At 44.3% G+C, this 248,517-nt stretch overlaps 3 protein-coding genes across 4 annotated transcripts; all 3 read left to right on the forward strand.

Moving 5' to 3' along the window:
* Positions 1–57,087: 57,087 nt before the first annotated feature.
* On the forward strand, positions 57,088–57,531 carry LOC141070836 (protein mono-ADP-ribosyltransferase PARP9-like). Its single transcript, XM_073559577.1, has one exon. It carries the CDS (start codon positions 57,088–57,090, stop codon positions 57,529–57,531), a length of 444 nt encoding a protein of 147 aa, XP_073415678.1.
* A 54,724-nt stretch (positions 57,532–112,255) lies between these two features.
* On the forward strand, positions 112,256–122,441 carry RPL38 (ribosomal protein L38). Of its 2 annotated transcripts, none has more exons than XM_073560360.1 (5): positions 112,256–112,392; positions 112,564–112,588; positions 113,587–113,647; positions 119,612–119,734; positions 122,369–122,441. In XM_073560360.1, exons 2-5 carry the CDS (start codon positions 112,586–112,588, stop codon positions 122,392–122,394), a joined length of 213 nt encoding a protein of 70 aa, XP_073416461.1. In that variant the 5' UTR covers positions 112,256–112,392; positions 112,564–112,585; the 3' UTR covers positions 122,395–122,441. The 2 variants fall into 2 exon arrangements, with proteins under 2 accessions (XP_073416461.1, XP_073416469.1); XM_073560368.1 differs by lacking the exon at positions 112,256–112,392 and adding an exon at positions 112,463–112,487.
* Positions 122,442–130,815: 8,374 nt separating this feature from the next.
* TTYH2 (tweety family member 2) lies at positions 130,816–243,212 on the forward strand. The gene is made up of 14 exons (XM_073560373.1): positions 130,816–131,139; positions 194,756–194,928; positions 216,470–216,581; positions 219,290–219,510; positions 220,342–220,437; positions 226,078–226,150; positions 232,114–232,183; positions 232,267–232,322; positions 232,391–232,483; positions 236,783–236,875; positions 236,990–237,132; positions 237,374–237,559; positions 238,396–238,474; positions 242,409–243,212. The coding sequence occupies exons 1-14, from the start codon at positions 131,011–131,013 to the stop codon at positions 242,487–242,489; spliced, it is 1,605 nt and encodes a 534-aa protein (XP_073416474.1). The 5' UTR covers positions 130,816–131,010; the 3' UTR covers positions 242,490–243,212.
* Positions 243,213–248,517: the final 5,305 nt, after the last annotated feature.

Raw genomic sequence — 248,517 nt, forward strand, 5'->3', positions numbered from 1 at the left:
CTCTCCCATTACAACTCCGTGCGGCTTCCTGGCAGTGAGCAGAACCACTAAGGACGTCTAACTGGGTGAGCTGGCTATAATTTTTCTTGTTTGAACTTACCTACAATGGACGTAATATTCCGTCCATGTGACCCTGGACCTAATTCCCATGGACGGAATATTACGTCATAGCGATCAGCGGTGCCCACGTGGTGAGCGCCGCTGATCGCGGCCGGGTGTCAGCTGATTATTACAGCTGACACCCGGCACAATGTGTCAGGGGCGGTCACGGACCGCCCCGACACGTTAACCCCTTGCACACCGCCATCAAACACGATCGCGGTGTACCGGGGGTTAAAGGGAAGCATCGGCAGGGAGGGGGCTCCCTCCGTGCTTCACTGAGCCCCCCACAGCAGCGCAATGTGCAGCATTGCTGCGGGGGGCTCTTTCCCTGCAGGTCCCCGGATCCAAGATGGCGACGGGGACCTTCGGGGGCCTGCAGGGAGCTGGCTTCCTCATGCCTGCAAAGCGCAGGCAAGGAGGAAGCCTGCAGCACTGCCTGTGACAGATCGCTGATCTGTCACAGTGATCAGCGATCTGTCACAGGACAGTGATGTCCCACCTGGGACAATGTAATAAAGTTAAAAAAAAAAAATTGTAAAAATAATTTTAAAAAAATCGCTAAATAAATAAAAAAAAAAAAATATTCCCTAATAAATTCATTTTTTGGAAATATTAAAAAAAAACAATAAAAGTACACATATTTGGTATCGCCGCGTCCGTAACGACCCACCCTATAAAACTGTCCCTTTACCGAACCCCTTAGAAAATAAAAATAAAAAACGAAGCAAAAAATAATGATTTATTATCATACTGCCGAACAAAAAGTGAAATAACGCGCGATCAAAAAGATGCATATAAATATCCATGGTACCGCTAAAACGTCATCTTGTCCTGCAAAAAACGAGCCACCATACAGCATCATCAGCAAAAAATAAAAAAGTTATAGCTCGCAGAATAAAGCGATGCAAAAATAATTATTGTTTATATAAAATTGTTTTCATTGCATAAAAGCACCAAAACATAAAAAACGACCTAAATGAGGTATCGCTGTAACCTTACTGACCGGAAGAATAAAACCGCCTTATCAATTTTACTGCAGGCGGAACGGTGTAAACGCACCCCCCCAAAAGAAATTCATGAAACGCTGGTTTTTGTTCATTCTGCGTCCCAAAAATCGGAATAAAAAGCGATCAAAAGATGTCACGTGCCCGAAAATGATACCAATAAAAGCGTCAACTCGTCCCGCAAAAAATAAGACCTCACATGACTCGGTGGATCAAAATATGGAAAAATTATAGCTCTCAATATGTGGTGATGCAAAAACTATTTTTACAATAAAAAAGCGTCTTTTAGCGTGTGACAGCCGCCAAAAATAAAAACCGCCATAAATAGTAAATCAAACCCCCGTTATCACCCCCTTAGTTAGGGAAAAATAATAAAATTAAAAGAAAATGTATTTATTTCCATTTTCCCATTAGGGTTAGGGCTAGGGTTAGGGCTGAGATTAGGGTTAGTCGTGTGTTGGGGTTAGGGTTGGAGTTATAATTGGGGGGTTTCCACTGTTTGGGCACATCAGGGGCTCTCCAAATGCAACATGGCATCTGATCTCAATTCCAGCCAATTCTGCATTGGAAAAAGTCAAATGGTGCTGCTTCCGTTCCGAACTCTGCCATGCGCCCAAATAGTCATTTACACCCACATATGGGGTATCAGCGTAGTCAGGACAAATTGCACAATAACTTTTGGGGTCCTGTTACCCTGAAAATAAAAATTGGGGGTGAAAAGATCATTTTTGTGGAAAAAATATGATTTTACTATTGTCCGGCTGGATGTTATAAACTTCTGTGAAGCCCTTGTGGGTTCAAAGTTCTCACCACATATCTTGATAAGTTCCTTGGGGGGTCTAGTTTCCAAAATGGGGTCACTTGTGGGGGGTTTCCACTGTTTAGGTACATCAGGGGCTCTCCAAACGTGACATGGCGTCCGATCTGAATTCTACCCAATTTTGCATTGAAAAAGTCAAACGGCGCTCCTTCCCTTCTGAGCTCTGCCATGCGCCGAAACAGTGGTTCCCCCCCACATATCAGGTGTCAGCGTACTCAGGACAAATTGCACAATAACTTTTGCAGTCCAATTTCTCCTGTTACCCTTGGTAAAAAAAAAAAATTGAACCTGAAGTATTTTTTTGTGAAAAAAAAGTTAAATGTTCATTTTTTTTTTTTTAAATATTCAAAAAAAATTCCTGTGACGCACCTGAAGGGTTAATAAACTTCTTGAATGTGGTTTTGAGCACCTTAAGGGGTGCAGTTTTTAGAATGGTGTCACTTTTGGGTATTTTCTATCATATAGACCCCTCAAAGTGGCTTCAAATGTGATGTGGTCTGTAAAAATAAAATGGTGCTGCAAAAATGAGAAATCGCTGGTCAACTTTTAACCCTTATAACTTCCTAACAAAAAAAAATTTTGGTTCCAAAATTGTGCTGATGTAAAGTAAACATGTGTGAAATGTTATTTATTAAGTTTTTTGTGTGCCGTATCTCTGTGATTTAAGGGCATAAAAATTCAAAGTTGGAAAATGGCGAAATTTTAAAAATTTTTGCCAAATTTCCATTTTTTTCACAAATAAACGCAAGTTATATGAATGAAATTTTACGACTAGCACGAAGTACAATATGTCACGAGAAAACAGTGTCAGAATCACCGGGATCCATGGAGGCGTTTCATAGTTATTACCTCATAAAGGGACAGTGGTCAGAATTGTAAAAATTGGCCCGGGAGTTAACGTGCAAACCACCCTTGGTAGTGAAGGGGTTAACTCTTAATTTTACACACAATGTACACATCAGGTGCTGAATACAACTCCCATCATTGTCTCCTGGTCGTGGTAATCTCAGGGAGACCAGGCGACAATAATGAAAGCTATCTTCAGCACCCGTCCCCTGGAACAACTAACTGTACTGCTTTTCCCAGGTGCCAATACGTGTCACACGGACACACGGATGTGACACACGAACAGTAAACGAATACAATGATGTCATACGTATGTCACGGATGTACATACGGAGGGCACACCGACCACGGATCTCACCAGTGTTGGTTTTTCCATTGCTGGAATCACCAGGAAGTGTGAAAGAGGCCTTACGTTGCATAGTGTCCTGTACAGACCTTTCTATACAACAGTTCTCTTCTTTCACTGCAAGTAATCTGGGCTAAAAATCATTCTTGAAATGGGGTTCAATTAAAAAGTTTTTCTTCTATAGCCTCCTTGTTACGCTGCAGATCGAGCAAACAGAGAATCTGTCAGTGAGCTCCTTCCAACAAGAGAGTTTGTAACTCTTATCTGTCTTTTTCTGAGATACTTAGTTAGTTTATATGACCACCGACTACATCAACATTGAATGTTCAGGGAAAACAAAAAGCCAGTAAATGCCAAAGGGTGCAACATTTTTATTGAAACTAAATTTAAAAAAATGATTTTTTTTTAGCCCCATATGCATGCATTTAAGTGAGAAAAAAAGGTCCCCAAAGATGGTGCACTCAGTATAAAGAATAACATTGACAGCATGGGTGCTACATACACAAAAGGTAAAACATTTTTAATGAAAACTATCGGCACCATTGCTTTATTTTTTTATCTGTGATGCATCGGAACAAATAATAAAATGATTGCAAGAGTCTTCAGGCGCGTCAATAAGAAAAACACATCTTTAGAACATTCCGTGGTCGTGTTCCGTCTGTTTAACAAACTTTGCTTTGTCTTCTACATTACAATTTCTGTAAATTTAATCTTGTCTCATTAGGAGCCGCAGTGGCTCTGACCTTCTGTCTGTGATTTATGGGACATTAGCAAGATATATTCTAATAACCGGTTACATAGCAACAGTCGGACGGTCGGGAGTTATTCACGCTTTATGTTCTAATAACACAATTAATTTAAATGTTAGGTATGAGATATGAGATGATACCGCCTCCATAGTTCTACAGAAACCTGACTACACCTTGTGGAGGTAGCTCCCTAAAAGACGAAAAGGTCAGTATTGCAAATGATCGGTCTCCAATCGACTGCACGTATAGATTTAGTTAGTACAGAGATTAAATGGAGCTTTAGATGTCTGTATGTAGTGAGCTCCCCCTAGTGGTGGCCTCAAGCAGACAACATTTTATTATTTAATGCTATGTAAAAGGGAGCAAGTGGTTCAAAGCTGTGTGTTAGAAAAAAGAATAATAAGGCTTGAGTGGTGCAGCACAGACAGATGACGTCGGTGCAGCAGTAAACTATGGAAGCTGTGGTAGCAGAACGGCAACAGCATGAGCATATCACGGGATCTGATGAAGCAGAGCAGACTTAGCAGTGAGAAATTGATGTAGCAGAGCTGAGTAACATAGAAGGTTCTAATGCAGAATGAGATGAGGAGTGTAGCAGAGTTAACTTTGCAGAAGTACAGTGCAAAGCTAACAGTGGAGAAGTAGAGTGAAATAGCAGAGCTCAGTTTGTCCTGGAAAGTAAAGAGCTGGCAGCAGTCCACAGAGTTGACTCAGTGATATACAGTATAGTGGATCAAATAATTATTGATCACGTCACCAATTTTCTAAGTAAATATATTTCTAAAAGCTCTATAGAAAATAAATTTTCACCAGATGTTGGTCACAACCCATCCAGTCCACATAGGCAAAGAAATCAAGCTATAGATGTCCATAAATTAAGTGTAATAATTATAAATGCCACAGGGAAAGAGTACTGAACACACTTACTGAAATGTAATTAATACTTTGTACAAAAGCCTTTGGCCATTTTGTTCTCATCTGGCCAGACTATATTTTCCCAGTATGTCACAAGCTTGTCTAAATGTTGTTGTGCAAACTTTAAACATGCTTGAACATGTTTTTTGTTCAGCAATGGAGTTTTGGTGGTGAGCGTTTATACAGGCTATGGAGGTTCAGTGCATTACTTATAGTTTTCTTTGAAGCAATTGTACCTACTGATTCCATTTTTTTCTGTAGCTCTCCACAGGTGGTCCTTGGCTGTTGGACAACTCTTCTGATAATTATTTTCACTCCTCTGTCTGAAATTTTGCAGGGAGCACCTGTTTGGCCGGTTTATGGGGAAATTATGTTCTTTCCACTTTCAGATTGTGGGACCAGCAGTACTTACTGGAACCACCAGTAGTTTAGAAATTCTTCTCTAACCAATGCCATCAGTATGTTTTGCAACAAAAAGGTTGTGAATGTCTTGAGACAGTTCACTGATTTTACCCATCATAAGATGTTTCTTGAGTGGCTCCTTGGTAATAAGGCACCTTTTTATAGACCATCAGTTGAACCAGCTGATATTATTTTTCGCCAAGTGTTAGGATTGCTTTCTAATAGTTTATAGATTTCAGCTGGTGTCTTGTCTTCCATGGCTTTTGCACCTCTCTTTCTTCATGTGTTCAATAGTTTTTCCCTGTGTAATTTCTCATTATTACACATAACTTAATTTATGGACATATATGGTCTGAATTTTTTACCTGTCTGGACTGGATGAATTGTTACTGCCATCTGGTTAGAATTTCAAGTCAACAGCACCTTTACAAATATATTTACTTAGAAAATTGGTGATGTTTTCAATATTTATTTCACTCGGTGTAACAAAGCTGAGTTTTGCTATGGGCTTACCTAATGAGGTAGATTCCATAAGTAGTTGGCCAGAGTGAGTAGCACAAACTGAAAGTGATAGCACAGCAGCCACGACTTGTCGACTTGCCATTCAGCAAGCAGAGCACCTTGGACCAGGACAGAGGGTTATGCAGGATGGCAATTAGACAGACGGAGCTGGAAGACACAGAGCCAGGAGCAGTAGATATATAGTCAGTCCAGGGCTTGCAGCAGTCAAATGGTGAATGGCAGAGACTTATGCAATCAGCAAAAAAGTGGTTAACCACAGGAAGTAGTGATGAACAGGCAAACTGGATACTTGCTTGCATTACTAGTCTTAACAGCACCAGTATAAGCTGAGAATAGCCTGTGATGCTTACAGCAGACAAATAGTTAAATGCAGATCTGAGACAGCAGGTTAATGGAGATAAATAAAAAAAGCAGGAGTTAACTGGAGAGATGATTAGCCAGCAGAGAAAAATGGATTGTGAAGCAAAACACCTAAATTACTTATGACAACTGAATGCAAAGTCACTGAATACTCAGAGAGCACAAAAAGTAATACTTAAAAGGCCTTGAGTGATGATGTCAAGGGAGCTCTAAAGGTTAGTTGAAAAACCTGGTGTGGACTACAGCAAAAAGAGGCAACCATAGTAGACGGGAGCAGAGCCCGGCACTGGAGCCAGGACATGTGAATAACAGTTGATCTTGTCACAGAGAACAGTACAGAGCTGACAAAGGTACAGCAGAACTATCATGGTGATTAGCAGAGCTGAGTTTGAATTCCAAAGCTTAACTGCCCAGAAGTATAGCAGAGTGCCAAGCAATGTAGCTGTGCTGGGTTTGTCAAGTGGATACAGGAACAATAAAGAATTTCACAATAGTGATGTGGACATGAACTACATGAATAGATAAGTGGTGACTCGAGGCCTCAGCTAGCCAGAAAATTGGGAGCAAGATGTCAGATGTGTAGGCTGAGCTGCCATTTCAAACCAATGCACTGAGGGACAGAGGTAGCCGTCAGCAGAAAGAGGAATTAGTGCCCAGTGCTGGATCCAGGAGAGGTGAAAAACAGATGTAGAGAACCAGTACAGCACATAAAACTGCGTGATGAACTGTCATTTGTCAACCTGACTTCAAGGCTAGAGATATGAAGGTTCAGAATGGGCAATTGCCCCAGATTCATTTTTTAATGTAGGGGGCCGAGCATAAGGCTCCTTCAGTTCGTACATTTTTTGGATGGAAAACTCATTTACAACCTGATTTATATTAATAGAGAATGAAGAAGAAGCTAAAGATGAGCAACCTAAGGAATGTCATGGGACAACACAACCAACTTGTCATTACCCTAGGCCACCAGGGAATGTAAAATGAACCTCTTTGCTGCACCAAACCTCTGAGTTTTTATCATTAATTCTTTCACTACCTTGGACTACCAGTAACAATCTCCCCCACTACCCTAGACCACCAAGGGATTACACCATCAAAGGGTTTTTACAATAATCAGTATTTATCACCTATGGGCCCCCCAAAAAACAGGAAAACTTGGTTACCATCCTCAGTGTTCCTTCTACCTAAACAAACAAAGTGATGAGGGGTTTGGATGGAGCGATGGTCGAGTATGCAAGCTCCAGTCAAAGTCTAATAAGCTGCTGGACATAGCTGCTCCATCCAAACTACTCCTCACCGTGATGCAATAAGGAGGACCACTCACATGATCAGTGAGGGTCCCAGTTTTGTGCCACTGCCCAAACAATCAGACACTTAGACAACCAGTGCATTTACCCACCTCTTAAATAAGCATGAAGGAGGTGTTCCAGGGATCTGGATAGGTAATTAAATTTGATTCTAGGAAGCCGTTCACTACCCTAGACCACTAGGAAATTTTACCATTAACCCCATTCACTGTCCTAGACTATCAGGCGATAACCTATTCACTACCTCAGATCAACAAAGGATTTTATGATTAACCTCTTGACTACCTAAAACCACCAGAGCATTATACCAATAATCTACTCCCCTAGACCACCAGGGGAATTTTACCAATTATTCTACGCTTCACTGATGTAGAGTAATAGTGATGCAGGCAATTTAGACCATCAGGTAATTTAAAGAATTGCCCCAGACCACAAGGGAATTTAGGAAATGAACCCAAGTCATAAGGGAATTTAGGGAATTTCCCCAGACCACCAGGGAATTTAAGGAATTGCCCCAGACCGCCAAGTAATTTAAGGAATTGTCCCAGACCCCAAGGAAATTTAGGGAAGTGCCCTAGACCAACAAGGAACTCCCAGACAACCAAGGAATTTAGGGAATTGCCCCAGAAAAGTTAAGAATTTGCCCCAGACCGCCAGGGAATTTAAGGAATTGCCACAGACCACCAGGGAATTTGAGGAATTACTGCAAAACACCAGGGAATTTAAGACATTGCTCCACACCACCAGTAAATTCATAGAATTGCCACAAACCACCAGGAAATTTAGGGAATTGCCCCACACCACCAGAGAATTTATGAAATTTATGGCAAGAAAAACAAAAATTACATCTACAGAATGGGAGGAATAGAACTAAGCAAAAGAACATGTGAAAATGACTTGGGTATACTAATGGATCACAGACTGCACATGAGTCAACAGTGTGATGCAGCAGCAAAAAAGGCAAGCACAGTTCTGGGGAGTATTAAGAGAAGCACAGAGTCTAGATCACCTAGATCACGTGAAGTAATTATCCCTCTCTACTCCTCATTGGTCAGGTCTCATCTAGAATACCGTGTCCAGATCTGGGCACCACATTTTAAAAGAGACATTTAAAAACTGGAGCAAGTTCAGAGAAAAGCTACCAGGATGGTGAGTGGACAGAACAAGTATGTCCTACGAGGAACAGTTAAAAGATCTGGGAATGTTTAGCTTGCAAAAAGGAAGGCGAAGGGGAGACTTAATAGTTGTCTACAAATATCTGAAGGGCTGTCACAATGTAGAGGGATCATCCTTATTCTCATTTGCACATGGAAACACGAGAAGCAATGGGATGAAACTGAATGGGAGGAGACACAGATTAGATATTAGAAAAAACCTTTTGACAGTGAGGGTGATCAATGACTGGAACAGGCTGCCACGAGAAGTGGTGAATTCTCCTTCAATGGAAGTCTTCAAACAGAGGCTGGACAGATATCTGTCTGGGATGAGTTAGTGAATCCTGCTTTGAGCAGGGGGTTGGACATGATAACCCAGGAGGTCCCTTCCAAATCTAACATTTTATGACTCTATGAAATGCCCAGACCACTGGGAATTTAAGGAATTGCCCCAGACCACCAGGGAATTTTATAATACTGTATTACTTGGCATTGTATGGCAGTATTTAGGTTTTATCTAGTTCTGGAGAAATTAATAGAAATGATTTGGGTTCACTTATTTATGCTGTGTTCTGGCTTATTATCGCTTTATGTAAATAGGAGCCACATCTAAGCTTATGCAGATTTCTATCTGAGCTTGTTTTTCTGCAGTAGTGTTACTGTTCCTTTAATTGATTACCAGGGGAATTATTAGCCCTCTGCTATAACAAGTGAGCGGCTCCCCACCCTAGCCGCAGAGTGTCTCCGCTCTTGCAACCTAAACAGCCACATACCTGGTCTGCATACTTTTAGATGTTACTCAGCTAATAATTTTTTCTTTCCCTCGTCTACTGCATGTCGAAACACAATTAAAATGTTTTGCCAGCTGGCTAACGACCTGCATCCAATATAACAAACCTCATTAATGAGCTTCTTGCAACTGACAAAGCCACAAACAATCTTTTTGTGAGAGGGGAAAAAAAAACCCTGAAAATACTGCAGAGATAAAAACTAACTTTTTCTTTCAGGTCAGGAGAAGGATTTGGTGAAACTCTGCTGCCTCCTATTGGACCACATGAGATATTGCAGCTATTGTAAAACAAAGGGACTGGCAATTAAAGACACAACACATCTAATATCAAAGTGCAAATTATATGACCAAATACTAATATGGAAGACGAGGGATGTTGTCAGAAATAACTTGACTTTGTAGAACTTCCTAAGAACTCTAGAACTTTCCTCCTCCCATACTGAAATATCATATGGCTTTAAAAAGTCAAAAGCTAACATGATTAAGGCTTTTAGCTGAAACGCGTTGGTTATGTATCATGAATTTCTCCTGCTGACCAGTGCCTTTACTTTTTTATACTGGATTAATAAAAATGTTTTTTCTACTTTTTAACTGATTTCATCATTGCTGGAGGAAACTTTTTTCTCTTTGTGTGCTCAGATTACTTAAGATGTGCACAAATCTTAGTAAAGTTGGTGCAACTTACACCATAGTACAATTCATCAAGAGTGAAACCCAAAGCGCCAACTTTCCTGCAGCTCCATTGCAGGTGAAATCAGGTATTACAAGATGTACAGTCAAATCATTGAGTTGTCTATGCTATGCGGGACAGGTCAGGTCCTCCAGAGGGAGAAATGCACTTTGTAGTCACGCTCCACTCTGCCCAAGAAATGTGGATTCTAAAAAAGTGATCCCCCTCTATAAAATAAGGATTTTGTAGATGGGTGTCACATTTCTGTTGTCAGATTACCCAGGGTTTCCTTCCCTTTCCCTAACGCTAGGGGAGCCCTAGCTTTCCATGCTCCCCAGATTACTTCTGATGGTGAAGATGCTGGAGCCACATACCTTGCTAAATTTCTCAATCAGCCCTATATCTGTCCCCCTCTCCCAAGTCTTGTACCACCTGGTGGAGTGGAGGAGTCGGTTGTTGGTAGAGGCGTTTTATTTTTGACGGTTGCTAGGTGTTTAGGCTGTGTGCAATCCCTCTTCTATTTAGTTTCCCTAACTTTTCTACCCAGTGTTTCCTTCTGTCGCCTGTGAGTGTATATTTGTATGATTGGTATATTCATTTATCCCTGTATGTTCTTCCTTGTTTGTCTGGTTTGTGTATATACATACACTATTCCTCCTGACTTCCCTGGGTGGGGGACAGATATATGGCTGATTCAGGAGTTTAGCAAGGTACATGGCCCCAGCATCTTCGCCATCAGAAGTAGTCTGGGGAGCAGGGATAGCTAGGGCACCCCTAGCATTAGGGACAAAGAAGGAGCCTCTTCCCCCTGGTAATCTGACAACAGAAACATGACAATGGGTTATTGAAACCAGACAATCCCTTCAAGTAGATCCTTCTAAGAACGTATGTTTAGACAACTGAGAAAAATAAGAAATATATTGGTAATTAGATAATGTGGCACCCCAGGAGTCCGGTTGCCACAGTGGCATTGCCTCCCTCACAGGGGGTGATGACATGCCAGGAAGCAAGGAGGGGTTCCCTGACCAGATAACACTTACATCCAACACTTTTCCTGACTCCAGACCAGAAGGGGGAGCTCTAATCCCAGTTTCAGGGGAACTTCTCTATTAGTTCTGGCCTGGAGGAGGGGGCAGTCAGTCAGTGTCTGGGACTGAGAGAGACAGAGTCTGAGTGAAGAGAGGAGAGAGGAGAGGTGAAAGAGAACCTGGGGAGTGGAGCTGTGACCAAGCTCACCCTAGAGTACAGTGCTAGAAACTGGACGCCGGAGTCCATGGCTGATGGGTACAATAGTCCCAGCAGCTAAATCTGGAGGACAAGGAATTGCAGGTCTCCTGGCCCAGCAAACACCCAAAGGAACAGCAGCAGACCAGAGCCCGGAGCTGCCATAAAGGAGCGACACCTGCAATCAGCTCAAACTGCCTGCCATACGGGCAAGTACTTCAGAACAATAAGGTACAGAGGACTGAGCATAGCTTTAGGCATCAAGGACCTCAGAGGACAGCGCAGTAAGGAGGTCTCAAAACCCATCTGACTTAAAGGATCCTAAGTTGCTTCCAGGCTCCCCGGACCTCTATTGTCATCTGTAACTAGTGCCCTGGCCTGCACTTCAAACCGTGAGTAAAAATGTGGATACTGCACCCTGCTGTGTTCTCGGAGTTATTTACTGCTCCATCTACCCTGCACTACATCCATCATCACAAGCTTTAACAATATAACTGCCCTGGGACTAAGCTTTACCTGTGGAGAGCTGTATCAACTCTGCTGCATCCCCATCAGCCCCAGTGGTCTCTTTAAGCAGCGTCGGCCATCCTTAGCCGAGTACCACAGGTGGCGTCAGGAATCATCTCTTATAAACTTTATTCCCCTTTAATCATCATTTTCATTGGATGCCCAGGGCTACGGACCGGGTCACTGCTGCCGTGAAACATCCCCTTAAGAACCTGCCCGATACCGAGTAACCCCACGGCCCTGGCGGGCACTTCAATTACATCTGTGATGAACATATTAGACATCATGATCCTCTTGGGAAGAAAACTTGGGAAGCCTACGGACTATCGGGACCACAATGCACAGATAATTTTCAGTACTTAACCAGTTGATGTAGAAAACTTGCATGAAGTACATCCAAAGCCAATATAAAGAGAAAATTATAATATAATTATCTCCCCAAATATGGCAGTGTTTGATTGGCTTTCGCAGCTCCAGACTGACACTGAGTGCAAATCATCTTTTTTTATATGTCACCATGAAAGCTTTCATGTCTCCTGAGACTTTATGAAGACGTGCACAAATGGTACATCTTTTTTGCCGCTGTCAAATTTGGCTGGGATGCAGAAATATTAAGATAATAAGCAAATAATCTCGGCACAAGGAGTGACAGAATTGGAGACAAGATGTGAAAGGGTAGCAGCATTACGGAGAAATAAGAACAAAAACAAAATCAGATAAGAAATACAAGCTGAGCGGTATGAGAGTGGGACAAGTAGAATGAGTGGCACCCTAGATGCCAGTGAGATGTATGTCCAGGTATAATCACGAGTCCTAGTTAAGGTTAGCCTTAGTGATGTGCCTATGGCGGTGCCCCACATGACCTATCACCCAAAGCTCATGATCACTAAAAATCTTAAAGGGGTGACCCAATAAATACATTTATCACCTATTCTGTGGATAACTGATAAATGAATGGTCTCAGGGGTCCCAGCGATCCCAAGAACATGCTTTTGTAGCTACTCCAGTCCCTTCTATGAGACTGCAAAAACAGTTCTCTTACAATCACAAAGTAGTGGATGGAGCATTGGTCAGGTCTGCCAACTACGTCTCTAATGACAGAAGGGAATTTCAGACCTTTAGTAGTAGAACCTCTTTAACCACTTCATGACTGAGAAAAATTTATTTATGGCTTTTTCGCTTTTTCCTCCACTTTTTCCAAGAGCCGTGATTTTTTCATTCAGACAAGTTGCAGTTTTGAATGAGACTTTTCACTTTACAGTATAATGTACTGAAAAATGGGTGAAAAAAATTATAATTGGGGTTAAATAGTGAAAAAATTGAAAGACTGATATGGATTTTGCCAACATGATTCTACAAGTCAGTACAATTATGCTGATGCCAAAAGTTTATGGTTTCATTTATATTTTCATGGTGTAAAAAATTCTGAACTTTCAAAAAAAAAGTTTATCTGTGTCACTATTTTCTGGTTCTCGTAACTTTTTTATTTTTTTGATTGCTGGAGCTGGGAGAGGGCTTGTTGTTTGTGTACTGAACGGTAGTTTTTATTGAAGTATTTATGTTGTTTTAATGGCTTTTTATTCCATTTTGGGGGGGAGCAAGATAGCAGAAAAACAGCAATTCAGCCATTTTGATCCTTGTCCTTTAAGGCATGCATCGTAAATTAGTTTTTAATTTTCATAGACAGAACTTTTACAGACAGGGCTGATACCAAAAATATGTTTCCTCTGGGTAGGGTTCTCAGGTTTCCTCCCACACTCTAAAGACATACTGATAGGGAATCTAGATTGTGAGCCCAATGGGGACAGCGATAATGTCTGTAAAGCGCTGAGGAATTAATGGTGCTATATAAGTGAGTAAAATAAATAAATAGGACAGGTGTTGCTTCACAACCATTAAAATGCTGCAGTCAGAGACTTACAGCAGCATCGACAACCCTTGGCAAAAATTATGGAATCACCGGCCTTGGAGGATGTTCATTCAGTTGTTTAATTTTGTAGAAAAAAAGCAGATCACAGGCATGGCACAAAACTAAAGTCATTTCAAATGCCAGCTTTCTGACTTTAAGAAACACTAAAAAAATCAAGAACAAAAAATGTGGTAGTCAGTAATGGTTACGTTTTTAAACCAAGCATAGGGGAAAAATTATGGAGTCACTCAATTCTGAGGAAAAAATTATGGAATCATTAAAAACAAACCAACAAAAAACACTTCAACACAACACTAGTATTTTGTTGCACCACCTCTGGCTTTTATAACAGCTTGCAGTCTCTGAGGCATGGACTTAATGAGTGTCAAACAGCACTCTTCATCAATCTGGCTCCAACTTTCTCTGATTGTTGTTACCAGATCAGCTTTGCAGGTTGGAGCCTTGTCATGGACCATTTTCTTCAACTTCCACCAAAGATTCTCAATTGGATTGAGATCCGGACTATTTGCAGGCCATGACATTGACCTTATGTGTCTTTTTTCAAGGAATATTTTCACAGTTTTTGCTCTATGGTAGGATGCATTATCATCTTGAAAAATGATTTCATCATCCCCAAACATCCTTTCAATTGATGGGATAAGAAAAGTGTCCAAAATATCAAAATAAACTTGTGCTTTTATTGAAGATGTAATGACAGCCATCTCCCCTGTGCCTTTACCTGACATGAAGCCCCATATTATCAATGACTGTGGAAATTTGCATGTTCTCTTCAGGCAGTCATCTTTATAAATCTCATTGGAATGGCACCAAACAAAAGTTCCAGCATCATCACCTTACCCAATGCAGATTCGCGATTCATCACTGGATATGACTTTCATCCAGTCATCCACAGTCCACGATTGCTCTTCCTTAGCCCATTGTAACCTTGTTTTTTTTCTGTTTAGGTGTTAACGATGGCTTTCGTTTAGCATTTCTGTATGTAAATCCTATTTCCTTTAGGCGGATTCTTACAGTTCGGTGACAGTCGTTGACCTCAGTTTCCTCCCATTCGTTCCTCATTTGTTTTGTTGTGCATTTCCTGTTTTGGAGACATATTGCTTTAAGTTTCCAACCTTGACGCTTTGATGTCTTCCTTGGTCTACCAGTATGTTTGCCTTTAACAACCTTCCCATGTTGTTTGTATTTAGTCTAGATTTTAGACACAGCTGACTGTGAACAACCAACATCTTTTGCAACATTGCATGATGATTTACCCTCTGTTAAGAGTTTGATAATCCTCTCCTTTGTTTCAATTGACATCTCTCGTCTTGGAGCCATGATTCATGTCAGTCCACTTGGTGCAACAGGTGTGCTCACTCCTTTTTAGATGCAGAATAATAAGCAGATCTAATTTGATGCAGGTGGTAGTTTTGGGAATGAAAATTTACAGGGTGATTCCATAATTTTTTCCTTAGAATTGAGTGATTCCATAATTTTTTCCCTGTGCTTGGTCTAAAAAAGTAACCATTACTGACTACCACATTTTTTGTTCTTGATTTCTTTTAATGTTTCTTGAAGCCGGAAAGTTGCCATTTGGAATGACTTTAGGTTTGTGCCATGTCTGTGATCTGCTTTTTTTCTACAAAATTAAACAACTGAATGAACATCCTCCAAGGCCAGTGATTCCATAATTTTTGCCAGGGTTTGTACATTTGTACATGATTAAAAGGGTTGAAGGAGGATAGGAGATAACTTACTAATTGGTTGAGGTCCGACTGCTGGGGCAGAACGGGGCATCTATCTACTTGACGGGTCATTTTTAGCCCTGCTACAAAATGGAGCAATCGGAGAAAGTTGAACGCATCACTCGGCAGTTCCATGGGGAAAGAATGGAGCGCCGGTCGAGCCACTGTAACGGAGATAAAAATGTCCCGTTCTACCGTTCGATGCAGCAGTTGAACCCTCACCGATCAGTACGTTATCACCTAACATGCAGAAAGGTCTTGAACTTTTTGGTATATGATCCCAAATATGGCGATATATCAGGCATTACTACCATATATTATTTCTACTGTGTTCGGTGGTGGTTGCACTATATAGCAATATTATTTACCCAGAATATGTCGTCATCTGTATGGAGGTGTTTATTTGTGTACTGTATAGGAAAGTGGCTCCAACATCAATATAGCCCTGGTCCTACTGACAGGATCCCTTTAACCAGCATCATCTAGTGTCCATATTTGTTTCCATCTATTAATTCTATACTAACGCTTTGCTGTTAATTATCCTGATATAACAGACATGGTATATTCGCCCTCTGTGAGTCATTATTGACATTTGTACTGTTCATTTATCACCATTTACGGTCACTTTGGTCTTGTTTAATCATCTGTATGGGAACAATTCTATCTGTTTATAATGGGGCTGGCATCCTATAATGCCGCCTCTATTAATTACCTCCTGTTTGTGATCGCTGTTAGTAGCTAATTCTGCTCCGGAGGTTGATGTGATAGCAGCAGTTATTTCCGATCTGTCATTGTCTGCTCGTACCTAATGATAAGCTTCTAAAATCTGCGGTAGCTGCGAATGCAAAAGAAAGGGATCTACGCTTCTTAAAGGAAAGGAGTTAACGTCTTAAGGCCTGCCAAATCTCACGTTAAGGGCTCATTCAGACATCTGTTTTTCACATGCAAGTTTTATCCCTGTTTTTCTTACCTATTATAATCTATAGGGCCGTTGACATTTCACTTGTCCAAGCATGTCCAATATCGATCTGAGTGTCAGATGTGCAAGTCTATGGCTCCATTAAAAAAAAAATCAGACGTTACTCGGATGCCATCTGATTGCTGTCCCTTTTAGAAGATAGACAAATATTTTTTTTTTCTCCTCTGAGAAATATTTAGAACTCTCTAACCAAACTCGGATGAAAATCTGCACAAAATTACTGCTGAAACTAGGAGCAATTTTCTCATATGTGAAGAAAATGGACATCTAAGGCCTTATTCACACATCTGAATTTCTCGTACAAGGGCTATCCATAGTTTTCACAGATAGCACCTATGCTATCTTATGGAGCTATGCACGTCTGATTTTTTTCATCAGACCGTGATCTGAGAGTCGGATCAAAATAGCAAAACAAGTGAATGGGTTCGTGAAAAACATCGGACCGCACTCAGATGACATCAGAGTGCGGTTCAATTTTCACAGACTGACATATGGAGAAACCTTTATTTTTATTTCTCCACCTATGTGAAAAACAGACGACCACACTTTCATCAGACTCTGATTAGAATAATTGGTCCAATTTCCTCGTACTCATGTGAATGAGTCCTTATTGTGTGGTAACTCTCACGAAAACACTAGAACAAAAAAAATGAAAAGATATTTTGATGAGGAATGAGTTTTACTTAGTAAGCATCTATGAATTCTGCTATCCGCTTTCATGTAAGAACTGCCAAATTTTATTTACGGAATGCCTATATATTCATAACAGGCATAAATACATGAACACACCGGGAAAACATAGGAGATTAATGAAAATCTCATGCCAGCGTAGTTCTTCTCAATGGGCGTAATCTGAATCCCAGAAACTTCTAAATTGGATTGTTTTTTACGCTAAGGGCGCAGTCAGATGGCAGTATAAAGCAGATGAAGTTCGGAATGCAATGCTCGGACTGGCATTCCTGACGCGAGTGTGACAGGTGCATAGAAATATATGAAGCTGTCACGACCCAATGGCCAGTCCAAGCACTGCGCTCCGATCTCGGTCCAATTTGACTGCGCCCTAGCAGTATCATCATAAACTTACATATTATTCAATCATATTTCATTTTTACAATAATAATCGTCTTTATATAGCGCCAACATATTCCGCAGCACTTTACAATTCAGAGAGGGTGGACTATCCAGATTAAAAAAAAATGAAATATTGCCATTCTCATATTGACCAGTAAGGAAGACACAACATAATGGAATTTTTGCTTTTGCTTTGCTGTGTAGACTGGGTTAGGATAATTGTTATTATTATCATTATTCATTATTATAGCGCCATTTTTTCCATGGCGCTTTACATGTGAAAAAGGGGCATACATAGATAAGTACAATAAACATGAGCAATAAAAGACACACACAAGTACAGAGGGAGAGAGGACCCTGCCCGCGAGGGCTCACAGTCTACAGGGATGGGTGAGGATACACTAGGAGAGGGTAGAGCTGGTTGTGCGGCCGGTCAGTAGACTGAGGATCACTGCAGGTTATAGGCTTGTCGGAAGAGGTGGGTCTTCAGGTTCTTTTTGAAGGATTCTGTGGTAGGTGAGAGTCTGATGTGTTGGGGTAGAGAGTTCCAGAGCATGGGGATGTGGGAGGAACGGCCCCCATCGAGTGTCCGGGCCGGAACCAAAGGAGCTGTCATCTGGGTTCCGAGGGAAACTGTCCCCGGGGGACAGAATTCGGGGACAGACAGATGGGCTGGGGGAGGGACCAGTATAAAGGAGGCGGGGAATTCCCCGGACGATGAGTCAGCAGACCGGGACAGAGACTGCAGGAGAGCGTGGGAGTGACTGGAAGCTAGAGCGACCCACCAGTGCCAGAGAGGACGCTCACCAGGGACTCCAGAGGGACGGTGCCAAGGCGACCGGCCAAGACTTGCTGCCCCACTCCAGCCCGCGGCCACTGCGGCCTCAGTTCATCCTGCGGCCGCTGCCGCCTCCATTCAGCCTGCGGCTGCGTCCTGTTCCCCGCCACCCGCAGCCACCCTGCTCTCGCCCGTGGCCGCGGCAACTACCATGCCGTCAGCAGCCACCACTGTCCTGCTCCGGTCCACGGCAGGGGCCGGGCCTCTGCTGACGATATACCTGGACGATATCATTATCTATTCCGCCACGTTCGAGGACCACCTGAGGTGGTTGGGGCAGGTGCTCGGCTGGCTGCAGAAGTACGGGTTAAAGGTAAAGCCCCAGAAATGCCACCTGTTCCGCACCCAGATCGAGTACCTGGGGCATACCGTCTCGGCAGAGGGCGTTTGACCATCCCTGGAAAAGGTCGCTGCCATCCAGAGGCGGCCTACCCCGGAGACGGTGAAGGACGTGCGGGCCTTCTTGGGGTTGGCCGGCTACTATCGTCGGTTCGTGAAGAATTTTGCACACCGAGCCCGAGCCCTGCAAGACCTGTTGAAGGGGGCTCCCGCCAGGGTGAATGGACGGAAGATCCAGTGGCAGCAACCGCAAGAGGATGCATTTCAAGACCTCAAAGCTGCTCTCTCGGACGCCCCGGTACTGGCATATGCGGATTTTTCGCAACCGTTCATCCTGCTTACCGACGGGAGCCTCCAGGGACTAGGAGCTGTGTTGTCACAGGTGCAGGATGGCCTAGAGAAAGCGATCACCTATGGTAGCCGGTCACTGCACGACTCAGAATGCAACCCGGACAATTACAGCTCTTTTAAGCTTGAGCTCCTCGCGGTAGTGTGGGCAATGACGGAGCGATTCGCAGAGTATCTGGGGGGCTCCGAAGTAGTAGTGCGGACCGATAACAACCTGTTAGCCCATTTGGAGAATGCCAAACTGGGGGCCCTTGAGCAGCGGTGGGTGGCTCGGATGGCCAAATTCAATTATAAGATCATCTACAAATGGGGAGCTGAAAACGTGCACGCCGACGCGCTCTCCAGAATCCAACACACCACCCCAGGGAGGAACCAAGACGACGAATTAGAAGCAGATGAGACGCCGTTCACCCTCACCACTGCCGCGCTTACGGTCAACACGCAAGAAGTGCCTCATCCGGGACTCCTAGGAGGGATGCTGGGACAACACCGCGACAACTGGATCCAGCAGCAACAAGAAGATACAGAAATTGGACTCCTGCGCCGATGGGTGGCCACCGGTAAATTGCCCACAGGCTCGCAGAGACAGACTTTGACCCAAGATATGTTGCTGATGCTGCGCCAGTGGGAAAAACTAGTCATCAAAAAGGGACTTTTATATCGAAAGGCCATGTCACGAACCATGTCAGCTACGATATGGCAGGTGATCGTGCCCGGAGCCCATCTCAACCAACTGGCCCGGGAAGCCCATGAAAAAGGGGCTCACTTTGGTGCTCAAAAGACTTTACAATGGTTGCAGCAGATAGTGTACCACCCACGCTTGCACGCTGCCGTAGAAGAAGCTTTTCGAACCTGCCACCCGTGCGAGCTCGCTAAATCCCCTGCGCAGCGAGCCCTGGTGCAAACGATTGTAACATCAGCCCCTCTGGAACTTCTTACGGTGGATTATCTGACCATAGGTCCTGCCTATAAGGGGTATGAACATTGTCTCGTTATGGTGGACCATTTCACCAAGTTCGCCGTGGTCACCCCCACCCGAGACCAAACAGCGGAGTCGGCCGCTTATGCGATTTGTAAGAACTTTATTCAAGTGTACGGCTGTCCACAATGAATACATTCGGACCAAGGAGCGTGCTTCCTAGGAAAAGTCATGGAAGAGCTACACCATCTTTACAGTATCGATAAATCGCGGACTACGCCATACCACCCGCAGGGAAATGGAGCCTGCGAGCGATTCAATCGTACACTAATCCAAATGCTGCGCACCCGCTGGCCTGAATATGTCCCCTAGCTAGTGTGGGTATATAACAATAGGGTGCATCGAGTGACTGGTTACACCCACTACTCATTGCTGTTCGAACGAGAAGGCAAAGGAATTACGGAGGTGGAATTGAACCCGGAGGAACCACAACCCTGGACCGGGGTATCCTCGTGGGTCCGAAACCACCGGCATGGGCAGCAGACCCTCCACCGTATTGTCCATACGAAGCTCCAGGACCTAGAACACCAAGGGGGAGCCCTGCCCCCACCCATTGACTTTCAAGCTGGGGATCGGGTACTCGTACTTGATCAATGCCCCCAAAACAAGTTAGAACCCCGATGGGAGGTGAACCCGTACCGAGTGTTGTGCCGAATAAGCCCCGACGGACCTGTGTACGAAATACAGTCTGAAGGAAATGACCCGCCTCTCACTCGGGTTATGCACCGTAACATGTTACGACCATGTACGTCTACCGATCCCCCACGGCCTGAACCGACCCCCCCAGGTCCCTGACCCCCTGCCTACGGTCTGGGACCTGGACCTGACGAAGAGGACTTCCCCGTCACATCTGCGGGGCGCCCCAGTAGTGGCACTACAGTAGACCCAGAAATCCCACCAGAACCAACTAGTCGACCACCCTCCACCACCCCAGAAGACTCCACTACACCCGAGCTTCGACGCTCCTAGCGGTCAACAGCTGGCAAACCCCCTGAACGTTACAAACAGGACCAGTTCGTATGGCGACAAGGACTGTCGTCTCAAAAGACTAACCCAAGTCTACAAAAACCCTCGCCCGAGGACTGGCGAGCATACAGGGCGGGGGAGTGTGGGAGGAACGGCCCTCGTCGAGTGTCCGAGCCGGAACCAAAGGAGCCGTCATCTGGGTTCCGAGGGAAATTGTCCCCGGGGGACAGAATTCGGGGACGGACCGTTATAGGCTGGGGGAGGGACCAGTATAAAGGAGGCGGGGAATTCCCCGGACGATGAGTCAGCAGACCGGGACAGAGACTGCAGGAGAGCGTGGGAGCGACTCGAAGCTAGAGCGACCCACCAGTGCCAGAGAGGACGCTCACCGAGGACTCCAGAGGGACGGTGCCAAGGCGACCGGCCGAGAGTTGCTGCCCCGCTCCAGCCCGCGGCCACTGTGGCCTCAGTTCATCCCGCGGCTACTGCCGCCTCTTCTCAACCCGCGGCTGTAGTCGACCCTCGGTCACCCGCGGCCGCTGCCGCCTCCATTCAGCCTGCAGCTGCATCCTGTTCCCCTGCCACCCGCAGCCACCCCGCTCTCGCCCGTTGGCGTGGCAACTACTAGCTGCGCAGGTGGCCTGTTATTCGCCACCACCCATCGCTACCGCTTGCCCCAGTCCGGGGCCTGCGGCCCACCCGTCCGAGGACTCCGCCGGGGCCTGTGAGGCTCCAGTGTCACCAGCGCGCCGGAGGGCGCGAAAACTCCGTCAACGCCTCAGCAACTGGGCCCAGCAACTACTACGCCGAAAGACCACCAACCCGAACGGCGAGGGACGTCTGGACAGCTAAGTTGACTTTACAATTAAGGAACCGTAGTCGGCCATACCGCGGCCCTGTAGTGACCAGCTATTGCCGGAAGTAGTCGTGTTCTACCCATTTGTGTTTGCTTGTCTAAAGCTCCTGCGAGGGCAACCCGTGTTACCCCTGTTGGAGATCAGGCCGTGACTGAGGAAAGTTCCCTCTAGTCATAAACGTTATTTTAGAAAGCACCAAATTGTCTCGCGACTCGTCACTGCATCCTGCGTACCTGCAAATACCACAGGGGAAGCACAGGAGAAGTCTTGTATGCGGTTGTGGGAAGAAGAGATAAGAGGGGAGTAGAGAAAGAGATCTTGAGATGATCGAAGGTTGCGTGTAGGTAAGTAGCGCGAGACCGTGTCACAGATGTATGGAGGAGACAGGTTGTGGATGGCTTTGTATGTCATAGTTAGGGTTTTGCACTGGAGCCGCTGGACAATAGGAAGCCAATGAATGGTTTGGCAGAGAGGAGAGGCTGGGGAACGGGGAGACAGGTGGATTAGTCGGGCAGCAGAGTTTAGGATAGATTGAAGTGGTGCTAGAGTGGAGGCCAGAGTGTAGGAGGTTGCAATAGTCGAGGCGGGAGATGATGAGGGTGTGCACAAGTGTTTTTGCAGTTTCTTGGTCAAGGAATGTACGGATAATCTGTCATTTCATTATAATTAGAGGGTGGGTTAATCTCTTTTGTACATGAATGCTGGAGCCCTGGAGAAAGCAGGCCATACACATTATTTAAAAGTTTTCTATTCAGCAGTCCTGGAGTCAAAGAATGGAGTTCTCTGCAGAAGCTCAGCTCTAAGGCTACATGAGAGGTCTAGTGGGTCAAAGTACAGGAATGCTGCAACCCTATGGATGGATTGTGTATAAATAGATTCCACATACATCTCCAATGTACCAAAAAACAAGTGTGGTAATTAAGGGGCGTTGTCACTTGAAATATTCCAGGCTATTTCTCCAATAATGGTAAAATATTTTTCCCTATGAAAACATTTAACCCGTTTCTAGAATAATTTGGGATTTTTTGGGGGGCGGTTTCTGTATTGCATATGTGACAAGTGTTCTAGATGTGAGTGACCTGAGGTGACCTGTCTAGATTGGCGGTGGGGACGTTTTTTTCTGCTAAGCACCATTTCACTATTTATAGCATTGTTTACAGGCTGTGCAAAATTAATTTGAAAATGATCCTCCTATATTTGGTCAAACAATTAATTAACTCACCAATAATGTGATGGCTGGAACCGCTTCTCTTTGGAGAGGCATGCGCGGTCTGCAGTACACATTACATAGGTGACACTGACACTGCTGTGCATAGAAGACACCAAGATTGTACTGTGTATACATCACATAGGAGACACAGAGACTATTGTCAAAATATCACATAGGAGACACCAAGACTGTGGGGCAGGTGCATACATCAGATAAGAGACAGTGCGACCGACTGGTGCATACATTACATAAGAGAGAGTGGGACTGGTGCATACATTACATAGGAGACAGTGGAACTGGTATACACATTACATAGGAGACAGTGGGGCTGGTGTATACATTACATAGGGGACAGTGGGGCTAGTGTATACATTACATAGGGGACAGTGGGGCTAGTGTATATACATTGCATAGGAGATAGTGGTGCTCAAGCATACATTACATAGGAGAGAGTGGAGCTGGTGTATGCATTATATAGGAGACAATGGGGCTGGTGTATACATTACATAGGAGACAGTGGAGCTGGTGCATACATTACATAAGAGACAGTGGGGCTGGTGCTTTTACTTAACATAGGAGGCAGTGGGGCTGCTGCATACATTACAGAGGAGACAGTGGGGCTGGTGTATACATTACATAGGAGACAATGGGGCTGGTGTATACAGTACATAGACAACAGTGGGGCTGGTGTATACATTATATAGGAGACAGTTTGGCTGGTGCATACATTACATAGGAGACAGTGTGGCTGGTGCATACATTACATAGGGGACAGTGGGGCTAGTGTATATACATTGCATAGGAAATAGTGGTGCTCGAGCATACATTACATAGGAGACAGTGGAGCTGGTGTATACATTACATAGACAACAGTTTGGCTGCTGCATATACATTACATAGTATACAGTCGGGCTGGTATATACATTACATATCAGATAGTGGGGCTAGTGCATACATCACAAAGGAGACAGTGGGGCTGGTGTATACATTACATAGGAGATAGTGGGGCTAGTGCATACATCTCATAGGAGACAGCGGGGCTGGTATATACATTACATAGGAGACAATGGGGCTGGTGCATACATCACATCTAATATATAAAGCTCAAAGTGTGTATGTGTGTGTGTGTGTGTGTGTATGTCCGGGATAGGCATCCGCACCATCACAGCTACAGCCACAAAATTTGGCACAGTCACACGTCTGGACCCCGAGATCGTCCTAAGCTGTGTTGTGAGGTGAAATTTTAACCCAGCGTGTTCCAATTCACCAAACTGGGGAAAAAGTGTGTGCGCGTCAAGCCCTGCCCCTCATTATGATGTCATAACGCCCCTATTTGCATACTGGGGAAGCAGTGTGTGCGTATCAAGCCCTGCCCCTCATTATGATGTCACAATGGTTGCCATGGCGACGCTGATGTCATCAAGCCCCGCCGCTCATTATGATGTCATAATGGTTGACTATGGGATGGGGGATGTGTGATGGGTATATGGGCACTGGACTGTGGGATGGAGGATATGTATGATGGGTATATGGGCACGGGCCTATGGGATGGTGGATATGTATGATGGGTATATGGGCACGGGACTATGAGATGGAGGATATGTATGATGGGTATATGGGCATGGGACTATAAGATGGAGGATGTGTGATGGGTATATGGGCACTGGACTATGGGATGGAGGATATGTATGATGGGTATATGGGCACGGGACTATGGGATGGAGAATATGTATGATGGGTATATGGGCATGGGACTATGGGATGGAGGATATGTATGATGGGTATATGGGCACAGGCCTATGGGATGGAGGATGTGTGATGGGTATATGGGCATGGGACTATGGGATGGAGGATATGTATGATGGGTATATGGGCATGGGACTATGGGATGGAGAATATGTATGATGGGTATATGGGCATGGGACTATGGGATGGAGGATATGTATGACGGGTATAAGGGCACGGGCCTATGGGATGGAGGATGTGTGATGGGTATATGGGCATGGGACTATGGCATGGAGGATATGTATGATGGGTATATGGGCACGGGCCTATGGGATGGTGGATATGTGTATGGGCACGGGACTATGGGATGGAGGATAATTATAATTTGTTATAACTAACAACAGTTAGTTACTATGCCCGGGCAGCGCCGGGCTCTTCAGCTAGTCTACTATATAATCGTCTTATTCTGTCTGTCTGTAACCGACCAATCAGCGACAGGCACAGCTGTTTGTAACAGTAAGAGACAGGCGCAGTCTGGCGCAGCGCTCAATGTGCGGATGGTATCCAGGGTCCAGAGGAGAGGAGACTCTCCTCCAGGCCCTGGGTAGCAAAAAGCTGTAAAAAAATAGAATTAAAATGAAAAACAGTAATATATTCACCTTCCAATGGCCCCACGGACTCTTTCCCTCCTCTCACCATGCGCCTAGCACCTTCCGGTCCCAGTAATGCTTTGCGTGAAACACCGCTGATGACGTTGCGTGCTCGAGAGCGGTGTTTCGCGCATTACTGGGACCAAAAGATGCCGGGCACGTGGAGTGGAGATTGGGAGCCGTCGGAAGGTGAGAATATGTAAAAAATAGAATTAAAATAAAAAATAGTTATATACTCACCTTCCGGCAGCCCCCGATCTCCACTCCACGCTCCACACGCCCCGGCACCTTCTGGTCCCAGTAATGCTTTGCGCGAAGGGCCGGAGATGACATCACTCTCGCGAGAGCGTGACTTCATCAGCGGTGTGTCATGGTCACGTGTGTCGGGACGCAGATGATACCGCAAGGCGGACCCATAACACACGTGACCCTGGATACACCGCCTCCAGTGGGGCGCATTTAAATAATAAAACGTGCAGGTGGATACGCCGCCTCCACCTGGCGAATTTAGGTATTACACGTTATACATACAATAATCAAATAATAACGGGGGAACCTGGGAAACTTTAACAATGGTGGGCCCTGCGATAGGGAATGGGGACATGGAGACCTCCTAAGCTCCCCTGAGCCAGTGTCCCTTCACTCCTTACATTCCCTAAACAGGCTCCGCACCTGTCGCCGCACGCGTACCTTAACGCCCTTGCTCACCCTGACCCTAAACCCTCACTAGGGAATTGGTCGGTGCGGAGACTAATCCCACCACTGCACTAATAACACACATGAGGAAAGAGACAATACAGGGGAAACACCACTTAGCTTTGCTCTGTTGCGTGCGCTCCTAGCAACAGAGCCCTCCACCTGAGTGCATCTTCTCCTCCACCCGGATCCATCACCATAACAGGATCCTTCACCTTAGTGCAACCTTGGAGCAGAGTCCAACACCAGTTGCAGCTGCTTAGTACCAGAGTCCCAAGGAAGTGTTCAGCTTCTGCCACGAAGTCAAGCATGCTTGAGTCCAGCTCAGCGGCCAAGTCCCACATGGTGAGTGCCACTCTCCATAGTAGCCACTCCACCAGACCATGCAGACACTTCCCGCTGACTCCATCACTGCGACCCCACCACGCCATGCGAGCCCTTCGTCCAGACACCATAGCTGCAACACGTCCCCCCTGGCTAAGCTGCGCAGGACTCCTCACCAGCTCCATCCTTCCTCCAGGCTCTCCAACTCAAAGTGAACAATCTCACAATATCACAGGCAGTGAGTGAACACCCTGAGCACACCTTTATAGGGTGTCACACCTGATCCATAATTAAGTGAACATTAACCTAAAGTGCGATACCATTCCCCACCACCGGGCAACTTAGAATGAACGACACCACGTGATGATTCCAATGGCCACCGGGGGCAATCACGACACACTTTGGAACCAAAGGAAAAAAAGTTCACTTAATGCATTTAATACCGCCAGATCCAACACTGGATCATGACAGTGTGTTTCCCGCAGATCATTACTGGGACCGGAAGATGCCGGGCGCGTGGAGTGGAGATTGGGGGCCGTCGGAAGGTGAGTATATAACTTTTTTATTTTAACAGAGACCATGCATACCAGGAAAGGGGGGTGATGGGGACCACGCATACCAGGAAAGGGGGGTGAGGGGGACCACGCATACCAGGAAAGGGGGGTGAGGGGGACCACGCATACCAGGAAAGGGGGGTGAGGGGGACCACGCATACCAGGAAAGGGGGGTGAGGGGGACCACGCATACCAGGAAAGGGGGGTGAGGGTGACCATACACACCAGCAAAGGTGGGTGACGGGACCATGCATACCAGGAAAGGGGGGTGAAGGGACCATGCATACCAGGAAAGGGGGGTGAGGGGGACCATGCATACCAGCAAGGGGGAGGGGGACCATGCATACCAGGAAAGGGGGGTGAGAGGGACCATGCATACCAGGAAAGGGGGTGAGGGGCACCATGCATACCAGGAAAGGGGGGTGAGGGTGACCATACATACCAGTAAAGGGGCGTGAGGGGGCCATGCATTACCAGGAAAGGGGGGTGACAGAACCATGCATACCAGAGAAGGGGGGTGAGGGGAACCATGCTTACCAGGAAAGAGGGGTGAGAGGACCATGCATACCAAGATTGGGGGGTGAGAGGACCGTTCATTCCAGGATTGGAGGGTGAGGGGGACCATACATATCAGGATTGGGAGGTGTGGGGACCATGCATACCAGGACAGGGGGGTGAGGGGTACCATGCATATCAGGATTGGGGGGTGAGAGGACAATGCATATCAGGATTGGGGGGTGAGAGGACCATGCATATCAGGATTGGGGGGTGAGAGGACCATGCATATCAGGATTGGGGGGTGCATTATTGCATTATTATTAAATCTTCATAAATAAAGTACATACATAATCTAGAATACCCGATGCGTTAGAATCGGGCCACCATCTAGTAGGAAATAATGGTCCTACTGCATCACACTACAATTGCTGGCTTCATCTTCAGAGAGTTGGTAGCGCAGAGGGCACTAACTTCACCCATAAAGAATGTCCTTCATTGCATGCGCCATTTCATTCATTAGGGAACACTGTGTGCAAAAGATTGCAGTGTAAGGAGAAATTATAGGGCCGCCGGCCGGCTGCCTAAGCACTGCAGTCCATGGGAATCTGCCTTGGGGCAGGAGAAAATGACATTACAGGCCATAAACGATGCGCACGCCTGTGGTTCCCCACCCCTGGTGTAAGTTGCATTTTTGCGGTATGTGTACAATATACAGATGGCGAGTGTCAACTATCATGTCAAAAACTCTTTGATGTCAATCACATTCTCCAGTTTCATACGTAAACTACAAAAAACATAAGCAACACATCAAGTTTCCCCTCTCCCAACCGCATATGTCAGCTGCAGAGCTTCCACAACACATGAATTAAACAAATGACGTCGCCCCTTTAAATAAATTCACCATCTAAGATATAAAGAGGCACAATGTCAGTAATATATCAATCCCATTACTACTAATACAGATGTACTAATCAATACCCGAGACAGCTGCAAAACATAGAACAGATAGCCCAGGTATACAATTACCCTTATAAGATGTGGCCTATTGATTTCTCCAGGCAGAGCTGGAAAAGTAACATTTTAAAGATCTATTAGTATCCGGAGTGCATCACTCAACAATGGTATTACTTTATACTAAATCAGCAGATCCAAAAGCATTCGATTAAATGCACCAGTCTTCCCGGTTTCCACACATAAGAGGAGTTATCTAGTCATAACAGTATTGCTGGAAACAATACAAACCCGTTAGGGTTGTGAGGGTATAAAAAAAAAAAAAAAAAAGAGGCTCGGCAGCGCCACCTTTATCAATAGGCTGGGTCTGGTATTGCAATTCACTTGCTGTAATAACAGACACAACCCATGGATAGCAGTCCGATAAAAACACTCCATTTTTCCAATCCAAGACAATCTCAAGAGCATCATAACAACGCTGCTGAAGAATGCCCCCCCTCCCGTCTATGAATGCCCACTTTGCGGCATGATTTACATAAACCCACCCCTTTTCGAGGAAATGTTTGTCGGATTATTCAGAACCGTCCAAGCAAATCTGGGACTTCTGAGAACCACGATGGTGGGTAGTAAGGGTCCTAGAATTTCTAATGGCCAGGAGCAAAGACCATTCTTGGTTCTGCTATGGTTTGGACAACCCAAATGTCAAGGTTGATGGGGTAGGAACAGGTCTTCCTGCAATCTGCTGCAAGGCTAGTGTACGCCTTGAGAAGCAGATACAATTCTATTGGTTGGGTCCTGGAAACCATCAACAAGTAGGATGAATATTTATATGAGCTTATTTTCAGGAAGCTACTCAAAACCAATGGTTTGCAGCTGTCTTGAAACCTCAGAACAATCTGGTGGCTATGAGCTCCATTAGGTAAAAAATTAGAGGGGCACAACTAACTAAGTCTGCACACAGAAACACACACAGTAATAATAACTGATGTCATATTGTAGTGTCTTGATATGACATCTTTCTATTACATAAAATAACCTTTACATTATAAAGTATGAAGCTCTGTCTCCCTGCAGCCATCACTAGAGGGAGCTTCTGAGCTTGCTGCATACTGCTTATACATGTAGCTACATAATAAAACAGTATGTGGCAAGCTTCTAAACTCCCCCTAGTGGCATCTTCAGGTGCAACATTATGTCACTTTAAATCCGTTTCAAGATAATCTAGATGAAATTTTGCATAGAAAATCCAATGACTTCACACTTGGCTGATATAACAATACTATCAGATGTTTTCTTGCTTTCGGTGCAGAATGGGAACATTGTTTACCAGCTTTTTCCTCACTTATTAATTTGGAGGATGTAAATTTGTAATTTAAACAAGGGAAATGTCATGTAGAATGTCGGAAACAATCCTTCAATCTGAAGTTCTCACAAGGCTGGGAGTGCGGGGCAATAAAGCATAACGCCATATAATTGTACTCTACATACAGACTTATATGTTACAAGCAGGGTGAAGCCTTGTATGGCTGCAATAACGTGCTTCTGTTGCCTAATAATACAACAATAATATTCGCTGGGAGCCATTAAAGGGGTTTTCTGGTCTATTTTTAAAATTCACAGTCTGAGAAAAGGCGAAAAGAAGCTGTACTCACCTCTGAAAAAGCGACATCTCCTCTGGACCAGATGTAAGGAGATGGACATATTACCCATAGTTTACCCCTTGAAGAACAAGTGTGTTACCGTCATGTCTAATGTAAACTGTGCTTTAAGTTAATAATGTTAATGTGTGTTATTCGTCGGAAACGTGAGCGTTAATGGTTGGGACTAGCCCAGAGTGGGAAGGACTAAGATGAACAGAGACAGCTTCCTCCTAGAACATCAGAAAGGGCGCAGTGTGTGTAGAGAGCAGACCTAAGGTGTAGTGTGAGCAGTGCCACATGACATGGGTATTCCTAACCGTGAGAAGAGACCGAAATAAAAGAAAGGGAGATTCTAGAAGAGAAGTGACTAAAGGAACGGAGTGATCTATTGGAGACGGGTTCTGGGTCAGGACGCCTAGCAGTTCAGCCCAGAGTTTATAACTCCGGAAGGGCCTAGATGGAACAGAGTATGTAAGACAAAGAGTGTGCCCTGGGTGGGAGTTCTAGAGTAGCAGTAGAAGAGAAGATAAGTACCGGCTATACTGGCAACATAGTTCACTAGAGGGGAAAGAAGACGCAGAACCGCAGGCTGAGAATAGGACTCTTGCTCACTGGACTGTAGTACTGGTCTGGGCTGTGGTGAAGTAGAGAGGTATGGTGAAGGTAGACAACAAGTGAGTAAAAAGGAAGGAATTGAAACTGTGCATGGAAAATGCTCCGTATTGTGAAGGAAACATTCATCAAGTATATACCCGCTATGTACTGTATGTAATCCCCTCCAAGTTATCGTTCAGTAAAAAGTTTATTTTTGACTGGTTGGCCAGGACCAGATCTTTGCCAGTTCAATGCTGGAGCCCACCAAAGACATTGGTTATATGCAGCCTGAAAGAGCATAGCGCCCCCATAGCACAAGCCCACACACCCAGCCAGGACCCTCACCTTCATTCAGGTCATCTGGTCACTGTGGCCTCTATTGGGTGCTTGCAAATGTAACCCATCCGCCTCCGATACACATATCCAACAAGAACCTGATAGCCAAATCTCACACCAGAGCACCAGTATTCACAAAATAGTGAATCGCACCTGTACAGGACTTCTCAACTGCGCAGGCAGATCAGGAGATCTTTGGCTTGAGCAATCATACTCTAGGGTAGAGACAATTCCTTTAAATTCAACTGCTATGGTTTCCATAATATTCCCAGTTGCACTTCTGAAGGACGGCAATCACTGTGTAAATTAGCATCTTACCTTCCTTCTCAGAATGCCATAAGAATATTGTAACAGAGCCGAACGCCAATTAAAATATTTCTGTCTAATTAGCTCAATAACCCCCTCCAACCCTCCAGATCCAATCTCATGCTGCCTACCTACATTGTTCCTTTGCTTCAGATTCCTCTTCCGGAAACACATATCTCCAGAATAATCTCGTCAACATGACAATTAATGGCTGCCTATACATAATAATAATCTTTATTTATATAGCGCCAACATATTCCGCAGCGCTTTACAGTTTAACAGTTTCAAATCACAAGTCATAAGTAACAACGCTAACAATACAATAATTAAAGCAAAATAAGACGACCCTGCTCGTGAGAGCTTACAATCTACAATGAGGTGGGGGAGATACAAAGTACAGGTGTGTATTTACAATGATGGTCCAGCCATCTTGAGGGAGTGAGGGGTGGATGGAGATAGTGAATGGGCTACACATGCACACTTCCACATAAAATGACTTAGATTAGTGAACGTGATAGCCCGCTCTGAACAATTGCGTTTTGAGGGAGCGCCTAAAACTATGCAAATTGTGGATCATCCTAATTTCTTGGGGTAGAGCATTCCAGAGGATTGGCGCATCTCAGGAGAAGTCTTGGACTCGGGAGTGGGAGGTACGAATTAGTGCCGAGGTTAGTTAAAAGTCATTTGCAGAGCGCAGCGATAGGTTAGGCCGATGGACAGAAATGAGGGAGGAGATGTAGGGGGGTGCTGCACTGTGGAGAGCTTTGTGGGTGAGAACAAGTACTTTGAATTGGATCCTATAATGAATGGGCAGCCAATGTAAGGACTGGCGAAGAGAGGACGCGGCCGAGTACCGACTAGCCAGATGGATGACCCTGGCTGCTGCATTAAGTATGGACTGGAGATGGAAAAGTCGAGTAACGGAGAGGCCAATTAGTAGAGCGTTGCAGTAATCCAGGCAGGAGTGGATCAATGCGACAATGAGTGTTTTTGTTGTTTCCATGGTGAGAAGACTGCGGATTCTAGAGATGTTCTTTAGGTGTAAGCGGCAAGAGCGGGCAAGAGATTGTATATGGGATGTGAAGGAGAGATTGGTGTCAAGCATAACACCCAGACAGCTCACCTGCTGCCGGGCTGTTATTGTGGTGCCACCCACAGAGAGGGAAATGTCAGATTTAGGGAGGTTAGTAGACGGCGGGAGCAGAAGAAGTTCAGCGTTTGAGAGGTTGAGTTTCAGATAGAGAGCGGACGTGATGTTGGAAACTGCGGACAGACGGTCACTGGCGTTCTGTAGTACAGCGGGGGTTGACGTGTATAGTTGTGTGTCATCAGCATAAAGATGATACTGAAAGCCAAATCTGCTGATGGTCTGTCCAATTGAGGCCGTGAAGAGAGAAAAGAGAAGGGGGCCAAGGACTGAGCTCTGAGGTACCCCAACAGAGGTTGAATGACATGATTACCATTCAGGCTGCTTGCTAATGGGCCGCCCTCCCAGGGCTGTGGGGTACTCGGTACTGGGCCCGATGAGCTTCAATGGGAGATGTCACGGCAGCTGGGACCCGGCCCGTGGCCCTGGGCACCCATTGTAAAAGGGGTTGTTGCAGTGTGCTTATTGTGAAGAAAGTTTATAAGTGATTTGTGACGCCACCTGTGGTGTTCAGCAATGGAGATGTAAGCCGATGCTGCAGACAGATCCTCTGGGACTGATGGTGTGGTGCAGCAATGATGTTATAGCCCTCCACAGGCAGGGCTGTAGTCCCAGGGCACAGTAGGTGAAGTGACACGTAGATGGTGTAGTGTCTGGCGTAAGGGATGTAGCAGTGCTAGGCGGGTTGGCGCAGGAATGAGTGGAGGACTCCAGGGCATGTAGTTCCAAAGCTTTACTCACAGTCTGTTGTACAAACAGGTGCCTGCCTCCGTGCAGTGTCCTCCGGGTCAGGGACTCAGTCAACCTCCAGGCCAGATGGAATACTCCTTTCCAACACTCCGCCAACATGTGCCTTTCTGAGCGTCTCCTCTCGGGGACTCCTTGCTACTAAGTCCCGGCTCACTATCCAGTTGCTGTTGTGCCCCCAAGTCTTGTGTGGGAATAAAGCAGTCACTACTTCTATTCCTCCGGTGTCTGCTGCAGGACCATTAGTATTCATACAATTTCGGGGAACAGGCCCCGACCTTGCGCTTAGAACTTCTAGGAAGGGTTCTCTTCTAACCCACATCCTCTGTTCTCTTTTACTCCTCACGTTCCGTACTAATCTTTCTTTCTATGGAGAGTCAGGCTTTCAGTCTATGTTGCTCTCTCTCTCTTCCTTTCCTGTGCCAGCAGACCCAGGTCACTGGGATCTGCTGCAGCACTTTCATCCATCTATCCCTCTCTCCGGGGATCTTCTTCTCTCCAACTCCCTAACCAACTGACCTCTCAATCCTAAACTCTTCCCGCTCTTTGTAATGTAAACTAACTCCACCCACCTCCCAGCACGTTTCATGTTCCAAGCAGGGAGCCACCAATGGGTGCTTTGCTACACTCCAAGCAGGGAGCCGCCGAAGGTGCTTTGCTACACTACTTTGTGGTGTGGGGTGCAGGTGTTGGAGTGTGGTCAGGTGTCTCCACCTTACCTGGATGGTGGGGTACCACACCTCACTAGGAGGTGCAGTACCTCTGTGGCGACTGAGCCTCAGGGGCGCCACACTAACATTGAATGGAGTGAAAATACATGCAGGGTACTTCAGTTCAGAGGTTGAATGACATGATTACCTGTGTGAAGAGAGAAGATGGATTTTAATTCCTTGCCATGGATTAACTGCCTTTTTGGAACCTATATGCATATGAGGCATTCCATCCACGTGATATATTGAGCCTGCCCCGTGTTTCGGTGGCGACATGTCCGTCACCAACAGTTTCAAAGCCGTATTGATTTCATTCTATAATTGCATTGTGCTCTTTGAATACATTTGAATAATTGCTATTATATTTAGTCTTGCACGAGAACATAGTTAATAATACGCCCTCAAAAAAATTTTTTTAAAAATTCCAGCTAATGCTAATTATCCAGCAAGAGAAGAAAAAAACCCTCTCTTTGTGTTCTCGCATGAATTCACGCTTAATGTATACAAAACTGTTAACCATTATCGGAAATTAGCATTAGGAAGGTCCAAAGTGGGAAAATGCTACAAAAGGCTGCCCCCTTTCAAGTCTTTCTATTAAAATGAAAGCCTGCATTTACTGTTGATAAAAAAAAAACTTTAGCTTTCATTATTTCTAAAGTCAGATATTCACATCTTTTGTCATCCCTTTCTCTGCCTGTTCAGTGGCTTTTCTTGACATGTTCTTTTGAACATTGAACGAGCAGGGGGTGGTTGACAGAGTGTAAACTCTTCAGAACTGTGAAACAGATGTTGATGAGCATTCTCTGTACATACTTGTTCATACTTGCTCCCTGCATCAGCGCGCTGGTAACTAACATACACATCGGGTATCTAAGGGACGCACGTCCCTTGGATACCCGATGTGTACGTTAGTTACCAGCAGATCGCTGGTCTCCCACCTGTCACATGCAGCGATGCGTGCTGGCCAGCGGGAGACCAGCGACCAAAAAAAAAGTCCTGGCCTTTCCTGCAGCGATCAGTGATACCGGCAGGGGGGCCGGCCGCTGATCGCTGTCACACACAGCGATCTCGCTGGTGAGATCGCTGTGGTGTCACAAAAATTGTGACTCGGCAGCGATCTCGCTAGCGAGATCGCTATGTGTGACGGGGCCTTTAGAGTGAGTTGACTCAGCACGGAGGGGCTCTTAATTTGATTAATATGAGGTAATTTTTGTAAACTACAGAACACGGAAATCAGACAGGGACCACGTGACAAGAACGAATAGGAAGTGTGTGCTGCAGACTCAGTTCTCTTTAGAATTTCAGGTTTGAGTCATCTCCCCCGTCTTATTGTTTGTTTGGTGTATGTTATCTTGATATCTGTATATATATATATATATATATATATATATATATATATATATATATATATATATACACACATACATACACAGTACAGACCAAAGGTTTGGACACCCCTTCTCATTCAAAGAGTTTTCTTTATTTTCATGACTATGAAAATTGTAGATTCACTCTGAAGGCACCAAAACTATGAATTAACACATGTGGAATTATATAATTAAAGTGTGAAACAACTGAAAATATGTCTTATATTCTAGGTTCTTCAAAGTAGCCACCTTTTGCTTTGATCACTGCTTTGCACACTCTTGGCTTTCTCTTGATGAGCTTCAAGAGGTAGTCACCGGAAATGGTTTTCACTTCACAGGTGTGCCCTGTCAGGTTTAATAAGTGGGATTTCTTGCCTTATAAATGGGGTTGGGGCCATCAGATGTGTTGTGCAGAAGTCTGGTGGATACACAGCTGATAGTCCTACTGAATAGACTGTTAGAATTTTGTGGTAGCCATGCTGGTTCAGTATGCCTTCAATTTTTAACAAATCCCCAACAGTGACACCAGCAAAGCACCCCCACACAATCACACCTCCTCCTCCATGCTTCACGGTGGGAACCAGGCATGTAGAGTCCATCCGTTCACCTTTTCTGCGTCGCACAAAGACACGGTGGTTGGAACCAAAGATCTCAAATTTGTACTCATCAGACTATAGCACAGATTTCAACTGGTCTAATGTCCATTCCTTGTGTTCTTTAGCCCAAACAAGTCTCTTCTGCTTGTTGCCTGTCCTTAGCAGTGGTTTCCTGGCAGCTATTTTACCATGAAGGCCTGCTGCACAAAGTCTCCTCTTAACAGTTGTTGTAGAGATGTGTCTGCTCCTAGAACTCTGTGGCATTGACCTGGTCTCTAATCTGAGCTGCTGTTAACCTGCGATTTCTGAGGCTGGTGACTCGGATGAACTTATCCTCCGCAGCAGAGGTGACTCTTGGTCTTCCTTTCCTGGGGCGGTCTTCATGTGAGCCAGTTTCTTTGTAGCGCTTGATGGTTTTTACCACTGCACTTGGGGACACGTTCAAAGTTTTCCCAATTTTTCGGACTGACTGACCTTCATTTCTTAAAGTAATGATGGCCACTTGTTTTTCTTTACTTAGCTGCTTTTTCTTGCCATAATACAAATTTTAGCAGTCTATTCAGTAGGACTATCAGCTGTGTATCCACCTGACCTCTGCACAACACAAGTGAAGGTCCCAACCCCATTCATAAGGCAAGAAATCCCACTTATTAAACCTGACAGGGCACACCTGTGAAGTGAAAACCATTTCCGGTGACTACCTCTTGAAGCTCATCAAGAGAATGCCAAGAGTGTGCAAAGCAGTAATCAAAGCAAAAGGTGGCTACTTTAAAGAACCTAGAATATAAGACATATTTTCAGTTGTTTCACACTTTTTTGCTAATTATATAATTCCACATGTGTTTATTCATAGTTTTGATGCCTTCAGAGTGAATCTACAATATTCATAGTCATGGAAATAAAGAAAACTCTTTGAATGAGAAGGTGTGTACAAACTTTTGGTCTGTACTGTATATAGTGCATATATATATATATATATATATCCAACAATGTAGACCAGCTCACTCCTGTGAACCACCTGGAACCTCAGCTGACCTGGTTAACTCCGTTGTGCCCGGATCTGGATGTACTGTAGGAGTCCATCCATACAAATGTGAACAACGACAAAGCAAAGTCCAGCAATAACGTGAGCAATCCAGGATGCTGTTAAAAATTTTTTTCTTTTTATTCATAAATCCATTAAAATGCAATGGTCCAAGCAGTTCAAAACAGCAATAACGCAGGAAAGTCGTGCAGATAGGACTACGCGTTTCAGCGGTAGAACCCGCCTTCTTCACGTTCCAGAATCTAATCTGCTTTCCAAACATGGAACCTTATATACATCCCACTCCCATCAGGGTAATTATAAACATATGTGAGAGACTTAAAAACATGTGCTATAAAAGCAGATCAAACATATAAACTATCCACATATTGATCAGTATACAACATGCATAAAGATTATAAGGAAAGAATTCAACATATTGGAGAAAAGTACATTAGGAATGTCCGATAACCTGACCATAAGATTTAGGCTGTGTTCACACACAGCGTTTTTTTAGCGGTTTTTACCGCGGTTTTCACTATAAAACCGCTATAAAACCGCTAAAAATAAGGTGCACAGTCATTTCTATGCATTTTGCACTTTTTGTGCACATTGATGCGTTTTTTACCGCGAAAAAACCGCATCGCGGTAAAAACCGCAGCATGCACATTAATTTTGCGGTTTAGGCTTCTCCCATGCTTTTAGAAACCGCTGCGGTAAAAACGCATCAAAAACGCATCAAAACCGCGCAAAAAACGCACAAAAACCGCCGCGGAAAAATAGGTGCGGTTTCTGGGAAGGGATTCAGGTTTTTGTGCAGAAATTTTCTGCAACGTGTGCACTTAGCCTTAAGGCCCTGTGCACACAGTGCAGACTCCGTGCAGTTCCGCAGCAGATTTGGCCCTGCAGAACCGCAGCAGAAAAGCAGCAGAACAGCACGTGATGCACAGTACCATTTAAGGCTATGTAAAACAAAAAAGGCTGTGCACATGCTGCAGATTTTTCTGCGCAGATCTGGTGCAGAATAAAAGAAGCAGCGTATCGCTTCTCCTGTGCGGCTCTGCTGCAGCTCTCCACCTGCTCCATTATAGAAATCTGCAGGCGGAAACTGCAGGGGAAATCTGCACAAAAACTGCACCAAATCTGCGACAAAACTGCAGGCAAAACGCAGATCATCTTACCTAAAGATTTAGCAAAATCTACGCGGAAAATTCCACAGCAGAATCGGCACTGTGTGCACATAGCCCAGGCCCGGATTGGCAATATAACCAACCGGGCATTTTCCCGCTGGGCAGCTGTCACGTGGGCCGCGGGCGGCAGCGCCCGATCATCTGGCCGCTTGCCAGCTGCTGCGGCCACTGTTGCTCCTGCCGCCGGCATAGTTTCAAGTTCCTCCCGCACTGCAGGGAGATAAGCCGCCACGCCCCCCATCCTCGCCTTAGCATGAGACCCCCCCCGCAGCCACTCACAGCGTCGCATTCGCTAGCCTGCTCGCTCTGTTCGCAGGACCTGTGATGAGGTCACAGGAGGGGAGGAGTCAGTGGGTCACATGATCAGGAGCCTTTGTCCAGACCCCGATCATGTCACCCCTGACTCCGCCCCTCCTGTGACCTCATCACAGGTCCTGTGCGCTCAGCCTTGCCTCTACCGTCTGCAAGACTCTGCTTTGCTGTTGTCATGGTGCTGGTTGAGGTAAGTATGTGTGGGGTCAGGATTTACAGTGTGGATGTAGCAGAGCTGTGTGTGTATGAGGTGTACGGAGCGGAGCCGAGTGTGTACGAGGTGTACGGAGCGGAGCGCTGTGTGTACGAGGTGTACGGAGCGGAGCGCTGTGTGTATGAGGTGTACGGAGCGGAGCCGTGTGTACGAGGTGTACGGAGCGGAGCCGTGTGTACGAGGTGTACGGAGCGGAGCCGTGTGTACGAGGTGTACGGAGCGGAGCCCTGTGTGTACGAGGTGTACGGAGCGGAGCCCTGTGTGTACGAGGTGTACGGAGCGGAGCCCTGTGTGTACGAGGTGTACGGAGCGGAGCCCTGTGTGTACGAGGTGTACGGAGCAGAGCCGCGTGTGTGTGAGGTGTACGGAGCGGAGCCGCGTGTGTGCGAGGTGTACGGAGCGGAGCCGCGTGTGTGCGAGGTGTACGGAGCGGAGCCGCGTGTGTGCGAGGTGTGCGGAGCGGAGCCGTGTGTACGAGGTGTACGGAGCGGAGCCGTGTGTACGAGGTGTACGGAGCGGAGCCGTGTGTACGAGGTGTACGGAGCGGAGCCGTGTGTACGGAGCGGAGCCGTGTGTACGAGGTGTACGGAGCGGAGCCGTGTGTGTACGAGGTGAGCAGAGCGGAGCCGTGTGTGTACGAGGTGAGCAGAGCGGAGCCGTGTGTGTACGAGGTGAGCAGAGCGGAGCCGTGTGTGTACGAGGTAAGCAGAGCGGAGCCGTGTGTGTACGAGGTGAGCAGAGCGGAGCCGTGTGTGTACGAGGTGAGCAGAGCGGAGCCGTGTGTGTACGAGGTGAGCAGAGCGGAGCCGTGTGTGAACGAGGTGAGCAGAGCGGAGCGGAGTCGTGTGTGTACGAGGTGAGCAGTGCGGAGCCGTGTGTATGAGGTGTATGGAGCGGTGCCGTGTGTGTACGAGGTGTACAGAGCGGAGCTGTGTGTATGAGGTGTATGGAGCGGAGCCGTGTGTTTACGATGTGTACGGAGCGGAGCCGTGTGTGTACGATGTGTACGGAGCGGAGCCGTGTGTGTACGATGTGTACGGAGCGGAGCCGTGTGTGTACGATGTGTACGGAGAGGAGCCGTGTGTGTACGATGTGTACGGAGAGGAGCCGTGTGTATGAGGTGTACGGAGAGGAGCCGTGTGTACGAGGTGTACGGAGAGGAGCTGCGCGTGTACGAGGTGTACGGAGCGGAGCCGTGTGTGTGTACGAGGTGGAGCCGCGCGTGTACAAGGTGTACGGAGAGGAGCCGTGTGTATGAGGTGTACGGAGAGGAGCCGTGTGTGTACGAGGTGTACGGAGCGGAGCCCTGTGTGTACGAGGTGTACGGAGAGGAGCCGTGTGTGTGTACGAGGTGGAGCCGCGCGTGTACAAGGTGTACGGAGAGGAGCCGCTTGTACGAGGTGTACGGAGAGGAGCCGTGTGTATGAGGTGTACGGAGAGGAGCCGTGTGTACGAGGTGTACGGAGAGGAGCTGCGCGTGTACGAGGTGTACGGAGCGGAGCCGTGTGTGTGTACGAGGTGGAGCCGCGCGTGTACAAGGTGTACGGAGAGGAGCCGTGTGTATGAGGTGTACGGAGAGGAGCCGTGTGTGTACGAGGTGTACGGAGCGGAGCCCTGTGTGTACGAGGTGTACGGAGAGGAGCCGTGTGTGTGTACGAGGTGGAGCCGCGCGTGTACAAGGTGTACGGAGAGGAGCCGCTTGTACGAGGTGTACGGAGAGGAGCCGTGTGTGTACGAGATGTACGGAGCGGAGCCACGCGTGTACGAGGTGGACAGAGTGGAGCCGTGTGTGTATGGAGTGGAGCCATATGTGTACGGGATGTACGGAGCAGAGCCAAGTGTGTACAAAGCATACAAAGCGTGCTTTTCCCACAGACACAGGAGTACACGGCGGAGCCCCGAGGAGCATTTTAAAACACACACATGACGTTCCACCTGAAGTGATGTGCTGGAAGCTGACCGGAAATGAGATAATTTCTTGAGGAGATTGTGACGGAACCAGGAATGCTTCAGATCCATCACCGTGTCCTCCTCCGACAGCACAGACAGCAGGATCGCCTTGGAATCGGGGATGCCGGCCATGTGAGCGGATCATGATAGGTCCTGCACCGGGAGGCTCAGGTGGGCACTACAATGGGAGCCGGGCTGCTATAGTATCTTTGTAGAATCTTTCTTTATTTCTTTCTTTTTCTTTCTCTCTCTGTTCTTTCTTTCTCTCTCTGTTCTTTCTTCCCCTCTTTCTTTCTTTTTCTTTCCGCTCTCTCTGTTCTTTCTTTCTTTTCTTTACTTCTTTCTTTCTCTCTCTGTTCCTTCTCTGTCTCTCTCTGTTCTTTCTTTCTTTCCCCTCTTTCTCTCTCTCTCTGTTCTTTCTCTGTCTCTCACTGTTCTTTCTTTGTCTCTCACTGTTCTTTCTTTCTTTCCCCTTTCTTTCTCGCTCTCTGTTTTCTTTTTTCTCTCTCTCTCTGTTTTCTCTCTTCCTTAGTGCCAGTCAGTGTGCCCATAATGCCAGCCACTGTGCCCTCAGTACCAGTCACTGTGATCAGCAGTGCTAAATGGGTGCGATTAGGTGTGGACATGGGTGTGACTAGTTGTGAAATAGGTGTGGCTGGGCGTGGCCAAAATTTCCCTTCTTCAAAAGTTGGGAGGTATGATAGGGGCGGCTATGACCAGGGGGTCTGGTTGCCCAATAGAGAGCAGTTCTGCCAGGAATTCTGTAATCATGCATACAAAAGGGGACAGAGATTTGGGAGGAGTACTGTACCTAAAAGCAATAAATAGGACTGAGCTGAAATACTGGGCACAGCTGTGACTACATGTTATATAGTCGTGTTAATCTCCTCTCACTTCTTGTAAACTACAAGTGTACAAAGATATTATATAGTCACCATGTGACTAGTGGGCCTGTGTAACTTCAAATGCCAGGGCTGAATTTTAGTCCCAGTCCGGCCCTGACATAGCCCCAGTGGTACAAAAACATAGAACAATAATATTAACCAGCATTATATAATACAAATATATCAATAGTGCATAATGATATCCAGGCGGTTATTAAAGCCCTGTGGCATGCGAGTCCCCAACTCAAATATCCACCTACTTTCTCTTGCAAGCACTTTTTTATGAAAATCTCCCCCTCTCAATGGTTTTTTTACATGCTCTATGCCCATAAAGGAGAAACCGCGTAAATCCCCATTATGTTTTTTTGAAAAATGTCGGGATACTACTGATGCACCAACCATAGGCAAATTACTAGCGTCTGACAGGTGTTTGCGGATTCTAGTTTTAAGGGGGTTCATCGTGCAACCTACATATTGCATACGGCATATATTGCAATTAATTAGATACACTACATTCTCCGTATTACAGTTTATAAAAGAACAAACATTAAACTGTTTTTTATTGGAGATAGATGTAAATATTTTAGATTTATTAGCAAAACCGCAGCACTTACAGATATTGGCACCGCATTTAAAAAATCCTGTTTTTAACCAATTGCTAGGGGAAATTTTATCCAGATCTTTGACCATGCTGGGTGATAATAATGTAGCTAAAGTCGGGGCTCTTCTTGCCACAAAGGCAATATCATTATTTTCCACAATATTTTTCAACATATCATTCTGAGATAACAAGGGAAGATATTTTTTGATGATTTTAACAATAGAATTAAACTGAGGACTATAATTGGTACTGAAAACCACCCTAGATTTTTTAGAGTCAAACTGTCTTTTTTTCTCAGAAGATTCCAACAGCTTAACCCTATCCATGCCTGCTACCATTTTCCTGGCTCTGTCCAAGGACCAATTAGGATACCCCCTTTTTTTTTAAATTATTACAGGTCATTTCAATTCCTTCCTCCAATTTGTCACTAGATGTAGTATTCCTTTTTAGTCTAATAAGCTCCCCCACAGGAATATTCTGAATGACATGTTTGGGGTGATTAGAGGAAGCCATTAAAATACTATTGCATGCAATGGATTTTTTTATAGGGAGATATCAGAACCCCATCATTGTCCAGATCTGCGGTCAGTTTCAAATCCAAGAAGTTAATTGATACCTCATGACCACTACTAGTAAATTTTAGATTGAAATCATTCAAATCCAAATAAGAGAAAAAACTTTTTGCAGACGAGAGACTACCCCTCCAGACAAATATCAGATCATCAATAAATCTCCCCAGCCAAACAATATTATCCTTGTATGGGTTATCAATAGAGTTGAGCGAAACGGGTCGAAAAAATTCAAAAGTCGCCGACTTTTGGCAAAGTCGGGTTTCATGAAACGAAACCCGACCCTAGGATGAGGTCGGCCACGAGGTCGGCGACTTACGCGCCAAAGTCGCGTTTCAAAAGTTTGTTTTGCGCTCTTTTTCAGCCAATCAGGATCCACGGACACTGTGGGCAACGTGATGACCTAGGCACGGGTCACCACCATCTTTCAGAAGGGCATGCAAGTGATTGGCTTGCTTTGGTGGGCGTCACAGGGGGTATAAAAGGGCATGCACGCCGACCGCCATCTTACTTCTGCCGATCTTAGTATAGGGAGAGGTTGCTGCTGATTCTGTAGGGAGAGCGTTAGGCAGGGAAGAAGACAAAAAAACTGCTTCTGCTGCTAGCGATTTGGCCTTCACAACACACAAGTCACTGTGTGTGCAGTGCAAGGGGAGGCTATATTGTGGAGTATCAGTGGTGTTGGTTGTTGGGCTGCCTTTTAAGGCTTCCTGACACGCTGGCATTGCTGTTTACCCACTGCTCCGCAAACTGCTTTTTTAAAAGCAATCCAATCTCCCTTATCCTCTAGTCACTTTTGTCACAGCTGTGCCATCGAGCCTGTCACATAGCGCTCAAATATCAGTGGGCCTCACACAATCCACAAGTGTCCAGTGTCCAAAAGTGTGCGCAGAGATTCAAAATCTCCATTATCCTCTCGTCACTTTGGTCACAGGCAGCTGTGCCATCGAGCGTGTCACATAGCGCTCAGATATCAGTGGGCCTCACACAATCCACAAGTGTCGAGTGTCCAAAAGTGTGCACAGAGATTCAAAATCTCCATTATCCTCTCGTCACTTTGGTCACAGGCAGCTGTGCCATCGAGCGTGTCACATAGCGCTCAGATATCAGTGGGCCTCACACAATCCACAAGTGTCCAGTGTCCAAAAGTGTGCGCAGAGATTCAAAATCTCCATTATCCTACTTTGGTCACAGGCAGCTGTGCCATCGAGCGTGTCACATAGCGCTCAGATATCAGTGGGCCTCACACAATCCACAAGTGTCCAGTGTCCAAAAGTGTGCGCAGAGATTCAAAATCTCCATTATCCTCTCGTCACTTTGGTCACAGGCAGCTGTGCCATCGAGCCTGTCACATAGCGCTCAGATATCAGTGGGCCTCACACAATCCACAAGTGTCCAGTGTCCAAAAGTGTGCGCAGAGATTCAAAATCTCCATTATCCTCTCGTCACTTTGGTCACAGGCAGCTGTGCCATCGAGCGTGTCACATAGCGCTCAGATATCAGTGGGCCTCACACAATCCACAAGTGTCCAGTGTCCAAAAGTGTGCGCAGAGATTCAAAATCTCCATTATCCTCTCGTCACTTTGGTCACAGGCAGCTGTGCCATCGAGCGTGTCACATAGCGCTCAGATATCAGTGGGCCTCACACAATCCACAAGTGTCCAGTGTCCAAAAGTGTGCGCAGAGATGCAAAATCTCCATTATCCTCTCGTCACTTTGGTCACAGGCAGCTGTGCCATCGAGCGTGTCACATAGCGCTCAGATATCAGTGGGCCTCACACAATCCACAAGTGTCCAGTGTCCAAAAGTGTGCGCAGAGATTCAAAATCTCCATTATCCTCTCGTCACTTTGGTCACAGGCAGCTGTGCCATCGAGCGTGTCACATAGCGCTCAGATATCAGTGGGCCTCACACAATCCACAAGTGTCCAGTGTCCAAAAGTGTGCGCAGAGATTCAAAATCTCCATTATCCTCTCGTCACTTTGGTCACATGCAGCTGTGCCATCGAGCGTGTCACATAGCGCTCAGATATCAGTGGGCCTCACACAATCCACAAGTGTCCAGTGTCCAAAAGTGTGCGCAGAGATTCAAAATCTCCATTATCCTCTCGTCACTTTGGTCACAGGCAGCTGTGCCATCGAGCGTGTCACATAGCGCTCAGATATCAGTGGGCCTCACACAATCCACAAGTGTCCAGTGTCCAAAAGTGTGCGCAGAGATTCAAAATCTCCATTATCCTCTCATCACTTTGGTCACAGGCAGCTGTGCCATCGAGCGTGTCACATAGCGCTCAGATATCAGTGGGCCTCACACAATCCACAAGTGTCCAGTGTCCAAAAGTGTGCGCAGAGATTCAAAATCTCCATTATCCTCTCGTCACTTTGGTCACAGGCAGCTGTGCCATCGAGCGTGTCACATAGCGCTCAGATATCAGTGGGCCTCACACAATCCACAAGTGTCCAGTGTCCAAAAGTGTGCGCAGAGATTCAAAATCTCCATTATCCTCTCGTCACTTTGGTCACAGGCAGCTGTGCCATCGAGCGTGTCACATAGCGCTCAGATATCAGTGGGCCTCACACAATCCACAAGTGTCCAGTGTCCAAAAGTGTGCGCAGAGATTCAAAATCTCCATTATCCTCTCGTCACTTTGGTCACAGGCAGCTGTGCCATCGAGCGTGTCACATAGCGCTCAGATATCAGTGGGCCTCACACAAACCACAAGTGTCCAGTGTCCAAAAGTGTGCGCAGAGATGCAAAATCTCCATTATCCTCTCGTCACTTTGGTCACAGGCAGCTGTGCCATCGAGCGTGTCACATAGCGCTCAGATATCAGTGGGCCTCACACAATCCACAAGTGTCCAGTGTCCAAAAGTGTGCGCAGAGATTCAAAATCTCCATTATCCTCTCGTCACTTTGGTCACAGGCAGCTGTGCCATCGAGCGTGTCACATAGCGCTCAGATATCAGTGGGCCTCACACAATCCACAAGTGTCCAGTGTCCAAAAGTGTGCGCAGAGATTCAAAATCTCCATTATCCTCTCGTCACTTTGGTCACAGGCAGCTGTGCCATTGAGCCTGTCACATAGCGCTCAGATATCAGTGGGCCTCACACAATCCACAAGTGTCCAGTGTCCAAAAGTGTGCGCAGAGATTCAAAATCTCCATTATCCTCTCGTCACTTTGGTCACAGGCAGCTGTGCCATCGAGCGTGTCACATAGCGCTCAGATATCAGTGGGCCTCACACAATCCACAAGTGTCCAGTGTCCAAAAGTGTGCGCAGAGATTCAAAATCTCCATTATCCTCTCGTCACTTTGGTCACAGGCAGCTGTGCCATCGAGCCTGTCACATAGCGCTCAGATATCAGTGGGCCTCACACAATCCACAAGTGTCCAGTGTCCAAAAGTGTGCGCAGAGATTCAAAATCTCCATTATCCTCTCGTCACTTTGGTCACAGGCAGCTGTGCCATCGAGCCTGTCACATAGCGCTCAGATATCAGTGGGCCTCACACAATCCAAAAGTGTCCACTGTCCACAAGTGTGTGCAGAAATTCTAAATCTCCCCTGTCCTATAGACACCTTGTACCTTGTTTTACATTACTATATAGTTTGTTGGATTTTGTCTACATTTCTACCAAAAATGAGGAAGGCTGGTGGAAGAGGCCGTGGAATTGGGCGGGGGTTGGCAGCTGGTAATGATGGTGTTGGTGGTGGATCTGATGGTAGTGGCAAGAGCAAAATAGGACCGAATGCAGGAGGTGCTGACCCTGCGTCATCGTCTGGCTACATAAGGCCTCGAACGCTTAGTTTTCTAGGAGTTGGCAAACCGCTTTTAAAGGCAGAGCATCAGGAAAAAGTTTTGTCTTACATTGCTGACTCAGCCTCCAGCTCTATCGCCTCCTCTTCTGAAGTTGTAAAAAGTAAAAGCACTGAGTCGTCATTGGAGGCTCATGTTCATGAACCACACCTTTCCTTGTGTCCTTCACCCCAACCAAGATTGAAGGATGACGCAGGCCATACTACTGATTACTCCATGGAGCTGTTTTCACATACCATGCCTGGATTATCAAGTGAAATGGTGAATTACCCAGGCCAAGATGAATCTGACATGGAGTGCACTGATGCACAGCCGCTGATGGATGATTCTGCTGGTACATTCACTCAGAGCACTACATTGTCCTCGCAGTGTACAGAGCCAGATTTTGACCCTGATGAGACTCAGGTGCCCCTTCCCGCACACTATACCACCATACACGGTGACACAGAGAAAGGTGCACATGACATAGAAGAGGAGGTGATGGATGACCCAGTTGTTGACCCAGATTGGCATCCATTGGGGGAAGAGGGTGCTGCTTCCAATAGCTCAGATGAGGAGCATCCACAGCAGACATCGACATCGCAACAGCTGTTATCTGGCAGGCCCGGAGCACTCCAAAGACAGGTTCCAAACATCAAAAGAGTTGCTGGACAGCTTGTCCAGAGGGTCAAAAGATCACAGCGTGCTAGGCCGCAAAATGTCTGCCAAAGTAGGAAGAGTGGAGTGTGGCACTTTTTTGAACAAAATCCTCATGATCAGGCCAAGATTATCTGTAAGAAGTGCGCAAAGACCTTTAGCCGAGGGAAAAATCTGAAAAATTTGAATACCAGTTGCATGCTTAGACATTTAACCAGCATGCACTTGCAAGCATGGACACAACACCAAACCTCAAGTGCCACATGTGCAACTGATCACAACGAAGGTAGTCAGCAACGCTACATTGTTTCCCCCACTGTAAGCCCACCGGTTAGCACAGCAGCAAATGTTGAGGTGTCGTTGCAAGACCACAGCAGTCAGGGAATCCCACTGTTATATCAACGAAAGACTGATTCTAGGCCATCAGAAAGAACACCAACTCCATCACCATCATCAACCCTCTCTCAGTCCGCCCTGTCCACCGCTACTTCCACCATATGCAGCTCTCAAGTCCAGCTCACCCTCCCAGACACTATGAGTAGGTCAAGAAAGTACTCAGTCTCTCATCCGCGTACAGTGGGTTTGAACGCCCACATTGCCAAACTAATCTCGTTTGAGATGATGCCCTTTCGGTTGGTGGAAAGCACAGCTTTCCGCAAACTCATGGCCTATGCAGTACCACGCTATGACCTACCCAGTCGCCACTTCTTCTCTCGCAAAGCCATCCCAGCCCTCCACCATCATGTGAAAGACCGCATTGTCCATGCACTCAAGCAGTCAGTGAGCGGAAAGGTGCACCTCACAACTGATGCATGGTCCAGTCGGCATGGCCAGGGCCGTTACGTGTCCATCACTGCGCACTGGGTTAATGTGGTGGATGCAGGGTCCACAGGGGACAGCGGTAGTGGGACAGTGCTGCCTAGCCCACGGTATAGGAAACAGTTGGCTGTAGGCGTTCGACCCTCCTCCTCCTCCTCCTCCTCCTCCAGAAGCGAAAGCTCGTCCACAGAGCGCAGTCGTACGAGCACTCCATCTGCAGCTGCCACTGTTGCACACGATGTGTCCCCCTATCGAGCAGCTCGTGGAAAGCGTCAGCAGGCTGTGTTGCAGATGATGTGTTTGGGCGACAGACACACCGCCGAGGTGCTGGCCGAGTACTTGAAGCGACAAACTGAGTCATGGCTGGGCAGTGTACATCTTGAGGCAGGCAAGGTAGTTAGTGATAACGGCCGTAATTTTGTGGCAGCCATAGCCCTTTCAAAACTCAGCCACATACCTTGCTTGGCTCACACCTTGAACCTGGTGGTGCAGTGCTTCCTCAAAAATTATCCGGAGTTAACAGCCCTGCTCCAGAAGGTGCGAAGACTGTGCGCGCACATCCGCCGGTCGCCTGTACACTCCGTTCGTATGCAGAAGCTGCAGCGATTGCTCCACCTTCCCAACCACCGCCTCATTATCGACATTGCAACAAGGTGGAACTCCACCCTGCACATGGTGGAGCGGCTGTGCGAGCAGAGGCAGGCCATAATGCATTTGTGGGAGGATACACGGCCAGGCACTTTGAGAGCAGACATGGAGTTGACAGGCATGCAGTGTTCGAAGCTGAAAGACCTTTGTAAAGTCCTTCAGTGTTTTGAGGAATGCACACGGCTGGTAAGTGCAGACGACGCCATCCTAAGCATGAGCATCCCACTTATGCGTCTGCTCATGCAAACTTTGACGCACCTTAAGGAGCAGGCGTCTGCAGCCAATGTTGATGAGGAGGAAGAGGAGGAGGGAATCCTTGATGACATTCAGCCATTGTCTGCTCAGGGACCTCTCCTGGACGAGGTGGAGGAAGAAGAGGAGGATGAGGAGGATGATGGGGATGATTACTTAGGGGAGGAGGATGCATCTCGTGGGGCAAGTGAAAATGTTGGCGTGGCAAGGTCTGGTACAGGGTTTGTGCGTGACTGGAGGGATGTGGATTTGCCAGAACGTGCTCCTCCACCCAGCACTCGCAGTGCATCATTGACACCGGGAACATTGGCCCACATGTCAGATTATGCCTTGCGGATCCTAAAAAGGGACCCCCGCATTGCCAAAATGATGAACGATGACGACTACTGGTTGGCCAGCATCCTGGATCCACGCTATAAAGGCAAATTACAAAACATCATGCCACAGGAGAACCTTGACCTAATATTGGCTAATAAACAAGCAACTCTGGTAAATCGGTTGCTTGAGGCATTCCCAGCACACAGCAGCGGTGATGGTTCTCACACGAGCCGTACGGGCCGGGGGCAGCTTGGCAGAGGTGTTCGTGGTGCACACAGCAGAAGTGGCGTTGGAGACAGGGGTTTCATGACAATGTTGTGGACTGATTTTTCAAATACCGCTCACACAACTGGTAATACAGCATCGATGGAAAGTGACAGGAGACAGCAGTTGTCAACTATGGTTACAAACTACTTTTCCTCCCATATCGATGTTCTCCCACACAGGTCATTCCCCTTTGACTATTGGGCCGCTAAACTGGACACCTGGCCTGAATTGGCCCAATATGCCTTACAGGAGCTCGCTTGCCCAGCTGCAAGTGTGCTATCGGAAAGAGTCTTCAGTGCAGCTGGATCAATCCTGACAGAAAAAAGGACCCGTCTGTCAACCCAAAATGTGGATGATCTAACCTTCATTAAAATGAACCACTCATGGGTTTCCAAGGATTTTGTCCCACCTTCCCCTGATGACACATAGGGTGACAGAAAAATGGCTTGCTTTGGTCCACCTCTTCCTGGTACTTCACCTATTTCGCCTTTTGCATCAGCTGAATGTCCAACATCAACATATGCCACTTTCTAAAACTCCCTAACTATGCTGCCTCCCCCCCCATGGCCGGGGTCACCACCTACCGCACGACACCGTGCGAGTGCCGTTGCCCTGGACAGGTGGGTAGGCCGACTCTTGGGCGCGGGCACTGGCACAGGGTCCCTCATAGTGCAATCAAGTGTCTCTGACGGTGGTGGTGCACACCCGCCGTCAGACACACCGCTGTACTATGAGGGGCCCAGTGCCAGTACCGACGCCCACGAGTGGGCCCTCCTTGCTTGGGCAGGGCCCCAGCATTTGCAATCTTTACCTCTCCCTGATCCTCCGCTGTGTAATCTGGGCCGTCAAATCCATACTGTGCCTGACACCATCTGAGCCTGCCTCCTGAGACATATATTTTGAATGTGTACGCTATCCATACATGTTATCCGGGGATACGGTACCCTTTGTAACCTTTGTGCAATCATGTGCAATCCATACTGTGCCTGACACCGTCTGAGCCTGCCTCCTGAGACATATATTTTGAATGTGTACGCTATCCATACATGTTATCCAGGGATACGGTACCCTTTCTAACCTTTGTGCAATCACGTGCAATCCATACTGGGCCTGACACCGTCTGAGCCTGCCTCCTGAGACATATATTTTGAATGTGTACGCTATCCATACATGTTATCCAGGGATACGGTACCCTTTCTAACCTTTGTGCAATCACGTGCAATCCATACTGGGCCTAACACCGTCTGAGCCTGCCTCCTGAGACATATATTTTGAATGTGTACGCTATCCATACATGTTATCCGGGGATACGGTACCCTTTCTAACCTTTGTGCAATCACGTGCAATCCATACTGGGCCTAACACCGTCTGAGCCTGCCTCCTGAGACATATATTTTGAATGTGTACGCTATCCATACAAGTTATCCGGGGATACGGTACCCTTTCTAACCTTTGTGCAATCACGTGCAATCCATACTGTGCCTGACACCGTCTGAGCCTGCCTCCTGAGACATATATTTTGAATGTGTACGCTATCCATACATGTTATCCAGGGATACGGTACCCTTTCTAACCTTTGTGCAATCACGTGCAATCCATACTGGGCCTGACACCGTCTGAGCCTGCCTCCTGAGACATATATTTTGAATGTGTACGCTATCCATACATGTTATCCAGGGATACGGTACCCTTTCTAACCTTTGTGCAATCACGTGCAATCCATACTGGGCGTGAGAACGGCTGGCGAGCTGTTAAGCAAGCTACAGCACCTGTCCAGACAAGTACAGGGATTCCCTAGCGAGGAGACTTATTTGATTGTTTTCAATGTTGGGACAGCAATTTTTGGGGAGCACTATACTCTGGAGAATGATAGATGGGGCCCACCATACGCTGGAACATTCCAAAGGTGGACATCAGACACTGGAGCAGCATTTACAGGGCCCATTATACACTAGAGCATTAGAAATGGGGCCCATTATGTTTGGAGCATTATTTGGGCCCATAAGACAGTGGAGCTTCATCCATGGGGACCAACATATACTGTAGCATTATGTGGAGCTCATCATATACTGTTTCAAACATTATATGGGACCAATGATTCTGTATGGAGAAATAGATGGGCCTCGTCATGAGATGTAAAAAGTGAGGTATTTTTCATTGTACTATACCGCTATTTCTCTGCCGTATCGGAGCATGATGAGTTGTGGTATGTGTTAAAGGGGCGCTCTTTCGCCCAGGGCACATGAAAACCTGCAGCCAGCCCTCCCCCCCCACAACTTTAGCCAAATAACCCCCATTTTTCAGTGTGTAACTTGTATTATGAAGTTAATTAAGGTTGACAAGCTTAAGTAAGAAGAATTGATGCTTTTGGCATTCAAATGGGCACTGTAGGTGTGTTTCCTGTCCTCCTCTCACTGCCTACTTTTATTCCCCATTGACTTACATTGGGTTTCGTGTTTCGGGACGACCCCGACTTTTCCCTATAATCGGACGATCTTGCTCGACCCGACTTTTGGAAAAGTCGGGTTTCACGAAACGAAACGCGACCCTAAAAACCAAAAGTCGCTCAACTCTAGTTATCAATATTAAAGATATAATTTTCTTCCCACACAGACATAACCAGGTTAGCTAGGGAAGGTGAAAACTTGGCACCCATGCTCACACCCTGTGTCTGGAGGAAATATCTCTCATCAAACACAAAATAGTTGTGGCTTAAAAGAAATTGAATTGAGGAAACAATAAACCTCTGAATGGAATCCTCATAATTACTGTATCTGGACAAATAATATGTGATGCATCGTAACGCGACGTGATGGGGGATAGAAGGATATAACCCCACCACATCGCAAGATAACCACACATAATCAGATTGCCAGTGAAATTTTTCCATAATCTGTATTATACTTTTGGAATCTTTAAGATGACTTGGTGTTAATGGCACTAAAGGTTGAAGATAAAAATCAACCCACTCCCCTAGTTTCTCACTAAATGATCCTATCCCAGACACGATAGGTCTGAGAGGGGGAGGAAAAACCTCTTTATGAACTTTAGGGAGTGAGTGGTATATTGGGACAATCGGTGTTTCACAAAAAATAAATTTTTTAATTCTGTCTGAAATAGCACCCATACTAATTCCCACCTGTAATAGATGTAATAATTCAGAGTTAAATGAATTAGTTGGATTAGATGGCAATTCAATATAGGTGCTACTGTTTTCTAAATCCAGCAAGTTCATTTTCTTATATAAACCAGCATTGAGAGCCACAATAGCACCCCCCTTGTCTGCCTGGACAACAAGGAGATCGCCATTAGCCCTCAATTTATCAATTGCCCTATGTTCAGAAATACTCAGATTAAATTTAACCTCTTGATGTTCTACTTGATTATAAAGAGACACAAGCTCACTTTCAATTGTTTCCTAAAAAAAATCAAGGAAAGGAGGTCTCGATTTTACTGGGTAGAACATGGGATTACGAGTCTGAAACCTGTCAATTAGATTAACCCTATCCTCCAACTCTGTCTCCCCCTCTAGTTGTCTTAAATTAGAGACAGCTACCTGTTCACTAAAATGAATACAGTTATTATCAGATGATATACTGACAGATGATAAATCATTATACACATGAGTATTGTCCTCATTATAATGAACTTTAAGGGTCAAATTACGTGCAAATCTATTGATATCAACAATAGTGTCAAATAAACTGAATTTTTTAACTGGAGAAAAACCTAGTCCTTTAGACAAGAGTCCAATCTGTGAGTCTGTCAAAATGTAACTGGAAAGATTGAATACAGGAATCTCCATTAACGGCGCTTGCGAAACGTCATATGAAAACCTTTTGGACTTGTGTTTCCTTCCTCCCCTCTTGCATATTCGTTTTTTGGCAAGGCACCTTCTTGTTGAAAGTTCCTTTTTTGGTGTTTTTTGCCACCAGTCTGAATACTGGCTACTGAAGCAACTGAGGAGTCTGTTAATTCATCCGATGTTTCCCCAAAAGAGGTATCATAATTGGCCGTAGAATTAAAAGATAATTTAGGTTTCTTATACCAGGACTTATGTTTTCTCAGAATAGAGGGAGGATTACTAGCCCAATTATATATTTTGTCATTCTTGTAATCATCAAGATCTCTCTGAAATTTTCTTTTCTTTAAAAGGAATACTACATCTAGTGACAAATTGGAGGAAGGAATTGAAATGACCTGTAATAATTTAAAAAAAAGGGGGTATCCTAATTGGTCCTTGGACAGAGCCAGGAAAATGGTAGCAGGCATGGATAGGGTTAAGCTGTTGGAATCTTCTGAGAAAAAAAGACAGTTTGACTCTAAAAAATCTAGGGTGGTTTTCAGTACCAATTATAGTCCTCAGTTTAATTCTATTGTTAAAATCATCAAAAAATATCTTCCCTTGTTATCTCAGAATGATATTTTGAAAAATATTGTGGAAAATAATGATATTGCCTTTGTGGCAAGAAGAGCCCCGACTTTAGCTACATTATTATCACCCAGCATGTTCAAAGATCCGGATACAATTTCCCCTAGCAATTGGTTAAAAACAGGATTTTTTAAATGCGGTGCCAATATCTGTAAGTGCTGCGGTTTTGCTAATAAATCTAAAACATTTACATCTATCTCCAATAAAAAACAGTTTAATGTTTGTTCTTTTATAAACTGTAATACGGAGAATGTAGTGTATCTAATTAATTGCAATATATGCCGTATGCAATATGTAGGTTGCACGATGAACCCCCTTAAAACTAGAATCCGCAAACACCTGTCAGACGCTAGTAATTTGCCTATGGTTGGTGCATCAGTAGTATCCCGACATTTTTCAAAAAAACATAATGGAGATTTACGCGGTTTCTCCTTTATGGGCATAGAGCATGTAAAAAAACCATTGAGAGGGGGAGATTTTCATAAAAAAGTGCTTGCAAGAGAAAGTAGGTGGATATTTGGGGACTCGCATGCCACAGAGCTTTAATAACCGCCTGGATATCATTATGCACTATTGATATATTTGTATTATATAATGCTGGTTAATATTATTGTTCTATGTTTTTGTACCACTGGGGCTATGTGCACACGGTGCCGATTCTGCTGTGGAATTTTCCGCGTAGATTTTGCTAAATCTTTAGGTAAGATGATCTGCGTTTTGCCTGCAGTTTTGTCGCAGATTTGGTGCAGTTTTTGTGCAGATTTCCCCTGCAGTTTCCGCCTGCAGATTTCTATAATGGAGCAGGTGGAGAGCTGCAGCAGAGCCGCACAGGAGAAGCGATACGCTGCTTCTTTTATTCTGCACCAGATCTGCGCAGAAAAATCTGCAGCATGTGCACAGCCTTTTTTGTTTTACATAGCCTTAAATGGTACTGTGCATCACGTGCAGTTCTGCTGCTTTTCTGCTGCGGTTCTGCAGGGCCAAATCTGCTGCGGAACTGCACGGAGTCTGCACTGTGTGCACAGGGCCTTAAATCTTATGGTCAGATTATCGGACATTCCTAATGTACTTCTCTCCAATATGTTGAATTCTTTCCTTATAATCTTTATGCATGTTGTATACTGATCAATATGTGGATAGTTTATATGTTTGATCTGCTTTTATAGCACATGTTTTTAAGTCTCTCACATATGTTTATAATTACCCTGATGGGAGTGGGATGTATATAAGGTTCCATGTTTGGAAAGCAGATTAGATTCTGGACCGTGAAGAAGGCGGGTTCTACCGCTGAAACGCGTAGTCCTATCTGCACGACTTTCCTGCATTATTGCTGTTTTGAACTGCTTGGACCATTGCACTTTAATGGATTTATGAATAAAAAGAAAAAAAATTTTAACAGCATCCTGGATTGCTCACGTTATTGCTGGACTTTGCTTTGTCGTTGTTCATATATATATATATATATATATATATAGTGTATATATGTGTGTATATACATATGTGTGTATATATATATATATATATAGAAAGATGGAGAAATTAATGCAGTTCTGCCTTATTGGCACTAAGCCAAATTCAGATGGCAAGTTGCACCTGTGTACATTAGTCACAATTCATGAAGGAAAAAGTCATGTTAGACAACGTAAAAAGCTTATGAAGTTGTGTGGAATGCCAGAAGGGGGGCGGTTACAGCCCCTGGAGTGGAAGATTGTCTTGAAAGGTATCCTAGAAGATAATGGATTGTTGTCTACTGCTAGGGCATGGGAAAGAGTCTCTGAAAGTCTGTATAGAGAAAATTGGATAGAAGAGGAAAGGAATAAAAAGGACAGAGTTTTGAGTTATGTATATTACAAGCACATATCCCATCAGTGGCCACCGCTGTATAATGGTGGCACAGGGCCATGTGTTTCTTCTGATGGCAGCCATTTTTGTGGATGAGCCATGTGTTTCTTCTGGCAGCCATTTTGGGAATGGCAAATGTGTTTCTTCTGGCAGCCATTTTGGGAATGGCAAATGTGTTTTTTTCTGGCAGCCATTTTGGGAATGGCAAATGTGTTTCTTCTGGCAGCCATTTTGGGATGGCAAATGTGTTTCTTCTGGCAGCCATTTTAGGAATGGCAAATGTGTTTCTTCTGGCAGCCATTTTGGGAATGGCAAATGTGTTTCTTCTGGCAGCCATTTTGAAGATGGCAAATGTGTTTCTTCTGGCAGCCATTTTGGGAATGGCAAATGTGTTTCTTCTGGTAGCCATTTTGGGAATGGCAAATGTGTTTCTTCTGGAAGCCATTTTGGGAATGGCAAATGTGTTTCTGGCAGCCATTTTGAAGATGGCAAATGTGTTTCTTCTGGCAGCCATTTTGAAGATGGTAACTGTGTTACTTCTGGTGGCAGCCATTTTGTGGATGGCAAATGTGCTACTTGTGGTGGTGGCCATCTTGGAACGTCACCCCAGATCATATAAACTGAGACGTATCATCATCTGACTAACACAGATCTGTCTAAATCGAGTGAGAGATAATTCAAGAAGAAACACACAACTTCCAGTGATGAACATCTTATATTAAGGGTACACACCACACCACCAAATCCTTGTTACCCAGTATTAATAATAATAATCTTTATTTTTATATAGCGCTAACATATTCCGCAGCCCTTTACAGTTTGCACATATTTTCATCACTGTCCCCGATGGGGCTCACAATCTAAATTCCCTATCAGTATGTCTTTAGAATGTGGGAGGAAACCGGAGTACCCGGAGGAAACCCACGCAAACACGGGGAGAACATACAAACTCCTTGCAGATGTTGTCCTTGGTGGGATACGAACCCAGGACCTCAGCGCTGCAAGGCTGCAGCGCTAACCACTGAGCCACCATTGACCACTAACGGCCAATACTATATTCCTTCGAGAAGTAAACAGCTTTACCCATGTTCCCTGTTACAATGGTGTCCAGTGGGCCACCGACCCTTTCCCCTATCACTCCTGTGGTGAACCCAACAATCCATCCACCTAGATCATCCCTGGCACTGACCTTTTTTACTGTCACTTCCACTGCCCATTTAGCCACACACCCACACGAGATACTCCAAGCAACAACCTCTCCTCCCAATGCTTCTGCTACAACAGCACTCTCTCTCAGTCTACCTAACCCTATACCCAGTACCTCACAGGTTCTCTCGCAGCCAAGCGCACACCTGTACGGGACAGTGGCAAATGTATCAAGGGGGAACTCAACCTGGGTGGGGGGTATCAACATAACATGAAGCGCAAAGGGGAGGGAATGTTGGCAACCTATTTATGAAAAATAACTTCCTGAGAGATCCTTGTTAGTGGTGGAAAAGGGTGACAAAACAACAATGGAAACTGACGCTATTGTTAATGCTGCCAATTCTCGGTTAGAGCACAACGGAGGTGTGGCTAGAACTATAGTGGAAGCAGGAGAGGCGACTATTCAAGCTGACAGACGAATCATTGTTGAGTCATGTGGTCAGATAGCTGCTGGGGACATAGCGGTGACTAAATCTGGCAATCTTCCATGTAGAATGATCATACACGCTGTGACCCCTACTTTTGACCCTATTCATCCAGACGTTAGTGCTCAACAACTTCGAGCCGCAATAACTCACATTTTAGAGTATGCAAATATTAGTGAGCAGATTGAAACCTTGACAATTCCCGTTATTGGTGTTTGCATTTTCGGTTTCCCTGTTCATGCATTTGCAAGAGAAATAGTTGGAATTATAATGAACAAGTGTAGCCCCCCCAAACATTTGCTGCCTGTTCGAAATCAGGTTAATTAGTAATGAGGACAGGATTGTTAAAGCTTTTAAGACTCCCTGCGTCACCTGGACTCCCCCATGATATTGGAGCTGCCCAATTAGAGCCCCTCGTTCCAGGACTGTTACCTCCTCAGGCTCGTCATACACAAGTGATTACATCTGTACTCCCGGTGCCACCTCTACTCCCGCCTCAGGTGCCACCAGCAACAGTGCCAATGCTCATGTCAGAGGAGCCCACCCTCTATGTCAAGTTTACACCGCAGCTAGCTGCTACTCTGTTGAACCAACTTCCAAATCAAGAAAAACAGACGACGCCTTTCTACAGAAGCATGCTTCAAATCCAAAGGAATTATTCAGCCATGTGGCAAGATCTAATTTCCCTGGCAAATCTTAAAGCAGGCAATGCATATTGGCCTGTTATGGAAATTGAGTTCAATGATGCCTCACTTGCCAGTGACACCACATGGGACTCTGGTGTTGAGTTCTGCCATCAACTTAAGACATGGGCCTCGGATAAGTTGGCTGATCAGTCAAAATCTTTCAAGGATGTCACGCAGGAACCAGGGGAATCGGTGGAGAGATATCATGCTCATCTAACTACTTGTTTGTCAGTGAAGTAGCAGGACATGCTTCTGGAATCCTAGCAAAGAAACATGGGGGAAGAACAAGACCAATCAGCTATTACTCTGCCCGCTTGGACTCTGTGTCTCAAGCTTCCCCGACTTGCCTCAGAGCCGTACATGCTGCACATATGCTTCTGGACAAAACTTCTGATATCATCTTAGGACACCCGGTTTTCTTAATGGCTCCACAAGACATAAAAGCTATGCTTGACTAGACTCAATCTAAACACCTGAGGCTGCAGCATCATATGAGTCTCCAATGTTCCCTCTTGATTCCAGATAATGTCACTCTTGTCCGCTGCAAAATCCTCAACCTGTCCATGCTGCTTCCTCTTTCCAGGGGGAATGTGGATGATGATACTGATGCTCTCGGTGAAGACGCCTTTACACACTCAGAGGATCATGACTGTCTCGAACAAATGCAGGAAGAAGCAGCCTCCTAGAAAAACGTGTCCGAAGACCTATTCCCACATGCTGACCTGACGTTCTTCACTGATGGTTCCAGATTTGCAGATGAAACAGGAAGGTTCCATACGGGATATGCCATGGTTACACATGACCAGGTCATCTCAGCCGGATCCCTACCACCGCATATGTCCACACAAGAAGCGGAACTTAAGGCTTTGACACTGGCTTGTCAGGAAGCTACGGAGAAGGTAGTCAATATCTACACGGATTCAAGATATGCTTTCGGAGTGGCTCATGACTTCGACAGTATCTAGGCAGCCAGAGAATACCTAACATCCAGTGGAACTCCTGTAAAACATGCTGCTACCATACAAGAACTTTTGGCCGCTGTAGATCTACCTTCGAAGGTTGCAGTGATCAAAAACATAGCTCATGGGAGATTGGATTCTCCAGAAGCAAGGGGGATCCATTTGGGAAAGAGAAAGCAGTTGTGTACGTGTCACAAGACACTGGAGAAGGGCCTCAAAGCTCTCTTATGACGTTTATCCATTTACATCAAGAAGAGACACCAGATGAGGAAAAGAAGTCGTGGCAAGAAAGAGGAGCTAAAAAGGATGAAGATGGAGTCTGGAGGATGAACAAAAAGATCTGTCTACCCCGTAATCTGTACCCCTCGGTGACAGAGTGGGCACACGGTATCACCCATAGAGGCAAGAATCAGATGAATAACTTGGTTTGGAAGACTTATATGGCACCTGGGATCTCTACTGTCACCCAAAAATATTGCAAATCCTGCCTTGTGTGTGCAACATGCAAATCCAGCACCACCTCAGAAAGTTACTCAGAAACAATTGGCTGAACCACTCTATCCCTTTCAGAGAATTCAAATCGATCATATTCAAATGCCAAAAGTAGGGAATTATGCATATGTGGATCGCCCACCAGGGCAGCGGGGATACTCGGTACCGGGCCAGTTCTTAAAGGGCAGCGATAACCCGGTCCGTGGCCCTGGGCGTCCAGTAAAAGGGGGATATTTACAGGGGAAAAATAAAGAGTTTGTAAAGTGTTTGTGACGCCACCTGTGGTTTCTGGTCATAGTTGACCAGCGCTGCAGGGCAGATCCTCTGGGACTGATGGTGGGATGCAGCAGAGTTGGAATCGCTCTCCACAGGGAGAGCTTTTGTCCCAGGGCAGATGTAGTAGAAGAGATGTTGTGGTTGTTGATAATAGATTTAGCAGAGCTGAGTGAGAGTTGCAGAAAGAATTCAGAGGACACAGCTGGTTGCAGTTCCAAAGCTTCACTCACAGTTCTGGTGCTCACAGATGCCCGCTTGGCACTGCGTCCTTCAGGTGAGGGGCTCAGTAAACTCCCAGGCAGATGGAGAACACCTTTCCAGCACTCTCTTAAGTATGTGCCTTTCCTGGGCGTCTCACTGTGCTGGCTTTCCTACTTCTCTTCCTTCCCAACACCTCACAGTCAGTGTCCCAGGCCAGCAGCCGCGGACCTTGTCAGATAACGTCCTTTCTGCGTTTCCTTGCTCCCTTATGGCTGCTTTTCTGGAGAAGATAACTGTGGCATGTAGTTAAGGTACCTAAAGGTGCCTCAACCTCCGGCTTGCTAGTTGAGTCCAATGATATCTCCACTAAGCTAGGGGGCCGGTACCCCACTGCGACCTGATCCCTCCACCCAACGTCCATCAACGTGGAACGAGCCCCACGAGCAGTATAGATCCCTTCCCTCTACAGGGAGTCTCCTTCAGTCTCTTTCCTTCCAGCAGCTCCTCTGAACAGGAGCTGCTCCACACACATCTGTTCTCTTCTTCCCCTACGGGACGACTGTTCTAACTCTAACTCTATTCTCCCGCTCTAAACCTACAAGCTCCACACACCTCCCAACACCTTTTACTACCCAGGCAGGGTTGAGATCCTCCTCCCGTAGGGTCCATCCAGGGTGCCCTGCTGCTATAGGGTGTGTGTTGGGTGTAAGTGTTAGAGTGCTGTCAGTTGCCCCCACCTTATCTGGGAAGTGGGATACCACACCTCTGGTTGAGGTGCAGTACCTCTCTGGTGACTGAACCCTCAAGGGCACCACATATGTACTGGTAGTGACTGACATGTACTCAGGATGGCCCGAAGCCTATCCAGTAACCAACATGATTGCCAGAGTGACTGTTAAGAGACTGATGACTGAAGTAGTATGCCGATATGGGGTCCCAGAGGTAACTGAGAGTGACCAAGGACCTGCATTCATTGCAGCACTGACTAAAGAACTGTGAACATTGGTAGGAGCTGACTTGGGTTTACATACTCCATATTACCCTCAGAGCAGTGGAAAAGTAGAAAGACTGAATGAAAAAAAAAAAAAAATACTGAAAGCCAGTCAGGAGGTCAGACTTCCTTAGACACACATTTTGCCCATTGCCTTATACTCAGTCAGAAACACTCCAAGAGATACCACTACACTCACACCATATGAGATTCTTTTTGGGGGCCTCCAAGATTGGCTCAATATTTTCCACAACAGCTAGCCTTAGGAAGTGATATTCTTGTAAATTATGTCATTGCCCTTACTGAAAAACTGATCTTAACACATGCACGAGTTTTATCATCCATTCCAGATCCAGATTCCAGTGAAAGTACCCAAACTTTCCAACCTGGTGACTACGTGCTGGTAAAGAAGTTCATCAGAAAGACATTCCTGGAGTTAAGATTTGAGGGTCCCTACCAAGTGTGCTTGACCACTCCTACTTCAGTCAAACTTGAAGTAAGACCGACGTGGATACACGTTTCTCACGGCAAGAAGTTCGTGCCTCCATCAGAACCTTCTACATAATGTTGCATATCCTTTACTTTGTGTGTTGTGCAATACAGGTCCCACCGGAAAGGTTACAGTAGCCATAAAAAAAGCTGAATTCCCTACAAAAAAAAAATTAAAAAGGAATTCAGGTGTAGAAAATCCCTAGGACCAATACTTTTTGTGGATGAAGGGATGGCAGATATGGCTAGCTCAGATAGATGTTGTTATCCTTGTCGTCTTAATTATTGCAGCAATTATTGCAGAAGATATATATACGTTGAACAATGTATTAAATGGAGATTGCGTTGCTTGTACAATTATGTTCACATACAGTTTTTGGTTTCTCTCACACTCCCAATTTTTGGTAACAAAGGAGAGATCTTTCTGTTATCACTATTTCTACTATTTCCCTAATATTTAAGTGCAGGTTCACTCAATAAACTCAATCCTCCATTTTAGGAGCTGTACAAGAGAACAAAAATGTGTCTGTTTTCTTCCACAAATACGTACGTAGTGATACAATTGTACACAAGGTGTTTCTAATTTTGTCATTCAATCTCCTTAAATTCAATGGAGTAGAGTTGCGATGCCGGACACATCCTTCAACAGATGTGAGCCTTTTTCTCCAATCCTATGTAACCCCTTTAGGATTATAAAGTAATATATTTTGGTGCATATTTCATCCTAATCATTCAAGGACACTGCAGGCACTGCAGATTCTGGCTGACTAGGAGTTGCTATAGATTACATTCTGCTGTGCAGCCAATAAAAACATTATGGAAAATGCCTCAAGGTCTATCAAGGCATGATAACTTTTCAGGTGGTCACTGGCATAATAGAATTGTTATCAACACTCAGCACTTAAAATTACCTCTAATAATCTTTCCCCGATCCCTGATGATATACATCATGTGTGGCCGATGTGGAGTGTTCCTAGTGTACTTATCAGTAATATAGAACAGTTTTTATAGAGATTATAGACACTTTTGTTTTTTGTAATCAAATTGCATCTATTATGTGATAAAAAAAATTACTTTTGTAATTGGTTTTTATTTTAATAAAAAAAAATGTCAAACCTCTTCTTCTGTAGCCTGCATGTGTTCTCATACATTGCAGGCTGCTCTGTCCAGTTCAGAGCGAGATCCGCCACTGGGACAGCTTGTACCTCCTCTCTCAGCTCTACTGATCAGTCTTCTAATCCAAAAACTGTTTGATTTAGGTCTATTTTACTTAGATGTAAAGATGTCAAGCTGAATAATAGTTCAGGTGTAGTAGGCATAGAGGCTACAAACTGAGCCGACAGATCAGACTCACTTTGAAGGGATTAAACAGCCAACAATGTATTAATAGCATGCAGGTTGCTAAAGACAAACGGTTGAGAACTTTTTATTAAAAATATTGTAGGGATTCAACTCGCTCAGGAGCAATGGGAGTCAATCAGGAGGCACGTTCCTTTAAAAGTTAATAGGGTTTATTGCTCCATAACCCATAAACCAGCACATAACATAAGGAATAGCCTTTAGCTCGGGCGAAAGCAAGCATAAGTGTCCATGATTTCAGGCTCAGTCCTGAAGCCTCAGCAAACACAGGAGGCTTATCCGTCCTCACATACAGCCAATATCCACAGGCCTCACCGGGTCAGCAGTCTCAGCACGTGGTCTTCAGGAAGGTAGCACACCTTCCTCCACATAGGCCTGCCGGGACCTTCCACAAGGCCCAATCAGATCCATGCGCTCTCTCTCATGTGACCAGACCTCAAGTACCTTATATGGTCCATAACCACACCCACAGGTGATCACATGGCTATTACCCACAGCCACACATATACTTTATTATGACACTCTTAAACACACCCCTGGGTGGGTTTGTAGGCAACCAGGTCCGCCCATCTCTCTAGTTACCTGGAGACTTCTCCCTTATACATTGAAGCAACACCTCAGCGATATCATTGCTGAACAACACATAAGTCTCCATCCCAAAGCCACCCACTTTGGGATACATAACGGCCATTCCGTATTCTGCCATTCATCCTTTCTCCTGGGACATCCACACAGCGCCCCCTAGCGGACTCAGTGGTTACTACACCACAATATATTAGATGCAATTCTATACAAAAATAATGTAAAGGTGTCTATAGCCTTTAAAGAGAGTCTTTCAGCTCTAAAATCAGTATTAAAGTATGCACAGATCCTTGTAGAAGACCTTAATCTAAGAAGAGCCATCCTTCCTCCCATACTTTTCATAACTAGCTTAGCGCTGCCAATCATTACAGGGGACAGACTTAACCTGCTGTAGAAGTGGTGCTCTGGACAGAGTGACACTGCCCACCTCATGTCCCATGTCTGTGAACTTAAAGAATGTGTTCTCAAAAATATCTAGCAGATTTTTAAACTAAATGTATGGCACCTCTGTATAGCCCAATGTCACCCAAGACAGCGGCTCCTGGATACCCGCTGTTTACCTTGGAAACCAGCATGTACACCGGTTTCCAAGGTAAACAGCAGGTATCCTGCTCAGACACGTACGGTAATGCATTTAGAGGAAAGCATTTACAGGCGAAGGCATGGTGAAAGCACTTTTGAAAAAATATGGTCCGCCTGGATGGCGGTGATATGATTGCTAAGACTCTCAAGTATACCCGGCATAAGGAGTATTGGGGAGGGGGGAGGGGGGGATGGCTTTGATTGTATTACTACAAGACATGTGAATTGTTACATGTATATTGATATCCACTGTTTATTGTTTAAAATCTTTTGAAACCTAAATAAAAATAACTGGTTTAAAAAAAAAAAAAACAGCAGGTATCCAGGAGCCGCGGCTCCTGGATACCCGACGTTTACATTAGCAACCAGCGTCCAGCGTCGCTGGTCTCTCGCTGCCACACGCAGCGATGCGCGCTGGGCAGCGGGAGACCAGTGATCGAAAAACGGCCCAGGCCGCTGGAGCACGATCAGTGATAACCGGCAGGGGGGCCGGTCGCTGATCCCCGTCACACACAGCGATCTCGCTGGCGAGATCACTGATGTGTCACAAAATCAGCGATCTCGCTAGCGAGATCGCTTAGTGTGATGGGGCCTTAAATCAATTCAAAGATGAAAAGTCCGGAGTGAGACGGGGGAATGTCATCAAGAAAATATTTGGAATGTAACTTTTCGAAGGATAGGACAAAGACAAATTCATGATTGTCTAGGAGTCAAAACCTCCAGGAAAACACTTCAAAAAGCAGGCGATACATGTGAAGAAGGAAGGAGAGTACAAAATCCAGAAGCAAGGCAAGTGAAGGATTGAATCAAGAACCACAATAGCTAGTTAAATAGAAGGTCCAAAAATCCACAGCAATGGAATTAGGCCAATGAAGTGTTGAAAATTTGATAAGTTCCTCATTGATGATGTATCAGATATCTCTACATCTTCTATCAGAAAAGTCTAGGGATGCCTCTTCTTTGGTAAAAAAAAAAAAAAAAAAGTAAAAAAAATGGTCCTTCAAGTTATGAAGGGTTCCTGTTTGGTATGGCTAAGGCTCAAGATAAGGCTCTAAAGAAAGAAGTATGAAGAAGTGTTGACCAGACTGTGAAGGCATGATGATGTTGTACTGGTGGAAATATGTAGTTTAATGGAGGAGCAGAGCTAAAACAATTGCATGAAATGATGAGGAGGTTGGTTGGATCATTGGCCACCAAAATAAGTTACGTAACCCAACCATTTTTATAGAAAGAAGAGATATTGAGTAGTTGAGTTAAACTGGGCATATGTCATCCAAGAGGTCCAAATATAGAAGAATTTCACGAGGCAACAAGATCCTCATTGATGACGTCTTGAGAAACTCTTACTGTCAATTGCAAAACATGTAGTGTTTATGATTCCAACCTACTATTGGCCATCAATATAGAAGAGACCCAATAATGGATTTTCTTACTTGGAAGTTCTTTGCCGGGACTAAATATTATTGTCACGGGTTTCCCTCAACAGAGAGGGGGCAGAAGTCCTCAGTGTCTGATTTGCTTGTTAGTATAGTTGCTATCCAACAGCGGCTGTCTAGTTTACCTGCACCTACAAAGTCTGCTTCTGTCACTAGGTGCCACTGTATTCATGGTGCTGATGATTGAGTAGACCAGAAACTCTGGACAGCTCAGGCTTTATCTAGCCAAGAAATTGGGTGGCTAGGACCTGTAATGCTTCCCAGTCTGACAATATAGGTGTGTTTGATGTCCAGCAGGAGAAACGAGCTTCCCGCTGTGATAAACAGGATAGTACTACACCTTACTTAACTCCAAGTATTCTGTTGGGAGCTGCCAGTTACAGTTTATACTTGCGTTAGTTTAGTCTTATTTTTTCGTCCCTTGATCAACCTGTTTAATTCCATTTTGCATGTTTAGACCATCCTTCCAATTAATGATTCTGTTCCCGTCCCTGACCTGCTGGTATAAACGAGGTTTCCTGACCATCCACTGATACTCAGTCCACTCCTCTAGCCAGCAGCTACTATGTGGACCCAACCCCAGTGTCCCTGTGTAAATCTAGATCCATGTGCAGGTGCTATAGGGTGAAGATCATGGCAATCCCTGGGATCTGGTAGATGACAATGGCTAGCACAAGGCCTGTCCATGGAGACCCTATAAAGAGCTGTTGGGCTGCCATGGACAGTGCCCCTGTGACAAACACAGTAGGCCAGGTCCAATATTACATTTTGACTCACAATAATGATGATTGCATTAACCTTTTCCCTGCCCTTGACCTCCAAGAATTCTGAAATAAACCTTTTTCTGCTTTAGACCACTAGGGAAGAATATTTCAACCCTTTTCCTGCTCTTGACCACCAGGAATGCTGATAATAATCTCTTATTTCCTTAAGCTACTATGTGAAGGTATCTGACTCAACAGAGGTAAGTATAGAATCTTCTGTTTATTTTAGATCATTAAAATATATAACAAGACCAATATATTCAGAGACTGGACAAAGGACAGTTTGTGAATATGTTGGATTTATTATATATTTTAAAACCTTGGTTGAGCTGGATACATTCCTTTTGAATCCTTGACTTTACTCTAGGACAGTGGCAGTTTTCCGTACTCCAAAAGTGATCAACAATTATGGGTGAGCTCTCATTTCTCTCCTTTTAAAGCATGAATACCTTAATCCCATGCATACCCTTGACCACTGGAAATGACTACTTCTTGGGTGTGGGCATTCTTGCCATCTTAGCTGCTTCTCAGGCTCTTTCCATCAAGGCTCATATTTAAGCCACATTCACACGCTCAGTATTTGGTTACTATTTTACATCAGTATTTGTAAGCCAAAACCAGGACAGGAACAATTCTGCAATTTTCATCCACTCCTTGTTTTGGCTTACAAATACTGATGTAAAATACTGAACATGTGAATGTGGTCTATTAGTGAGCAAAAATACAATATAAAAGCAAATCAAAATCAATAGTTCAGGAAAAAAGGGGATAAAACTTGTTAAGTGGGTGTCACACTGCTGGGACCTGCACTGATCCGCGGATCAAAAAACTTTTATTCCCGTTACAAAATAATGCAGCAGGTTGGATGCCGGATCAATACTCCATTAATTCACTGTGAGGCTGATGGAAAAAGCCAAGTGCAGTGCTCTGCAGCCACATGGGGAATAACTGGAGTGGCGGTGGCATATCTACAGGGCTGCCATTAGGGAATTACTGCCCTGACTGGCATATGGGGCCCACATCAGGTCCCTTCTCTTCTGGTCATCGGGTCATAGCGGCAGGCTTCTGCCGGTGCAGTAACTTAAAATGCGTCCAAGACACTGGTTCAGTTAAACTCTATTGCCGTGCGGGCCCACACGGCAATAGTAAAAGCCGCCAGCCAATCGGACGCTGGCAACTGACATCAGCGCGCACGTCACCGGCGTATGATGTCATTGTCATTCGCCGGCGAGTACGCACTTGAAATGCTTGGGGGGACGTCGTCACTGGAGCACAGCAAGCCCGGGGTAGAATGGAGACACGGGAGCAGGATGGAGACACGGGGCAGGATGGGGACACGGGGGCAGGATGGAAGACACAGGGGCAGAATGGAGATACAGGGGCAGGTGTCATGATCCATGCTGGATCATGACTGATATAAAGCACAGGTAACCTTTTTTTTCTCCCTAAGCTGTGCTTAAGGTGTTTTTGCCCCCGGTGGTCATTAGGATTATTGCACTGTGGTGTCGTTTGTTCTAGGTTTTCCCCCCGGTGGTGGTGAGCGTCATTGCACTCTAGTTTCTTTAGTTAAGTGCACATCATTATAATACAGGTGTGATTGCTGGCTCTGCTATAAAAGAGTCACAGGTGTTGCAATCAGTGTTGGTGATAGTGTTCATTTCAAACATCCTTGGTGGAGGAAGGAGCTGGAGAGCAGCTCTGATAGAGCCTGGTGTGAAAGGAGTCATAGGGGATTTCCTGGTAGCTCTGACAGAGCTTGGTGGCAGCGATTCAGGAGGAGAGCTGCATGCTGGTGGTGGACTGTTATGAATGAGTCACCGAAGGAGGAAAAAACAAAAATACAAGCTAAGTCCAGAAAACTGGAGAGGTTGGTAGCTATCGGATTGCAGACCCCTGATCCTATCCACAACAACTAACAGTAGCCGTGGGGGGGTTCCTACGATGCCCTAGACCCCTCGATCACAGCCGGAGAACTAAATAGGCCTAAAGAAAGAAAGGGGAAATCTAAACTGCCCCAGAGCAGACCCCAAAGCAATAGGCAGCCCCCAACATATAATGACGGTGAAGCAAGATGAAAACACTAACACAGATAGAAAGATAGGTTGAGCAAAAGATGGGGCCCAAGCTAACTAAAAAGGACAGGATAGAAAAGCTGCTGTCTGCAATCCGTAAAAAACCCTACCAAAAAATGTCCCAACCGTCTGATAGGAAAAACAGGCCCTGAAGTCGCTAGGACTTCAAAAAGACTATATCAGCACTTAGGCAAATTCTGAAGACAGAGCAAAGAGACAAACTGATCAGAGACAAAAATGGAACTCAGCACACCCCCGACCGGGGATGGCTGAACTCCAAAAAACAAGGCAAACAAAACAAAACTAATAAGTTCAAAAGCAGAGCAAAAACTTATCTTTGGGAAGCAGGAATCAGACTGGTCTCCAAGAATCCAGCAGAGAAATCACCAACAACTCGGAAGGGCGTCGGCTGCCTTATATCCAGTCAGAATTTCCTGTTACCCAGTCATCATCTACCAGATCAGGTGTTTGGTAATCAGCCTCACTACCTTCCTTCACCAGAAGAGGGAGTTCATCAGACATCGACGGTGAAGGGGAAAATTAACTCACAACAGTGGACTCTGTTGCCAGGAGCAAGTGCAACAGAGCAAAGCAAAGTTGTGTTTCCCCGTTTGTGTTTTCTCCTTAGCGTGTATTAGTACAGCGGTGTGGCCAGTGCCTGCGAGACCCAGCTCCCTAGCAAGGGATAGGTGTAGGGTGTGCTAGGGCGACAGGTTCGTGATCGGCGCCCGGTCTAGAACCGGCATAGGAAACGTTAGGAGCGGTAGGGACACTGACTCAGGGGAGTGCAGGACGTCTCCACGTCCCCTTTCCCTATAGCAGGGCCCACCATTGTAACTGTCAAGTCCGGCGTTACTGGTTGTAATTGACGTTGAGTCTCTCTACACAAACATTCCACATGATTTGGGACTAAGGGCTGTTGAATATTTTTTGAGTCACCAGATTAATTGCGATTTGGGACACAATGATTTTCTCCTCAGTTTGCTAAAATTTGTTTTGAAACACAATTATTTCATTTTTGATTTTGTTTTTTTTCGACAGGTGTCAGGTACGGCGATGGGTGCCCGCTGCGCCCCCTCCTTTGCCAACCTTTTTTTGGGTTGGTGGGAGGCGGAGCTTGTGTACCCATCGCCTGACTTTCAAGAACATGTATTTACGTGGTTTCGTTTTATTGATGATATTTTTTTAATTTGGACTGGCTCTGTTTCAGATTGTGAGAACTTCATTGCGTCTCTTAATCGGAATTCGTTAAATATACATTTGACTTATCATTTTTCTGTTTCCACCGTAGATTTTTTGGATCTCAGACTTTCTCTCCAGGACAATCGGATTTGCACCGACCTTTTCCGAAAAGCAACGGCAACCAATAGTCTTTTAGACTATAGGAGCTTTCATCCGGAACATTTGAAAAGGGGCATACCCTATGGACAATTTGTGAGATTGCGTCGAAATTGTATGGACTTTGTTGATTTCAGGACACAATCTAGGATCTTACCAATAGACTGCGTCAGAGACATTATCCGAGATCCACGATAGGTCAAGCATTTCGTAGGGTCACCTCTGTCACTCGTGAAGAGCTTTTAAAACCTGTCTCACGGATTGGTGACAGCCAAATTCGTTTCATCACGATGTTCCACAACCAGTGGGACAAAATGAGGAAACTTTTTGAGACTCCTTGGCCAATTTTGAAAACTGACGCGCGTATTTCTAACCTCTTAACTGAAAGGCCCCTCCTAACTGCACGGAGAGCACCTAATTCGCTTGTGCGGAGTCATTTTGTTAGGCCCACTGTAAGAACCCAAACAGGATTTCGCTTATGGGGCTTCTTTCCGCGTGGGGAGTGTAATGTGTGTGGCTTCATGAATCGCACCCACACTTTCACTAACCCACAGGATGGATGTGAATACCAGCTACGAGATTACATTAATTGTAAAACGCACAACGTCATATACGCACTAGTCTGTCCATGTTCTAAAGTTTACATTGGACAGACATCCCAAGAATTGCGTAAACGTGTGCAGCAGCACACTTCCAACATTAATTTGGCTGGATCAGACCTGGCCAAGGGTAAAAGCTTGAGCTCAGTGGCTTCACATTTTTTAGAATTTCATAATAGCCAAATTAGGGGCCTTACTGTGGTGGGTTTGCAGAGGATCAAACCCAATATTCGCAAAACTGACTGAGCGAATTATTCCGGTTGGAGTCCAGATGGATTTTTCAATTGAACACAGTCAGACCTGGGGGCATCAATGAGGAGTTGTCCTTCACTGGCTTCCTCATGGCCTGATTGGTGTTGACATTCTTAGGGCCCTTTTTGTGTCGATTTGGTGTTTTTCATGTACCTCTATGCATTTGTTTTTTGTTTTGTTTTTTTGCTATTTTCTATCATGATTTTCATTAGAGCCAAAAAAAATTTTTAGTTTGGGTTTGATAGGCCCTCTAGTTCCATCTAAAGGAAAATAGAAAAGAAAAAAAAAATAAATAATTTTTCCTCATGATAGGATTTATTTATACCATCAATCACATTAGTTGCTGTGTTGAATATCCTGAGTTTTTTTTAATATACATTCTGATTAGAAAGATAGTTACTGTTACAGAATTGACCATTCAGTTTGATACTATGAATTATGGCATCATCGATTTTTATGGAATATTTTTTCATCTTTGATATTTTCCCTACTGTTTATATTGGTTACCTGATTGTTGTAATCCATGAAATTGCATTACCCTTTTGATATATTTAAAGGTATATATCTCTCTTGCTGATTATCTGCGTTTCCACCATTTTTAGGATACATTGTTCACATGCTGCAGTTTTTTAGGTGCAGTTTCCATGTCATTAGTGCATTATTTTTTTATTTTTTTATTTTTAGTATTTGCATTGATTTTTGTATTACATGTGATTCTGAGCATGGACACTGCTGCAAGGTACTGGCGCTCTATTATCACTTTATTTTTCCAGGTTGATAGCATAAGTTTATGTTATGGAGCACTGATGTCATTCTTGGGTGCTGGGCTATGTGAGGAGAAAGAGTCAAAAACCACCCTCCCCCTCCCTGCCTGGCTTAGGCCTCTTTCACACTTCAGTTTTTTGCATCAGTCAAAATCCGCCAAAAGGACGGATGCTGGATCCGTTTTAGAACTGATGACAACGGATGCCACCTATCCGTTTTTTTGACGGATCCGCAAAATGAAGAAGTTTCAAGGAATCGCAGCCTGGAAAAGGAGAGAGAGAGAGAGAGAGAGATTTTTTTTGTCCGGCACCCAGAAAGAATTTCGGGTTAAATGAGTGTCTGGAGGATCCGCCAGAAAAAAAAACGTTACAAGCTCCGTTTTGAAATCTTTGAGGATGGTGACGGACAGCAACTTTTGGCGGATCCTCAAAAAAAACGGATGCAACTGACAGCAATCCGTCACAATCCGCCATTAATGAAAGTCAATGGAGAAAAAAAACGGATCCTCAAAAGAAAATTGAGGATCCGTTTTTTTCAAAACCTGGCGGATTGTGACTGATTGTAAAAAACTGAAGTGTGAAAGAGGCCTTACATAGCAGCAGCTTTGTTTCATGTGGGGAACCTCCTGGTCTCTGGCTTTTGAACTGCTAGTGTCTTGTTCACAATCTCTCAGAAATACAATGCTATCTTCTGCGCAGGCGTCATGACTCATTCTGGACTCAGGTTATCTTCATCACACAGCTGACGCCGCACTCAGGTGTCGGCGTGCGCTGTAGTGATTACAATTGCAATTGTACTATAAAGGGGACTTGATATAATTCCTGGCTACTTCCCCTGACGAAGCTGCAGGTTAGCAGCGACACGCATTGGGTTCTGTGGGCAGTGTGAGTATGCTTAGGTAATTTTCATGTGATCCAGCAATTGCCTTCCCTCATCTATGGACTTGCATGGTAATCATTTGGATTGTTTACATACCTACAAGTGACTATTAGTCTGATCAGACTTTACTGCTGCAAATTGTCCATATGTTTATACTAAACAATTTATGCATATTATATGGTGATAGAGGGCATTGTTGTGAATGCATTTTTTTTAAACACTTATTTATATAAACATTTCTTCCTTTGTATACTGCATGTGTTCTCCACCTGCCCACTTTTGTTTCATTTGTGGTTTTTAATTGTTTTTATTGTACACTTGGATCTCTCTGGCTATTGTATGTCAATAAAAGCCTTTTTTCACATGGACATTCTGCTGTTGCGTGCATGTTATCCTGTGTCTCTTTTCTCCCTTTTTTTCATTGTAACTGTTTCCCTACCCCTCGTCTTGTTTTAGTTACCGGCCTGCGAGCCGTGTCACACAGGACAGTATCACGTGCCGCGTCCTGTTGTTTTAGTTACCGGCCTGCGAGCCGCGTCACACAGGACGGGTCCACGTAACAGCAGGATGAAGACTCGGGGGCAGAATGGAGGCACAGTGGCAGGATGGAAGACACAGGTAGAATGGAGACACAGGGGGCAGGATGACGACACGGGGGCAGGATGGAGACACGGGGGCAGGATTGGAGACACAGGGCTAGGATGGAGACACGGAGCAGGATGGAGACATGGGGGCAGGATGGAGACACGGGAGCAGGATGAGAGACACAGGGGCAGAATGGAGGCACAGGGGGCAGAATGGAGACACGAGGCAGAATGGAGACACGGAGGCAGGATGGCAAAACGGGTGCAGGATGGAAACACTGGAGGGCAGGAAGGGAGACACAGGAGCAGGATGGAGACACTGGGGCAGGATGGGAGACACGGGGGCAGGATGGAAACACAGGGGTCAGGATGGAAACACAGACTTAGCAAAAAATAGAATAAATGGGCACCATCCTAAATTTAAGTTTTCAATAGTTTGAAGTGGGATCACCTGATGCATACAAATGAACATGAAGCCACACAAGAGAAAAGTGTATGCACCAAAATACAGGGATCACCACCAAGCCAAATATTCAGGTTTAACAAATTTCTTTATTACAATGAGCAACACAAACAAACACTTGTTTAAAAGCAGTTAAAAAGTCTGGAAAGAAACAGACATGAATCAATAGACAAAAAAAATGGATCATGATGTTAAACAATAAAAAGTCAAATACTTAGAGCCCCACAGTAACTCCACAATCAGTGTGCTGTAAACCAATACAAATGATTGCTGGCTAATATTGCCTAACTCCTGCTATAGCAGTAGTCTATCCGTATGGTGTTTGCATATGAGCCTCAATCATGAAGTGCTATCAGTATTAATTACACAGCCAAAGATAACATAATCAAATAAATACAAAAGTATGCTGTATACCTACAAATCATGAGCACTCAGTTCTAATATGGCAGAAATACAATTATGCCATGCAAACACAGCTTGTTACAAGCAAAGATGGCTAAAGAGGTACAGATTAAATCACTCCTTCCCCCAGCATGATGGCGGTTAGCCCCTGAGCACAAGCACACATCTCGGTTAGGCCTCTTTCACACTTCAGTTTTTTGCATCAGTTCCAATCCGCCAAAAAGTCAGACAAGCGGATCCGTTCTTAACTGATGTGAACGGATGGCACAGGATCCGTTTTGAGACGGATCCTGAAAATGAGGAAATTTAAAGGAAACGCTGCCCGGGACGAGAGAGAGAGAGAGAGAGATTGTTTTGTCCGGTACCCAGAAAGAATTGCGGGTTAAATGAGTGTCTGGAGGATCCGCCAGAGAAAAAAACGTTACAAGGTCCGTTTTGAAATCTTTGAGGATGGTGACGGACAGCAACTTTTGGCGGATCCTCAAAAAAAAGGATGCAACGGACGACAATCCGTCACAATCCGCCATTAATGGAAGTCAATGGGGAAAAAAAACGGATCCTCAAAAAAAATTTGAGGATCCGTTTTTTGCAAAACCTGGCGGATTGTGACTGATTGTAAAAAACGTAAGTGTGAAAGAGGCCTTACATGGGGCCCAGGAAACCTGCCCCCGTGTCGCCATCCTGCCCCCTGTGTCTCCATTCTGCCCCGTGTCTCCATTCTACCCGTGTCTTCCATCCTGCCACTGTGCCTCCAGAGTTTTTTTTTCCTTTCCCTTTATACTTCCTCTTTTGCCCGTAGGGTGTGTCTCTGGTATTTTTCATATTGTCACATTTGTTCTGTACTCTGCTTTCCCCCTGTTTTATCTTGCATTTGGTGGAAGTTTTTTACTGTAGTGTGAGAATGTTAGGGAAAGCTGGGTTGTTGAATATATACCATTGTTTCAGTTTGCTCTTTTGTTTCCATTGTTCTCAGAAGATTTTACTGAGGGACGCAGGCAGAGGAAAGGGGAAGTGTGTGTGTTCTGCATTTGTGCACGGACATTTTATTGTTGGAAGTGTACTTGTACTGATTTTTTTGATTTTTCGGAGTGGTTTTTAAGTTTTATCAACTTTTTGATCCTTTTTCCTTTCATTTTGATTTTTTCCTTTTAAAATCTTTTACTCCCTGATCATTTTTCTCTTTTTCTTTTGTTTTTTTTCCATTTTTTTTAGCTTTTGTCAGTTTTTTGGTTTTCACTTTTTATTAGTTTTTCATTCTCTTTTGAAGTTTTTTATAAATATTTTGTTTTTGTTTTTTGCTTTTTTCTTTCCTTTTTAACCAAGTTAAAAAAAAGAGGGTTGTAAAGTTATTGAAGTTTTTGGAATAGACACATAAGCGTGATTCAGAAAGTTAAGTATGTGGATTTGCAAGGGGAGCTTCTGAAGCTGCAGCATGGCATAATGTATTGCAAAGAAAAAGGGAAGTTAGTTAGTTGAGCTGAATTGCTGTCTGCGTTTTATAAAGTGGCAGCGGACTTACAGCATAGAAGATACTGAGAGTTATGTGAACAGGAAAGGATTATTTTTACGTGTACAAGAGAGGAAAAAGTGTTTTCAGCGGAATTCTAAGCTGTGCCGTTTGTGAGGCACCCCGCTCCCCCCCCCCCCCGGGAGAAGGCACCACAAGTCCAAGCATGCCTTCTCTGACTGCAGAAAAGGGGAAGGAGTCCGCTCCTCCCTCCCTCTCCTCTCTCCCCTCTCTTCCCTCTCTTTCTCTTCCCTCCTCCCATCTCTATCTCTCTCCTCCCTCCATCTCCACTCCTCCCTCTCTTACCTCTCCTCCCTCATCTATTTTTCCTCCTATATTTCCTCCTCCCTCATCTTCTCTCTCTCCACCCTCTCCTATCTCTCATCCTCCCTCATCCCCCTCGTCTTCTCTCTCCCCTCCTCTTCTGTCACCTTCCTCCTCTCCTCCCTCATTTCTCTTTCCTCCTCCTCATGTTTCCAATCTGGCTTCCTCTACCCCTACCTTTACCCTCTCTCTCTCTCCCACCTCTCAGATCATTGTCACCAGCTGGGCCAGTGCCAAATCCAGACAATGAGGTGTCCCCATCTCCACAGGGCACCCTCTCTAAAGAGCCAGCTATGATACCGGGAGAAGAAAGTAAAACACACCCTACACATAACACCACAGGTGCCCCCCCCTGATACAAGCAGAAGGGAGGTGTGAGTCATCAGCGTCTGCAGCTGCTGGGTCTGAAAATGAGGATCCTAAGTTCCAGGCAGAGCTGCAGCCTCAGAAGGGGGGAGCACCCACACACAAAAAGGCAAACACACAATATCACAGTTTCTCCTCCGATGAATATGAAGAGGGGACATCATACATGCTGCCCAGTATTGGGGGAAGAAACCCACAGACACCAAGTAGGCAGGGGCAGATAGAGCCAGAACTCTTACACTTTGTGCTCTTCACCCCTAGTCAGGTGTGCAGTATTCTGAAAAATCTGCCAGACCCCGATAGGAACCCCATGCCATTTTACGGGAGAATGCAGCAGAGCCAGCAAACATATGCTGCAACCTGGATTGATCTCTGGTCCATAATGGAAATAAAAGCAAGTGAAACACTCTGGCCATTCATGAAGGAACACTTCAAGCTTCCATTAGAATTAGATGTGCACTCCTGGGAGTCAGGATCAAAGCTAATTGAGCAGGTCAGAGAGTGGGCCAAAGCCAGACAAGCACTCAGCCTACATAACATGAGCCAGGCCGAGACAGAGTCTGTAGACAAATTTCATGGCAGAGTGAGGCAAGTATTCCAAGATTTAGGCTTCACTATTCATGATCAGATACACAGGCAGATGTTGGCACAAGCCTTTGTGCATGGACTAAGAGAACCAACCAAGAAACTGCTGATCGTGGCCAGGCCTGAGTACAGGTCAATAGCAGTAGATGCCCTGCTCGCAGTAGCCAGAAGAATTGAGTCCCACCCAAGAGTGCGGAAGACAGCCCCTCCTATGGTGGCCACTGATGTGGAAGAGCACCCACCCTGCATGGACGGGAGACCCATCAGGTGTTACAAGTGTGGCAACCTTGGCCATTTCCGGAACCAGTGCACAGTACCCCGGCAGCCCAGGACATCACAGAGGGGAATAGGCCAAGAAAGAAACACAGGAAACAGTGAAGAACTCTGTCCATAGGACAGAGGCATGCCAGGTCCACAAGACGTCACGCCTCTGACATATAAAACCCCATCAGCGGACCCAATACCTCAAATCACCGGGGGTTGTCATACCTTTCCTTGTGGACACTGGTGTAGTCAGAAGTGTGATGAGGCATGTGGAACTCCCCGACCCCACCTGCCTATCAGAACACTCTGTGACTTGTGTGGGGATTGAAGGTCAAGTCAGACATTCCCAGCTTACAAGCCCCTGAGTTGTAAAAACAGCCAGGACACTCCATGCTGTTCTAGTTTATGGTGGAGACCTGCCCACCCCACCTGATGAGAGCAGACCTACTGCAGGAACTGAAGGTGACCAAAGTGTTCAATGAAGATGTGACCATGACATTTTCTCCACTCCTGACCCAAGAAGAATCAATCATGCTGGTGGCCCTACAAGAGCCTCGAACAACCGGTGCAGGCCTACCCAAGGAGGTGCTGGACATAGTACCCAAAAGCCTGTGGTCCAAGGGAGACTTCATGTTGCGCCAGTGCGGGTGTCATTCAAGTCTGGAACCCCGTACCATCACAAGGCCCAGCATCCCCTGTCCATCACCCAGCGACAAACTGTCTCTGACCAACTGGAGGTCTGAGTGAATTCGCTGTTCAACAAACAGCCTAAGAACTTTGGCATGGGCCAGGAAATTTTCAACCCAAAGGCACCTTACACGCTTCATGAAATGGCTGCACTGCTTCCGGCTCCAGCGCCAGATGATCATCTTGGACAAGATTCTGAAGGTGCTCCCTGAAGTTTATCTAGACCCTGGACCAGAAGACAGCCACTCAGCTCCTCAAACTGGTTAACAAATGCTGACCTAAGACCAAGCGGGGTGAAAGGAACAGCTGCTGACTGGTAAAGAAGACGTCCCAGCAAAAAGACCCCCTGTGATCAGAGCAGGGATTACCACAATGACTGCCTTGGTGGAGAGCAAGAAAGCTCAGCTGGACGTCATCTCTGATGAAGAGGACCCCAGTAAGCGGCTTGCTTTCCTGCCAGCCCTGTGCCAGAAGATGGGAGTCCCTCACGGCACTGTGAAGAGCAAGGCCAGACTGGACCGCCTCGTCCATGGGAATCATCGTGCAGGCCCAGCTTTTCCCAATCAGGAGGAAGACTGTGAAAGGAGAACCAGCCAGGTTCAGAATGGTACATGACCTGAGGGCTGTGAACAAAGCAACCGTGTTTGAAACCCCAGTTGCACCACATCTGCACACTCTGCTGTCAAACGTGCCAGCCACAGCAACAGTGCTCACGGTGGTGGATCTGTCCAATGCTTCCTTCAATGTTCCCCCTTCACCTGGACGACCAGTTCCTGAAAACGCACCAGGGGGGTGCAGAACACATGGACAGTGATGCTCAAGAGGGCCCAGAACAGCCACTCACAGCTCACCAAAGCATTGTCCTCCATCCTCGTCAACTGGATTGCAGAACATGCAGAAGTCATCGATATCTCTACCTGCACAGCCCTTTCCTTGTCTCCTCTACTCTACCTGGCGGAACAGCAACGCAAGTTCTGGAAAAACAGAGTCCAGTGATGTCAAAAGCAAGTTACGCTCCTGAAGACACCGTATTGCCCGCCAGACGAGACGCTTGACGGATGACCAGAAGACCGCTGAGGAGAAGCTGGCTCCCCCAAGGACTCTGAAGATGCTGCAGGCCTTCCTTGGTCAAGTTTCGTACTGCAGAACTTGGACCCCTGGTGCTCCAGTCTTAATGAAGCCTCTGTACGATTGCATCAAGGCAACCCCGTTGCTCCTGTTGTTTGCAGCCTTCACCTCGTACAGGAAACTGAAAGACTCCATAGTCTCTGCACCAGCTCTAGGCCTCCCTGAGTACGAGAAGCCATTCCGTCTTTACCAAATGGAAAAAGAAGGACAAAGATGTAGAAGGTCATGCTACTGGCATCTTAAAACAGACCCACAGAGGAAAACCAGAGGCCTCTAGGCTACCTTTTAGCCGGCCTGGATCCAGTTGCAAGGGGGGGCCCTCCTGCATGAAAACAATACTTGCAGCACACGCCCTCCTGGACAAGGCTGCTGATGTCATTCTTGGACAACCACTGGAGATCCTCCCTCCACCACTCTTCAGTACGTCTTCCACCGCCACTCTACTCCCACTCCCAAGGGGGGATGCGGATACGGACTCTTCAGAGAAAAATCTGCAGGATACCGTAGATGTGCAGTGACCAGCAATCATCCTATGGTCCAGAAGTTTGTCAGCCCAAGAAGAAAAACCTGTCTACCGCAAAGTAAGTACCCTATGGTGGTTCAATGGGCACATGGCCCCCCCCGCACAGATTGAAGACACAGATGAATGATCTGATTGGACTGGACTCCCACCTTATCAGCCGAATTTCCAGCAGCTGTTTGACCCCCGACACTGGACGAGTGGGAAAAAAGTTCCCCCACATCTTCTGGCCTGAAGCTTTCCCAGTAAGGAACCAGTTGGTGAAGACTACTGCAAATAAGCTACTCTGAGAAATAGTTTGCAGATATGGGGTTCCAGAAGTGATAGCGAGTGATCAGGGACCCACATTCACAGCAAGCCTGACACAAGAGATCTGATCAGCAGTAGGGTCAGACTTAGGCCTACACACTTCCCACCATCCCGCACCATAGACTAAAGCCCCCGTTACACACTGCGATATCGCTAGCAATATCGCTGTAAAGTCACCGATTTTGTGACGTTGCAGCGATATTGCTAGCGATATCGCTGCATGTGATACTTACCTCCGACCGGCTCCCCCGCTGGTTATCGCTGATCGCGCAAGAAGCTGCTGGACCATTCCTTGTCGGCCACTTCCTGCGGCGCTTCCTGTGGCGCCGACGAGCAACGCGTGGAGCCGGGCGGGAGGACGCAGGATCGCCGCGTCTGACAGGTAAGTAGTGATCCCCGTTCCCAGCGATGTCGCTGGTGAGATCTTCCTGTGTGGCAGCTCACTAGCGACCACCTAGCGATGCACCAGCGATCCTGACTGCGTCATATCGCTGGTCGGGATCGCTGGTACATCGCTAGGTGTAACGGTACCCTAAGTGGCACACTTAAGAGCAGCATGCTAAAAAATTGCCCAAGAGACAGACAAACCATGACATTAGACACTCCAATAGGCTCAGAAAAAGCTGTCACCAATATGAAATTTTATTTGGGTCTAAACCCAGGTTAGGGGTATTCTTCCCTCAGCAGTTGACGATGCAATGTGATACTTTGCCTGCATGTGTAACTGAATTTACCAAGAATCTTGCTATTGTCCATTCTTGAGTTTTTTTCTTCATTGCCAGGTCCAGATTCGGTGCCTGGTATGCACGCCCTGAAGTCAGGAGACTGAATGTTGGTGTAAAAAGTTCGTAAGGAGAGTACTCGATCCCAGATTTGATGGCCCTTCTCCAAGTGCTGACGCCTCCAACCTTGAGGGAAAATCCCCACCTGGATGCACACAACGCATTGCAAGAAAGCTCTCATACCAGAAGATACACCTGAGCTGGAATAATACTGTGGATGCCCTACCTGACTGAATAAATTACCTACCTGATAGAGAATACACACCACTGACTGCATAGATTGCTAACTAAGAGACTTTGATTACAATGCAATGAACTCCCTTTAGGGACAGAGGTCCTGACTGCCCATTTGCGAAAGTCTGTACGGAGGGGGGGCGTATGCGCTAGGCATGCGTCAACCCACTGGCAGCATAAAAGAGTTGCAGTGCTTTGGGACAGGAGCAGCATTTTTAGCGCAAGTGTTATCTAAGGGGGGATTGTGATGGAAATATATCCTTATATACTGATATACACATGTATACATATATATATATTCACAGCTATCTTGAACTTTATAATCAATTGCTGAAGATGACCTACTAACCCCATGAGCCAGTCTGGAGAACCAGCATTGTCTTGTGATATATCTGCCAGACATGGGAAAGGAGGAAGTTGGACCAGTTGCACCAGCCGATATCGGAGTTTTGCTGAGATTGCAAGACAATGCATAAGAGTAAATCATATGATGCTAAATCACCCTCATGTTGGACACTGCCATATATGTTCATTCACTCAAATAGCCTATAGCATTAAAACACAAGCCTTATGTTAATTACCTAACCACTCCTTTCTGTACGTAATGATAAAACCATGTATGTGCAATAAACTTCCAGAGTCCAGTTGGAAAAAGATGCTGCTATCAAGGTGTTTAGCGTGTCTTCTTTTCCGTTGAGCGCTCAATGAGACTCTGTTCTAATTAGGACAGGCCGCAGCACAGACAGAGATATATCTATCCAAATTTCCATAACAATGGTGAAGTATCATGGGGCAGGATGGATACAATGGAGACAGATGGGGCAGGATCATGGGACAGATGGGGCAGGATCATGGGACAAATGGGGAAGGATGGGACATCACATGGGGGCAGAATGGATACTCGTGAGGGCAGGATGGGACAGCATATTGCTGGAGCCAGGAATGAGACACATGGGGGCCAGGATGGGGGATATTATTATCATAGGGGCTAATTAAGGGATATTATTACTGCAGTGATGGATTTATTTTATTTTTTGAGGGTACTGTTGTAAATGGAGGGGGGTCGGGCCTGCTACTGTGCAGAGCGACGCTATGTCGCCTTTTTTCTTCATCTGGTGTAGTGTAAAAGTTGGGAAAAAATTAAGTACTGTATTCTGCAAGCAGATAACTGTGTTATTTCCTGCAGAGATGAGCCCTGGCTGGAAGAAGTGATGGCAGTCTGTGCTGGATGAAGATGAAAAGTGAAGATGAAGGACTTCTCCTAGAGACGTCACTAGTGAGTCAGTGTGTTACCTGTACACTGAAACTATACACTGTATAGTATATACAGAGGTCCTGTGTACAATTTCACCAGTGATCACTGTATTACCTGTACACTGACACTATATACAGAGCTCCTGTGTATAATGTCATTGATCACTGTATAACCTGTACACTGATACTGTATACAGAGCTCCTGTGTATAATGTCACCAGTAATCACTGTATTACCTGTACACTATACACTATATACAGAGCTCCTGTGTATAATGTCACTGGTAATCACTGTATTACCTGTACCAGGACACTGCATACCAAGTACAGATCTCCTGTGTATAATGGCACTTATGGTGATATTAGTATTGTGTTTTTATTTTATTAATGATCAGTATTGTAGTATTCAGTCACTATGTGGTGTTCAACAAAATTCCAAGGTCAAAGTGCATGTCAAAACACAATATACATTGGTGTAAAAGTATACATAACCTTATCAGTGCACAAATGGACAATTTAGAAAAAAGGAAGGACAATCAGATATTAAATTATTTCACGACGAGAAAAACTGAAATAAATGTCCAGTATTAAATTTAAAACAATGTTTATTGAAAATTCAAAATCACTAAAGGAAGGGGTGGGAACAAAATACAAAAAAGGGGGGCAACACTGGGGATCAAATTGCACTTGATATATTGCACATAAATATAGTCTGGCTTTTTAGGATGTAATACAGTCAGAAAAAATTGATGAGCCAAAACATAATTAATATATAAATTAATATACAAATATAATGTGTAAACATGAATATATAAAATGACTGTGCAAGGAGATAGTCCATAAAATAGACTCAGGTATCAGATAGTGCAAAAAAGCAATGTTTGTATAAGGTGCAAGGTTGCGAAAACAGGAGGGGGAGAAAAATCATAAATGCAGGGCTAAAATACACAGCCTGATAAGGTGCAAATGCAATCAATAAATTCCAAAGGATAGCTGAAATATACAGCAATATGCGATGAACTGCGGGCACATCTTGGGGATCCTGCACTATTAGGCACAAGGTATTGGGCGCATTTTTGGACACATTGTTTCCAGCCACATGTACTCACGTGTAATATCATATCTGCCATTGAGCACATACCCCTAATATTACCTATTTGATTGTGACACGTCAGTTCATCGCATAAACATTTAACTGGCGCCTAAACGTTTAATTTTTTTAAAGTCCAAGTGGGCATTACCAGAGAGATTTCACTGTGGGTGTGTACTTCTGCCTCTTCCTATTGCTGACCAGTCATAAGAAGACAACAAAACACCCCCCCACAACAGCAGTGACCAACAGTTTGCTCTCCTCACTGCAGAGTGATGACATGTGCTGGGGCACAGCAGACCTGAGTGTGATGAACTGACAGCTTTCAACTCTCATCTACAGCAATCAGTGTGAGGGCAGGGGCAGTGCTGCAGAAGAAGAGTCTCATTACAAACAATTCTAGTAGCTTTCCTCACAAATTCTAATGAGCTTTATTGGAAGGACCAAATACACATTAGCATTGCTAAACCCAGTATAGTTCTGCCTACGCTCTACTCTCAGTCCATCTCCTCAGCGCTCCTGTACACTCTCAGACCGTCTCCTCATCACACCTCGTCACCTCAGGGTTACTCTCTGCTGTCAGCATTCCTCTCTGTTTTCAGGCCATACCCTCAGTACAGCTCCTCTCTGTTGTCAGTCTGTCTCCCCAGCATTACTCTCTGCTCTCAGAATGTCTGCTCGGCACTCCTCTCGGTCTTCAGGCAATCTCCTCAGCATCACTCTCTGTTGTCAGGCTGTTTCGTCAGCACTCCTTTCTCTTGTCAGTCTGTCTCCTCAGCGTTACTCTCTGTTCTCAGGCCATTTCCTCGACGCTCCTCTTTTCTCTCAGGCCATCTGTGGCGCCCCTGAGGGTTCAGTCGCCACAGAGGTACTGCACCTCCTCCTGAGGTGTAGTATCCCACTGCCCAGGTAAGATGGTAACACCTGACCAGACTCCAGCACCTACATCCAGCACAGACACCTTAGAACAGCAGAGCACCCTTTATGGCAGCTGCTTTGGTTCATGAAGGGTGCTGGGTGGTGGGGTGGAGCTTAGAAACACTAGAGGGGAAAGCTGACAGGAAGTTAGTCAGAGAATCCCCAGAGGGGGATGGAGAGAGGACGTGTTTCCAGCAGCTCCCTGTGAGCTGGAGCTGTTGGCAAGGAAAGAGAAAGAAAGAAGGAAGGCTCAGTTGTTCAGAAGAAAGATAGATACGAACGGAACGTGAGGAGGAGAGAGACTGGGGACTGATTAGGGCTAGTGCAGAGCCCTTTCCTAAGTTTAATGCACCAAGGCCAGGCGCCGGTATCCGAGGCTGTGTGTGATACTAATGATCCTGCAGCAGAAACCGGAGGAATAGAAGTTGTGACCACTTTATTCCCACCTAAGACTCAAAGACGCAGCAGCAACGTGTGTGAGCCGGAACATGATTGTATGGAGTCTCCGAAGCAGGCAACAGCTTCCAGTCATACGAGTGGAGTTATAAGTAACATCAAGAAGGAGAAACTTGAGTGTAGTTCAGAACTACAAGTACTTCAGATTAGCGCTAGAAAGGAGACATTCAGAAAAGGCATATTTGGAAAGGACTGCTGGAAGGGTTAATCCATTTGCCTGGGAGTTGGCTGAGTCCCTGACCTGAAGGCTGCAGCACTGAAGTGAGCACCTGTCTGTGCCAGAAATGTGAGTAAAAGAATTTGAACTGCACTCAGCTGTCATTGCCTTCTTCCTGCGCCAACCCCTTCAGCACTGCTACATCTCTGTGCCTAACACTACACCATCTACCTCAACACCTACTACTACTGCCCTGGAACTACAGCTCTACCTGTGGAGAGCTATTCCATCTTTGCTGCCTTATACCATCTCTCCCAGAGGATCTGCACCGCAGTGTCGGCTTAACACCTTCATTGCCGAGTACCACAGGTGGCATCACAAATTATCTACCTATAAACTTTATTCAGCTTCATTCCATCTATTTTACATGGACGCCCAAGGCCACGGACCGGGTCAGCGCCACCGCGACACATCCCTTTAAGACACTGGCCCGGTACCGAGTGATCCCCATACCTACCCTGGGGGTGATCCATTTTGGCATCACGAACAGGATTCTGAAGCCCAGTGCCACCGGGTCTTATGTGCCGAAGATTTGATTGATTTGAGAGATGCTAAACCTAAAATTTGCAAAGGAATCGATTTATTGGTGTCATGATCTGCTTAGTTCATGGGAATAGGTAGTTCAGAGGTTAATCTGGACGGCCTCACTCTGAGATTCTGGGAGGCTTTTTATAGCCTAATTGTGGACTCATTCCTCGTCTCTTATACTCAGATCCTTGGCTGTGTGTTTGTGACCCTGGTGTGCTTTGTGACTGTGATACTTTATGCTTATTTGGTTTTGACCCGGTTCTGTCCCTGTTACGAGTCGTGCCTGTTCCTTTTGTACTGCTCTGCTATTCCTGTGTATGACTCTTTTGCCTTGGACCTGACTACTCTCTGACTGCCTCCCTTGTACCGCATTGCTATCTCTGTGTATGACTCATTGCTTACGTTCTGACTATTCTCTGCTTGCTCCTCTGGTACCACTCTGCCCTCTCTGTGTATGACCCCACCACTTGTCTGACCTGAGTTTCCCTAATCTTGACTCCAGGATTCCTGTAATAGAATCCTACAGTCATCTACTGCAGCAGGACGCTAAGCCACGCCCCCTGTGGTCACATGATCGTAGGTCCTGGTACTCTATACTACCTTTTGTGTCGCAGGTCCCGTGCTCAGAACTTTCCCTGCAGTTTCAGAACCCGGGCCCTCCTGTAGTCTGGGTGAGTGACCCTGCTCAGCCGCGGCAGTCCGCCGGCGCTGACAAGATCCTGATAATTGGACTGTGAATTGAACTGTGATTTTGACTGTAAAGATGGCCGCCATGGCGGTGAAGTAAGGTGTTCCTTCGTGGGTGGCACCCAAGAAAGAGTGCGAAACAACATGAACGTCCCCTGCCTTTACTTCTATGCGACAGCATCATGGCCGACAGCCGGAGGGGTCCGCCTCCTAGCCTGGTATGGCGGCAAAGAAAAGAGACACCATCCACAGGGGGCAGAGAGAGGCCCCGCGGCAGGCTAAGCAGAAGAGAAGGGAGAGCACTCTCAATCTGTCTCTTGACACCAGGATTCCTCCTTAGCGCTCCTTTCTGTTCTCAGGCAACCTCCTCAGAGCTCCTCTTTGCTCTCAAGCCATCTCTTCATTGCTCCTCCGTACCATCAGGCCATCTCCTCAGGACTTTTTTCTACTCTCAGTTGGTCTCAGTGACCCTCTCTGCCCTCTGACCATCTCCTAGGAACTCCTCTCCTCTCTCAGGCCATCTCCTCAGCATTCCTCTCTACCCTCAGGCCGTCTCTTCAGCACTACTCTACATTCAGGCCATCTCATTAGGGCTCTTTTCTGCTCTCAGGTCTTCTCAGCGACCATCATTTCTCCTCTCAGACCATCTCATCAGTTTTTCTATCTTTCCTTATGTCATGTCTTCACGGCTACTTTCTGCTCTCAGGCTGTCTCCTCAATGTTCCTCTCTTCCCTCAGGCCATGTCCTCAGCATTTCACTCTGGCCTGAGTCCGGCCGTGTCCTCTGCACTCCTTTCTGCCCTCAGGCCTTCTCCTTAGCACTCCTCTCTAGCCTCAGGCCATTTCCTCAGTGCTCCTATCTCCCCTCAGGCTGTCTGCTCAGTACTGATCTCTACCATCAAACCATCTCCCCAGTACTCTCCTCTGCCCTCAGGCCAAGACACATCAAAACTTTGAACATCACAATACTCCGTGGACTAAAAATGGACAGGAGCATATTAAAATGGGCTGTCTCCATAGTTAACTCTTTAAAGAGCTTTTGCCCTTTCAATCTTGTATAGATCATCAGCATGCCCATATTTCAAATAATATAATCAGCCTTGCTCACCTACCCTTCTCCAGTACCAGCTCTCTGCTGCTGCTCCAGTCTTTATTTACAGGCTAAAGTTCATGTCTATACCACAAGTGACCACTGCAGCCAATCACTGAGCTCAATAACTTGTGTCAACTAATTCGGCTAGAATTCTGAGTCTTCTCGGGATTTTTGCAGCACATATGGCTTTTCCCCTTTAGGAAGTTGTAAATTGCTTAGTCTGCCTTGCTTTTGCTTGTGTCACCTCATATCTGGAGTGAAAATTCTAGGTCAGACTGGTCATGTGTATGGTGCGGCACAGAGTCCACTTATCAGGTCAGTGCCGTGCTCACGTTGCGCAGTTATATTGAAGATAAGAGTCAATGTCAAAGGGAGTATAGTGGCAGTGAGGGTCTTGCTGAAGATGCCAGGGACAGCAGGGCAGAGGCCCACATTCGAGACTGTCCCGCCATATCCTGGACAGTTGGGACCACTGTATTTATTTATTCTTTGTTCATTCATAGCTATAGCAGCCATATTTTTTTCATTTTTATGCAAGCTTCAGTATGAGGTCTTGCTTTTTTTTTTGCTGGATGAGCTGTAGTTTTTTTTTTAGTGCCATTTTGCCAAACACGTTGTGATGGTGTGATATGTTAAGTGGATGTCATTTTTTGTATATTCCTATTTTTAACAATTCCAGTTATTTTCATAGTGTTTTTCTTATTACATTGTAAGTCTACAGCCTCACTGTATCTGTCTCTTGATGACCCCCTGTAGTGCATTAATCCCTAAGGCCCTTTGTTCTCCTCTGGGGGGCCTGGAAACCGCCTCAACTTGTTTGACTTTCCCTGGACAAGGAAGGGGGTCGGGGGAGAACAGGAGCTGGGCAAGTCAGTTCCGGAGTGGACAGGATCATGTTCAGACAGCACTTCAGAGAGAGAAGGACCCATTTTATCCTCTGGTGCTAGAGTTTTGGAATCTCGTTTCCCTGGACATTTTATCCTGTTACTGGACTGCATTCTTATTCTGGACTATCTTATCCTTTGTGTGGTGGACTGAATAGGGACCTTTTCGTATTTTTGCCTGAATAAAGGTCTTGGAATTGTTCACTCTTCGCTTGCTCTGTTGATTGTGTGATACCAGAGAAGGACCCAGTGACAACTGGTGGCAGCAATGGGATCAACAGAGCGTAACCCAATGGAGAACCACCCACAGAGAGAGTACAGAAATTGGACTGTATGCAGTTTACAGGAGAGAGCCAGAGACCTGGGCCTGGACTACCAGGGACTGACTAAAGAGGCCCTAATCGATCTACTGGTGGGCGCTAGCCCGGCCACCTCCTCCCAGATGTCTGAAGGTCGAGCACTGGAGACAGGGATCCCCTTCCAGAAAAGCCAGTGGTTGGTGTGGTACGAAGAAGAGACGGCGGTTCTGGGCCCCGGCGTCTCTCAGGAGTACAAGGAGGAGGCTGCCCGCCGGGCACAGTGGATACAGGAACCAATGGAACTTGAAAGAGGGAGTAACGCAATGTGGAGTGTAACCCCAACAATCCGGGAGCCTGTACGGATCACCCGGACAGAGTTTAAGCCATTTGATGAGGCTTCTGGAGATGTGGAGGGGTTCCTCAAAGACTTTGAGCAGCAGTGTGCTGTGATGAAGGTGCCCCACTCTAGCTGGATGCGTTAGTGGGGCTCCTGAACGGAAGCATGGCGGAGGCTTACCGAACCATTGATGCACTGCGGAATCGGGATTATAACATTGTAAAGCGGACTATCCTGGATTACCATGCTATCACCCCAGACTCATATAGGGCCAAGTTCCGAGACCTCCCATGCACCACTGGGGGATCGTTTAGGATGTATGCACATAAGATGTCCGAGGCATGTCGGAGATGGCTGGAAGCAGAAAACACCTTTACTGTGGAAGATGTTATACAGGCGTTCCTTATAGAACAATTTCTTGGCAAGTGCCCTGCAGAGGTACCGGAATGGGTCCGGGAGCGCACGCCATGTACCGTGGATAGAGCTGCAGCCCTGGCCGATGAAGCCCTTACTATCCGGCCGCAATGGAGGAGGCTTCTGGACAATGAACCACGGCCTGCTCCCACGCCCCGTCCCCCTCTAATTATATCTGCCCTTCCACCTAGTCCCAAGCCGATGACAATCATGCCTCACAATCCTAGGCCCCAACAGTTCCGACCACGACCTGGGGGTATCACAGATAGGAGGTGTTATGGGTGTGGGCAACCCGGACATTTGCAGTCTGGCTGTCCCTCCAGGATTCGGAGGGAGCCCCATGCAGCCCCACCTCGTCCAGTGCATCTTGTACACTCCACCACACCTGAGGAAGAGCTACCACCACCCCCACCAGAGTGGACCACGGCACCATAGATACCCCTCCTGGAGTGTACGGACTCTGGCCTCTGTCCTTTAGCTACTAAGAGCAACGCCAACGCCACCTGCAGGATGTCTTTACTGATGGATACAAAGTGTCAGGATTTAGAGACACGGGGGCATTCTTGACTATCGCTGACCCCCGTGTGGTTCGATCCGAGGCAATTTACCAGGGTCCGGGAATTCCCATTGTCCTGGCGGGGGGTGCCCGCAAATATATACAGCGAGCTTCTGTGCGTTTGGATTATGGTTGTGGAGAAAAACTGTGTTGGATTGGAGTTATGGGAGAACTTCCTGCAGATATCCTCCTTGGGAACGACATTGGGGAGTTACAGTGCCAATTTGTGGGAGCAGTCACCCGACTACAGGCCCTTCAAGCACTACGTCATCCTGACCCCACCGGGGAGCAACCACCACGAACCGCATCAGAGTTGGTAAGCAATACTTTCGCTGCTACTACATTGGGAGAGTCTTGGGACAGAGAAGAGTTTAGAGAGAAATAGAGGGTGACACTACCTTAGCAGCCCTTAGGCGAAAGGCAGAAACTGGGCACTTGGGAGATAATGGGGATGGCTTCACTCGAGAAAACGGACTGTATTATCGTGTAACAAAGGGCAGTGACCAGGGCAACCCTGACGCAACGACCAGGCAACTCATTGTCCCTCAGAAGTACAGGGCACAGCTACTTCAACTGGCCCATGACATCCCCTTGGCTGGGCATCAAGGGAGAAAAAGGACTGAAAAGAGACTCACCCAAAGTTTTTACTGGCCGGGCGTCTCGCAGTCGGTAGCCCATTATTGCCGCACCTGCGATGTGTGCCAGCGAATGCGGCATCCAGGAGCTCAACATAAGGTACCCCTGCAATCCCTGCCCATAATTGAGGAACCATTTCAATGTGTAGCCGTCGACATCATAGGTCCTCTGGCCCACCCCAGCAGGTCAGGGAAAAAAAATATCCTGACCGTGGTGGACTATGCCACTAGGTATCCTGAAGCTGTGGCCCTGTCCAGTATTACAGCAGTAAAGGTAGCCGAGGCCCTTGTTACCATCTTTACCCGGGTAGGGTTTCCTAGTGAAATATTGTCGGATCAAGGCACTCAGTTCATGTCAGATCTGGTCCAGTCCCTATGGCATACCTGTGGTGTTCGAGCCATTCGCACCACCCCATACCACCCGCAGACCAACGGACTATGTGAACGCTTTAATGGAACCCTAAAAAATATGCTGAGGGCTTTTGTTGACATTGAGAAAGACTGGGAAAAGTACCTGCCACATTTCCTCTTCGCCTATCGGGAGGTTCCCCAAGAGTCCACAGGGTTCTCTCCCTTTGAACTACTGTTTAGCCGGAAGGTCCGTGGGCCTCTCACTCTTCTGAAAGAACATTTGGAGGGAGACTTCTCAGATACCGAAATGCCCATCGTTCCCTATGTTCTAGAGCTCAGAGACCGTCTCGCCCAGCTAGCTACCTTCGCTAAAGAACATCAGCGAATGGCCCAGTCCAGACAAAAAACCTGGTATGACTGTAATGCCAGGAACCGGGAATTTATGGAAGGACAGCAAGTGCTCATGATTACTGCTTCCCCTGCCAACAAGCTTCAAGCAGTGTGGGAAGGCCCTTATCAGGTTGTCAAGAAAATTAATGACACTATGTTATTGCCCTGGACTCTAGTGGTCGACGACAGAAAACTGTCCACATTAACATGCTGAAAGACTACCACTACCGATCTCTGCCTGTTCTAGCTGTCTGCCACCCCCCTAGTGATACCGCCGACGACGAGTATCTCCCAGATCTCCTCCAGGTTGCCCAAGCGGGAGGATCCCTGGAACAAGTGCCCCTGGGCTCCCATTTATCGGATATACAAAAGGACGATATTGTCGCCGTACTAAGGCCGTGGGCTGCTGCTTTCTCCTCAAAGCCGGTGAAGACTACTCTCACCAGCCACCATGTGGAAACCCCCGGACAACGCCCCATCCAGCAGATTGCCTACCGGGTTCCAGAGGCTGTTCAAGGCATGATAAAGAACGAAATGGAGGAGATGAAACAACTGGGAGTTATTCAGCCATCTCACAGTTCTTGGGCCTCTCCTGTCGTCCTGGTCCCCAAGAAGGATGGTACAACACGATTCTGCATTGATTACAGACGACTAAATGATACCACCAAGAGTGATGCTTATCCCATGCCCAGGATGGATGATCTATTGTATCGTCTGGCCAGTGCCCAATTTGTGACCACGTTAGACTTGAGCAAGGGGTACTGGCAGATACCCCTAACGGAGGACGCTCGGGAGCGCTCAGCCTTCATTACTCCATTTGGGCTTTATGAGTTCCTGGGAATGCCCTTTGGGATGAAAACTGCCCCCGCTACGTTCCAGAGACTGGTGGATCGACTGTTACAACAATGTCAGGACTTTGCCTGTGCTTACTTAGACGACATCGCCATTTTTAGCACAACCTGGGAGGAACATCTTAAACACTTGGGCATAGTGCTGGACTGTATCCTTACTGCAGTACTGACTATTCGCCCTGATAAGTGCCAAATAGGGATGGCTGAGGTGCAGTACCTCGGGCATAGAGTAGGGGGTGGGACACTAAGGCCTGAGCCTGCCAAGGTGGAAGCCATTAGCAACTGGTGTAGACCCCAGATTAAAAAGCAGGTACCGTATATACTTGAATATAAGCCGAGATTTTCAGCCCAATTTTTTGGGCTGAAAGTCTCCCTCTCGGCTTATATTCGAGTCATATACACCGGGGGTCGGAGGGGGAGCGGGGGTGTCAGGTCATACTTACCCGTCCTGACGCTGTCTCTTGAGCCCCCAGCTTCTCCCCGTGCTCTCTCTTCCTGCCTTCAGCGGTCACGTGGTGCCGCGCATTAAAACTCATGAATATGCGCATATTCATGAGTTTTAATGAGCGGTATCACGTGACCGCTGAACGCAGGAAGAGAGAGCGCGGAGAAGCTGGGGGCTCAAGAGACAGCGTCAGGACGGGTAAGCATAGCGATTCTCACCTGTCCTGCGTCCATGGCTGCTTGCTGCTGTCTGCCATCGGTCAGTGACTTCAGACAACAGAGGACGTGGTGACGTGGTTAGTGTGCGCCGCGCCCCCTGCAGTCTGAACGTCACTGACTGATGACGTGGCAGATAGCGGTGAGCAGCCATGGACGCAGGACAGGTGAGAATCTGACACCCAGCGACGGAGAGGTATGTCTTTTTTTTATTTTTACATGCAGCAGCAGCGGCAGCACATGGGGGAATCATCTATGGAGCTTCTTATGGGGGCAGCATATGGGGGCATAATCTAAGGAGCTTCTTATGGGGGCAGCATATGGGGGAATAATGTAAGGAGCTTCTTATGGGGGCAGCATATGGGGAAACAATCTAAGGAGCTTCTTATGGTGTCAGCATATGGGGGAATAATCTATGGAGCTTCTTATGGGGGCAGCATATGGGGGAATAATCTATGGAGCATTTCCCACCCTAGGCTTATACTCGAGTCAATAAGTTTTCCCAGTTTTTTGTGGCAAAATTAGGGGGGGTCGGCTTATACTCGGGTCGGCTTATACTCGAGTATATATGGTACTTGCATTTTTAGGAACTGCTGGATACTATCGCAAATTTGTTTCTAACTTAGCACCTTGGCCAAGCCCCTAACCGACCTGACCCGCAAGAACATGCCTAGGAATGTGACGTGGACGACGGCATGCGAGGATGCCTTTTCAGCGTTAAAGACTGCCCTCGTCACTGTTCCTGTCTTGGCTGCCCCGGATTATAAACGCAGGTTCTTCGTGCAGACAGATGCATCCACCTTTGGGATTGGGGCAGTACTTAGCCAAGTGAACGCCGCCAGAGAAGAACATCCTGTTGCTTTTGCCAGTCGGAAACTACTGGATCGGGAAGTTGCCTATGCCACTATTGAAAAGGAGTGCCTTGCCATCGTATGGGCGCTAAAAAAATTGCAGCTATACTTGTATGGCAGAGACTTTACGATTGTTACAGACCACAACCCCCTCACATGGCTGAATCGCGTATCAGGGGACAATGGAAGATTGCTGCGGTGGAGCTTGTCCTTACAACCCTACAGCTTCTCCATCCAATACAAGCGGAGAAGCCAACACCAGAACGCCGATGGACTGTCTCGACAAGAAGAACCATTGGCTTCCCAGGCCGACCTACCCCTGCCACTGTACAAGGAACTATAAATAACTGAGCAATGTGGACTAAAGTGAGCAGGCCAGAGGTCTGTGTAGACCTTATGGCGTGCTCACTTATTATGGGGGGAGAGGTTGTGATGGTGTGATATGTTATGTGGATGTCATTTTTTGTATATTCCTATTTTTAACAATTCCAGTTATTTTCATAGTGTTTTTCTTATTACATTGTAAGTCTACAGCCTCACTGTATCTGTCTCTTGATGACCCCCTGTAGTGCATTAATCCCTAAGGCCCTTTGCTCTCCTCTGGGGGGCCTGGAAACCGCCTCAACTTGTTTGACTTTCCCTGGACAAGGAAGGGGGTCGGGGGAGAACAGGAGCTGGGCAAGTCAGTTCCGGAGTGGACAGGATCGTGTTCAGACAGCACTTCAGAGAGAGAAGGACCCATTTTATCCTCTGGTGCTAGAGTTTGGGAATCTTGTTTCCCTGGACATTTTATCCTGTTACTGGACTGCATTCTTATTCTGGACTATCTTATCGTTTGTGTGGTGGACTGAATAGGGACCTTTTCATATTTTTGCCTGAATAAAGGTCTTGGAATTGTTCACTCTTCGCTTGCTCTGTTGATTGTGTGATACCAGAGAAGGACCCCGTGACACACGTATGTAACCATTAAATTCTGTTTACATTTTGTTTATGGAAGTAACGGTGAAAAGCAAACAATCACACAATTTTTTAATGTCATTTACTTAACACAATAATTAAACTGCTCACTGTATTATATAGGTTGTTACAATTACAGGGAGGCCAAATAGGTCCATGTTGCTTGCTGATTTATTATGCTTATTTATTTTTAAAGTGCATTTGTGGTGCCCCTGAGGGTTCAGTCGCCACAGAGGTACTGCACCTCCTCCTGAGGTGTGGTACCCCACCATTCAGGTAAGGTGGAGACACCTGACCACACTCCAACACCTGCATCCCACACAACATAGTAGTGTAGCAAAGCACCTTTGGTGGCTCCCTGCTTAGAACAGGAAGAGTGCTGGGAGGTAGGTGGAGCTTAGTCTGCACAAGAGAGCGGGAGATCATTAGGACTAGGTCAGTCTGTGAGAGAAGATCGCCTGAGTGGGATGGATTGAAGGAAGTGCTGCAGCAGACCTCAGTGACCTGGGTCTGCTGGCACAGGAAAGAGATATTCAGAAAGCCTAATTCTCCATAAGAAAGATAGCTTTGTACGGAACATAAGGAGAAGAAGAGAACTAAGGACTAGGGTTAGAGCAGAACCCTTCCTCAAGTTCTAAGCGCATGGCCAAGGTCCGGTCCCCAAGGTTGTATGGATACTAATGGTCCTGCAGCAGACACCGGAGGAATAGAAGTTGTCACCACTTTATTCCCACACAAGACTTGGGGGCACAACAGCAACGAGAGTGAGCCGGGACTTAGTAACAAGGAGTCCCCGAAGCAGGCTGCAGCTGTCTGCCGTACAAGTAGAGTTCTAAGAACATCTGAAAGGAGGAACTCCAATGTAACTCAGTACTGTGAATACTTCAAATAGGCGCTAGAAGGGAGACGTTCAGAAAAGGCACATGTTGGCGGAGTGTTGGAACAGAGTACTTCACCTTGCCTGGAAGTTGGCTGAGCTCCTGACCCGGAGGACACAGCACGGATGCGGGCACCTGTATGCACAACAGACTGTGAGTAAAGCTTTGGAACTACATGCCCTGGTGTCCTCCGCTTATTCCTTCGCCAACACACTCAGCACTGCTACATCGCTGTGCCTAACAGTGCACCATCTACGTCTCCTCACTCTCCCTTCATCTACACTGCCCTGGGACCACTGCCCTACCTGTGGAGGACCACAACATTATTGCTGCACCACACCATCTGTCCCAGAGGATCTGTCTGCAGCGTCGGCTTAACATCTTCATTGCCGAACACCACAGGTGGCGTCACGAATCATTCACTAATAAACTTTAATCATCATCCACACGTTCAATATCCTCCCTTTTACAATGGACTCCCAGCGCCACGGACCGGGTCACAGCTACTGTGACACCTCCCATTGAAGTCAACGGGCCCGGTACCGAGTACCCCGCCGCCCTGGGTGCGAGGGCGATCCACATTAATAAATGTAATTATTATAATTGTGTTTCATTATTTTTTAATAATTTTATGGGGAAAAAATGTTAAACTTTCATTTTACTCCTAACATACAGGTATATAGAGATTTACTGGTGTATAGAGAAGTATCACTATGTACCAGTACAACGTGCCTGTAAAGAAGAAGAATTCCATTTACATATTTACATATTCAGGCAGAGTAAATTATCCTGTTGGCAATCCTGCCTGCAATGCCAGAGGTTGTGAGTTTGAATCCCGGGAGGTGTGTCTTCAGTAAAACATATTCAGTAGGTGTATGCACGTCTGGAGAAATAAAGACGCTGCAGACTACTAGCCCGGTCTGGAGGACACAGAGTTGAAGTTGGGACATAACACTGACCTCCTGGGACAGCGGATCATCTTTTGAGGACTGATCTACCCGCTGGATCTGGGCTCGCTGGGAGGTATGCCATAGCACCCCACAACCAATTCAGCTGCATCACCCTCATAAATGTACCAGCTATACAGCCCCATAACATTGACAGTCACAGTGTATCAATACGTAGGAGTCTTTCTGTGCTTAGGGAGCTGTAGCCAGCTCTTCTTCATGCCTTCAACAAGACTGAGAGAAAATGGCTATGAACTCTAGACATGATATCAACCTAAGCACAAATAGACTCTGCACGGACCATCAATTAACCCTTCAGAGTCTATAACTTTTCGATCAATTTCCTAGGGGGAGTCTCACAACATAATTTCCATGCTCTTGTGGTAAGATAGCTGAATAAAACTCAGGAAGGATCTTTACATTTTCGGTGGAATTTCTCTTTAAATCTTGTATGTAGCTACTAGCGGGATCTGGATATTAATAAATGCGCCATTGAAAAATCCATTGAATTTCATTGAATGCCCTTTAACTAAGAAACGTCCATATTTTATGTCAAAACCGCATGGATGGGAGGGCAGGCAATTTCAATTTCATATCAATCCTGATTTACGTACGAGCCATAATATTTATGTGGTCTAGGTAAAATCTGAGAAGAAAGTGCCCCCATATTGCCCATAGAAATCCCTGTCCTTTAGAATTACCTATGATTGATTATTCAGCTGCAGAAGAAACGACCGATAGATTCAACCCTGGATCAGTTATGACAGATCATTTCACCAATTTTACTTTTCTGGTGCCTACGAAGAACAGAAGTGTGGATAACACTGTACGCAGGCGGTGAAGACACATGTTGCGAATGGCAGCTGTTCTCAAAAGATTGATTCTGATGAATCTGGTCAAAATATTGTGAAAGGGGAGTCAATTTTATTAGAAAATAGCACCTTTATTTGTTAAGAGTTGGCTTAGCCTTTAGTGCAGAACCACACTCCCACCTGCTGGTTAAACAAACTCAAACAAAGAGCATATGAGTGGTCATTAAAGGGGTTCTCCGGTAAAACATATTATCACCTATGCATAGGTTAGGTAATAACTTCTTGGCAGTCCGAGCTCTGAGATTCAAACCGATAAGCAGAACAGGGCACTTGTAACCATATTAGAATGGAGCGTTATCCATTCCCTGCAGTCGGCTTTTTCCGGCAGCAGCATAGAGAATGAATGGTAACGAAATTTTATTTGTAGCAATAGCCAGACATAAGAAAGAGATGTTTTGGTCTAAGATTTCACCTTCATGAGTCCACTGAATAACACTGCTTGAACTAAAAAAGTGGTTTGGTACCGTGTTAGCCAGTAGAAAAAAATATATAAAGTGCTCTCAGTGAGAGAAACAAAACTGCTTGAACTGGCGCAATGAAGGGATCAGGTGCACGCCGGGGACGTTGGATAGCGCGGTGCAGTGACATCATCGCGCCATTCAGCGTCCACTGCTGCCCTTCACATAAAGAGGTGATGGTGGACTGGGAGATTGGATTATGTGAGTATGAGCTATTTTTTAATTCTTATATTACTGTGAAGGGGGCATACATTGAGAGGCTGTGCAGATGGGGGGAGGATAAAATGAGTGGAGGGGCTGTGCTGATGGGGGAATAAACTGAGGGGCTGTGCAGATGGGAGAATAAACTGAGGGGCTGTGCAGATGGGGGAAATGAACTGAGGGGCTGTGCAGATGGGAGAATAAACTGAGGGGCTGTGCTGATGGGGGAATAAACTGAGGGGCTGTGCTGATGGGAGAATAAACTGAGGGGCTGTGCAGATGGAGGAATAAACTTAGTAGTTGTGCAGATGGGGTAATAAACTGTGGGGCTTTGCAGATGGGAGAATAAACTGAGGGGCTGTGCATATGGGAGAATAAACTGAGGGGCTGTGCAGATGGGAGAATAAATTGAGGGACTGTGCAGATGGGGGAAATAAACTGAGGGGCTGTGCAGATTGGAGAATAAACTGAGGGGCTGTGCTGATGGAGGAATATACTTAGTAGCTGTGCAGATGGGAGAATAAACTGAGGGGCTGTGCAGATGGGGGAAATAAACTGAGGGGCTGTGCAGATGGGAGAATAAACTGAGGGGCTGTGCAGATGGGAGAATAAACTGAGGGGCTGTGCAGATGGGGGAAATAAACTGACAGCCTATGCAGATGGGAGAATAAACTGAGGGGCTGTGCAGATGGGGGAATAAACTGAGGGGCTGTGCAGATGGGGGAAATAAACTGACAGCCTGTGCAGATGGGAGAATAAACTGAGGGGCTGTGCAGATGGGAGAATAAACTAAGGGGCTGTGCAGATGGGAGAATAAACTGAGGGGCTGTGCAGATGGGAGAATAAACTAAGGGGCTGTGCAGATGGGAGAATAAACTGAGGGGCTGTGCAGATGGGAGAATAAACTGAGGGGCTGTGCAGATGGGGGAAATAAACTGAGGGGCTGTGCAGATGGGAGAATAAACTGAGGGGTTGTGCAGATGGGAGAATAAACTGAGGGGCTGTGCAGATGGGAGAATAAGCTAAGGGGCTGTGCAGATGGGAGAATAAACTGAGGGGCTGTGCAGATGGGAGAATAAACTGAGGGGCTGTGCAGATGGGATAATAAACTAAGGGGCTGTGCAGATGGGAGAATAAACTGAGGGGCTGTGCAGATGGGAGAATAAACTGAGGGGCTGTGCAGATGGGGGAAATAAACTGAGGGGCTGTGCAGATGGGAGAATAAACTGAGGGGCTGTGCAGATGGGGGAAATAAACTGAGGGGCTGTGCAGATGGGAGAATAAACTGAGGGGCTGTGCAGATGGGGGAAAAAATTAGGGGCTGTGCAGGGGGCATAAAATGAGAGTCAGTGCAGGGGGCCATGAAATGAGAGGCTGCGTGGAAGCCATGAAATGAGGGGATGTGCGTTTGGATCATGAAATGATGGGATGTGAAGGGGGGACAGCAAAGTATGTGAGTAGCTGTGGTGACCATGCCATATAAGAGGCTGTGGATGTCATTATACTGGGGGCTCTGGAGACTATACTGGATAGGGGCTTGTGGTGAATATCATACGCTTTGGGGTGCTGTTTCTGGGACATAATACTGTATTGGGTATTGTGAGCAGGGCCACTATCAGGGCATTACTGCCCTTACTGCTATATGGTGCCCGATGAGCAGCAGTACAGAGGGGAGTCTGCAGGACCAGGGCCCCGCTCTTGTGCTTCTGTTCACCGGGCCCCATTGTGCACTAAAGTGCGGTGCACACATCGACGCTGTGCACGACCTTGACGGCTACGCAGCTCCTGCTCCCTCTGTCTTCTCCGTACTTCCGGTCAGGTGACGGCGCATACACACCAACAGGTACCGGACGCTAGAAGCAGAGCTGCTCCTGCAGGGGATTGTCAGGGAGGTAAGTATGAAAAAAGTTTTTGTTTTTTAAAAAAAATGAATTAAATGGGTGATGGGAGGAGAACTGCACATGATGAAGTGGGGGGAGTGAGACTGCACATGATGGGGTGAGGAGGACTGCATATGATGAAATGGGGGGCTGAGGAGGACTGCACAAGATGAAGTGAGGGGGACTGCACAAGATGAAGTGAGGGGGGACTGCACATGATGAAGTGGTGGGAAGTGAGATGGGGTGAGAGGGACTGCATATGATGAAGTGGGGGGTTAGGGGGACTGCACATGATGAAGTGGGGGGGAGGTGAGGGGGACTGCACATGATGAAGTGAGGGGGACTGCACATGATAAAGTGGGGGGTGAGGGGGACTGCACATGATGAAGTGGGGGGTAAGGTGGACTGCACATGATGAAGTGAGGGGGCACTTCACATGATGAAGTGTGTCTCGGGGGGCTGCACATGATGAAGTGTGTCTGAGGGGGGCTGCACATGAAGTGTGTCTGAGGGGGGCTGCACATGATGAAGTGTGTCTAATGGGGGAACTGCACAATATGAAGTGTGTCTGAAAGGGGACTGCACATGATGAAGTGGTGGGGAGTGTGACTGCACATGATGGGGTGAGGGGGACTGCATATGATGAAGTGGTGGGTTACCCCCTAACTGCACATGATGAAGTGAGGGGGACTACACATGAAAAAGAGGAGTTGAGGGGGACTGTACCTGATCAAGTCGGGGGGTGAGGGAGCCTGCACATGATGAAGTTGGGGTGAGGGCGACTGCACATGATGAAGTGGGGGGTGCGGGGGACTGCACATGATGAAGTGGGGGGTGTAAGGGGGACTGCACATGATGAAGTGGGGGTGAGGGAGGCTGCACATGATGAAGTGGGGAGAGGGGGACTGCACATGATAACGTGTGTCTGAGGGGGAGTGCACACAATGAAATGTGTCTGAGGCAGCTGCACATGATGAAGTGGGGGGGACTGCACATGATGAAGTAGGGGGGAGGAGGACTGCACACGATGAAGTGTGTCTGAGGGGGACTGCACATGATGAAGTAGGGGAGGGGGACTGAAAATGATGAAGTGTGTCAGAGAGAACTGCAAGTGAGAGGGAGATAGAGGGCTGCAAATGATGAAGTAAAGGAGACTGCAGATGAAGTGAGGGAGGAAAAGGGACCACAAATTATGACGTGAGGGGGTAGGGGACTGCAAATGAAGGGAGAATGCAAATTAAAGTGGGGGAGGGGGACTGCAAATGATGAAGTGGGGGGTGAGGGGGACTGCAAATGGTGAATTGAGTGTGAGGGACGGGGACAGCAATTGAATTGAAGGTGGGAATAGGGAGAGCAAATGATGATCTGGGGGGAGAGCAATTAATGATGAATTTTGAGGGTGGGGGAGTAAATAATGTATTGCATGTGGGGGAGAGCAGTTGCTATGAATAGAAGGTGGGAGAGAAAGACTTGGGGCGGAAGAGGCATGTAAATATAATCAATCAGGGTTAGGGTTGATCACTATATTACCTGTACACTGACACTATATACAGAGCTCCTGTGTATATTGTCACTGGTGATCACTTTTTAACCTGTACACTGACACTATATGCAGAACTCCTGTGTATAATGTCACTGGTGATTCCTGTATTACCTGTACACTGACACTATATACTGAGCTCCTGTTTATAATGTCACTGGTGATCCCTGTATTACCTTTACACTGACACTATATACAGAGCTCCTGTGTATAATGGCACTTAGTATTGTGGGGAGTTTTTTAATCAATGATCAGTATTGTAGTGTTCGGTCACTATGGGGTGGTAATATGTGATCTGGTCATGGTGTGGCCGTATTTGTTACTTGTATGTGGTATTAATGGTTATTTAAAAAAATGTATGTGACTCATTCCCTTAAAGAAAATTACATAGAAATATACCTAAAAAGAGTATTGTATATTTTAAGAAACATTTAATAGGTTAGAGTAGTGTAGGGCCCGACCAAAAGTATCTACCTTGTCGTGGTGGTGGCTTAAAAATTATTTTGGTCGGAACAAAAGCTACTGGTTATGTATGGGATCTGGTGTTTGATGGGAACTGATAATATCTGATTGGTGAGGACGTCGTGGAAGTTGAGTTTTTACAAGAGGACGTCGTGGAAGGTTCCAGGGGTGGAGGCGGAGCTGGGGTGGAGCCTGGGTGAAGTCTCAAAGGGGCCGGACAATGTTGCCAGTGGCAGCCCTGTTTGTGAAGAGCATCATAGTATATGGGTCGCCCTCCCAGGGCCGTGGGGTACTCGGTACCGGGCCCGATGAGCTTCAATGGGAGATGTCACGGCAGCTGGGACCCGGCCCGTGGCCCTGGGCGCCCATTGTAACCAAGGGGGAAATGTTCAGTGTGCTTATGATGATTAAAGTTTATGAATGAATGAGTCGTGACGCCACCTGTGGTGTTCGGCAATGAAGGTGTTAAGGCGACACTGCAGACAGATCCTCTGGGACAAATGGTGGGGTGCAGCAATGATGGTGTAGCCCTCCACAGGCAGGGCTGTAGTCCCAGGGCAGTGAAATGAAGTGACACTTAGATGGTGTAGTGTCGGGCGCAGGGCTAGGCACAAGGATGTAGCAGTGCTGGGTGTGTCGACGCAGGAATAAGTGGAGGACACCAGGGCATGTAGTTCCAAAGCTTTACTCACAGTCTGTTGCAGGTACAGGTGCACGCCTTGGTGCCGTGTCCTCCGGTTCAGGGGCTCAGCCAACTTCCAGGCAAGATGAAGCACTCCTTTCCAACACTCCGCCAACATATATGCCTTTTCTGAACGTCTCCCTCTTAGCGCCTTTAGTGAAGTACTCACAGTACTGAGTTACACTGGAGTTCCTCCTGTCAGATGTTCCTATGAACTCTACTTGTACGGCAGACAGCTGTAGCCTGCTTCGGGGACTCCTTACTGCATAGTCCCATCTCACTATCGATGCTGTTGTGCCCCCAAGTCTGGTGTGGGAATAAAGTGGTGACAACTTCTATTCCTCCGGTGTCTGCTGCAGGACCATTAGTATCCATACAACCTCGGGACCGGACCCCGGCCTCACGCTTAGAACTTGGGAAGGGTTCTCCTCTAACCCTAATCCTTAGTTCTCTTCTTCTCCTCACGTTCCGTAATAATCCTTTCCTTCTTATGGAGAGTCAGGCTTTCTATCAAAGTTCCTTTCCTGTGCCAGCGGACCCAGGTCACTGAGGTCAGCTGCAGCACCTCCTTCATCCATCCCACTCAGGGGATCTTCACTCTTCCTCTGACTCTGTCAGAATGACTAAATCCTAAACTCTTCCCGCTCTTTTGATGCAACCTAAACTCCACCCACCACCCAGCACGCTTCGTGTTCCAAGCAGGGAGCCACCAAAGGGTGCTTTGCTACACTACTGTGTTGTGTGGGATGCAGGTGTTGGAGTGTGGTCAGGTGTCTCCACCTTACCTGGATGGTGGGGTACCACACCTCAGGAGGTGCAGTACCTCTGTGGCGACTGAACCCTCAGGGGCGCCACATATACATGAGCGTTGTTTTTGACATACTATTTATGGGGGTCTGCGGTGGACATCATACTATAAATGGGGTGCTGTGATGGTCATCATACTATATTTTGGGGGGTTATTGTGGATATCATATCATTTGAGTGGCTGTGGTGACCATCATACTGTATAGGGGGACAGCGTGAGGAGTGGTTACAGTTTGAAGAGGGCAGCGTGGTGTGCAGTATGAGGGCATAATATGAAAAGGGGCACAGAATGGATATGGAGAGAGGTTAGCATAAAATAGAGGCGTAAAATGGAGAGGGGTTAGCATGGTGGGGGGCAGTGTGGAGACTTAGAAAGTGTAATGGAAAATTAGAGAGGGGACAGTCATGGTCTAGGCCGTGGTTCATAAGGGAGGATGGTGTGGCGGTTATAGCTGATAATGGCAGACAGTGTGGAGGCCATATACCATAGGAGGCTTATTTAGGGTTATAATATTGACAGATATTTTTATGCAGAGGGCATTTTAATAAGACTCTTCTTTTAAGGGCACTGTGTTGGGATGTGTTGCAAAAGACCGGAGAAGAGGGAGATCTGCAAAGAACAGCTGTGGATGTGAAAAGTTATCATGCAATCTAGACAAGATGGAGATGAAAAGAAAGAGCCAACCGTAGAATGTAATCTATAAGGTACCTGGATGTAAATGTTTGTTTGTGATGCTGACCAACTCTCATCAGTACTGTGGTTCCTGTATGGTCCGCAGTCTGATGATGGCTGTTAATAAGAATCATAGAATCATAGAATCATAGAATCGTAGAGTTGGAAGGGACCTCCTGGGCCATCTGGTCCAACCCCCTGCTCAAAGCAGGATTCGCTAAATCATCCCAGTCAGATGTCTGTCCAGCCTCTGTTTGAAGACTTCCATTGAAGGAGAACTCACCACTTCTCGTGGCAGCCTGTTCCACTCATTGATCACTCTAACTGTCAAAAAGTTTTTTCTAATATCTAATCTGTGTCTCTTCCCATTCAGTTTCATCCCATTGCTTCTAGTCTTTCCTTGTGCAAATGAGAATAAAGTTGATCCTTCTACAATGTGACAGCCCTTTAGATATTTGTAGACAGCTATTAAGTCTCCTCTCAGTCTTCTCTTTTGCAAACTAAACATTCCCAAATCCTGCAACCTTTCCTCATAAGACAGGGTTTGCAGACCGGTCACCATTCTGGTCGCTCTTTTCTGAACTTGCTCCAGTTTGTTGATGTCTTTTTTAAAATGTGGTGCCCAAAACTGGACACAATATTCCAGATGAGGTCTGACCAAAGAGGAGTAGAGGGAAATAATGACTTCACGTGATCTAGACTGTATGCTTCTGTTAATACATCCTAGAATTGCATTTGCCTTTTTTGCTGCTGCATCACACTGTTGACTCATATTCAGTCTGTGATCTATTAGTATACCCAAGTCTTTTTCACATGTGCTGTCACTTAGCCCTATTCCTCCCATTCTATATATGCTTTTTTCATTTTTATTGCCCAGATGTAGTACTTTGCATTTCTCCCTGTTAAAAACCATTCTGTTAGTTGCTGCCCATTTCTCCAGTTTATTTAAATCTTTTTGAATCCTCTCTCTCTCTTCTCTAGTATTAGCTATCCCTCCTAGCTTTGTGTCATCAGCAAATTTAATCAGTTTACCCTCAATTCCTTCATCTAAATCGTTGATAAAGATGTTGAACAATACAGGGCCCAGGACAGAGCCCTGTGGTACCCCACTTGAGACATTCTTCCAACTGGATGTGCAGCCATTTACGACCACTCTTTGGGTCCGATCACTAAGCCAGTTATGAATCCACCTAACAGTTGCCTTGTCCATTCCATACTTAGTCATTTTTTCAATAAGGATTGTATGAGAGACTTTGTCAAATGCTTTGCTGAAGTCAAGATATACTATATCTACAGCATTTCCTTGATCCACCCAATCAGTGATACCGTCATAGAAGGAAATTAAGTTAGTCTGACATGACTTATTAGTTAGAAACCCATGCTGACTCTGTTTAATCACTTCATTCTTATCCAGGTATTGACATACATGTTGTTTAATAATTTGTTCAAAGATCTTTCCTGGTATAGAAGTCAGACTCACCGGCCTATAGTTGCCTGGGTCCACCTTCTTCCCCTTTTTGAAGATAGGAACAACATTTGCTCTTCTCCAGTCTTCTGGCACTTCTCCTGTTCTCCAAGAATTTTCAAAGATTATGGAGAGGGGTTCAAAAATTTCTTCTGCTATCTCCTTCAGTACTCTGGGGTGTAATTCATCTGGACCTGGAGACTTGAATTCATTTAGGTTAGCTAAGTGTTTCCTCACTATCTTTCTGTTTATAGATATCCTGGATTCTTCTATTCCCTTAATAGGACAGTGAATAACAGTTGATGTTGCATTTCCTTTCTGAGAGAAAACAGATGCAAAATAGGAATTTAAAAGTTCAGCCTTCTTAACATCCTGTCTTACCATTTCATCATTTTCATCCTGTAAAAATCCTATAGCATCTTTGACTTTTCTTTTACTTTTGACATATCCCCAAAATCCTTTATTATTGCTTTTGACATCTCTTGCAAGCCTCAGTTCATTTTCAGCTTTAGATAATCTGATTTGTGCCCTGCAGGTTCTGCAGACAGCATTATATTCTTCTTTAGATATGCCTCCCTCTTTCCATTTTATAAACATTTTTTTCTTCCTTTTTAGCATGTGCTTAAGTTCTGTGTTCATCCATCCTGGTTTCCTTAAATGCTTCCTATTCTTCCCTCTTTTCGGAATTGTTAACAACTGTGCTTTGAGAATTTCATTTTTCAAGATTTCCCATCCTTCCTGGACATTTTTGTCTTTAAGGATATCCAGCCATTGGATCCCTCCAATTCTCTTTCTGAATCCCTTAAAATCTGCCTTTCTGAAATCTAACCTTGACGTCTGAGTCTTCACAGGTCTTCCACCTCTAGTTATCCAAAATTCTAAAATAGCATGGTCGCTACCTCCTAGGGTCCCAGCCACTTTTACCTCCTCAACCATTTCCTCCCTGTTTATAAGGATTAGATCCAAGGTAGCAGTTCCCCTTGTTTTCTCCCTTACCCTTTGGAAGATAAAGTTGTCAGCAAGAGAGGATAAGAATTTCCTTGACCTGTTAGTTTTGCCTGAGAGAGATTCCCAACAAATGTCTGGATAGTTGAAATCTCCCATGACAACTATGTCATATTTTTTGGAGAACTTGGCCATCTGATGCATAAAGAGTTCATCTATATCTTCGGCTTGCACAGGCGGCCTGTAGTAAATGCCTACAATGGTGTCCTTTCCATTGTTCTGTCCTTGTATTCTTACCCAAACAGTTTCCACAGAACTCCCAGTCTCTGAAGCTTCAATCTCTGTGCAGATATACGCGTTTCTAACATACAATGCGACACCCCCTCCTCGTTTATCAAGTCTGTTTCTTGCAAATAAGTTGTATCCTTCTAGTCTTGTATTCCAATCATGTGTATTGTCCCACCAAGTTTCAGTGATTCCAATTACATCATATTTCTTTTCCTGTGTTAGTAGTTCCAATTCTCCTTGTTTGTTGCCCATGCTTTGTGCATTAGTATAGAAACATTTTAGTTTGTGATTGGTTTCTCTTTCTCCAATATTTTTATTAATTAGATTCTTTCGTCTTTGTTCTTCCTTTCCACTTCTAATAGCAGAGTTCTCAATAGCATTTGTCAGGTGTATGGCTTTTTCTGGTCTTTTGCTTCCCTTCCCATGTTGTTCTAGTTTAAAGCTCTCCTTACAAGTGTAGCAAGGCGACTTCCAAATACATGCTTTCCAGTCTTCGTAAGGTGCACCCCATCTCTAGCAAGTAGTCCATCGTATAAGTAGTTCACTCCGTGATCCAGAAATCCAAATCGTTGCTGACGGCACCATCGACGTAGCCAGTTGTTCACCTGCAGAATCTTATTCCACCTCCTTGTTCCATGGCCATCCACTGGGAGGATGGAAGAGAAGACCACCTGTGCTCCCAGTTCTTTCACTTTCTTGCCTAAGTCTTCAAAGTCTCTGCAGATGATTTCCAGGTCGTTTCTTGCGGTGTCATTTGTCCCCACATGTAGTAGCAGGAATGGGTAGTCATCTGTAGGTCTGAAGAGTCCTGATATCCTGTCAGACACATCTTTAATTTTTGCACCTGGAAGACAGCACATTTCTCTTGTAGTTATATCCGGTCTGCAGATAGCGGCCTCTGTTCCTCTCAGCAGGGAATCTCCCATGACCACCACTCTCCGTTTCTTCTTCACAACATTTTTCTTTCTCCATCCAGGAGGACTCTGAGGGCGTACAAGGTTGCTGTTTGTTGGCAAAGTCTTATCCTGATGTATTTCTTCATCGTTTTCCTGCGTGAGAGCCTGGTACTGGTTTCTGAGCAGTATGGGTGCTGACTGCCTCCTGATCCTCCTGCTTCTCTGGGTCACATGTCTCCATTCCTCTGTTTCTTCAGGTGCACTTCGAATTTCTTCTCTTTCTGTAACATGAAGAGATAATTCTGCTCTGTCCAAGAACTCTTCACCTTCCTTAATGATCTTCAACGTAGCTAACCTCTCTTCGAGATTTTGCAACTTTTCCTCCAAGAGGGACACAAGCTTGCATTTGTGGCATGTGAAGTTTGGCTTTTCCACTGGTAAATCTGTGAACATGTAGCAAGAAATGCAGCTCACCAAATGGCTCCTGGCCTCTTCCATCTTGAAATTTCTTAAAAACGATGAAAGATGAGCCAAAATGTCGGCGCGCGGTTTTTCCGATTTCCTCTTTTCAGCTGCAACGGCCAAAACCCAGTGATCGTTGAGCTCGCGGAGACTCTTCACGTATCCCAGAAGGCACTGGGAATATGCAAATGATCTCCTCAAGACTCTTCCCCTGGTTTTCCGATTTCCTCTTTTCAGCTGCAACGGCCAAAACCCAGTGATCGTTGAGCTCGCGGAGACTCTTCACTTATCCCAGAAGGCACTGGGAATATGCAAATGATCTCCTCAAGACTCTTCCCCTGGTTTTCCGATTTCCTCTTTTCAGCTGCAACGGCCAAAACCCAGTGATCGTTGAGCTCGCGGAGACTCTTCACTTATCCCAGAAGGCACTGGGAATATGCAAATGATCTCCTCAAGACTCTTCCCCTGGTTTTCCGATTTCCTCTTTTCAGCTGCAACGGCCAAAACCCAGTGATCGTTGAGCTCGCGGAGACTCTTCACTTATCCCAGAAGGCACTGGGAATATGCAAATGATCTCCTCAAGACTCTTCCCCTGGTTTTCCGATTTCCTCTTTTCAGCTGCAACGGCCAAAACCCAGTGATCGTTGAGCTCGCGGAGACTCTTCACTTATCCCAGAAGGCACTGGGAATATGCAAATGATCTCCTCAAGACTCTTCCCCTGGTTTTCCGATTTCCTCTTTTCAGCTGCAACGGCCAAAACCCAGTGATCGTTGAGCTCGCGGAGACTCTTCACTTATCCCAGAAGGCACTGGGAATATGCAAATGATCTCCTCAAGACTCTTCCCCTGGTTTTCCGATTTCCTCTTTTCAGCTGCAACGGCCAAAACCCAGTGATCGTTGAGCTTGCGGAGACTCTTCACTTATCCCAGAAGGCACTGGGAATATGCAAATGATCTCCTCAAGACTCTTCCCCTGGTTTTCCGATTTCCTCTTTTCAGCTGCAACGGCCAAAACCCAGTGATCGTTGAGCTCGCGGAGACTCTTCACTTATCCCAGAAGGCACTGGGAATATGCAAATGATCTCCTCAAGACTCTTCCCCTGGTTTTCCGATTTCCTCTTTTCAGCTGCAACGGCCAAAACCCAGTGATCGTTGAGCTCGCGGAGACTCTTCACTTATCCCAAATAAGAACTCCAAATATCACATTACCATTGTTAAGGACATACTGGGAGTTGTAGGGTCATGCAATACGTTTTATGGGGCTGATTTGATATTACAATTGATTGTTTTATTAAGGTTGTTTCTTGTATTTAAGTACTCTTGGTGATGGAGGTTCTGGTATCGTATTAATTTACTGATGGTGGTTCTGGTGACGTAGTCAAGTACTGATGGTGAGGCTATTGATGTATTCATGTACTGATGGTGGATCTAGTGATGAATTCATTTATTGATGGTGGTTCTGGTGATGTATTTATTTACTGATGTTTCTGGTGCCATATTCATGATGTACTATTGATGGCTCTGGTGCTCAAATTATGTACTGATGATGGTGATCCCACACTGTAACAGAAATATCATTCATTGGAATCTTTTGCGTAGTTTTAGGAGGTATAATTACCAAAAAATAGCAATTATGCCCTTTAGATTTTTATTTTCATTTCACCGTTCACCATTTAAATGACTTTGTCCATTCAGTGGTGTATGACGCTTTTATACTCTGTAGACCACTTTTCATCATGCTTGCTTGTTTTTCATGGCTTTGTTCAGTTGCTTGATGCTTGTTCTCGTGTCATTCTTGATGGCATCCAGCCAACAGCATATAGTCTACCCTTTTTCCTTTTACAACTGAACATTCGGAATAGCAACTCCTTTTCTAGTGAATTTCTCCTCATCACATATCCAAAATAGGTCACTCTCTCTCATGTGATCTTGCCTTATAGGGATATCTCTGGGTTTATATGATCAAGACCATCTTAGTTGGTGATACTAGCTGTCCATAGCATTTGTAGAAGTCTTCTCCAACACCACAACTCAAAGGCATCTATTTTTTTTTTACTTTTTGCTTCTGTGAGTGTTCATGTCTCACAGCCATATGTCACATTTGAAAACACAATGGCAGTGATTAGTCTTTGATGTTGATTGAGATGTCCTTGCTCTTCCGTTTTATCCATGCTCCCAATGAATGCACTCCCAAAAGTGCTATTCGAAGCTTGAGGTCCGCTGTCGTACCACCACTGTGATTAATGAGGGGCCCAAGAAAAACAAAGCAAAAAAAACCAAAACAGTCCACCACTCCTATTTCTTCATTTTTTATCTTGATATGGACTTCCTCTATAGTGGTAGCTATGATTTTGATGATGGGTAAAGTCCCATCTTCTCGCTTTCTTCTTTCAACTAGAAGATCAGCTTCTTCAGGTACTTCTCACTTTCTGTCAAAAGGGTTGTATCATCTGCATATCTCAGATTGCTGATGGTTCTTCAGCCTATTTTCCCCCCAAAACTCAAATCAAAGTACAGCCTCCTCATGATTACTTCTACATTGAGGTTGAAAGGAAAAGGAGAGAGTATGCATCCTTGTGATGTGCCCTTTTTGATCTTAAACAATTCTGTATCTCCAAACCTGGTTTGCACTGTGGCTTCTTGATTTTCATAGGACTACATGATTAACCAAATTAGGTGCACCAGCACTAATACGATATTCAATTCTTTCCAAAGCTTGTCATGCTCAACACAGTCAAAAGCATTTATATAATCAATAAAGCTCGGGTAGAGCTTCTTCTGATGCTCCCTCGTCTTTTCCATTATTGTAAAATTACTGATCTCTAAAGAAGCTCAGCCACAGGCTACACAAAACCCATTGGCTCTCATGACAATACTAAGAGGTTATACTGCTGCAATTTGAGCTAACTCAATTTTCAGCAGTAAGACTTGGGTGCCGACTCTATAATACAGCTGTCATCTGCATTATATTGACCCTTCTACCGTTCTATTTAATGCACACAGGAGGTGCAAACTGAAACCTAGGCAGAATGAGCCTCTCATGCAGAGCAGGTCCCGATACTTGCCTGAGTTCATCAGATGCTGGTGCCGGTCCTGACCTATTGTAGTGCAATGGCAGGCGCCCCTGCATGGTGTCCCCTTCTCCTTACATGCAGGGACGCAGGCTTACTCACCGACCCGGCCCCATGGCCTGGTTACCCAGCATGCTTCCTGCTTGTAACTGAGAGACATTTAGTATAATGTGTGTTCACTTGCAAGATGGCCCCCAGCCAATTGCTGCGAGTCATCCTGTATAAAAGACTCTGTCTACCTTAGGGAGTCACTAAGCATTGAGTTAAGCCATTAGTTAGTTGTTGTTCTACCAGTGCAGTTGTGAGGTCACTTGGTCCCGTTGCAGCCAGTATCCTGTTACCGAAGTTCCTGGTCCCAGTGTGACCAGCGTCTGAAAATTGTTCCTTGGTCCTTGTATGGCCAGTGCTGTATCCAAAATACTCTAGTCCCAATGCTGTCCATGTGCGCCCAGCCCCTGATCGAGTATCCTAAACTGGTGTTTCTGAACATAGCCCTAATCAGTATCAGCGAACCTGACCCCTGGAGTCAACAGCAGCAGTACCGGAATCTGCCCAGGAGTGATACCTGGCGGCTACCTGCTGTCCAGTCTGTCTCACCCTTCAGGAGCTCCAGTGAGCACCAGGTAACCGTTTAGCTACAATCCTTCCTGGGCAGGCCCGGTCCTGTGACAGAGTAGGTCTACAAATCTATGTGCACTACCATTGGGCATAACAGTTCGCTTGGTCACAGGTCCCACTGATCCCCAGTCCTCTCTGCATTCGGAGCTGTGTCGACAGCTGCACTACCAGTGAGAGAGACAGGAAAAAAATGTGTTTCATTTGATGACACTAGATGCTCGATTGGAAGCCCTGACGTCTGGACAACCTGAGCCCGTCCTGTCTGATCCACCTATGGTGATCCGAAGCAGTGCCACAGGTTCCTGGAGAAGTGCATGTGGCACTATAAATCTTTCAGCCAGCAGTTTTCCTGTCATCAGGCCAGGATGGTATTCCTGATGTCCTACCTACAGTAGGAGGTAATACCCTGGTATGGTTCAAACCCCTAAGGGAAAAATGGACTCCTATGACATTTAGCTTGCAGGCCTTCCTCGGGGTATTCTTAATGGAACTGTACAAATAATCCTCAGGTTCACTCTAGCTACTATAGCATCTCTGCTTGTACGTTCTTATAACTTCTGACCAAAGGCATACAGGTACTAGAGAAAGTCACTGTATTATTGCTTCTTCTAACACAGGCCCTAGTGGAGGTCTCAATTCTTCCTGCTAGACTGCAAGTTAAGGCTCCCTGGGCTGCCTTCACTTTAATAGGCCTTCTTTCTGTCTATTGTACTTGCACAGACCAACCTCTCTACCGTACATCGGTGTTGGAAGCAACGGCCTGACTCACTAGTGCCTTTGATTCGTCACTGTGGGCGTCCACCCCAGAGTGGACTCTTTTGTGCTTGACTGACGGCGGATGTCTCTCGTACCCGGTGAGATTAGGGTTCCACAGAGTCCCGTTTGGACAGTAGATGGCAGTCTTCTTGCACAAAAGCCGCACAGCGCTGGAAATTCTTGTCTCTTTTGTCGTACCTTCTTACAGTAATACTAAAAAAAAATAAAGTGAAAAATAGTATTTTTTGGGGAAAAAAACGCTAAACACTCAAATCAGCCCAAAATAAATGAAAAAGGATAAAGAAATAAGTGTATTGGATGCTGTTACATCCATAAAAGTCCAAGCTATCAAAATGTATGATCATTTAACCCCGTAAAATGAATACCATAAAGGAATAAATTGAAACACAATAATTGCCATTTTTTGGGTGGCAAAAAGCAAAATCAAAATGTCGAATGTACCTCAAAATGGCATTAATAAAGCTGTCACCTACCAACGCAATAAAAAGAGCCCTCATGTGGCTCCAACAATGGAAAAATAAAAAAAAGTTATAGTCAACAGAAAATCAGAAAATGGAGACATCAACCAATTTTTTTTACAGACGTATTTTCTTAGCGCAAAAATGAAAAAATCACCCCATCCTTAATAACGCTCAACTCTCTCATCTACAAATAAGCCTCCATATCTACAGAAAATAAAAAGGCAGCGTCCATACGTGGTTACGTGTAAAAGCATTTAGTCTTAAATAGTAATACAGATAATAATAGTAGCAGTAGTAGTAACCATAACACTTCTCAAACAACTTTATTGACACGTGCGCTAATGCGCATATTACAGACCACGTGACGCAGGTCGCACATTCACTTCCGGGTACACTCGCGTTTCCTCCAGTAGTTTGATCCTCTCCGGCCGCCGTTTTGTGGTTAAGTCCCGGAATCCGGAAGTGACGCTCCTTTCCTTTCTGGTTCCCGGAGACATCACGGTGAGTGGCGGCCGCGGAGTATCCGTCTCCATCCACGGTGCTTGGTTGTGGTAGGCTGAGGCTGGTGGAGCCAGGGGGTGTCCCCGAGGTCTCGGGTGGGTGATAGGGGGGGTATTTTCCGAGCTGGAGGTTATGTGATGTGTTCAGTGCTGACTTCTGTGTCTCCCCCAGGTCCCTGGATTGCAGCTGCAGCATGGTGAGTGCACCCATCCTAGTATCGGGGAGGGGAGGAGAACGTGGTGATGATGGGAGTGGTAGTACTGAGCTGTATAGTGACTCCTAGCGGACATGAGCAGGTTGGGGGTAGTAGTGTGGTAATTTTATGTCTCTTCCTATAATCTAATCTTCTTGCTTAATGTGCTTGCTGGGAGTTGTAGTACACAGGGAAATTTTCACTGCCATAGGCCGTAATGTCCAAGTTCCAGCATACATTGGGTAGTAGTAATATGTGGTATGGTATGATGGGATCTGTAGTCCCTTTTGGAGCAAGCAGTATTTGATCAGGTAAGGCCATACGATCTAAGGTGCACTACAAGTCCCAGAGTACTATAATGATATAACTTTGGAAAACCTTTGAACTCAGCCGCAGAGCCTTACTTGCCCTCCCTGGGCTTAGTGCCGGATCCCATCGCTGGTCATGGCGTCTGTTATTGTCTGCAGCGCTTATACCACGTCTGCAGCCACTCATAAAGCGTAGTGGCCTTCGTGAGCTGATGGCACGCGACACTGAGCTCACTGACTGGCTGCAGCGCTAATATCACGTCTGCTGCCAGTCATAAAGTGCAGTGGCCGTCCTGAGCTGATGGCACGCAACACTGAGCTCACTGGCTGCAGCGCTGTCGATACCATACACAATAAGCAGCAAATGAACCATGCTGGACCCGGGGAGGATGGGTAAAGAAATGTCTGTTTGTTTTTTGTTTTTTTTGCTGAAACCAGAAAACTTATTAACCTGCTGATTGTCAGAGTGGATATATTAATGCTTTCACTACAAGTCTCAGCATGTCACCATGGTGGGAGTATGTAAATGACTTTGCCAGTTTGCACCACAGCCCCCAGCATAACCTCTTTCATGGCTGCTAGTGCTTGGGAACCTGGCAGGTTAGTGGGTCTGTGGCCAATCCAAAGCTCTGGTGTGTAATGTGTGGCGCTGGTTATACTGCCAGTATATCTGACTTGTCTTTTATGTTTCAGCCTCGCAAAATTGAAGAGATCAAAGATTTCCTGCTGACAGCCAGGAGAAAGGATGCCAAGTGTAAGTGATGGCGGGGTCTGTTGGTTGCTGGGGGATTAGGCATAGTCCTGAACACAGAGGTCTGTCAACTAACCGCTAACTTTAAAGGAATTCTCCTCCAATAACCTTTCTTGAGAGTGGATTTTTTTAAGGGGGTTGTCTAGCATTGAGAAACCAAAAATCTTTGGGCCTGGATATTTTCAGAATAAGATAAGGAGGCATGTTTGCCACCCGTCGCCCTCCTGGATTCATTGCAGGTGCCTCCAATAGTCAGCATCATCTCCGGAAGCTCGGTGTCACAGGACCGCTAGGGCCTGTGATTGGTTGCAGCGACCAGGTGAGTAGAAGAGTGCATCATTTAATGTTTGTCTGACACTCTTCTAGTCACCTGATCAGTAACAGTCACTGGTATTAAGCAGTCCTGTGATAGATGATGCAGACCACCCCCCAGAGTTGCCAGGTCTCCATGAGGTTGATGGGAGGAATGTATGCCTTGACTTTATTAAAAAGATCCATGCCTAGATGGAAAAAAGTATCAATGTTAAACTAATAGGGTGTGTAAACTAGAGTTGTCCTAATTGAGCAACCCCTTGTTAAAGGGATGGTAAATCGCTAAGATATGCAATAACATAAGTCTGAATTAGGGGTCGCAGTGCTTTATTTGGATGGACATGCTGTGGGAGTCTGAGCATCCCTCTGCTTAGAAAAAACCTGAAGCAGACCCTAATTCTCAGGTTTGGAGGGGTCTTTCAGAAGGTTGGACCCCAACCATCCTAAAAAGAGGTTTTCCGAGCAAGGTCCATTATCTTAAAGGGAGCCTGTCACCAGGTTTCGCCGATATAAGATATGGTCACCGCCTTTCAGGGCTTCTCTACAACATTCTATAATGCTGTAGATAAGCCCCCGGTCCGACCCGAAAGATAAGAAAAATATTATACTCACCCGGGGGGTGGTCCGGTCCGATGGGTGTCACAGGTCTGGGTCGGCGCTTCCCATCTTATGATTGCCGCCCCCCTGCTTGCTTCATGGCTCCCCGCCATCGCGCTCCTGCGCAGGCTTACTTGTGTCCTGTTGAGGGCAGAGCAAACTTCTGCAGTGCACGAACGCTGGGCCTCTCTGACCTTTTCTGGCACCTGCGCACTGCAGTACTTTGCTCTGCCCTCAACAGGGCAGATAAGTACGTCTGCACAGGAGCACAATGCCAAGGAGTCGTGAAGCAAGCAGGAGGGCGACGATCATAAGAAGATGGGAGACGCTGGACCCAAACCCGTGACACCCATCGGACCAGACTTATTTTTCTTATCTTTCAGGTCAGATCGGGGGCTTATCTACATCATTACAGAATGCTTTCCCCCCCCCCCCCCCCCACAGGACTGTAGAGTTCAGACTTCTAATGCACTGTAACTTACACTCTGTTCAGATTTATCTCTGCTGACCGGTTTGAGCAGTCATTACATGACCGCAAGTATGCCACTTGTGCACTTGCAGTCATATGCTGGCTAGCATCTTTAATAGTCACTTGACTGCTGGGGACATAACACTGACATTGTGTAAACAGTGCTAGTCTGCATAGATGAGCTGTTCATAAAGTCTCGTCCAGTAGTGGAAGGCCCACAGGTGGCAGTGTACCTAAAGTATTACATGCACGGCATGGATCTGATGCCTCCAGCTAAAGTGCCACTATGACAACACTTCCTGTATGACATAACAAAGGAACAGGAGTACGCGGTGACAACAAAAGAAATACTTTTTTTATATATGTTTATTATGCATACAAAATATATAAATAATCATACATGATAAGATGATAGTCGTGCACCAAGGAGCATGCGGGCAAAACACAAGGGCCACCCCTCTGGCAAGGCAATCCTATGCAAGCAAATACTCCGGTCAAATGACCGGAAGAAAAAATGTAAAAGGCTGGTCAGGAAGTTCCCATCGTGGATCGCAATAGTAACGTGATATGTCCTGAACAGCCAAGGTTAACAAATTAACAATACAGCTTACCGGGATCTGAGAGGCCAGAGAGGGAGCCCCAGGGCCAGGTGTCCTCCCCGACGCGCGTTTCGCGGGCTCTGAAGCCTGCTTTCTCAAGGGGATAGTGAGTGGTGAAGAATAGGACCTTAAAATAGCTCATGTAGTAGGTCACGTGATGCAGAAGAGCCAATGACAGTGGTTTGTAACGGCGCATGCGCGGTGTGCGCGCCAGGTCCTCCACACAGCCCGGGCGTCATGCCATCTCATGCACAGACGGGACAGAAACTATCCCGGTGTGCATGGAGGCATAAAGACGCCCTGCAGCCAGAGAACACAGGCGCCCACCACCGCGGACGCGCACAACCACCTTGGCTCAGCAAAGTCTGCCACCATAAAACATAATAATAAATATGGGCCAACCCAAAGGTACATAATACATATAAGGACAGGTAATCCGCCCCAATAATAATATAACAAAATAAACACCCAAAAGATAAGGAGAAACTACAATCATAATATAACAAAACTAAAAATAGAGGCAGAATAGACAATAAAGACAGAGACAAATGCAAATATATGCACCAACATGACAAAAATACAATATAGACAATGGGCATATAATACAAAGTGATATAAAGCTCAATACAAAAATATATAAATATAAATAAAATAAGCTGCAGAGCGAATAGGGAAGAAATCATCAAATTTCTGCAGCCGTTTCAAGTATGAGAGTTCTGAATATATCACAGAAAGGAAGGGAGGAATCCTATAATCACACAAAAATTCAAGAAGTGAAAGATTAAAAACAATAAAAATAAAATAAAAACAAGGACATATGGCAGTGATAGAACCAGCAGATGACAGACATAAACCATTTTTACAGGAACTAGATCTCATAGGAAAGGTGCAAAACTGAGATGTTCATTTAGGCCCTTAGGGGCCATAGTATCCAACAAAACAATCCAACGAGTCTCCATCTGGGCCAAAATCTTTTTATAATTACCCCCTCTAATCCCCAGGTGGAGAATATCAATGCCACGTATTCTAAGAGACCCAGCATCACAATTGTGGTGGGTTTTAAAGTGGCGCGGGATTGTTTTGAGTTCCGAGGGGTCCATAACTGCTTTTGCAGCGCCAATATCATGGACGTGTTCGCGCACCCGTACACGCAACTCCCTTGTTGTCAAACCAACGTATATCCTGGGGCAGCCACAAGTGGCATAGTAGACCACATTGGTGCTGCCGCAGGACATACGCTGGCGAATATCAAAGGTGCGCAGACCATCCGAAGCGGTAAAATTTGTACTCCGTTGGACATTGGCGCATGCGAGGCAGTGACCACAGGGAAAAAATCCTGGAGTTGGACCACGAGAGCCAAAAACATTGCGGATTGCCGGAACATAATGGCTTTTGACCAATAGATCACCCAGATTCTTAGAGCGTCGAGATGTCATAGCGAGGAGGTCACCCAAAATGGACTCAAGGACCGGATCAGCCTTTAAAACATCCCAATGTTTAATGAGAATCTGACGCATGTTTGTCCATTGGTGATTGAAGGTAGTGATAAACCGAATAGGACCATCAGATCCAACCTTGTCTTGGCCCTTCTTGGAGTGCAATAAGGTGTTACGTGGAGTTTTCCTGGCCCGATCATATCCTTGTTTAATGGATCTACCACTGTAACCCCGGGCCCGAAAGCGTTGTTTAAGGTCGGCAGCCTGGGCCTCAAAGAGGACATCAGAGGAGCAGATGCGCCTCACTCTTAGGAACTGTCCGACCGGGACAGCCCTAATGGTGGCTGGATGATGTGCAGATTCCGCATGAATCAAAGAGTTAACCAAGGTGGGCTTCCTGAACACATCCGTCCTGACCCGACGTGAGGGGTCAACCTCCAAGGATATGTCCAGGAAGTCCACTCTAGTACTACTATGATGGTAAGTTAACCGAATATTAAGAGAGTTATGATTAAGTTGATTCATGAAGTCTCCGAGCTGCTGCACCGTCCCGTCCCACAACATCAAGATGTCATCAATATAACGAAGCCAGCACAGCACATGGGAAGCGGCCGGCACGCCCGCGTCGCCAAAAATATGTCTCTCCCAGGAACCCAGGAAGAGATTTGCATACGCGGGCGCACAGGCCGCGCCCATGGCTGTGCCCCGCCTCTGAAGATAAAAAACATCTTTGAATACAAAAAAGTTGTGGGACAAAACATAGTGCAGCAGCTCGAGAACAAGATCGCACAAAGGGCCATCCAGATCGGAGGCCCCCAAGAAGAGGCGCACCGCATCCAAGCCATGAGTATGGTCGATGCAGGTGTAAAGTGACTCCACGTCAGCAACAACAAAAATGGCCTCATGTTCCACAAGGATGCCGTCAACCCGTGCCAGTACGTCCGTTGTGTCGCGAACAAAAGATGGCAGGGTCTCTACAATAGGTTTCAAGTAGAAGTCAATAAATTTACAGACCACATCACATAAGCCATCAATTCCCGACACAATAGGACGCCCCGGAGGGTTGAGGGCATCCTTGTGGATCTTAGGTAACAAGTAAAACGTCGGCACCTTTGGATTAGAAACAACCAAACCATCAAGGACCTTCTTAGAGATAATATTGGATTCATAAGCCTCAAATAGAATCTTTTGAATCTCAATTGAGAAGGAAGCCATGGGATTTGATGTTAATTTAGTATAAGTACTTGAATCCCTAAGTTGCCGGAAAGCTTCACGTTCGTACTTATCACAAGGCCAGACGACAATGTTCCCTCCCTTGTCTGCAGATTTAAAAACGTCAGGAAGAACCTGCAACTGTTGGATTGCCTGACGCTGTTTAAAAGTTAAATTATCAAATCTCTTTCTAGTGGATAATTTCTTAAAATCATCCATAACGAGTTTTGTAAAAATCTCGATAGCTGGACTCAGAGACAAGGGAGGGAACTTAGCCGATCTGGGCAATAGTGCGACAGGGAACCTACTTGTCTGGGGTGCTACCTGTTCCTCAAGTAGATCTTCAAGATTACGTAAGGCTTCCATCTCAAGAGTATTCAAAGGTGCCGACGTTTGACCACGATGATGTAATTTTCTCAATAATAATTTGCGAGAAAATAATTGTAAATCTTTCAAAGCTGTAAAAAAATTAAATTGGTTAGTAGGTGAAAAAGAAAGACCTCTGCTGAGTACATCAATCTGTGCCTCAGTCAGAACATGTTGAGAAAGATTCAGTACCTGTGGTTTATTATGAGATCCATTTTGAGTAGACCTCCCACTCGACGTCTTGCTCGTTGTAAATTGGCGTGTGGCTATACGTTGACTCAAAGAATCACTGGGCGACAATCCCTGATTGGGAGTAAATTTGCCAGAAGATTCACCCTCAAATGACTTATTTGAACGTATCGAAGTAGACCTTGATCTAGAGAAAGATGTATTTCTATATCTCGATCTTGAACGTTCATAACCATGACGCCAATGATATACACGGGACTGCTGTTTATCCAAAATGTCCCGTTTAAACTTTTTAGATTTAATTACTTGTATGTCATGGGCCCATTTTTGTAATTCAATATCGGTTTCTTCATTAAATTTTTTTAGGGAATCACTTGTCATATCTTTACGCAGGCCAGCCTGTAATTGATCAATCTCTGCTTCCAAGGTTCCCAATGTATTGTAGTTCATTTCTTTTAGTAGGATCATAAATCCTTTGGAACATGTATTTGTTAATTCTTCCCACCTGTTTTTAAAATTTTCGTCAGATATAGGGAAGGAGGGGAATACCTGGACACGTAGTCCCCTTGGAATGAGATCAGACTGAATATATCTATCTAAAAACTCGTGGTTCCACCAGACCTTTGTCCGTTTTTTAAGGAGATCCTTAAATTGAGAAATAGATTCCTGTATGGCTAGGTTGGAACCATCACTAGAATTGCCCATACTATCCTGGAGCACTTCATTTATTTGAGCACGCCATGTATTGTCACGTGAATAGATACTTACTCTGGTGTCTTCTGTACAGCTGTCAAGATCAAGAAGAACAAGGACAATGTGAAGTTCAAGGTTCGCTGCAGCAAATACCTGTACACACTGGTCATCACAGACAAAGAGAAGGCAGAGAAGCTCAAACAGTCCCTACCTCCTGGTGAGTAGACGCAGATGCCCTGTACTTGGGGCGGGTATAACTCTGACCAGTTTGGGCATTTTGCAACCATATTTCAGTTTTTGTACAATTATACCCAAGGAAATGTTTATGTTCGGTTACAATAGGCATCGCTCTTTTACATATCGTAAGATAACTTTATAGCAGTCTTCCCCATTCCCTGCTGCCCATTTTCAAAGGTTTTAGCCAGTATCTTGGCCACAGACCCCCTTTAAAGGGACCTTGCTTTTATGGTATTTACTCAAGTTGATGCAGATTGATTTGCAGAACCCGGTCCATTAGCCATGTGACTAATCTGTGTGTCTATTGGCTGGGAGCTCTTACAGCCTCATAAAAGATGGCATCCTCTGCTCCTTTTTTTATTTGCTGGGGCGGCATTATTTTTGCAAATTTGACATCACACTATGTCAGCTAATCAAGGGAAGAGCCGTGGATGCAGTATCGTAGTAGATGGTTCTGGGGACTCCTGTCTAAAGGGGACAAACTCTAGTATTTCCCCTTATAACGTATTGCTCACCAGTGCGGTATCAGCCTTAGGGTAAAGTTTTCAATCATTCGCTTTAGTTCAACCAACTATGCCACAATTTGTCCATAAAGGAAGACCTGGCACACATCATATTTAAAGGGAACCTGTCATGTAAAATGATGCTGTTTATCTGGAGGTTAATAACATTCGGACACCCTGCAGCCGCTACAAAGCCCAGCTGCTGAGGGAAAATGAACTTTATTCCCCCGGCAGTGTTGGTCATCTAGATATAGGGGTGGCACGGTTTCAGTTTCTGCTTTGTGCATAGAGCTGGCTGTCAGTGCGGTGGCTTCACAATGTAAGAATGCTATTAACCTGCAGATTACCATATTTGTAGATTAATAGCGTTGTTTTACATGATGGGTTCCCTTTAACATGACTAGTCGGGTAGGTGGATGCTCATCTAGGAATAGTGGAGTCAAATCTGTTATTGGGTCGGCAGTGGCATGACTCGATTGTCAGCTTGTCCTTGTTTACTCCCTACTCTCCAAATGTCAAGCGAACGGATGTGAATCAAAAAGCCATGGTAATTCTGGATTTGGCTCTGCCATTTCTGGATAAGTGGCCACCTCTCACGGTAATGCAACTATGACGCCCTTTTAAATTAAACTTTGTGTAAGTTGTCCTAAGAGAATGATTGGAGGCTGATGTTGCACTGGAGGTGCATAATAGGGGTAAATCCTAACTGAGTTTTCCTTTTACCCTTAGGTTCTATGCACATTAGATCCGAGCATCTGTAAGGTCTGCCTAGGAAGCATTGTAGTGACATTATTTTTAATCACTTGTATAGCGCCATTAATTTCCATAGCGCTTTACATCTGTCCCCGTAGAACTATGCGGTGGCAAATGATGCCCATTTTTAAAAAAAATAATTTTTTTTTTTTCTTTTACCTTTTATTGGAAGGCACAATTTAAGAGTTTTAGAACTTAAATATAATTACCAGGTCGATGAAGGCCAAAAAGACACTTCCTCTGGCAAAGAAGGTTAATATAGTTATGTTGGACATGTACTCGGAGATCTTTCCTCCTGCATACACAGAATGTGTGCAAAACTAAGGCTGTGTGCACACGGTGCGGATTCTGCTGCGGATCCGGCCCTGCGGATCCGCAGCAGAACTGCAGGTGATGTACAGTACCATTATTGGCTATGTAAAAAAAAAAAACGCTGCGGATTTTTCCGCTCTGATTTCGTGCGGACTAAAAAAAGCAGCATGTCACTACTTTTGTGCAGTTTTGCTGCAGTTTTCCACCTGCTCCATTCTAAAAATCCGCAGGTGGAAAACCGCACAAAAAATGCACTAAATCCGCAGGAAAATGCAGGTCATTTGACCTGCGGACTTAGTAAAATCCGCGCGGGAGGATTCGCACCGTGTGCACATAGCCTTAGTGTTAGGGCAAATTTCTGCCAGGGTTTGGTCAATGTGACCGGTTGTGCAGTCCAGTTTTCTTGTATGCACAAAAAAATTAGGCTTCGCCTGCCCTCATTTTTATAGTGCAATCCATGTAGCAGGATAAACTGGGCATTAGTCGGTCTCCCACCCACCGGTTAGCAATGGAGGGCAGTGCCCGTCCATAAGGGTTAGTATCAGTGTTCCGTTATGGTCTCCGTTAGAGTTGAGCGACTTTGGTCAGATCGGGTTTCGTGAATCCTGAATGAAACAAAATTTGAGTCGAATGAAACTGGTCCGACTAATGCAAAAAAAAGTCGGAGTTTCGTCCAAAACCTGACCCCAGTGCAAGTCAATGGGAAATAAGTCGGCATTGAGCGGATGACATTCATCCACTCAATGCCGACTTTTATTCCCCATTGACTTGCATTGGGGTCGGGTTTCGGACGAAACTCCCGACTTTTTTTTTGGCCTAGTCAGACCAGTTTCATCCAACTCAAATTTTTTCATTCGGGTTTCACGAAACCCGATCTGACCAAAGTCGCTCAACTCTAGTCTCCATGCATCTTCAGGGGATTCATTATGCAAGGAAGTGACCTGGCTCTACTACATCAGTTGTAGTGTCGGTGATTCTCGTCCTATACATTGCTTTCTCTTGTTCTGCTCCATCTTATGTCTTTCCTTTTCTTTGCTCTCTTGCAGGTCTGTCCGTGAAAGAACTGAAGTAAATGCTCTCATTGGCCTCTTGTACAATAAAAATGTAAAAACAAAACAATCTTCTATCCTGTGATTGTGGGTGATGGGTGCTGCGGTGGGCACATATAATGAGATGGTGGTGTTGTCACTGGATTTAAAGGGATGGTACAGGTGATTTTTTTAGTGTAATGGACTTCAAAGATGAGAACATGCCCACAGAAAACTGTTTTACATGAGCAATGAAGCCCATCAGAGTTCAGCTCTTTATAGCAGTGAATGTGGACTGGTTGCTGTGCTATACAATACCACTTTTTAAAGTTTTGTTAATGGCTATAATTCACAATCAGTGGGATTCGGATGTGAGTATATGGGCTGGCCACTACAATCTTATTGAGGTTCCTATGGCCTTATTCTTCATGGGGAAAGGGGTGTTGGATATTATAGTTCTTAAAAGTGTTGTATTTCCATAATATGGGAAATAACTTCAACATCAGTTGGGTATTGCAGGCAGCCATGGATCGTGGTGACCGCAGGGCATGAGCTGCTTTTATGATATGAATGCCATTAGTTTCTCCATGATTAGTAATTTAATGAAGATGACTCGCGTTCTCATTAAACGCATCTCGTCCGTCATGTGAAAGCAGTTGCAGGGTAGGAAGTGGCTCCTACTGGAGAGTACTGTAAACAGGCATTGTACAAGGGCACTTGCCCCGAAAATGCAACCAGAGGTGAATGATATTGTACATCACCAGCTTTTTAAACAGAATGCAAGCCTTCTTATAGAAACCTCATGCATTGTATGGTTACATGACTGCCCGCTGTGCAAGAGGCATGGCTAAATGTGTGAAATTAACGCAGATGGTGCAGTAAAACTTCTCTGTGATAAGCAGTCGGTCACACAGGTCCTTGCAAGCACATGTCCGTCCTTGTGTACTTGCCATGTAGGTTGTGTAGGTGGCCACATGCTCCTTGGTCAGTCTTCCTAAGGTGTCTGATTTGTGTATTAGTCTTAACGCCACCAGGGTGTCTGTTAGAGCAGGGTTCCCCAACTCAAGGCCCACCAACAGATCATGCAATTATCACCTATGCAATACTAAGGAAATCCTGAAAACATGACCTGTTGGTGGGCCTTGAGGACTGGAGTTGGGGAACCCTGTGTTAGAGGTCATCCTACACCTCTTATTATGTATATCCTGAAAAATATTTAGAATTGAGAGTCCTCCGTGGATATCCTGAGCATTTATGCAGTTATTGTGCAACTGTCCTATTATAATAGTTTGCATGCGTGAGGCTTGACGGCCGCAAAGTCAGCATCGAGTTGGAAGTGACTGATGCTGCATTACCCTTTAAAAGGGAAGCCTTAATTGGCTTGTTAATGCAGGGGCTATTCAAATGGAAGGCATGACCGCCAAGGACATAGGTGGAAAGGGCACCGAGATCTACACCAATGTGACGTATTGCACAGAACTAGACTACCATGGCTGCTGTCTTCCACAATAGTACCGCACATGCTGGTGGTATTGCAGCTCCATCCCATGTGCTACAATAGGACTAAGCTGCATTAACCCCTACAACCTGAAAGCATGTGTGGCGCAGTTCGTAGAAAAATGCTGCAATGCCTGTCCAATTGTATAAAACCACTATATAATAAACCCTGCAGGAGCGAAATCGCAAGGTAAAGGCTTCAGACTTTTTGAAGGAAGATTTTTAACTTGGTTGACTATTTTAGTCCACATGCATGTGCGTGCAAAGTGACCAAGTATAACACATTAAAAAATAGAAAATTTGGTCCTGTAATCTGCACCCGTAGTAGGGGTGGGAGTCCCAATCTTGGGCCTCATTACCCAAACTGGCTTTATCAAAGATTTCTGTGTTGGTTTGTACCATCATATTGCACAATGGCTGACGCTTGTGGGCGTAAAACAAATGCTAAAAACTCCCCTATATCACATTTGTGAAAAACTACATACTAGGGGATTTCTATGAACCTTGGTAGAATGTGCCTCACCCATTATCACCCTTGATCTTGCACAAGTTGCACATAATTCTGTGTGCTGGTAATGCGGGTGAGGTGCAATAGAGAAAACCACCACTAGATGTCACTGCCACCACAGTGCTTGATGCTACTTCACTATTACGCTTGCAAGCCATAGTCAGAATCCTATTATGCTATGTGCACACGTTGCGGATTCCGCTGCGGTTTTTTCCGCGCGGAAACGCAGGTAAAACCGCAGGTAAAGTGACCTGCGGTTTTCCTGCGTTTTGGTCTGCGGTTTTGCCCTGCGGTTTCACACCTCTACTATGGTAGAGGTATGAAACCGCACAAACAATTGACATGCTGCGGTTTGTAAACCGCGCGGAAAAAAACGCACCGTCAGCACAGCGTTTTTGAAACCCCATAGGGTTTCATTGTACTGTACTTGGTCAGTGGAACTGCTGCGTTTCCGCAGCGGCAAAAACGCTGCGGAAACGCAGCAGAATCCGCAACGTGTGCACACAGCCTTAAGGAGATGTGCACACGGTGTCTTCAGGCAGAATCTACTTGGAAAAGCACCCAACAAAATGTATATATTGCACAGCATCGTCAAATCGTGCACATAAGATGGATTATGTCATGTCTTTTAACTGCTTCAGAGTTTTGAAATCCAGCAGGGGTTAAGTGACCTGACAATTCTTAGGGCGGCTTCCGCTAGGAAAGGTATAGGGTAAAAGACGCCAGCGTGCCGCGAGAATGACGGCAGAATCCGCTGGTGAAGCTGCTGCCAGGAAATGACTGCCATCAAAGTTCGGTGGGTGTGCCGGTGTTCTTCAAGCTTTTGGTTTTTCTTTTTGTGTGTTGGCGATCACAACCTTTTTATAGACTTTTTTTCTTTTTGCGCTATACAGTAGTTTTTACATTTTTGTTCTCTTTGGCTGGAATTAAATTCCAGTTTTTATTTACAGCAGCCGTCAATCATAACTGGTGCCTTTTAAACTGAAAAGGTTCTCATCATAACAAATGTTTGGATATATTAAAATTGAATGCAAAAAACTTTCGCTGACCAGTTATTTTTACTTTTCTATTTTTGATACTTTACTATGTACTTGTTTGTGTAGACTATATACCTGTATACAAGCACAGCGTCCTATGCACTAATGGCACAGAGCAGATGTTAGGAAAGTGGTCATGCAGCGCGGGGGTCCCTCATCTGCGTCTCCAGTGTCTTTCCTCTTCTGCAGTCAGAGGGAGACAGTTTGTTGATTTGCACCATGATCTCGCCTTGTAGTGTATCTGGATTTATTTCTATGGTGCTAGAAATATAAAATAAGGATAAAAATGTAAGAGTCTCGGGCGCTTGTATTCTGTCTTACACCGGTTTTATTTTTGGTACTGTAAAGTTCACACAATCCCCAGAATGTGGGAAAATGATGTAAAGTCCTAAAAATAAAACTATAGCATCAAACTCTGTATTCCCTGCACATGGGATAATATATCTGCACCAGGTGATCCTACACCTAAGGCATTCCCTATGACCCTCTCCAAGTCCTTTCCTTATCCAATGGGTATTACCGCCCTCTATTAGGGTCCGGCCTGGGTCTTATTGCAAAACAGACATTTGGGACAGAAACGGGCATGTAGAAGTCCACAATGGCTGATCAGCCACATTAAGGTCAGTGGGCCTCAATCACGTGCAGCCCTGTGGTGGATCATGCAGTAAAGGGATCTATTTTGGTGGTTGGACCCTACAGATCACACATCCTTGGTATCTTCTAAGGAGAAGGCATCAGTTATTTTCCCTTATTTTACATGGCATAAAACGTATACTTTCAAGGGGTGTTCCAGCCAGATTTTTTTTTTTGATCGCCGTTGATCTCCCATATGGGGGTCCTCTGTTGCCCCAGCAGTTTGAATGGAGTGGAGTTCCTGTTATTCCCATTCACACAGCCTTCATTGTCCCATAATGAGTGCCATAGAGTCCCCCATGTCATCACCAACTGCTATACAGCCGCCTGCGGTTATATTGTCCAACGGATTGTGCCGGCGGGATTGGCAAGTGCCTCTTAACACTTTCCTCGTCAGTACCGGGCACACGACTGAGTGAAAGCTTCCTTTTATATGGATTATAATTAGTACGTCTGCTAAAGCGAGATGAAAGTCTTTAATCTCGAGTCTTGAAATCTGAGTCCCGCGCAATATGCTAATAGGAAGTTTTCCCCGCCGGTGTTTGTCTATAGATAAAGCCGATTGTTCCCACTAGAAAGGAATCTCGGAAGAGCAGCACCTGGCCCGATCACCACCCAGACACAGCCTCTCGTGTGCCAGTAAGCTGTTGGGAAAGCCCCTAGAATCGAGTGGGTGCTGGAGAAAAATGGCTTGGCGTGTCTCGTGAGTACTAACCACTGCCGGCTCATGGGGTATCGTGTCTAAGGGATGGCGCTGAAAGGAAACGAGAAAAGCCAGCAAGAGACTGGATTCTCCACTTAAAGGGGTTGCGCAGTGGCAAAAAAAAAATTTCTAATGTAAATTCATGTATTTTGGGTTAAAAATCACTTTTGCAATTGGGTTTTATTAAAAATGTTGCAGCATTTGGCTTTTTACAGGCACTTTTTGACTCTAGACAGTCAACTTTTATGTAGTCTTTGGTAAAAAAAACAATCAGCTGACAAGCTAAGGCAGGTAAAAGACTCTCCCATCAATCAGAATGAGCTCACTGATTGATTCTCAGTTAACTCATTCTGCTGTCAGCAATAGAGGACAGTCCGGACATGCCATCTTGCCCATTTTCTGTCCTCCGTGTACAGACTTGTCTGTGGTGGTGCCTAATCGTAAAGAGGACGTCGAGATTTTTTTCACCGACCCATTAATAATCTTTTTATATAGCGCTAATATATTCCGCAGCGCTCTACAGTTTGCACACATTATCATCACTGTTCCCAAAGGGGCTCACAATCTAAATTGGTCTTGCATTATCTATTTTGCTCCAAAGATCAGATCAAAATCGGACATGCCACGATTTTCTGCCTATGCATGGCCCCTTACACTTATCAGGTACGAGTTGTATCCATGAAATCCACGGATGGTGCTCGTACGTGAAAAGCTGGCATCTGAACGAAGCCTTAAAAGTGTAATCTGGCTACATTCACTTCCACATCTGGAGGGTCTCTGACATCAGTATCAGCTGATGGCCGGGGGTTTCGGCAGCCAGTCTGGCTATGATCAGACAGTAACTACATCCCACTTACACACATTTTAACCCATTGCATTGGACGGCTTGTGACATGTAGCCCTAGTGTTTACACACAGCCACCATGATCTGGGGGTCCTGAAAGCTGTAATTGCAGTAGCACCAGCATGGCTATAGGGGGCAATCTGGTAGCAGTCACACCAAGGCCCGTTCTTATTGTGCGTTAAGACCCTTGAGTTGCAATATACACCTAAGGCCCCCCTCACACGTCAGTGTTTCCGGAACGTGTGGTGACCGTTTTCACGTGCATCGGAGACCTACTCACACGTGGACATGTCATGTGCACACGGATAACATATAATGTGATTTATGTGTGCCACGTACTAGAATTTAATGCATCTCATGTGATGCACCAATCCTGGGGCGGATGCACGCTGGTCTTTTTAGGCTGGGAAGGGCCCAATATTTATGGATCTTCCCAGCCTGATAATATCAGCCCCCAACTGTCTGCTTTATCTTGGCTGGTTATCAAAAATATGGGGAACCCCACATAATTTTTAAAATTTATTAGCTTGTACAGTAAACTACACGTGCACTGCATTCTATTCCAGTACGTATCACACGGATGACACGAGAAGGGTGCACACGTACACACGGTCATGGATAGCACAGGTGCTGGATGTGAGAAGGAGGCCATAAAAATGTATGTGTGTGTGTGTGTATGTATATATATATATATATATATATATATATATATATATACACACATAGTGCCTTGTATATATGCACATATACTTTTGCAAGGCACTGTGTGTGTGTGTGTGTGTGTATATATATGTATATATAATGTGTGTGTATGTATATGTATGTATATATGTGTGTGTATATATATATATATATATATATATATATATATATATATATATATATATATATATATATAGGTCATCCGTGCACAGATGTCTGAATTCGGCCTTAGAAGTAGATTTATAAGCAAAACAAAATCTGGCCTTGTTGCTAACAACCAATCACAGTGCAGCTTTCATTTAGAATTCTGCATTTGAAAAATGAAAGCTGCAATGTGATTGGTTGCTGTGGGCAACCGAGACAAAACAAGAATTTCTTGTAGGCCTGGTTCACAGGTTTTGTATTGGCTATGGATAGCTGTATCTAATGTCTGCAGGTACTTAATGCGTTTTTGTTTGTTTTTTTCTTACGGGAAACGCATTAATGAAACACAAAAAAGCAACTCCAGGTTCAGTGATTTAACCTGCTGATTTACGCTCCCCGTCAAAATGAATGGGTAAAAGTTGGACCAGATGGGTGCGTTTCCAATAAAGAAATTAACATTACAGATTTAAAAAAAAAAAAAAGGATAACAAAACGAATGCACCAAAATGCAGGGGGATGAGATTAAGTTAAAACTTATCCATTTTGCTGGTGCTGTAAAATTTGCTGCAAATATGCAAGGTAAGCCTTAGGCCGGATTGATACAGCGGTGTCTGAGATAATTTGGTGGGTTTCTGGAAAACCCCTCTAAGTGTATTTATGGGGACACTAGCCGGCACTACTGGCTGGCATCACACATGCGAGAAACTCAGACGAGTCTCACATCTTAATACCTGGCAGTGCCGCCGACACTCGGATTGGAGCGTGCGGCTCCATGTATTGCCACGGTATGTAGCTGCACGCGCCGATCCAAGTGCCGGGTATTAATATGCGAGACGTGGCTGTGTTTCTCGCATGTGTGATCCCGGCCCAATGGTTTGTATATCAGGTCCCTTTGAATTTTGCAGTTTCTTTAGTCATATTTTGCAGTATTGGCCTGTCCGGGGCAGGCCGCTGTTAACGCCCCCCTTGTATGGAGCGCTGAAGTATCTTAATGAGGGTCCGGGATGAGTCACACAAGCGAATACAACGAGGATCTCATTAATATTGTGGGGATAACAAGAAGCTCGCTGTGAGTCGATGTGCTTTCTCCAGCAAAGTAAAATATAATTACCGGCCTAATGACGGCCCTGTGCCTTTAATGAGGGACATGTGACTGTACAGGATGGCTGTACGTGCAGCGCCACAAAGCGTCTTCTCATACTGGCTCTCTAAGTCCACTGAATCTGGTGCTAAAATCCCAAATTGCTCCAGCCTTTACCTCAAAGACAAAAAGCAAAATATCGATAACAAGGGCTGAGATGGTTGGAGGACTTGCTATGGGTGATCTACACGGGTGTCCACCGGGGTGCTAAGGTAGCATCCGAACCTGGGCGCTGGTGATTAGGGGGGCTCCAAGGTTCTTCTGCCACATAGGAAGGCAATATTAATGGCACATGGTAGGTAAAAGAAGCTGTTCCAGTGCCTGTGATCATCCACGTTCTGCTCATTACGGCCCCCTCAATATGCCAGACTATAAGGTGGGCAGCCAGCCCCTCTCAACTCTATAGGCTTAAAGGGGTATTCCTTGCTCCAAGATATGCCGTAACATACTGCGGTGTGGCATCTGCCCTCTATGACCCCTCCTATGTGCCTGGGTGTGAGGAAGGCAGATTTTGATAAATGACGTCATCAGGTCTTATATCTTATAAATGATAGTTTTCCTCTTCTATTTATTCCTGCCGCTCCCCTGAGTATTCTACTTTTTGTTTTCTAAAAATCCTCCATATTTTTCCAGAGATATGGGTCTTACTATTTAGGCTCTCTCCAAGGATGTGTGGCAGAACAGCCTAAAGACACGCCCCTGAAGAGTCCATGAGCCACGCCCCTGAAGAGTCCATGAGCCACGCCCCTGAAGAGTCCCTGAGCCACACCCCCAAAGAGTCCCTGAGCCATGTCCCCTTGTCATAAAAATTATCACTAAATATGAAGGTTCATATCTCTGAAACCAAATAGTGGTATTAAAAAAAAAAACTGGAATACTCAGGGGAACAGCGTGAATAAAATAAAAAGCCCAAACTGGACCCTTTGGACCTTGTGATAAGTCCCTATTTCTAGCACTAAGGCCGTAACGTTCTGACGTGCCGCGTCTGCCCTCTAGGACCCTCCTGTATAGCAGGGTACAATGGGGGCTTGGACCAAAGACATCTTTTCGGACTACCGCTTCCTCTTCATATTATAATTCATGTTAAGAAGCCACACAAAATCTATTCTATCTGACATATCCAAGCGTCATCACACAATTTTGTGCAAAAATTCCAAAATTAATTTCTAGCAATGTCTCCATGCACCTTCTCCCTGAAGATGATATAAATCACGTCACATATAAGTGACCCTAATATTACCGCCATAACAGGCTGACACCTTACCCACAACCCACGAGTGGTACGCGCTGCGCGGGAGCGATCCCTCTACTACATGCAAATGGAACGCGCTGCGCGGGCGCGCAACCTCCTGGATGGTACGCGCTGCGCGTCCCCGCCCCTCTTCCCTCAGTCTCAGTGTCCGGCAGTGCCGGGGATGTGAACTCCAGTCCGGGGAAGATAAGCCGGGGGCATGGCGGCTGCACGCGTGGAATACATTACTCCCTGGTGGGTTTACTGGCTGCACAATATCCCGCACTTGGAATTGTCCCTGAGACCCAGGAGCAGCGACTTCAACCCGACAGATCCCGGGTACAGGGAGGTGAGTCCCCCAAACAGTGCAAAGTACGAGAGGGGTGCGGGGAGCTGAGGCACAGTGTCCTATACACATGTATACAGCCTCCATACAGCACTCCAGTATATAGCCGTGCATAGTCCTATATATACACATGTATACAGCACTACAGTATATAGCCGTGCATAGCTCTATATATACACACATGTATACAGCACTCCAGTATATAGCCGTGCATAGCCCTATATATACACACATGTATACAGCACTACAGTATATAGCCGTGCATAGCCCTATATATACACACATGTATACAGCACTCCAGTATATAGCCGTGCATAGCCCTATATACACACATGTATACAGCACTACAGTATATAGCCGTGCATAGCCCTATATATACACACATGTATACAGCACTCCAGTATATAGCCGTGCATAGCCCTATATACACACATGTATACAGCACTACAGTATATAGCCGTGCATAGCCCTATATATACACATGTATACAGCACTACAGTATATAGCCGTGCATAGCCCTATATATACACATGTATACAGCACTACAGTATATAGCCGTGCATAGCCCTATATACACACATGTATACAGCACTACAGTATATAGCCGTGCATAGTCCTATATATACACATGTATACAGCACTACAGTATATAGCCGTGCATAGCTCTATATATACACACATGTATACAGCACTCCAGTATATAGCCGTGCATAGCCCTATATACACACATGTATACAGCACTCCAGTATATAGCCGTGCATAGCCCTATATACACACATGTATACAGCACTCCAGTATATAGCCGTGCATAGCCCTATATATACACACATGTATACAGCACTACAGTATATAGCCGTGCATAGTCCTATATATACACATGTATACAGCACTACAGTATATAGCCGTGCATAGCTCTATATATACACACATGTATACAGCACTCCAGTATATAGCCGTGCATAGCCCTATATACACACATGTATACAGCACTCCAGTATATAGCCGTGCATAGCCCTATATACACACATGTATACAGCACTACAGTATATAGCCGTGCATAGCCCTATATATACACACATGTATACAGCACTCCAGTATATAGCCGTGCATAGCCCTATATACACACATGTATACAGCACTACAGTATATAGCCGTGCATAGCCCTATATATACACATGTATACAGCACTACAGTATATAGCCGTGCATAGCCCTATATATACACATGTATACAGCACTACAGTATATAGCCGTGCATAGCCCTATATACACACATGTATACAGCACTACAGTATATAGCCGTGCATAGCTCTATATATACACATGTATACAGCACTACAGTATATAGCCGTGCATAGCCCTATATATACACACATGTATACAGCACTACAGTATATAGCCGTGCATAGCCCTATATACACACATGTATACAGCACTACAGTATATAGCCGTGCATAGCCCTATATATACACATGTATACAGCACTGCAGTATATAGCCGTGCATAGCCCTATATATACACATGTATACAGCACTACAGTATATAGCCGTGCATAGCCCTATATATACACACATGTATACAGCCTCCATACAGCACTCCAGTATATAGCCGTGCATAGCCCTATATACACACATGTATACAGCACTACAGTATATAGCCGTGCATAGCCCTATATACACACATGTATACAGCACTTCAGTATATAGCCGTGCATAGCCCTATATATACACATGTATACAGCACTGCAGTATATAGCCGTGCATAGCCCTATATATACACATGTATACAGCACTTCAGTATATAGCCGTGCATAGCCCTATATATACACATGTATACAGCACTGCAGTATATAGCCGTGCATAGCCCTATATATACACATGTATACAGCACTACAGTATATAGCCGTGCATAGCCCTATATATACACACATGTATACAGCACTACAGTATATAGCCGTGCATAGCTCTATATATACACATGTATACAGCACTACAGTATATAGCCGTGCATAGCCCTATATACACACATGTATACAGCACTACAGTATATAGCCGTGCATAGCTCTATATATACACACATGTATACAGCACTACAGTATATAGCCGTGCATAGCCCTATATATACACATGTATACAGCACTACAGTATATAGCCGTGCATAGCCCTATATACACACATGTATACAGCACTACAGTATATAGCCGTGCATAGCCCTATATATACACATGTATACAGCACTGCAGTATATAGCCGTGCATAGCCCTATATATACACATGTATACAGCACTACAGTATATAGCCGTGCATAGCCCTATATATACACACATGTATACAGCCTCCATACAGCACTCCAGTATATAGCCGTGCATAGCCCTATATACACACATGTATACAGCACTCCAGTATATAGCCGTGCATAGCCCTATATACACACATGTATACAGCACTACAGTATATAGCCGTGCATAGCCCTATATACACACATGTATACAGCACTACAGTATATAGCCGTGCATAGCTCTATATATACACATGTATACAGCACTACAGTATATAGCCGTGCATAGCCCTATATACACACATGTATACAGCACTACAGTATATAGCCGTGCATAGCCCTATATACACACATGTATACAGCACTACAGTATATAGCCGTGCATAGCCCTATATATACACACATGTATACAGCACTACAGTATATAGCCGTGCATAGCCCTATATATACACACATGTATACAGCACTACAGTATATAGCCGTGCATAGCCCTATATATACACATGTATACAGCACTACAGTATATAGCCGTGCATAGCCCTATATACACACATGTATACAGCACTACAGTATATAGCCGTGCATAGCCCTATATACACACATGTATACAGCACTACAGTATATAGCCGTGCATAGCTCTATATATACACATGTATACAGCACTACAGTATATAGCCGTGCATAGCCCTATATACACACATGTATACAGCACTACAGTATGTAGCCATGCATAGCTCTATATATACACACATGTATACAGCACTACAGTATATAGCCGTGCATAGCCCTATATATACACATGTATACAGCACTACAGTATATAGCCGTGCATAGCCCTATATACACACATGTATACAGCACTACAGTATATAGCCGTGCATAGCCCTATATATACACATGTATACAGCACTGCAGTATATAGCCGTGCATAGCCCTATATATACACATGTATACAGCACTACAGTATATAGCCGTGCATAGCCCTATATATACACACATGTATACAGCCTCCATACAGCACTCCAGTATATAGCCGTGCATAGCCCTATATACACACATGTATACAGCACTACAGTATATAGCCGTGCATAGCCCTATATACACACATGTATACAGCACTTCAGTATATAGCCGTGCATAGCCCTATATATACACATGTATACAGCACTGCAGTATATAGCCGTGCATAGCCCTATATATACACATGTATACAGCACTTCAGTATATAGCCGTGCATAGCCCTATATATACACATGTATACAGCACTGCAGTATATAGCCGTGCATAGCCCTATATATACACATGTATACAGCACTACAGTATATAGCCGTGCATAGCCCTATATATACACACATGTATACAGCACTACAGTATATAGCCGTGCATAGCTCTATATATACACATGTATACAGCACTACAGTATATAGCCGTGCATAGCCCTATATACACACATGTATACAGCACTACAGTATATAGCCGTGCATAGCTCTATATATACACACATGTATACAGCACTACAGTATATAGCCGTGCATAGCCCTATATATACACATGTATACAGCACTACAGTATATAGCCGTGCATAGCCCTATATACACACATGTATACAGCACTACAGTATATAGCCGTGCATAGCCCTATATATACACATGTATACAGCACTGCAGTATATAGCCGTGCATAGCCCTATATATACACATGTATACAGCACTACAGTATATAGCCGTGCATAGCCCTATATATACACACATGTATACAGCCTCCATACAGCACTCCAGTATATAGCCGTGCATAGCCCTATATACACACATGTATACAGCACTACAGTATATAGCCGTGCATAGCCCTATATACACACATGTATACAGCACTTCAGTATATAGCCGTGCATAGCCCTATATATACACATGTATACAGCACTGCAGTATATAGCCGTGCATAGCCCTATATATACACACATGTATACAGCACTACAGTATATAGCCGTGCATAGCTCTATATATACACACATGTATACAGCACTACAGTATATAGCCGTGCATAGCCCTATATATACACATGTATACAGCACTACAGTATATAGCCGTGCATAGCCCTATATACACACATGTATACAGCACTACAGTATATAGCCGTGCATAGCCCTATATATACACATGTATACAGCACTGCAGTATATAGCCGTGCATAGCCCTATATATACACACATGTATACAGCACTACAGTATATAGCCGTGCATAGCTCTATATATACACACATGTATACAGCACTACAGTATATAGCCGTGCATAGCCCTATATATACACATGTATACAGCACTACAGTATATAGCCGTGCATAGCCCTATATATACACATGTATACAGCACTACAGTATATAGCCATGCATAGCCCTATATATACACATGTATACAGCACTACAGTATATAGCCGTGCATAGCCCTATATATACACATGTATACAGCACTACAGTATATAGCCGTGCATAGCCCTATATACACACATGTATACAGCACTACAGTATATAGCCGTGCATAGCCCTATATACACACATGTATACAGCACTACAGTATATAGCCGTGCATAGCCCTATATATACACATGTATACAGCACTACAGTATATAGCCGTGCATAGCCCTATATACACACATGTATACAGCACTACAGTATATAGCCGTGCATAGCCCTATATATACACACATGTATACAGCCTCCATACAGCACTCCAGTATATAGCCGTGCATAGCCCTATATACACACATGTATACAGCACTACAGTATATAGCCGTGCATAGCCCTATACACACACATGTATACAGCACTTCAGTATATAGCCGTGCATAGCCCTATATATACACATGTATACAGCACTGCAGTATATAGCCGTGCATAGCCCTATATATACACACATGTATACAGCACTACAGTATATAGCCGTGCATAGCTCTATATATACACACATGTATACAGCACTACAGTATATAGCCGTGCATAGCCCTATATATACACATGTATACAGCACTACAGTATATAGCCGTGCATAGCCCTATATACACACATGTATACAGCACTACAGTATATAGCCGTGCATAGCCCTATATATACACATGTATACAGCACTGCAGTATATAGCCGTGCATAGCCCTATATATACACACATGTATACAGCACTACAGTATATAGCCGTGCATAGCTCTATATATACACACATGTATACAGCACTACAGTATATAGCCGTGCATAGCCCTATATATACACATGTATACAGCACTACAGTATATAGCCGTGCATAGCCCTATATATACACATGTATACAGCACTACAGTATATAGCCGTGCATAGCCCTATATATACACATGTATACAGCACTACAGTATATAGCCGTGCATAGCCCTATATATACACATGTATACAGCACTACAGTATATAGCCGTGCATAGCCCTATATACACACATGTATACAGCACTACAGTATATAGCCGTGCATAGCCCTATATACACACATGTATACAGCACTACAGTATATAGCCGTGCATAGCCCTATATATACACATGTATACAGCACTACAGTATATAGCCGTGCATAGCCCTATATACACACATGTATACAGCACTACAGTATATAGCCGTGCATAGCCCTATATATACACACATGTATACAGCCTCCATACAGCACTCCAGTATATAGCCGTGCATAGCCCTATATACACACATGTATACAGCACTACAGTATATAGCCGTGCATAGCCCTATATATACACACATGTATACAGCACTACAGTATATAGCCGTGCATAGCCCTATATATACACATGTATACAGCACTACAGTATATAGCCGTGCATAGCCCTATATACACACATGTATACAGCACTACAGTATATAGCCGTGCATAGCCCTATATACAGTGCCTACAAGTAGTATTCAACCCCCTGCAGATTTAGCAGGTTTGATAAGATGCAAATAAGTTAGAGCCTTCAAACTTCACACAAGAGCAGGATTTATTAACAGATGCATAAATCTTACAAACCAAAAAGTTATGTTGCTCAGTTAAATTTTAATAAATTTTAAACATACAAGTGTGGGTCAATTATTATTCAACCCCTAGGTTTAATATTTTGTGGAATAACCCTTGTTTGCAATTACAGCTAATAATCGTCTTTTATAAGACCTGATCAGGCCGGCACAGGTCTCTGGAGTTATCTTGGCCCACTCCTCCATGCAGATCTTCTCCAAGTTATCTAGGTTCTTTGGGTGTCTCATGTGGACTTTAATCTTGAGCTCCTTCCACAAGTTTTCAATTGGGTTAAGGTCAGGAGACTGACTAGGCCACTCCAACACCTTGATTTTTTGCCTCTTGAACCAGGCCTTGGTTTTGTTGGCTGTGTGCTTTGGGTCGTTGTCTTGTTGGAAGATGAAATGACGACCCATCTTAAGATCCTTGATGGAGGAGCGGAGGTTCTTGGCCAAAATCTCCAGGTAGGCCGTGCTATCCATCTTCCAATGGATGCGGACCAGATGGCCAGGCCCCTTGGCTGAGAAACAGCCCCACAGCATGATGCTGCCACCACCATGCTTGACTGTAGGGATGGTATTCTTGGGGTCGTATGCAGTGCCATCCAGTCTCCAAACGTCATGTGTGTGGTTGGCACCAAAGATCTCGATCTTGGTCTCATCAGACCAGAGAACCTTGAACCAGTCTGTCTCAGAGTCCTCCAAGTGATCATGAGCAAACTGTAGACGAGCCTTGACATGACGCTTTGAAAGTAAAGGTACCTTACGGGCTCGTCTGGAACGGAGACCATTGCGGTGGAGTACGTTACTTATGGTATTGACTGAAACCAATGTCCCCACTGCCATGAGATCTTCCCGGAGCTCCTTCCTTGTTGTCCTTGGGTTAGCCTTGACTCTTCGGACAAGCCTGGCCTCGGCACGGGAGGAAACTTTCAAAGGCTGTCCAGGCCGTGGAAGGCTAACAGTAGTTCCATAAGCCTTCCACTTCCGGATGATGCTCCCAACAGTGGAGACAGGTAGGCCCAACTCCTTGGAAAGGGTTTTGTACCCCTTGCCAGCCTTGTGACCCTCCACGATCTTGTCTCTGATGGCCTTGGAATGCTCCTTTGTCTTTCCCATGTTGACCATGTATGAGTGCTGCTCACAAGTTTGGGGAGGGTCTTAAATAGTCAGAAAAGGCTGGAAAAAGAGATAATTAATCCAAACATGTGAAGCTCATTGTTTTTTGTGCCTGAAATACTTCTTAATACTTTAGGGGAACCAAACAGAATTCTGGTGGTTTGAGGGGTTGAATAATAAATGACCCTCTGAATAAACTTTTCACAATTTAAAAAATAATTAAACAAAGAAATAACATTCTTTTTTGCTGCAGTGCATTTCACACTTCCAGGCTGATCTACAGTCCAAATGTCACAATGCCAAGTTAATTCCGAATGTGTAAACCTGCTAAATCTGCAGGGGGTTGAATACTACTTGTAGGCACTGTATACACATGTATACAGCACTACAGTATATAGCCGTGCATAGCCCTATATACACACATGTATACAGCACTACAGTATATAGCCGTGCATAGCCCTATATATACACATGTATACAGCACTACAGTATATAGCCGTGCATAGCCCTATATACACACATGTATACAGCACTACAGTATATAGCCGTGCATAGCCCTATATACACACATGTATACAGCACTACAGTATATAGCCGTGCATAGCCCTATATATACACACATGTATACAGCACTACAGTATATAGCCGTGCATAGCCCTATATATACACACATGTATACAGTACTACAGTATATAGCCGTGCATAGCCCTATATATACACACATGTATACAGCACTACAGTATATAGCCGTGCATAGCTCTATATATACACACATGTATACAGCACTACAGTATATAGCCGTGCATAGCCCTATATACACACATGTATACAGCACTACAGTATATAGCCGTGCATAGCCCTATATACACACATGTATACAGCACTACAGTATATAGCCGTGCATAGCCCTATATACACACATGTATACAGCACTACAGTATATAGCCGTGCATAGCCCTATATATACACACATGTATACAGTACTACAGTATATAGCCGTGCATAGCCCTATATACACACATGTATACAGCACTGCAGTATATAGCCGTGCATAGCCCTATATATACACATGTATACAGCACTACAGTATATAGCTGTGCATAGCCCTATATATACACACACTTCATACATCACTACAGTATACAGCACTCCAGTATATAGCCGTGCATAGCCCTATATACACACATGTATACAGCACTACAGTATAGCCGTGCATAGCCCTATATATACACACATGTATACAGCACTACAGTATATAGCCGTGCATAGCCCTATATACACACATGTATACAGCACTACAGTATATAGCCGTGCATAGCCCTATATATACACATGTATACAGCACTGCAGTATATAGCCGTGCATAGCCCTATATACAAACATGTATACAGCACTGCAGTATATAGCCGTGCATAGCCCTATATATACACATGTATACAGCACTGCAGTATATAGCCGTGCATAGCCCTATATACACACATGTATACAGCACTACAGTATATAGCCGTGCATAGCCCTATATACACACATGTATACAGCACTACAGTATATAGCCGTGCATAGCCCTATATACACACATGTATACAGCACTACAGTATATAGCCGTGCATAGCCCTATATACACACATGTATACAGCACTACAGTATATAGCCGTGCATAGCCCTATATACACACATGTATACAGCACTACAGTATATAGCCGTGCATAGCCCTATATACACACATGTATACAGCACTGCAGTATATAGCCGTGCATAGCCCTATATATACACACATGTATACAGCACTACAGTATATAGCCGTGCATAGCCCTATATATACACACATGTATACAGCACTACAGTATATAGCCGTGCATAGCCCTATATACACACATGTATACAGCACTACAGTATATAGCCGTACATAGCCCTATATACACACATGTATACAGCACTCCAGTATATAGCCGTGCATAGCCCTATATACACACATGTATACAGCACTGCAGTATATAGCCGTGCATAGCCCTATATATACACACATGTATACAGCACTGCAGTATATAGCCGTGCATAGCCCTATATACACACATGTATACAGCACTACAGTATATAGCCGTGCATAGCCCTATATACACACATGTATACAGCACTACAGTATATAGCCGTGCATAGCCCTATATACACACATGTATACAGCACTACAGTATATAGCCGTGCATAGCCCTATATATACACACATGTATACAGCACTACAGTATATAGCCGTGCATAGCCCTATATACACACATGTATACAGCACTACAGTATATAGCCGTGCATAGCCCTATATACACACATGTATACAGCACTACAGTATATAGCCGTGCATAGCCCTATATACACACATGTATACAGCACTACAGTATATAGCCGTGCATAGCTCTATATATACACACATGTATACAGCACTACAGTATATAGCCGTGCATAGCCCTATATATACACACATGTATACAGCACTACAGTATATAGCCGTGCATAGCCCTATATATACACATGTATACAGCACTACAGTATATAGCCGTGCATAGCCCTATATACACACATGTATACAGCACTACAGTATATAGCCGTGCATAGCCCTATATACACACATGTATACAGCACTACAGTGTATAGCCGTGCATAGCCCTATATACACACATGTATACAGCACTACGGTATATAGCCGTGCATAGCCCTATATACACACATGTATACAGCACTACGGTATATAGCCGTGCATAGCCCTATATACACACATGTATACAGCACTACAGTATATAGCCGTGCATAGCCCTATATACACACATGTATACAGCACTACGGTATATAGCCGTGCATAGCCCTATATATACACACATGTATACAGCACTCCAGTATATAGCCGTGCATAGCCCTATATACACACATGTATACAGCACTACAGTATATAGCCGTGCATAGCCCTATATACACACATGTATACAGCACTACAGTATATAGCCGTGCATAGCTCTATATATACACACATGTATACAGCACTACAGTATATAGCCGTGCATAGCTCTATATATACACACATGTATACAGCACTACAGTATATAGCCGTGCATAGCCCTATATACACACATGTATACAGCACTACAGTGTATAGCCGTGCATAGCCCTATATATACACATGTATACAGCACTACGGTATATAGCCGTGCATAGCCCTATATATACACACATGTATACAGCACTGCAGTATATAGCCGTGCATAGCCCTATATATACACACATGTATACAGCACTACAGTATATAGCCGTGCATAGCCCTATATACACACATGTATACAGCACTACAGTATATAGCCGTGCATAGCCCTATATATACACATGTATACAGCACTACAGTATATAGCCGTGCATAGCCCTATATACACACATGTATACAGCACTACAGTATATAGCCGTGCATAGCCCTATATACACACATGTATACAGCACTACGGTATATAGCCGTGCATAGCCCTATATACACACATGTATACAGCACTACAGTATATAGCCGTGCATAGCCCTATATACACACATGTATACAGCACTACGGTATATAGCCGTGCATAGCCCTATATATACACACATGTATACAGCACTCCAGTATATAGCCGTGCATAGCCCTATATACACACATGTATACAGCACTACAGTATATAGCCGTGCATAGCCCTATATACACACATGTATACAGCACTACAGTATATAGCCGTGCATAGCTCTATATATACACACATGTATACAGCACTACAGTATATAGCCGTGCATAGCCCTATATATACACATGTATACATCACTACAGTATATAGCCGTGCATAGCCCTATATACACACATGTATACAGCACTACAGTATATAGCCGTGCATAGCCCTATATATACACATGTATACAGCACTACAGTATATAGCCGTGCATAGCCCTATATATACACACATGTATACAGCACTACAGTATATAGCCGTGCATAGCTCTATATATACACATGTATACAGCACTACAGTATATAGCCGTGCATAGCTCTATATACACACATGTATACAGCACTACAGTATATAGCCGTGCATAGCCCTATATACACACATGTATACAGCACTACAGTATATAGCCGTGCATAGCTCTATATATACACATGTATACAGCACTACAGTATATAGCCGTGCATAGCCCTATATACACACATGTATACAGCACTACAGTATATAGCCGTGCATAGCTCTATATATACACACATGTATACAGCACTACAGTATATAGCCGTGCATAGCCCTATATATACACATGTATACAGCACTGCAGTATATAGCCGTGCATAGCCCTATATACACACATGTATACAGCACTACAGTATATAGCCGTGCATAGCCCTATATATACACATGTATACAGCACTGCAGTATATAGCCGTGCATAGCCCTATATATACACATGTATACAGCACTACAGTATATAGCCGTGCATAGCCCTATATATACACACATGTATACAGCCTCCATACAGCACTCCAGTATATAGCCGTGCATAGCCCTATATACACACATGTATACAGCACTACAGTATATAGCCGTGCATAGCCCTATATACACACATGTATACAGCACTTCAGTATATAGCCGTGCATAGCCCTATATATACACATGTATACAGCACTGCAGTATATAGCCGTGCATAGCCCTATATATACACATGTATACAGCACTTCAGTATATAGCCGTGCATAGCCCTATATATACACATGTATACAGCACTGCAGTATATAGCCGTGCATAGCCCTATATATACACATGTATACAGCACTACAGTATATAGCCGTGCATAGCCCTATATATACACACATGTATACAGCACTACAGTATATAGCCGTGCATAGCTCTATATATACACATGTATACAGCACTACAGTATATAGCCGTGCATAGCCCTATATACACACATGTATACAGCACTACAGTATATAGCCGTGCATAGCTCTATATATACACACATGTATACAGCACTACAGTATATAGCCGTGCATAGCCCTATATATACACATGTATACAGCACTACAGTATATAGCCGTGCATAGCCCTATATACACACATGTATACAGCACTACAGTATATAGCCGTGCATAGCCCTATATATACACATGTATACAGCACTGCAGTATATAGCCGTGCATAGCCCTATATATACACATGTATACAGCACTACAGTATATAGCCGTGCATAGCCCTATATATACACACATGTATACAGCCTCCATACAGCACTCCAGTATATAGCCGTGCATAGCCCTATATACACACATGTATACAGCACTACAGTATATAGCCGTGCATAGCCCTATATACACACATGTATACAGCACTTCAGTATATAGCCGTGCATAGCCCTATATATACACACATGTATACAGCACTACAGTATATAGCCGTGCATAGCTCTATATATACACACATGTATACAGCACTACAGTATATAGCCATGCATAGCCCTATATATACACATGTATACAGCACTACAGTATATAGCCGTGCATAGCCCTATATACACACATGTATACAGCACTACAGTATATAGCCGTGCATAGCCCTATATATACACATGTATACAGCACTGCAGTATATAGCCGTGCATAGCCCTATATATACACACATGTATACAGCACTACAGTATATAGCCGTGCATAGCTCTATATATACACACATGTATACAGCACTACAGTATATAGCCGTGCATAGCCCTATATATACACATGTATACAGCACTACAGTATATAGCCGTGCATAGCCCTATATATACACATGTATACAGCACTACAGTATATAGCCGTGCATAGCCCTATATATACACATGTATACAGCACTACAGTATATAGCCGTGCATAGCCCTATATATACACATGTATACAGCACTACAGTATATAGCCGTGCATAGCCCTATATACACACATGTATACAGCACTACAGTATATAGCCGTGCATAGCCCTATATACACACATGTATACAGCACTACAGTATATAGCCGTGCATAGCCCTATATATACACATGTATACAGCACTACAGTATATAGCCGTGCATAGCCCTATATACACACATGTATACAGCACTACAGTATATAGCCGTGCATAGCCCTATATATACACACATGTATACAGCCTCCATACAGCACTCCAGTATATAGCCGTGCATAGCCCTATATACACACATGTATACAGCACTACAGTATATAGCCGTGCATAGCCCTATATATACACACATGTATACAGCACTACAGTATATAGCCGTGCATAGCCCTATATATACACATGTATACAGCACTACAGTATATAGCCGTGCATAGCCCTATATACACACATGTATACAGCACTACAGTATATAGCCGTGCATAGCCCTATATATACACATGTATACAGCACTACAGTATATAGCCGTGCATAGCCCTATATACACACATGTATACAGCACTACAGTATATAGCCGTGCATAGCCCTATATATACACATGTATACAGCACTACAGTATATAGCCGTGCATAGCCCTATATACACACATGTATACAGCACTACAGTATATAGCCGTGCATAGCCCTATATACACACATGTATACAGCACTACAGTATATAGCCGTGCATAGCCCTATATATACACACATGTATACAGTACTACAGTATATAGCCGTGCATAGCCCTATATATACACACATGTATACAGCACTACAGTATATAGCCGTGCATAGCTCTATATATACACACATGTATACAGCACTACAGTATATAGCCGTGCATAGCCCTATATACACACATGTATACAGCACTACAGTATATAGCCGTGCATAGCCCTATATACACACATGTATACAGCACTACAGTATATAGCCGTGCATAGCCCTATATACACACATGTATACAGCACTACAGTATATAGCCGTGCATAGCCCTATATATACACACATGTATACAGTACTACAGTATATAGCCGTGCATAGCCCTATATACACACATGTATACAGCACTGCAGTATATAGCCGTGCATAGCCCTATATATACACATGTATACAGCACTACAGTATATAGCTGTGCATAGCCCTATATATACACACACTTCATACATCACTACAGTATACAGCACTCCAGTATATAGCCGTGCATAGCCCTATATACACACATGTATACAGCACTACAGTATAGCCGTGCATAGCCCTATATATACACACATGTATACAGCACTACAGTATATAGCCGTGCATAGCCCTATATACACACATGTATACAGCACTACAGTATATAGCCGTGCATAGCCCTATATATACACATGTATACAGCACTGCAGTATATAGCCGTGCATAGCCCTATATACAAACATGTATACAGCACTACAGTATATAGCCGTGCATAGCCCTATATATACACATGTATACAGCACTGCAGTATATAGCCGTGCATAGCCCTATATACACACATGTATACAGCACTACAGTATATAGCCGTGCATAGCCCTATATATACACACATGTATACAGCACTGCAGTATATAGCCGTGCATAGCCCTATATACACACATGTATACAGCACTACAGTATATAGCCGTGCATAGCCCTATATACACACATGTATACAGCACTACAGTATATAGCCGTGCTTAGCCCTATATACACACATGTATACAGCACTACAGTATATAGCCGTGCATAGCCCTATATACACACATGTATACAGCACTACAGTATATAGCCGTGCATAGCCCTATATATACACATGTATACAGCACTCCAGTATATAGCCGTGCATAGCCCTATATATACACATGTATACAGCACTACAGTATATAGCCGTGCATAGCCCTATATATACACTTGTATACATCACTACAGTATATAGCCGTGCATAGCCCTATATACACATGTATACAGCACTGCAGTATATAGCCGTGCATAGCCCTATATATACACACATGTATACAGCACTACAGTATATAGCCGTGCATAGCCCTATATACACACATGTATACAGCACTACAGTATATAGCCGTGCATAGCCCTATATATACACATGTATACAGCACTGCAGTATATAGCCGTGCATAGCCCTATATATACACACATGTATACAGCACTACAGTATATAGCCGTGCATAGCCCTATATACACACATGTATACAGCACTACAGTATATAGCCGTGCATAGCCCTATATATACACATGTATACAGCACTGCAGTATATAGCCGTGCATAGCCCTATATACACACATGTATACAGCACTACAGTATATAGCCGTGCATAGCCCTATATATACACACATGTATACAGCACTGCAGTATATAGCCGTGCATAGCCCTATATACACACATGTATACAGCACTGCAGTATATAGCCGTGCATAGCCCTATATACACACATGTATACAGCACTACAGTATATAGCCGTGCATAGCCCTATATACACACATGTATACAGCACTACAGTATATAGCCGTGCATAGCCCTATATACACACATGTATACAGCACTCCAGTATATAGCCGTGCATAGCCCTATATATACACACATGTATACAGCACTACAGTATATAGCCGTGCATAGCCCTATATATACACACATGTATACAGCACTACAGTATATAGCCGTGCATAGCCCTATATACACACATGTATACAGCACTACAGTATATAGCCGTACATAGCCCTATATACACACATGTATACAGCACTCCAGTATATAGCCGTGCATAGCCCTATATACACACATGTATACAGCACTACAGTATATAGCCGTGCATAGCCCTATATATACACATGTATACAGCACTGCAGTATATAGCCGTGCATAGCCCTATATATACACACATGTATACAGCACTGCAGTATATAGCCGTGCATAGCCCTATATACACACATGTATACAGCACTACAGTATATAGCCGTGCATAGCCCTATATACACACATGTATACAGCACTACAGTATATAGCCGTGCATAGCCCTATATACACACATGTATACAGCACTACAGTATATAGCCGTGCATAGCCCTATATATACACACATGTATACAGCACTACAGTATATAGCCGTGCATAGCCCTATATACACACATGTATACAGCACTACAGTATATAGCCGTGCATAGCCCTATATACACACATGTATACAGCACTACAGTATATAGCCGTGCATAGCCCTATATACACACATGTATACAGCACTACAGTATATAGCCGTGCATAGCTCTATATATACACACATGTATACAGCACTACAGTATATAGCCGTGCATAGCCCTATATATACACACATGTATACAGCACTACAGTATATAGCCGTGCATAGCCCTATATATACACATGTATACAGCACTACAGTATATAGCCGTGCATAGCCCTATATACACACATGTATACAGCACTACAGTATATAGCCGTGCATAGCCCTATATACACACATGTATACAGCACTACAGTGTATAGCCGTGCATAGCCCTATATATACACATGTATACAGCACTACAGTATATAGCCGTGCATAGCCCTATATATACACATGTATACAGCACTCCAGTATATAGCCGTGCATAGCCCTATATACACACATGTATACAGCACTACAGTATATAGCCGTGCATAGCCCTATATACACACATGTATACAGCACTACAGTATATAGCCGTGCATAGCTCTATATATACACACATGTATACAGCACTACAGTATATAGCCGTGCATAGCCCTATATATACACATGTATACATCACTACAGTATATAGCCGTGCATAGCCCTATATACACACATGTATACAGCACTACAGTATATAGCCGTGCATAGCCCTATATATACACATGTATACAGCACTACAGTATATAGCCGTGCATAGCCCTATATACACACATGTATACAGCACTACAGTATATAGCCGTGCATAGCCCTATATATACACACATGTATACAGCCTCCATACAGCACTCCAGTATATAGCCGTGCATAGCCCTATATACACACATGTATACAGCACTACAGTATATAGCCGTGCATAGCCCTATATATACACACATGTATACAGCACTACAGTATATAGCCGTGCATAGCCCTATATATACACATGTATACAGCACTACAGTATATAGCCGTGCATAGCCCTATATACACACATGTATACAGCACTACAGTATATAGCCGTGCATAGCCCTATATATACACATGTATACAGCACTACAGTATATAGCCGTGCATAGCCCTATATACACACATGTATACAGCACTACAGTATATAGCCGTGCATAGCCCTATATATACACATGTATACAGCACTACAGTATATAGCCGTGCATAGCCCTATATACACACATGTATACAGCACTACAGTATATAGCCGTGCATAGCCCTATATACACACATGTATACAGCACTACAGTATATAGCCGTGCATAGCCCTATATATACACACATGTATACAGTACTACAGTATATAGCCGTGCATAGCCCTATATATACACACATGTATACAGCACTACAGTATATAGCCGTGCATAGCTCTATATATACACACATGTATACAGCACTACAGTATATAGCCGTGCATAGCCCTATATACACACATGTATACAGCACTACAGTATATAGCCGTGCATAGCCCTATATACACACATGTATACAGCACTACAGTATATAGCCGTGCATAGCCCTATATACACACATGTATACAGCACTACAGTATATAGCCGTGCATAGCCCTATATATACACACATGTATACAGTACTACAGTATATAGCCGTGCATAGCCCTATATACACACATGTATACAGCACTGCAGTATATAGCCGTGCATAGCCCTATATATACACATGTATACAGCACTACAGTATATAGCTGTGCATAGCCCTATATATACACACACTTCATACATCACTACAGTATACAGCACTCCAGTATATAGCCGTGCATAGCCCTATATACACACATGTATACAGCACTACAGTATAGCCGTTCATAGCCCTATATATACACACATGTATACAGCACTACAGTATATAGCCGTGCATAGCCCTATATACACACATGTATACAGCACTACAGTATATAGCCGTGCATAGCCCTATATATACACATGTATACAGCACTGCAGTATATAGCCGTGCATAGCCCTATATACAAACATGTATACAGCACTACAGTATATAGCCGTGCATAGCCCTATATATACACATGTATACAGCACTGCAGTATATAGCCGTGCATAGCCCTATATACACACATGTATACAGCACTACAGTATATAGCCGTGCATAGCCCTATATATACACACATGTATACAGCACTGCAGTATATAGCCGTGCATAGCCCTATATACACACATGTATACAGCACTACAGTATATAGCCGTGCATAGCCCTATATACACACATGTATACAGCACTACAGTATATAGCCGTGCTTAGCCCTATATACACACATGTATACAGCACTACAGTATATAGCCGTGCATAGCCCTATATACACACATGTATACAGCACTACAGTATATAGCCGTGCATAGCCCTATATATACACATGTATACAGCACTCCAGTATATAGCCGTGCATAGCCCTATATATACACATGTATACAGCACTACAGTATATAGCCGTGCATAGCCCTATATATACACTTGTATACATCACTACAGTATATAGCCGTGCATAGCCCTATATACACATGTATACAGCACTGCAGTATATAGCCGTGCATAGCCCTATATATACACACATGTATACAGCACTACAGTATATAGCCGTGCATAGCCCTATATACACACATGTATACAGCACTACAGTATATAGCCGTGCATAGCCCTATATATACACATGTATACAGCACTGCAGTATATAGCCGTGCATAGCCCTATATATACACACATGTATACAGCACTACAGTATATAGCCGTGCATAGCCCTATATACACACATGTATACAGCACTACAGTATATAGCCGTGCATAGCCCTATATACACACATGTATACAGCACTACAGTATATAGCCGTGCATAGCCCTATATATACACACATGTATACAGCACTGCAGTATATAGCCGTGCATAGCCCTATATATACACATGTATACAGCACTGCAGTATATAGCCGTGCATAGCCCTATATACACACATGTATACAGCACTACAGTATATAGCCGTGCATAGCCCTATATATACACACATGTATACAGCACTGCAGTATATAGCCGTGCATAGCCCTATATACACACATGTATACAGCACTGCAGTATATAGCCGTGCATAGCCCTATATACACACATGTATACAGCACTACAGTATATAGCCGTGCATAGCCCTATATACACACATGTATACAGCACTACAGTATATAGCCGTGCATAGCCCTATATACACACATGTATACAGCACTCCAGTATATAGCCGTGCATAGCCCTATATATACACACATGTATACAGCACTACAGTATATAGCCGTGCATAGCCCTATATATACACACATGTATACAGCACTACAGTATATAGCCGTGCATAGCCCTATATACACACATGTATACAGCACTACAGTATATAGCCGTACATAGCCCTATATACACACATGTATACAGCACTCCAGTATATAGCCGTGCATAGCCCTATATACACACATGTATACAGCACTACAGTATATAGCCGTGCATAGCCCTATATATACACATGTATACAGCACTGCAGTATATAGCCGTGCATAGCCCTATATATACACACATGTATACAGCACTGCAGTATATAGCCGTGCATAGCCCTATATACACACATGTATACAGCACTACAGTATATAGCCGTGCATAGCCCTATATACACACATGTATACAGCACTACAGTATATAGCCGTGCATAGCCCTATATACACACATGTATACAGCACTACAGTATATAGCCGTGCATAGCCCTATATATACACACATGTATACAGCACTACAGTATATAGCCGTGCATAGCCCTATATACACACATGTATACAGCACTACAGTATATAGCCGTGCATAGCCCTATATACACACATGTATACAGCACTACAGTATATAGCCGTGCATAGCCCTATATACACACATGTATATAGCACTACAGTATATAGCCGTGCATAGCTCTATATATACACACATGTATACAGCACTACAGTATATAGCCGTGCATAGCCCTATATATACACACATGTATACAGCACTACAGTATATAGCCGTGCATAGCCCTATATATACACATGTATACAGCACTACAGTATATAGCCGTGCATAGCCCTATATACACACATGTATACAGCACTACAGTATATAGCCGTGCATAGCCCTATATACACACATGTATACAGCACTACAGTGTATAGCCGTGCATAGCCCTATATATACACATGTATACAGCACTACAGTATATAGCCGTGCATAGCCCTATATATACACATGTATACAGCACTCCAGTATATAGCCGTGCATAGCCCTATATACACACATGTATACAGCACTACAGTATATAGCCGTGCATAGCCCTATATACACACATGTATACAGCACTACAGTATATAGCCGTGCATAGCTCTATATATACACACATGTATACAGCACTACAGTATATAGCCGTGCATAGCCCTATATATACACATGTATACATCACTACAGTATATAGCCGTGCATAGCCCTATATACACACATGTATACAGCACTACAGTATATAGCCGTGCATAGCCCTATATATACACATGTATACAGCACTACAGTATATAGCCGTGCATAGCCCTATATATACACACATGTATACAGCACTACAGTATATAGCCGTGCATAGCCCTATACACACATGTATACAGCACTACAGTATATAGCCGTGCATAGCCCTATATATACACATATGTATACAGCACTACAGTATATAGCCGTGCATAGCCCTATATACACACATGTATACAGCACTACAGTATATAGCCGTGCATAGCCCTATATATACACATGTATACAGCACTCCAGTATATAGCCGTGCATAGCCCTATATACACACATGTATACAGCACTACAGTATATAGCCGTGCATAGCCCTATATACACACATGTATACAGCACTCCAGTATATAGCCGTGCATAGCCCTATATACACACATGTATACAGCACTACAGTATATAGCCGTGCATAGCCCTATATACACACATGTATACAGCACTCCAGTATATAGCCGTGCATAGCCCTATATACACACGTATACAGCACTACAGTATATAGCCGTGCATAGCCCTATATACACACATGTATACATCACTACAGTATATAGCCGTGCATAGCCCTATATACACACATGTATACAGCACTACAGTATATAGCCGTGCATAGCCCTATATACACAGGTATACAGCACTACAGTATATAGCCGTGCATAGCCCTATATATACACATGTATACAGCACTCCAGTATATAGCCGTGCATAGCCCTATATATACACACATGTATACAGCACTCCAGTATATAGCCGTGCATTGCCCTATATATGCACACATGTATACAGCACTACAGTATATAGCCGTGCATAGCCCTATATATACACACATGTATACAGCACTACATTATATAGCCGTGCATAGCCCTATATACACACATGTATACAGCACTACAGTATATAGCCGTGCATAGCCCTATATATACACAGGTATACAGCACTCCAGTATATAGCCGTGCATAGCCCTATATACACACATGTATACAGCACTACATTATATAGCCGTGCATAGCCCTATATACACACATGTATACAGCACTACAGTATATAGCCGTGCATAGCCCTATATACACACATGTATACAGCACTCCAGTATATAGCCGTGCATAGCCCTATATACACACGTATACAGCACTACAGTATATAGCCGCGCATAGCCCTATATACACACATGTAAACATCACTACAGTATATAGCCGTGCATAGCCCTATATACACACATGTATACAGCACTACAGTATATAGCCGTGCATAGCCCTATATATACACATGTATACAGCACTACAGTATATAGCCGTGCATAGCCCTATATATACACATGTATACAGCACTACAGTATATAGCCGTGCATAGCTCTATATACACACATGTATACAGCACTACAGTATATAGCCGTGCATAGCCCTATATATACACACATGTATACAGCACTACAGTATATAGCCGTGCATAGCCCTATATACACACATGTATACAGCACTACAGTATATAGCCGTGCATAGCTCTATATACACACATGTATACAGCACTACAGTATATAGCCGTGCATAGCCCTATATATACACACATGTATACAGCACTACAGTATATAGCCGTGCATAGCTCTATATACACACACATGTATACAGCACTACAGTATATAGCCGTGCATAGCCCTATATACACACATGTATACATCACTCCAGTATATAGCCGTGCATAGCCCTATATACACACATGTATACAGCACTACAGTATATAGCCGTGCATAGCTCTATATATACACATGTATACAGCACTACAGTATATAGCCGTGCATAGCTCTATATACACACACATGTATACAGCACTACAGTATATAGCCGTGCATAGCCCTATATACACACATGTATACAGCACTCCAGTATATAGCCGTGCATAGCCCTATATATACACATGTATACAGCACTCCAGTATATAGCCGTGCATAGCCCTATATATACACATGTATACAGCACTACAGTATATAGCCGTGCATAGCTCTATATATACACATGTATACAGCACTACAGTATATAGCCGTGCATAGCCCTATATATACACACATGTATACAGCACTACAGTATATAGCCGTGCATAGCCCTATATACACACATGTATACAGCACTACAGTATATAGCCGTGCATAGCCCTATATATACACACATGTATACAGCACTACAGTATATAGCCGTGGATAGCCCTATATACACACATGTATACAGCACTACAGTATATAGCCGTGCATAGCCCTATATATACACACATGTATACAGCACTACAGTATATAGCCGTGCATAGCCCTATATATACACACATGTATACAGCACTACAGTATATAGCCGTGCATAGCCCTATATACACACATGTATACAGCACTACAGTATATAGCCGTGCATAGCCCTATATACACACATGTATACAGCACTCCAGTATATAGCCGTGCATAGCCCTATATACACACATGTATACAGCACTACAGTATATAGCCGTGCATAGCCCTATATACACACATGTATACAGCACTCCAGTATATAGCCGTGCATAGCCCTATATACACACACGTATACAGCACTACAGTATATAGCCGTGCATAGCCCTATATACACACATGTATACATCACTACAGTATATAGCCGTGCATAGCCCTATATACACACATGTATACAGCACTACAGTATATAGCCGTGCATAGCCCTATATACACAGGTATACAGCACTACAGTATATAGCCGTGCATAGCCCTATATATACACATGTATACAGCACTCCAGTATATAGCCGTGCATAGCCCTATATATACACACATGTATACAGCACTACAGTATATAGCCGTGCATAGCCCTATATATACACACATGTATACAGCACTACATTATATAGCCGTGCATAGCCCTATATACACACATGTATACAGCACTACAGTATATAGCCGTGCATAGCCCTATATATACACAGGTATACAGCACTCCAGTATATAGCCATGCATAGCCCTATATACACACATGTATACAGCACTACATTATATAGCCGTGCATAGCCCTATATACACACATGTATACAGCACTACAGTATATAGCCGTGCATAGCCCTATATACACACATGTATACAGCACTCCAGTATATAGCCGTGCATAGCCCTATATACACACGTATACAGCACTCCAGTATATAGCCGTGCATAGCCCTATATACACACATGTATACATCACTACAGTATATAGCCGTGCATAGCCCTATATACACACATGTATACAGCACTACAGTATATAGCTGTGCATAGCTCTATATACACACATGTATACAGCACTACAGTATATACCTGTGCATAGCTCTATATACACACACATGTATACAGCACTACAGTATATAGCCGTGCATAGCTCTATTTACACACACATGTATACAGCACTACAGTATATAGCCGTGCATAGCCCTATATACACACATGTATACAGCACTCCAGTATATAGCCTTGCATAGCCCTATATATACACATGTATACAGCACTGCAGTATATAGCCGTGCATAGCCCTATATATACACATGTATACAGCACTACAGTATATAGCCGTGCATAGCTCTATATATACACATGTATACAGCACTACAGTATATAGCCTTGCATAGCCCTATATATACACACATGTATACAGCACTCCAGTATATAGCCGTGCATAGCCCTATATACACACATGTATACAGCACTACAGTATATAGCCGTGCATAGCTCTATATACACACACATGTATACAGCACTACAGTATATAGCCGTGCATAGCTCTATATACACACACATGTATACAGCACTACAGTATATAGCCGTGCATAGCCCTATATACACACATGTATACAGCACTCCAGTATATAGCCGTGCATAGCCCTATATATACACATGTATACAGCACTACAGTATATAGCCGTGCATAGCCCTATATACACACATGTATACAGCACTACAGTATATAGCCGTGCATAGCTCTATATATACACATGTATACAGCACTACAGTATATAGCTGTGCATAGCCCTATATATACACACATGTATACAGCACTACAGTATATAGCCGTGCATAGCCCTATATACACACATGTATACAGCACTACAGTATATAGCCGTGCATAGCCCTATATATACACACATGTATACAGCACTACAGTATATAGCCGTGCATAGCCCTATATACACACATGTATACAGCACTACAGTATATAGCCGTGCATAGCTCTATATATACACATGTATACAGCACTACAGTATATAGCCGTGCATAGCTCTATATATACACATGTATACAGCACTACAGTATATAGCCGTGCATAGCCCTATATATACACATGTATTCAGCACTACAGTATATAGCCGTGCATAGCTCTATATATACACATGTATACAGCACTACAGTATATAGCCGTGCATAGCCCTATATATACACACATGTATACAGCACTACAGTATATAGCCGTGCATAGCCCTATATATACACACATGTATACAGCACTACAGTATATAGCCGTGCATAGCCCTATATACACACATGTATACAGCACTACAGTATATAGCCGTGCATAGCCCTATATACACACATGTATACAGCACTACAGTATATAGCCGTGCATAGCTCTATATATACACATGTATACAGCACTACAGTATATAGCCGTGCATAGCTCTATATATACACATGTATACAGCACTACAGTATATAGCCGTGCATAGCTCTATATATACACATGTATACAGCACTACAGTATATAGCCGTGCATAGCTCTATATATACACATGTATACAGCACTACAGTATATAGCCGTGCATAGCCCTATATATACACACACGTATACAGCACTACAATATATAGCCGTGCATAGCCCTATATATACACATGTATACCGCACTACAGTATATAGCCGTGCATAGCTCTATATATACACATGTATACAGCACTACAGTATATAGCCGTGCATAGCCCTGTATACACACATGTATATAGCACTACAGTATATAGAAACTAACCTAGCCTAAAGAAAACCAACATCATGGTGTTCCAGAAGAGAAAGAGAAAATCCGACCAGCACCCTTCATTTATCCTCAACAACTGCGCCCTTACAGGAACGGACAAATATACCTATCTGGGCCTAGAGATTCACCGATCAGGGAGCTTCAAACAAGCCATAGAGACCCTGAAAGACAAGGCATGCAAAACCTTCTATGCCATCCGAAGGAAACTCTACCATCTAAAGCCACCAGTGAGGGTCTGGTTAGAATCGAAGATTTTTATCATCGCCCCAATCCTCCTGTATGGCAGCGAAGTCTGGGGTCCTCACACCTACCCAGACTGGTCAAGGTGGGATTCAAGCCCAACAGAAATATTCCACCTGGAATTCTGCAAGCACCTTCTCCAAGTCCATCGGAGCACCTCCAACAGTGCTTGCCGGGCCGAGCTGGGCAGATTCCCTCTACACCTAACGGTTCTAAAGAGGGCACTGTCATTCCGGGCTCACCTACGTAGGAGCAATCCAAGCTCCCATCACCATAAAGCCCTGACACATGTAGGGGAAACAGAAAAACCAGGACCCTCGGAACAGCTCACCCAAACCCAACCTGACCAGAAAACCAATCACAACAACCTGACAAAAGCCGGAATCAGGAAGATGGTAGACGAAGGCCAGGAGAGGTACGTAAGTGACTGGAAGAACGACATCATCAGCTCACAGAAACTGACCATGTACCAGAGTCTACAGAGAGACTACAGACTGGCTCCATACCTGGAGAAACTCCAGGACCCCAAAGACCGCAAGATCCTGAGCCGGTATAGACTCAGTGCCTACAGTCTGGCCATCGAATCCGGCCGACACAGGCAGAGCTGCAAGCCCAGGGAGGAAAGACTGTGCCAACACTGTGACCAGGAGGCCCTGGAGGATGAGACCCACTTCCTGCTACACTGCTCCAAGTACTCAGCAGTGAGGGACACTCACTTCAGGAGACTCTCACATCTCTTCCCGGATTTCACCACCATGAAGGAGGAAGAGAAAACATACATCCTGCTGGGGGAAGAAGAGAGAGCAGTGGAGATAGCAGCGCAATATGTGAACGAATGCCATAGACTGCGAGAAAGAGAACTCTGATATGCCATGGACTTCTATGGCACCCACCCTGGATATGCCCCAATCCCCCATCCACCTTCCCTATGCCATGGACTTGTATAGCCTCATCCTGGATCTGCCCCCATGCCGCCATCCACCTTCCCTATGCCATGGACTTCTATAGCCCCAACCTGGATCTGCCCCATCCACCTTTCCTACAGCCCCTTCCCAACATCCCTACAGTCCCTATCCCTATTCCCTTCTGTACACCTGCTTTGGCAAAACTAATGTGTATTTAGTCCTGCCAATAAAGCTTCTTTGAATCTTGAATATAGCCGTGCATAGCCCTATATATACACACATGTATACAGCACTACAGTATATAGCCGTGCATAGCCCTATATACACACGTATACAGCACTACAGTATATAGCCGTGCATAGCCCTATATACACACATGTATACAGCACTACAGTATATAGCCGTGCATAGCCCTATATATACACACATGTATACAGCACTACAGTATATAGCCGTGCATAGCTCTATATATACACACACGTATACAGCACTCCAGTATATAGCCGTGCATAGCTCTATATATACACACATGTATACAGCACTACAGTATATAGCCGTGCATAGCCCTATATACACACGTATACAGCACTACAGTATATAGCCATGCATAGCCCTATATATACACACATGTATACAGCACTACAGTATATAGCCGTGCATAGCCCTATATATACACATGTATATAGCACTACAGTATATAGCCGTGCATAGCCCTATATACACACATGTATACAGCACTACAGTATATAGCCGTACATAGCCCTATATATACACACACGTATACAGCACTCCAGTATATAGCCGTGCATAGCTCTATATATACACACATGTATACAGCACTACAGTATATAGCCGTGCATAGCCCTATATACACACGTATACAGCACTACAGTATATAGCCATGCATAGCCCTATATATACACACATGTATACAGCACTACAGTATATAGCCGTGCATAGCCCTATATATACACATGTATATAGCACTACAGTATATAGCCGTGCATAGCCCTATATACACACATGTATACAGCACTACAGTATATAGCCGTGCATAGCCCTATATATACACACATGTATACAGCACTACAGTATATAGCCGTGCATAGCCCTATATATACACATGTATACAGCACTACAGTATATAGCCGTGCATAGCCCTATATACACACATGTATACAGCACTACAGTATATAGCCATGCATAGCCCTATATACACACATGTATACATCACTACAGTATATAGCCGTGCATAGCCCTATATATACACATGTATACCGCACTACAGTATATAGCCGTGCATATCTCTATATATACACATGTATACAGCACTACAGTATATAGCCGTGCATAACCCTATATACACACATGTATACAGCCTCCATACAGCACTCCAGTATATAGCCGTGCATAGCCCTATATATACACACATGTATACAGCACTACAGTATATAGCCGTGCATAGCCCTATATATACACATGTATTCAGCACTCCAGTATATAGCCGTGCATAGCCCTATATACACACATGTATACAGCACTACAGTATATAGCCGTGCATAGCCCTATATACACACATGTATACAGCACTCCAGTATATAGCCGTGCATAGCCCTATATACACACATGTATACATCACTACAGTATATAGCCGTGCATAGCCCTATATATACACATGTATTCAGCACTCCAGTATATAGCCGTGCATAGCCCTATATACACACATGTATACAGCACTACAGTATATAGCCGTGCATAGCCCTATATACACACATGTATACAGCACTACAGTATATAGCCGTGCATAGCCCTATATACACACATGTATACATCACTACAGTATATAGTCGTGCATAGCCCTATATATACACACATGTATACATCACTACAGTATATAGCCGTGCATAGCCCTATATACACACATGTATACAGCACTACAGTATATAGCCGTGCATAGCCCTATATATACACATGTATACAGCACTACAGTATATAGCCGTGCATAGCCCTATATACACACATGTATACAGCACTACAGTATATAGCCATGCATAGCCCTATATACACACATGTATACAGCACTACAGTATATAGCCGTGCATAGCCCTATATACACACATGTATACATCACTACAGTATATAGCCGTGCATAGCCCTATATACACACATGTATACAGCACTACAGTATATAGCCGTGCATAGCCCTATATATACACATGTATACAGCACTACAGTATATAGCCGTGCATTGCCCTATATATACACACTTCATACAGCACTACAGTATATAGCCGTGCATAGCCCTATATATACACATGTATAAAGCCTCCATACATCACTCGAGTATATAGCCGTGCATAGCCCTATATACACACATGTAAACAGCACTCCAGTATATAGCCGTGCATAGCCCTATATACACACATGTATACAGCACTACAGTATATAGCCGTGCATAGCCCTATATATACACATGTATACAGCACTACAGTATATAGCCGTGCATAGCCCTATATATACACATGTATACAGCACTACAGTATATAGCCGTGCATAGCCCTATATACACACGTATACAGCACTATAGTATATAGCCGTGCATAGCCCTATATACACACACATGTATACAGCACTCCAGTATATAGCCATGCATAGCCCTCTATATACACACATGTATACAGCACAACAGTATATAGCCGTGCATAGCCCTATATACACACATGTATACAGCACTCCAGTATATAGCCGTGCATAGCCCTATATATACACACATGTATACAGTACTACAGTATATAGCCGTGCATAGCCCTATATATACACACATGTATACAGCACTCCAGTATATAGCCGTGCATAGCTCTATATACACATGTATACAGCACTACAGTATATAGCCATGCATAGCCCTATATATACACATGTATACAGCACTCCAGTATATAGCCGTGCATAGCCCTATATACACACATGTATACAGCACTACAGTATATAGCCGTGCATAGCCCTATATACACACTTGTATACAGCACTACAGTATATAGCCGTGCATTGCCCTATATATACACATGTATACAGCCTCCATACATCACTCCAGTATATAGCCGTGCATAGCCCTATATACACACGTATACAGCACTCCAGTATATAGCCGTGCATAGCCCTATATACACAGGTATACAGCACTACAGTATATAGCCGTGCATAGCCCTATATATACACACATGTATACAGCACTCCAGTATATAGCCGTGCATAGCCCTATATATACACACATGTATACAGCACTACAGTATATAGCCGTGCATAGCCCTATATACACAGGTATACAGCACTACAGTATATAGCCGTGCATAGCCCTATATATACACACATGTATACAGCACTACAGTATATAGCCGTGCATAGCCCTATATACACAGGTATACAGCACTACAGTATATAGCCGTGCATAGCCCTATATATACACATGTATACAGCACTGCAGTATATAGCCGTGCATAGCCCTATATACACACATGTATATAGCACTACAGTATATAGCCGTGCATAGCCCTATATATACACATGTATACAGCACTACAGTATATAGCCGTGCATAGACCTATATACACACATGTATACAGCACTACAGTATATAGCCGTGCATAGCCCTATATACACACATGTATACAGCATTGCAGTATATAGCCGTGCATAGCCCTATATACACACATGTATACAGCACTACGGTATATAGCCGTGCATAGCCCTATATACACACATGTATACAGCACTACGGTATATAGCCGTGCATAGCCCTATATATACACATGTATACAGCACTGCATTATATAGCCGTGCATAGCCCTATATATACACATGTATACAGCACTGCAGTATATAGCCGTGCATAGCCCTATATACACACATGTATACATCACTACAGTATATAGCCGTGCATAGCCCTATATATACACATGTATACAGCACTACAGTATATAGCCATGCATATCCCTATATATACACACATGTATACAGCACTACAGTATATAGCCATGCATATCCCTATATATACACACATGTATACAGCACTACAGTATATAGCCGTGCATAGCCATATATACACACATGTATACAGCACTCCAGTATATAGCCGTGCATAGCCCTATATATACACACATGTATACAGCACTCCAGTATGTAGCCGTGCATAGCTCTATATATACACACATGTATACAGCACTACTGTATATAGCCGTGCATAGCCCTATATATACACACATGTATACAGCACTACAGTATATAGCCGTGCATAGCCCTATATATACACATGTATACAGCACTACAGTATATAGCCGTGCATAGCCCTATATATACACATGTATACAGCACTACAGTATATAGCTGTGCATAGCCCTATACATACACATGTACACAGCACTGCAGTATATAGCCGTCCATAGCCCTATACACACACATGTATACATCACTACAGTATATAGCCGTGCATAGCCCTATATATACACATGTATACAGCACTACAGTATATAGCCGTGCATAGCCCTATATACACACATGTATACAGCACTCCAGTATATAGCTGTGCATAGCCCTATATATACACACATGTATACAGCACTCCAGTATATAGCCGTGCATAGCTCTATATATACACACATGTATACAGCACTACAGTATATAGCCGTGCATAGCCCTATATATACACACATGTATACAGCACTACAGTATATAGCCGTGCATAGCTCTATATATACACACATGTATACAGCACTACAGTATATAGCCGTGCATAGCCCTATATACACACATGTATACAGCACTCCAGTATATAGCCGTGCATAGCCCTATATATACACACATGTATACAGCACTACAGTATATAGCCGTGCATAGCCCTATATATACACACATGTATACAGCACTACAGTATATAGCCGTGCATAGCTCTATATATACACACATGTATACAGCACTACAGTATATAGCCGTGCATAGCCCTATATATACACACATGTATACAGCACAACAGTATATAGCCGTGCATAGCTCTATATATTCACACATGTATACAGCACTACAGTATATAGCCGTGCATAGCCCTATATATACACACATGTATACAGCACTACAGTATATAGCCGTGCATAGCCCTATATACACACATGTATACAGCACTACAGTATATAGCCGTGCATCGCCCTATATATACACATGTATACAGCACTACATTATATAGCCGTGCATAGCCCTATATATACACATGTATACAGCACTGCAGTATATAGCCGTGAATAGCCCTATATACACACATGTATACATCACTACAGTATATAGCCGTGCATAGCCCTATATATACACATGTATACAGTATATAGCCGTGCATAGCCCTATATACACACATGTATACAGCACTCCAGTATATAGCCGTGCATAGCCCTATATATACACACATGTATACAGCACTACAGTATATAGCCGTGCATAGCCCTATATATACACACATGTATACAGCACTCCAGTATATAGCCGTGCATAGCTCTATATATACACACATGTATACAGCACTACAGTATATAGCCGTGCATAGCCCTATATATGCACACATGTATACAGCACTACAGTATATAGCCGTGCATAGCCCTATATATACACATGTATACAGCACTACAGTATATAGCCGTGCATAGCCCTATATATACACATGTATACAGCACTACAGTATATAGCCGTGCATAGCCATATATACACACATGTATACAGCACTACAGTATATAGCCGTGCATAGCCCTATATATGCACATGTATACAGCACTACAGTATATAGCCGTGCATAGCCCTATATATACACACATGTATACATCACTACAGTATATAGCCGTGCATAGCCCTATATATACACACATGTATACAGCACTGCAGTATATAGCCGTGCATAGCCCTATATATACACATGTATACAGCACTACAGTATATAGCCGTGCATAGCCCTATATACACACATGTATACAGCACTACAGTATATAGCCGTGCATAGCCCTATATATACACATGTATATAGCACTACAGTATATAGCCGTGCATAGCCCTATATACACACATGTATACAGCACTACAGTATATAGCCGTGCATAGCCCTATATATACACATGTATACAGCACTACAGTATATAGCCGTGCATAGCCCTATATACACACATGTATATAGCCGTGCATAGCCCTATATACACACATGTATACAGCACTACAGTATATAGCCGTGCATAGCCCTATATACACACATGTATACAGCACTACAGTATATAGCCGTGCATAGCCCTATATATACACACATGTATACAGCACTACAGTATATAGCCGTGCATAGCCCTATATATACACATGTATACAGCACTACAGTATATAGCCGTGCATAGCCCTATATATACACATGTATACAGCACTACAGTATATAGCCGTGCATAGCCCTATATATACACATGTATACATCACTACAGTATATAGCCGTGCATAGCCCTATATATACACATGTATACAGCACTACGGTATATAGCCGTGCATAGCCCTATATATACACACATGTATACTGCACTACAGTATATAGCCGTGCATAGCCCTATATACAAACATGTATACAGCACTACAGTATATAGCCGTGCATAGCCCTATATATACACATGTATACAGCACTACAGTATATAGCCGTGCATAGCCCTATATACACACATGTATACAGCACTACAGTATATAGCCGTGCATAGCCCTATGTATACACACGTATACAGCACTACAGTATATAGCCGTGCATAGCCCTATATACACACATGTATACAGCACTACAGTATATAGCCGTGCATAGCCCTATATACACACACATGTATACAGCACTACAGTATATAGCCATTCATAGCCCTATATATACACATGTATATAGCCATGCATAGCCCTATATATACACATGTATATAGCCATGCATAGCCCTATATATACACATGTATATAGCCGTGCATAGCCCTTTATACACACATGTATACAGCACTACAGTATATAGCCGTGCATAGCCCTATATACACACATGTATACAGCACTACAGTATATAGCTGTGCATAGCCCTATATATACACATGTATACAGCACTACAGTATATAGCCGTGCATAGCCCTATATATACACACATGTATACAGCACTACAGTATATAGCCGTGCATAGCTCTATATACACACATGTATACAGCACTACAGTATATAGCTGTGCATAGCCCTATATATACACATGTATACAGCCTCCATACAGCACTCCAGTATATAGCCGTGCATAGCCCTATATATACAAATGTATACAGCCTCCATACAGCACTCCAGTATACAGCCGTGCATAGCCCTATATATACACACTTCATACAGCACTACAGTATACAGCACTACAGTATATAGCCGTGCATAGCCCTATATACACACACATGTATACAGCACTACAGTATATAGCTGTGCATAGCCCTATATACACATGTATACAGCACTACAGTATATAGCCGTGCATACCCCTATATATACACATGTATACAGCACTACAGTATATAGCCGTGCATAGCCCTATATATACACATGTATATAGCGGTGCATAACCCTATATATACACATGTATACAGCCTCCATACAGCACTACAGTATATAGCCGTGCATAGCCCTATATATACACACACTTCATACATCACTACAGTATATAGCTGTGCATAGCCCTATATGTACACATGTTTACAGCACTACAGTATATAGCTGTGCATAACCCTATATATATACATGTATACAGCCTCCATACAGCACTCCAGTATATAGCCGTACATAGCCCTATATATACACACATGTATACAGCACTACAGTATATAGCCGTGCATAGACCTATATACACACATGTATACAGCACTACAGTATATAGCCGTGCATAGCCCTATATATACACACATGTATACAGCACTACAGTATATAGCCGTGCATAGCCCTATATATACACATGTATACAGCACTACAGTATATAGCCGTGCATAGCCCTATATATACACATGTATATAGCACTACAGTATATAGCCGTGCATAGCCCTATATATGCACATGTATACAGCACTACAGTATATAGCTGTGCATAGCCCTATATATACACACACTTCATACATCACTACAGTATACAGCACTCCAGTATATAGCCGTGTATAGCCCTATATACACACATGTATACAGCACTACAGTATATAGCCGTGCGTAGCCCTATATATACACACACACTTCATACATCACTACAGTATACAGCACTCCAGTATATAGCCGTGCATAGCCCTATATACACACATGTATACAGCACTCCAGTATATAGCCGTGCATAGCCCTATATATACACATGTATACAGCACTACAGTATATAGCTGTGCATAGCCCTATATATACACACACTTCATACATCACTACAGTATACAGCACTCCAGTATATAGCCGTGCATAGCCCTATATACACACATGTATACAGCACTACAGTATAGCCGTGCATAGCCCTATATATACACATGTATACAGCACTACAGTATATAGCCGTGCATAGCCCTATATATACACACACACTTCATACATCACTACAGTATACAGCACTCCAGTATATAGCCGTGCATAGCCCTATATACACACATGTATATAGCCGTACGTAGCCCTATATATACACATACACTTCATACATCACTACAGTATACAGCACTACAGTATATAGCCATGCATAGCCCTATATATACACACACTTCATACATCACTACAGTATATAGCCGTGCATAGCCCTATATATACACATGTATACAGCACTACAGTATATAGCCATGCATAGCCCTATATATACACACACACTTCATACATCACTACAGTATACAGCACTCCAGTATATAGCCGTGCATAGCCCTATATATACACACATGTATACAGAACTACAGTACACAGCCGTGCATAATCCTATATATACACATGTATACAGCACTACAGTATATAGCCGTGCATAGCCCTATATATACACATGTATACAGCGCTACAGTATATAGCCGTGCATAGCCCTATATATACACATGTATATAGCACTACAGTATATAGCCGTGCATAGCCCTATATACACACATGTATACAGCACTACAGTATATAGCCGTGCATAGCCCTATATACACACATGTATATAGCACTACAGTATATAGCCGTGCATAGCCATATATATACACATGTATATAGCACTACAGTATATAGCCGTGCATAGTCATATATACACACATGTATATAGCCGTGCATAGCCCTATATACACACATGTATACAGCACTACAGTATATAACCGTGCATAGCCCTATATATACACATGTATATAGCCGTGCATAGCCCTGTATATACATATACCCTCCATACAGCACTACAGTATATAGCTGTGAGGTGATATAGCCCTATATATACACATGTATACAGCACTACAGTATATAGCCGTGCATAGCCCTGTATATACATATACCCTCCATACAGCACTACAGTATATAGCTGTGAGGTGATATAGCCCTATATATGCACATACCCTCCATACAGCATTTATTCAAATTCAAAGAAGATTTATTGGCAGGACTAAATATGCATTCGTTTTGCCAAAGCAAGTGTACAAAGGGGAATCGGCATAGAGACTGTAGGGATGTTGGTTAGGGTCTGTAGGAAAGGTGGATGGGGGCAGATCCAGCACGGGGCTATAGAAGTCCATGGCATAGGGAAGGTGGATGGGGCAGATCCAGGGTGGGGGCCATAGAAGTCCATGGCATATCATAGTTCTCTTTCTCGCAGTCTATGACATTCGCTCACATATTGCGCTGCTATCTCCACTGCTCTCTCTTCTTCCCCCAGCATGATTTATGTTTTCTCTTCCTCCTTCATGGTGATGAAATCCGGGAAGAGATGTGAGAGCTGTGCGATGATATAGCCCTATATATATATATATATATATATATATATATATATATATATATATATATATATATATAGCCTGTATATAGCACTACAATATATAGCTGTGCGGTGATATAGCCCTATATATACACACAGCTTCTACACAGCACTACAGGTCAGCATATAGATGTATCATAACACCCCATACCTATGTAGCACTATAGGAATGTATGTAGTATATATATTGTATGTGACCAAATATCACTACAGTATATAGCCGTGCATAGCCCTATATATACACACATTTCATACATCACTACAGTATATAGCCGTGCATAGCCCTATATATACACACACTTCATACATCACTACAGTATATCGCCGTGCATAGCCCTATACAGTGGGGCAAAAAAGTATTTAGTCAGTCAGCAATAGTGCAAGTTCCACCACTTAAAAAGATGAGAGACGTCTGTAATTTACATCATAGGTAGACCTCAACTATGGGAGACAAACTGAGAAAAAAAATCCAGAAAATCACATTGTCTGTTTTTTTTTTTTTCATTTTATTTGCATATTATGGTGGAAAATAAGTATTTGGTCAGAAACAAAATTTCATCTCAATACTTTGTGATATATCCTTTGTTGGCAATGACAGAGGTCAAACGTTTTCTGTAAGTCTTCACAAGGTTGCCACACACTGTTGTTGGTATGTTGGCCCATTCCTCCATGCAGATCTCCTCTAGAGCAGTGATGTTTTTGGCTTTTCGCTTGGCAACCCGGACTTTCAACTCCCTCCAAAGGTTTTCTATAGGGTTGAGATCTGGAGACTGGCTAGGCCACTCCAGGACCTTGAAATGCTTCTTACGAAGCCACTCCTTCGTTGCCCTGGCGGTGTGCTTTGGATCATTGTCATGTTGAAAGACCCAGCCACGTTTCATATTCAATGCCCTTGCTGATGGAAGGAGGTTTGCACTCAAAATCTCACGATACATGGCCCCATTCATTCTTTCATGTACCCGGATCAGTCGTCCTGGCCCCTTTGCAGAGAAACAGCCCCAAAGCATCATGTTTCCACCACCATGCTTTACAGTAGGTATGGTGTTTGATGGATGCAACTCAGTATTCTTTTTCCTCCAAACACGACAAGTTGTGTTTCTACCAAACAGTTCCAGTTTGGTTTCATCAGACCATAGGACATTCTCCCAAAACTCCTCTGGATCATCCAAATGCTCTCTAGCAAACTTCAGACAGGCCCGGACATGTACAGGCTTAAGCAGTGGGACACGTCTGGCACTGCAGGATCTGAGTCCATGGTGGCGTAGTGTGTTACTTATGGTAGGCCTTGTTACATTGGTCCCAGCTCTCTGCAGTTCATTCACTAGGTCCCCCCGCATGGTTCTGGGATTTTTGCTCACCGTTCTTGTGATCATTCTGACCCCACGGGGTGGGATTTTGCGTGGAGCACCAGATCGAGGGAGATTATCAGTGGTCTTGTATGTCTTCCATTTTCTAATTATTGCTCCCACAGTTGATTTCTTCACTCCAAGCTGGTTGGCTATTGCAGATTCAGTCTTCCCAGCCTGGTGCAGGGCTACAATTTTGTTTCTGGTGTCCTTTGACAGCTCTTTGGTCTTCACCATAGTGGAGTTTGGAGTCAGACTGTTTGAGGGTGTGCACAGGTGTCTTTTTATACTGATAACAAGTTTAAACAGGTGGCATTACTACAGGTAATGAGTGGAGGAAAGAGGAGACTCTTAAAGAAGAAGTTACAGGTCTGTGAGAGCCAGAAATCTTGATTGCTTGTTTCTGACCAAATATTTATTTTCCACCATAATATGCAAATAAAATGAAAAAAAAACAGACAATGTGATTTTCTGGATTTTTTTTTCTCAGTTTGTCTCCCATAGTTGAGGTCTACCTATGATGTAAATTACAGACGCCTCTCATCTTTTTAAGTGGTGGAACTTGCACTATTGCTGACTGACTAAATACTTTTTTGCCCCACTGTATATACACATGTATATAGCCGTGCATAGCCCTATATATACACACACTTCATACATCACTACAGTACATAGCCATGCAGAGCCCTATATATATATACACACATGTATACAGCACTACAGTACACAGCCGTGCATAGCTCTAAATATACATATACCCTCCATACATCACTACAGTATATAGCCGTGGGGTGATATAGCCCTATATATACAGATGTATACTGCCTCCATACATCAGTATATAGCTGTGAGGTGACATAGCCCTATATACTGTACACATACCCTCCATGCATCACTACAGTATATAGCCGTGGGGTGATATATATAGCACTACTAGCTGAAGAGCCCGGCGCTGCCGGGGCATAGTAACTAACTGTGGTTAGTTATAGCAAATTATAATTATCCTCCATCCCATAGTCCCGTGCCCATATACCCATCATACATATCCACGATCCCATAGTCCCGTGCCCATATACCCATCATACATATCCTCCATCCCATAGTCCCATGCCCATATACCCATCATACATATTCGCCGTCCCATAGTCCCATGCCCATATACCCATCATACATATTCGCCATCCCATAGTCCCATGCCCATATACCCATCATACATATTCGCCATCCCATAGTCGAGTGCCCATATACCCATCACACATCCTTCATCTCATAGTCCCATGCCCATATACCCTTCATACATATCCTCCATCCCATAGTCCCGTTCCCATATACCCATCATGCATATCCGCCATCCCATAGTCCCGTGCCGGTATACCCGTCATAGATATCCTCCATCCTATAGTCCAGTGCCCATATACCCATCACACATCCTCCATCCCATAGTCCGTGCCCATATACATATCCGCCATCCTATAGTCCCGTGCCCATATACCCATCACACATTCTCCATCCCATAGGCCCGTGCCCATATACCCATCATACATATCCTCCATCCCATAGTCCCATGCCCATATACCCATCATACATATCCTCCATCCCATAGTCCAGTGCCCATATACCCATCACACATCCTTCATCTCAGTCCCATGCCCATATACCCATCATACATATCCTCCATCCCATAGTCCCGTGCCCATATACCCATCATACATATCCGCCATCCCATAGTCCCGTGCCCATATACCCATCATACATATCCTCCATCCCATAGTCCCGTGCCCATATACCCATCACACATCCTTCATCTCATAGTCCCATGCCCATATACCCTTCATACATATCCTCCATCCCATAGTCCCGTGCCCATATACCCATCATACATATCCGCCATCCCATAGTCCCGTGCCCATATACCCGTCATAGATATCCTCCATCCCATAGTCCAGTGCCCATATACCCATCACACATCCTCCATCCCATAGTCCGTGCCCATATACATATCCGCCATCCTATAGTCCCGTGCCCATATACCCATCACACATTCTCCATCCCATAGGTCCGTGCCCATATACCCATCATACATATCCTCCATCCCATAGTCCCATGCCCATATACCCATCATACATATCCTCCATCCCATAGTCCAGTGCCCATATACCCATCACACATCCTTCATCTCATAGTCCCATGCCCATATACCCATCATACATATCCTTCATCTCATAGTCCCATGCCTATATACCCATCATACATATCCTCCATCCCATAGTCCCGTGCCCATATACCCATCATACATATCCGCCATCCCATAGTCAACCATTATGACATCATAATGAGCGGCGGGGCTTGCAACCTATGATGACATCAGCGTCGCCATGGCAACCATTGTGACATCATAATGAGGGGCGGGGCTTGATACGCACACACTGTTTCCCCAGTATGTAGATAGGGGCATTCACATCATAATGAGGGGCGGGGCTTGACACGCACACACTTTTTCCCCAGTATGTAGATAGGGGCAGTATTGTTTGGTGAATTGGAACGTGCGGGGTTAAAATTTTGCCTCACTACATAGCTTAGGACGCTCTCGGGGTCCAGACGTGCGTCTGTGCCAAATTTTGTGGCTGTAGCTGCGACGGCGGATGCCTATCCCGGACATACACACATACATACACACATGCATACACACTTTGAGCTTTATATATTAGATATATACACATGCTCTCCATACATCACTATAATATATAGCCGTGCATAGCCCTATATATACATATACCCTCCATACAGCACTACAGTATATAGCCCTATATATACACATAGCCTCTATACAGCACTGCAGGTCAGCATATAGATGTATCATAACACCCCATACCTATGTAGCACTATAGGAATGTATGTAGTATATTGTATGTGACCATATATCACTATAGATGCATTCCCCATGATTATTTACAGATACATATATTACGGTAGTATTTGTAAGTTCCATATTTTCTTTATAGGAGTATATATGTAATAATTGTAACCAATATAACTAAAGGACGCAATAAATGATGACAGCGCTCTATACCTCCAATATAGATGGCTACCCTTATCTCACTATGGGGCTGTATATTTATGGGGCTCCAAATGCAACTCTAGGACTCTATATGTGATGATCCTGCTTTATATCTCACTGTAGGAGTATACATGTCATGACTGTACTATAGATAGCACTAAAGGGAAGTATATTTTGTACAGTTCTTCTTGTCTCACTGTAGGAATGTTTATTTATTTAACTCATTTATATAGCGCCATTAATTCCACAGCGACAATATTGGCACTGTCCCCAATGGGGCTCACAATCTAGATTCCCTATCAGTATGTCTTTGGAGTGTGGGAGGAAACCGGAGAACACAGAAGAAACCCACGCAAACACGGGGAGAACATGCAAACTCCTTGCAGATGTTGTCCTTGGTGGGATTTGAACCCAGGACCCCAATGCAGCAAGGCTGCAGTGCTAACCACTGAGTCAATGCCTGTTCTCCATCTATCACTATAGGGCAGTATATATACAGTATGGTGTTCCTCATTTCACTATAGGAATATATACTTCATATATCACTCTAGGGCTGTACATATAAGTATGATGCTCTGCAGCCTTGGCACAGGAGTGAGCTATGGAGGCCCAACTCCAAAGAGGGTGCTACCCATTGTCTCGTACCCGGGCAGGATGTGACATGAGGGCAGTACATTGGGAGGATAGGGGATTGGCTAATGGGAGGCTGGCTATGGGCCATGGAGCTGTTGGGGACATAGTGGGAGGTAGAATAAGTATTGGACATCTCCTATGGATTCTACATAATTGCTTGTGATATGGCAGTGCCGTGGCAAGTTCACATTCCCTACATGGCAGAGTACTTGTCCCATGATGCGAGGGTATGTCCTATGTTAGGCATTGGCTATGTCGAATACATCTCTAGGTTGGTGATGTGAAGCTGCCTGGTCATCTCTCTTCAGATGTGGACATTACCTGCGTAGCATAGCATTTAAAAAAAAAAAGCACTGAATAGGTTAAAATAATAAGAGAAGTCATACTTGCCTTACTGATTCGCTACCGTGTCTTTTCAGTTGTTCATCATCCGCAAACTACTGAAAACAGTTACTGGCTGTAGTGGGTCACCTCTGTCTATGGCCAGTAATCGACTGCAGGGGTCAAAATGTTAGGACAGCAGGAAGTGTAGGGAATGCAATGGACTGGGAAGCACCATAAAGGGTGCAGTGAGGAATCAGTAAGGAGAGTATGGCTTCTTTTATTATTTTAACTAATTCTGCACTGGCTGGATAACCCAATACTTTTGAGAGCTGACATTTTGCCACACAATACCTCCCTGGTGCTGTTTGCTGTAGTATGTGTCATTGCAGGTAAAATGTATCAATCTAGAGTCTAGAATTGCAGGGGACTTTGCAGCGCAAGCTATCCTGTCTGTGTACATGTAGAATAACACTATTTCGATCCATCATATGGCTTGCATCCTGCATTTCTTCACCAGTTTTCTTCTCTGCAGGCTCTAGCTCTAATTCTCAGTTGTCTCTGAGCTAGTGGGTGGAAAATAGCTGCTATGATGGCTTGCATAACTTACACACACAGGCATGAGGGGATTCCTGCTCTCCTGTCTGTATGTAGCACATGTTCATTAGCAGCAGGATATTCATTATACAATAGTACTGAGCAGCGTTGCTGTGAATCCAGCTCTGGGGGTAAAATAAAACACTAGAAACCTGCAGTAGGTTTTAAGAGTGAATGATAAGTTCAGAAGACAGGAATGGAAGAAGAGAAGTGTCTCATAAGTGGAGAAAGAAGCAGATTTCTCTGATATGATATATTACAAAGTTTCTTATATTCTCCAGCACTATTGATTTATGTAAAGCTTATTGAAATGACAGCAACCTTTAACCTATGTATGTGATGAAGACCCTTTAACATCACATTTATGTTCTCGTCCTATGCTGTAACCCTTTACCTTCCCTGTTATACCCCCAAAAAGGTTTTACGTACAACAGTTAGTAAAAGTATACCGCCTTATCTCGCAGTGTCCTCTGTGTCTGGCCCCTATATACAGTATCAGGTTTATATCACATATTAAGGTCGTTAACAGGCTCTAAGAATATCTCCATTCAGTGACAGCCGCCAGAGGTTTTGAAATTGTGAGGAACTGAAAAACAAAAAATATTAGAGAGTTGCAGAACTGTTTTAACACTGGCTTCACTGGTTGTGCAATTTATTTTTATTTTTTTGCAATGTCTGTCATTGTCCACTAGGGGGTGCCGTGTCTGTGTTACTGCAAAAGTTTATGTAGTGCCACCTACCTGTGGTTACTTGTCCATTTTACTATGCAGCTTTCTGCTGTTTTTGGAGTCCCCTTTAACCTCTTCCCGACCGCCCACAGTAGATAAACGTTGGCGCTTGCTGGGCTTTGTGCAGCGCCAACGTTTATCTACTGTCGGCGGTTTTGTGCCCCCCGGGACCCCCTCATACCTTATAACGCGGGGATCCCGGTGCACAATGCATGCTGGGACCCCTGACGTCATCGAGACCTGATTGGTTCAGGTCCTGATGACGTCGCGTCACAGCAGCCAATGAGAGAGCTCGCTGGGAAAGCTGCTTGTTTCCCGGCGATCTCCCTCATTATAACGCGACTTCTCCTCTGAGCTCATGCTGACAGATGAGCAGAGGTGAAGCAGCGTTACAGTGTGACTAGATCGCTGCCTGGCACAGCTGATCTCTGCCTGGCACAGCTGTGTCAGGCAGCGATCTTGTCACACAGTAACGCTGCTTCTCCTCTGATCATCTGTCAGTGTGAGATCAGAGGAGAAGTGGCGTTACTATGTGCCGGGCAGCGATCTTGTCACATAGTAACGCTGCTTCTCCTCTGATCATCTGCCAGTGTGAGATCAGAGGAGAAGTGGCGTTACTATGAGTCAAAAATACAAAAAATAACACAAAAATAAAAAAAAAAGTAAAGAAAAAAAAAGCAGGTAGGCAGGTTAGGGCTAGGGTTAGGGTTAGGGCTAGGGTTAGGGGTGTGTTGGGGTTAGGGTTGGAATTCGAATTGGGGGTTTCCACTGTTTAGGTACATCAGGGGCTCTGTAAATGCAATATGACGCCCGCAGACCATTCCATCAAAGTCTGCATTCCAGAACGTCACTACTTCCCTTCCGAGCCCCACCGTGTGCCCAAACAGTGGTCCCCCCCCCACATGTGGGGTACCAGCGTACTCAGGACAAATTGGACAACAACTCTTAGGGTCCAATTTCTCCTGTTACCCTTGTGAAAATAAAAATTGGGGGCTAAAAGATCATTTTTGTGGAAAAAAAATGATTTTTTTATTTTCACGGCTCTACATTATAAACTTTAGTGAAACACTTGGGGGTTCAAAGTGCTCACCACACATCTAGATAAGTTCCTTGGGGGGGTCTAGTTTCCAAAAAGGGGTCACTTGTGGAGGATTTCCACTGTTTAGGCACATCAGGGGCTCTGCAAACGCGACATGACACCCGCAGACCATTCCATCAAAGTCTGCATTCCAAAACGTCACTACTTCCCTTCCGAGCCCCACCGTGTGCCCAAACAGTGGTCCCCCCCCACATGTGGGGTACCAGCGTACTCAGGACAAATTGGACAACAACTCTTAGGGTCCAATTTCTCCTGTTACCCTTGAGAAAATAAAAATTGGGAGCTAAAAGATCATTTTTGTGGAAAAAAAAATGATTTTTTTATTTTCACGGCTCTACATTATAAACTTTAGTGAAACACTTGGGGGTTCAAAGTGCTCACCACACATCTAGATAAGTTCCTTGGGGGGGTCTAGTTTCCAAAAAGGGGTCACTTGTGGAGGATTCCCACTGTTTAGGCACATCAGGGGCTCTGCAAACGCGACATGACACCCGCAGACCATTCCATCAAAGTCTGCATTCCAAAACGTCACTACTTCCCTTCCGATCCCCACCGTGTGCCCAAACAGTAGTTTTCTTCCACATATGGGGTACCAGTGTACTCAGGACAAATTGGACAACAACTTTTGGGGTCCAATTTCTCCTGTTACCCTTGTGAAAATAAAAAATTGGGGGCTAAAAGATCATGTTTGTGGAACAAAAATGATTTTTTATTTTCATGGCTCTACGTTATAAACTTCTGTGAAGCACTTGGGGGTTCAAAGTGCTCACCACACATCTAGATAAGTTCTTTAAGGGGTCTAGTTTCCAAAATGGGGTCACTTGTGGGGTTTTCCACTGTTTAGGCACATTAGGGGCTCTCCAAATGCGACATGGCGTCCTATCTCAATTCCAGCCAATTCTGCATTGAAAAAGTCAAACGGCACTCCTTCCTTTCTGAGCTCTGCCGTGTGCTCAAACAGTGGTTTAGCCCCACATACGGGGTATCGGCGTATTTGGGAGAAATTGCACAAAAAATTTTGTGGTTCATTTTCTGTTTTTACACTTGTGAAAATAAAAAAAAATGGTTCAGAAGTAAAATGTTTGTGAAAAAAAGTTAAATGTTTATTTTTTCCTTCCACATTCCATTCATTCATGTGAAGCACCTGAAGGGTTAATAAACTTCTTGAATGTGGTTTTGAGTACATTGAGAGGTGCACTTTTTAGAATGGTGTCACTTTTGGGTATTTTCTGTCATATTGACCCCCCAAACTCACTTCAAATGTGAGGTGGTCCCTAAAAAAAATGGTGTTGTAAATTTTGTTGTAAAAATGAGAAATCGCTGGTCAACTTTTAACCCTTATAACTTCCAAAAAAAAAAAAATTATGTTTCCAAAATTGTGCAGATGTAAAGTAGACATGTGGGAAATGTTATTTATTAACTATTTTGTGCGATATCACTCTCTGATTTAAGGGCATAAAAATTAAAAGTTTGAAAATTGCAAAATTTTCAAAATTTTTGCCAAATTTCGATTTTTTTTTTAACATATAAGCGCAGTTCATATCTAAGAAATTTTACCACTATCCTGAAGTACAATATGTCATGAGAAAACAATGTCAGAATCAGCAGGATCCGTTGAAGCGTTCTAGAGTTATGGCCTCATAAAGTGACACTGGTCAGAATTGAAAAAATTGGCCTGGTCACGAAGGCAAAAACAGGCTCAGGCGCGAAAGGGTTAATTGGCTCCATATATTAACCTGCAGATGTGGCAGAGCCAAATCTGTCATTAAACTCGGAGCACCTTTGTTTGTACTTGTAAAAAAAAAAAATCCACCCTACTTGCAGTCCCAAGTAAGAATCGAGTCTGCTATATCTGTGGCTCTAATTAGCTGTAATTCCAGTTTTCGTTACCTCCCGTGAGAAGCGCAGCCGTGTAGTGTAATAAAGTGTCAGGATATGCCCCCCCCCCACTTATCGAAACATGAGGGGTACATTTTTGAGCAGTATCTTGCTTTGATTCTGTGTCAGGCTTTGCTGCAGTTTTGGCATTGTGGTCCTGTTTCATCAAAGAGTTTTCAACAGAATTCTAGCATAAGACTGCTTGAAATGTCATAAAACTTTTGCTCAGCTTGCTCAAACTTTTGGCGTTTTTACACCAGTCTCGGCCAGCGTCAACTTTTTAAATAGTGGTCAGAGCTTCTCCGATTTGTGTCAAATCCTTGATTGGAGGGCACTTTTTGCAACGTCGCATGACAGGAAAGATGCACCATATTTCATTAAAAGGTGCACGTCTGAGTACACTCTTCATCTAGTTGGGGGTACAGAACGCTGTAGACATATGCAAAGTCACACAACACTGTGCCACTGCAATGGGGGCACGGCTGGCACTTGTCTCTAAGAGGATGATGATGACCATATCTCACCAGATTGCTCTTTGTCTGGCTCGCTTGCCCAATCTTTCTGTCTGACCCCACTCGAATATCTCCATGGCTCACTCTCTTGCCCACCCCATCTCTGTCTGGCTTGTTCACCTGCCCGATCTGTGTCTGCCTGGCTCGCTTGCCCTCCTTCCTTGGTCTCTGCCCAGCTCAATCCAGGGTCTCTGCCTGGCTCGATCGCTCTCCGACCTGGCCTTTGCCTGCCTGCCTGGCTTGCTCGCTCTCCCACCCGATCTCTGTCTGCCTGGCTTGCTCGCTCTCCCACCCGATCTCTGTCTGCCTGGCTTGCTCGCTCTCCCACCCGATCTCTGCCTGCCTGGCTGGCTTGCTCGCTCTCCCGCCCGATCTCTGCCTGCCTGCCTGCCTGGCTCGCTCGCTCTCCCACCCAATCTCTGCCTGCCTAGCTCGCTCGCTCTCCCATCCGATCTCTGCCCGCCTGGCTCGCTCGCTCTCCGACCCGGCCTTTGCCTGCCTACCTCACTCGATTTCCCACTCGATCTCTGTCATCGATTTACACCTTTTAACTATTTTTGTAAATACCTTCTGCTGCTATATGTGCTTGTGAGTGGCGATATCGCTTCTCGCTCCGTCCGCATCACGTGATCTCAGCTGCAGCAGTCGCTCATATCCGCTGATGTCAACTCTGGATTTCCTGAATTCACCTACGCATGACCCAGTTGTGCACACACTTCTGATTGACTGTGCTGTGGGTGGCATTTTACCACACGTCACAGCCCAGTATTCCGCGCACGCTTGCGGCCAATGAAAGCAGATGAAAGAGGGGTTGGAACAGTTTGAAACTCTACTCAAGCACCTCATCGATCTCCTCTGGAGTGCCATTTATGATTTTTCTACTTTGTTTACTATCATCATTAGGAAAGGTCAGGTGCAAATTTCTCAGCTTTATAAAAACCCAGCCTCCTCTAACCTTGTGCCAAAAAACAGCAGCTATGGGTTTTTCTAAGCAGCTGCCTAGCACTCTGAAAAAAATGGTGGAAGGCCACAAAGCTATAGAAGTCTATAAGACTATAGCAAAGTGTTTTCAAGTTGCCCTTCCCTCAGTTCGAAATTTAATTAAGAAATGGCAGTTACCAGGAACTGTAGAGGTCAAGATAAGGTCTGGAAGTCGAAGACCAAGCATAATTTGAGCGCTGTTTGTAGGATTTCTAGAGAAGCAAACTAGAAGCCCTGTTTGACTGCAAAAGACCTTCAGAAAGATTTAGCAGACTCTGGAGTGGTACATTGTTGTACTGTTCAGAGATACTTTCACAAATATGACCTTAATGGAAGAGTCATCAGAAGAAAACCCGACTTGCGTCCTCACCATAAAATTCAGAGTCTGAAGTATGCAAAAGAACATCTAAACAAGCCTGATGCATTTTGAAAACAAGTCATGTAGACCAATGAGGTTAAGCTAAAACTCTTTGGCCACAAGGATCAAAGGAATGTGTGGAGAATGGGCACAGAATTTCAGGAAAAGGACATCTCTCCAACCATTAAGCCTGGGGACCAGGAACATTTCATGGGTAGAGGAAAGAATGGAATCAATGAAATTTCAACAAATTCTTGATGCAAACATAGCTCCATCTGTACAAAAAAAAGCTGAAGTTGAAAAGAGGATAGCTTCTACAAATGGATAATGATCCTAAACACACATTAAAATCCACATTAGACTACCTCAAAAGGCGCAAGCTGAAGGTTTTACAGTGGCCCTCACAGTCCCCTGATCTGAACATCATTGAAAATCTATGGCTAGACCTCAAAATAGCAGTGCATGCAAGATGACCCGGGAATCTCACAGAACTGGAAGAATTTTCCAAGGAAGAATAGATGAAAATCCCTCAAACAAGAACCGAAATACTCTTGGCTGGCTTCAAAAAGCGTTTACAAGCTTTGATACTTGCAAAATGGGGTCCTGCTATGTGCAATCTGCATTTAAACCAATTTTGACTGGTGCAAAAGTATGGGCACCTCAACCTAAAAGTGACATTAATATTTTGTAGATCCTCCTTTTGCAAAAATAACAGCCTCTAGTTGCTTCCTGTAGCTATTAATGAGTTCCTGGATCCTGGATGAAGGTATTTGTGGCCATTCCTGTTTACAAAACAATTCCAGTTCAGTTAAGTTTGATGGTCGCCGAGCATGGACAGCCCGCTTCAAATCATCCCACAGATGTTCAATGATATTCAGGTCTGGGGACTGGGATGGCCATTCCAGAACATTGTAATTGTTCCTCTGCATGAATGCCTGAGTAGATTTGAAGCGGTGTTTTGGATCATTGTCTTGCTGAAATATCCATCCCCTGCATAACTTCAACTTCGTCACTGATTCTTGCACATTATTGTCAAGAATCTGCTGATACCGAGTTGAATCCATGCGACCCTCAACTTTAACAAGATTCCCGGTGCCAGCATTGGCCACACAGCCCCAAAGCATGATGGAACCTCCACCAAATTTTACTGTGGGTAGCAAGTGTTTTTCTTGGAATGCTGTGTTTTTTAGCCTCCATGCATAACGCCTTTTTGTATGACCAAACAACTCAATCTTTGTTTCATCAGTCCACAGGACCTTCTTCCAAAATGTAACTGGCTTGTCCAAATGTGCTTTTGCATACCTCAGGCGACTCTGTTTGTGGCGTGCTTGCAGAAACGGCTTCTTTCGCATCACTCTCCCATACAGCTTCTCCTTGTGCAAAGTGCGCTGTCTTGTTGACCGATGCACAGTGACACCATCTGCAGCAAGATGATGCTGCAGGTCTTTGGAGGTGGTCTGTGGATTGTCCTTGACTGTTCTCACCATTCTTCTTCTCTGCCTTTCTGATATTTTTCTTGGCCTGCCACTTCTGGGCTTAACAAGAACTGTACCTGTGTTCTTCCATTTCCTTACTATGTTCCTCACAGTGGAAACTGACAGGTTAAATCTCTGAGACAACTTTTTGTATCCTTCCCCTGAAAAGCTATGTTGAATAATCTTTGTTTACAGATCATTTGAGAGTTGTTTTGAGGAGCCCATGATGCCACTCTTCATAGGAGAATCAAATAGGAGAACTACTTGCAAGTGGCCACCTTAAATACCTTTTCTCATGATTTGATACACCTGACTATGAAGTTCAAAGCTCAATGAGGTTACAAAACCAATTTAGTGCTTCAGGAAGTCAGTAAAAAGTAGTTAGGAGTGTTCAAATCAAGAAAATGATAAGGGTGCCCATACTTTTGCACATGTCAAATTTTGTTTAAATGCAGATTGCACATTTTCTGTTAGTACAATAAACCTCATTTGAATCCAGAAATATAACTGAGTCCATCAGTTATTAGATATATGAAACTGAAATACCTGTTGCAAAAAACAAAATTGTTATAAAGAAAAAAGGTTAACATTAATAGGGGTGCCCAAACTTTAACATATGACTGTACTAACCATGCAGGGTGCCCAAACTTTTGCATCTGCCCATTTTCCTTTTTGTAATTTTTAAAATGTAAAAAATGACAATACATGTATTTTTTGCTTAAAATGTAAAGGAAGTATGTCATCTCTAACTTTAGCCCCTCTAGAGATCATTTCATCTTCAACTTGCTTAACTGTTCCCAATTTTGACCAGGGGTGCCCAAACGTTTACATACCACTGTACATGATGTGCTTGCTCTTGGGCTACTGTGGTAGCCTCAACAGATGCACACTGCTAGACCTCCTGTGGCAGTCACAGGACCCGATATTTGTACAGTGTGTCCTGTTGGCTCTACCGTCAGCGCCAGCATACCATCCACATACTGTAAAACCTACCAAGCTACATAAAACCTTCCTGCTCGGCATGTAAAATATTAAAATAGCGGCTAGAATGGGGTGCAGCACTTTACATCCCCTTGGGTAATGGCGGAGTAATGTGCGGCTGACCAGCTCAGCTCCTGTAATGGGTCCTAATGAGTGGAGAGGGAGTGAGGAAATGAATATTCATCAAGCCATCAAATGCAAGGCAGTGAGTAATGGAGCGAGGCAGTTATGTTTCATCTGTTATTCAGGTGTTGTAACCTTCCTCATTTCTGAGGCTGGGATCATTCTCTCCTCCATGCTGTACACTGAAGCTTATCTTCCACAGCACAGGCCAAATATGATGATTGTGAATTGAGAGTTGATTTCTGCCACTCAAACAACCGTTTGTCTCATCAGAGGCTCAGGTTTGTGTATTGTATCTTCCTTGTGCTTTACACTGCAGCACTTCTTCCCAGATTGGTTGTTACTTTTAAAGTCTCATGCAGTTCTGTATATAATTACTCTTTTAACCCCATATCCCAACAAGGCAGATGTACTTTCATGCGCCCTCCATATGCTTTGTAGAACGTTTTAGAGCACCACTTAAATTTCACAGAGGTCACGCAGGGGTAAAGAGTTGGTCATTATATACCAGAGATCTTCACACAGGTCAGATTCCCATCAGAGGTGATGAATTAATAATGCAGGTCAATTCAAGGTTAATGAGCTATTTATAGACAGTAGTGCATATTGTCATGTCATCCTACTATACTAGATGTAGCAGAGTTGTACAGAGTCCCCAAAGCTACCCATACAACATAGATTGGATTGACCTTCTGCAGTATGGCTGACTTTACTGGTGTTTTCTTGAGAGTCTGGCTGTAAGATTCACAGGGGTTATTGTATTCTGGGGCTTCACGGCCGATGTTGTGTAAGGCAACCAGGGTGGTAGTTGTGGCAACAAGCTGTAATGGTCCCACACCCTGGGGCCCAACAGTTGAAACACAAAGTCTTTTATGTAGTGTGTGCGATGCGTGCAGCAGACTACTCACTTCAGTTGCTGGAGTCCTCTCAGTCTCCAGCTTCATGTTTCCAGGTACCATAAAACACTGCAGAGTCACAGTCCTTTTCAAACAACTCAGCTTTACCGATAGCATGGGTATTCATCACTTTGGCAGCACAATTCATAGAGTCGAATATCCTGCACTTTCCCTGCCTTCTGGGCAGACTCCATTCCTTCTATATCCTCTCCTTCTGTTCTCCCTGCAATTCCAGCCATCTCCATGGACAATCCGTGCCCCGTCTGTACTTCCTGCGTCACCAGCTCCCTGTCAGCCCCTCGTCCAGTTTCAATTGGGAACGGTGCCAGGAGTGCCATCCTAACAACTCCCGCCCCGGTCTTAGACCCCGGATCCTTCCTGGGCATGGTCCTGCTGAGCTGGTGCCCATCTGCACTATTTTACAGCCTGGGGCCCCTTACTGCCATCCGCAGACTTATCCCCACAGCCTGCAACTATCTCCTATACTGCATGCGTCCTGCCCGGGCTTCTGACTCTAATCAGGAAGTATCCTGACTATACTTCCCTACTCTGTGCTGTTCCTCCCGTTTAGTTATCCCCTGTGCTGCCTGAACTCTATTATCACTCTATGCTATTCTATCCCTTAACTCTAAAATGCCCCCCTCTACTGTAACCCCTATGGCTCTATGCTATGTAAGATCCTATCTTAACACTAATTCTATGCAGTACACGTTACGTACACAATACAGCAGCACATAGTACATTTGCACTACAGTACATGACATCACGGTTTATAACATTAATAAACCAGGAGGTGCCGCATGCGATCGTGCAAACAGAGACCAAGAGAGAGAAGGCAAGTGAGGTTCCCCGCCACCTCCTTACAGTTGGCTGAAGGCTGGGTATGCCCACTCTTCTCTGCCCAGTAATGGCACATGCCTTTGTTAAAGGGGAATTGAAATGTATCCCCTGCACATAATGATTAGGTGTCTATCTGGACATGTTAGTTGGACTCCGGCATTGAATGCGGATGATGTTTTCTTGACTGTGCATTGCATGTTCATCAAAAGTATTTTTCATATCCTGCGCTAATCACTTTAATCAGAACGATTCTTCACACCCTTGCCTGACCACTTTCACTAGCATGATTCTTCACATCCACCACTGACTCCTTTCCTCAAAATGATTCATCACATCCATCTCTCAACCCATTCTTCAGAACAATTTTCCTCCTCTGATCGCTTTCACCAGAATGATTCTTCACATCCACCTCTGACCCCTTTATTCAAAGAAATTCTTCATATCCATCTTTCAACCCATTCTTCAGTACAATTATTCATTTCCTCTGGCCGCTTTTATTACCAGAACAATCCTTCACATCTGCCTCTGACCCCTTTTTTCAAAACGATTCTTCACATCAACCTCTCGCCCCATTCTTCATATCTTCCTCCGAGCACTTTCACCAGAACATTTTTTCACATCCTGTTTCGGCTGAGTTTTATATTGACTGGTGACTCTTCAGTGAACGTTTTGTTGCATACAACATCATCCAGCATGACTGATTTGGTGGTGGGTCAGTGATGATCAGGGAAAGCATGTCCTTTGAGGCCCACACAAACCTCCATGTGATAGATAATGGTGCCCTGACTTCTGTTGGGTGCCAGGATGATATTCTTACAGCCATTGTCAGACATTTCACTGGTGCAGTGGGCATTGGGTTACTACTGGTGCAGGACATTGCCTGGCCTCTTGTGGCCAGTGTGTGTGGTTTTTGGATAATACAGTGGCATGCAAAAGTTTAGGCACCCCTGGTCAAAATTACTGTTATTGTGAACAGTTAAGCAAGTTGAAGATAAAATGATCTCTTAGGCCTAAAGTTAAAGATGACACATTTGTTTTGTATTTTAGGCTAAAAAGTGTAATACACATTGTCATTTTTTCACATTTTAAAAATTACAAAAAGAAAAATGGTCTGATGCTAAAGATTGGGCACCTTTGGAGATTTGTGTGCTCAGATAACTTTGACCAAGGTTTCAGACCTTAATTAGCCTGTAAGGGATATGGCTTGTTCACCCTCAATGTTAGGAAAGGCCAGCTGATGCAGATTCCACAGGTTTAGAAACACATAGCCTCCTCTAATCTTGTGTGAAAAAACAGCCACCATGGGTTCTTTTAAGCAGCTGCCGAGCACTCTGAAAATGAAAATGGTGGAGGCCCACAAAGCAGGAGAAGGCTATAAGAAGATAGCAAAGCATTTTCAAGTTGTCCTTTCCTCAGTTCAATATGTAATTCAGAAATAGCAGTTTACAGGAACAGTGGAGGTCAAGATAAGGTCTGGAAGGCCAAGCAAAATTTCAGAGAGAGCTGCTTGTAGGATTGCTAGAAAGGCATATCAGAACCCCCACTTGACTGCAAAAGACCTTCAGAAAGATTTAGCAGATTCTGGAGTTGTGGTAATTGTTCTACTGTTCAGAGATGCCTTATCAAATATGGCCTTCATGGAAGAGTCATCAGAAGAAAACCTCTCCTGCACCCTCACCATAAAATTTAGCATCAGAGGTATGCAAAAGAACATCTAAACAAGCCCAATGCATTTTAGAAACAAGTCCTGTGAATCGTTGAAGCTAAAATAAAACTCTTTGGTCGCAATGATCAAAGGTATGTGCAGAGAAAAAATTGCATAGAATTTCAGGAAAAGAAAATCTCTCCAACCATTAAGCATGGGGATGGTTCAATCATGCTTTGGCGTTGTGGTGCAGACAATGGCACAGGGAACATTTCACAGGTAGAGGGAAGAATGGAGTCAATGAAATTTCAACAAATTCTTGATGCAAACATAACACCATGTGTAAAAAAGCTGAATTTCAAAACAGGATGGCTTCTACAAATGGATAATGATCACACACATCAAAATCCACAATAGACTACCTCAAAAGGCGATAGCTAGAGGTTTTTCAATGGCCCTCACAGTCCCCCGATTCGATCATCATTGAAAATCTGTGGCTAGCCCTCAAAATAGCAGAGCATGCAAGACGACCCAGGAATCTCACAGAAATGGAAGAATTTTCCAAGGAAGAATGGATGAAAATCCATCAAACAAGAATTGAAAGACTCTTGGCTGGCTACTAAAAGCGTTTACAAGCTGTAATATTTTAAAAGGGAGTGCTACTAGGTACTAACTATGCAGGGTGCCCAAACTTTTGCATTGGCCTATTTTCCTTATTGTAATTTTTAAAATGTAAAAAATGACAATATATAATTTTTTTTGGCCTAAAATACAGAGAAAAATGTGTCATCTTTAACTTTAGCCCTTTTAGAGATCATTCCATCTTCAACTTGCTTAACTGGTCACAATAACAGTAATTTTGACCAGGGGTGCCCAAACTTTAAATGCCACTGTATAGGCAATGATGCCATTGACTGCCCCTCACGTTTCCCATACCAGAATCCTATTGAGATCCCCTGGGGTATTATGTATCTGCATCTGAAAGTAGTGCCACAGGAGCCACTGCTAACCGGATCTAGGTCTGCAAGGAAAAAACCCCCAGGACATCATCTCCTACCATGCAGTGCTTATACACAGGATAGGGTTCATCTGGCAACGCTGAGGGCCAGTTTTAGACCCCCTATATCAGGCCTAGTGCCACTGCACGGCTCTGAGTACATATGCTCTTTACTACCCTTTGCTTACTTACCCCAAACCTCCATTATTCTCTTGAAGAAGCCATTAATGGAGGGTCAAAACGCGTAGAGACAAGCTGTGTGTGAGGGGGTTTTACACTATTAGGTACCACTTGGGTACCGTCCTTGTTAGGGAAGAAGTCTTTGCATGGGGCACATCAGGGGAGATTGTTGGTCCATACATCCGCCCCTCTCCTATTACCTTCATTGTTTCTATGGAGTGCCTCCATCAACAGGTCTCTCAAGACAAGGGTGCGGTCCTTCCAATCTTTTATCTTGCACTGGTTACGTCGTGGGCACTTTATATGTTATTTTTGCGTGTTCAGGAAACCACATATGTTATATGCATTTGTCTGCTTTTATTAATCTGACTCTCGAATGGAGGTTTGATCTGGTTGGACCTTATTTATCTAACATCCGATTTGGGGCTTTATTTGTTTTTATTAAAGGTTATGTGTTAAGGTATTCTTTGCTGTATACACGCAGGCCATTAACTCTATTAACAGGGATCTTTTGTTAAAGCTGCTGTATGAGTTTCTGGCATCGTAGAGGTTTTGTAGCTCTATTGCCCTCTTGTGTCTGCCAAAAACGACATTACCATTCTATTTGTGACACTGGGAGATAGATCTATATAGACTTGTTCCTCCTCATCGCCATTCTGCCCACCTGTTGGGAGGATATAAAAAAATTGATGCTTTTTCTATGGCATTTTCAGTAGCTACAGGTAACCACAGACTTGCGTAGACATTGATGAGACTGCAAACCGTCTACTATACCAACCTGAGGACAACAAATCTGTTATTGGTGCTCTCATATCACCCATACCCCTCCTCCATCTCTGCCCCACTCTCTGCTTTTCTTTCTCTGATTTTTTGTGGTACCCCAGTTCTGGGCTGCTTTCTGCATGGCAATGCTTTTCATACATCCTCAGATTTTTTTAAATGACCCGTCCATGGGGTATCAGTGCCCGGCAGTCACCAGTGTTAGGACCCGCGGCGGTTCCTACTGGATTCCAGGACAAATGCATGAAAATTACGCCATGTGAACATTAATGATCAATATAGGCCGGTGTCTTCTGATCCTCCTCTTTGTGTTTTGTTTTTTTTTAAATAAATGAGCGGCTTTTAGCGCTTTGTCGCTTCCTGATTGTGGCACTGTCCCTTCCACACAATGCCCAGGATGCCATCTCTAATTGCCCTAGCTATCCCATGCCGCTTTATTGTGAACCAATAGGCTTCCTAGAAAGGTCAGGGGGCACTCAGAGGGCTCCGCAGCCGTTTGATGCGCACATTATCTACTCCTTCATCTTTTTATGTCTTTGGGGGGGTTCCTGATTGAAAGGAGAAACAAGCTGGATTTTCTATCAGGAGCAGAATAGAGGAAGCGATGAGAAGCAGGAAGCAGGAGGAGGGCGGAAATTCTTACAAAACATAAAGGTCTATATGTACCCCCCCTGCTCCGAACCCACCGCCTTCCTCTTGATTCCCACAGACATCACAAGGTTTGGATATTTCATGTCATGAGGGGGGAGGGGGTGGAACGAGGTCACAGGACCAAATCCTTACACACAATCCCAGAGATGAGCAACATGGCTATGGTTAATGGCAGGCGGTGTGTGAGCAGGACGAGTGGCGGCCCCATTATTTATGTGTACATTAATGCTGCCACATTATATATGGCTGTATTATAACAAAAAAGCCCCACAAACCTTCACCAGTCTGGCTAGGATTTCCCCATGGCTGTGCCTAAATTATATGCATTCTTACCGACCCAGGTCAAGGATGGGGCTTTTCCATCTTTATTTATTTTTTAAATTATTGTGTGTGTGTGTGTATGTGTATGTGTGTATATATACACTCACTGGCCACTTTATTAGGTACACCATGCTAGTAAGGGGTTGGACCCCCTTTTGCCTTCAGAACTGCCTCAATTCTTCGTGGCAGAGATTCAACAAGGTGCTGGAAGCATTCCTCAGAGATTTTGGACCATATTGACATGATGGCATCACACAGTTGGCGCAGATTTGTCGGCTGCACATCCCTGATGCGAATCTCCCGTTCCACCACATCCCAAAGATGCTCTATTGGATTGAGATCTGGTGACTGAGGAGGCCATTTGAGTACAGTGAACTCATTGTCATGTTCAAGAAACCAATCTGAGATGATTCGAGCTTTATGACATGGCGCATTATCCTGCTGAAAGTAGCCATCAGATGTTGGGTACATTGTGGTCATAAAGGGATGGACATGGTCAGCAACAATACTCAGGTAGGCTGTGGCGTTGCAACGATGCTCAATTGGTACCAAGGGGCCCAAAGAGTGCCCAGAAAAAATTCCCCACACCATGACACCACCACCACCAGCCTGAACCGTTGATACAAGGCAGGATGGATCCATGCTTTCATGTTGTTTACGCCAAATTCTGACCCTACCATCCGAATGTCGCAGCAGAAAACGAGACTCATCAGACAAGGCAACGTTTTTCCAATCTTCTACTGTCCAATTTCGATGAGCTTGTGCAAATTGTAGCCTCAGTTTCCTGTTCTTAGCTGAGAGGAGTGGTACCCAGTGTGGTCTTCTGCTGCTGTAGCCCATCTGCCTCAAAGTTCGACGCACTGTGCGTTCAGAGATGCTCTTCTGCCTACCTTGGTTGTAACGGGTGGCAATTTGAGTCACTGTTGCCTTTCTATCAGCTCGAACCAGTCTGCCCATTCTCCTCTGACCTCTGGCATCAACAAGGCATTTCCGGCCACAGAACTGCCGCTCACTGGATTTTTTTTCTTTTTCGGACCATTCTCTGTAAACCCTAGAGATGGTTGTGCGTGAAAATCCCAGTAGATCAGCAGTTTCTGAAATTCTCAGACCAGCCCTTCTGGCACCAACAATCATGCCACGTTCAAAGGCACTCAAATCACCTTTCTTCCCCATACTGATGCTCGGTTTGAACTGCAGGAGATTGTCTTGACCATGTCTACATGCCTAAATGCACTGAGTTGCCGCCATGTGATTGGCTGATTAGAAATTAAGTCTTAACACACAGTTGGACAGGTGTACCTAATAAAGTGGCCAGTGAGTGTATATATATATATATATATATATATACATCACCCCTACTCTGGAACTCTCTACCACAACATATCAGACTCTCACCTACCATCGAAACCTTCAAAAAGAGCCTGAAGACCCACCTCTTCCGACAAGCCTATAACCTGCAGTAACCACCGATCGACCAAACCGCTGCACGACCAGCTCTACCCTCGCCTACTGTATTATCACCCATCCCTTGAAGATTGTGAGCCCTCGCGGGCAGGGTCCTCTCTCCTCCTGTACCAGTTATGACTTGTATTGTTTAAGATTATTGTACTTGTTTTTATGTATACCCCCCTCACATGTAAAGCGCCATGGAATAAATGGCGCTATAACAATAAATAATAATATATATATATATATATATATATATTCTAATATATAAAGTTCAAGTGTATGTACTGTATGTGTGTGTGTGTGTGTGTATGTCCGGGATTGGCATCCGCACAGTCACACGTCTGGACCCCGAGAGTGTACTAGGCTATGTTGTGAGGCGAAATTTTAACCCCGCGCGTTCCAATTCACCAAACAATTTTGCCCCTATCTACATAATGGGGGAAAAAGTGTGTGCGCGTCAAGCCCCGCCCCTAATTATGATGTCACAAAGGTTGCCATGGCGATGCTGATTCATCATAGGTTGCAATGGTGACAGTTATGTCATAACGGTTGCCATGGTTATGATGTCATAATGGGTATATGGGCACTGGACTATGGGATGGAGGATATGTATGATGGGTATATGGGCATGGGACTGTGAGATGAAGGATGTGTAATGAGTATATGGGCACTCAACTATGGGATGGCGAATATGTATGATGGGTACATGGGCATGGGACTATGGGATGGAGGATGTGTGATGTGTATATGGGCACTGTACTATGGGATGGAGGATATGTATGACGGGTATATGGGCACGGGACTATGGGATGGCGGATATGTATGATGGGTATATGGGCACGGGACTATGAGATAGAGGATATGTATGATGGGTATATGGGCATGGGACTATGAGATGAAGGATGTGTGATTGGTATATGGGCACTCGACTATGGGATGGCGAATATGTATGACGGGTATATGGGCATGGGACCATGGGATGGAGGATGTGTGATGGGTATATGGGCATGGGACTATGGGATGGAGGATGTGTGATGGGTATATGGGCACTCGACTATGGGATGAAGGATATGTATGATGGGTATATGGGCACGGGCCTATGGGATGGAGGATATGTATGATGGGTATATGGGCACGGGACTATGGGATGGAGGATATGTATGATGGGTATATGGGCATGGGACTGTGAGATGGAGGATATGTATGATGGGTATATGGGCTTTGGACTGTGAGATGAAGGATGTGTAATGAGTATATGGGCACTTGACTATGGGATGGCGAATATGTATGATGGGTACATGGGCATGGGACTATGGGATGGAGGATGTGTGATGGGTATATGGGCATGGGACTATGGGATGGAGGATGTGTGATGGGTATATGGGCACTCGACTGTGGGATGGAGGATATGTATGATGGGTATATGGGCACGGGCCTATGGGATGAAGGATATGTATGATGGGTATATGGGCACGGGACTATGGGATGGAGGATATGTATGATGCGTATATGGGCATGGGACTGTGAGATGAAGGATGTGTAATGAGTATATGGGCACTCGACTATGGGATGGCGAATATGTATGATGGGTACATGGGCATGGGACTATGGGATGGAGGATGTGTGATGGGTATATGGGCATGGGACTGTAAGATGAAGGATGTGTAATGAGTATATGGGCACTCGACTATGGGATGGCGAATATGTATGATGGGTACATGGGCACTCGACTATGGGATGGAGGATATGTATGATGGGTATATAGGCACGGGCCTATGGGATTGTGGATATGTACGATGGGTATATGGGCGCGGGACTATGGGATGGAGGATAATTATAATTTGCTATAACTAACCACAGTTAGTTACTATGCCCGGGCAGCGCCGGGCTCTTCAGCTAGTGTATGTATGTATGTGTGTGTGTGTATGTATGTGTATATATGTGTGTGTATGTATATATATATATATATATATATATATATATATATATATATATATATATATATATATATATATATATACACACACATACACACACACACACACTCACATCTGCATTATGGTTATGGAGATCTTGAAAAAAAATATATACTAGCTGAAGAGCCCGGCGTGCAGATGTGATTGTTTTAATAGCTGAGGGTTTGTTACATACATACCCAGTTTAGGCATTATTTCTAGCTTTGTCTACCCGCACAACCATTTTTTATTTTTGGTCCTAAGCATCTGAATTAAATAAGCAATTTTTCCAAATCGTCTTCCTTATAAAATAGGAGACTTTTTTTTAATCTACAGCTTCTATGAATATTTGAGTCTCCATGGTAGCAGACTACAAAGAGAATTTGTGTAGTCTGATGCTGCAGACATGGATCCCTTCCGTCTGACCCATGACTCTTCCCAACATCAATGTAGCAGGTCAGCAAGAAGTAAGGGGAGGATTAAAAGGAGTATGACCCCAGGATCTGATTATTTTGTGTTTGGTTGTAGTCTGTTACCATGGAAACTATTCGTAGGCACTGAAGATCCTTCCTAAAAGATGGCTAGCATCTAATCACACATTTATATAATCAGAATTTGGCCTTAAAGAGTAAACATCCTTTAAAAAGTAATAATAAATTAATTACTAAATTAAACTATTAAATCAATAGTACACATGAAAATAAACTTAGTACTATATCTTATCATAGAAATTTGCTTTTCTTTTCCTTCTGGGCTAATCTTTAATTCTCAGTTTTCTAGTCACAGGTAAAATCTATTTTTACTGAGTACAAATTTTCTCATCACTAAGCTAAGATAGGGTACGACAGTTGGTGCTTGTAAGGTTTTATGGAGAACTGTAATTGTTGTTTCCCCTCCTCTAGCTCCTCCTCTCTCCATACAATCTTAAAAGCACTACCTGTCATCTCTTTTCTTGGGAATGGAAAAAATCTGTCTTCACCAGATGTTAACACTGAAATAGCACAAAAGAAGGACTTAAAAATCCTCCAAAAATAGAAGAAAACAGCAAAAAAGCAGAACGGTTTACCTGTCCAGGCCTCTAGACAAATACACTATCAGGATGCAGTGGGCCCATATAATTAAGATAGCGGCAACACAGGTGCTAGAATACCGATGAAACAACCGCTCACAACCTACCAATACATGGAGGGGGCGGCTGCTAGTGCACATCAAAAAACTTGTATGCGGCGCTGTTCACACTATTGCAATGCACAGCATCCAGGATACCAGCCTATTAGTGACGCCCTTCTATTGGCTCAGGCGGGCTGCCCAGCGCTATCAAAATGCATGCCATGTGAACAGACACCGCAGTTTACAAGACAAAAATGGGCCCAACTGCACCCTGAATAAAAAGTGCAAAAAAAACACACTAAAATAATGTGGAGTATTAGCTGATATTTTGGCCAAAATATGTGAGCCCGTAACCTGCACCAAAGGTCTCCACGTTTACGGCTCCCTAATACTAAATCCTAACACTGAAATAGCACAGAAAGAGGACTTAAAAATCCTCCAACAATAGAAGAAGACAGCAAAAAAGCAGAAAGGTTTACCCGTCCAGGCCTCCAGACGTGGAGACCTTTGGCGCAGGTTACAGGCTCACGTATTTTGGTCAAAATATCAGCTAATACTCCACATTTTTAAATGTGTTTTTTGCACTTTATATTCAGGGTGCAGTTGGGCCCATTTGGTCTTGTAAACTGCGGTGTCTGTTCACATGGGATGCATTTTGATAGCGCTGGGAAGCCCGCATGAGCTAATAGAAGGGCGTCACTAATAGGCTGTTAACCTGGATGCTGTGCATTGCCATAGTGTGAACAGCGCCGCATACAAGTTTTTTGTTGTGCACTAGCAGCCGCCCCCTCCATGTATTGGTAGGTTGTGAGCGGTTGTTTCATCGGTATTCTAGCACCTGTGTTGCCGCCATCTTAATTATATGGGCCCACTGCATCCTGATAGTGCATTTGTCTAGAGGCCTGGACGGGTAAACCGTTCTGCTTTTTTGCTGTTTTCTTCTATTATTGGAGGATTTTTAAGTCCTCCTTTTGTGCTATTTCAGTGTTAACATCTGGTGAAGACAGATTTTTTCCATTCCCAAGAAAAGAGATGACAGGTAGTGCTTTTAAGATTGTATGGAGAGAGGAGGAGCAGGAGGAGGGGAAACAACAATTACAGTTCTCCATAAAACCTTACAAGCACCAACTGTCGTACCCTGCATCCTGATAGTGCGTTTGTCTGGAGGCCTGGACGGGTAAACCTTTCTGCTTTTTTGCTGTTTTTTTCACCAGATGTTACCTATAACTTGAGAGTGTAAGAGAAATCTAGGAGTGGAAAGAAGCAGATTTCTTTGATAACTTACAAAGTTGCTTATTTTCACCTGTAAAATTAAAAACGACAGTTACTCTTTAAAGTTAGAAAATATGGAAGTTCTCCGATATTATATGGATTTTTTAAGGTGTCCTCTTCTGCTTCCCCACAGTCACTGCTGTTCTGGGCACTGGTCATCGCCGTCTGTGCTTTCCTCAATCTGCTGTTTGTCGCCCTCTATCTCATCTGCTTCTGCTGCTGCAAGAAGGAAGAGGATCCAGACACCAAGAGAACGACTTCATGTTGTGTCACATGGACCGCCACCATATCTGGCCTCCTGTGCTGGTGAGATTCATGTCGTATGTTGCCGCCCTCCTACATGCTGTGCTGCAAAGCGGGATCCATCTTTAGGAAGAAGAGAAGGACAATAAGGAGTAAATGAGGAATTGTGTATGCAGTACTTGTCAATGGTTAAAATATCCCTATAAAGCTTAAATGGGTATTCCCGTCTCCAAAATCCTCTCCCAATATGTAGTAGGTGTAATAATAAGGATACTAGCTAATACCTCCATTTAGAAATGTAGTATAGTTCTTCTGATAAGCAATGTCGCTTACCCTGTGTGCAGGGCATTGCAGTAGCATAGGTGTCTGTGGTTACGACCACTAAACAAGTAACTGTCAGAATATGAGTGGTCTTAACCATGGACACCCAAGCTACTGCAAAGCCCTGCACGCAGGGTAAGCGACATAGCTTATCAGAAGAACTATACTACATTTCTTGGAAAGGTGGATGACCACTCTGAACAGTCATATTGATAGACCTTCCAGCTTTTTTGGGGAGCAGTTGCATGATGAAATGTACCTCTGTATTAATTTGGTATACTGTTGCAGAAGTGCAGCCCCTGCGATAACTCATTGTAGAAGTTATACTATTCTTTGCATTAGTCCAGGGTCAGTGACAGGTACATCATGGCTCTCACAATGTGCCCGGCCCCCCAGATGCCATGGCTTCAGTTTCTTCCTCCGCATACGCAGCCGAGGTCCTGGCCCCAGCCCGCGAGTCTCTTTGATTAGATTTTGCTCTCTCCTAGGGCTTAACGTGAGGATTGTGTCTATAATCCCGGAGCAGCCCGTGAAGCGCTGATCTGCTCGTCGGGATCAGGGGGTGTGCAGGGGAAGTGACAGGGCAGCAACGCAGCAGCAATCGCATCCTAATTCCCTTTTACACTGCTTCAGGAAATAATCTCATCTGCTCATCTAGGGTCGACAGAAGTAGACTCTGGCTATGAAGGGGTTAAGGCTGGATGTTCCAGAATTACATTAATCTTACATTGTTGTAACTTTTTTTTTTTTTGCAATGTAATAGAGGGAAGGGAGGCGGTGATCAGTTACATGGTCTCCTCCTTATAGCAAAAGTCCACCTGTGTGAGGTTAGAGCTTCCATTACAGTCTAGAGCTGTATTCACAGTTCTGCTGAAAACAATCAGCAAGGTGATTGTCAGACTGCCTTTTGCTACATGATTGGCTGAGCTCCTATAATCTTAGTTTTACTATAGATGACTGTAAAGCACCTGATCCAAAGGTGACACATTATAAAATGTTAATCACTGAACAAGTTGGGAATTCCAGCAGATTTCAACTCTGAAGCCAAAAAAATGTTATTTCAGCTCTGGAATATAATACAGGATGTAACTCAGGATCAGGACACGTTATGCAATGTATGTACACAGTGACTGCACCAGCAGAATAGTGAGTGCAGCTCTGGAGTATAATACAGGATGTAACTCAGGATCAGTACAGGATAAGTAATGTAATGTATGTACACAGTGACTCCACCAGCAGAATAGTGAGTGCAGCTCTGGGGTATAATACAGGATGTAACTCAGGATAAGTAATGTAATGTATGTACACAGTGACTGCACCAGCAGAATAGTGAGTGCAGCTCTGGAGTATAATACAGGATGTAACTCAGGATCAGAACAGGATAAGTAATGTATGTACACAGTGACTGCACCAGCAAAATAGTGAGTGCAGCTCTGGAGTATAATACAGGATGTAACTCAGGATCAGTACAGGATAAGTAATGTATGCACACCGTGACTGCACCAGCAGAATAGTGAGTGCAGCTCTGGGGTATAATACAGGGTGTAACTCAGGATCAGTACAGGATAAGTAATGTAATGTATGTACACAGTGACTGCACCAGCAGAATAGTGAGTGCAGCTCTGGGGTATAATACACGATGTAACTCAGGATCAGTACAGGATAAGTAATGTAATGTATGTACACAGTGACTCCACCAGCAGAATAGTGAGTGCAGCTCTGGAGTATAATACAGGATGTAACTCAGGATCAGTACAGGATAAGTAATGTAATGTATGTACACAGTGACTGCACTAGCAGAATAGTGAGTGCAGCTCTGGGATATAATACAGGATGTAACTCAGGATCAGTACAGGATAAGTAATGTAATGTATGTACACAGTGACTGCACCAGCAGAATAGTGAGTGCAGCTCTGGAGTATAATACAGGATGTAACTCAGGATCAGTACAGGATAAGTAATGTAATGTATGTATACAGTGACTGCACTAAATGAATAGTGAGTTCAGCTCTGGGGTATAATGCAGGATGCAACTCAGCGTTGGTACAGGTTAAGTAATGCAATGCATTAATGTGTTCAGTATGGAACTAGATAATTGCCCGTGGACATGTAGCATCTTTTTACCTGTTTATGTTCTTCCATTTGGGGCAGGTCCTGCACAAAAACATTAAACATATGAAAATGAGGGGCACAGGGTGGTTAGTGATATCTGGAGTTGACCCACTCACCCAAGCTTGAGAGATGTACGACCTTCTTGGTCACCATTGGGCAGGACAAGCAGCCACATGGCGGCTCTTATGGCTGACCGTGGTACTTGTCAGGCAGCTACTTCCTGTTCCATAGAGTGAAGGCAGCAGAGGCTCCGAGTACAGGAGGGTTAGCAGTAAATCTGTGTGTGGTATAAGGGGGTAGGATAGCAGGCACTGGTCATTTTTTGGCAGTATGTTTGGACTGTTCCTGGCCCCCCACAGCTTACCCCCACATGTAGGATATCCTGAAGGAAAACATATTTCCTGTTGTGCAGATCATTTTTGTTTCTCGCAACAGGGATAAGGCCGGCAAGATATCAGTGTATCATACAGTGTGACAATGCCAACAATGGTCCTGAAATCAACTTATGGATCAAGTACAGGGTGCACCTCTACAATCAAACCATATGACACCCCCCATTGACTGAGGTCTTAGGGATGCAAATTAGTGCAATTACTATGCCAGAAGATAACACCATTCTTTATTTAGATATGTCTAAAACATCAAAAAAGAACAGACAATTAATGAGCACGATTGCCTGGAAAGGCTGCACCAGGCAGGAAACCACCATACAAAAGCTATATCATATATAATAGGGGTTTGCACAGTGTACACGGTGTGCATCACCAATGATGACGCACGTGAGGATAATCTAGTATGTGGTTCTATATTTACTAAATTCCGAATCTATTAAGTGCACTGACCCTTTATATATTCATCTGTTCACAGGTGTAACACTAAACCTCATGTGTGCCAAAGCTGGATAGTGTAAAGCCGTATATTCCTGTTACCTATACACAGTCTCACAGGCAATCGGTATCTCACAATAACTTCCCAAAAGGCAGTTGCCTGTATGAAGGAAGAAATTTGTTTGCCTGCTAATCAATTTAAAAGCTGCGTAGTGGTACAATATAGATCATACATACGGTATATACATACGTGGTCAAAATTGCTGGTACCCCTTGTTTATTGACAGAAAAACCCACAATGGTGACAGAAATAACTTGAATTTGACAAAAGTAATAATAAATCAAAAATCTATGAAAATGAACAAATGTAAGTCAGACATTCCGTTTCAACTATGCTTCCACAGAATATAAAAAAAAAACCTCATGAAATAGGCCTGGACAGAAATGATGGTACCCGTCACTTAATATTTTGTTACACAACCTTTTAAGGCAATCACTGCAATCAAACGATTCCTGTAACTGTCAATGAGACTTCTGCCACTCTCGACAGGTACTGTGGCCCACTCCTGAAGGGCAAACACTCCAGTTGTCTCGTGTTTGAAGGTTGCCTTTTCCAGATGGCATGTTTCAGCTCTTCCAAAGATGCTCAATAGGATTTAGGTCAGGGCTCATAGAAGGTCACTTCAAAATAGTCCAATGTTTCCTCTTAGCCATTCTTGGGTGTTTTTATCTGTGTGTTTTGGGTCACTATCCTGTTGCAAGACCCATGACCTGCGACTGAGACCAAGCTTTCTGACACTAGGCAGCACATTTCTCTCTAGAGTCACTTGATAATCTTGAGATTTCATTGTATGCTGCACAGAGTCTAGACACCCTGTGCCAGATGCAGCAAAGCAGCCCCAAAACATAACAGAGCTTCCTCCATGTTTCACAGTAGGGACAATGTTCTTTTCTTGATATGCTTAATTTTTTCATCTGTTAACATAGAGCTGATGTGCCTTGCCAAAAAGTTCCATTTTTGTCTTATCTTTCCATAGGACATTCTCTTAGAAGATTTGTGGCTTGTCAACATGTAGTTTGGCAAATTCCAGTCTGGCTTTTTTGATTTTTTTTTTCAACAGTGATGTCCTCCTTGGGCGTCTCCCACGAAGTCTACTTTGGCTCATACAATGACGGATGGTACGATCTGACACTGATGTTCCTTGAGCTTGAAGTTCAACTTTAATTTGTTTAGAAGTTTTTCTGGGCTCTTCTGTTACATTCATATTTTCCATCTCTTTGCCTTGTCATCAATTTTCCTCCTGCGACCATGTCCAGGGAGTTCGGCTACAGTCCCATGGAGCTTACATTTCTGAATAATATGTGCAACTGTAGTCACAAGAACATCAAGCTGCTTGGAGATGGTCTTATAACTTTTACCTTTAACAAGTTTGTCTATAATTTTCTTTCTAATCTCCTGAGACAACTCTTTCCTTCGCTTCCTCTGGTCATGTTGAGTGTGATGCACACCATGTCACCAAACAGCACAGTGAGTATCTGTAGCCCTCTATACAGGCCCACTCACTGATTCCAAGATTGTAGACACCTGTGATACTAATTAGTGGACACACCGTGATTTAACATGTCCCTTTTGTAACATATTCAGGGGTACCATCATTTCTGTCCAGGCCTATTTCATGAGTGTTATTTTTTTTTTAATTCTGTGGAAGCATGGTTGAAAAGCAATGTCTGACTTTCATTTGTTCAGTTTCATAGATTTTTTATTTATGACTTTTGTCAGATTGAAGTTATTTCTGTGACCATTGTGGGTTTTTCTGTCATTAAACAAGGGGTACCAACAATTTTGACCTTGTGTCTAAAACTAAACATGGCAGTAAAGGACTTACTCAGTGCAACACTGAGCCCCAACCCACGTTTCACCGTGCTTAAACACCCCTCCTGAGGAAGCAAGGTGAAACGACATCACGACAACATCACGCTTACTCCCATACCGGAGGTCCGCTGACTCGGAGTAACCCTTGACTCTGCCCTGTCCTTCAAACCGCACATCCAAGCTCTCTCCACCTCCTGCCGCCTCCAGCTCAAAAATATTTCCAGAATCCGTCCCTTCCTCAACCCTCAATCTACTAAAATGCTTGTGCACGCCCTCATCATCTCCCGTCTCGACTACTGCAACATCCTTTTCTGTGGCCTCCCTGCTAACACCCTCGCACCTCTCCAGTCCATCCTTAACTCTGCTGCCCGACTAATTAATCTCTCTCCTCGCTACTCCTCCGCTTCTCCCCTCTGCAAATCTCTTCACTGGCTCCCACTCCCTCAGCGTATCCAATTCAAATTACTAATACTGACCTACAAGGCCATATATAACCTGTCTCCTCCATATATCTATGAATTAATCTCCTGATATCTTCCCTCACGTAATCTCCGATCCTCCCAAGACCTCCTTCTCTCCTCCACACTTATTCGCTCCTCACCCAACCGCCTCCAAGACTTCTCCCGAATATCCACAATCCCCTGGAATTCTTTGCCCCAACACGTCCGGCTATCAACCACACTCGGACCCTTCAGACGGAACCTGAAAACCCATCTCTTCAGGAAAGCCTACAGCCTGCAATAATCACCGCTGCCTCCTCACCACTACTGGAGCTACCGCCTCACCATCACTGGAGCTGCTGCAACCCCCCAACTTACTGTCTTTCCCCACCATCCTGTAGCATGTAAAGGGGGTTTTACACATAGCGATATTGCTAGCGATATCGCTATAACGTCACCGATTTTGTGACGTTATAGCGATATCGCTATGTGTGATGCTTACCTCCGACCGGCTCCCCCGCTGTCCATCGCTGATCGAGCGAGAATGTCCGGTTCCATTTCTCCTTGTCAGCTTCCTGCTGGGCTTCCTGCTGTGACGACGAGCGACGCGTGGAGGAGGGCAGGAGGACGTCTGGATCGCTGTGTGTGAAAGGTGAGTATCGTGCGCTGCGTCGCTGCTGCATCGCTGTGAGATCTGCCTGTGTGAAAGCTCACTAGCGATCATTTAGCGATGCACCAGCGATCCTGACTGGGTCGTATCGCTGGTCGGATCGCTGGTGCATCGCTAAATGTAAAAGGGCCTTTAGCCTGAAAGGGCTTGTTTGCTGTAAGTGATATCTGTAATTTGTATGTAACCCCTTCTCATGTACAGCACCATGGAATCAATGGCGCTATATAAATAAATATTAATAATAATAAACTTGCGTTAGGGCTCTGCACTGGGTAAGTCCACCATCTTTACTGCCATGTATAGAACCTGGTGTTCCAAACTGTAAATGCATATTATGTTATGTTCTTTTTGGTTTAGCATTGTTTATGTATGATCTGTGTTGTAGCATTATGCACTTCTTATAAGTGTACCAGTCACTGCCTCCCACAGAATCAGCAAAGTCATCTTCTGCTGCTAAAGTTTTCATGATCCCATGATAAGTTACATGGTGTCCTGCCCCTGCCTGCTTCAAAACTTTATCAGCCTCCGTACCTTGATGAACAGCTGCCCACACACAGTATGATGCCCACAACACACAGACACCCCCACACACAGTAAAATGCCCACAGTTACCCCAAATTATGGTGCCAACATAACTCCCCACATACAGTATGATGCCTCTACGGTCCCCCCACTTGCAGTATAATGCACCCCACACTACACTCCTCAGGGTCAATACAGGATAAGTAATGTATGTACAAAGTGACTGCACCAGCAGAATAGTGAGTGCAGCTCTGGAGTATAATACTGGAGGTAACTCAGGATCAGTACAGGATAAGTAATGTAATGTATGTACATAGTGACTGCACCAGCAGACTAGTGAGTGCAGCTCTGGGGTATAATACAGGATGTAACTCAGGATCAGTACAGGATCAGTAATGTATGTACACAGTGACTGCACCAGCAGAATAGTGAGTGCAGCTCTGGGGTATAATACAGGATGTAACTCAGGATCAGTACAGGATAAGTAATGTATGTACACAGTGACTGCACCAGCAGAATAGTGAATGCAGCTCTGGGGTATAATACAGGATGTAACTCAGGATCAGTACAGGATAAGTAATGTATGTACACAGTGACTGCACAGCAGAATAGTGAGTGCAGCTCTGGGGTATAATACAGGATGTAACTCTGGATCAGTACAGGATAAGTATTGTAATGTATGTACACAGTGACTCCACCTGCAGAATAGTGAGTGCAGCTCTGGAGTATAATACAGGATGTAACTCAGGATCAGTACAGGATAAGTAATGTATGTACATAGTGACTGCACCAGCAGAATAGTGAGTGCAGCTCTGGAGTATAATACTGGATGTAAAGGGGGTTTTACACATAGCGATATCGCTATGTGTGATACTTACCTCCGACCGGCTCCCCCGCTGTCCATCGCTGATCGCGCGAGATCGGGCGGCTCCATTTCTCGTCGTCAGCTTCCTGCTGTGTGAGACGAGCGACGCATGGAGGCGAGCGGGAGGACGTCAGGATCGCTGTGTGTAAAAGGTGAGTATCGTCCGCTGCGTCGCTGTGAGATCTTTCTGTGTGAAAGCTCACTAGCGATCATTTAGCAATGCACCAGTGATCCTGACCGGGTCGTATCGCTGGTCGGATCGCTTGTGCATCGCTAAATGTAAAAGGGCCTTAACTCAGGATCAGTACAGGATATGTAATGTATGTACACAGTGACTGCACCAGCAGAATAGTGAGTGCAGCTTTGGAGTATAATACAGGAGGTTACTCAGGATCAGTACAGGATAAGTAATGTAATGTATGTACACAGTGACTGCACCAGCAGAATAGTTAGTGCAGCTCTGGAGTATAATACAAGATGTAACTCAGGATCAGTACAGGATAAGTAATGTACAGTGGCATGCAAAAGTTTAGGCACCCCTGGTCAAAATTACTGTTATTGTGAACAGTTAAGCAAGTTGAAGATATAATGATCTTTAAAAGGCCTAAAGTTAAAGATGACACATTTGTTTGGTATTTTAGGCTAAAAAGTAATACACATTGTCATTTTTTCAAATTGTAAAAATTACAAAAAGAAAAATGGTCCGATGCTAAAGTTTGGGCACCTTTGGAGATTTGTGTGCTCAGATAACTTTGACCAAGGTTTCAGACCTTAATTAGCCTGTAAGGGATATGGCTTGTTCGCCCTCAATGTTAGGAAAGGCCAGCTGATGCAGATTCCACAGGTTTAGAAACACATAGCCTCCTCTAACCTTGTGCGAAAAAACAGCCACCATGGGTTCTTTTAAGCAGCTTCCTTGCACTCTGAAAATGAAAATGGTGGAGGCCCACAAAGCAGGAGAAGGCTATAAGAAGATAGCAAAGCGTTTTCAAGTTGTCCTTTCCTCAGTTCAATATGTAATTCAGAAATAGCAGTTTACAGGAACAGTGTAGGTCAAGATTCAAAGCTGAATTTGAAAACAGGATGGCTTCTACAAATGGATAATGATCACACACATCAAAATCCACAATAGACTACCTCAAAAGGCGATAGCTAGAGGTTTTTCAATGGCCCTCACAGTCCCCCGATTCGATCATCATTGAAAATCTGTGGCTAGCCCTCAAAATAGCAGTGCATGCAAGACGACCCAGGAATCTCACAGAAATGGAAGAATTTTACAAGGAAGAATGGATGAAAATTCATCAAACAAGAATTGAAAGACTCTTGGCTGGCTACTAAAAGCGTTTACAAGCTGTGATATTTTTAAAAGGGAATGCTACTAGGTACTAACTATGCAGGGTGCCCAAACTTTTGCATTGGCCTATTTTCCTTATTGTAATTTTTAAAATGTAAAAAATGACAATATATAATTTTTTTGGCCTAAAATACAGAGAAAATGTGTCATCTTTAACTTTAGCCCTTTTAGAGATCATTCCATCTTCAACTTGGTTAACTGGTCACAATAACAGTAATTTTGACCAGGGGTGCCCAAACTTTTAAATGCCACTGTATGTACACAGTGACTGCACCAGCAGAATAGTGAGTGCAGTTCTGGTGTATAATACTCAGGATCAGTACAGGATAAGTAATGTATGTACACAGTAACTGCACCAGCAGAATAGTGAGTGCAGCTCTGGAGTATAATACAGGATGTAACTCAGGATCAGTACATGATAAGTAATGTATGTACACAGTGAGTGCACCAGCAGAATAGTGAGTGCAGCTCTGGGGTATAATACAGGATGTAACTTAGGATCAGTACAGGATAAGCAATGTAATGTATGTACACAGTGACTGCACCAGCAAAATAGTGAGTGCAGCTCTGGGGTATAATACAGGAGGTAAGTCAGGATCAGTACAGGATAAGTAATGTATGTACACAGTGACTGCACCAGCAGAATAGTGAATGCAGCTATGGAGTATAATACAGGATGTAACTCAGGATCAGTACAGGATAAGTAATGTAATGTATGTACACAGTGACTGGACCAGCAGAATAGTGAGTGCAGCTCTGGAGTATAATACAGGATGTAACTCAGGATCAGTACAGGATAAGTAATGTATGTACACAGTGAGTGCACCAGCAGAATAGTGAGTGCAGCTCTGGAGTATAATACAGGATGTAACTCAGGATCAGTACAGGATAAGTAATGTAATGCATGTACACATTGACTCCACCAGCAGAATAGTGAGTGCAGCTCTGGGGTATAATACAGGATGTAAGTCAGGATCAGTACAGTATAAGTAATGTATGTACACAGTGACTGCACCAGCAGAATAGTGAGTGCAGCTCTGGGGTATAATACAGGATGTAACTTAGGATCAGTACAGGATAAGCAATGTAATGTATGTACACAGTGACTGCACCAGCAAAATAGTGAGTGCAGCTCTGGGGTATAATACAGGATGTAACTCAGGATCAGTACAGGATAAGTAATGTAATGTATGTACACAGTGAGTGCACCAGCAGAATAGTGAGTGCAGCTCTGGGGTATAATACAGGATGTAACTCAGGATCAGTACAGGATAAGTAATGTAATGCATGTACACAGTGACTGCACCAGCAGAATAGTGAGTGCAGCTCTGGTGTATAATACAGGATGTAACTCAGGATCAGTACAGGATAAGTAATGTAATGCATGTACACAGTGACTCCACCAGCGGAATAGTGAGTGCAGCTCTGGTGTATAATACAGGATGTAACTCAGGATCAGTACAGGATAAGTAATGTAATGTATGTACACAGTGACTGCACCAGCAGAATAGTGAGTGCAGCTTTGGAGTATAATACAGGAGGTTACTCAGGATCAGTACAGGATAAGTAATGTAATGTGTGTACACAGTGACTCCACCAGCAGAATAGTGAGTGCAGCTCTGGAGTATAATACAGGATGTAACTCAGGATCAGTACATGATAAGTAATGTATGTACACAGTGAGTGCACCAGCAGAATAGTGAGTGCAGCTCTGGAGTATAATACAGGATGTAACTCAGGATCAGTACAGGATAAGTAATGTAATGCATGTACACATTGACTCCACCAGCAGAATAGTGAGTGCAGCTCTGGGGTATAATACAGGATGTAAGTCAGGATCAGTACAGTATAAGTAATGTATGTACACAGTGACTGCACCAGCAGAATAGTGAGTGCAGCTCTGGGGTATAATACAGGATGTAACTTAGGATCAGTACAGGATAAGCAATGTAATGTATGTACACAGTGACTGCACCAGCAAAATAGTGAGTGCAGCTCTGGGGTATAATACAGGATGTAACTCAGGATCAGTACAGGATAAGTAATGTAATGTATGTACACAGTGAGTGCACCAGCAGAATAGTGAGTGCAGCTCTGGGGTATAATACAGGATGTAACTCAGGATCAGTACAGGATAAGTAATGTAATGCATGTACACAGTGACTCCACCAGCGGAATAGTGAGTGCAGCTCTGGTGTATAATACAGGATGTAACTCAGGATCAGTACAGGATAAGTAATGTAATGTATGTACACAGTGACTGCACCAGCAGAATAGTGAGTGCAGCTTTGGAGTATAATACAGGATGTAACTCAGGATCAGTACAGGATAAGTAATGTAATGCATGTACACAGTGACTCCACCAGCGGAATAGTGAGTGCAGCTCTGGTGTATAATACAGGATGTAACTCAGGATCAGTACAGGATAAGCAATGTAATGTATGTACACAGTGACTGCACCAGCAGAAGAGTGAGTGCAGCTCTGGGGTAAAATACAGGATGTAACTTAGGATCAGTACAGGATAAGTAATGTAATGCATGTACACATTGACTCCACCAGCAGAATAGTGAGTGCAGCTCTGGGGTATAATACAGGATGTAACTTAGGATCAGTACAGGATAAGCAATGTAATGTATGTACACAGTGACTGCACCAGTAGAATAGTGAGTGCAGTTCTGGAGTATAATACAGGATGTAACTCAGGATCAGTACAGGATAAGTGATATATTCTTATATTACGTTTGGTAAAACTGATACCATGTCTAACCTTGGGCAGGGTCTATGTGAGCAGACCTGACATCATGCCCTTCCTGCAGGCTTTGCACTAGGTATAAAAAAGTGTCCAGTATCTTAACGACCTTCACTCCCAGTAATTCTGCAATGTCTTTCATCATCAAAATTGCGGCTGAATCGTCTTTCTTTTCCCTCCGTGTGAATTCTACTTATACCAGCAACATTACCTTATCAGCGTCTAGACAAATGCTGGAGGGAGAGGAACATGCTGGCACCTTGACAAGAAGAGGCTGCTGAGATTGTCAACTCCTCTGGGTCAGGACCTGTTTTTTTCTTTCTTTCTTAAGGATTCCAAATTAATGAAGTACTAATATGACTGATGGAGGGCAGTTCCTGTGAGGGACTGGGTATATGAATGAAATACGGTATTTCTTGGCATTAGTGTTAATTGTAAAGGGAGGACGTAACTCATTGATGTCTCATGAAACAAGCCAATCACACAACCTGTCGTTAAGTATATAGGTCTATAGTTTTGTCTCAGGAACATCGCCACACTTTTGCATAAACTGACTGTTATTACCTCCTTTTTGTCCTTCTTACAGCTCCATTTTTTCAGATCTGACATGTGTCCCTTTGTGGAATACTTCTACATATCCCAGTGATTCTCAGATTTTTTTTTTGCGACACATTGTACTTTGTTAGTGGTAATAGCAGTGGTTTAGATTAATACGTTTTTTGTTTATGAAAATATCTAAAAAAAAAAAAAAAATAAAATAAATTAGCAATTTTCAATGGTTTCATTTTTTTAAATAATAAACTACAAATAGCTGCCGGTCAGTGGGGGTCCTGCTCCTGAGACCCCTATCGAGCGTGCAAAATAACACTGCGGAGCTCAGTGAGACTGAGTGTACAGACCCATAGAAAAAAAAAAAGCTTCAAGAAATACTAGTCCAAATATCCTCTTTTCCCAAAATGCAAATAGTAAATTTAAAAAAATTCAAGAATATACTTATTTGGCATCACCGTGTGCCTAAGTGTCCAAAATAATAAAATAGAAATCTATTTATCCCAACAGCGAAATTGAGGATGTAGATGGAAATCTCAGCATTGCAGGTTTTTGGCACATCACCTCCAAAAATAAAGGCATAAAAAGAGATCAAAAAGTCGTATACGCTCAAATGGTCTAAATAAAAAAAAAAATGGCAGTTGAACAATAAAGTTTGGGGGGTTTTGATAGGAAAAAAAAAAAAATTACATTTGGTATGGCCATAACTAACCCGTAGAGCAAAGTTAAAACCTACAAATTGAACAGCAAAACACAAGTCCTCACACAGCTGTGTCTATGGAAAAATAGAAAAGTTATGATTCTTGGAAGAAAAGGAGGAAAGAATGGCAGTTGAACAATAAAGTTTGGGGGGTTTTGATAGGAAAAAAAAAAAAATTACATTTGGTATGGCCATAACTAACCCGTAGAACAAAGTTAAAACCTACAAATTGAACAGCAAAACACAAGTCCTCACACAGCTGTGTCTATGGAAAAATAGAAAAGTTATGATTCTTGGAAGAAAAGGAGGAAAAAATGAAATCGCAGAAATGAGCAATCACCCAGACTCTAAGGTGTTAATTATAATTCGGTTCCAAAGCGGTTTGCATCGGCCCATGGAAAGGGGCTTTGATCAAGTGCTCATATTTTTGTTATGGGCAAAAATCTGCCTTTTTATTTAGTGCTAATGTTTAGTTTTTAGGTACAATCACAGAAGGGTGGAAAGCAATATGTAAACCCCACCCAAAAATTACAGGTCAGGGATGTTCCCAGGTGGTACTAAAGGGAGTCTGTCAGCAGGTTTTTACTATATGTAATCTGAGAGCTGCATGAGTTAGTGGCAGAAAGCCTGATTTTAGGGATATTACTTATTAGGCTCTCCGTTTAAGTACAATCAGTGTTTTATCAGCAGGAGATTATCAGTGTAGAACTAGGTGTTACATATAGGTAGTTCAGCTAATCTGTGTATTCCCCCCCCACACACACACACACACACACTGATTCACAGTGTGTATAGTGTACACAAAAAGCTGACAATCAGTGGGGTAAGCACTGCTACATCTACAGCAGTGAAAACAGAGATTCTTTGAAAACTACACCAAGAATTCTGTTACATAAGGCGGTCTCACTAGGTGAGGTGAATTCTCTAAGCTCACGGTCCGGGAGGGCACACAGGCCACGGGCTATGGAGGGAGCATGCGGACCATAGCCAGCTGAGGGACTGATAACTGCAGGTGGAATGCTGGAAACCACAGAAAAGCAGAAGACGTTCCAGGGACCACAGGCAAGCAGGCGGGCATGTAGAAGGCTAACTAAAAGTTGAAATAAAATTATTGAAAACTCCGGCAGGTGGGAGACATCCAGGAGACGTAGGCAATAAGGCAGGATGTCGGAAACCACTTGCAGGCAGGAGACATCCAGGAGACTACAGACAAGGAGGTGGGATTCTGGAAACTGTTGACAGATGGGAGATATCCAGGAGACCATCTGCAAGCAGGTGGGTTGCTGGAAAGCGCTGCCAGGTGAGAGACATCCAGGAGACCACAAACAGGATGCTGGAGACTGCTGGAAAGTGGGAGACATCCGGGAGACCGCTGGTAAGCAGGCGGGATGCTGGAAACCGCTGTCAGGTGGGGGACATCCAGGAGATGGGTAAGCAAATTTAATGAAAATCTCAGGCAGATAGCAGAGATATTGACCACCTCTGGTGGATTATGAGTTAATGAAGACCTCGGGCAGACAGATAGCAGATAAAATGTTGGATTAACAAGAAAGTCTAATACCATGGAAGCCACAGACAGCCAGTAAGAAGTCCTGGAAATCGCAGGCAAGTAGGTAGCGATACTGGAAATCTCGGGTAGGCAGTCCTGAAGACGACTGACCGGTAGCAAGGTTACTGGAAGCTGCAGACAAGTAACTCATGAATGGGAAACCACAGACAGCCAGGAGACGTCCTGATGACTGGACTGGAACTGTGTACAGAGGGCTAAAACAATTACTAGCAAGTCTTAAGCTGGGGTCACACATAGCGACTCACCAGCGATCCCGACAACGATATCAACGTGTCAGATCGCTGGTAAGTCGCTATGTGATCGCTGGTGAGCTGCCAAACAGACAGCTTCACCAGCGATCAGCACAGCGACGCCCAGCGTCGCTGTGTATGTTAGTTACCAGCGCGCTGATGCAGGAAGCTGGTAACAAAGGTACACATCGGGTATCTAAGGGACGCACGTCCCTTAGATACCCGATGTGTACATTAGTTACCAGCTGATCGCTGGTCTCCCACCTGTCACACGCAGCGATGCGTGGTGGCCAGCGGGAGACCAGCGACCAAAAAAATGTCAAGGGCTTTCCTACAGCGATACCGGCAGGGGGGCCGGTCGCTGATCGCTGTCACACACAGCGATCTCGCTGATGAGATCACTGTTGTGTCACAAAACTTGTGACTCAGCAGCGATCTCGCTGTGTGTGACGGGGCCCTTAGGTGTCTGTCTTGGGAGGCCTTTTATAGGCCTAGGAAATACAACACATGGGAGAACACCGGGCTACTTGCAAAGTTCGACATGGAGCACAAGAAAATCTAACAGACTGGAAGATGAGTGTAACACAGTCCAGAAAGTAATAGTGCAGGAATCAGGGTCTCTGCCCCTGCGTGATGCTGCTCTCAGATTACATAACTAAACCTGCTGTCAGATACTCTTTCAAGAATTGCTAGTGTTGATTTTCTACCAGTCATGCTCCCATCAACTGGAAATATTGGGAACACCCCTTTTACTAGCCCCCAGTTCTGCTTGTATTCATAGATGCTAGTTTTCTCCCTTCAGAATAAGAAATTATCATTTTTACAGCAAAATGAGGAGAAGAGTAAGAAGTAAAATAAAGCCCCATGCCTTTTTAGACCAAGACCTAATAATCCAAATGGAACGCTAGACGCAGACTAGAATCCTAATCTAATAAAATCTTGTTTCATGGAAATGTGTGATGTGGAAACTCCACAGTACATAATAGACAGTAGAACGTTTAGCTTCAAACCAGCTTTTTCTACACATCTTTATTTTTTTTTAATATACCGTATATTACATACAGAAAAGTTTAAAAAAAAAAAGTGTACTCAAAATACAATTATGGAAAGTGAAGACAAATTTAGTTATATTTTTTCTTAAAGAATATGAATTACCGTAATCATTTTTATAAAAAAAATATTTTTCATATTTAATAAGAAAAATGCAAAAGTATAATTTTATAATAAGGAAACTATTATAAAATTTAAAATATGGTAAGTAAATTAAAAAGAGGAAACATATATATAAACACATTCTGTGAATCTATTATACACCTGCCAACAGTCGTCTCATTTTTTTTTTTCTGGAAAAATCTTGCAAATCAGGCCGTAAAGCAGAAAAGACTTAGGCTAGTTTCACATTAGCGGTTTTTTGCGCAGCGCATCGTGCGCATAAAAAACGCAAAACAAACGCGCGGATTTTTTAGCGTCATGCGTACGCTGATGCGTCAAAAAACGCAGCGTTGCTTGCGTTTTACATGCGTTTTTGCATGCGTTTGCGTTTTTTATGCGCTTGCGTTTTTAGGCGTGACTTTTTTTCCATTGTTTGACCACATTCCAGACTTGTTGACTTAAAAAACGCATGCGCAAAAAAACGCAAGCGTGCGCAAGACCATGCGCATGCATGCGTTCCCATAGACTTCAATGTGTTGTTTTTGCGCATTCCGTGCGCATGCGTTTTTTTGCCGAGACAGGGCGCACCAAAAAATGCAACATGTTGCGCCTGGCGCGAAAGACAAAAAACCGCATGCGCACGAAAACGCAAGTGTGCGCAAGACCATGCGCACGTCATGTTAAACATAGGTGCGCATGCGCATGATGCGCTGCGCACAAAAGCGCTAATGTGAAACCAGCCTAGCAAGACCATGTAAAAAAAATTGGGCATTTTCTGGGTGATATTGGGGAGGACTAAAATTTCACAAATATTGTGCTCTGTGTTGGTAAGAATAACATCACATTGCATGCAAAAATGGCCAAAAGCGCTTTTTGCATGAAAATAATCATAATGTGGAAAATTAGAAAAAAAATAAAGTAAATATTGTACATAAAAATATATATAAAAGATAAAGAATAAAATCTACATGTTGGGCTACGTGGAATTTGGTTTTTATTACCAATATACACTGCTCAAAAAAATAAAGGGAACACTTAAACAACAGAATAAAGCTCCAAGTAAATAAAACTTCTGTGAAATTAAACTGTCCACTTAGGAAGCAACACTGATTAACAATCGATTTTGCATGCTGTTGTGCAAATGGAATAGACAACAGAAGGAAATTATTGGCAATTATCAAGACACCCTCAATAAAGGAGTGGTTCTGCAGGTGGGGACCACAGACCACATCTCAGTACCAATGCTTTCTGGCTGATGTTTTGGTCACTTTTGAATGTTGGTTGTGCTTTCACACTCGTGGTAGCATGAGATGGATTCTACAACCAACACAAGTGGCTCAGGTAGTGCAGCTCATCCAGGATGGCACATCAATGCGAGCTGTGGCAAGAAGGTTTGCTGTGTCTGTCAGCTTAGTGTCCAGTGGCTGGAGACGCTACCAGGAGACAGGCCAGTACACCAGGAGACGTAGAGGGGGCCGTAGGAGGGCAACAACCCAGCAGCAGGACCGCTACCTCAGCCTTTGTACAAGGAGGAACAAGAGGAGAACTGCCAGAGCGCTGCAAAATGACCTCCAGCAGGTCATAAATGTGCATGTGTCGGCACAAACGGTTAGAAACCGACTCCATGAGGAAGGTCTGAGGGCCCGATGTCCACAGATGGGGGTTGTGCTCACAGCCCAACACCGTGCAGGACGGTTGGCGTGTGCCACAGAACACCAGTATTGGCAAATTCGCCACTGGCGCCCTGTGCTCTTCACAGATGAAAGCAGTTTCACACTGAGCACATGTAACAGACGTGACAGAGTCTGGAGACACCGTGGAGAGCGATCTGCTGCCTGCAACATCCTTCAGCATGACCGGTTTGACAGTTGGTCAGTAATGGCGTGGGGTGGCATTTCTTTGGAGGGCCGCACAGCCCTCCATTTGCTTGCCAGAGGTGGCCTGACTGCCATTAGGTACCGAGATGAGATCCTCAGACCCCTTGTGAGAGCATATGCTGGTGCAGTTGGCCCTGGGTTCCTCCCAATGCAGGACAATGCCAGACCTCATGTGGCTGGAGTGTGTCAGCAGTTCCTGCAAGATAAAGGCATTGAAGCTATGGACTGGCCTGTTCGTTCCCCAGACCTGAATCCAATTGAGCACATCTGGGACATCATGTCTCGCTCCATCCACAAATGTCACATTGCGCCACAGACTGTCCAGGAGTTGGCGGATGCTTTAGTCCAGATCTGGGAGGAGATCCCTCAGGAGACCATCCGTCGCCTCATCAGGAGCATGCCCAGACGTTGTACAGTAGGGAGGTCATACAGGCACGTGGAGGCCACACACAATACTGAGCCTCATTTTTACTTGTTTTAAGGACATTATATTCCACTTTAATTTTGTGTGTGACTCCAAATCCAGGCCTCCATTGGTTAATAAATTTGATTTCCATTGATGATTTTTGTGTGATTTTTTTTTTTTCGTCAGCAAATTCAACTTTGTACAGAACGAAGTATTCAATGAGAATATTTTATTCATTCATTCAGATCTAGGATGTGTTATTTGAGTGTTCCCTTTATTTTTTTGAGCAGTGTATTAATATACAATGTTATATTTGTATATAAACAGACCATGTAAATATATGGACTATAAAGCTTTAAATATATTACATAACTACAAACAGTACAGACCTATCCATACATAAAATTTTAAATGCATGTTTGCTTTGTTTTTCTGCACATTCAACTTTGATGTGGTCTATGGTCATAAATAAGCTGAGAAGAGGTGACAAAAAAAAAAAAAGCCACATAAGAGTTACAAACTCTCCTGTCAGAAAAAGCTCACTTACGAATTCTCGGTTAACTCATTCTACAGCGAGCAAAAGTGCATACAATGGGCTAGAGAAGGCAAATTGCAGAAATGATTTTTAGCTCCAACTAGATGCATTTAAATATAAATAAATTAATAAAATGGAAAAAGTAAATATTGTACAAAAAAATGGCATCTAAAAAGATCAGAAACTTACATCGTGGGTTACGGGTAAATTTGATTACCTGCAACTAAAAATGAAAAAAAAAAAAAAGTAAAATTAATATTCCCGTTCCTTGGATTTCAGAGCGCAGATATGGGTGATCCTATGTGAGAAGGATCATCAGATATTCTACTTTTACAGTGTCCATCTCCTTTTTCTTCACATTGCGCTGTTGATGAACCATTTTTACTCAAAATGAATCTGTGCCATTGATTGTCACTTAAGAGATGTCAGGCATGTATCAGTCGGGGAAGGGGAGGGTGGGAGAGTTCAGCTCTGAGCCTGTAAAATGGGCTGTCAGAAGGAGCTCTTTATATAACAAAACCTCAGGGCGGATTTTAGCAGCCATGCCTTAAAATAGCAGCGCACGTTATCTCCTGCTATACAAAAGACTCACTGAGGGCACAATTATTTAGGCAGCGCCTGAGCAGGACAGGCAGGAGAGAAGGGGAAGATCCAATACCTGTTTCCGCAAGGGAATATGATAGGTTTCCATTATGTAAAGTACGGCCCGCTTGGGGTAGCGTGGCCCACTCTCCAGACCATGCTTACATCTACTTTGCCATGCATTGCATGCATAGTTCTGGAGGGTACTAGTTTCTTATTAAGGAGATCCAGCTGAAGCAATGCTTCATGGGAAGAAAGTATGCAAATTGGGAAGAAAACTGTCTCTTTAGTGTCACCTATTGGTATCTGCTGTGTAAACTTGTGATTCGCTCGGAGTTCTTGCTCTTTCATCAGTACTTGTTAGCCGGGTGGGTGAGATTCAATTACAATGGGTTGTCCACCTTTTAGGTCTGTTTTATCTAATTGCATTTATTTGAGGCTAAAAGTCATTTTTGCAATTGGGCTTCATTAAAAATTTAGCATCGTTTGCCTTCTATGGCCTCTGTGAGGCTACAGAATGAGCTAACTGAGGATATGCAAGCGAGCGCATTATAACCGTTTCTCAAGGCATTTGTATTTGTTTTATCTCCTTTTTTTTTTTTTTCCTGAGCTCTTAGCTGATTCATGACCACAGACAACATCAAAGTTGAATGTGCAGGATAGCAATCAGGCTGTAACAGTCAAAATTTGTATTGAAACCCATTTGCAAAAAAAAAAAAAACTTTAGCTCCAAATATTTACACTTAAGTAAAAAACAGCAAAAATGATGTCCTCAAAAGATGGACGCTGGATCTCATTGTAAAAATCAAGGTGTGTATGGAGACTTAAGCGAAAAAGGTAAGCAGATTAGCTCTACTCCAAAAGGAAGAAAACTGACATCTATGGGTAACTGTTAGCTGGGCCATATAGTCCCTATTATTATTATTATTATTATTATTATTATTATTTATTGTTCTAGCGCCATTTATTCCATGGCGCTTTACATGTGAGGAGGGGTATACATAAAAACAAGTACAATAATCTTAAACAATACAATACAAGCGAGGCACATGGCCATTTTGTAGATAAAAGCACTTTCTTGAGTCTGGTGTAACAGTAGCTTTTTCTTGTGTGGCAGGAAGTAGCTCCTTGTGTGACAGGAAGTAGCATCGGTTTGTGTCTTTTCTGACTGGAAGTAACCTCCCATTAGTGTCTTGTGCAGCAGGAGGTAGCCGCCTTCTCGTGGGACAGGAGGTAGCCGCCTCCTCGTGGGTCAGGAGGTAGCCGCCTTCTCGTGGGACAGGAGGTAGCCGCCTTCTCGTGGGTCAGGAGGTAGCCGCCTTCTCGTGGGTCAGGAGGTAGCCGCCTTCTCGTGGGACAGGAGGTAGCCGCCTTCTCGTGGGACAGGAGGTAGCCGCCTTCTCGTGGGTCAGGAGGTAGCCGCCTTCTCGTGGGTCAGGAGGTAGCCGCCTTCTCGTGGGTCAGGAGGTAGCCGCCTTCTCGTGGGTCAGGAGGTAGCTGCCTTCTCGTGGGACAGGAGGTAGCCGCCTTCTCGTGGGACAGGAGGTAGCCGCCTTCTCGTGGGACAGGAGGTAGCCGCCTTCTCGTGGGACAGGAGGTAGCCGCCTTCTCGTGGGACAGGAGGTAGCCGCCTTCTCGTGGGACAGGAGGTAGCCGCCTTCTCGTGGGACAGGAGGTAGCCGCCTTCTCGTGGGACAGGAGGTAGCCGCCTTCTCGTGGGACAGGAGGTAGCCGCCTCCTCGTGGGACAGGAGGTAGCCGCCTTCTCGTGGGACAGGAGGTAGCCGCCTTCTCGTGGGACAGGAGGTAGCCGCCTTCTCGTGGGACAGGAGGTAGCCGCCTTCTCGTGGGACAGGATGTAGCCGCCTCCTCGTGGGACAGGAGGTAGCCGCCTCCTCGTGGGACAGGAGGTAGCCGCCTCCTCGTGGGACAGGGAGTGGCTTCTCGTGTGACAGTAACTTTTTCCTGTGTCTTGTTTCAAAAAGTCGTTTAGTCTTCTGTGTCTGGAGCACAAATAGTTACTGTACATAGGAATTTAAGAAAGTTTTCACTTTATGGCTTGAAATGGCCAAGCTGCGATGCCCTATTATTCTATAATTGCTCCTTGTCAGTGTCCCTAGTCATGGGCATTTGATTGTAAAGGCCATTAAACCATAATTCACCTTCTCTTTAAATTTTTTTGTATGTGATAATTGTCTCTAATTAATAATAAAAACTATATTGTTGGACCCCAGGAATTAATATTGACAACCCCCGCTTGTGTTTTGCAGTGCTGCAGTTGGCATCGGTTTCTATGGCAACAGCGAGACCAATGATGGCGTCTACCAGCTGACGTACTCTCTGGACGATGCCAATCACACCCTCGCTGGAATTGACAACCTGGTGAGTGCCAAAAAATAAATATGTGCCTCTGGTAAGCGCTGGCCGTAAATTGTGGAGAAGGCATATGTGTCGCTTTTGTCCATGTGTTGTTTTGTAATTTTTTTTTTTATTTTGCGCCTGGCGGAAATGAGTGATACTGGCAGCTGTGACTGGAAATGCAGCAGAGAACGAGGAGCACAATAGCTGAACTCAACTTCTGTGAAATTCCTACGGACTGTGACTAACGGAGAGACAGAATCTGTTGCAAAGCGTTGAGTGGTCTGTTCGGAGCCATCTGTCTAAGAGGAGAGACCCGGGGACGAATGTGAGAAGCTTTAAAGACGGGGAGACATTTATTCTTAAAGCGATTCATGAGATTTGAAAAAATAAATAAATAGCGCCCCTACTCTCCCGTGGACAAGTCTGGTATTGCAGCTAAGCTCCAGTCCAGTCAGTTGGAGCACACCCTTTCCCTGCTTTTCTGACATGTCTGTTTACTAACTACTTGAGGATCTCATCCCGGTACCTAATGGCAGTTAGGGTACCTCTGTCTAGTACATGGAGGGATGTGCGGCCCTCCAGAGAAATGCTTCCCCACACCAATACTGACCTACTACCAAACCAGTCATACTGTAGGGTGTTGTAGGCATCAGAACATTCTCCACGGCGTCTCCAGACTCTTGTCATGTCTGTCACATGTGCTCAGTGTGAACCTACTCTCATCCATGAAGAGCACAGGGCACCAGTATCGAAACTGCCAGTCTTTGTGTTCTCTGGCAAATGGTAATCTCCCTGAACGATGTTGGGTTGAAAACACAGCACCCACTTGTTGACGTCGGGCCCTCATTCCATCTTCATGTAGTCTGTTACTGACAGTTTGACATGGATGGTAGTGGCCTGCTGGAGGTCATTTTGCAGGGCTGTGGCTCTGCTTCTCCTGTTCCTCCTTGCACAAAGGAGGAGGTAGCGGTCCTGCTGCTGGGTTGTTGCTCTCCTATGGCCCCCTCCACGTTTCCTGGTGTGTACTGGCCTGTCTCCTTGTTCTTTATCTGCTCTAGGCGTTGGACACTGTGCTGACAGGCACAGCGACCCTTCTTGCCACAGCTCGCATTGATGTGCCAACCTGGATGAGCTGCACTACCTGAGCAACATCTGTGGGTTGTAGACTCAGCCTCATGCTAAAGTACAGTACCGCTAGGGATCAGAGCAATGATGAAATACAAAAGTGACTAAAATGGGCAAAAAAGATGAGAACAGAGAATTAGTCTGTGGTCATCCCCTGCAGAACCACTCGTTTATAGGGGTTGTCTTGCTAATTGCCTATCATTTCTACCTGTTGACTGTTCCATTTGCACAACTGCAGTAGAAATTGATCCACAATCGGTGTGTTGGACAATTTGATTTCACAGAAGAGTGATGGACTTGTGTTAAGTGTTCACTTTAGTTTTTGAGCAGTGTATTTTAGAGAGAGATATTAGATACTGTAGAGAGAGATTAGCTAGTGTAGATATATTTTAGAGAAAAATAAGATACTGTAGATACTATACAGAGATTACTGTCATGATATTAAATACAGAGAGAGTAGATACTATTGAGTTCATCTACTGTAGAGATATGATACTGTAATGATATTAAATACTACAGAGTGATTAGATACTGTAGAGAGATTAGATATCGTGTAGAGAGAAAGTGATTAGACACCATAGAGAGACAGAGATTGGATCTGTACAGGGTTACACGGGTGTATGGATACGGTGGAGAATGATCAGACCGGGTACATGGATACTGTTATGTATCGGTACATTACAGGCTTTCGCTCAAGCGGTGCCTCCAGTGAGTGTCGCTTGCGGCATCAGACCTCGCACTTTGTGTTTGCTGACGGACCCATTGTACCGCCGGTCTCAGTGCGGCGCCTCTTTATTCCTGTGCACAAGGATGTACAGCGCAGAACCTGTTAGTCTGCGGTTCGTCGTCCTCACTTTTCATTTCCTCGCTCTCCAGACTGCACCTCCACCCCCACCTTCTCTGTCTCTCTATTGTGCCCGCGACTTTTAACCAACAGCTGGGCATCTTGGCTCCCTCCCCCATTGCTGCTTTCTTGCCCGTCAGACGTTAATCCCCCAACCCCTGGGGATGTTTCAGTTGCTGCAGCCTGTGAATTACCCACTCACAGTTGGCAAGAGGAGGGAGTGAATATATCCATGCCTTTGGCCAGAGAAGCCTATATAACTGGCATATTTCTGTCCTTCACCTCGTGTGTCAGGCTTCTTTTCACCAGAAATTTATGATTTTTAGGTTTTGTAGCGATCCATTTTTTTTTCTTAATACAGGTTATCTATCTGATGATTGGGAATTGGCATAATCCTGGAATCTTAGCAGCCTGTACCGCTCTATGGGGAGAGGAGGGAGATGCAGCTGCAGCCTCCCATTCTTTCAGTGAGGCAGGACGGAGATATCCGATTGGTTCATATTATACGACTGTTTAGGCACAGCACCATACATAAAGTTGTGGCTCAATCTGGTACTGCAATCCAGTCCCATACACACAAATTGGACTGAGCTGCAGTATAAGTCACAACCTCAGTCATGTGTGGCGCTGTTCTAAGGGTAAACATAATTATTTGGATAATTTTGGTCCTAAACCTAATTTTTTGACATGTACTTGTATGCAACAGCTGAGCTTGATGACACACTGCACCATTGTTTAGGGGTTTCTGACTTTCCAACAGGTGTCTGGCACCAGCTTCAGGATGAAGGAAGATCTGGATCGGCACCTGTTGCGTCTCAACGAGATATTTGCAGCACATGGAGATTACATCCAGACCCTGCGATTCATGCAGATCATGGCCAATAACGTCGTCAGTCAGCTCAACACATTGCCAAACTGGCAGGTGACGAGTGGCAACCTTTCCATGATTGCCCAGGAGGCCAGAGTCATCGAGTATTACAGGTAAGTATAGCCCTGGACAAAGGGGGATTCTAGGCTCCCCAAGAACCCCACCCCAAATGCTTTGTCTGAATGATCCCTAGTACTTCTATTCACTGAAAGCAAGCAGATATATTAAAAAATAGGGAATTTTAGAACAAAAGAACAACAGAAAGTTGTGACAACATGTGTTTATATATGATAAGATATATTCCCCTACATAGAGGATATATTCTATATACTGGCCTCCAGCTGAAAAGGACATACAGCTTCTAGAATCAGGGTTGAAAGTATTCTGTACCTAGCATTCAGCTGAAAAGGACATACAGTTCCCCAAGAATTAGGTCTGTCAGACCTGTATACTCTGCCTGGCATTCAGATGAAAAGGACATACCTCAGCTAAAACCAGAGTTGAGGGGTCACACCTCTATACAGTGACTGGCATCCAGCTGAAAAGGACTTGGGACTTACAGATGCTAGAACCAGAATTGGGTTACGGAGCTGTATTCCAGGAATGGCATCCAGCTATGAAGGATGTACAGATGTTAGGATCAAAATTGAAGGGTTGGAGCTGATACTGTCTGACATCCAGCTGAAAAGGACACACAGCTCCTTGAGCGAGAGTTGTGTGGGCAGGGCTTTATAGTGTGGATGGCGTCCAGTTTTAAAAGATATACAGCTTTTAGAATCCGGCTTGATAGGGTGGAACTGTGTACAGTGCCTGGTATCCAGCTGAAAAGGATATACAGATACTAGTATCAGATTAGAAGGGATAACACACAGCTCCCAAATCAGAACTGAGGGGGTTATCCGGCATTCTGTGTTACCATACAGAGTTTTTTCTATCTATTTCAGATGGCTTTCTTACCTATTTCTATTCATCTTTGACTTGGTCATCTGTCTGGTGACGTGTTTGGGACTGGCCAAGCGTTCCAAGTGTCTCCTCGTTACGTAAGTGCAGAATATAACTCTCCAATACTGGCAAGACTTAGTCATGTTAATCCTGGACCTCCTGGTTCCTGGTCTGCTTCTTCACTCCTTAAACAGCACCCATCTATTGGCCACCACCTACTTCCAAAAATCCCATGGACTGTAATTGAGAAAGCCACAGACATGTCTAATATTCTGTATCCTCCTTCGCTCTTTCATGGTCTTTATACATTGGAGAAGGAACCACGGGATAAACTGCAGTACCAGATGCAGCCACATGCGTATGAATGTCACTGTGGTGCTCCATTGAGGGTCTCTGCTGCTTCGATCTGCTGATCAACGGTCTTCCACAAATCACACCTGGATAGCCTATCTTAAAGTTTTACCTACATTACTCGACAAGGAGTGTATTAGAATAGGTGTTTTGGGACATAATGGAGGTCTGTTGCATTTGGTTGTGTTGTACCCGATGCCATTGGAGAAGGCCTTTTTAAAGAGGATTTTCCAAGTTTAGAAAAACATGGTGGCTTAGAAAAACTGAGCCATACCTGTCCAAAGATTGTGCCTAGTTTTGCCACTAAGCTTTCTTGAAATTAATGGAATATAGCTACAATACCATGTAAAACTGTGAACTGTTTCTGCAAGAAATCTGCCTTGTTTTTTTCTAATCATTTGCGGTTTCTAATAAAAGGGATGTAGTCAGTAAGACACTGTGGTTTTCTAATTATTGGAAAATCAGCAGTAAAAGGATCAGTGCATACTCTTTCCATCTGTCTGGAGTTATATGTTGTTATTGTGGACGGAGGATAGTCACCACCGAAAAACAAGTCTCCACTGTCTTCCCTGTTACTTAAAGGGACGTTATAATCAGGATATGACCTACTGTTTAAATCAGGTTTCAGTGTCATATGTATTTTTTTGGCAGTACTTTTATTTTCATATCACAATCTATTAAAACTTATAGATAGAAATCTTGCCATTTTCACATCAGCCAGTGGGGCTTTTTTAAAATTCTAACATCCTGTTGTTTCAGGAAACAATAAATGTACGTTAGCTTCAATGAAAAGTCTATCATTTTATATTGAAGCATCTAATGAGCGTGTAAAGGGAGGGAGAGTAAGCAGGGTCAGCTGTTATATAACCGATTGTGATTAGTGGCTCCTGTGTTATCAGCTGTGTATAGAGGCGGTATCTGTCATGGTCATTGTGGTCCTGTCTCGGATGATAATGAGACTGCTGAAAGCTCTTCCTGACAAAACAGGAAGTATATGTCAAGAAAAGCCCCAGTAGCCAAAGTGAAAATTGCAAGATTGCTTATTTTTACTTTTTAATAAAAATTGTGGTATGAAAAAAAAGCAATGTTTTAAACATATGTAACACAAAAACTTTGAGGCTGTGTGCCCACGTAGCGATTTTTAAGCGTTTTTGCCGCGATTTTCGGCGCGAAAACGTTTAAAAATCGTGTACAGAACGCCCCCCATGCATTCCTATGGCATTCCGCACATGCTGTGCTAATGCTGCGCTTTTTTCCGCGGCGGAATGGCATCGCGGAAAAAATCGCAGCATGGTCATTCTTTTGTGCGGAATCGCAAAGAATTGCCGCAATTCCGCACCCATAGGTATGCATGAGAATCGCTTACTTCCCGCATGTGGCTATGCCCACCATGCGGGAAGTTAAGCGTCTCATGTGCGCTTGGTACCCACGGTGTGGAGGAGAGGAGACTGTCCTCCAGGCCCTGGGTACCATACCCCTGTAAAAAAAGAATAAAAAATAAAAAATCGGGGTATATTTACCTTCCGACATCCCGTGCTGCATTCTCGACCACAGCGTTCCCAGTAATGCCTTGCAGCAAGGTCCTGTGATGACGTGGTCTCGCGTGATCCCTATAGTAACGCGAGACCAACGTCATCACAGGTCTCGCAAGGCATTACTGGGAACGCTGAGGCCCGGGATGGCAGCGCGGGACGTCGGAAGGTAAATATACCCCGATTTTTTATTTTTTTATTATTTTTAACATTCTTTCTTTTACTATTGATGCCGCATAGGCGGCCTCAATAGTAAAAAGCTGCTCACACTTGTCAAACACTATGTTTGACGAGTGTGACCAACCTGTCAATCACTTTCCAAGCGATGCTTCAAATCGCTTGGAAAGTGCTTGAATATCGCATGCGAAAATTGCGGCAAAATCGCAATCATAATCGCGGTGAAATCACGCGGAAAAAAACGCGCGATTTTTCTGGGAAGGAGTCCGGTTTTTAGGCTATGTGCCCACGTAGCGTTTTATTCCGGACACTAAAAACCGGAGGACAGTCTCCTCTCCTCCACACCGTGGGTACCAAGTGCACATGAGACGCTTAACTTCCCGCATGGTGGGCATAGCCACATGCGGGAAGTAAGCGATTCTCATGCATTCCTATGGGTGCGGAATCGCGGCAATTCTTTGCGATTCCGCACAAAAGAATGACCATGCTGCAATTTTTTCCGCAATGAGATTCCGCCACGGAAAAAAGCGCAGCATTAGCACAGCATGTGCGGAATGCCATAGGAATGCATGGGGGGCATTCTGTACATGATTTTTAAAAGTTTTCGCAGCGTTTTCGCGCCGAAAATCGCGTCAAAAACGCTTAAAAATCGCTACGTGGGCACACAGCCTAAGTGTCCGGAATAAAACGCTACGTGAGCACATAGCCTGACAGAGCTCATTGTTACCTGCAACAAATCATGCCATATTGGCCAGGATAGGGGCATCATTATAATTTTTGGCCCAGATGGTATATGGCATTGATGTTACGATAGGCCAATTTGTAAAAGCTACCCTATCTCCTTTGGTGACATTTTTGATGTTGATCGGTGGTAAGCATGGCCGTCTTCCATAGTTTAGGCTACATCTACATAGAGTTTGTATGTTTGCCTATGTTGGCGCAAATGCCACATAGGTACTTTTGGTTCTTTACGTTTCTCAAAAACTTTCTAATTGGTTAGTGATTATATTTTGGTAGGCAACCTGTGCCTCCATATAAAGCCTCTGTAAGGTACTTGCAGCCTGCCCACTTTTGGGCTGGGTTTGCATAACCCAACCCCTTTTTCTTGTCAAATCTCTGAATTATCCCCCAAAATTGGAACTGTTGTCATCTATGAATGTGGCATCGGATGGAACATAACACAATTTGTCTTTTTCTTACATTGAATTAAGTTTCGGAGTGTGTTTGAGTGGCCACCAACCTCTTCCATTTAGTATGGCCCAATTAGGAAGGTTAATTTAGTAGAGGACTCTGTGCTCCTCATCTGGCCATGGTGCCTCAAGAGAGAGATCTGATAGGATATGGAGAAGAGAATTCGTGTAGGAAGATGTTCTGTTGGTGCCGTCACCGTGTTGGATGTGATACAGCGTTGGTGCTTTTAGGGGGCTGGTCGTTTTGACTTGGGGATCAAGTGGGCAATAGACTCAAGGAGGTCACCAATTTTCAGTTCACGTAAATTGATATAGCAGTTTCTATCTCCCATATCACTTGTATGCTTCTGTAGGGCCGTTGGCTGGTCAGTGTTTTGGACATTCTTTTGAAAAGCGGTGACCATTGTAGTGGACTTTTGAGACATTTATAGCGGTATGCTGTTTAGACTGAGTAAATCCCTTTAAAAGTTCAGTATAGACTCATACTAGATGCCATATTATGGATCTTCAGTATGACCATATTATAGATCCGTGAGCCACATACGGGACAAAGAACCTTTAAGAGTGGTTGAAGGAAAACCTGTTTTCCTCCTATTTTACTCCCGCTGCTTCCCTGAGCATTCATTTAGTTTATTTTTTTAAATCTATCAGATGGTTCCCGAGATATGGTCTGTTTTTTTTAGTGCTCATTTGTATGGTTATGCAGGAGGTGTGTCAGTGTGATTATGCAGAGTATCTAAAGACACGCCCCAGAGGAGCCATACCCAACTAGTAAAGACTATAAAAATTAGTACTAATTAAAAAGGCCAATATTTCTGGAACTGTATGGTGGATATAAAAAAGAAAAAACAACAAATGACAGAATACTCAGGGAAGCACCAGGAATAGGACTAGAGCAAACATCTGGCCACTTTTGACTTGGTGTCAAGTCCTCTTTAGCGATCAATAAAGGAGGCAAAAATAAAGCTCCTTCTCTTGTACCAGTATGACATTTGCTTGCCTTTGGCGCATGATAAGAGTAATGTTTCATGTCGAAATTATGAATTTTAGTAAAAACAGTGCCTCACCAGGTTGTGTGCGGTATTGCAGCGCAGCCAATTCTCTTCAATGGAACTGTGGGGTCATACCGCACACAACCCATAGAGCGCTGTGTTGCCATTGTTGGATTTTCTTAGATAGTTTCCTACCAGTGGAGCGGCTTTTATGTCCTTCTCCACTGAAGTAGGTCTATAATCAAATTTATAGCGCATCTAAAATTAGATATCACAGCTCATTATAATAAGACTTGTTAAGCCCGCCTGCCCCGTAATGTGTGATGGTTAAGACGTGGGCCGGCAGCTTGTATGATGATAATTGCCTTGTTATAGAGGAATCCTGGAAGCCTTTAGTGTCTCGGGGAGGGAAGAAGGAGCAGATAAAGAGTTTGCTGGTTTCCATCTGCTCCAGGGATGCTCCTGGGAGTTTCTCATTACAAGCTCCTATGTATCGCTGCCTCCTGCTCTCTCTGCTGCACCCATTGATTTTGGATATTCTTATTTGGGATGCAGAGAGATAGCAATTAGAGGCGGAGGAGCCTGAGATCTGCAGTGCACATGAATAATAAAGCAGCGGAGCGGACAGGGTGGACTCGGACCTCTCAGATAGCATGTGTTGTGCAGCTGCCTGACCCGAGTACTACACAAAGAAACCCACTTTCCCCCATTAAAACTCACATTCTGGAAAGCTGACGCATTTTGCACTACTAGACTACTTAAAGGGTTTGTATGGCTTTAAGAAAAAACATGGCTACTTTCTTCCAAATACAGTGCTGCTCTCATCCATGATTTTTAGTGCGTCCCATCCCCCTAGAAAACATGCCTGCTTTTTTTTTTTTTTTTTTTTCTTCAAAACAGTGCCACACCAGTGCACAGGATGTGTGTGATACTGCAGCTCAGCCCCATTTGCTGTAACAGAGCTGAGCTGTAATAGCGGATAGAACCCATGAATAGGTATGATATTTTTGGAAGAAAGCAGCCAAGTTTTCTAATCGTGGAAAACCCCTTTAAATGGACGGGGCTGCAATACCTCACATGGACAGGAGTGGCGCTCTGTCATTTTAATCTGCTACAACCTTTTGAATAGTAGCATAATGCAGATGCCATGACCGCAACAAGGAAGTCTCAAAAAGTCAGAACCAGTTCAATTCTTTGCTTGTCGAGGTCGCAGCAGCTTACGGTGATCTTTCAATGCATGATCTGTACCGCAGCCAAATCGCCGTGTAGCCACAGCCTTACTCTGTTCTGACCAACAGGGGGAAATCTGCTCTGCATGGGATGACTTCCTGGAGGGAGGGTTTGTACACCACAGCCAATCTGGACAGACAGAGCTGCAGTGTAAAGCTTGGTGGAGAAGCAGAGCAGAAGTCCAAGCCTCTGAGTAGACAGTTTATTGGGAAAGATATATAGTAATGCTGTTTTTTTGTTTTTTGTTTTTTTTCTTTGCTTTTTAGGATGTTAAGTTTTGGGCTGATAACTGTAATATTAAGCTGGGCATCCTTAGCTTTGGATACGTCATCCGCGGTGGTAAGTTAACATTTTTTAGTCTTTTTAAATGTTTTCGGTAGCAGATTTTTGCTTTTGATCATTTATATGCTGCAGTAAAGTGTAAAATGTTGGATATTTTGGCCCAGACCGTACACATCTGAGAATCCTGTGCAAAAAAAAAAAACAAGCAAGATTAATCCCAGATCATCAGGAATCTCATAAACTGGAGAGTCCAATAGTCCGGAATTACTCTCGCTTAAAGGGCTTGTGCTGGCAAAAGATGCTTGTGTGATCTGCGCTGGATCCAGGAGGGTGACAGCAGTTGTTTTTTATGGGATTTAAACCCCCCTAGTAACTAACGTTTTACATCCTATCTAAGGATTTTATATGTAACAAAGTGTGGCCAATTCGGAAATGTCAAGAGTTCTAATTTAGTTTTTTTTAATTCTCTCTATATTTAGATAGAGAGGGATCATAATGTGAAAATAATGAAAGAAAATATAACAAAAAAACCTGATATAAAAAAAGTAATTTTCTGATGATACATTCCCTTTAACTTCATCACTCGGATGTCTCCCTGGTATCGGCTCCCCCCAGATTCATCTGCTCCTTCCCAGGGTGGTGAAAGGTCAGCAGCTATTATGGGAGAATCACTTTGTCCTCTCTGGGGAATTGTAAGCGTCCATTTAATTCCAGTCCATCACTCAGTTGAGGTCCTTGATTTTGTCTTTGGGATTATGGAAGACAAGGCTAATAGAAACTGGCAGTCTTTTTTTCTGTTATATATAATTGTTTGTTGTACATACAATGGATATAAAAAGTCTACACACCACTGTTAAAATGCCAGGTTTTGTCATGTAATGAAAAGTTTATTTCATAGTAGTCCATACACTGCTGGAATCATTTACAGTGTTTCTGATTAGCCCCATATAAAAATTAGCTGTTCTAGCAGGATTTTCCTGACATTTTCTTAGTTGAATTTTACATCAAAAGCCATGGTCCGTAAACAGCTTACAACACAGCAAAGGGATCTCATTGTTGAAAGTTATCAGTAAGGAGAAGGGTAAAAAATACATTCTTCCAAAGCATTAGCTAACCCATGGACCGCTGAATACATTAAGAAATAGTTTAAATTTGGCATAACTGTGACATTATCTACAACTGGATTGGTTCGGGAGGCGGCCATGAAGCCTACAGCAACACTAAAGTAGCTGCAGGAATTTCTGGCAAGTACTGGTTGTGTATTAAATGCGACTGCAATCTCATATATTCTTCATATGTCTGGCCTATGAGGTACGGTGGCAAGACGGAAGCTTTTTCTTACTAAGAAAACATCCAGGCCTGGCTATGCTTTGCCAAAATTTACATCAAGTCTGTCAAGAATTTGATGAGACCAAGGTTGAACTCTTGGGCCATAATTCCAAAAGGTATGTTTGAAGCAGATCCAACACTTTGCATCACCAAAAGAACACCATACCCACAGTGAAGCATGGTGCAGACTGCGTTATACTTAAGGGCAGTTTTTCGGCAGCTGGGGCATTAGTCACGTTAGAGTAAATTATGAATAGTTGTAACAAAACCTTCCGGCCTCTGCTAACAAGCAGAAAAGGAATTTCACCTTTTAGCACAACGACCCTTAGCCTACCTGCAAATCAACAAAAGAATGACTTCTCCAGCAGATGAAAGTTTTGGAATGAGCCCAGACCTGAATCCAATTGATAATCTGTGGGCTGCCCTGAAGAGGGCGCTGTACAGAGGAAGATGCTCTCGTAATCTTATAGATTTGGGGCACTACTGCAAGGAAGAGTGGGCATAAATTCAAAGTGCACTTCAGCAAAAAATTAGTATAAGGATGTGAATCTCATCCTCTTCTGACCTATGTCATTATAACGATTCTTCACATCATCGTCTAAGCCCTTTCGTCAGAACAATTCTTCACATCCTCTGACCCGTACCATCAGAACAATTCTTCACATCCTCCTCTGACCCTTTTCAGTGCAACAATTCTTCATATCATCCTCTGCCTCGCTTCATCAGAACAATTCTTCACATCCTCTTCAGACCCCTTTCTTCACAATGATTTCTCATTTCCCTCTCTAACCACTTTCAGCTCACCGATTCTTCAAATCCTTCTCTGATCCCTTTCATCACGATTCTTCACATCCTCCTCTGCCCACTTTCACCAGAATAGTTTTTTACATCCTCTGATTCCAGAATCAGAACGATTCTTCACATCTTCTTCTGACCCCTTTCATCAGAAATATTCTTCAAATCCTCCTCTAACTGATTTCATCAGATCAATTTTTCATATCCATCTCTGATCACCTTCATTAGCGATTCTTCCCATCCTCGTCTGACCCTTTTGTAGATGAGTTTTTTTGCATTTTCATGATCCCCGGTTTCTGAACACTTTTCGTCGATCACCCCTTTATCGCTATACTCTACACAACGTTACACAAGAGAACCCATCAGGTTGTCAGTTTCTGAAATCCTGAATGAAGAGCCGCCGGCATGAGTGGCAGAGTGTAATGTGACCTACAAGGCCAATGTAAGGCAATATATTTTTCCCTTGTTGGACACATGTATATACAGTGCAGAGCGCCCCCCATATGTCCGATAAACTACAGGTGACCTCAGTCTATTGCACTCATCAATCTTTGCGATTTTGATATATAAGGCTGCAAGTAGATAAATAAGATTTACTTTTGGCCCCATCTGGGGCATCATCTTTCTCCCGCATTCCTAAGTGGATCATGTCACCTCAGAGCCACACATCAGAAGCCTTCATAGCCGTAATGAGCCACCACGTGTGTCATGCTCCCCCTCTGGAGACAGCGAGGACCATCTGGGTGAGATGTATTGATTGCACATAAAACCTTGAGCTGGTAACACATTAGTTAGATTATCAATTAACTGATTAGAGCATGGTGACCTTCCCATGTAGCGGCCTCTGTAAAATGCCCACAAGTGCCTGTCATATAGGAACATAATAGTGGTGCTTTAAAAAGTGGGCAAAGCAAGCACTCACACTTTTATTTTTTTTTTTTACCTTTTTTTTCTTTTAATTTTAAACCATATAATATTGCCATATACAAACCTTATAATACCACCATTTCCTATGCTGTAACCAAAATCCAAATAGAATTCTGCCATATACAACCATATAATACTGAAATCATTTGTAGCATCCAAATAATGTCCACATAATGCCGCCATATACAGCCCCTATATCATAACCAGATAATGCCCAACTCATATTCACCATTCAAATATGTTACCGCCTATATAGTCCAAAGCAAAACTTCCACATAAAGCCTTCTTATACAACTTTTAGTGCCAAAATGATGCACAGCATTTAAATAATACCCATAGAATGCAGCCATATAGTGAAAAATTTTTCTCACGTATGTTCCATTTTAATAAAACCTTGTAGTGGCTAAGTGTTATGCCCTGTCCAAATTATACCCACATAATGCATCCCAGAAATTACATCCCTCCACTATACAACCATATAGTTCCCAAATCATATGCAGCATCCAAATACTTCTCCCATAATACTGTCATATAGTCCCAAAAAGATTATTGGTATATACATTCTTATAGTGCTAAATGCATATGCAAATGTGCAGAATATAATACTGCCATATACGTCCCTCATAATAAAACTAAGTAATGCCCAAATCATATGCAGCATCCAAATACCCACATAATGCAGACACAAAATGGTCATATACAACTGTCATAACGCAACCATATACTCTAGTACTCAATTTATCATTCATATAAGGCCTGTTTCACACTTCCGTTTTTTGTCGTCAGTCAAAATCCGCCAATTTTAGAAAAAAACGGATCCGCCAAAAAAGGGGCGGATCCATTTTTCCCCCATAGACTTACAATAGTGGCGGATCTTGACGGACGGTCGTCCGTCCCACCCGTTTTTTGACAGATCCGCCAAGATTTTAGCGGCTCCCGGGCGGATGAGACGGACAATGCAACGTGTTTTTGCCTTGACGGTCCGCTATTTTTAATTGCGCACGCCTGGAAGCTTTTAACCATGAAATGCCGTTTTGGGAGCGGCAAAAATAATTTTTTCTCTCTCTCATCCGTCAAAACAACGGTCCAGTGGCACCCGTTGGTGTCTCAACGGACACGGATCCGTTCTCCGCCTTTTTCACGGATTGCAACTGACAGGAAAAACGTAAGTGTGAAACAGGCCTAAGCCATAATGCAGCCATATAGTGTAAAAACAATTGTCAATTACAATACAAAATACAAACATATTGTACCCAAATCAGCATCTAAATAATGCATACATAATACTGCCATGTAGTGCAGAAACTATACAAACTATATTATAAATTGGCTTATAACACAACCTAGTGTAGTGCCCAAATCATATGCAGCCTCCAAATGCTGTCCACATAATACTGCTATATTGTCCCAAAACATTACCGCCATATTCAGCCTTCATAAGACTGCCATATAGGGAAAATTGTATGTAGCATCAAAATAAAATTGCAGATGAATTCCCAAATTACGGTATATCACCACACTACGGGGTAGAAAACTGTGGCCCCAGAGATTGCTCAATTTGCCACTCCTGTAATCGGGACATCTTGCGTTTGTAAGCCTGTCTGGTTCTCTGCTTGATTGTTCAGTTCTCATTCCACGCATCTGCCCTAAAAGCAAGTTTTCCAGACAAAATAAAATAAAAAGCCCCTACAGTGCCCGTTAAAAAAAAAAAAATATATATATATATATATATATATATATATATATATATATATATATATATATATATATATATATATGAAAACCGTTTTTAAATATCTTATTTCTAGACTGAGATATGTTCAATGGAAGCTGCAGATCTAAAGCCTGAGGCTGCACTACTGAGAGATTCTAATGTCCCCTTCTGATTTCTGCCAAGTTGTCATGGAGACTTTATTTGAAAAGTTGAATCCACACAACTTCTCCATAACCGAGAATCAGAAGAGGACATGTCACCAGAATATCAGTAGTGCAGCCTAAGGCTTTGGGGCCTGTGACTTCAAGTGACTGTATCTCGGCCTATAAATAAGATATTAAGATTCCGTTTTCTCACAATTTTACATTAAAGATCTTTCTAAGATCTTCTAGGCTAAGATCTGATTCACAGAGTCAGTCACATTGTGAATCCGGAACATGACACCCAGCTCGGAGGTGCCCGGAAGTGCGCGTTGGTTGCGGCTGCCCTGAGGGAATCTAATGTCTCAGTGATGGAGGTCGTGTTCTTGCTTTGCCCTGTGGTCTCCGCTTTCGCCCTTCTCTGATTCCTCCAGTCGTTGCTAATTGAATCTCTTGGTTTTCTCGAGCTTCGGCCTTTTCCTGCCGCTTGTTCCCGATTTGCAGATTAGATTCTTGCCTTCATGGTTATGAGGCTGAAAAGAGATTTACCTAAATTAGAGGCAGGTAGGAACGAGTAGTGCTCCTCATTAGGAGGTGGCACACCTCACCGGTCACGGGGAAAATCGATTCTGCGCCATGTACAGGAGTGCACCACATGCAGTGAGCAAGTATGGACTCTTAAAGCGCTCACCACACCTTTTACCAAAGCATAGCTACAGTAAGACCGTTGTTATCTCCTTCCCGCCACAGCAGTTTTTCATTTTTGCACTTTTGTTTTTTTCCTCCTTTTTCCATAACTTTTTTATTTTTCCATTATTATAGCCTTATAATGAGGGCTTTTTTTTGCGGGTCATGTTCTAGCTTTGAATGTCACCCTTTACTTTGCCATATAATATACTGAAAGAAGACTGGAACAAAACTCCAAGTGAGTTGAAATTGAAAAACAAAATTGTTTTACTCCTTTTGTCTTTGACATTCTCTTTGGTAAAAAATGAGCTCACCCTTTTGGCTCAACCCTTTGTATTAATGGTGGCCATTTTGGCTGGCGCTCAGCTTTCCTGGAGGGCACTGCCCTAATTGAAGCTAGCATTAACCCCTTATACTTTGTCTTGTAGGGCACCAGTGATTTCTGTGTGGCACCTGACAAATTCATCATGAACATGACGCAAGATCAAATCAGTGCAGGTAGCGTCCTCCTCCCGAGCGGCCACACATGGTTGCGAGGATGTCTCACCCATGATGCCTATATATTGTGTCTGTCTTTGCAGAAGTCGTCCATTATTACTTGTACTGCAGCCAGAGTCTGAAGAATCCCTTCCAGCAGGTACGACCCCGGATGGTACGTTACTATACAGCTGCCTAAACATTGCACTTACCGATCCCTCCTTCCAGGCCCTGAATGTCTTCCAGAAGTCGCTGACCACCATGCAGATCCAGATACAAGGTTTACTTCAGTTTGCCGTGCCCATATTTCCTACTGCCCAGGTAAGATGAGCAAGATTGACTCTCACATCATGGGGTTTCTTCCTCCTGGCAGAGACCTTGTTTTTTCCCATGAACAATCACATTGACTGTAAAATGGCTTCCATTAAGCAGTGGAGTCTCAGTGAGAACCAGTCCCACCCTAGAAGAATGATTTTCTAACGACTGATGGTGATCTTTTTAGCTGCATAATTCTGACTGTGTGCAATCACCACTAGGGGGAGCTAATGGATGCTGGTAGTAATGGGAACTCTATAAATTTATATCCATGAGGGCTCCCCCTTCAGGTTACTATAGGATATTGCCATTATGTTGTGTCGGCAAAAACCAGGCAGACATGCTCCGTACCTGGGCTTCTTTCACCATGAGTCCTCCAGCGTTTTTGTCTAACCAGTTTTCACAAAGCCATGGAAATCAGTGTGTTCTCTGGGAAAGTTTCTAAGCCTTCCCCACCACAGCCAATTTTTATCTTTCATATTTTCCTCCCATTCTTCCAATAATCATAACTTTTATATTTTCCTGTCGACACAGACATTTGTGGACTTGTTTTTATTCCCGGCAGAGTTGTAGTATATAACGCATTTTATTGTATAATGTACTGGAAAATGAGGGGAATAGAAAAACAATTTCACCATTGTTTTTTGTGGGGTTTTTTTGCGGCATTCATTGGGAAATTAAAAAAAAAAAAAAAAAAATGGAAGCTGGTCATATGATTCTCCAGATCAGTAGGATTCCAGCAATGCCAGGCAAATAAAAAATATACAGTTGTGTGGAAAAGGTCTTTATTATTAAGGGAATCTGTCAACTCATTTTTCCCCTATGAGATGCGGCCACCGCCATCAGTGGCTTATCTACAGCATTCTGTAATGCTGTAGATAAGCCCCTGATGTAACCTGAAAGCGTTCGGTCCGATGGGTGTCGCGGTCCGGCGCCTCCCATCTTCTAGCAATGACATCATCCTTCTTGCTTCCTGTTGCGCTCCTGCGCAGTTGTAATTCTCTGCCCTGTTGAGGACAGAGTAAAGATATGCAAAACACAAGCCGCGGAGACACCATCACATGTTTCTCAACGCAGGGATTCTAGCGTAAAGCCCCCATCCCTTATGGGAAATATGTAAAAATATGCAAAACACAAGCGGCGGAGACACCATCACATGTTTCTCAACACAAGCAATGACCAGCCAGGTCTTTCCCCGGGAAGGAACAACCATGGGAAGGGCAGTCTCCAGTGAAGGAAACCACCTATGCCAAAACATGGTATCCATCCACAGACAGCTGTTTCGGGGTATTGCCCCTCATCAGTGTGGAGTAGGAAATTGGCCAGTAGGAGCAATGCCTAGTAGAAGACTGTGAAAAATGAGGATGAATGAACTCATGGAGATCAACATCCAACTCTGCGGAGACACCATCACATGTTTCTCAACGCAGTCTGTCTGTGGATGGATACCATGTTTTGGCATAGGTGGTTTCCTTCATTGGAGACTGCCCTTCCCATGGTTGTTCCTTCCCGGGGAAAGACCTGGCTAGTCATTGCTTGCGTTGAGAAACATGTGATGGTGTCTCCGCCGCTTGTGTTTTGCATATTTTTACATATTTCCCATAAGGGATGGGGGCTTTGCTCTAGAATCACTGCAACATGTGATGGTGTCTCCGCAGTGTTGGATGTTGATCTCCATGAGTTCATTCATCCTCATTTTTCGAGGACAGAGTAAAGTACTGCAGTGCGCAGGCTCCAGGAAAGGTCAGAGAGGTCCGATGCCTGCGCACTGCAGTACTTTACTCTGCCCTCAACAGGGCAGAGAATTACGCCTGCGCAGAAGCCGTGACAGGAAGCAAGAACGATGACGTCATCGCTAGAAGATGGGAGGCGACGGACCGCGACACCCACCGGACCGCCCTCCCCCGGTGAGTATAATATAACTCTCGTTTTTCTTCTCTTTCAGGTTACAGGTTACATCAGGGGCTTATCTACAGCATTACAGAATTCTGTAGATAAGCCCCTGATGGCGGTGGCCGCATCTCATAGGGGAAAAATAAGGTGACAGATTCCCTTTAAGGGAATAATAAATCCAAACCTACAGAGTCCTGTGTGAAAAAGTGATTGCCCCCTCAACCTAATACCTGGCTGGGCAACACTTAGCAGTATCAACTGCAATCAAGCATTTGCAATAACTGGCAATGAGTCTTTTACAACGCTCTGGAGGAATTTTATCCCACTCATCTTTGCAGAATAGTTGTAATTTAGCCACATTGTAGGGTTTTCGAGCATGAACCGTCTTTTTAAGGTCATGCCATAGCATCTCTATGGGGTTAAGGTCAGGACTTTGACTAGACCACTCCAAAGTCTTAATTTTGTTTTTCTTAAGCCATTCAGAGGTGGACTTGCTGGTGTGTTTTGGATCATTGTCTTGCTACATAACCCAAGTGTGCTTCAACTTGAGGTCACAAACAGATGGCCGGACATTCTCCTTCAGGAATTTTTGGTAGACAGCAGAATTCATGGTTCCATTTACCACAACAAGTCTCCCAGGTCCTGAAGCAGCAAAATATTCCCAGACCATACCGTCATACCACCACCACCATATTTTTCTGTTGATATAATGTTCCTTTTCTGAAATGATGTTACTTCTACTTTTGTCTTGTCAGCGCTGCATGCACACAAACACCCTCCTCTCTGCTACATACAGACAAACACGCCCCTCTTTGCTACACACACACACCCAGCTCCACTTCATGCGTGCGCACACACTCCCAGCTCCACTTCATGCGTGCGCACACACTCCCAGCTCCACTTCATGCGTGCACACACACACTCCCAGCTCCACTTCATGCGTGCGCACACACACACACCCAGCACTATTACATACACACACACAGCTCTGCTATACTTCCTATAAATGTAAGGAGAAGACCTGGACCAGACCTACCTACTCCGTGACGGATGCAGAACTGTCGGGGCTGTCACCCAGGTTTCACGGGGAAAGCTTAAGGCCCCAGACCGACCTCTACACCTAGGAGTAGGGGGCGTGGCTAAGGTAAAAGGGCAACAGCGCGCAGAAAATCAGTTAGTTGCCGCAGGAACGTGCATTGCGCAGGAAGGCAGTGTCAGGGCTTCTGCAAATAAACCAACTGCCAGAGTGGGCCAAATCGAGCAGAGGCAAAAAGCTGCTAACAAAGTCTGCCGACAAAGACGTACCCGGTCCACGCTGACCGTGAGTGACAGGACGCCCAGTCAGGACATCAGTGCGCGCGTGCACCGACTGGAAAATTGGGACACCCCCTGTGAGGGGTTTCCCTTATTAGTCGAGTCGCTTGTTGTCCCTGTACGCCGACAGGAGGAAAAACTGCTCTGTCCGGCTCATCGTATCCTGACAAACCGACCAGACCATGAGGAATCACCGTCGCCACCAGGAGCCAAGACGTCATCTTTTACAGGACTACACCGGACCATGAGGAATCACCGCCGCCGCAAGGATCCAGGACGCCATCTTTTCCAGGACCATACCGGACCCCATACGCACCGCTGCTCTGGTGCCAATGTCCACATCCTGAACTAACTGAATTCTGAAGTCGTCTGACTGATAAGTTTGCTATTCTTGGACTTCCTACCCTATTCTTCACAACCGTTTCCCCTGAGTTACGCCCCCTGTGTTCCTTTATACTGTTTTCCCTGTTTTCTCCCTGCGAGGAGTATACCTGTTAAATTAAACCCCACGTTACCCCTTTGCTCTGCTCCGACCTGTTACTGCATCTTAGTACCTGCTCACATACACACAGCTCTGGTACACACACAGCTCTGCTGCATTCATACTCACACACACCCAGCCTTCTGCACATACAGGGTATACATTATCACATTTTGAAGATCTCTCCAGGCATATGACTGATCACATGAAATCAGCTGGTCATGACCTGCATCATCTATACAGGTTTAATGGTGGGCATGTCCCACCCTCTCTGGCCCTTCACCAACCAGAGTGATTAGTGTTGGGCCAGAGGGGAGAGAGCTGTGTCACTCCTCCACACAATGCCGCATCAGAGGACCTCCGAACTCCAAACATTTTTTTTAAGCCAAAATTTCTTGCTAAAATGTGTTTTATAGTAAAACAAAATGTGGTACGCAGCCAACCGCCTTGTGGGGCCTGACACCGCCGGGGGTATCGGTAATGCATTTACTGATACCACTCTGTGAAATCCTCCTGTATCTCGCATTAACCACTGTATATTTGCATGAAAATACAGTTGTTATTCCTGACACAATCCAGAAAAATACTCACCGTGCCATTTCTCCCCCTTCTTCCAGAAAGATCTGCAGGGCATCCAGCTGCTTCTGAACACGTCCGAGTCTAATCTGCACCAGCTTACTGCTCTGCTGGACTGCCGGGGTCTGCACAAAGTACGGGGAAGGGGCAGCGTCATCATCTCACACATCCATCTGTTTTGTAAAACTATGTGACTTCCATTGATCTGGAATATCTGATAATCCAGCAATTTTTTGTCTCACTCTCAGGATTATTTGGAAGCTCTTATTGGCATCTGTTATGACGGGGTTGAAGGACTACTTTATCTCGGCCTCTTCTCACTCCTGGCAGCATTTGCCTTCACCGCCATGATATGTGCCATGCCACAAGCCTGGAAGCATTTAGTCGCAAGGTGAGCTTTAGAATTGGCTGCATGTCATGTATCCCCTCCTATAGGCGGAATATGGGCGCTGTTTATAGCAGACTGTATACTTCCCGACGGCCCAGGATGTGCAGTGCCGTACCGCAGAGCTTGCAATCTGTTATCATCGCAGTTGCAGACTTTCTTTGCTATTAATAATAGTGCAGTGACGCTGGCACTCAAGGAGCAATACAATTTAAATTTATAATAATCCCATATGTTTGCATTTCAGGGACCGAGATTACAACGACATTGACGAGGAAGATCCCTTTAACCCTCAGGCACGTCGTATAGCGGTGCACAACCCCAACCGGGCGCAGATGCGGAGCTTCTGCAGCTACAGCAGCAGCCTGGGCAGCCAGGCCAGTCTACACCCGCCGGGCCAAACCATCTCCAATGCCCCTGTTGCAGAATACATGTAAGTAGTTGATTGCAAAAGGTACAGTCAGATGTAGCAGAGCTGATTTTGTCAAGTGATAAAACTCCTTTTAAGATTGTACGTGGGGCATAGCTGGATGGCAGTCTACCTATGCACGTGCCTTGGGTGCGGCGTGTCAGAGGGAAGCTTTGCTAAGGGTATTTATGTACATACAACATTAATCGCGCCAAACAATCAGTGATCAAACCTAGCAAGTGTTCAGTCCCCCTGCAGTGCCACCACTGGAGAGATACAGCATTGCACTGCACATACTGAAATTCATGGGCAGTCTTTGTGATGCCCAGAAAGGCCAGGTCCACGAGAGCAAGTGACGATCTTCTTGCTGACTGTGCTTCTTGGTCAATAATTGAGGGTCTTAAGGGTTTGTACTCTCAACTATGAAGGCGGTTTTCCAGTTTCAAAATACTTCTCAGCTACAATTTGTTTATTAAAGGGGGAAATGTTTACACACCCTCCCTGGTCCAGCACTGCATGTCCACTGCTGCTCCCAGTGTCTATTGCCAGCACTGCAGCCAATCACTGAGCTCAGCAGGTCTGCACAAGCCACTGAGCTTACTTGATTGGCTAAGGCGCTGCAGACAGTAATAGGCGAGGCAGAAATGTAATGCTGGACCCGGGGAGGGTGAATAAAGTACATATTTGTTTGTTAGGGTTTTCTTTTTAATTGCAGCCGTGGGACAGTGGTTTTGTGAAACCAAAAAATCCCTTTAACTCATTACATGTAATAGGGGACTTGAACACCAACTTAGATGTACTGATTGCTCCTCACTTTACACTTTCTGCGTAACTTAACCCACGTTTCTTCTTTCTTAAAGGAACCAGGCAGCTTTGTTTGGTGGTAATCCCCGCTACGAGAACGTTCCACTGATCGGGAGAGGATCGCCCCCACCCACGGTACGCTGGGCCTCCGAATCCAAATCCTTCTTATAGCCGACTGCCTAAAATGGTCATTGGAAGCAATACAGGACAGCAGCGACTTGACTGTCATAGCCCTTTAATTAAATACCCTGACCATGGCAGAACGGCTTGATGGCACCCCCCCTTGGCACCTAGACAGTCTATGCCACTGCAATAATTGCAATAAATATATTTATAGTTTAGGTTGTGGCCACTCTGCGACTTTTTATAGCTTTACTGATTGATTTTAACTATTTTTCTACAGCTGCAGTATAAAGCAAGACTGCAAATGCCACTTAGTAGTTAAAATCAATCAGTAACACTACAAAAAGTCACAGTGTAGCCCAGGTCTTATTATGATCAAGAAAATATTGCTGCTTTCTAACAAAATATAGCACCTCTCTTGTCCAGAGGCTAAGTGTGGTATTGCAGCGAAGCCAAATTCATGTAAACAGGATTGTGGTGCAATACCACTCACAACCTAAAACAAGAGTGGCGCTATTTTTATGAAAAGAAGCTGACATGTTTTTCTAATCACACATAGTCCCCTTTAAGTTTTTAATTTAAGATTTATTTTGTGTTGGGACCCCAGTTTTGTGATCAGATGGGTCTGTTTCTCTTTTGTTGTTTTGATAGTAAGCAATAATCGGGTAGCGATAAAGCAATAAAAGCTCAGTGGCCAAACTATGTAGGAGTAGAAGCAACATGTGCCAATATCATTAGGTGACGATTACAGTACTATCCTGAAACTGCCTGCATGTGTGCCCAAATGAGCCTCCCCTTCCCACCCTTCTATAGTATCTCATGCGTCATATTACACAGACTATTCTACTCTATGGAGAAGGGATGAGTGAAGAGTAAAGTGGAGATGGAGAAAACAAGCAAGGGAGATGCAGAAATATCAAATTTAGCTTTGTAACAGGTCTTTTACGTCATCCAGAGCTGGATTCACATCTACACTGCTCAGTACTGCCATATAATTTCCTCCTCCTACTGTTGTTTCTATGATGGCTAAGGAATCAAGAGCAGAACTCCTTCTCTGTGTGTTGTGCTGTCTATAGTTTCCACCCACCAGCTCTCAGTCGATTGCAAATTAAGTGATAGGGCGTGCCATGGGGAAATGGGTGAAAATGCAGAATACAAATCGTCCAATGGTGTTATTTGTCATGTACATACACAGGGCAACATATTCTTAAGTTACTTGAAATTTTAGTTAACTTTTAAGCTTGCCGTACATTTTAGATAGTTGTGAGCCAAACACTTATTCAGCTGAGAACTATTGCTCCTGATTTTCCCCATAGACATTCACATTTTGCCATTTTGAGTGAGAAAAGGGAAAAACTGCTACCGGGCACTTCTGGCAGCAGCTTTTCTCTCCTCGGACCGAAAGAATCAGGCAAATCAAACTTCCTGATCCTTTTTTTTTTTTTTTTTTTCTTACCACAACATCCGCCTTTCGGGAAAGGTCAGAGTACATTGGTCGCAGTAAAGGAGGTGTAAAGTAAGTAATGGGGTTTAAAGAGATATCACACCTGATTACAGAAAATCTGAGGAATGTGTTTGAGCACTGCTAAGCCTGGCCTTAGCAAATCTGTTCCTCCGGATTCCCACATAGACACGCACATTTGACCACTCTGATTGGGGAGATTGAAATAAGCCTCTGCCAGATACCTCTGGCATCCGCTTTTCTCACCTAAGAATAAACGGATGGGACATGTTGAAATCAATGTGCCTGATCCTTCTTTTTCCCTTGGCATCTGCCAGAGTACACTTGTCTCAGTAAAAAAAGGTATAGAGGAATGAGTAGGGTTTAAAGCTACTCCACAAATCTGATGAAATACGCTGTGATAGGAGGAGGAATGTGGTTGAGTCTAGCCAAGCGTAGCCTCAGTTCAGTCCAGACTAGTAGCTATAGATATTCCTCCTGACAATATAGCAACGAGTCAGTCTCAAATTCATAGACTGACCCTGTAGAGCAGCATGGCTGCTGTCACATGACACTCCACATCTCAGCCGACATTAGTAATCATATTTTTCAGAAAACACATGAAGGTGACTAACCTCTTAAACCAACAAAAATAATGGCGATTAACCATGGATGTGTAATGTAGGTGCCAAAAATTCTGTTTAAAAGGCCTTTTAGTAAAATACTGGATTTTTTAAATCATTTTGCTCACCGCTCGCACTTTTATATTCCTCCTGCTAATCCATCTTTTGTTTTTGCATGCTTGTTTTGGAGCTTTGTAATGTTAAAAAAAAAAACGTAAGTTGTATCACTTTGTGTAATGTGAATCTGTTCCCTCACTCCCCCTGTCCTACCATCCATCCCCCCTCAGTCTCTTCATAACCATCTTGACTGATGGGAACCCAGTGCCAGCATTGGAGCTCCATTTGTGTGTTATACACAACTCCTAATCCAGATAGATTATCAAATTCTGTCTGCCGGTGGCTGCCACTAGGAGGAGCTCACTGCATACACAGCTATACAGTTCTGTGGTAGCAGTAGGAATCATTAGCAGCAGCTCCCCCTAGTGGAGTCTTCACAGGAAATGTACCTGAATCTTCTGGGAGACCCCCAGACAAATATGCTTCAACATATACCTGTGCATCTAGCAGATCACTGGTTATACATAGGGCTGCACCCTTGATTTCCTGAAGATGATTACTGAGTGCTTTCTGTGGCCTTGGGTGTTTTCTCAGCCCTGACAGTACAGCAGAAGCTTCTACACAAAGGACTTCCTTCCCATCACCTCCTGTTCATTAGCCGCTCCATTAAATATATAGGACATTTAAGTGCTGTGGTTTTCCCAGGGTTAGAGACAGAATTACACAGCTAAGTAGCATGTAGTGTACCAAGGTCTGAAGCCCAAACCAATCAGCCCCCTCCCCCACACTGTGGTGCATTAATATATAGTTAGGCCGGAGATGAGGCTAGTGTAATAAGGAGGGAGGCTACTCCACCATCACTACATCAGCAGGATGGGTTTGGAAACAGCGGGGGTCATGGTGTGAATCGCATCTTGTCATAGTGAGGGAGATCACACAAAATATTAATTGCAAGTCCCGTCCCCTGTATTTAAGTTAGCTCTTACATTAGCAGTGATGTACACACCCTAGGGGCATGGCACACCACCATTAAGGTGGTTGAGGGCCTAGCACTAAACTGCTTCCCTTGCTTGCTGTGAGCCACCCCTAGTTGGAGCTCTTGAAAATTCTTCTTTTCTTGGTTTATGTGAGCCACCACTAGGGGGAGCTCACTAAAATGCTTCTCCAGCTTGGTGTGCGCCACCACTAGGGGGAGCTCACTAAAATACTTTTCCTGCTTGCTGTGCGCCACCACAAGGGGTAGCTCGCTAAATTGATTTTCCTACTTGTTGTGCCTGTGAGCCATCATTAGGATTTGCTCACATAAATGCTTATCTGAGCCACCACTAGGTGGAGTACATTGAACTGCTAATCTTGCTTGCTGTGAGCCACCACTAGGGGCAGTTCACATAATTGCTTCCTCTGTTTGCTGTGAGCCACCACTAGGTGAGCTCAAAGAACTGCTTCGTTAAACTATTTCCCCTGCTTTCTTTGAGCCACCTTTAGAGGGAACTCAAAGAATTGCTTCCTCTGCTTACTGTAAGCCACCACTAGGGGGAGTTCACTGCATACAGATGTCTATTTCTCCCATTTCATACTAGCTCCCTATGCAGTGAGCTCCCCCTGGTGGTAGCAGAATTCAGACATCATTAGATTAGTTAGGTCTAGTAGATTTGGTAGCGTTCTTAGTGGGGGTTTGGGCCCTATTTTGAGTTTGAGTTCTGTGCCCCTCATATCTGAAGAATCATTACTCTCATGGTCTCTGTATACGCTCCCCTGTCGCTGTATACATGTCTGTATGTCATATCTTGATTTCACCTGATTCTCATTCTATTTCTTTTTCAAGTATTCTCCCAGTATGAGGGCCACCTATCTCTCCGTCACCGAGGAGCCATCCAGTATTTATGGCAATGAGTATCCAGCTTAGATAAACTTTTCTGCCAGTGTCTGCGGATGACTCTCCTCCTGTCAAGATGTAATGGAAAAAGACACGATCAGAAATGCTTGGCTGATAAAGGGGAGTAATAGCACTCAGGTCTACCGGAATAAAGGAAAACCCTCTCCTGCAGAGGAAAAAGGGGCCTGGACTACGGCCATCGACACAAGAGAAATGCCATATAAGAATTTTAAGCTTGAAATTGGGGTGTAGAATTTTTTGGAAGGGTAGAGTGAGACTATGCCTTCCCAATTTCTCAGATATTGGCCCAGAGAATACGAGAATAGTAGTACTACAACTCCTTGTAGGTTTGTAAATCCACCTTGCCCTAAAGTAGTTATTAAAAAGTGGTTTGACACATTGGTTCCATCTGCTGGCCGACTGGTGTAACAGCATTGAACTATTTTTTTTTTTTTCTATTAAGTCTAAGTTCATATCAGTATTGCAGGGGCTTAGGAAACCCCAAACTGATGTATATTAAAACATATGAATGCATTACACTGTGTTTTCTATGTACATCATCATCACCCACTGGGTTTTTACTATATCCGCTGATATGGGTGTATAGACTGATCTATGGTGACTACTTGTATTGTTTTTACTTGTTTAAAAAAATGTTGCCCAATTTTTTGGGGCACTTGCTTTATTTTTTATTACGTGCAACTTGTCTTTCTTCCAGCCCCTGGAAATAAACTGCTTAAGAACTGAATATAATATTGCCTGTGGTTATTTAATGGCAGGGTAGGGGTCCAATAACTTGATAAAAATTTGAGCTGCAGTACTTGACATGGCCTGTGAGTCAGTGTGATGCTGTATCTGGGGAAAAAGTAATCTTATGCATTCCCTTTAAGGGGAACTCCGTGTACACTATATATTGGTATCCTACACATATGTATACATCTTTGAGATAAATAATAGACATTTTGTAAAAATCTAATAATGTACACAAGAATTTATTTTATCATTGTCATTCTCACTCCCATCGTGCCTCAGCACAAATTTCTCTGAAACTGAGCTAGGATGGCATAGTTATCCACATATTCCAATATGTGCCCTGCAATTCTTCATTTTTCCTCTAGGTGCACTGTTATAAAAAAATGAAACGCCAAATCTGATGACAAAATCTAGGTGGCGCTGTTCTATCACTATTTGTGAATTCTATATTCTTCTGAATTCTACATATTTATAATAATAATACATTTTATTTCTATAGCGCCGACATATTCCGCAGCACTTTACATTTCAGAGGGGACTTGTACAGACAATAGACATTACAGCATAACAATAATCACATAGATCATAACAGATACCAAGAGGAATGAGGGCCCTGCTCGCAAGCTTACAGTCTATGAGGAAATAAGGGAGACATGAATGGTGGGTGGTAACAGTTGCCCTGATTGTATGGACCAGCCATAATGCTAAGTGTGTAACAGTACGGACACAGAGGGCTAATGGATGCATAAAGCATGTGGGATCATGATGCGGGGAACTTGGTTATGGTAAAACTTTTGGCTGTGCCACACAGGGATAGATTAGGTTAATATGTTGAGGCGATAGGCCAGTCTGAATAAATGTGTTTTCAGGGCACGCTTAAAATGGTGGGGATTGGGACTAATCGTATTGTCCTGGGAAGTGCATTCCAAAGAATTGGCGCAGCACGTGTATAGTCTTGGAGGCGGGAGTGGGAGGTTCTGATTATTGAGGATGCTAACCTCAGGTCATCAGCAGAACGGAGGGCACGGGTAGGGTGGTATACTGAAACAAGGGAGATGTAGGGTGGTGCTGAGCCATGGAGAGCTTTGTGGGTGAGGGTACTAAGTTTATACTGAATTCTGGAGTGGATGGGTAGCCAGTGTAATGACTGGCACAAGGTAGAGGCATCGGTGTAAAGATTGGTGAGGAATATGATCCTGGCTGCAGCATTCAAGACAGATTGGAAAGGGGAGGGTTTGGTAAGAGGGAGACCGATTAAAAGAGAGTTACAATAGTCGAGATGAGAATGAATAAGAGAAACAGTAAGAGTTTTTGCAGAGTCAAAAGTAAGAAAAGGTCGAATTCTAGTAATGTTTTTGAGGTGCAGATGACAAGAGCGGGCCAGTGATCGAATGTGGGGAGCAAAGGAAAGCTTGGAATCAAGTATGACCCCAAGACAGCGGGCATATTGCTGGGGAGTAATAGTGGAACCACACACAGAAATGGCAATGTCGGGTATCGGTACATTAGTAGCGGGAGGAAACACAAGGAGTTCAGTCGTTGATAGGTTCAGTTTCAGATATAGTGAGGACATGATGTTAGACACAGCGTTTAGACAATCGCCGGTGTTTTATAGAAAGGCAGGCGTGATGTCAGGAGAAGAGGCGTATAATTGGGTGTCATCAGCATAGAGATGGTACTGGAAACCAAATCTACTGATTGTTTGACCAATAGGGGCAGTGTACAAGGAGAAGAGGAGAGGGGGCTTAGAACCGATCATTGAGGAACCCCAACAGTAAGGGGAAGGTGAGAGGAGGAGGAACCAGCAAAAGATACAGTAAAGGAGCGGTCAGAGAGATAGGAGGAGAACCAGGAGAGAAAGGTGTCCTTGAGGCCAATGGAACGGAGCATAGTGAGGAGGAGCTGATGATCCACAGTGTCGAATGCTGCAGAGAGATCCAAGAGAATTAGCATGGAGTAATGACCATTTGATTTAGCTGTTAGTAGATCATTAGAGACTTTAGTGAGGGCAGTTTCAGTAAAGTGTAAAGAGCGGAAACCGGATTGGAGAGGGTCGAGAAGAGAGTTATCAAAGAGATAGCGGATAAGACGGGAGTGGACCAGGCGTTCCAGGAGTTTAGAGATGAAGGGAAGATTAGAGACAGGTCTATAGTTAGCGGCACAGTTTTGGTCGAGGGATGGTTTTTTAAGTAGTGGATGTATGATGGCATGCTTAAATGAGGAGGGAAAGATGCCAGAAGAGAGAGAGAGGTTAAATATTTTTAGTTAGGTGAGGGATGACAGCAGGGGAAAGGGGCTGGTGGAGATGTGACGGAAATATGTCACTGGTGCAAGTGGTTGGGCGAGAAGATGCAAGGAAGATGCAAGATGCAATATCTCTCTGATTATCCTCCAGAGCAGAAATCGGTGAATGCAGCCTACATAGAACCTGAACCAGCAGAGGCTGCAGTGTGAAGTCAGTCTTGGGAAGTCATGCAGAATTTTGAATGCAGCTTTGGATGTGACTAGAGTATCAAATATTTATGAAGTAATATACGCTACTAACAAAAATGTAAGGATATTTGGTTTTCGGGAGAAATTTCAGGATAATCCTAAAATGCCCTTTAACCTTTTCAGGAGAAGGGGAATGCGACCATATCTATACTTTTGAATGCACATGTCCAACTGTTCATTGATTCAGTACTTTTTGCACATCTTGCTGTTCTCTAAAAAGCAGCTTAAAGGGGATTTCCACAAACAAAACAATTTTAATCAATAGATGTTTCAATGATTTATGCTGTAGGAACGAGAGGAGCGTAAATAGGGTCTTATCCGATGATAAAATACATATGAATATACAATATCCACTCACCCCTTGTAGGAAAGGTAAAGCATGTAAATGATCAGCTGCTGCACGTCCAAGGGCCAAACCAGTGACCACCGATATATAAAACCATAAGGAACTTTTTTTATGGACTTCGTGCGCTGCTGAACAATGGACACAAAACCAGTTATGATGAAAGATTATTGTTTTATTCCCAACGCGTTTCGAAGTAATAGTTACTTCTTCCTCAGGGGATGACATCGTAACTGGAATTGTGTCCATTGTTCAGTAGCGCACGAAGTCCATAAAAAAAGTTCCTTATGGTTTTATAATCAATAGATTTTGGAATACTAACTAATTCCACAATTTGATGTTCCTGTGCTGAGATAATCTTATAAATGTGCCCCTGCTGTGTGAAATGGATAACACTGAAGACTATATATGGAACGGACCTAACATGGACCAATTACTGACTGACATGATAGTTGCTCAGAAGACGTGCAGCACTCTCTTCACCGTTACATGATCTTTTGTTTTGTACTAATAAAGCCAGTTCTGTGCCAACTCTGGCCGAGAGGAGAGCACGCATCTGATTTTGTATCCGATGACTATCTTCTATCCATACACTCTGCTCATATTTATCAGGTCAGGGACAGGCAATCGCTGAGATCTCACTTTAAGAGATAACCCCCACAGTGGTGATGTTGGTAATATGGGCAGGTGTGTCTGGTCAATACAGAACTGCCCTAAACTTTGTGACAACCCCTGCTACTTGAATAATATCATTAGTCAAGTCATTGTGCCTCCGCACAAACAACCCAGGCCTAATTTCTTCTTCAAGGAGGACAAGTCTCCAGCTCATCGAGATCTCATCATTACGGAACGACCGCTGGAGACTGGGAGACCTCAAATGAAGCGGCCTCCACTTTCTCCAGACCTGAATCCCATAGAAAACCTATGGAATCAGCAGAGACGCCGTGTAGAGGCTCATAAATCTGTACCCCAGAGCCTCAGGGACCTGAGGGCCACCCATCAAGAAGAGTGGGATGCCATACCTCCGCAGATACAGTTGTGGCCAAAAGTATTGACACCCCTGCAATTCTGTCAGATAATACTCAGTTTCTTCCTGAAAATGATTGCAAACACAAATTCTTTGGTATTATTATCTTCATTTAATTTGTCTTAAATGAAAAAACACAAAAGAGAATGAAGCAAAAAGCAAAACATTGATAATTTCACACACAACTCCAAAAATGGGCCAGACAAAAGTATTGGCACCATCAGCCTAATACTTGGTTGCACAACCTTTAGCCAAAATAACTGCGACCAACCGCTTCCGGTAACCATCAATGAGTTTCTTACAATGTTCTGCTGGAATTTTAGACCATTCTTCTTTGGCAATCTGTTCCAGGTCCCTGATATTAGAAGGGTGCCTTCTCCAAACTGCCATTTTTAGATCTCTCCACAGGTGTTCTATGGGATTCAGGTCTGGACTCATTGCTGGACACCTTAAAAGTCTCCAGTGCTTTCTCTCAAACCATTTTCTAGTGCTTTTTGAAGTGTGTTTTGGGTCATTGTCCTGCTGGGAGACCCAGCTTTCTCACACTGGGCCCTACATTATGCTGCAAAATTTGTTGGTAGTCTTCAGACTTCATAATGCCATGCACATGGTCAAGCAGTCCAGTGCCAGAGGCAGCAAAGCAACCCCAAAACATCAGGGAACCTCCGCCATGTTTGACTGTAGGGACCGTGTTCTTTTCTTTGAATGCCTCTTTTTTTCTCCTGTAAACTCTATGTTGATGCCTTTGCCCAAAAAGCTCTACTTTTGTCTCATCTGACCAGAGAACATTCTTCCAAAACGTTTTAGGCTTTTTCAGGTAAGTTTTGGCAAACTCCAGCCTGGCTTTTTTATGCCTCGGGGTAAGAAGTGGGGTCTTCCTGGGTCTCCTACCATACAGTCCCTTTTCATTCAGACGGCAACGGATAGTACGGGTTGACACTGTTGTACCCTTGGACTGCAGGGCAGCTTGAACTTGTTTGGATGTTAGTCGAGGTTCTTTATCCAACATCCGCACAATCTTGCGCTGAAATCTCTTGTCAATTTTTCTTTTCCGTCCACATCTAGGGAGGTTAGCCACAGTGCCATGGGCTTTAAACTTCTTGACCCTGCGTACGGTAGACACAGGAACATTCAGGTCTTTGGAGATGGACTTGTAGACTTGAGATTGCTCATGCTTCCTCACAATTTGGTTTCTCAAGTCCTCAGACAGTTCTTTGGTCTTCTTTCTTTTCTCCATGCTCAATGTGGTACACACAAGGACACAGGACAGAGGTCGAGTCAACTTTAATCCATGTCAACTGGCTGCAAGTGTGATTTAGTTATTGCCAACACCTGTTAGGTGCCACAGGTAAGTTACAGGTGCTGTTAATTACACAAATTAGAGAAGCATCACATGATTTTTCGAACAGTGCCAATACTTTTGTCCACCCTCTTTTTTATGT

This window comes from Dendrobates tinctorius, unplaced genomic scaffold (genome assembly GCF_039654945.1).
Source record: "Dendrobates tinctorius isolate UK_male_01 unplaced genomic scaffold, ASM3965494v1 ptg000014l, whole genome shotgun sequence".
NCBI lineage: Eukaryota > Metazoa > Chordata > Amphibia > Anura > Dendrobatidae > Dendrobates > Dendrobates tinctorius.

Bases quoted from the DNA above. Each gene is read 5' to 3' on its own strand.
- LOC141070836 (XM_073559577.1), top strand. From the start codon at position 57,088: ATGGAAACTGACGCTATTGTTAATGCTGCCAATTCTCGGTTAGAGCAC.
- RPL38 (XM_073560360.1), top strand. The intron at 113,648-119,611 runs GTAAGTGATGGC...TCTTCTGTACAG, and splicing joins CAGGAGAAAGGATGCCAAGT to CTGTCAAGATCAAGAAGAAC. The intron at 119,735-122,368 runs GTGAGTAGACGC...GCTCTCTTGCAG, and splicing joins CAAACAGTCCCTACCTCCTG to GTCTGTCCGTGAAAGAACTG.
- TTYH2 (XM_073560373.1), top strand. From the start codon at position 131,011: ATGGCGGCTGCACGCGTGGAATACATTACTCCCTGGTGGGTTTACTGG. The intron at 219,511-220,341 runs GTAAGTATAGCC...TATCTATTTCAG, and splicing joins AGAGTCATCGAGTATTACAG to ATGGCTTTCTTACCTATTTC. The intron at 236,876-236,989 runs GTACGGGGAAGG...TCTCACTCTCAG, and splicing joins ACTGCCGGGGTCTGCACAAA to GATTATTTGGAAGCTCTTAT.